The 282,178-nt window shown below is 54.1% G+C and overlaps 2 protein-coding genes and 1 non-coding gene across 7 annotated transcripts; 1 reads left to right on the top strand and 2 right to left on the bottom strand.

Annotated features, from left to right (window-relative positions):
* Window positions 1-90,656: 90,656 nt before the first annotated feature.
* HPCAL1 (hippocalcin like 1) lies at window positions 90,657-200,905 on the top strand. Of its 4 annotated transcripts, XM_013052909.2 has the most exons (6): window positions 90,657-90,967; window positions 135,288-135,365; window positions 165,025-165,151; window positions 195,012-195,407; window positions 197,165-197,270; window positions 200,013-200,905. In XM_013052909.2, exons 4-6 carry the CDS (start codon window positions 195,030-195,032, stop codon window positions 200,108-200,110), a joined length of 582 nt encoding a protein of 193 aa, XP_012908363.1. In that variant the 5' UTR covers window positions 90,657-90,967; window positions 135,288-135,365; window positions 165,025-165,151; window positions 195,012-195,029; the 3' UTR covers window positions 200,111-200,905. The 4 variants fall into 4 exon arrangements, with proteins under 4 accessions (XP_012908363.1, XP_004745851.1, XP_004745850.1 ...); XM_004745794.3 differs by lacking the exon at window positions 135,288-135,365; XM_004745793.3 differs by lacking the exon at window positions 165,025-165,151.
* A 9,952-nt stretch (window positions 200,906-210,857) lies between these two features.
* Window positions 210,858-218,587, bottom strand: ODC1 (ornithine decarboxylase 1). 2 transcript variants are annotated; one of them, XM_045084882.1, is made up of 12 exons: window positions 218,451-218,587; window positions 215,396-215,543; window positions 214,993-215,127; window positions 214,556-214,729; window positions 214,199-214,371; window positions 213,649-213,783; window positions 213,451-213,532; window positions 213,176-213,259; window positions 212,321-212,483; window positions 212,126-212,238; window positions 211,827-212,041; window positions 210,858-211,332 (listed from the first exon to the last, which is right to left on the bottom strand). In XM_045084882.1, exons 3-12 carry the CDS (start codon window positions 215,092-215,094, stop codon window positions 211,188-211,190), a joined length of 1,386 nt encoding a protein of 461 aa, XP_044940817.1. In that variant the 5' UTR covers window positions 215,095-215,127; window positions 215,396-215,543; window positions 218,451-218,587; the 3' UTR covers window positions 210,858-211,187. The 2 variants fall into 2 exon arrangements, with proteins under 2 accessions (XP_044940817.1, XP_044940818.1); XM_045084883.1 differs by lacking the exon at window positions 214,556-214,729.
* Window positions 216,849-216,981, bottom strand: LOC123393322. The gene has a single exon (XR_006608090.1). It is a non-coding gene; the product is annotated as a small nucleolar RNA SNORA42/SNORA80 family (small nucleolar RNA).
* Window positions 218,588-282,178: the final 63,591 nt, after the last annotated feature.

Genomic DNA, 282,178 nt, shown 5'->3' with positions numbered 1-282,178 from the left:
GCTGTCCTGCCCTCGACGCCGTGTGCTCGGTGCGAGTTTGTTTTTCTACTCAGAATGCTTTCTCATTTTCATTGCATTCTCAAGCCGGAGTCGCACGCATACTTGACAGGCTCCCATGCTTGTTTTCGATGATTTTTTGGGCACTGAACAACTCATTTTCATGTCCGCTCCTCCCTCGGGATCACGGTTCAGGTCACCCCTAGCCGCACAGCAGGGCGGCTCCCGGTTGCCTGCCCCCCACTCCTGTAGGCTTGGCCGAGTGAGAGGCCACCTCGGGGTCACGACCACAGCGGGACGAGGGATGAGGGGTGGGTGAGATCACGACCCCAGGGATGCCATAGAAACAAGCAATCCAGAACGCTGGTGCTTTAGCCATTATCGGTCCTGTGTTTTGACCAGGCACCCCCTAACCGGAGCCCACCCGCCATGCATTCCCATTTCCCATTTTCCCGTTAAAAGGAAGGGGGCGACAAGGAACAAGTGGAGGGGAGTGATCCGAATCACGTGGTCCGGACTTCATGATGCAAGGCTGCCCTTCCACATAACCCACTCAAATGCAGGCCGGTTCCAAATTGGGGAGGCCCCCCCGCTCCAGCCTGCGGTGACAGGCCCGAGGCTGGCAGGTCCTGTGGTACGTGCCAGTGGGGCAGACGTGGCCTTAGACCGTGGCCTCTGGAAGGCACGTGGGGCAGAGGCAGCATACCACCAAGGCAGACCCCCTGGGCCTCCCGCCGGCCCTCCCTGGTTAAGTCACTTTTCTTGGTCCGAGGGCACCACAGGGCTCTGTTTCTCATGGGCCGATGGACTCCCAGAAGCACGATCCTTCCTGTTGTCTCCTTTGCGGGCTGAGAGGGGCAAAGCCCAGTGGCACCAGGACTGTGAATGATCTCGAGATTCGGTCTCGGTGATCAGCCCGGTCCTGCTATTTTCGCCGTTTCCATCACGGGGCCTGAAGTTCGTGAACAGCCTCTGCTCCCCGCCTCTCCCCAAACTGGCTCATCACGACAAGACTTCATCTCGCTTCCCTTCTAGTAGTCCTCTTTGCCAAGCCAGCCTGACCATGCGCAGGACGACCAGCCAGTCAGGTCGACGGGGACTGGCCCGGCTTTAGCGCTGGAAGTCCAGTGCAGTGGGAGCTCCTCAGACTGGGCAGACTGGGACAGCTGCTCATCTCCTCTGGGAGGCCCCACTGGGCAGTGCTGGGCTACGCCTGTGGTTGGCAGCAGTTGGGGGAAGCAGGGACCCCGACAGAAGGGCTGGACGGGAGGGTTTGGTCCTGTGTCTCTAGCCTGGCTCGGGGCTGAGGCCTCCGTGCAGCCCCCTCCCCAGCTCCAGTTTCTCTCTCTGGCTCTGTGCAGTGTGCTGGGTGCCCGGAGTAGGAGACCCGGGCCCTTTCTGTCTCCCAGAATGGACCCCAGCGTAGTAACGCCACTGTCCCTGCGAGAAGGTTGGTGCAGCGTCTCGTCCTGGGGCTGGGAGGGGTTTAGTGATCATCTCGTCCTGCCAGTTCATTTATAGATGGGGACACTGAGCCAGGAGAGGAGACTTTGCCGGAAAATGATCTGTTACAAAGCCAAGTCAGCTTTGCTTCTGTGGCCTTCGTGGGTAGCCAGCTAGCCCGGGTCCCCCAGAGGGCGGCCCCATCTCCACCGTGAGAGCCAGCGTGGATATGGCTAGTGTGGGCAAATGGCCGAGTGGCCACACGTTTAACACTGAGAGCGAATTGTGCAGGATGGCGGGGAGGGGGTGCGATGTGGAAGGTTTCTGCGATGTTTTATTTGACTAATAGTTATTTTTCCTTTGTACCAGTATTTAACAAATGTTTTGGAGGAGAGACCGTGAAATCACTGTGCAGCTGCTAACGTTGGCTGGTGCTGACTTCCAGACGAGGGAGAGAGCGAGCGAGAGGAGGGGCAGGAAACCGAGCGAGCCGAGAGACGGGTGCGGAAGGAAGGCTGAGGGCATTCATTCATTAATCCACTCTTCTTACAAAGAAAACTGCGTCCAAGAAACTGTTCATTACAAAACTCTGGAATGTATTGACTATGTGCTTTTTAAAAGCTTTTTTACGATGGGGAATTTCAAACACACACAAATGGAACAGAAGGAGCCCAGCGTACCACGTGCTTTCCAGCCGTGATCAGTGCGCGAGCAGCTCTGTCTCACGTCTGTCCGCGCGCATCGCTCCTCGGCCTTTCCTCTCCCGGCCCGGATGATCGCGGAATCCCAGCCGATCCTGTCGCATGTCCCAGCCCATCCTGTCGCATGTCCGCGGAGCTGTGTTCTCGAGCACGCTGCACGCATTCTGGAAAATGCCCTTAAATCTTGGCGATGAAGAATGCCTGCAAATACACGTTTTTCACACCCCGAATCTCCCCTGCCCTGCTTTTCAGCCTCCCTTCTCTGCCCTTTTGTCTCCTCCCTCACCCCACCGCCTCCCCGCTCGGTCCTCCGCGGCCCCCCTGACCTGCGGATTCCACCCTGACCGCGGCGGCACCTGCTGGAGGTGGGCAATCCGGGCGGCGCTGAGCTGACTTTCCCCCGCCGAACCCCCTCTCCGATTTTCCGCCAGCTGGAGCAGCGGGGGGCTGGACAGAGCAAGTTCAGCATTTACACAGTCAGGTCCGGAAGAGTGAGCCTCATCTGGCAGAAGTCTTCAGACTCTTTAGAAAGTTCCACCGGTTCTGAATCACTGTAGAAATATAAGTTACTAGGATTGATGACTGTGCTTGACTGACTTGCCTTTGGTGCATGGACTCGGGGCTGTGCGTTCTAGGACGGGTCATTTCGCCCCCCAGAGAATCCATTACCTCTTCTGTAAAGTGGGAAGGTTGGACCGTAACAGGGGTTTCCAAACCGTTTCTGGAAGCAGAGTCCTTTTTCCCCGCAACCAGATCCTTGGTGAACCCCAACAGTCAAAAGCGAGACCAGGGTCCCCGGGAGCAGAGCTGAGATCAGGCAGCCTGGACTCTCCCCGCTGCCGCTCTGTGCCTCAGTTGTCCATCTGCCCAGTGGGTGTGGTCGTTGAGAGCTCCCTGGTTCAGGTATATCATGGGCATTAGTATGGGCCTGGCACACAGTCCGTGCTCAGTGAACAGCAGCCCTCTTTATATATGACTTCCTGGCTAGGGCAGGATGGGGTCAGGGCACTGGCTGGGCCTTGGCCACCCCTCCTCTCCTCACCTTGGGCCAGCCCTCCCCCTCCACAGGGACGCAGGGACACTGGCCTTCTGCGCTGTGTGTTCTCATGTCCCAGAGAGGTTATGCTCTGAACCGTTCAAGTCAGGCAGTGCCAGGACAAGAGACCAGGCGCTCTGGTGCCCATGACCGTGCCCTGGCCCCTTCCCCATCAGGGGGGAGCTTAGAGGGGTAAATGTGGTGCTGGGGGGCGGGGGCCATGACGCTGTCCCCGTCCAGCCCGCGCGTGGGGCCCCCAGCCTCGCATAGCGCATTCTTCCCAAGTCCCATTCCCTGAAGGCTCCCAGAGCAGGAGTGACCCCGAGGCTCAGATAATCATTCCCCCTTGCTTCGGCTGCCTCCGCCTTTCCCACCAGAAGGGTCCAGGAAAATGATCAACTCTGAAGTTAATTATAATTACGGACAACGGCAGCCTGGGTTGTCATAGAAACCCGTGGCGCCTGGCTCTGTCTGCGGGATCCAGTTCCCCGACCCGACAGCCGCAGCAGGGGACACACACTTTCCTTCCCACCTCGTCTGGGCCTTGACAGCTCTCGGGGAGAGTTTGGGAGGGACCGTAGATTCTCGGATCCTATAGCCATTTTGATCGGGCAGGAATCCTGGAGCCCAAGCAGCCCGAGAGGAGGGCTTTCTCTGTATCTGTCTCTGTCTGCTGCCTCACTGTCAGAAGTGACGTCTTGGGAGACGTGGATACTCTGAGGCCTGGGGGTGTCCTGTGTTCCAGGTCACCGTGATGGAGGGTCACCGGGAGGATGGGAAGGGCGGGAGCTGTGGCCCCATGTGCATCTGTGGGGCCCCCAGGGAATCACTTCGCCTCTCTGAGCTGCGGTCTGTCTGTAAAATGGGGGTGGTAATGCCCACCCCTTCAGCCTATCCTGAAGATCCAATTGGGCCGGTGCATGGGCCCAACAATCAGGGGGCTTGACAGATGTCCTTCCTCACCGCTGTCCTGGTTCCACGATAGCACTGTGGGCTGGAAGAAGGGGGGGCGTCCTCTGCTCTCTGCCTCTGACTTTAACCATTGGCTCAGTGCTCCCTCAGTGGTTCGTCAAGTGGGGTTCCCGGAGCAGGAGCACCGCCGCACCTGGGAACTTGCTAGAAATGAGGAATCTTGGGACCTACTCTAGACTTACTGAGTCAGAAACTCCAGGGGTTGGGGGCGCAGCCATCTGGGTTTTGACATGTCCTCCAGGGGCTCCTGATGTCCTCTCAAGGGTGCAAACCACTGTTCTGACAGTTTGTGGATGGGGCCCTCTGTGCCCCTTTCCCTGAGAAACGCAACCCCCCCCCGACCCCGTATCCGCTCTCCTCCTGAGCTGCCACCCCCACAGCGCTCCTCTTCTACCCGCGTGGAGTCTGAGCAGGGTTCAGGATGTCAGCGGCCTGGTGGGCTGGGCTAGGGCCACTGGGGGTCCCACTTGGAGTCTGACGCCCCCTCAGTGTCTTCGCGCAGGCTGCCATCCAGATGCACAGCAGACATTCATCTTGACCAGTCCGGAGGCTGAAGTCCAGGGTCCTGCGCCGGCAGACTCAGTTTCTGGTGAGACCCTTCCTCCTGGCTTGCCGGGTCCCTGGGGGCCTTCTCTCTTATAAGGACACTCACTAATCCTGTCTGACCAGGGCCCCACCCAGATGCCCTCATTTAACCTGAATTACCATCTTAAAGGCCCATCTCCATATTCAGTCACATGGGGGTTTGGGCTTCCAAGTAGGAATGGGAGGACAAGAGCGCACCCACGGGAGGTTGATGCCCCGCCCCCCAGGCCTTGTCAGCTCGTGGGACCCAAACACGCCAGGTCCTTAAGGAGCGGGGCCGAGGCTCAGGTGGGTTTCTTGTTCCCACAGGAGGTCTCCTGCGAGGTGCTCCTGCTGCGTCCTCCACAGACGTCTGTTCGAGAAGCCGTAGCTCTGGAGGTCCCAGTGCTGGCCTCGTGAGGAGGCTCCGTCCTGCTGGGGCAACAGCATCCCTCTGGGATCCCGCCGTGTGCTGGGCATGTATTATGCGGGGTATGCCAAATGCGTTTCCTGCCTCCCTGCCCCAAGGGAGGGCCCGCAGTTAGTACCCTTACTCCGGTAAGGCAGCCGGACAGGGGTTGGGGGGTCCCCCCTACACTGTCCAAGGCGGCGATGGCCAGACTCTTCCCTGGCGTTCGCGGGCTCTGGAGCACCGGCTGTCCGCGCCCTGCTGGTTTGTCCCTGCCGGAGGCCCGGGCCGCTCTCAGGGTGTCTGCGAGGTGGGTGCAGAGCGGGCAGTGCCTCCTCCTTTGAGGGTGGCCAGCCTGGCCCATTCCGCAGGCTGCAAAGATCAGGTGGAAACCCAGCCCGGGAGGGAAGGGGGTCGTCGTGGAGGAGAGGGCAATGACTCATGGCCCCGAAGTGGGAGCAGACCGAAGCCTGGAAGCTGAAGGTGACAATGAATGTCATGGGGACAATGTCAAGGAGCAACGGGGGACGAGGGCACACACTCTGACTTTATGGCGTTCTAGGACTTGAGGATCAGGTCAGCTTGGCGGGGACAGGGGGCTGTGTGATGGCAGAACCCTGTCCCCTTACAGCAGCTCTCAGCATTCTGGAACAGGGGAGCAGGCCTTTGGGAAGCCTACGACATGGGGCGCGGTTGTCCTAGTTTGGCTCCTAGCGTTGCCTACTGGTGGCTGAAGTTTTGGGAGCGACCTCAGGGAGCCCAAGCCTAAGTGGGAGAGGGACCCAGAGAGAGAGAGGCTTGAGCACCATCCTCTGCCTCCGGGTCTGGTCTCCTATGTCCCCGTTTCCCGTCTGAGGCTCTGGGAGACGCTGGTTCTACCCACTCAGAGGCTGGTGGGTTCCCACTGGGATAGGTCCTGTGGCGCTGCATCTCCTCCGGCCCGAAGAGCCCAGAAGGGGTGCATTTGGAGCCTGAAATCCCAACTGATGGTTCTGGTCCCTTCCTTGCCATGACTCAGCTTCCGACCCAACCCCCTCCACCGGCAGCCTGCGCCCTCCAGCGGGAGGCAGAGCGAGCCTCTGGGCCTCTGCCCCGTGCCCTTCCTGCTGTCCCTCTCACACAAACCTGCCCGGGGCTCCCTCTCTGCCTCAGGCCTCAGGTGGGGGACTCGGGCCTTTGTCAACCCCCATACCTGTTCTCTGTAATTCTGTCCCATGTGGGTCCCCAGGGCTGGCCTGCATGGGTGCATCAATGACTCACCTGTCCCCCACCGCGTGCCCACTGGCCTGGGGATGCACAGGCAGGAGGGGGGAGCCTGGAACATTCCTCGTGCTCTTCTTTGCCTCAGAACTGCCATCCGGGCAGGGGCTCCTCCCCACCCTTGGCCTGAGAGTGGTACCAGCTCCCCAAAGAGCTGGACACCGTGGGCCTCAACATTTCTCGCTCTGCTGCCACCCCTCTCGCTCCTCCCAATGCCAGCCGAGTGCATCCTGCCCGGGCCTGGACCTGCACGTGGGCACAGCACAGAGATTTCTCAGCAAAACAGGCTAAGTCAAGTGCAGCCCTCCCCCCGGCACCAGGTCAGGGCCGGGTTTTCTAGGAGCCCGTGCAAGATTGCAGCAAAGGCACAGCTGTCGCACGGAGCAGGAACGACACCCAGGACTTAGCTGGGACGTGACCCTGGGCTTGATGTCCCTAGCCAGACATTTGTCTCGTGGCGGGGTCCTGGGTTGGAGAAGCCTTTCACAAATGAAGATAAATCTTGGGAACCTTCAGCCCATTTTGAAGCTTAATGCAAAACATAAACACATTAAGGTCATTTCAGAATCTGGAGGAGTTTGAATAATTCAGGCCCCATCATCATTTACTCCAAACGCCTCATTTCATTTTATGAGTCATCTTTGAGAGAAAAGGAAGAGAGAGATGTATGGTGGCAAATGACTTGGGACTGGAACCAAGAGAGCTGGAAGGGCTACGAAGAGGAGGCTGCCAGCTTCTTGGATGGGCACGGCCGGGGCCCGTTTCAGAAGTGGTCCTGGGGACCGTCTGCCGGGCTGGGGTGCAGAGAGGTCTCAGGGGGTTGGGGGGAAGGCCAGACCTGAGTCCAACTCCCGGGGTGGGTTTGGGGGAAGGGCCTCGTTTGGCCCGGGCCTCCGTTTGCCCGTCTGTGGGGGGCGGAGCGTGGGCGCCTCGCGTGCGCGCAGAGCAGCTGGATTTGTGACGTCTCTGACAGCCATGTCCTCAGTAGGCCACGTTCCCAGCTGTGGTCCCCTGTAGGTGAGGACCATGGCTTTATCCCTGTGCCCAGCACAGACTCTGGCCCCAGGGCCCCCGCTCGGGGGCTGGTGTCGGGACTCCAGTCCTCAGTCAGGCTGTGACTTCGGGCGGTGACGTATTTCACCTCTGTCATCTTAGTTTTTGGCGGGCGGTGGGGAGGTGGGGGGAAAGGGGCTGATAATGTACCTCCACCGCCAGAAGGCTCAGAGCCCACGTCTGTGAGGTGTGCAGCCCCCCCAGGGCCCCCACCCCCGGCCCAGGGGATGGCTGTCCTGGTTGTTCCGATCTGCGGACCTGCGATGTGTTTTCTAATCCTTCACTTCGGAACACCTGCGGAGTCCCAAGGAGGGACAGACGCTTTTGGTGATGGCAGGGGCCACGGAGAAGAATGATGGTTTGGGCTCCCAGGGAGCTTGCTGGAGCTGACAGACTGCGCTAAAATCACAGTGGTACCAGGGGCAGAAGAGGGGAAGGGGAGCTGCGAGGGTCCCGGAGGTCTTCATGGAGGAGGGGGAGGGGTCAGGTGGTCTCAGAAGGAGGGGTGGGGTTTGGAGGCAGAGGGGAGGGGAGGGGAGGGAGGAGGAGAGCTAGCAGGACTCTTGGGGAGCACGAGTGGACAGGGGCAGCCCTGGGAACACTGAGTGCTGGCTGTGCCCATGACACAAGCACAGGAGGGCTGGCACGGGTGTGCTGGGGAGAGAACTTGGTCCAGCCAGGCAGTCAGGGGAGCAGAGACACGTTAGGTAAGATCTGGAGGGTGAGCACCTTCAGCTGGGTGAACAGGTGCGGGAGGGAGGAGTGTTCCTGGAGGAAGGGGTTCTACTTACCAGAGCCGGAGAGTGGGAAGCGAAGAAGAAGCCCGGGTGTGTAGAGGCTCGGGTGGACCAGTACGATGGACACACTGGCCATGACCCTGGTTGTGTCCAGCAGCAGTGTGCTCCGGGGATGGGCTGTGATCATTGGTCACGGCAGTTCTGTGCCGGGTGATTGGTTTAGAGATAGGGAGCTGAGCTGGTTTGGCCAGTGAGATGCTAAGGAAAACCTGCTGAAGAGTTTTTTCTCTTTGATCCAAATAATCACTGGAGGAAAATTGCTTCTTTCCCACCCTCCCGGTTTTGGACACACTTGTGCTAGAATACGATGCCTGGAGCTCCTGTAGCCCCCTTGTGAGTGCGAGGGGCGAGGCAGAGCGGCCGACCCGACGACCTGGTGCTGCTGAGTGGCTGAACCAGCCCTGGGTGTGCAGACCGAGTATGAGCTATAAAATGACTTTATTCTGTAAGCAGTTAGTTCGAACGCTGCTTCGCATAAGCACGCACATTCCTCATTGATCCACTGCGTTAAGGATTATAATTTTATCCTAGAAGCCATAGGAAGCTATTAAATGGTTTAAACATTTGAAGAGGGATTATATGTGTGCCTTAATATCACTCTGAAAATACATCAGTGTGATCAACTGTATCCACAGATAAAAGAAGAAAACCATATGATCATTTCAATAGATACAGAAAAAATATTGGCAAAATCCAATAATAATTCACGACAGATACTCTCAGCAAACTCGGACTGAAAAGGGACTTCTACAGTCTGATAAAGAGCACCTACACAGGGACGCCTGGGTGGCTCAGTTGGTTAAGCAGCTGACTTTAGCTCAGGTCATGATCTCAGCGTCCTGGGATCGAGTCCCATATCAGGCTCCTTGCTCTGCAGGGAGCCTGCTTCTCCCTCTGACTCTGCCTTCCACTCTGCCTGCCTGTGCTCGCTCTCGCTCGCTCTCCCTCTGACAAATAAATGAATAAAATCTTAAAAAAAAAAAAAAAAAGAGTACCTACACGTACCCCACGGCTGACAGCATCCTTAGTGCTGGAGGGCTGCTTCCCTCGAAAGTCAAGGGTAAGACGAGGATGTTTGCTGTTGTCACCTCTGTTCAATATCAAACCGGGGGTCCTAGCCAATGCAATAAGGCAAGAAAAAGAAATCACAGAGACTGGAAAGCATAGACTAAAACTGTTTCCATCCACAGGTGATGTAATTGTCTATGGAAAAAAAAAATCCCAAATAATCTACAAAAAAGCCTTACTAGAACTCATAAGTGAGCCTAACAAAGTTGCAGGGTAGCGAGTCAATATACAAAAATCAATTGTATTTCATTCTGTCTAGAGACGTGGTGGTTATGCGGAACTACATGGGATAAAATGTTAGAGAATTATACACACTCATTGTACTGATGTCAGTTTCCCAGTTCTGATGTCATACTATCTCGTACTATCTTGTACTTGTACTATCTCCGTGTGCAAGTTGTAATCATTAGGGAGAGCTGGGTGAGAGAACAGGAAACCTCTCTCTACTACCTTTGCCGACTTTTATGAATCTATAATTAAATACCATCTTTTAAATCAATTATATTTCTATGTAGCAGCGATGAATGATTAAAAACCAAAGAAAACACTGTTTACAACAGCTTCCCCAAACATGAACTACTTAGATATAAATCTAACAAATATGTAGAGCGTTTATATGTTGAAAACTAGATGAATGTGACCACTGGAAGTTCATTTCTTAGAATTTTATGTTCTTTTCAATCCTCAAAATTCTCTTCCAAAATGAAAATTTGGGGCAACACCCTGAAACTTTTCCTCTAACAGCCCTTGGCCTTGGTCAAGACCCTGCTGCGTCTGTACTTGTGTCCTCTTCTGAGACACAGCCAGCAGGGCCTCCAGACCCGTAGGGAGACAGAGGGCTGTGGAGAGGAAAGGCGGTGTGAGACCCTCTGAGGGCCATGCTGTTCCACAGACAGCAAGCCGAGGCCTCTCTGGCGTCTCCAGAGGAGCCCCCTCATGGTTCTCATGGCTCCTCGGGAGATCTGGGCTTATTCCCAGGAACCAGCTAGTTTAGGGACTGGTGCATAGCACCAGGAGCCCCAGAGCCCACAGTGGGGTGGTTTCTGTGGCAACCTGCAGCTGGGAGACAGGGGCCTGCAGCAGTTCCCAGGGGTGCCAATTTAGGAGACCGTGACCAGAGGTAAGACTGCCAGCCCAGATCCCTGCCAAGGGACGGGGGTGTGAAGAATCCAGAACCAGCCATCATCCCCCCAGTAGAATGCTTGTTAGACCCAGCCCTGTGAGGGCACTGGGGATCCAAGGATGAGCAGACTAGAGGCCGGAGGCACTCAGAGTCCACTGCTGGGACAAGGGAGGTAAGAGCTAGGCCGTGACCATACAGGGGAATGGGTCTGTCAGGTCAGATGCCCAGTCCGAGCCAAGGGCCTGGGGCCACTGAAGGCTGAAGATGCCAGGAGCAAGGATGGTGGAGCAGGGCTGGGGCTCAAGTGGGATCCAAGGCCTGGGTCCCACCGAGATGTCAGGATGATAGAGAGCAGACCTTACAGAACCGGGCTCCCCAGGCGGCATGTCCCCTCCGAGACCGCAGTCCCCAGGACGCTCCCCGTCACTCGGACACTGACACCACCACTGGCCTTTTGGATGTCTGGGAAGAGGCTCTGGGATCCAGGGGAGCCAGCTCTGCTTGTCCCAGAAATAAGGAAGAGGGGAGCAGTGAGCACATGACTCTCGGGAGCTCTCCATGCTGTGCTCCAGACCAGCTCGACCCGCACCCCGGGCCCAGTGCCTCACTCTGGACTGGGATGGCCAGTTCCGCTACCCCAGCTCTAGACTTGCTCAGTCTCTGAGCTCTAACTCTCCCTCTTTCAAAGGGTCCAGGACCCCTGCTTCAAAATACGACATGGGTCAGGTGAGGTCACAGCAGAGGACACTGAAAGGCTGACACGCGTGCAGAGCACTGCTGTGACCTCTCACCGGGAGCATGGGGCTGGGGAGGGGAAGGGCTCCACTGACCAGCTCAGCCCGCTTCTGCGTCTTCGCTCCTGTGTTCTTTATTTTGCCTTTTCCCCTTCTCTTGCTGATCTGGGGGGACACGATGGCTCCTAGGACAGGGCTGCTCAACCACCCTGGGCGGACACCCTCTAGCTGTGCTGGGCACCAAATAACCCAGGGACCACGGGGAAGGAGGAGGGGGTAGAAGCAGGAGATGGCCCGCCAGACACAAGTGAGGGGTCGAGAAACACAGCAGCCACCAAGGCGAAAGAGCAGACATCATAATGTAGCATTTAATGAGCCTTACTGGGAAGGCAGCACCAGCAGCTCCCAGGCCTTTCAACTCTTACGTTTGAGATGTAGTCACATCTATCACTCTAAAACTCGAGGTTCACTCCCAGGCAGGATCTGTGTGTCTGTTGCACAGTCCCCACTCCCTGATGTCCTGCTCATCCTATCAGGATACCCAGCATGGCAGAGGCTGCAGGATTTTGGCCACACTCGCCTGGAGGTAGGCTGTGAAGGGGAGAAGGCTCTGAGAAGGTCTGCAGCCAGCTGCTGGTGCAGATATCACCCTGTCCCACCCTTGGCAGCCTCCTCTGGGGGCAGGGCACAGATCTCCCTATGCATGGCCCTGATTCTTGGGTGTAAGCCCCAATCACCACTCACCCCGAAGGGGAAGGCAGCCCTCCTCTCTCCCCAGATCCCATTTCCTGCCTCAGGAACTGAGGAGCTGCCTCTTTCCCACATGGGTCCCATAAACTACCATGTGGGAGTACACACTGACTTCATGGGACCCCATCCGCAGGGGCGCACCTGCAGGAGGGCAGTTGTCTTAGTATCTTTGTCCAGGACCAGAGCAACTCTCAACTTCTGGTCCTCCCTGTGTTACCTAACATCTTGCCTATAGTTACTTCTGTGTGCAGATCTGGAGACAAACCCGGGTTGCCCCGATGAACTCTACTCACGGGTTCCTGGGTCTTAGTTGCTAAGTAGTCAGCACCCCCCTTAAAATGAAATGGCCCAGGCGGTGGGACACCCTGCCACCAACCGGGGTCTCACCATCCTCCCGGCCCATTTCTGGAAGCTGCAAACCCCCTCCCGGACCACGCAAGACTGCACAGACCTCCACTTCATCTACAAAACTTTTCTTTGGATCTCATTGCAGAAAGAACACGGTGAATTTTCTGGGCTGCAGCTTGGCCAGGAGGCCAGCGAGAGAGACATAACTACCTCGGCAGCGACAGGTGTGCCGGCCGTCCTTGCCCCAGGAAGTATGACCCATCCATCAGGAAGCGCCCGGCACCTGCCCACACCCGGCAGGGGGAGCAGCACGCAGCAGCTGGGGCCAGTTCGGTGCTACGTTGACTAATGTGTTTGCTCAGTTGTTCAACACACATGTCCTTACTATGTAGCGCTAGGACAGTGTGGCTTAGAGGAGGATCTGGGCCCAGTCTGGCTGCTCTCCTTTCCTGATGGCCACCCATCAGCTGCTCCCATGCCTCAGTTTCCCCCACTATAAAACAGGGGACACTCATGGTATCTATACATATGGGGGTCTGTCAAACATGGAGTCTGACTCCAAGCCACAACCCCTCTTGTTGAGAACCCCAACCAGACCAACGAACCGAGACCAAGAGAGGGCTCTATGGGAGGCAGGGGACGTGGTCCCTAGAGGACGAGGCTGATCTAGTGGCCAGAAGCAGCGGCGTCGTCCACTTACAGTGCAATGAACCCTCTTATGCAACCTCCTGTCCACAGCTCCTTTGTCCTGGCCTTCCCTTCCGGTCACCCTGCTCCTACATCTTGGCTCCTGTCCTGGCAAGTGCAGGCTGGCAGCCACGAGTCAGAGACCTGGATCGGGGGAGAGAAGGATGAGGAGAAAGCATGGAGTTTGGGGCTGAGGCCAGGACTATGAGGAGGGGCTGAGTATTGGTGGTTACGAAACAGTCCACGAGGTGGCTGTACACATGAAATGGGGTTTTTAATATCTCCAGTCGCTGCCCTCGGTACATTCTGGTGAATCTTCCTTCCCTTCCTCAGAAAAGCATTGTAGGGAAATCCAGAGTTTTCTCATCACTGCAATCCTGGGGGCCAGCTCACTCATATAGCTCAATGCTTCTGTCTTGCATGGGTTTTAGCTTTTCCTGTCCCTCCTGTGCCGTGGACTTAGGCCTGAAGTGGGTGAAGGTAGGGGGAGGACTCTGGTTTGTTTTTTTTTTCCCTTTTCGTGTTCTACCTTCTCAGGGAGCGTGGCAGGAAGAGAGATGTGAAAGCAACATGTGGGCCTTTCATTTTCCAGAATGTGACAGTCTATGTGTCTGTGGGAGACTCGTGGCGTAGATGCTGGTTGAAAAGCAAACATCAAACAGTTTGGGAGTATCTTCTAAAGTTAAACACATAGCTAACCTGTGACCCAGAAGTCCTCCTTCTAGGTATTTATCCAGGAGAAATAAAACACATGTTCATAAAAAAAAAAAAAAAAAAGACTCGATAAGATTGTTCGTAACAGCTTTATTTATAACCAGATATCCATTAATATGTGAAAAAGTAAGCACAGGATACCTAGCTTGGGATGCTACTCTGCCATAAAAGATGAAAAGAAGGTAGCTAGATTGCAGGACATGAAAAATATAAAAGGGAAGTGAGAAGTCGAGGGGGCAGGATGGTAGACTGAGAAGGTCTAACGTGTAACAGGTGACTAGCTGGGGTTTCAGGAGGAGATTACACAGAGAATGGGGGAGAAGCCACAGAAGTCACCAGTCCTTAGATTCAGGAGCCCTAACAATTCCCGAAGAGAGCAGATGAGGAGAAATCCACACCCGGACATGTAATAGCAAAACTGTGGATCGCTGAAGACAAACAGAAGATCTTGGCAGCAGCTCATCTAACGAGACACTGCCCTTGAACGGCAGCAGGTAGGTTCACCGCTGACTTCTCAGCGGCAATCATGGGAGGCACGATTCCGAAAGGAAATTAAAGCTGATTAGAATCCTGTACCTAGCCAAAATAGTCTTCAAGGATGAGGGCAAAAGTACTTTCTGATAAAAACGGGGAGTAGTTGTTACCAAGAAACCTTCAACAAGCGAGTCCCACAGTGTACTTTAGGAAGAAGGAGAAGCCTTGGATGCAAGAAGGAATGACTGTCTCAACGGCGATTCAGGGTGGCCAAGCTAAACTCATTATCTGCACCCCAGCCCTTTCTGCCTCCATGAATGGTGGCTGTAATTACACGGGCCAGAAACCGAGAAATCCTCTGATGTCCCTTCTTTCTCACCTCGCCGTTATCCGATCTCCTGGAAGCCTCGGCATCTTTGCCTTCCAACCAGCCCTCAAACCCATCCCCGTGTCTCTGCTCCCACGCTGCAGCCAGGTTCTGCTACACCCCCTGCAGCAGCCTTCCAGCAGCCGGGCGCCCCTCTGATGTGGTCTCCACACTGCAGCCTGGGTGACCTTCGGGAAGTGCAAATCTGACAACGTCTCCCCTCTGTTTAAAACACAAAATGGCATCCTATTACTCAGGATAGAGACAAAAATCTTTATCAGGTGAGAGAAGGCCTTATGGTCCAGTCCCTGCCTGCTTCTCACACTCACCTCTCCTGTCCCTGCCCGCTACTTCCCCAGGCCCTCTGGACTCTCTAAGTCCCTGATGTACTATCCGTTTTGCCCACATAGGATGTTGCCTGTGTGTTTGCCACGGCACAGAGAGCCCTTCCCTTCCTTCTTTTCCTAATTGATGTCCCTCATTCTTCAGATCTCAGTTTAACTGGCACTTCCTCCAGGAAGTCTGTCTTGATTTCCCTGCTGATGTCCGCTCTCCCCACCCCCTTAAATGCACTCATAGAACCATGGTACCCTCATCTATGGCACTTGATACTGGAACAATTTCACATTTATTTGTGTAATTAATTATGGTCTGGCTCCCCCGCTGGACTTCCATTTTCAATAGGGAAAAGCCTTTCTCTTTTTTGTCTTTTTTGTATGTCTCCAGGACAAACACAACCATGGACACCTAGTGAAATTCACCAAATAATGGTTGAATATATGAATCGCTGAATGATGCCTGCTGTCCTGCAAGTCCCCTTGCGTGAAATTCTAGAATATGCAGAGTCACTTCTTTTTCACATCAAGAGAACACTGGTTCTCATATAAATAAATTGAGAGTCTGTGCAATGGGGAAAAAATTGGAAATTGGGAAAAGAAAAGGGAGAAAAACTCAGCAGAGATTGAGTTACAGCTTTTTGCAGTAAGGTGTAGGGGAGATGCGGACGGTCAGGAAGAGAGGAGGTAGGCCAATGGCAGGTGTTTGGGCGAGAGGTTTTCCCCGAGCAGAGCCGAGACCACCCAGTCTCCTAGGGGAGGAGCGGGGAGAGGGGCCGCTCAGCTCTGCCAAGCAAGTTAAAAAAAAAAAATGGGGCCCTCTCCCCGTTTGAAAACATGCAATTCTCTATGTCTCTGAGACTGTGGTGAAGTCCAAGAGTCAGAAATAAACAACCCCGAGTCATACAATCATTAAGGCTCTGGACGTTAGAGTAGACGAACAGACACACAAATGAGCTCCGTGTGTGCATGGCGCCTGTAGCAAAGCCTCATTCTTTCTGCAACCGCTCACAGTGCTCATCTTTGTGAATGTGAGATGTGTAGAGGATTATCGATTCTCTCTTTGTTTCATGAGCGGCTTTAATATTTAATTGCGGTGAACAAAAATATTTGTATGGGGGGGGCACCTGGGTGGCTCAGTTGGTTAAATGTCTGCCTTCGGCTCAGGTCATGATCCTGGGGTCCTGGGATGGAGTCCCACATCAGGCTTCTTACTCAGCGGGGAGCCTGATTCACCCCCTCCCTCTGCCGCTCCCCCAACTTGTGCCCCATCCTCGTCACATAAATAAATAAAATCTTTAAAAAAAAAATTGTATGGGGGTTTTCATGGGTCCTCTTGCAACCTGAATGCCCCCAGAGCTGCAGAACCATTGGATGTCTGCGCGTCCGTGTCCCCCGGTCCCTCGCACCCCACTGAGCTCAGCCCACGGCTCCTCTCACTGTGTCCTCTGCTCAGCACCATGCGGGAAGCCCAAACATCGTCCTCGATGGCTCTGCACACCGTCCGCATCCAATGGACGCCCATCCCAGCGCCCGCAGCCCCCTGCATCCCGAGACCTCCTTCCCCCGCCGTATCCTGCAAGGCTGCCCACCTGCTCTGGTCGTTCCCCTGCAGCCTACCCTCCCCAGCAGGGTGAAGGACAGCGGTTGTGAGGAGAGCTGCTCTGGGCAGGAGATCAGGGGCCCAAGGCAACCCAGAGTGAGAGTTTAGGCTGGCAAGCTCTGTGGCAACCTGCCGGGCCCCCGCCCGGGCCAGGTCTGCTCGGGGCTGACTTTATCCTTCAGCCCAATGCTTGCGGAATCTGCTCTGTTTCATGGTATGGGGAACCAGCATTTATGGAGCACCTGTTACATGTGCGGGGCCCTGCTGTGGGCTCTGGCGGCAGAGGGGCAATTTTTGACAGAGGCAGAAATGTGCCACCTTGACATAAATACCAAACTCCTTACAGAGACCCCAAGGAGCCATGACAGAGGGTGTCCATCCCACTGGGGGTGGTGTCCACTGGTATCCCCTGCGGGGGTAGACGGTCAGGTGGCCCCTGGCAGACACACATGGGGCACGAGAGCTGTCCCTTGCTGGCAGACTTCTCTATTCTGTATGTGCCCCCGGGCTGGACGCCTGTCACCTGCATGTCCTAGGCTCATGGGCCAGCCAGGTTCCAGCTGGTCATCCACCAGGAGGCGCTGGCTCCAGAATAGAAGTGGGGTGTGTCGTCCGTCCACCCCCCCCACCCCCCAACCCCCGCTGGCAAAGAGCCACAGACTGGGACCTCCTGCTCCCATCTGACTTCCCCTTGACTAATGTCATCTACACTGATCCTAGTTTCTAATAAGGTCACATTCTCAGGGGAGTAGGATTTCAATACTCTAATTTGGCGGGGACACACTCAGCCGTAACAGAAGGCAGATGTGTAAGTCTTTGAGCTTCTAGCAGACGCTTTGGGCACCGGGGGAGCTCGGGCTGTGGCCCCTGCCCAGGGGGCTGGTATCTTCCTCATCTCTGGGTGTGCCCCCTACACACCCACTGCACCCCAGCCGGGAAGTTCGGCGACTCCCTGACCCCCAGGTCACCACCATCTCCTCTTCTCTCCATTATTCCTTGAAAATGGAATAAACTCCTCTTAGCTTGAAATAGCGGGCTTTCTGGTTCATAGCTGGTCAGTGACTGGTATGCACACCGTGCGACAGAAGTCACAGAAGTGATGTTCAGGAAGCAACTCAGATGTGTGTGCGCGTGCAAATGGACAAGCTGATTCTAAAATTTATATGGAAATGCAATGGGCCAAGAAAACTAGATGACCTTAACACGGGAAAACAGAATGGAGGATCTATGCTGCCAGATTCCACAGCAGCCAGGAGACGGCGTGCTAATTGCCGAGGATGAACACATAGATCCACGGGGCCGAAGGGAGAACCCAGAAGAAACCCGCACATTCATCATCACTTGGCTTTTAGCAAAGGTGCAAGAATCGTGTGATGGGGGGAAAGGATGAGCTTTTCAAAAAAAAAAAAAAAAAAAAAAAGGTGTGGGACTCATTGGATATTCCTTTGGGAAAAAAGTGAATTTTGATCCCTGCACAAAGGCCAATTTCAGGCAGATTGTAGGTCTAAAATTTCAAAGCAAAATATAATGTTTTTAAAAAGAAATAGAATATCTTCATGACTGGGAGGCAGGCAAATATATCTTAAGCAAGACACAGAAGGCACGCTAACGACAGAGGAAGCAGCGATACATCAGACTCCATTAAAATTAAGCACATCTGTTCAACAAAAGACGCCTCTAAGAAAGCGAGAAGCCAGGCGCCTGGGTGGCTCAGTGGGTTAAGCAGCTACCTTCGGCTCAGGTCAGGATCTCAGGGTCCTGGGATAGAGTCCTGCATCGGGCTCTCTGCTCAGCAGGGAGCCTGCTTCCCTCTCACTCTCTCTGCCTGCCTCTCTGCCTACTTGTGATCTCTGTCAAATAAATAAATAAAATCTTTAAAAAAAAAAAAAAAGAAAGGAAGGAAGGAAGAAAGCGAGAAGCCAAACCAAAGCGGTCGGAGAAACCTGCCATGCGTGCATTTGACCTAAGACTTGAAGTCCAAATATATGAAGAACTTCCTCATATCCTTAAGAGTGACAAGCCAACAGAAAAATCTGAACAGACACTTTGCAACAGAGCCTATGCACGGCACTGATAACCCCCTAAGAGCAATCAACTTCATTAGTCACCGGGAAGCAGACATTAAAGCCACCAGGCAGTCGCACCACAGACCCATGAGAAGGGCTAAAGTTCCAAGTCCCCAGTTTCAAGAGAAGGAAGGATGTGAACCACCGTGACTCGCCTGCCTCGTGGGTGGGGGGCATTGCTGGCGGTGTGAGTCGGGCTGGGTGTGAGCGCCCCGTGATGCAGCACGAGTCCTCATTCAACAAGTATGCACCCCAAGTTCACCCCAAAGTTCCCCAGATCACGTGCATACGTTCACAGCAGCAGGTCCCCCACCTGGAAGCGATCCAGATGTTACCATCGGAACCGGCAAGCACATGGTGTGTGCCCACGTGAAGGAAAACCCACCGCCCTGGGCAGGAAGCCACACGCGGCGGTGGGGATGAGCCCGTCCAAGTTCAAGACCGGCAACCCTGGTCTGTCTTAGCGGAAGTCAGGGTAGTGTTTACCCTCGGAAAGGGGCGGGGGGGGGGTGCGTGTTCCAGCCATGTTTCATTTTTTGATCTGGCGAGTGCTTCTCAGATATGCCGTCTTTGTGAGGATTCACTGAGCCGAAGGAAATACTGTACTTTTTCCAATAAAGAATTATGCCTCAGTTTGTGCTCCGTTGAGCTTAAAATTTTTACACAAAATGAAACTCTAAGTGATTGCATGACTGACAGAATTGAAGTGACTCAAATTTCTTTCCTTGGTTTTGAAAATCACCCGGGGGCCACCCCCTACCAGGAGCACCCCGCACACAGGTGGCCCCAGGCAGCGTGTCTGCCCACACTCTGCTCCCACACATCTGCCCACGCTCTGCTCCCACCCCGCCCTTCACAGATCCCTTTGGGCAGGACGTCCCCAGGCCTGGGGTGCCCGGGAGAGTGGTTGGAGGGGGGTGGGCCCAGGCTCTGAGCGGATAGTCCCCTCAACGCTGCATGGCCAGAGGAGACCCAGAGCAGGACGGTGGCTGGCTGGATGGGTCTTGGGGCAGTAGGATGGGCTGCCAAGCCTGGCAGCCTTGGTTGCTGGCCTGGGAGCAGTGTGGGCACCGTTTCCGGTTTCCTAGAGGAAACAGTATTGGTGACAAAATTAGATGAAGGCTGCACCCCCTAGCCCCCAAGGAGGATGCAGAGCAGGGGGGCAGCGCCTCCTTTAAGGAATTCTGGCTGTGCGTTTGGTATTATAGGGAGGGGCTGTGAATTTCAACGCAGGCGTGCCTGGCTGCTCCGGCTCGGACGTGGATGACCCCCTTAGCCAGCGTGGCCGAGGGCGGCATTCGGTCCCCATCCAGGCCTTCTGCAGAGGACTCCAGCCCTCTCTGCCTCTCACCCTGTGGTCTGGGCTGGGACACATCGCCTTGAGCTTCGGGTTCTTATCACGCACCATGGGAAGTTCTTGGTCTTCGCTTCCGCGTGTGGGTCAATGCAGAGTCCCCAGGGCAGGGCTGGAGTCCCGGGAGGTCTCTGCTCAGGAAGACACACGAGCTGCTTGGAAAGGGACCCCTTCACTGTGCAGGAACTGGCCAAGGTCCCTTGGGTGCACCTGGATAATGATCCCTCAGAGACCCCACAGGTCTGGGAGAGAAGAAAGCATACCAGGGACTGGAAAGAGGGCAGAGACCCACAGGTGGGGCATTTCCGCACAGTGATCTGAGCCTGGTGGCACTTTTGTGCTGGGCAATTAAAATTGCATTTAATTGAAACCTCTGTTAGATTCCTTAAGTCCAAGTCCTCTCTCTCTGCATGGCCTGGGATAACATGCTTACTTTCTTTGAGCTTTGGTTTCCTCATCTGTGAGAGGAGAGAAAGTCCTTTGAAAAACAGTCTATGCAAACAAACACTGGGTTTTTCTTTTCTTTTTTTTTTAAGATTTTATTTATTTCTTTGACAGAGACTCAGCGAGAGAGGGAATACAAGCAGAAAGAGTGGGGGAGGGAGCCTGCTTCGGGGCTTGATCCCAGGACCCTGGGGTCATGACCTGAGCCAAAGGCAGACACTTAACTGGCTGAGCCACCCAGATGCCCCAGATACTGGGTTTTTCCATATATGAGCACTTCCAAATGTGCTCTGTGACATGTGGGTGTCTCAGTATATGAGTAGGTCTTAATAGTTTTTTAAAAAAGATTCCTTGGTTAGTTCAGTCATGAGACACTGGGTTAAACAAACTGAAGCCGATTTCCTTATTGCAGGACTTCTCAGGGCCTTTAAAACGTCAATATGCATCGTAGGTTGCCAGGAGGGGGGTATTATCTGTGGTATATCTCAGGCATCTCCAAAGAGCAGGGTGTGTGTGTGTGTGTGTGTGTGTGTGCGTGTGTGCGCACGCCATCTCACGGGATTAATTAGAAATCTTGTCGTGGATATTCCGGCAACCAGTGAAGAACTTTGTTCTCATATGAACACCTGCATTTCTTTCCCAGTGCAAATTTCACAGCACAAACGGAATAGAACAACATCTATTAGGGGTGAGGCAGGGGTTTTCTCTGACAGTTACCGTATATACTGCCTGGGTGTTGGGAAAAAGGCCAGGGCTGGAAAAACCTCCAGACACATGGAAGCCTGGAGGAATCTTTTGCTCAAAAGACTTGGGGGTGGTGCTTTGTTTGCTTAAATCATGCTCCTAGCAACACTGCAACGTGGGGGCCCGAAGAGCTGGAGGCCCACAACTGAGCGGTCTGAAGAGTGTAAATGAGAAACAGGTCTGTTTGGGTGAGTGTATCGGTTTGTTTTTGTTTTTATTGAGTTTCGGTCAATCAGTGTACTTTCTCTAGGCTGCAGCTGAAGAATGCTTTTATTGGAGGCATTTAAATTATTTAAATCCCTGCAAAGAAAAGACCGTGTTACTGCAAATCGGAAACACTCCGGCTCTTCGCTCCAGATTTCCCAGAGAAACAATTGTTTTCCGAAGGCACATGCAGGCCATGTGAGGTTTCTCGGGTGCATATCCTGCGTCGATCCTCCTTTCAAAGCAGACAGTCTGGGGTGGTCCGCAGTCACCCCAGTGCGCGTGTGGAAGTGCGGTCCTGGGTCCTGTCTCCGCACCATTCTGTCTGCTTCTTCTTCTGGAGCGCAGCCTTTCATCTAATTTTGTCACCAATACTAAATGGCCTTTCTATATTTTGACACACTGAATCACTGAGTCCGAATTTGCTCCATTACTTATGACGGCTCATGTTCGGGGATGATGAATCATGGCATTTTTTTTCGAGCCCTTGCCTCCTGGAGTGGCCCCCCCGCCTCTCCTGCTCACCCGTCTTTGAAGCCAGATCCCTGGGGGGTGGGGTTGCCCACTAGGAGCCCTATGAAGGGTGGAAATCAAGATGAAAGGAAGGTTCTGGAATCTCCCAGGTCTGCAAGCCGGCAAATCCCTACTCAGCAGATAAATGGCCGGATAGCAAGAGGAGTCTACTGGAAAACAGAGCATCCCCAGGTCTCCATGGCAGCTGGGACCAAGAGAAAGTGAGCACACGCTGCTTTGAGCCCCGTGACGAGGGAGCAGGGCGGGCCAGAGAGCAAAGCCTGGTGGCAGCCCCTCCTCCAGCCCACATCGGGCCTGTGTGTGAGCACCCAGTCCCGCCTGGAGCCCAGAGCCTCCAGGCTGCTCTCCCTGGAGCGTGTGACTTTTCCACAGCCCAGTGCCAGTGTCCTCCGCTTCCTTCCCTTCCATGCTGGGACAGCTTCCCTGGGGATCCAACATTCCTTATGCTTCTGCAGCCTTGGTCTGGTGCTCTGGCCTGGGCTGGCGTGCCGGGCGGGGGACAGGGCCCGGCAGTCTCTGCGTCTTGACACTAATGACTGGGTTGGAGGTCAGATGCTATGTCCTGACCAGCCCGTGAGAGCCTGCCCTCCTTTAACTTGGTCACTGACCGCATTGCTTGCTTTCTTCCAAGTCCTCCCTGGGAAGCCTCCTGGGACCTCTCGGCTGGGGGAGGGCCTCCCTGTCCCCTTAGCTATCCTGTCCCACGAGATGCTGAATTATCCTTTGCTGCTACCATCAGTCTGGGTCTGCCTCCTCCATTGGACTGGGTTGTACCTTACTCACTTTCACATGCCCCATGCCTCAGAGTAAAAACTCTTGCCAGTGTCTTCCAGGTCTGAAGCCAGGCACCCACGTCACATGCTTCTTCCAGAACAGGCCCTGGCAGTGCCCACCTGCGAGGCTCTGCCTGTCACTCCGGGCCACCTCCGGCCAGATGAAGGGGACGGGACCTGACAGGGCTGGAGGAGGCGTCCTGATGGAAAGGAGGCCTTGTGTGCCGGAGTCTGACTCCTGGGAGCTTCTCAACCAGAGAGCACTCCTCTCGGGCCCTCGACTTACAGTGGCGACTTGCAGAACCGCAATGTCGAGAGCATGGGCCCTGGGCCCAGCCTTGGCTACTGGGCCCCGGATGTCACCGCAGGTGCCCCTCAGATCCTGGTGTCGGCCAGGCTGGATGGTCCTCCCATGTGTGCTGGTCCTCATTCCCACGGAGCTCCTACTTAGGTCTGAGCTTCACTAAGCGCTGGCCTCCTCCTCTGTGTTTTGGGGATGGGGCAACTCCCAGGATGACCCGCTGCTTATGACCCCATAGGCTACCGTTTGCTTGGGACTTCATACACATCATGCCATGCAGTCCTTGCAAAAATGCCACAAAATGGATACTGTGTTCCTGTCTACAGATGAGGCAACCGACACACAGAGAAGCTCGAGGCCCAGCATCCCGGTGGTACTGAGTGGCAGAGCTGGGATTTGAACCCAATTACTTCTGTGTCCTGATAGTGTGCATGTGTCAGACGCCAGTGGAAGACTTTTTTAAAGATTGATTTATTTATGAGAGAGAGCGCGCACGCAGCAGGGAGGGACAGAGGGAGAGGAGGGAGAAAATCTCAAGCAGATTCCATGCTGAGCATGGGGCCCGATCTGGGGCTCGAGCTCATGATTCTGAGATTAGGATCCAAGCCGAAACCAAGTGTTGGAGGCCCGACCGACTGTGCCACCCAGGCATCCCAGGCCAGCAGAAGATTCTTGTGCATTCTCTCTCTGATGAGACTTCACAAAACTCTGAGATGTATTGTTACTGTCTCTGTTTCACAGGTGAGGGAATTGAAACTCAGAGAGATCTAGTGACTTCCTCAAGGTCACACAGCCAGGGAGTGGCAAGGAGAGGACTCCATCTTAGTCTGTGTGATTAGAACTCTGACCACATTTCTTCTTACCTTCTGCTGGCCGAGCTTAGAGGCCAGCTTTGGGGTGCTGGTCTTTGGAGGGGGAGGGGCACCTCTGGCCATTGGATGGACTGGGCACCCTGTGATGAGCTGCCTTTTCCTCTGGGGGGAGCCCAGTCCTCCCCCAGAAGGAGCCAGCCCTCTTCCTGGTGAATAGGAGCACTCCCTCCTCTTTCCCACCGCAGGGCTGCGGCCAGGCTGTGTCAGGCACGGGCTTCACTGGAGAGCAGTGATTAGGCCTCTGAGCCGTTTGTGCTAATTTTCCTATTAAGCCATTGTTCGCAGCAGAGTAAGGCGGCCAGACTTGGGATAATTACTGGTTTTGCAGATCAGCAGAGTGCGAAGGAGATTCTGCTGTTGGTAAACAGTTTGGCAATTTGAAGAGCAAATTGTGGCTTGCACGCGCACAGAGAGGATGCCAGACTATTTCTCTGGAAACGCAGGGGCAGGAAGCGGCTGTCCAGGGCGGGGGCAGGGGAGGGGAGGCTGGTGAGGAGCGGGGTGGGGTGGCACAGACAGAATTAAACTCAGCCTGAGGGGCGCCTGGCTGGCTCCATCCGTGGGGCGTCTGACTCTTGATTTCAGCTCAGGTCATGATCTCGGGGTCGTGGGATCGAGCCCAGAGTCGGTCTGGCTCCACGCTCAGCGGGGAGTCTGCTGCTCTCTCTCTTTCTCTTTCCTTCTGCCCCTTCCCCCCTCTCTCTCCCTCAAATAAATAAAGAAATCTTAAAAAAAAAAAATTAAAATAAACTCAGCGTGGACCGCAGGCTTAACCCTGTGGCCGGTGCCCCACTCGGTTCTGAGGGGTCATGTTCCCGGGATTTTGATCCTATGGGAGTCAGGCCTGTGAGCAGGTTCTTAAAACGGGAGCACTGGCTCAGCGAAAGCAATACCCGCGCCCACCCACCAGGACGGCGGCCAGCAAACAAGGGAAAAGGGAAATGGCCCTGAGGTGGAGAAATTGGAACCCCTGAGCCGCTGGGAGCGTGGCGGCGCAGCTGCCGGGGAGAACCGTCTGGAGGGCCGTCAGCAGGTCAGACACAGTTCCCGCGCAGTCCAGCGGCCCGGGGGGAGATAAGCTTCTTGTACTGCGCTCACAGCGGCGTCATCCTCAACAGTCCAAAGGGGGAAGCAACCCAAGGGTCCAGCGGCGGTTGAGTGCATGAACCCGTGCTGTCTGCATGGAGTATTATCTGGCCCCAAAAGGAAGGGGATTCTAACACACGCTGTGACCTGGGGGAACCTGCAGCACCTCGTGCTCACGAGCCAGTCACTAAAGGACAAATACTGATGACTACTGTGTGTGGTACCCAGACGAGTCAAATTCGCAGAGACGAACAGCTGGGGCCGGCGAGAGGTGCAGAGGAGTCGTTTTCTCCGGGGGACAGAGTTTCAGTCCGGGAAGATGAAGGCGCCCAGGAGACGGCTTGCTTGCACGGCAACGTGAAAGCACTTGACTCCATGGAGCGCGCCCTTAAAAATGATTAAAACAGTCAGTTTTATGTTCGAGATATTTTACCAAGATAAAAACAAAACACAGCAGTGCTTGGGTGGGGATCTGAGAGCATAGAACTTGCTAGAAATCAGAGCAACTAGGCAGCTGCCCGTGCCCCCGGCCCCACCTCCAGGAGATGGGTTGAGCGGGAATGACAGGTTCTAGTATCAAATACCCGTGGTGAGGCGCCTGACTCCTTAGTGACCCAGCAGGCGTCGACCATGCGGTGTCAGGCACCTGCTGCCTGCAGAACCCAGGACACCCCCCTTTGGGGCGCACCCAGCCCCGGGAGCCAGCGCAGGGCAAGGCGGAGGGCAGGGCCAAGGGCGTTCCAGGCCCCGGGGGCTGCCAGGGACACGGCCAGGCTCTCTGTGAGGTGTTTTTTTTTTTTTTTTTTTTTTCCCCCGTCGTTCCCATTAGGCTCTCATCAATAGCGAAAGTAATTTCGGGTTTGGCGGCGAAGAATGCCCTCCACCACCCAGCGCCTGTCATTTCCAGTAATGACTGTGTTCTGCTCCCTGCACTGCGAGGCGCCCCAAAGCACTTATTTTCTCGAACTCTGGAGCGGCTGCTGGGCAGGGCCCGGGGGAGCCCCAGGGCCAGGGATCCCAGCTCCGGCCTCTCCACGCCCTGCAGGAATGTCGCTGTCCCAGCCAGGCGGACGGTGGCCTGCACCGGGCTCTGTGTCCCCAGGCACCCGCTTGACCTGTCGCGCTGGAGGCTGGATGTCATTGGCGGCCTCCCTCTGAGGAGAGGCCATTCCTCAGGATGACATCAATGACGGCGACACCCGCTTTCAGGTGCACGGCCCTGTGCCGTTGGGCCGCACGTCTGTGGGCGGCATCTCCTCTCATCTTTCCAGCCAGCCCGGGGTTTTCAGGATTATCTGTCTCTTCCTGGCGAGGCTCGGGGAGGGTCAAGAAATGGCCTCACCTGACTGGTCACCGGGACGGACGACACCCCTCTCTGACGTGACCAAGGCCAGGACAGAGCTCTCCCCTGCCACAGTCAGAGCTAGAGGTTCTGTGGCTCAATGACTGGCCTTTTGACCTCTATACAATGGTGTGACAGAGCTGTCCCTGCCGGCCTCATAGGCATGCTGAGGGCGCCTGACGACGTGGAAGATGGGACAGGGACACAGAAACTGGGGAGGGTCACGAGACTGGAGAAGAGGTCAGGGTTGGTGGCGTCATGTCTCTCCTCATTGACGCAGTCCGCCTCTCCCTCAGAATCCATTCGGATGCGGTGAGTCAGCCTCACGCCTGGGGCGGGGGGCCTGGGAGTGGCAGAGTGACAGTGACAGGGCAAAGTCGCATTCTTTAGAAAGGGATCAAGATGACGGACCCTTCTGAGACACAGTCAAGTGAGTGGCTACGAGGAGCCAGTGTCACGGAGGGAGCCGGCAGACTTAATGGTGGGGCCACTGATGGAGGCCGAGGGGAGGAGGCCGGATGAAGCAGGTTAATGGGCACACGCCGGCCGAGGGCTGCCTGGCCCCTGGGCCCAGCCTGGGCCGTCCTTGAGGGCTGGGGGTCCGTGGAACCGGCGACATTTACACAGCCATACGAGCTGCTGGAGTTGTCCTACAGGTTCCTTGGGCTTCCAGGAATTCGGTCGAGTATGATTACTAGGTCAGTGCACTTGACTCACGCCGGAGATCAGTCTGGGGCTGGGGTGAGCAGGGAGGGAGAGTTGCTCAAGGCTCTCGAATCCAGCGCCCGGGGGAAAGGCATTCTTAGCTCGACCGGACGCTCTCCCTCTTTGAGGGACCCACTCCTCATCCACCTGCAGCCCTCGCCTTCGGTTCGGGGGGAACCCCATGCTCCCTTGGCATTCCAGAGGGGAGCATGGAACCAGGTCCAGCCAAATGCAGCTGCCATTCCCTGGGTTGCGATGGGAGGGACCCCGGCCCGAGTGCCGACCGCCAGCTGGAGCTACTGGGGACAAGAACGTCTTTCCTCCTGGTTCCAGAGGCGGGAAGTAAAAGGCTGGAGGTGCCCGTGGACGCCTTTACCCTCTCGTGGGCTCCACGCGGAAGAGCGAAAGCAGATGACAGAGAAAGACATCCCTGACTGGAGCCCGGATCCAGCCGTGCCTGAACCCGGCACCTCCCGGATTGCCGAGCGTCGTGAGACGACGCCGCGCTCCCTTTTCTGTCTGAGCTCCATGGTGCCGAGTTCCTGTCATGAGCGACCAAATGCGTTCCAACTAAAAATACACGAGGTACTTTAACTACCTTAAACCTTGTTCTAAATTATGTATTGCTCCTTTAAATATAATCATTAGTGGTTGGTAATAATTTATCTTCAGGTCTTTTAATAAAATGTTCTGTTTTGTAGAAAACCCTAATTGAGTGCAGAAGCATTTAATAAAGGCGGCTTTCTTTGCTCCAACGCGGCTCCTGAGGCCTCGGCTATGGACAAGGTGGTTGCCGCAGGGCCTGCGGGGAGGTAAACCGTCCTCGGGGGGCTGGCGGCGCAGGCTGGTGATGCCCTTCGAGGTGCCGAGACGGGGTGAGGCACGTCAGGGAGGCTGCGGCCCACTGAGGAAGTGCTTCCCATCCAGGAGGAGCGGAGGGCACGGGCGCAGCTCCACGTCTCAGGCATCCCGTGACGCAGGTCCCCGGCCAGGTCCCTAACCCACTGGCTCATGTCCTGCTCAACAGCAAGGCTACCGTAGGTGTCCTTGTCCCCGTCTTGCTGCCCAGAGTCCGAGGCTCAGACCCCACTGATGAGGTCAGTTAGTTAGTGGCAAGGTAGGGACTCAAAGCCCAGTCTCTCCACCCTCAGTCATGTGCCCATGGGGATTAGAGGGACAACTGTCATCTCCTCAGAGGCAGCAGGAAATGCATTGCTGTTCCCAACCTACAGATGGTCAAACTGAGGACCGAAGGGTTAGGGGCCTTGCCCGGGGGACAGAGGATGTCCCTGGGATCCAATATCCCCATAGGCTTCTTTTTTTTTTTTAATTATTATTCATTTATGTATTTAGCAGAAAAGAGAGAAGCAGAGGGAACAGCAGGCAGAGGGAGAAGCAGGCTCCCTGCTGAGCAGAGAGCTCCATGCGGGACTCGAACCCAGGACCCCGGGATCATGATCTGAGCCAAAGGCAGCCTGAGCCACCCAGGTGCCCCTCCCTGGGATTCTTTCACTGGGTGTTCTCCAAAGGATCTCTGCAAGTCCCAGCCCCATGACCTTATTTGGAAACTGGGCTTTGGAGGATATAATCAAGGTAACATGAAGGTCGTATTGGAATAGGGCCCTAACCCCAAATGACGGTGTCCTTACAAGAGGGGAGACAGACACTCACAGGGACAGCACTTCGCTAAGGTAGCCCTGGGACATGAGCGCACCTGGCGAGCTGGGTAGGACCTGGCTTCCCAGGACATGCAGCCGGCATTCTCAGTGCAGAAGCAGGGCAAGTGAGCTAGGGGTGTGGGGTAGAGGGGAGCCAGTTGTGAAGCCTGAGGAGCATTGTCAACTGCGGAGCAGTGCGGCAAGGCTCAGTCCCGAGGAGCAGGGAGTCACCGCAGCTGTCCCACTGCACCCCCACAGAGCTGCCCCCTTGCACTGGGAGCTCGGCAGCCAGGGGAGCCGGAAGCACAGGAGGCTCTCCCAGGGGGAGTCTGTGCCTGTTCAGGACGGCATGTGTTGCATGGAGCACTGGCTGTTACAGGCGAACAATGAATCATGGAACATCAAAATCTGATCATGTATTTTATGGTGACTAACATAATAAAAAATTATAAAAAAATAAAACTATGCCATTTCCATTAAAAACAAAAACAAAAACCCAAAAACCCCAGGGGAGTTTATGACACCAAGAAAAGCTCAGAACCGTCAGAGAGACAGACGGTGCGCGAGCATCGTAGCTTCCAGGCTGGGCTTCCGGTTCGGGGGGAGCCTGGATGAGGAGTGGACGCATCAGAGCAGACCGCGCAGTCGTATGCCTAAGTTGCCCTCGGCTCTGCGTGACCCCCTAAAGAGGGAAGAACACTCAGGATGATCAGACGAATCACGTCTAAAATCCAGATTACACGATACGTGAAAAAGTGGCTTTCCTTAGCTCTGAATTTCCCAAGTGGGCACCCCGAGCAGTGAGGCCTTCCCTGGGCCCAGGGCTGTGGCCGGCGCTTGCCCAAACGGGGCCCATTCAGTTCTCACAGCTCTGGGAATAGGGGTTACCCCTCCCTTCCATCAACAAACAAGGACACTGGACTCAGGTTAAGTCTCTTGGACAGGCCTAATAGTATGAACTGGCCGAGCCCAGCTTTGGGCCCAGGCCTGCGGGACTCCATAGCTTGGTGCACTCCCATCCCCCTCATGTCTACCTCCACTGGGGCCTTGGGCAGAGTTAGGGTGCCCACAGCTTTCTCACGGTGACCCCCTTGATCAAAGGAGCAGGAGTTAAGAAGGAGGTTTGGAATCTTCCATGCTGCCTCCTGCGGTGCCCCGGGGGCCTGGCCCATGTCATTTCATTGAGTCCTGTTCTCTGCCTCTCTCAGTGCTACATCCAGAGACTTTTTTAAAAGTCATTTTGTTGGTCTCAAAGCATGAGTGTTTGAATCCGTTTTGCTGGTCTCAGTGTTTGAACATGGCATCCTCTGGGAACTCATTTTCCTGAAGACACATCTGACCCTCTGATCTGTTTGAACTTCCTCAGCAGACCCAGCCTCCAGGGGCGGGAGCGGGTTTGCCTGCCAACATTCTCTTTTCCCCAAAGCCCTCTGACTTGGGATTTTGCCAGCATTCCCCTAAACCCTCAAACAAGGCATTCCAGGTACATTTGCTGGGTAAGAAATCACCCTAAAATGTGGTGACCCCAATACCATTAATCTTTTTGTTGTCTCTCATAGTTTCTGTGGGTCAGAAATTTGGGGAGGGTCCCATGGAAAGGTTCTAACTCAGGATCTCCTATGGCCGCAATCAGACAGACTTCAAATCTGAACAGCAGAGGTTGAAGGCCTTGGGGGCCAGCCAGGCATCGCTGTCTGGAAATCTTGGGGGTTCTTCAGGCATTCTCTCTCGTAGGCCGGTTTGGGCTTCCTGACAACATGGCGGCCAACGTTTGTCCGGCTGCTTGCCTGGTGGCTGAAGTCTTCCCCAGCAAATGTCCCAGTAACCAAAGCAGAAGCCGGTGAAGGGGATGGTTGGAGGGATGTGGGCTGAGATAGGTCGATTCGGTACAAGGTGAGCTTAAGCCCAAGGTGGCCTCTGGCCCGTCAGCAGCCTCCCGGGACAGCCATCACCGGCCCCTCGGCCGGGGGCATGATGGCGAGCCTCCTGTCACCCCTCACGGCTTTCCTTCCTGCTCACAGCTTTGGAGGAGTCCCTTCCACAACTGTACTGCTATGCATTTATCCATTCTCTTCCATTAAAAAAAAAAAAGATTTTATTTATTTATTTGACAGAGAGAGAGAGATCACAGGTAGGCAGAGAGGCAGGCAGGGGGAGAGGGGGAAGCAGGCTCCCCACTGAGCAGAGAGCCCGATACAGGGCTCGATCCCAAGACCCTGAGATCATGATCTGAGCTGAAGGCAGAGTCTTAACCCACTGAGCCACCCAGGTGCCCCCATTCTCTTCCATTTTTGATGGGAATTGCAGTCCTTTTGCTTCTTGGTTAATACAAAGAGTGCCGCTAAGAACATTCTAGTACATATTTCTGGTACATAAGCGTACCCATTGTTGTCAGGTTCAAACATGGGAGCTTCTTGGGAGCAGAGGTAGCCATGTATTTCAGAAGGCTCTCAAAGGATCTGTAAAGATTAATCTTTTCACCTAGAAGTCCCCCCTCCTTGTGAAAGAGTGGGCAGAGCTCGCTGGGTCATGCCGTAATGGCATCCTTCACCTCAACCCCGAGAAGCTTTGGAGAAACCCCAGCTATTGGACTCCGGGATTGGGCAGACTCTGGGAAGACAGAGCTGCCTGCTGCCAGGACCTGGAATGCTCAATCCTGCTTCCACGGGCCAACTGACCCTCTGAGGTGAACGGGGAGTGGACATTTTGATTGCAGGTTGATAATTAACCGTTGTCACAGTGAGGATGGAAGCTACAAGTGAGCAGGCCTGGGATGCCAGCTCTGTTCCCCAGCATCTGTACAGTGAAAGTGCGTGTGCACTTGTGCATATGTTAATAAAAGATTTGTTATAGGGATTTGACCTTGGGCAGCCTGCAACTCTGGGGGCTGGTTAAGGAGTTCCTGGAAAGCTGTCATCTTTGCAAATGATGCCGGAGCTTGAAGTCCCCCAGGCAGGCAGGGAGGGAGGGGACTGAAGTCCCTGGGACAGAAAGGTGGGAGGGAAGAGGAAGAATAAGCTGAAACCCTTAATGAGATGGAGCTCACAAGGATGGACTAAGATGCACGTCAGTCCCATTGCCTCTGACCCTGGGGTGCGGGTGTCCCCCCCGAAGCAGCTCCCTCATCATAGAACAAAGCATACACACCTGCTTTCTTCATTTCTTTTCTTTTCGTAATTGGCTTCTGAATTTCCTTCCCAGATTGGCCATTGGTAGGGGATAGAAACACAACTGCTTTTACATGTTGATTTTGTGTCCTGATACTTTGCTGAATTCCTTTATTAGTTCTAATAGTTATTTTGGGTATTCTTTAGGGTATTCTACACATGAGGTCATATCATCTGCAAACAGATAACTTTACATCTTCCTTTTCAATTTGGATGCCCTTTATTTCTTTCTCTTGCCTAATTTCTCCGGATGGAACTTCTAGTACACATGCTGCACAAACGTGATGGAGGTGGACATCCTTGCCCTGTTCCTGGTATTACAGAGAAAGCTTTCAGTCCTCCATCACTGAATATGGTGTTTATGGTGGATTTTCCATATGTGGCTTTCATTATATGGAGGTACGTTCCTTCTATTCCTAGTTTACTGAATGTTCTTGTCATGAACGGGTGTTGTATTTTATCAAATGCTTTTTCTGCATCAGTTGAGCGGTCATATGGTTCTCCCCTGCCTTCATTCTGTTGATGGGGTGACATTGATCACTTTTGGTATGTCAAACCATCCTTGCATTCCAGCAAGAAATCCCATTTGGCCATGCTTAATGGAGTTTGCTAGCATTTTGTTGAGGATTTTTGCATCAATAGTGATAAAGGGTTACCTTTTCTTGCAATGTCTTTGGCATCAGGGCAGTGCTGGCCTCATAGAGTGACTTAGGCAGCATTCCTTCCTCTTCAGTCTTGGGAAAAGTTGGGGAAGGATTGGTATTTGTTATTCTCTAACTATTTCGTAGGATTTACCAGGGGAGCTGTTAGATCCAGAGACGTCTTCCTCTCCTTCTTCTTCTTCTCCTTCTTCTTTTGTCAGAAGATTTTGATTACCGATTCAATCTCCTTACATGTTTTAGATTTACTCAGATTTTCTCCTCCTTCTTGATTCAGTCTTGGTAAGTTCCATGTTTCTAGGGATTGCATCTAGGTTTTCTGCTTACGTGTTCATAGTGCTCTCTTATAACCCTTTTATTTCTCTAGTATAAGTAGTAATGTCCCCACTTTCATTTCTGATCTTTGTAAATGGATCTTTATCTCTCTTTTCTTTTGAAGTCATCCAAACTAAAGGTGTGTCTGTTTTGTTGGTATTTTTCAAAGAACTGACTTTTGATTTTTTAAAATTTTCTCTATTTTTTTTCTATTCTCTGTTTCACTTATCTCTGCTCTGATCTTGATTCATTCTTTCTTTCTGCTAGCTTTCGATTTAGTTTGTTCTTCTTTTTCTAGTTCCTTATGCTGTAAAGTGAGGTTGTTGGTTTGAGATTTTCTTCTTTTTAAAGGTAAGCATATATCCCTACAAACAGAGCTTTTGTTCACTTTTCTCTAAGTATTTTCTGATTTCCCTTATTATTTCTTCTTTGGCTTATTGGTAGTTTCAGACTATGTTATTTAATTTCCATGACTTCCGGAATTTTATGGTTTTCCTACTGTTCTTGACTTCTCACTTTATCCTGTCATGGTCAGAGAAAATACTTTCTATGATGCTTATCTTTTTCAGTCTGTTGATACATCATTTGCCATCTGGTATATGGTCCATGTCATGGGAGGATGTCCCATGTGCACTTGAGAAGAATGTGGGTTCTGTTTTGGGGCACAGTGTTCCACGATGTCTGTTAATGCACTTGGCTTATTGTGCAGTCCAAGTCCTCTAGTTCCCTGTTTATCTTCTGTCTGGTTCTTCTATCTCTTATGATAGTGGGATACCAAAGTCTCCAACCATTAGTGTAGAATGAATGTATCTTTTTGGGAGATAGAATTCAACCCATAGGGTGCCTGGGTGGCTCAGTGGGTTAAGCCGCTGCCTTCGGCTCGGATCATGATCTTGGGGTCCTGGGATCGAGTCCCGCGTCGGGCTCTCTGCTCAGCAGGGAGTCTGCTTCCTCCTCTCTCTCTCTCTGCCTGCCTCTCTGCCTACTTGTGATCTCTCTCTGTCAAATAAATGGATAAAATCTTAAAAAAAAAAAAAGAATTCAACCCATAACATTCCCAACAATATCCATGTCAGAATGCTTAAAACCTGTGAATATGTTGTCTGACTTGGTATAATGACTTAGCAATTGTGATTAAATTAAAGGTCTTGAGGGGCACCTGGGTGGCTCAGTGGGTGAAGCCTCTGCCTTCAGCTCAGGTCATGATCTCAGGGTCCTGGGATGAAGCCCTGCATCGGGCTCTCTGTTCAGCAGGGAGCCTGTTCCCCCCACCAACCCCGCCTGCCTCTCTGCCTACTTGTGATCTCTGTCAAATAAATAAATAAAATCTTTAAAAAAAAATTAAGGATCTTGAGAGTGGAGGATTATCCTGGATTTACCAAGTGGGTCCAAAGTAATCACAACAGGGGAGTTTGGGTGGCTCAGTCGGTTAAGCATCTGCCTTCAGCTCAGGTCATGATCCCGGGGTCCTGAGATCAAGTCTCGAATCGGGCTCCCTGCTTGGTGACGAGTTTCCCCCTCCCTCTGCCCCTCCCCCCTGCCTGTGTGCTCTCTCTCTCAAATAAATAAATAAAATCTTTTTAAAAAAAAACCCAAAGTAATCATAACAATCCTTATAAAGAAGAGAGGGGCAGGAGGCTCAGAATCGGAGGAAGGTCCGTGAAGACAGAATTGGAAGTCAAAGTGACAAGGGCATGAGCCAAGATCCAGAGCAAATGGATCCAGCACTGGAAGCTGGAAAGGTAAGGAAACCGACTCTTCCCTAGAGCCTCCGGAAGGAGCACAGCCCTGTCCACCCATTGCAGACTGCTGCTTTCTAGAACTCGACGAGAATAAACATGTTGTTTTAAGCCACTGTGTTTGTGGGGATTTATCACCACAGCATGTGGAAGCTGATACAATACTGGTGGCACGAAGGGCCTCCCAGATCTTGAATGGGGCTGGAGCCAGGAGGAGGCCCTATTCTTGAACCCAAGTTCAGACTGTGAGCGGTTCTCCATATGACCTAGGGCAAGTTACTCCCGCTCCCCTGCCCCTCAGTCATCTGTCTGTTTGGGAGGGAGTTGAACCACACCCGTCATTTCCAGATTCTCTAACTCCCAGGCCCTCACATCATCTTTCCTGGTGGGACAGGACCCACAGAGAGTCACCGATTTCCCATTACAAGAAGGGGGCACTTCTACAAACACCAGCAACTGCCCTCCATTCTCCCGTCATTTCCTGAAGGAGTGGACATGGCTACACACCTCAGTACCTAGGCCAGAATGCCAGTGGACACACTGAGCTTTGGGAACCCCTTGACCCACAAACGCTGTTCTCACTTGGTTGCAGGCCACCAAAACCCTCACGGACTTGAAGCAGGACCTCTGGTCAAGGCTTCTGATGGCACCGCCCACCCCGAACCAGGTCCTGACTGGCTTTCTCCTGGCACGGAGAGATGTCAGCCGGTCACAACTCCTCACCCTCCATCAGATTCTGTCACTCCCTCCCAACTGTGGGATCCAGTCAGGGCCCCAATGTTAATAAGTGGAAGCCCATCAAGACCCGATCCCCTGAGTATGGGGGAAGAAGGCGAGCTGAAGACACAGGGCCAAAGTGCTGCGAATGTGTTCCCATGACCTCTGCTAGCCTGAGAGTCTGGAGGCATCACTAGTATCTTCCAGAATCTTCTAGTCATCTTGTCTCCCAAGATTCTTTCCTTAAACTCACCTTAACTTGCCTCCTTGATCTCAGAGGCATTACTTGGTGGCACCGCTGGCTGTGCTAAGCCTTCCGTCTGCTTTTCAGCTGGACACTTTCTGACCCTACGCTAAACGACTCCATGACGTGGTCCGTCCCCTCAGCTTCCACTGTCGGGAAAGCTTTTACTTTCCATCCCCCTTTGGTCTTTAATGGGATCTCAGCTTTGTTCTGACAGCTAGGAAGCTTCCTTCCAGCTGTGTTCTGTGCCGACCAGGAGAAGTGATACAAGTGTCCTCCCGGCGAGGCGATGGCGTGGGGCAAGCCCAGCGTGAGACGGGGGCAGTTTCCCGCGCTGGTTGTCAAAGGCGGTGAACTGGTGGGGACTGGACTGCACTGCCACTGGAACCACGACAGTGGGTGTCTGGCCCCCATACAGGGCTGGGGCTCCTGGAACCCTGGGTCTTCCTCATTTAGCTCAGTGGGTTTAGGGCCTGGCTTACAATGGAGTCGCCTGGCCACCCCCACCCCAAATCAAGTAGATCAAAGTCTCTGGGACCAGGGTGTGTGCATGGGTATTTTACTTACCCGGTGACTTTAATATGCAGCCAAAGTTGAGAACCAAGAGCAGAACCTGTCTTCTGAGACGTTCGCCCCCAGTAGACCAGCTAGATGGGCCGACTCTGACGCTGCTGCTCGTTGCCCAGAGTGGGGCTGGGGAGATGGGAAGGGACTGTTCTGTAACTGAAAAAAGGGGGTTTGTGTCACAGACCAGCCCCCCATTCCCAGGCTGGGTATTTACCCTAGACTTGACTGGCTCTTTCCGTCTCAGTAGAAAGTACCTGGGACACTCTGCTGTGGGGGCTGGGGCGGGGGCATATACTTTCCAGATTACAAACACACCTGTTTATTAACCTGTCTGGTGAACTTAGCGAGCCCTGCCCTTCCCTGGGCCTCTGTCCGGGGACTGGGGCTCAGGGGGGAGCCAGGAAACCCCTCCAGCTTGGCCCCTGCGGACTGCTGGGGCTGGGATCAGGTGGTCTCTTTCCTTGTTGACGGATGCCCTCAGAGAGGGGAGAAGACCCCCAGGATCCTGGACAGCAGGGCGCAGGGCTGGCCAGCCTCCTTTGGGTACCATGCTGCCTCCAGGATGTGAGCTCCGGGGTCCCCAGCTCCCCCAGAAAGTCCGAGACTGGACTGAGGGCCTGGAGGGGAAGTAGGAACTCAAAGGAAGGGTGAGGACTCTGGGGACCCCGGGGGCTGGGGCAGGGAAACTATCTAGGGGCCTGCCCTGGCGCACGCAACGCAGCTCCACGTTCCTCTCTGACATGACCTGTTTGTGGCAGGGACCTTGCTAAGGAAGTGGAGGCCTAACCACCAACAGACACTCATCCCCCCAAGTTCCCTCCCGAAAAGAGCTGCACTCACGCAAATACCAGGGCCTGCCCTCGCTCTGCTTCCTCCCTCTGCAATAATTCAAAGATGTGAGACCAAGGTTATTGCTGGAGTCCCGCTGGGACACCTGCTTGGTATTGATGACCTACCTCGGAGGAACATCAAGCCACCCAGTCCCTCTTCCAGGCAGCACCCACTGACCAGTCCCGCAGGGGCCTCTAGTCACATTTGGAATGATTCTCCCAGGCTTTGGGGCTCTTCCTAAGGGACTGTTAGCCCCACAAGGAGAAGGGCCACTCGGTGTCCTACCAGTCACAGATTCAGCTGGCAGGAGAAAGGATAGAGAGTGGAACGCGGGCTCAGGCCGACTGAGTCCAAATCCTGTTTCAGTCCCTCACCAGCCATGGAGCCCCTTGTGATTCATCTTAGAGCAAATGGCACCCCACTGCTCCCTAGATCCCCTCCCAGGTCTGTCTCCTGGCCTCCCTGCCCGTCCACGTGGTCACGTGAGTGGGTCATAGCGGGTGGACCATGAGCGTGCATCTTGAGCTTAATTCCCGTGTCGGGGATTCTGAGAAGTAAGGATGTGCTCTCCCGCGTCTGTTGTCCTCTGTCAGCTGAATGCAGAGGACGTTGAGGCCCACGTAGCCGGGGGAGCCCCAAGATGGAAGGAGTCAGGGTCTCTGAAGTTCTACCTCGAGTGGGAAACAGATCTCTGTTGTGGTTGGGCCATTGCGTATTCTGGGCCGTCTGTCATAGCATCTGGAGCTACTCTGAGTAACACTGTCTCCTAGCACTGTTGGGGACATGGAATAAAACATGCAGCAGGGCCTAGCACGGTGTCTGGAACACAGAGAACAGGGGTACTTACTAGATGTTAGCTTCGTTCTTTCTTAATTAGCATTAACTTTTCCCAAATGCATGGATAGACGTGGTCTCGGACCTTTCTTATGACTCTGGATTAATGGCTTAACCTATTTTATAATTATGTTATTGACTAATATGAATTGTATTATACAGATAGTCATTTTATTATGACTCTAAGCTTTGACTCTGTTAGGAACCCACTTTTTTTTTTTTTTTAAGATTTTTTATTTATTTGAGAGAGCGAGGGAGTGAGCAGGGAGAGTGGCAGAGGAAGAAGCAGACTCCACGCCGAGCAGGGAGCCCAATGTAGGGCTTGATCCCAGGACTCCGGAATCATGACCTGAGCCAAAGGCAGATGTTTAATTGACTAAGCCACCCAGGTGCCCAGGAATCCAGTTTTTAAGATGCCATATCAAATACTCTGTGTTCACAAAGCTGTGGCAGTCAGAGAGTTTTGGGTTGTAAGCGACAGAAAACACTTCAAACTGGCTTAAACAAAATAAGCAGTTGATTGGCAAGTAAAGACACTAATAGGAATGCAGATACTTACAATGTGTATGCAGGTATGGCTGTATCCAGGCACCCAAATGATGCCTCAGAATTCTCTCCCCACTTCTCAGCTCACCTTCCCAGTGGGGGGAAGGTTATCCTGTATGGCCACACCCTGTCAACTCAGCACCCAGCTCAAAAGAAAAGCCTCTCCCCAACATTGCAGTTTAGGGGGTGGGGAATATTTACATTTTACACATCACACATTTGACTGCAGGGACCAAGGCTCTGCCACTACTGTCCTGAAGCAGTTTTACCAAAGTCTCCAGGCCCCTTTCTAAAAACCCAGACCAGAAACTTCCTCTGATTTCTGCCCCTCAGGCCTGCCAGACAGAAAACCAAGTCACAAGAGGACAAGCAGAAGGGACTAGGAAAATTTTAAGCTGGAGAAAGGATGCTTAAAGAGGTCAGGGGACTGTCTTCAGTCTCTGAAGGGACAGCTGGATTTTGCTCAAGCCGAGGGAACACTTTGCAAGTCAGGGCACCCCAGTTCTGGAAGGGCTGTCTTGGGGTGGTAAGCTCTGTCTGAAGTCATGAGGGTGCTCAGCCTGAGGGGACACTGCAGGCAGAGTCAGGACCTTGGGGAGGAACGCGCCTCGCGGTTCTGCCATGGACCTCCTGAGCCCCGGGTTTTCTTCTGCCCAGAGCGGTAACGATAACGCCCTCCTGGCATGGAGATCGGATGACGGTAATTGAGGTGGTGTTTTGCAAACAGTAGCACGCTAAAACAAATATGACCAAGTTCGGTCCAGGAAGCTGCAAGGGCAAAGGGCAGTGGGCGCTCAGGGTCAAGTGCGTGCAATATGCAGACTGTGTGTGTAACCATTAGGGAAGAGTCAAGGCCTCTGAGGCCAAGAAGGGGTGCTGCCTGGGTGCCATGGGTCAGGGCTCTGTAGAGGCTGCTGACCAGAGTCTTCAGGTTCTTACAAAACGCCAGGCTCCCTCTGTAGGGCAATGGATACAGGACTGGAGCAAGCTTATTGCTGAAAGAAGGTGTGATCAGTGCTTTGGGGGGAACGTGGGGGCAGGATAAAGGAGGCGGAGTGCAGGCGCTCGGGTGCTGCGCGTTCACGGACATCCAGGAGAAGCTGGGGTTCCAGCAAGAACAGGAAGTGTGTGAAAAGTCTGAAGCCACGCTTCCCACTGGAGCTGGTCCTGCCCTGGGAGCTTGGTAGCCCTGGTTCCCAGCTGTGGGACTCCCGCACTGGGCTGGAAGAGCAGGAGTGGGTGGGAGCAGAGACTCTTCCTTAGGAGAGTCAGGGAGACTCAGAGAGACCGAGCCACCCTCCCCCCAGGCAGCCCCCAGGCCACCCAAGGTCACCAGGGCTCACCTGGAGTCTCAGGCATGCCAGCAGACCGGCAGACATCATCTTACCAACATCTCAGGAAACACAGACCTGTGTGTGCGTCCCTCTAGCCACTTCCTGTCAGTGGGGCTCCAGGCCAGCCCCTGTCCGCTTTCCTGGGAACATTCTAGGGGGCGGCTGTGGGCTGCAGAGTGGGCAGAAGAGGGTTCTAATCCCCGCTTGACCTTGGGGCTCGGGATCCACCTTTGGGGGCCTTTGTTCCTTCTGGAAATGAGGAAGATGGCAGCTCCTCTTAAGGTGACGGTCAAAAGGGTCACGACCAAGGTGCGGAGCCGGTGCCTGGCTTGTGGGAACTGCTCAGGAATTCCCGGCAGAAATGGGGGTGTGGGCAGGAGGCGATGGGCCCTGAGTGGTTGTAGCGGTTGGACCCTGACCCCAGCGCTGCCATCCTCCCAGTGGGACTGTCGGGAATGTCCCAGGAGATGGTGACGGGACCGGGCTCCTCAGGGAAACGGGAGGCACTGCGGATCATCCCTGTTTGGGGATTGGGAATTTTCCAAGGAGCTTCTCAGCAGCTCCTCATCCTCAGATATGGCCTTCCCTGTCATCCCAGGACTGTTCCTAAAGAGGAGGAAAGTCATCCCATAACTGCTTCCCGCCCTTCCCATGCGGGAGCACCTGCTCAAGAGGATGTGGCAGTGACTCGTGACTTCTGACTAGTGCTGTGGAGTTTATGCAGTGAAGCCACATCTGCTCTCTCAGCTTGCCCTCGGACACCCCCAGGGGTTATGTCTTACTGTACCCATTTTCATAGATGAGAAGACTGAGGCCCACAGAGATCAGGTGCCATCCTTAGGGGTACACAGCTGGCAAAGGCTGAGCCCGGCCTAGCCCAGGTCTTCTGGAACAGGGTGTGTGTGTTCCTGGTGTCTCGACAGGTCTGGTGTATTTCTGTCACTCAGCACCACACCCTTTGGTCGTGTGCCTTTTCCGTGCCCCAAAGCTCCCTGTTTGGATTCTAAGTTACATGGTCTGAAATGAAGGCCATGTTGGTTTCTACTATATCCCCGATGATTTGAAGGGGTTCAGCCTAAGTGGGAAATCAGAGCCCACCTTGTAGAACTGGGGGGGAAGGGGAAGTAGTCAGCTCCCCACTGCCTTCTGCTTCCGGTGGATTGACCCCACTCTAGCTTTCTCTAGCACCAGACGGGCCCTTCCCTGCCTGCTGCCCTCCTGTGCACTCTTCCCTCCCCTACTCCACCCTCCCAGGACTCCCTGCAGCTCTGGCCACCTGCTCCCCCAGGTCTCCAGGAGTCCACACGCAGACACCCCAGTGGATCCCCACTGGGCACTCTCCAGGGACAGCTCTAAAGAGATGGGCGTGCTCCAGCGGATCCTGATGGGCCCCCATCCCTCACCCCGAGGGACCCACCCTCTTCCCCCCACCAACTCTCACCACCGGGGACCCACCTCCACCCACCTCCACCCTCACCACCGGGGACCCATCTTCATCCAGAGGTAGAGCTCCAGGACCCTCAGCCAAGTCGGCCAGACGTTGCCAGGTGCCTCTCCCCTCCCTCCTTGACCCTGAGCGAGCCACATCTCACTCAGGGTACCCATTGCGCTGACGGCCCCTGAGACAGATGTTCTAGATCCAGGGGGTGCCGGGAAAAGGAGCGAAGGAGCCCCTCCAGTTGCAGACCGAGCCGGTTGGGGGTGCAATGGAGCCTGGGACCCTGTCTGTGGTACAAGGTACGTCCCAGATCCAACGAGCAGAGTGTTCGGAGACATGGGTAGGGTCCTGTGGAATGCGTGACTCCTGGCCGGGCTCAGGTAGTGGGCGGACGCGGGGGCGGGTGAGTCACGCATGGCTCTGGGATGGATCCCCAGGAGTGCCCTGGAAAAGTACAAAGCCATTATTTACAGGGCAGCGTGACGCCGGCTTCCTTTGACATCGATTGTCGCTGGGCCGCTGCTGCATACATTTCTGAAAATGCCTCCGGTGGGTGACATTTATCAGATCAAGTGCTTTCGAGTTTTATTCCCCAAATACATGGACAATTCCCTTTGTAGCTAACGTCGCCAGCCCACCCGGGCCTGCGCGGTGAACGATGCGGTCGGAGACGGCGCCGGCGGGGAGAGGGGCGAGCGGGGCGCGGGGAGCAGAGAGCGGGAGCGGCTCGTCCGCTTCAGCCTTCTCCTTCCTAACGGTGCTGTGTTGGTGCAGATGGGGAGAGGTGGCAGGGCCCTGTCCCCGCTGGCGTTGTGCACAGATCTTTGGAGACACTCAGGCCACGGAGGGCCTTCCTGCAACCCGGCCCCCGAGCTGGGCTGCAGCCGGGCCGCGGTGGGAAGCGTGAGCAGCAGCCGCCGTCCTGTCCAGCGTCGGAGAACTGCCCCTCCTCGCCAGCCAGAGGGGCTCCACCGTGGGCCAACATGAGGAGTGATCAGCCCTGCGACCCCACCCTCAACTCGTGCTTTCTTGCCACCTGTTGGAGGAAGAACTGCCTGAAGGCATGTGCGGGACCAGCTTGCTGCCCTCCTAGCTCCGGGCACGCTCCCCGAGGGGCACGCTAGGAACGCGTCCTACACTCTTGCTGTGTGCCAGGCCCTGTGCCAGGCTCTCCATGGTCATCCCGTCTACCCCAAGGGATAGACTTTGGTCTCCTCCCTTTTTACGGGCAGGAGTGTTTCCTCACCCAAGGCGACCCATCTGGCATTGGGCAGAGCCGGGGCCATGTCCCCTCCCTCGCCCTCTGTGCTACACCCATGACCTTGACACTGTTGCATCTGCTCTTCCTCCCGGCTTACAGGGGCTGCCCTGCCGGTGGCTCCCTAGGCTGGGCTCGTCCCAGGGTCAACCCTGAACCTCAGGACACACTGAGGGGCCCTTGGCAGAACGCTGGGATAGAGGAAGCCAAGTCTGAGATCCAACTCCCAACATCTCACCTCTGATTTGGGGAGGCATCCCTCTAGAGGCAGGGCACAGAGAGGTCGAGATGGTCTCCCAGGCCTCCGGCTCCTGCTCCCGCTGCTGCGGCATCCTGTGGCATCCTGGGAGAAGCACGAGACCAGTCTCTGGATGGAAGACAGTTCCTTCGGAGCGGCGCGTGGACACCGACAGCCGAGCGCAGTCTCGGTCAGGACGGCCCTGCAGGATGGCCAGAGCGAGGCCACGCACACCCTCGCTCCTCGGCTGCTCCTCTCCAGGCTCTCGGGGCTGCCGGCAGGGGCAGCCATACCCGACGGCGGGTAAAGGAGTGAAGCCCAGACACAAGAGCCCTGCCCGCTGCCCCCTCCACAGAGGGGGCAGCTCTTTCCTCCTGCCTCCCGATGGGCACTGAGTGGGTGAGCGCCATGACGTCTCAGACCTGCGGGGTCATCTGGGTCCACCCTCTCTCTGTGCTTGTGAGGAACTGAGGCTCAGGCAGGCGATGTCCCGGAAATGGAGGCGGAGCCTTCCAGAAGTTTCACCCATCTTGGATGGATCTCGAGTGTTAACTCACGCACATCTGTGGCTGGGTCAGTGATGCTGGTTCACCTGTCACCCTCCCACGGCGGGCTGCCTTGACGGCGTTGGTTTTCCTAAAGCTCCCTCGTCTCCCTGAGCCCTGAGGCCTGAGAGTCAGCCCCTCCCGTCCCCCCACCGCGCCAGAGGAAGGTCCAAGGGCCTGGACACAAGGAGGCTTGGTGCTAGGCAAGACAGGAAGGAGTGTGACTCCTTACCGTAGGCCCCACAGAGGCCTTGGGGCCAGGTCTTTCCACAGCACCCCCCGAGGGGACAGAAACTGCCTGATGAGACATCTTGGTGCCCCAGATGAGCTGTCCTTTCCAGTTGGCTTCTGTGGAGTCCCCACCAAGTCCCACCTCTGCGGCCCAGCTCCGAGCAAGGTCTCAGGTGACCCTTCAGAAGCGGGGGTTGGTGGGGGGAGCCGGGGGAGGGCACCAGGCCTTCCAGCCCACCCCATCCTGAGGTGCTCAGCCTGCATTTTCAACATCTACTTAATTCTTTTTCAAATGGAAAGAAAAGAAAAAAAAGGCCAAGGGAAGGTCCCAGAAGCTCTAAAAGGTTTTCACTGCTCGGAGCACTTAGGCTGCTGGCTGAGTGGGGAAGTGGCAGGCGTGCTGCGGGGAGGGCACGCAGGGACACTGAGTCACCGGCGGGATTTTCCATCACGCCCTCCTCCCGCCATGGTGTGTGTCCCTGGGAGGGGGTCCCTCCAGACAGAGGTGTCTCTGAGAATCCTGGGGCACCTGCTTCGTTCAGCGCCGATCCCCAGCCACCCACTGCACGCCCTCCTTCCTGCAGGGGGAGCAAGGGGATCCCAATGCACAGGGGTGAGTCAGAGGTGGCAGAGAGGGGCGGGCACCCCATGCCTAGACTCACCCCAGAGCGGACGAGGCCCTACTGTGTGCTAGCTGCAGGAAGCTTGGAGGGGGGAATCCCAGGCAGCAGCACATCCTAACCCCAAGGAGGCCCGCTGTCTTGGGGGGAAAGTAGTTAAAAGAGGCCCAGAGCCCGCACCAAGCCGTAGCCTCCTTGGAGACCCCTTAACTCACTCCCAGGCCTCCCCGTGCCCCTTTCACACCCCAGATGGCTGCCCTGGCCCAGCTGAGAACAGTGCACACAACACATTCACTGAGGTGCACCTGAGCTCCATCCCACGGCCGGAGGTGCCCGGAGCAGCACACATGGGGCAGGGCCCCGGGGCCTGCGGCGGGTTGCCTCACCTCCCCGAGCCTCAGTGTCCTCGTGTCAAATACAGCTCCTCCCTGGGGAGTCCATCGGTGCAGCTGGGGCCTGCCTGGCTAGAAGGCCCTAGAAAAGACCACTGCGCTGCATGCACACGCGTACACACATGCGCCATGCGTGTGCACACACACGTCAGCTGGGACACCAGGGCTGAGCAGAGGTCTGGCAGGGAAGAGCACATGAGCAAAACCTGGGCACCTGGGTGCGCACGTCCTGGTGGGAGCGACGGGGACTGAGAGGCCAGCTGGGGGGCCGGGTTCCTGCCTCTGTGGATCCCAGTAAAACCCCTTCACACCACAAGTTTCCTGGGGTGATGGGGGTCCCCAAGCCAGGAGCGTTTCCCAGGAATGGCTGCCTCTTCCCTCATCACTGTCTCCTGTCACGAAAGCCCAGACCGGTATCTGCAGTTCGCCTTTTCCAGAGCCGCAGCCTCGGAGATGAATCGTTATCTGCAAACACTGCCTACTCTTCACGGTCTCGGCAGGGCACCCGCCGCTGCTGCCGGCAGTTCGGAAGGAATGAGGTGGAGGCCAGGAGGGGAAGGCAGCCGCCACCGTGGGCAGGAGGCAGAAGATCCGGTCTGCAGGCCCTGAGCAGGCCGACAACCGAGGCCATGACCGGTGCCTGGACCTTCGGGGCTGTGAGTTGTTAATTCTCACGGCTCCCCCCGGGGTGGGGCGGGACTGGGGTGAGGGGGGCTAGACCGTAGGCGAGCACATCCACGTTCAAGCCCAACTGTCCACGCGAGACCCGCCCCCTCCAAACTCGCCCCGATGACCAGGCAACCTCCTCCCAAGTGTCTTTGCATCATTCAGCGGCCTCTTCTTCGGGTGCGGAGATTTTATAAAGCAGGTCAGCCAAGGGCACTTCTGACTCAACCTTGTATTTCTAAGAAACACTCACATTCATGTGTAGCCCTCCCCAGCCACGGATCGGCCCCACGCCGCTGACCTCCTCCACACTGGGTCACCCCAGCCAGCCCAGCTCAAGCCAGCTGGAGTCTGGAGTAAATGCAGGGACATGCTGTTTCTCCACATTTTTAAAAAAAAGATTTTATTTATCTATTTGAGAGAAAGAGCGCCATGCACACATGCACACACACGTGGGGGAGGGGCAAAAAGAGAGGGAGAAGCAGGCTCTCCGCTGAGCAGGGAGCCGGATGGGGGACTCAATCCCAGGACCCTAAGATCATGACCTGAGCCGAAGGCAGAGGCTTAACCGACTGAGCCTCCCAGATGCCCCTATTCTCTCAATTGTTAAACGGAGTATTTAGTTCTCTGGGGATGTTGGGCTGTGTCCAATGCTGTGACGCATGTATAAGGAGTGACCCTATCCCACCGCACTCTTCCTGATGTGGGATCATGGGGTCTGCAGTTGGATGAAGCTGCGTCTTCGGCTGCTCACACGAGCCTGTTTCTGTGCCTGGTGTCCCCTCCTGCAAATGGGGAGGTGGCAGCAGAGACCTCTCAGGCCTCTCACGGCTCTGGGCCCTTCTGGAGGACACCCCGGCCGGCGCACACCAGCCAGGACTCCTTGCCAGCCGTGGGGCCCCAGCCCGTCCCCGCCCAAAGCCACGAGCCCACCCGTCGCAGAGCCAGGACGTAGATGCCACCCAAAGCATCCGTTGCTGTCCTGCTCTGTGATGGTTGGCTGTTGAGAAAGGGAAGCCCCAAGAAACTGCCTCTGACCTTCGCTAAAATTAGGTCCTAAGTCCCAAGGGGCAACTGAAATGAGGATGAAAAATGAGAAAACGAATTGAGGGCACCGGAGAATGTTAAAAATATGCGTCTATATTAATGGAAGCCAGGAATACAGGCAGCCCCCCCCAGGCCATGAAGCGCTTCCGTGACCATCATCATTACCGTGGTCAGAACGTGCAGGGCCCCAGGGGCCCCGGGGAGCACCTGCTCCTCCAAGCCTCTTGTTCTACCGACAGGGAAGCTGCCCACGGCCGGGCGCGGTGGGGAGGGTTAGCGGGCAGGGACGTGTCCGAGGCTGCGACAGAGCAACCCTAGGCCAGGCAGACATGTAGACCCAGACACGCCCCTGGAGGGAAGGACCCTCGGTCAGCCTCGAAGGGGCAGGATTTGGTGTGGGATGGAGGGTTGCCTCAGCCCCTCCCGGCTACGCAGCGCTTATCACTGGGGCTGGCATGTTATCCGTGCCCAATAAACTTCGCTTGCTGCCTTCATTATTCATATTGATCCGCGGAGTGGAGTGACGTGAAGACAATGTTTGCAGGAAATGACTTCTCCCCAGCGGACTGAGTAGGGAGGGAAAAGCAGGGCTGCACCAGCTGCACCAGGTGGGGAGGTCAGAGAGGCCAAGGGTGTGACGCCTGGGTTCATAGACACAACGGCGACAGATCCAGGATGGGAGCCCCTGTTCCCCCTCCCACCAGGCTCCCCCCCCCCCCCCGCAGTCTTTCACCCCTGCTGGCCTACAGACCCCACCCTGAGCAGACCCCTCTCCCTGGAGCTCGCCTGGGGCAAAGGGCACTGGTTCACCCAGTCCGCTCTGGGCCTCGGTGTCCTCGTGTCTATTCAATGAGCCCCAAGGAGCCCCACAAGCCTCCAGCTGGAGAACAAGCCCAGGACTGCCTCCCGGGAAAGTTCTGCGGGGCCGGCGCAGCCTTCAGCCTCACGTGATGTCCTCTCCATGGGCTGGGGCCTCGCACGAGGGAAAAGGGAAAACTTTCCTTGTCCCGGTAACTAAACACAGAGACCAGGCGAGGGAGGGCGTGGAGGAGCCCCAGTCCGGCCCTGGCCGGAGAGCACCCAGGACCCCAGCCCCTGCAGGCTCAGACCCACCTGGGAGCCTGGTTCCAGGACCAGAGGTGGGAGGGCGGAGGCAGAGGCTAGAAGAGAAAAGGGGGAAGAACAGGAGGTGGGGGCTCTGCCCCCTCCCCGGGTTCCACCTGACTTGTCTGCGCAATCGGGAGGTGTATGGGGGTGATCTTCCCCGCAAGTGACAAAACTCGGTGCTCACTGATTTCCGTGATAAAGTCTATTTGCTCTGCTGGTCTCTATTTGAAATATTTCATAATACAAACACAAACACGAAAACGAGTGCTGGAGCGATGAACCGCTTCGTGCATCCATCAGGGAGAAGTAACGGTGCACCCAGAGAAAGCCCAGGTGTTGTCATTTTCAGGCCTGGTTAGAAGGGTTCTGGCTGTTTCTCCGCAGGTCTCCGGGCTAAGCCAGCAGAACGGGGACGTCCGCTCCCAGGCACCGGGGTGAACGCAACCTCCCCTGCTCTCTGGACACAGACGGGCTTTCCCACAACCTGATTTGGGGCAGGACCCTCGTGAGAGGCGTCCCACCGGCCCTGCACGGTCTCCTGGGTGCGGACGAGGCCAATCACAGCCGGGCGAGGCCATGGAGCAGAATAGAGAGCCCAGAAATAAACCTGTCCTTGATGGTCACGGACCGTACAACAAAGCAAGCAAGACGCACAATGGAGAAAAAACAGACTCTTCAGTAAACCGTGTTAAAAAAAAAACCAGACAGCTCCACGCAAAAGAATGAAACTGGTTACACCGTACACAAAAATAAACTCCAGAGGGATCAAAGACCCGAGTGTGAGATCTGAAACCATAAAACTCCTAAAAGCAAACAAAGACAGTAATCTCTGGGACATCGACCTTAGCAATGTAGTGATGGATCTGTGTCCTCAGGCAAGGGAAGCAAAAGCGAAAAGAAACAAGTGGCACTACACCGAAATAAAAAACCTTTGCACAGTAGAGGAACCATCAACAGAACAAAAAGGAAACCTCGTGACTGGGGAGAAGGTATTTGCTAATGAGATGTCTGATAAAAGGTTGCGACCCCCAAAACACAGAGAACTTCTGTAACTCACATAATCCAATTAAAAATGGGCGGAGGCCCTGATTAGGCATTTTCCTAGAGATCATTTATTTATTTATTTATTTATTCGAGAGCGAAAGAAAGCACAAGCAGGGGAAGGGGCTGAGGGAGAAGCAGGCTCCTCGCTGAGCAGGGAGCCCCATGCGGGGCTCGATTCCCCAACCCTGGGATCATGACCTATGTTGAAGGCAGACGCTTAACCGACTGAGCCACCCAGGTGCCCTGAGTAGACATTTTTTCTTTCCAGAGAAAATACACAGATGGCCAACAGACACATAAAAAGATACTCTGCCGTGGGACGCCTGGGTGGCTCAGTTGGTTGGACGACTGCCTTCGGCTCAGGTCATGATCCTGGAGTCCCGGGATCGAGTCCCGCATCGGGCTCCCAGCTCCATGGGGAGTCTGCTTCTCTCTCTGACCTTCTCCTCATTCATGCTCTCTCTCACTGTCTCTCTCTCAAGTAAATAAATAAAATCTTTAAAAAAAAAAAAAAGATACTCTGCCTTGCTCATCTTTAAAGAAATGCAAATTGAAAACACAATGAGACATCACCCCACCCCTGTCAGAATGGCTAGGCTCAAAAAGACAACCAGCGTTGGTGAAGATGTGGGGAAAAAGGAGCCTTGTCACTTTGGATGGGAATGGAGTTTGGTGTCTCTGCATAGAAGCCTCGAGTGGCATCGGTCCCAGGGCAAACCCCGCCTCGGAACGTTCTGAAAGTCTTGGACCTGGTCTGGCTCTGCCCCTTCCAGCTCCCTCTTCGGTCACCTTGGCTCTTCCTCCTCCTGGACACCCAGAGCTGCCATGTCCTCAGGGCCTGTGCTCAAGCTCTTCCCTCTGACCTCTGGAAGCTGGGCTCTTCCCGTCCCCTGAGTCTCAGTGTCACCTCCGTGGAGAGGCTCTCCTCGAAGGAGTCACAAAGCTGGGATACACGGAAGGTTTGGCGGGTTGGGGGGAATAACAAGACATGCATCTGTTGGACAGAAATGTCCTGGGAGGTCCCATGGGTCCTCTCCCACACCCACCAGTCTTAACTTCTGACCCAACCATCCTGCTCGCCCAGAGCCAAGAAACTCTCACTGTGCAGTCCACGGGGTTCACTCTGAGTCTACTTTCACTCATTCATGTGTGTGTGCATGTGTGTGGCGGCCTGTGCAATGGTGCCCCACGTGCAACCGTGTGTAACCACGACCACCATCGAGATCCCCGACGACGCCACCCCTCAAGACTCCCCACGTTGGGCCTTTGGAGTCACGCGCACGTCCTCTCTTTTCCCATCCCGAAGGCACAGCTCTGTTTCCATCTCTGATGACGTTTAGTTCACGACAGCCGCAGAGCTGCGACTGGGGTAGGTATCCTCTTGAGATTGGCTGTTTTCCGCTTCCCATCACTTCCTCGCATGCTAGCTGCACTGCTCTGTGTTTCAAGAGTTCATTTCTGTGTGTTGCTGCAAGGATAGAGCTCGGCTTTTTTTTAACCATTAACCCCTTGAAGAACACGGATCATGTCCACTTCAGGGTTACCCTGGATAAAGAAGCATTTCCGGAACAGGCCTCCAACAAACTTGTTGGAATGAAGAAAAGTAGAAGCCGGAGAACACTGTGTGTCTTCATGGTCCCAGGCAAAGGGCTGGCGGGTTGAGCCCGCGTGTTTCCAGTCTCCCCGTGGGAGAGGCGGAAAGATGGTCAGATCTCCCTTGTGTCTGAGGTGGAGCCAGTGAGGTTTGCTGCCGGGGGGAGTGGAGAGCAGAGAGGAATCTTATGATTTTGGCTTAAGAAATAGAGCAGACGGTGGTGCGCCAGGGTTGTCGCTGTGTCTGAGCTGGAGGGCCGGGTGGAGCCGCAGTATTCGCAAGGCAAGGGCGCTCAGGACGGGGTCCTGGACTGTGCACAGCTGGAAGGAGCTGAGGGTTGAAGGCCTGTGCTTGCTGCCGTGGGGTCTGCAAGTCCCAGAGATTCCCCGCTCGCCTCCCATCAGCTTCCCTGCCGCTGCTCCCCTGCATGGAGGGAGGCTCTCAAACTCCAGTGCGCGTGACAGCCTCCCCGGGGACATTCGAGCCCCGGCCTCGAGACTCCGATTCGGAAGCCTGCGTGCGGCTCAGGACTCTGCGGGTTTCGCCGGCTCCCACCGTAGGTCTGGTGCAGCGGGCCTGAGCCGAATCTTCCAGATCCCTGCACAGCCTGCAGGGGTCTGTGGGGGAGCGTGGAGTGTGCACGGGCCCCAACACGAGAGCCCCTGTCACGGGGAGGCCCTTGTGTGTTGCGGGGGAGAGCAGGCGGAACTCTTGGAGGGAGATGAGGTCAGTCGTTCGTCCTTAACGGAGAAGGGTGTCACCCTTGAAGGTCTGGAGACGGCAGCCCCCCGGTGAAGGTGACAGCAGGGAATGAGTGGGGGGGTGTTGGGGACATTCCCCTAGAAGGAACTCGGCTCCAGCACAGCCCGTGTTCGGCTGGAACAGAACACACCTTGCACTCCACGATTCAAGCAGGGGACGATGCTGGCACAGCTGCCGCGGGACAGAAGTCTAGGGGGCGCGAGGGGGGTAGGGGGAGGACGCTGTCTAACCCCCGGGGTGAGGGGAGTGGGATCCTCACAGCAGCGGAAACCCCCCTCCCCCCACCTCGAGGAAGGATGCTGCTGCCCTTCCCGAGATCCTCCCTGTGCACTGGTCACTGGCCCCTGGTCGCTGGGGACATGGAGGGAAAAGCAAGGAGGCAGGGGCAGCGGGGGCCACATGGCTGGCGCAGCCAGATGAAATAGGGGATGCTCAGTTAAATGGGAACTTCAGATAAACCCCAAGTAACTGCTTTGTATTGGTCCCAAATAAGGCACAGTTTTATTTGCTCAATCTGGCTGCCACGTGTGCATAGGACACGAGGGCCTTTTATACTACTCTGCTGAGTGATACTTTCAACTCTGCCCTTTGTTCCGTTAATTAATATTGATGGGGCGCCCATTCGGTGCAAGGACCATTCTAGGGGGAGAGAGGGATTCAGCAGCGAGCAAAGCAGGCGTAAACCCTGCCCTCTTAGCCCTTGCCTTGGAGGAAGGGGACAAGAAAGAAATAGGCAGATAAAAATAGAACGTCAGGTGGTTAAAGGGCTAACTAGAAAAGAAAGAAGATTAATGGAGGAAGGGGAGCTCTGTTGCTAACCTACGTGGGGAAGAAGAAAGTCTACTCTGAGCAGAGACAGGCAAGGAGGCGAGCATGCCTGAGGGAGGCACTGCAGGCAGAAGGACCAGCATGTGCAAAGGCCCTGAGGAGGACATGCTGGGAGACGTACAGGTGCAGAGAGGCTGGAGCAGAGGGAGCAGGGGCTGGTGCTATAGGGAACAAGGTGGGAGCAGGGCCCACGTGGTGTCAGTCACCACGGGGTTTGGTTCTGAGCAAGACGGGAGCTCTAGGAGGCTTTCAGCCTAAGAAGCCCAGGAGCTGCGGTCATGTTCGAAGGCTCACTCCCGCTTTTGCTACTGGATGTCATCCAATCCGCACAGCGGCCTGCACTCACTCTGCAGGAGGCAGGGTGAGGGCTCGGTGCTCCTGGGTGCTTGCCGGCCCTGCTTGCTTGCTGATCTCCAGAAGCCGAGGAAGGACAGGACTTAGAGGCAGCACCCATTAGCAGCAGGAAGGAAAGGCTGGTCTGAAAGCTGCTTGCTGGGAGGGGAAAATGTCACTGTCATCCACCCAGGTAACGGGAGGGGAGGGGCTGGGCAGGCTCACGTCCAGCACAGAGAGAGCTGCTGACCGTGCCCTGCATGGGCACCGGCGTCCCCTCTAAGGGCAGCCTGGGGCTCCCAAAGCAAGCGGTTCACCCATGTTCATGACCAGACTCAGGTTCAGGAGCCCCCGTGGCTTCCAGACCCAGGAAGGGGCTCTGCAGTTGCTCTTTGTGTTTTCATGCATTTTTTCCAATCATTTATGTCCCACAGATGTTTTCCGAGGGCCTGGCAGGTGCCAAGGACTCTGCTAGATGGCATACCCAGGATCATTCCAGAAGGCAACAGTAATGGCAAAGCCAAGGACAGGGCAGGCTGACGCAGAGCAGATGAGGGGGTGGAAGATGGGGGAGACCAGAAAGCCCCCCTGAGAAGTGGGCATCTAGGCCAAGGAAGGAGAGCGTGGACAGAGTGGACCTGTGTCATCTGTAACCCCCAGGTGGGCATCAGATCTCAGTGCCTAGGGACGGCATCTAGTGGGTGTCAGGCTGAACTTGAACCTGGCATTGGGGATGGCAGTCTTCATTCCTATGGACAGCTGGGGTGTGAGTGTCCCAGGAGAGGCAGGGTCATCCTTCAGCAGCCAGCAGAGCCCAGATCTCTGTTGCTCTTTCTGTCCCCAGCTGCATCCATCTGTTTCTGGTCTTGTGTGGCCGGCCTGTGATCCCGGCACCCTAGCTGACCCCAGGGGAATCCCCCCCAGCCTGTGGTCCTGGCATCCCATAATGGCCTTCAGGTGAACACTCTGCCTAATAGGAGCCTTCCTCCCCGTCTGGGACCAACCCTGCATTTTGAACTTATTCCGAAAGGTCTGCTCTCAGGGCTCCTCCCCAGTGGGGGGTGAGGGGCAATCGCAGAGCCCGGATGCCAGATGAGCCCTCCACCCGCCCAGCTCGGTGCGCCTTCAGGTCATGGGTGGGCTCAAGGTGGCCTCTTGACTGCCCCTGGGCCTCCGTTTCCATGCTTGGCAAAGCCAACTCTGCGGTTCCAAGGATGGCTTTCCTCTCCCTGATCTGGCAGGATCACGGCTCCCTGCAAGGTGGTGAGTCACGGCCAGGCCGGTGGGCGAGCCCCGCATCCAGCAGCCACCTACAGACAGCCCTGCTGCCGGCCGTGCTGCGGGCGCCGAGCAGACGCAGAATGATGTGGGGAAATGCCTGTCTTCCTTGAAAAGTCCTTTGGTGGGGAGCTGTTTGCTGGGCTCTGTGTGTATGTGTCTATGTGTGGGGGGGGGCGTGTGTGGTGTGTATGTGTACGCTGTGTGTGCATATGGGGTGTGTGTGTGTGTGTGTGAGCGGTATGTGTGTATGCATAGGGGAGTGTGTATGTGCACGTGCACGAGCATGTGGAGATCCTTGTGGACACTTGGCCGGGGGGCCCGTATACACCATCAACACAGCCGCGGTCCCATGGAGCCCGGGGGTGGAGCGGGGTGGGGGTTGTGCTGGTGGAGAGGTTGGGGGCTGGGTGCCCCTGCTCCCGACTTCTGCCCCGACCCCCCACACTCATCATGATCGCCCAGGCAGGAGCCCCCCAAGTCATGCTCTATGTCTGCCCTGTCCCCGCCACCCCCCGTCTTGCAACCATTTCTTGACTCTGCTGGATTTCCCCCACCCTTCCCAGACAGCAAGAACAACTGGCAAGTAGCACGGCAGCTGCAAGGAAGGGTGCCCGAGTCAGGGGTTCAGAGGCTTTTCTGCGAAGGGGGCTTCTCCTGGACTTCTTCCATTCTGAAGCTGGAGAGGATGTGGGCTGGGAGCATTAGCTAAATTCTGAGGGCACCATCGGGAGGCTGCTCTGGCAAACAGCATCGGCTTTCTGGAATGTGCGGGAGTCCTGTTAATTTCAGCCCTCCCCTGGGCTTGCCGGTGTCCCTAAGGCCAACCCAGGACATCATTTGCCAAGAAAGAAGTGGAGGCCCAGAGAAAGCAGGCAGCGGGTGACAGAGTGGGACCCAGGGCCAGGGCTGTGGGAACCCAGACCGGCCCTTACCTCTGTCACCGCCATAGAGCGGGGAGTCTCCTCGGTGACCTTCACCTATGCCACGCCTGGGAGGGCCAACCTGGGAGGGCTGGGGGGGTGGGGGGCTTCCACCAGCTGAGGCCCCCTGACTATCTTTAGCCCACTTTACAGATGAGAAAATGGAGGTCGAGCTAGCTGAGGGAACTTCGGTGAGGCCGAGAAGCTGAAGAACCAGGAGTCAGTCCAGGGTTGTCTGGCTCCAAGTCTGGCTCCCCTCAAAGTCCTCCAGGCCAGGGGTCCTCAGGGAAGATGGGTTGTGTCGGGGCATGGGGTGGGGTGGGGGGTGTGCTGAAGGCAGAGCCCTCCCGCGGTGGGAGTAGGCAGGGTGGCAGGAGTACCTCGGAGAGGACAGTGTGCAGAGCTGGTCCCGGCTGCTCGGCCCAGAGGAGTGGCCCTCCCAGGGCATCGAGCCGCTACTGCTGGGTGCAGGCGCAGGTCAGAACCATTCCCAGGAGGGACAGAGCCTCCACATATGCTGCTGCGTTGTTTTGCTTCCAAGGAAAAAAAATATTAACCTTTGCCCTAGCCAGCTGAGCGTGTCCCCGGGTAGCTCGTGACTGAGCCCCCCACAGCTCCCCGGTGGCGGGGGTGTGGTCACACTGCCAGCTGGAAGCCCCCACCAGGACCCACATCCGGGGACCGGGGCCCACTTTTCCTGCTGAGACCTGGGAGTGTGCTGGAAAGGGAGGGGAGAGGCACGATGGAGGGAGGGCACATCCAGGGTGACCCCCTTTTGATGGCCTTCTTTCACAGGCCTGTGAGGGCTGCGAGTGGGAGGTGGCCCGGCAGGGCACCCCTTTGTCCCCCTGCTGCTGGAGGAGGGGTCTGCTGACCACCCGGGTGGGCCCGTTCCCTGGCAGTCTGGGGAAGGCTTAGGTTAGGGTTGGGGTTAGTTCACTGATTTTAATGTTTGACTCACAGAAAATTTGCCTCCCAGAAACATCCAGAATAATGTTTGACCAGATACCTGGCACCATGGCCCAGCCAAGCGGGCCCTCAGAATTGTTGTTATTATTATTATTATCATCATTATTTTGCTCTGATCGAGAGGAGACAGGCCAATAGGACAGGAAGGGAACCTAATGGGTTGGATGCTGAAAATCCCCCGTCCGGTGGGACAGAGTGGGGGGACCCTGAGGCCGGAAAGGAGTGTGAGAAAAGGGGTAGAAAGCCTCGGTGGTAACAGATGCCTTGAGTGGTGCTTCTGGAATTCACCAGCGGTTGTTAACTCTCTGGGGTCTTGTAAGAGTTCCCGGCCAGGGGGGAACCCCAACACCATCTCTTGACTCCCTTGAGGCTGATGCATCCGTGCTCTACTCAGCTGGTCCCCACTCAAGCCTGGACCCCACCCCCTGTCTATGGCACCTGTCATAGGTGACAACCCCTGGCTCCTTCCTTTCCTTGAAGCTGAGGGTAGGGCCAGAGTCCTATATAGGGGTGTCAAGATGGAAGTCGAGACCTGTGGTGTCATTCTGAGAACCTGGGGTGGGAGGCAGTACCGAGACAGGCTCCCTGCGGACCTGAACACTGGTGAGTGCAGGCGGGAGGGACCCAGTGGGGAGTGGGTTGCCTGGGGCGCTGGTGATGGCCTGTGGTTCTTAAGGTGGCCCAGCTAGGTGCCCTGGGCCCTGTGAAGAGGCAGAGGAGACCGTCTTGCTCCTTGTCCCTCTCTTGCCCCCGGCACCCTACCCTGAGGGGCCGCTGTCCTTGCCTATACGTTTTGCCCTAGCTCTCCATGCTGTGCCTGGGGCCGCAGGGTCGTCCCAGGTGTGGGGGTCAAGGCCGCCATAGTACCCAGCACTCTGTCTTCCCCGGCCCTGGAGCCCTCGCTTGCCTGCTGGTGCCTCTCGAGACTCGCTTTCTGGCCGGTCAGCTCCCAGCCCCCAATCCCAAATACAGCTCTCTGCATTCCAAGGTGAGCCCCCGCACCACCTATGGGAGGCGCAGTTTCCAGGAAGGAACTCAGGGAAGGTTCTGATGCAGGGTCTCTCCCAGGGGTCTGGCTGTGCTCCCTGCCAGGAACTCAGTCTCCTTCATGCCCTCCAGCCCCTACCTGGCCAAGGCAGGGAGCACTGGCAGGGGCTGGTTCCGAGTTCTTCTTCCTCCCGCTGTCATTCCAGCGGCCCAGAGAGAGAACGCTAGACTTTTCCTTTTCTGATCGTGTGCAGCATTTGACCGGGGATGGACTGAACCAGGCTCTGGGTTGGAGAATGACTCTGATCACAAAGCTGGGGTTTGTAAATGTGCTGGAGTCTTCCCTGCCCTGGGCCTCCCAGGCTCAGACCCGCAAAACCCAGAGCAGATGGGTCTGTCTGCAGCAGTGAGCATGATTGTCCCTTATTGTCACCAGGCCCAGCACCTCCTCCACCCTCGCCACCTTCCCATACCACGTTTGTTACCGGCATCGCTGCCACCAACCGCTTGTTGCGTCTTCTGTTTGGTGGGCACTGCTTTGTACCCTCCTCACACCATATCTTATCAGATATGGCCCCAAGCAACAAACAAGCCAACACCACAAACAACAGTGACGAGATTATATCCAGGGACACACAATATACCTGGAGCTTTACTGGAGGTTGGTCGCTGGGGGACATGGTGGGCGGACAACGCTGGGAGGGAAGGAGGGAGCTGCGTGAGCCCGCAGGGCCTGAAGGAGGCTGTGGGGGAGGGGAGCCGCCCAGAAGACAAAGTTCTGCTCCAGACACTCTCGGGGGCCTCCTTGTTCTCGCGCCCTGCCTGGGTCTGCCCTCTGCTTGTTTTTGAACCTCACGCAAAAATAGCTCAAGGTTGCACACGGTGTTTCTGTGCCTAGCCCGCGCCCGGAGACACCCAGCAATGTAGCCTCTTAGAATGCCCTGATATATCGGGGGCAGAACACACTGCTCCCTGGTCTGCACACCCGTGAAGGTGAGCTCATGCTTGTGCGCTGTGAGTTCCCGCCCACCTCCCCTTCTTTGTGCTGGGCTGCCACTGTCTCTGGGACCTGCTCCCCACATCCCCTCGGCCAAACGCTTTCAAGAAAAGTCAGGGAGGGGGGTAGCACAGGGGTCTTGTTAAAATAGACACCGGGAGCCAAGCGAACACAGCAGGGGCACAGGAGGAGGGCGAGGGCTGGGCCGGCGAGACACGCCCTTTCCGCAAGGCTCCTCCCTCATTCTGCAGCGGGGGCCACCACCAGGCAGGCCTCAGGTTAAGGGAGCCCCAGGGAAGGCTGTGGTTCTGGAGCAAAGCATTGCCCTTGAGCTTCTCTGAGCCAGGACGTAGGCATTGATGACCTTGGCTTCCTTATAAGCAGTACCTAATACCTGCCTCCCCATCCCCCCATCTGCCTCCCCGGAGCCAGAGGATCAGGTCAAGACAAAGGTGCTTTGCACACTGCAACTCAAATGAGAAACAGGCTGTGTTGTTCTGCATCTGTCTGATAGGAGTTTGTTAGTCAGCTGGAACGAAAAGGAATTTATTTATTTATTTATTCAATAAACATTTGCAGAGTGATATCCCCAGTTGTCTGCGGAAGTCGCCCGCCCAGTGGCCAGGTTGCTAGTACCCCCCGACGCTGTTAGCACAGAAAAAACAGGACTTAACAGCTAAGCTGGTCGGTGATTCCCATTTCTTAAACCACCAGAAAAAAAAGCAAACCCCTGTCAGGCTGGAACCAGAGGTCCCCTCCAAGATCACGTACCGGGGAGCACAAAGCCAGTCCATAGGTGGATCTGTTCCCAAGGGCCTCCCCCCCAGAGCTCCAAGCCTGCCACGACGGCCTGGGGCAATCAGAGCTCATGCCCAGTGATGCGCCCATTGTGCTGAGTGAGGTGACAGCCTTTGCATGACTGGAGCCATCCCAAGGGGCATCTAAGGGCAACAGGGGAGCCGAGGTGTCCCAGAATTCCACCTCCCCAAATGCGGTGGGCGCTCTCTGCCTCAGCTTACTCAACATCACCTAGGTACATCACCTCGGAGATGTCCTGGACAAATACAAGTTCACTTCCGAATTGCAGGGCACAGCCGCTCTCCAGAAGGACGGTTAATGCCCATTGTTCAGGGCACAGCTCGACTGCCCAGCGCCCAGGAGTGGGGTGTGCCATGTTGGGAAGGGGGTGATTAAAACCTTATTGCTTTATTAGCTTTCCCTCTGGCAGGCCCAGGGCCGTACTTTGGAGACAGGTGAATTAAGCTAAGTCACTGTCCTCGAGAAGCTAAGGACATAGGGAGACAAGAAATGTCCGGGGCACCTGGGTGGCTCAGTTCGTTTTAAGTGTCCACCTCTTGCTTTTGGCTCAGGTCATGATCTCAAGGTGGTGAGATCAAGCCCTGAGTCATGCTCTACACTCCGCGTGGACCTGCTTGAGATCCTCTCTCTCTCCCTCTCCCTTGACCCCCTCCCTCCTCTCTCAAATAAATGAATAGATCTTAAAAAAAAAAAAAAAAAAAAAAAAAAGAACCAGGAGCCTTTTGGTTGCCTATGGAAGAAATCTAGACCATTCCAAAAGGAATCATCTTTGGCCCACATGGCTGCGGAGTGCAGGGGTGAGGCAGGCCTTAAATGATTCTGTCTGGGCTCTCACTGTCTCCTCCACGCCTCTATCCTGTTTATCTCGGCTGCCCTGGGCACATTAGCCTGATGCCCTCCTGCTTCAAATGGGCCCCAGACTTAGGAGGAAAGAGAACTGCTCTTTCCTCTTTCGGTTTGCTAATTGAACTAAACTAAAAAGAGAGAAGAACGCTCCCTTTCAGCAAACATATGGACGGACACCTCCTAAGGAGGTTATATAGAGAGCTTGGGTCCTAAGCAGATGTTCACAAATTTCAGGGGCTGCAGTTTGGCTGGGGTTAGCTGATCCAGGCTGGGCTCTCTTCGGTCTTTGCATTCAGCTTTGCCCCTGAGTTGTGGGCGCAGGCTCGCTCCCCGTGCATCTGCTCTGGCGGGGCTGAGGGCGCAGCGCCCGGACAAGCTCTTCTCATGCTGATGGGAGGGGAAGTGCAAAGCTTGAGCAGAAACACTCAAGGCCTCAAGCCAACACTCAGAACTGGCACCTTCTCTCTCCCTCTTAGTCCTGGGGTGCCGTGGTCATCAGGGGTCCCTCTTCCCCTTGTTCAGGTTGATGGTGTGAGGAGGTGGGGCCTTTGGGATGTGCTGAGGTCCTGAAGGTTGGGATCAGCGCCCTGATAAAGGAGACCTTGGAGAGCTCCCTCCCGTGATCCCTGTGAGGGTCTGGAGGAAAGCTGGCCATCCAAGAACAAGGCGGCTGCCCCCCACCAACACCCAAGTCTGCTGGTGCCTTGACCCTGGATGTCCAAGCCTCCAGAAAGGTGAGAAATAAATTTCTGTTGTTTAGAAGCCACCCAGACTGTGGTATTTGTACTATAGCAGCTCAAATGGACCATGGCCAAACCCGAAAGATGAATGGGAGAAAGGACACTTCAGTGTCATGTGGCCAAAGTTCTGACTGCAGGAAAGGTGAAGGGTCGAGCCAATCACACCTGGACCACAGTTATGATGGGCCTGATGGGTGCACGACATCATGCTGTCATGGGTCAGGTCCCGGCCAGGTGCCTGGATCGAGGGCCCCCCAGAACCCCAGAACCTAGGGAGAGGGTGGACAGCTCCCCAACTGGACAATGGTGCTGGGCACCCACGCACGTCCCCTCCACTCAGGAAAGCAGGTCATGGCCTCCATGGGACAGAGCGGGCGTGAAACCAGAATGGAAGGGAGCCTGGAGGGGCTGGGGAAGCCCTTCAGGAGTGAGACCCCCAAACTGAGGCTTGAGTGCGGGCGGAGGGCCATAGGAGCAGGGGAGCCAAGCATGAAGGGGACAGCCATGCTGGGAGAGTGTTTGGAACCCGGGTGGCATGTGAGTGGCAACAGTGGGGGTGGGGAGGCGGGCAGTGGGCAGACCACAGAAGGGCCACGGCCAGGAGCAGGGGCTTGGAGTTGGTCCCGAAGGCAATGGAAATCCCTGTGGGAATTTAAGGGAGGGCATGACGTGATCAGCCCAGTGTGCGGGAGGTGATGCGGGCGGCAGCAGGAGGGTACATGGGGTGGGTCCTGCAGACCGGTGAGGGGACGAGAGACGCGGAGACCGGAAAAACAGAGAGAGTCCATCCAGAGACACCCGGCACGTCGATGGCCCGGAATCAGCTTCTCTCCTATGGGAGATAAAGGAGGTGGGGTGGGGGTTGCCGTGATGCTAGGTACGCCAGGCGGGGACATGCTCTGCTCTAGCCGAGGACCTCGCCGTCTCAGGAGCTCGGCAGAGAAATCTCTGTCGCTCTAGCGATAGTCGGATCTGGGTGTCCGGGGGGACGGGTGGGGGCAGCTCTCCCAGGCAGCTAGAGGTAAGCAGAGACCCGGGACCCAGGCATCTTCCATCTTGTAGGGCTACCCTTTTGCCAGGAGGCTCCCGAGGTCACTCTGCAGGCTGCCTCCCCTCCAGCCCACTAGGAGGGAAGAGAACAGAGGGTGAGCACAAGAAGGTGGTGCTCGAGAGAGCCGTAAGTCACATCCGCCATCCACCCCAATCCCTGAGAGGCCTGATGGACGTGTACGCAGGTATCTAATCGAATGCACTGCCACGGAGGGGCCCAGAGGGCAGGTGGGCGATCTGGGGGAGGAAGACCTCCGTGGGGGCTCTGAACAGAGGAAGGAGGAAGGAGTTCCTACCGGAGCCGGAGTCCAGGGAACACCATCTTGATTCTGGGGACAATGGGGGGTCATTGCAGATCTTTGAGCCCGGGAGTGACCTACGTAGACTGCTTTGAAAGGAAGGCCACCCCTGGGGCCCCCCACGGGGAAGGGAAGCTGGGGGGTCTAGGGGCCTGGGGTCAGGTTCAATGAGCGTTCTCTGAGCCCGTGACCCAGGGAGGGGTTTGGTTCTTGTTAATCTGCATGGAAGCTTATTCCTTTTCTTGAAGCTATTTTTGTTTCCTGATTAAAGCCAAATCCACTGAGAAAATTTTTGTTAGGAGAAAGCCTCAGACATTAGAATCGAGAGAGAGGAGGGTTGATCCGGACCCAAGTTAATGGAGGTTTTCTGTTTTAGGTTTCTTTATAGCTTCTGCAAAATGCGTGACTGCTAATGTTTTAGCTTTCAGTGAAAGCAGAGACTGGGGATAAAAAAAATCAGGAAATTAATCTGCTTTTTCTCTAATTGAGACCTAACCTATTTTCCCTTTCATTTTCTTTCCCTCATTTGTCATATACTTCCTTGATTCTATTTTCAGAGTCTCTTGTTGGTGCGTTACAAACCCTTCCTGAAGCCAGGCTCCCCGTCCCTACATTTGTGCTTCGTGTCCTCACTCCCTTGTGACCTGATTCTGAAACCTGATGATTGTCAGGTGCTTTCCGGGGTGGGAGGCCATAGCTTCCCAGCGAGCGTCCCCTGCCCCTCCCAGTCCACCAGCACCACCTGCTCCAAAGGCAGGCGACACCCTTGCCCTTGTTGGAGAACCCTTGGCTTTCTCCTTACCAGGTGCTTTTTTGGTTACGTCTTCTGCATGTCATCTTGGTCCAGACGTTCTTTTTTTTTTTTTTCTTTTAAGATTTTATTTATTTATTTGAGGGAGAGCGCAAGTGAGTACAAGCAGGGGGAGAGACAGAGGCAGAGGGAGAAGCAAGCTCCACGCTGAGCAGAGACCCCGATGAGGGACTTGATCCCAGGACGCTGGGATCATGACCTGAGCCGAAGGCAATGGCTTAACCATCTGAGCGAGCCAGGCGCCCCTGGTCCATACGTTCTTAAGCTCAGTGGCGTCCTGGGTGGGGCCCTTGGCTCTGGTTGGTCATGGCTTCTGACACCTGAGAATAACTTCAACATGGATAATGTACTTGTCTCCCACAGGTGCTTAAAACCGTGCACGTTCAAGAGGATGAGAACACAAGCTCCAGACGGGCGAGAATATTTGCAAAAAACATACTTGATAAAGGGCTGTTACCCCAAATATACAAAAACCCTTAAGGCTCATCAATAAACAAATAACCTGATTTTTTGATAAATGGGCTAAAGACCTCAACAGACATCCCACCAAAGAAGACACGCAGATAGCAAATAAGCAGATGAAAAATGCTTCCCCGTCATCCGTCTTGAGTGAATCGCAAACGATAACCACAAGACAGCAGTTCGCATCTCGTGGATCGGCTAAAGGGCAGAGCTCCGCCAACACCAAATGCTGGCGAGGCGGGGGAGCGACAGGAACGCTCGCTCACTGCGGGCGGGAACGCAGAAGGGGCTGCCACTTTGGAAGACTGTTTGGGGATTTCTTACAAAACTGAACATGCTCTTACTGTATGATCCAGCAGTCGTGCTCCTTGGTGTTTCCCCAAAGGAGCTGAAAGCCACTGTCTACACAAAAACCTGCACACCGATGTGTGCAGCAGCTTTGCTCCTCATCGCCAGCATTTGGGAAGCACCCAAGACGTCCTTTAGCCTGTGAGTGGATAAAACGAGGTCGTCCAGACCATGGACTATTATGCAGCACTAAAGGGAAATAAACTATCAAACCATGACAAGACACAGGGGAAACTTACATGTCTGGTCCTGAGCGAGATATTCCAGTCTGGAAAAGCTGTAGACTGTATGATTTCAGCTACATGACATTCTAAAAAAGGCAAAACTCCAGAGTCAATAAGAAGAGCAGTGGTTGGCAGAGGTTATGGAGGGGGGAGGGGAGGGATGATCAGCAGAGCACGGAGCGTTTTTAGGGCTGGGAAACTACTCTGTGTCTATGATCAGGGTGTTCACATGCAACGGTGTATATGCCCAAACCTCTAGAACGTCCTACACTAAGACCAGACTGTGATGTCAGCCGTGGACTTTGGGTGACACTGCCGATGACAAGTCACTGTAGGGTCGCCAACCATAACAAACGTTGCGCTCTGGAGGGGGCTGTTGATAACGGGGAGGCTGTGTCTATGCGGGGCAAGGGGTAGAGGGGAACTCTCTGTACTGTCCTCCTGATGGTGCTGTGAACCTAAAACTGTTCTAAAAAATAAAGTACCTCCAAACCCCAAACACCGCATGTTAATTCCTTTACCGTTCTGGAAGTTGCAGTCCAAAGTCAGGTTCTCAGAGCTAAAACCCAGGTGCTGGTGGGGCTCCCGGGGAGAGTCTGTCTCCTCGCCTTTCGGTTCTCGGCGGCTCCATTCTTGTCTCCCAGCCCTTCCCGCCACCTTCAAGAGCAGCTGGGGAGCATCTCCAGATCTTTCTCCACCTCATCTTCTCCCCACTTTCTCCTCTCTGGGAGTTTCTTCTGCCTCCCCCTCCTAAGGCCGCCCGGGGATGTGTTTAGGACCCACTCTGATTACCCAGGATAAAAGTCCCATCTCAAGAACTTCAGCCACACCTGCGAAGACCCTTTCTCATACCAGGGAACATTCACAGATTCCTGGGATTAGGACACGAGTGCCTTCGGGGGCTGTGACCCAGCTGACCGCAGGCAGACAGAGGCCCTGAGCCACACACGACCCTGACAGGAGGCCCGGCAGCCCAGAGTCCCTCCCTGCGGCAAGAACAGCCCTGCCCCTGGTCCCTGCCCCATGCAGTTACTCCCTGGGGTCGGCTTAAGGCTGACCACCCCCAGGACCCCACTCTCCCCTTCCCAGTTCTGGCGGATCTGAGTCTGGTCAAGAGTTTCAGGGTTGGGTGGGACCTTGGGATGATTCCCCTTCTGACCACAGGGGACACTAAGAAGCTCATGGCCGGGAGGGCCAGTCAGCGGGAGGGCAGACTCGACCCCCGGGACCCGTGTGCCCTGTCTGAGGCTCTTCACTCACACCTGCAAGTCCAAGTCCAAATGCAGATGGAACTTCTCTGGAGAAGGCTGCCCCAACCCCTGGACCCAATGCCAGAGGGGCTGGCCTCTGTATGGTCCTTTGTCGCTATAACCCTAGGTCATGAGGCTTGTACCCCTAGGTCACCTGCTCTGGAGGAGGAATTCAGCTCACCTCCTTGGCAGATGTCCTGCTCTGATTCTGCTGACTCCTCCCCACCTCCTCTGAGCTCCCAGGAAGGTGGTCCTAGGGGCTCCTGGTGTTCTGCGGTCCGCGGGATGGGGGAGGGGGTGTGTTCTTCAACACGAGTAATGGGCTGCCCGGTGGCCAGCTTGGGCCCTCGCTCTCCAAGGAAAGGGTCCAGGGTGGAATTTGCTGACTCAGGACCAACCTTGGTTTCCCCCGGGGAACTTGTTTGTGTCTCCTGGGGCTCAGGGTTCTTTCTTGTACCATGAGGGTAAGCTCTTGAGTCCGTCCCGTTGAGTGCCGGTTCCCGAAGCCCCGAGACTGGCTAGTTTTCAACTTGACCAAGCCCAGGGCAACGATGAGGTCTTGGTTGGTTTTCAGTTTTTGTTTTACATCTTTTTTTTTTTTTTTTTTAAGATTTTACTTATTTATTTGAGAGAGAGAAAAAGCGCATGGAAGGGGAGGTGTGGAGAGGGAGAAGGACGAGCAGACTCTGCGCTGAGCACAGAGCCCGACGCGGGGTGCGATCCCACGACCCTAAGATCATGACCAGAGCCGAAATCAAGAGTCAGACACTCAACCAATTGGGCCACCCAGGTGCCCCGAGGTCTCGCTTTTTCTTTTTTAAGGTTTTGTTTATTTATTTGAGAGATTGTGTGTGCAAGTGGGGCGTGGAGGGAGAAGCAGAACCCCACTGAGCAGGGAGCCCAACATGGGGCTCTATCCCAGGACCCTAAAATCATGAACTGAGCCAAATCCAGAAGCTTAATTGGCTGAGCCACCCAGGAGCCGCGCTCCCCGCCCCCGACCTCCCACCCCTGCCCCGAAGTCTTGGTTTTTAAAGACTTTACAAAGTGGCTCACAAACTTTTTTCTGCAGAGCGCCTGGTGGCAGAAGTCTGAGAATGAGTGGTCTGGAGGGTGAAGGTCTTAGGGTATCCCAGGGGGCCTGCCTATAAACCAGAAATGTTCTTGAAGATTCCCGGTTCTAAACCAAAACACACAAACATAGTTATTTTTCATTCACTTCCATAAAACATCTATGTTTGTTTGAACATAAAAGTTACGCTTTCCTTCCCAGTCTGTGAGCAGGGAATGCCCCAGGAGAGCCCAGCACCAAAGCAGGTGCCTCGTGCACTCTCAAAGCCCACCCTCTGAGGCACTCACACCTCAGTTTGAAAAGCCCAGGTTTCGCAGATAAGGGGTTCTTTGTAAAAACAAACACACAAAATAAAACAAATGACAAACAGAAAAAAAAAAAAGAGGGAAAGACCTTTATTGACTTGGCCCCACAAGTGAGTCATTTACATGGGGTTTTTAGGAACTATTCCAGGATTGTGGTAGAAAAATACACAGGTTCTATTCTGTGCCTCACATCTCCCCACTCTGAGACCTGCCTGGAGTGAGAATGAGGACCCACACCCACAAGGCAGGCTCCCCCTCTCTTTGCCTGTTCCCAGCAGTTTGGAATGACGGAGAAGGCTGCCCTAATCTCTGGCTTTGTTCTCTTCACCTTTCTCGAAGTCCTGTGAACTTTCTAGAATTTTCTGACTCACAGCTGGCATCTCCACGAGGACACCCCCAAGGAGCTGCCCCAGTCCCCCCAAAGGCCTCCAGACGGTCCTTGGCCTCTGAGGCTTGTTCCCCTTGGTCCCGGTAGCCTTCCTCGTGTCCCCCTCCTCTGGAGGAAGAATTCAGCTCACCCCCTCTGCAGACAGCCTGCCCGATTTGGTGAGAATTCCTGAGCGTTCTGGCTGCCTTAGCTGTGAGCGCCCAGTGGGCTAGTGTAGGAAAGTCCGCACGAGTCCGTGAGGGCCCCGGGTCTCAGTCCAGATTAAAACTTTACTCGGCGGCTCAGTCACTTCGCTGCTCCTTCCCCTGCCCACCGCCTGGTGAATTTAAAATATTCAGTTCCACAGCCCTGTCTTCGGTGCCCTGCGCTGCGATGGGTCCTGGCCCGGGGGCCCCGGAGAGAACAAGCGGGACAATCCCCCGGAGCTATAAACAGGTGCGGAGCTGTGCCCAGCGCGGGCGGGGGGGGGGGTTGGCGCCATCGAGGGGCACCTCTGACCAGAGGACGTCCCTGGAGGCTACCCTGGGGCCATGTTCCCCCCAAGCTGCCTTTCCTCATGAGGATCTCCAGATACCACCTCTTGTGTGGAGCGAGCTCCCTGCCTGCTGGCACCGTACGCCCCGCAGCAGCTGCCCTGCGATTCCCCCTCACCACCCCCCCAGCTCTGCCCTCTGTCTGCTCCCAGGAATGGGCCCTTGCAAGCTAAGGTTTCCCTAGCTGGCGGGGCAGAACCTGCCAGTCCCCTTTCTCCGACAGCTGGGGGTTGGCTGCGGGCCGAGTCTCGGCTTGGGAAACGAGGCTATAAAAATGGAAAAGATACCCTCCCTCCCCGCAGGTGCCCGCAGCCAGGTGGGGAGGCAGACCTGTGGGCAAACAGGGCGACAGCTTGTCCCCAGACAAGTACACAGGCCGTGGAAGGAAGAGACGAGACCCACCCGGCGTGCCCCAGGAGGCGGTGAGCCAAGGCAGGGCTGGAGTGTTCCTCCTGCAGCCTGCGGGTTGGCCTCACCCCTGCCCCATGCCCCTGCCTCAGCCCCAGCCTTCAATCACTTTCTGTTCCAGCCAGTGTAGGCTGGGCCCCTTGTGCTGGGAGCCATCTGGAGAGGCCCCCCTATCAGTGATCATTATGATCCAGCGTCCCCGACTGTAAGAGGCCACATACTAAAAGATGTACCTGCAATGGCAAAAGAGTGTAGGGGGAGGGACACCCCAAATGTAGCTGGATCGGGATCAGTTACGAATAGTGTCCCATCACGGCACAGGCAGGGGACGCGGCTCAGAAGCGACGAGATGTGCTGAAGGAAGATGAGGTAGGAAGCAAACCACACCAGAGATGGTAGTGCAGTGGTTCTCAAAGTTTGGTCCAGGGGCACCCCTGCAGAACCCCAAGACTGGCTCAGAGAAAACTAGTCCGATAAAAATAATAAGACATTAATTGCTTTTTATTGTTCTTGTTCTGTCACGAATGTGCAGTGGAGTTTAAACACAGAGTCCTCTATCAAGCCAAACATCAAAGGTATTTGCAAAAATGTAAAAGCATGATATTTTTCTCACTAAATTTGAAAATACAGGTTTTTAAAATTTTTTTTAATTTTTATTTTTTAAAAAGGTTTTGTTTATTTATTTGATGGAGAGAGAGAGAGATCACAAGTAGGCAGAGAGGCAGACAGAGAGAGAAGGCTCCCCACTGAGCAGAGAGCCCGACGCAGGACTTGATCCCAGGACCCTGAGACCATGACCTGAGCCAAAAGTAGAGGCTTAACCTGCTGAGCCACGTAGGTGCTCCCCCCTTTTTTCATTTGAAATGTTATTATGCTAGCATGGAGTGGACCTATTTTAAAGTGAATCAATGAGAAGTATTGCTGAAATTGTTGTTTTAATTCCTAACCCAGTAACTATCAGTAAATATAACTCTGCTACACAAAGTAGCTTTTGGGTCCTCGGTCATTTTTCAGAACGCAGAGGGGGTCCTGAGACTGCTGGTCTAGAGCCGGCCCTAAAATGAAATCTATTAAGATGTAACATGGGGGCAGGAGAGATGACTCTGAACTTGAAGCAGGAGACAAGGGCTTACGGGCTCTGCACACTTCATCTCTCTGCCCGTCCTTCTCCTCCTGTGCCCGGGATGGTAATTCCACTCCACACCCAGTGTGTGTGTGTGTGTGTGTGTGTGTCTCTGTGTGTCTCTGTGTGTGTGTCTGTGTGTCTGTGTCTGTGTGTCTGTGTGTGTGTGTCCCCATGGAGTGACTTGGCTTCAAGCTGAAATTCTGTGCAAATAATGACTTTACCACCTTTCCTGTTGTTCCTTGTCTTCTCAGGGTATTGGGAGGGCATGTGGCCAACAAGAAGTCCAACTATGGAAGCCATGTAAGTGGCAAACGGGGGGTGGTTTCTTTCTGTTTCTCTCTCTCTCTCTCACTCACTCACACACACACACACACACATGCGTGTGTGTGCGCGCATGCGCGCGCGCACACCTGCTGTGGGAGGTTGCTCAGGGACTGGCCTGTTTTGGGCAGATGAGCCAGGTCTTCTGGCTTTAAGAGCCAGGGAGAGCAGGCACGTTACCAGGAACAGCGCTGGCCACTAGGGTCACCTTGGGCATCTTTTTCTTCTGCCATAGCCTCAGTTGGCCAGCCGTGAAGTTTGAGGGTCAGAGTCTCCTCTGGGAGAGGGACTTCTCCAAGGGGAAGGTGCCCAGGGACCAAGCCCATAAGGGCTGCCTGGCTGCACCTGGCAAACGGGCCAAGGGCATCAGCCGGGCCCCGGAGCCATGCCAGCTGGCCTGCCTGGTGCCAATCCCCTTTCCTGGGCCAACACAGGAGCCTTATCAGGTGGCCCTGCCCAAGACACCCTATCTAGAGCTGGCAGACCTGGCGTCTTGAGCTGAATGGGCAGCGTGTGTGTGTATGAGTGAGTGTGTGTGTATGTGTGTGTGTGTGTATGTGCGTGTGTGTGAGAGTGTGTGTGTGTGTGTACGCACACGCACATGCTCACATGCGTGCTCTGCCTGTTTACACCAGAAGGACGTTTCTAATCGGCTCCTCCTTGACCTCAGGAAAATGCAGAGCCAGAGGTCTCCCCCCACATCAACTCCTGCCCCGGGGGGCAGCTTGCCCCTGAGCCACTGCGCAGGGTGGAGTTAGGGAGGTGCTGTCTTAGACCCCTGAGTGCCAGGCAGGGGGTGCGGGCTACAGGGGTTGGGACCATGCTCCCCTACAAGAAAGAGGTTCTGAGGGACACCTGGGTGGCTCTGTCCATTAAGCCTCCAACTCAGTTTCGGCTCAGGTCATGATCTCAGGTTTGTCTGAGGGAGTCTGCTTGAAGATTTCTCCCTTGGACCCTCTCCTAACCTGTGCTCTCTCTCTCCCTCTCTCACTCTCAAATACATAAATTTTTTTTTTTTTTTTTTTTTTAAAGATTTTATTTATTTATTTGACAGAGAGAGATCACAAGTAGGCAGAGAGGCAGGCAGAGAGAGAGAGGAGGAAGCAGGCTCCCTGCTGAGCAGAGAGCCCGATGCGGGACTCGATCCCAGGACTCTGAGATCATGACCTGAGCCGAAGGCAGCGGCTTAACTCACTGAGCCACCCAGGCGCCCCTCAAATACATAAATTTTTAAAGAAAAAAAAAAAGGTTTTGAACCCAAAGAATACAAAAAAAACCCTAATTCAGGGGTGCCTGGGTGGCTCAGTTAGTTAAATGTTAGTTAAATGTCTGCCTTCAGCTCAGGTCATGATCCCAGGGTCTTGGAATCAAGCCCCACATCAGGGTCCCTGGTCAGTGGGGAGCCTGCTTCTTCCTCTCCCCCTGCCCACCCCCCACTCATGCACTCTTGCTCGCTCGCTATCGCACTCTCTCTCTCTCTCTCAAATAAATAAATAAATAAATAACCACACTAACTCAAAGGGACCCTGCAGCCCATGTTTATAGCAGTATTACCTACAATAGCCAAGACAGAGAAGCCACCCCAGTGTCCATCAACCTACGAGTGGTTAAAGAAGACGCAGTGTAGACACTCAATGGAATATTATTCAGCCGTTAAAAAGAGAACAGAAACTTGCTGTTTGCAACAACATGGACAGAGCTAGAAAATGCAAGGCCAAGTGAACCATCTGAGACAGAGAAACAGCACCTGATTTCACTCGTGTGGGGTTTAAGAAACAAAAGGATAAGCAAAGGGAAAAACTGAGGGAGTCAAAGCAAGAAACAGACTTTTAATTATAGAGAACAATCTGAGGACTACAGGAGGGGAGGGGGGTGGGGGCGGCGGGGGAAGGAGGGGCGGGGAGGAAGGGGGACCCTGGTCCCGGTGAGCGCTGGAGGAAGTACAAAGGGTAGCATTACTATGTTGTACGCTGGAAACTAACACCATATTCTACGTTAACTAAGTGGAATCAACATAAGAACTTGGGAAAAAAGAGGTTTCAAGCACACACCTGCTGTGTACACCTTCGTTCAGCTTTGTATTATACACAAGTGTTCTGTACTGTGTTGCATAAATTACGAAACATTCCCCAAAGAGAAATTTTAAAGGGCGAATCCAATCCCACAGCGAGACTTTATTTTGTCACTTGGGTTGTTCCGTACCCACACCCCAGGTGCGTCTACCCCCCGACTTGGGACCTTTGGAGGTCTCCAGCCTTGGGAGACCCGAGCCTGTTCTACTCAGGCTGTGCCTCCCCCTGGCAGCATAGCCCTTCCCAGGCCCAGATCCGGGCTGAGGCTGGCATCGCGTCAGGAAGGCGCGGCCCCTGCAGGTGCGCCCAGCCCGCGGTGCGTTCCCACCTGCTGCCCGAAGCTCGCCGTCGCGCCCACGGTCAGCCTCTGCCCTGCCCTGTGTCAGAAGCACAGTGAGACCCTAAATGAGCAGAGGCTGAGCCAATCTGTAGGACTCTGAACCCATTCTCGGCATGTGTGTGCACTCTGTGCGTGTGTGTGTGTGTGTACGCGCGTGTGTGTGTGCGTGTGTGTGAGCCTGTACCCTCCCTCTGCTTCCTGCCAGTGCTTCCGTTGCGAGGTGTAGCTCCTGAGACGGATCGCTTATAACCCGCCTTTTCCTTCCCAGAGACTGGAGTCCAACACCCGCAGCCAAGCTGGCAAGAGGAGAAAAACCGAAGTTTCTTTGGAAGGGTGACAGACACCGTCGCATGGGGCCGGACTCCCTACGCGCGGCCAGGCAGACCGCCTCCGGAGAGGCAGCTACACACACACACAAACGCACACACATACACACACACGCACAGAGTGCACACACACACCCCTCCCTGCTTTACTCATTTTCCTTCAGACTATCTGGCCAATTCATATTTTCCTCAAGTCCTGGTGACCTCACCACGTCTTTATCGCTCCTGTGGTCGGGGCTGGGTTAAAATGTTTTTCCAACTTCCTTTTACTCTTTCCAGCTGATTTAACTTTCCACGCTCGAGGCCAAACTACGCACCGGCTACCCCCGTGAGCAGCGGCGGTACTGGTTCACGCCGTGGTGCAAGGTGCCGGGGTCCGAGGGGGGGCCCCCTCCCCACACGCTCTCCACGCAGGTGAGAAGCAAAGTCCTGAGGAGGCAGAGGCAGGGCTGGGTGGGGGGGACCCAGGGCCTGTTCTAAAACAAGGAGGGCTTCTCCTGCTTGAGCCCATGTTCCATGCTGATGGCTGAGACCCACCTCCCCCGCTGGTCACACAGACCATGTCTCCCCACCCCCACCCTCTGTCTGCCCGGAAAACTCCTACCCATCCGTCAGGACCCTTCTGGGGCAGTGCCGGCTTTGAAGCCCACTCAGACCTCCCGGGATGGACCTGATGCTCTTCCCTCCTGTGAGGGTTGAATTCTGTTCCCTCCAAATTCATACAGCGAAGCCCTAACCCTTCTCAGAACTCCGGTGCACCGGATTGGGCCTTGAAAGAGGTAATTAGGGTAAAATGAGGTCACACGAGTGGGCTCTGATCCTAGGAGACTAGTGTCCTTATAAGAGGAGATTAGGACACAGAGAACACAGAGGGAGGGCCGTGTGCAGAACAGGGAGAGGAGGGCAGGCTGTGAGCCCAGGAGAGAGGCCTCAGGGAAACTAGCCCTGCTGACACCTTGACCTTGAACTTCCTGCCTCCAAGACTGTGAGAAAATAAATGTCTGTTGTTAAAGCAGCCCACCTCCCCCACCCCTGCTGCCGGTATTTTGTTATGGAGGCCCCAGGCAAACTAATACCCTCCCTTGGCTTCCCTGGGCTTCCCTCCGTGCTTCCCTCTGCCCCACCCCCGGGAGCACCTGGGGGAGACACTCTCTGTGCCTCTGATCCCCCAACTGGCCGGCCACTTCGCTGGAGAATTCCGTTCCTTCCGGGCCTGGATCTTCAACGGTTCAGGAAACGCCTCTTGGAGTGAACTAAGCTTTTTTTTGGCCCCAGGACACCATACTTGGTACAGCTCCTAGGTCCACCGAAGACATCAAGCATGGACTCGGGTTCAGGTCTTTTCAGCCCTCTCAAGGGCTCCAGGGGCACCAGATGGCCCATCAGTCTCTGTTTCTCCATTTCTGACCCGACACAGAGGATCTCCTGCTGTCCCTGGGGCGTCTGCGTCCTTGGGCGGCCGCAGCAAGAGGGACCTGATCACCTGTCAGTCCATTACGCTCCCAAATCCATTTATGTTCCTTACGCTTATTATTATAACGACATGGCGTAATTCAATACACATAAAATGATAAAGTAGGAATTCAAAGAGAGGGTTTCTCTATGAACGCTAAATTAAATGCTTTGAAAAAGATTCATTAAGGGTGAGCTGCTTTAAAACCATCGCTGTCGAATTAAGCTTGGTGGGACAGCCTGTGTCCACACTGGCTCCCCCCAGGGCCGGTCGCCTCTTGGCGTTCACACCTTCTCAGAGGCTCCCCCACATGGGGTCAACACTGCCCTGTAAGACCCCGAGAAAACGGTGTCTGTGACACCGTGTCTCCCGAGGAAAAAGTAAAAGGTGTTGCAGCCTCTGCCGGACGCCCTCCCCCCCCAGGTCGTGAGTTCTGGACGAAGCTGTCCACACCGCGAGGACACTCCAGCCTCTTTGGAGAGACCCACGTGGGAGGGAGCTGGGGCCTCCCACGGGAGGGCCTGCACCTGCCTCCACCGTGGGGGTGAGCGGATCTGGAGGGCGACCCGATGGCCCCGAGCAATCCTTCTCTGGAGGGCAGGCCCGGGTGTCAGCTGGCCATAGCCTCAGAGGAAACCCTGGGACAACCTGTATGATTCACCATGTACTGGAGTCACTTGTTACGTGGCCAGAGGTAACTAGCTCCTACAGGCAGGCCTCTGTGACAGAATCACAGAAAAATGATAAAAATCTCAGTGGAGGCCGCACCTGGCCTGTCTCTCAAGTGTTTTTAAGCTCGATTTGGATTTCAAAGAAGTACTAAGCAGGGGTCAGGAGGTCCGTGTGGGCATTGTCAGAGGGAGAGGGCACACTCTTGCTCCAAGCATGGGGCGCCCGCCCAGAGACGCCTTTGCCCCTCTGTCCAAGTTGACTGGACAGAGAGGCAAAGGATTTCAGTTAAAAATGAAAATTATAGGGGTGCCTGGGTGGCTCAGTGGGTTAAGCCTCTGCCTTCGGCTCAGGTCATGATCTCAGGGTCCTGGGATCGAGCCCCGCATCGGGCTCTCAGCTCAGCGGAGAGCCTGCTTTCCTCTCTCTCTCTGCCTGTCTCTCTGCCTACTTGTGATCTCTATCTCTCTGTGTCAAATAATAAATAAAAAATAAAAATAAAAAAATAAATTAAAAAAAAAAAGAAAATTACAGGGACATCCGGGTGGCTCAGTCAGTTAAGCGTCCGACTTCCCGTTTCAGCTCAGGTCATGATCCCAGGGTCGTGAGCTCGAGCCCCGGGCCAGGCTCCACACTCAGCGAGGCGTCTGTCTGCTTGAGATTCTCTCTCCCTCCCCCTGCCCCTCCCAGGCTCACCTTCTTTCTCTCTCAAATAAGTATGTCTTTTAAAACAACGTAAAAAATAAAAATTTTAAGGTAGGTTTGAGTTTTTACAAATAATTTTCCACCTTGACCAACTTTTTGTTGAACGGAAGCGATACCAGCCCTGAGAGGTCGCAAGAGGGTTTCTGTGGGCTTCTTTCTGCTGGTACACAGGGATGCCCCCTTGTGTGGTGACCTGAAAGGTTATGTGTCTATCAGACTGGGAATAATCGAGTTATACTTCGAACATCCAACCGGAGGCTTTGCACAGAAAGGCCCGTAACACATCCTTAAACCTAGTTTGAGTTTGGGGCTGCAGGTCCGCGGGGGGGAGGACCCCCACAGAGAGCTGTTTTCGGTGGGTGGCCCCTCCGGCCCTGAGCCGCCGCCTGACTGAGTTCTTTCTTCCTCTGTGTTTTCGCGAACCGAAAGAGGGTTGACAAAGGGCCTGGCAGCTCAGCCGGCCACTGGCTTTCTGCGTTGTGCTAGGTCTGCCCCATGCGGCTCCTCCCTGTGCTTGGCCACTTCCTCCCACTGCCACCCCCCCGCCCCCGGCATCCCTGCCCCGGGCCGTGGGCCGGCATCCTGCCCATGCCCCATGTCTTGCCGTGATCTTCTCTCCCTCACCCAAACCCTCACCCTTCTAGAGCCCTCTTCCAGCCCACGGGGCTGCCGTCCACCCCGCTCCTGAGCCAAGAGCCTGGGCCCTTCTCTCCCCTGCTCCCCTCCAGTCACCTCCCTTTCTGTTCTCACGGCCTGAAGACCCAAGAGTGGCTGTGTTGGGGCCAGGAGACTTGGGTCCCCAACCATGATATGCCAGCCAGGAAGAGGGTCTTCAGCAAGAACAATCTACCAACACCGTGACCTCGGACTTGCCCTGTACGAAATAGTAGCTTAAACCCCTCCCCAGCCCCCAACCCCGTGACCCCAAGCTGACCGCCTCAGAGACCAACCCCAGGGAATCAAACTCTTAAGAGGCTATTCCAACAGGGAAGAAGTTTGGAGGTTGGCCATCCAGCGTGGGGATGATGGTGACTCTCTCGTATCTGCCCTCCTGTGTGTCTCTCTCACACACAGCACGGTGCTCCCTCCGGGCCCCGGGTCTGCAGGCCGGGGTCAGCACATGTCTCAGCACCAGCCCTGCAGAAATGGCAGAAACGAGGCAAAGGTGAAAGAGCTGCTTCTTTCTTTGGAAAGCGAAAGCCCAGGGCTCAGAAGCAGGCTGGGAGAGGGGAGTGCCATGCCGTTAGGCAGGGCAGTGACCGTGGCTGTGCCCACGGCTGTTTCCCCCGGGTGGGCAGCCGGGAGACATAGCAGGCACTCAGGTTGAAGAGAGGGAAACACATCTGCACAGGCACACTCTCCCAGTTCCTGCTGATCCCGGTCCCCCCACAGGGCGCTCCTGGGGTCCAGGGTGCGTCCTCCGGGAAACAGGTGCAGGGTGCTTCGGCTAATTCCCAGCCTGTGATTAGAGGCTTAGAACTTTCAATTCCCAAGGCACCCTGCATGGATAGCTGCCAGGAAAGAAAGGGAAGCAGCAGGAGGCCCGGGAGCCTCGAGGGCCCAGGTGTTCTGGACTGAGTGTCCTCTGCTCAACTCCTATGTGACTCCAAGGGGAATTTCTCCCAGGAGAAAGGGCCTTTACGGGGTAATCAGGGTTAAGTGAGATCATGAGGATGGGGCTCTCATTGGATAGGACTGGTGTCCTTAAAAGAAGAGACACCAGAGAGCCCCTTCTCTCTTCTCCCTCCCTGAGCCTCAAGGACACAGAGGGAAGGCTGACTTTCAAGCCCTGGAGAGCTTCCTCACCCAACCAATCTGCCACCAACTTGATCTTGGTCTTCTAGCCCCCAAACTGTGAGAAATAAGTGTCTGCTGTTTAAATTACCCACTTTGTGGTATTTTGTTGTGGCAGCCTGTGATACTATGATTTTTTTTTAAAGGATTTTATTTATTTATTTGAGAGAGCGAGCGAGCGAGTGATCCCAAGCAAGGAGGAGGGGTAGGGGAGAAGCAGACCCCCTCTCACCACGGAGCCTGATGCAGGCCTCGATCCCAGCACCCTGGGATCATGACCTCAGCCGAAGGCAGACGCTTAACCAACTGAGCCACACGGGCATCCTGATATTGTGCTTTATAATAAGAAATATATATTTGGTCTTCATTTCTCCTGCCCACCCCCCCACTTCCTGGCACAGGGCTCCTGAGCCCTTGGGATTTCCTAAGTGATAAGAGAGACTATGCTTCTTTGCAACCACACCTGAGTTCACCTTATTGAGGTGACTTTTGGTAAGCCCCTGAGGGTGGGGGCTGGTTGCCAGGGAAACCAGCCTGTGATTAGAGGCTTAGAACTTTCAGTCCCAACTCCTGACTCCTGGGCGGAGAGCGGGGCTGGAGACTGAGCTCAGTAATGGCCAGTAACCTAACCAGTCTGGCCTCTCTAATGAAGCTTCCGTAAGAACCCCGAAGGCAGGGTTCAGAGAGTTCCAGATTGGGGAAGGTGTGGAGGCCCTGGGAGGGTGGTGTCCCTGGAGAGGGGGAGCTCCACCCCTCACCACACCCCTGGCCTGGGGAAAACCCACATGTCTGGGACCCAGAGAATTCTGTGAGTGGACGGAACCGAGGAGATTTTCCTAGACACAGCGGGTTTGGGACCAATACTGTGAGCAAGGAGTCCAAGTCACCTCTGCTTTGTACACTGTCCCGGGCGGGGTGCCGGGCCCAAATCTGTCCCATGGAGGGGAGGGATGACCTGCGTCCCTGGTCACCTCTGACAGGGATGGAGCCGTGGCGAGGAGCCCACCTGAGTGCAGGGACAGCTCCATGGCCTTCTCCCTGTGCCTTCTTACCCGGCTCGTCCCAGGGAGAGGGGGTCCTCCGGCCCTGAAACGGGTTTCGCAGAAGAGCTAGGAAAGGCAGGCAAAAGCGGGGGAATGTCCCAGCTGTGGCCTTGAAGCCAATGGAGCCTTGGGCTGTCCTCCGAGGGCCGCCACGTTGCCTCTCTGCATCACACCCCTCCCCCACTACCTCAACTGTCATGAGGGGTCACCAAGCACCACCCAGCTCGGAGGCCTGTCCCCAGCCTGAGCCCGGTGGCCCCGCAGCCCCGCCGGCTGGTTGGTGCTGCCGGCACTTCAGTTCCAGGCACGTAAGCGCCAGCCTGTGGGGAGAGGTTCGTCCTTCACACCCAGCCCCGGACCCCAATCTCAAGGCCACTCGCAGCCCAGCCCTCCCCCGACAAGAGCCCCTCATCCCCACTCACCCTTCCAGAATGGAGGGGCCCCTTCGGCCGGAGCAGCTCCCCGCCTGGGCGGCTACCCTCTGGCCCTCCCCCTTGTCTTCTTGATCTCTCCACCCTGAGGTCCTTCACATCAGATTCCGGGGGGCCTTGGTCCCCTCTCTGCTAAGGCCAGGATGGCTTAACTTCCAGACACTTTCTGGATATAAGGGGAAATATTTGCATGTTCTCCTGGGAGGTGAATTCAGCCCCGAAATGGGTTGGATTCTTCTTATGCAACAAAGAAAATGAATAGGGGAAAAAAAAAATCATAGTTTCCATATCAGACTAGGTTGTACCTTTATTTCCTGTTCCGTGTCATTCAGCTGTTCGTTGTCAGGGCCCTAACAATAAGCTGGGGGCACGGAGGGGAGTAAGAGCAGCTCCTGCCCCGGCTGCACTTGGCCAGAGCCCGGTGTCCCAGCATAGAGGTGGTGCGGACTGAAAGGTGGCCCTGGGCCCCTGGGACTCTGGGGCAGAGGCTTCCGGCTCACCCAGCAGCGAAGGCAGGGACCCAGGCTTGGCTTCAGGACCCAGGCCTCAAAGCACGGAAGCAGGAGGCGCTCCAGCATTCCGGGGAGAAGGGCGAGCTTGGAGAGAGAAGATACCACCCCTGCTTTCCCCCGGGAGGTCCTGGGACTCCCACGCCTCAGAAACTCTTGGAACCAGGGTGGGAGCTGGGCTGCACGGGGCGGCGCTCAGGGGTGCCCTGCCATGCTCCAGGCCTCTCTGCCATTAGGGTGCAGGGAGCTGAGGCCTGTGATGGGCTTGCCTTGTCGGGGCCTGGCACGGATGCCAGCTGGAGTACAAAGCCGCATTGTGCCCTCTGGCAGGCGCTCACGGACCCCGCGCAGGGCCTGGCACCAGAGTGTGGCCGCTCCCGCAGGCTCCATGTGCGGCCCGGCAGAACCCCCTCCCCCCGGAGATCTGAGGATATCGCTCCGCACAGCAGCCTCAGCACTCGGAATCTCCAGGACGAGCACCTCTCCCCACTGTCAGTCTGGGTGTCCCGATGCAGGGCTTGGAAACCACAACCACAGACGCTATGCCCACTCGTGGCCCCAAGACCTGGCCCCGAGACCATGACCTTGGTGAACTATTCCGTCCCAGCGGCACTCACCTTTGCAGGCCTGCCCGTGACATAGGGCACTTCCTGAAGGGGAACTCGTTCGAGCCCAGCACACCCACAAGAGGGAAGGCCACTCGCCGTCAGAGCTGGGCATGGGCAGGAGGGAGGGCTCTGCCTCGGGGCCCGTGGCAGAAGCAGAAATTTGTATTTGAGCTTGAATTCAGTCCATGACCCACAGTCCATGCTTTTCCTTTGCCTCCAATGGGCCACCCCTCTTGTAAGGAGAGAAACTTGGGGAGCGCCTTCCCAGAGCAGGAAGGGAACAGACCTGCAGAGAGGCACCACGGGGTACCTAAGTGTTGTAAGGAGGGGGTGTGAGGTGCTGGGAGCCACACACCCTCCTGCAGGGACCCAGGTGCCGGGGGTGGGGAGGTGGTTCTCAGGGACCGAGGCAGGAGGGACTGCCTGGAGCGGCCACAGCAGGAGCTGCCGGGCAGAGGTAGGGGAGACCAAGGCACCTGTCCCTAAGCCCTGAGCGGCAGGATGTTCAGGGCAAAGGTCACGGTTACTTAATTCCTGAATCAGCTCTGGGTGGAACTCTGAGCCGCAATCCCTACTTCCCAGAAATAAGCAAACCCAGACTCAGAGAGGTTGTGCAACATGCCTAGGGCTACCCAGCTGCAAATGGTTTATAGGAAGCTCAAGTCTGACCCCTGGTCCAGGGCTGGCATCTCAGAAACACAGGCCCCAGGTCCTAGAAGGGACGCGAGCTCCCCGCTGGCTGGCTGGCTGGAGGAAGTGGCTGGGCTTTCAGCAGGAAGCCGGCCTCCCGTGCTGAGTCACGCTGGCCCCTGGCTGGTATGGGGCACGAGGAAGGTGTGGGCCCCGCAGCCCCGTGGGTCCTGTCCAGCCGTGAACAAGCCAACCCACTCACCACTGGGGGCTGCTGCACGGGTCCGGGACGAGGGCTGCTGCGTGCGGCCCTCAGCATGGGGGACCGGGGTACAGGCAGGGAACCAGGTAGCAGAGCTCAGCCGCAGTGCTCTGAGGGCCACCCAGAAACTGCAGGCACAGGCCGGAGCATCTGGGGGCCACTCGCGCTAGCAGCTGGAAAGGTGCTTAGGGACGTGACATTGAGCCTTGAGACAAGTTCTGAAGGGTGAAAGGGGCTTGATAAGTAGGTAATGTGGGGGCCGCTCTCTGGTCCGGAGCTGCAGGTGAGGCTGGCGAGTGCCAGGAGGAAAGAACCCCAGGGTGGGCCTGTGCAGACTGGCCCTCAGGGGAGCAAGGGAGAGAGGAGGCCCGTTTTCTGGCTCTGCAGGCCTTCCGGCCTGTGGGGGGTCCTGCGTTCTCAGCCGACTCCACTCTAACCAGCTTCTGGTGGGCTCTGAGCAAGGAAGACTGGTGTGGCTCCGGGAGGGATCCGGAGCTGGAAACGTCTGCGATGCCCTCCTGTCTTTACTGAGCTTAGAAGACAGGTCTCGGGTGCCGATCCACTGGGAGGGTTCCTACCCATGTACAGGCTTCCCTGGATGTAGAGCTCTGACGGGGAGTCCTATCTGGAGAGCAGGCCTGCCGGGGCAGGGAGACGCCAGGCCTCCCCTGACTCTGGTGCAGACAGCTGCTGGCCTTCCCTTGTCGGTGCTCTGGGCTGGGACACTCGGGCCCCGGGGCTGCTCCCTCTGAGCTGGGGCATCCTCTGACAAACCAGGACCTCTGGGGTATCCTGAGAAGGTGGTAGAAGAACCAGAACAGCCCCTGAATCTGAGCCAGCAGATCCCCCCTCCCCCATCCACCCCGAGCAGACCCTGGCACCCTTCCAGCGGACCCAGCACACTGGTAGTCCGCAGCCCTGAAAAGAGAAACAAAACAAGGGGCTTTACTGCCTGCAAAGCTTTCGAGTTCCTTGTCTTGCTGGTGTCTTGCCTACCCCTCCTCGGGGACAGTGATGGGGAGAAAGTTTCTGCCCTGGGCTTTGGGGCAAAGGAACAGAAGGAGGGATAGCACCGAGTGAGGAGGATCCACTGTGGCTTGGGTGCGGTCAGAGCCCTGGTGTCTAGCGGGAACTGTCGCTGGCTCGGAGAGGGACCTGGTTCCTCTCGCCCTCCTCCACCTGTAAGTGATGTGGGTAGAATATTCCAGGCCCAGACTCCCTGGAGCCACCTCCTATGAGCCTCTAGACCATCTGTCCAAGACTCGGCTGAGACAGTCCTGCTAGTATGTCAAAGCCGGGGGTTCTGCCGGCACGCGGTCTGAATGCAGGGACCCTGGGCCTAGAAGGGGCTGTCTTTTCCCCAAGCCCCAAACACAGTGCTGCTCAGCCAGCCTGGGTTAGGCCTGAAGATAAAAGCCTGGCCCACCAAGCCTCTGAGGCTCCAAGCAGCTTTCCCAGGGAGATAAAAAGAACTTGGGTTATTTCTTTGTTTTGCTTTCCAGGAGGTGGGTGGGCCGACAGGGAGACCCATACTGCGTCCCTAGTTCGTGAATTCAGCCACTTGGTGACAGCCTGCTTCCGTCCAGGCTGTCCAGGAATCTATAAGAAAAGTCCTGCCCCCAGGGAACTCACAGTTTGGTGGCAGAGACAGGCCGATAGTGAGTTTGTGACAGCTGTGGGACAGACTTCCAGAGAAGCAGGACAAGCAGACAGAAGGCTTCTGTGAAGCAAGGATCAGGGCGAGAAGAGTGAGGCCCTCACCTTACCCATGATGTAAACGGGCACCAAAAGCTCAGTCCTCAAGACAATTCAATTTTAATGTCATCTTTTTAAAACTCAAAACTGATGTAAAAAAATCCCTGATGAACAAAATATCAAAAACTAAACAGAGACAGCCTGTTGTTTCTTGTACGAACCTGCATTATCGAGCAATGGGAACAAGTGTGTCCAATCTACCCAAAGTCACGGTCGATGGGATCTTCTTGTGCCCTGGACAGATGTGACCGGGGCCAAGGCCTGTGTACACACTGGGCGACTTGGGGTTTCCACATAGAGTGGAGTGTAGAGCTTGCTTCCCACTTGGGTTCAGAAATGGGACGAATTGTGGTAAGTGTACAGAGGGCACACACTTCCCTTCAGCCTGGGGCTGTGCTGTGGTTCAGGACTCCTGAGGCACTTTTCAAGGCTAAATGTGTTTCTAGGTGGAGGAGGGGTGGGGAGAGCCTTGGGCAGAGAGCGTGGCATGTGCAAAGGCCTGGAGGCAGGAATGCTCTTCAGGTGACCACCAAGAAGATACAGGAAAATGAAATCTTTTGTTGTTTTTGAAACAGCTTTATTGAGATATAATCCACACAGTATGCAGTTTACCCATTTAAGTGCACAACTCAATGGTTTCTGTATGTTCACAGAGCTGTGCAACCAACACCATGACCAATTTCAGAATTTGTTCGTCACCCCAAGAAGAAACCCATCCCCTTTAGTAGATAATCTCACATAGTACTCATCCCTGACTCCAGCCCTAGGAAACCATGAGTTTACTAAGAAAATAAAGTGATTTACTAAGAAAATAAGTGATTTTTCCTTTGGATGTTTGATCTTTGCAGATCCTAAACCTGTCTCCGTGGTACAGATACAGATCTGTGAGGACATTTGGATCGTGCACCTTTGCCGGGACAGCCCCAAGACCTCCACATGGTCAGTTTTCTAGCTTGATCCTTTCCCTTTTAAGCATGCAAAAAAAAAAAAAAAAAAGGAAAAAAAATCAATCAATAACTTCATCATAGAAATCTAAGATATTGTGAAAATCGGCCCCACAGTGGTTCTCTTCCGGCCCCTTAATAGCAGGATCTGCAATTTATTTGGAACTGCAAAGGCCCTTTAAGACCCCATTTATCTGGAGTGCAAAGGCCCCATTTCCAGCTTCCTTATTGAAAGGTGTGGCCATATGACTAAGTTCTGGCCACCGGAGATGTGAGCAGAAGCCCTGTGTGGCACCTGCCTTCTCTTTAGGAGGAGGGCATGGCCCCCTTCCCTTTCCTTCTTCCTTCTGCCTAGACAGGAATATAGAGGCTGGAACTTCTGCAGTCATTCTGAGCCATGAGGTGCCCTTGAGACCAAAGATCATGGAAGGAGGAGAAACACAATAAAAGAAGACTGTGTTCTGTTATCTGGGACCATTTTTTAAAAAAAATTTATTTATTTGACAGAGAGAGAGATCACAAGTAGGCAGCGAGGCAGGCTGAGTGTGGAGGGGGAAAGCAGACTCCCTGCGGAGCAGAGAGGACCATGAGGGGCTCCATCCCAGGACCCTGAGATCATGACCTGATCTGAAGACAGAAGGCCCTGCCCACTGACTGAACCACCCAGGCACCCCTATCTGGGATCATTTTAATCCCAGACTTCCTGTCTCTGGACTACTTAAAAAAAAATTTTTTTTAAATCAACTTTATTGAGTTATAATTTACTTAAAATACACCCCTTTTAAGTGTATTGTTCTTTGGGGCTCGACAAATGTATGCCGGTGCACCATCCCAGTTAAGATGTATTTCTGTCACTCCCCACAGCATTCTGCAGCCCTTCGCTTTCCAGCCCTGCTCCCACGACCCTCTGTGCAGCTACCTCAGGTACCGCCTTCCTGCGTTTTGTCCTGTAGAATAGTTCTGCTCCGGGCTGCTCTTCAATGAGAAAGAACTAAATGCTTATCTCACTGAAGCCAATATTTTGGGGGCCTTTACGATTTGCAGCTGATTCTAATGCAGAAGTGACTATAGATATATTACACGCAGCCTCAAAGAGAGGTTCCTAAACACACTGTAATATTGTCTTGACTGCCGGTAGCCATCCCATATCTTCGATTGTTCCCTAGGAAACAGATTTGGAGATGAGACTTTCAAACCGGAGGTTTATTAGGAAGTGCCAGTGGACACGCACCTCTGCAGGAGGGAAGGGCCACAGGGCGAGGGCAGCTTCACCAGAACCTCAGCTGTCCCCACGGGGAGCTCTGAGGCCAAGGTGACCTTCAGAGATATCCTGGTCTATGTGCCCAAGTTACCAGTTATCGGATGAGGGCTGAACCTGGGGAGCAGGGAAGGCAGCTCTTTTCACTCAAAGGCAATTTCCAGGGAGGAATCAGCCAAGAGTCAAGAGCAGCCACTCCCGGGAGTGGAGGGATGCGTGTCCCGGCTCCGAAGGGGAACCTAGGAAGTGTGTCACAGCAGTGGTGACACCGTGTCCTCAGGGGTTTCATGGCTGTGTGGGAGCAGCCTGCACCTGCTTGGAAGACCTTGGAAGACCACTGATGGGGCAGATGCCCGGCTCTGTGGGTCCTGCCTTCCCCTCTGCACAGGGTCCCCTCCTGCCCAGGAAGCTGTGGCATCAGACGCTTTCTCTACCCGTCTCTCGAGCTGACCCTTGGTGGGCTGTCTTTACACACGCTGACTTTGGCAATGGCCAAAGTCCTGTGTCCTGGCCCTTCCTTATTTTGAGCTTCACGGTGACGCCACTGATGCTTCTCCAAAAATGTGAAATTTAACATCCTTCTGAGCTACGGGCATTTCTCTGCTCTGAGGATGGCTCACTGGTTCCCATGTGTCTGCCTCATTTGACCAGCGAAGGCTGAATTCAGGACCTGGTCTGCCTAACAACCTTCTCCGTGGCAAGAGCCGTTTTCTCCACTTGGTCTGAGTGCTGCGTCCCCAAAGGTTGGGGTTCCCGGCAGTCTGCCGTTTTACGAGCGCTGGGCATGGCCATAAATTAGAATCCAACAGATGAAACGAGGGACGAGGGATACTGTTCGTGTTACTTTTTTTTTTTTTACGAGAAATATTGTAAAACACAGATAAATTTAGAGACACATATATATCAGACACATACATTTCTGCAACAGAGTTGCTATCAGAACAGATTGGCTTCATATTTTTAGAAATAACGCCCGTCAGGTACAGCCGATTAGCACTGTACTCTCTTTCCCATCTCGTGCGGTCCCAGAAGCAATCACTCAATCTCTTACAGCAATCCCGGCTCTGTCTTTCAGCCCACGTTGGTGCTTTTGCTATGTTTGCATACATTTACACAAATGTACATTGTATTGTTATAGCTGAAATTAACAGTAACATACCATTCCGTTTCCATTCTTTTTTTTTAAAATTCAATGATTTTTTTTTTTAAAGATCTTCCCATGTTGATTTGGACCTATCTAGTTGATGGATTTTACTACCATATATAGTAAACCGTCGTGTGAATATAAGGGGCTTTTTTCACTCCTTCCCCCCCTCAACCCCCCATGCAGGACACTGAGGCAGATTTTCTCTCCTGTATTGGGACGTGTTGTCTCCACATGGCTTTTCGGCTTATGTATGTACAGAGGTTTTCTCGGGGTGGGTAACTGGAGGGACAATCGCTGGGGTGGGGGTATCTGTCTCTCCAACTTTGCCAGATATTGGCAAACCATTCTCCTGAGAGACTGTTGCCATTTACACTCTCAGCTCAATGCCTGGGAATGTCTCTTTCCCCATGACCCCTTCATTACTTTGTAGCAATTATGAAGAGTGCTGCGATCAACATCAGACCCAAGTTTTGGGGTGGATGTATATTGGAAGAACTGCCAGACTGGCCTCAACAGCTAACACACCATTTTGTACTACCACCGGCAAAGAACGTGGGTGGGTTCCAGCTTCTCCGGTCCTCACCCACACTTACTGTTCCTCTTTTTGATTATAAAAATGCTCGTGTGTGTCAAGGAATCTCATAGAGGTTTTACTTTGTATTTCCCTGATAACTAATAATGTTGGTCTTTCCATGTGCTTTTTGGCCCTGTACATGTATTGTCCTTAGACAGATGTCCACCCAGAACAAATTCCTTCCCATTTTTAAGTTGGGTCGTTCGTCTTTTTATTGTTGAGCTGTGAGACTTCAATTTATATGCCATAGAGACTCCTTATTAGATACACAGTTTGCAAATATTTTCTCCCCTTCTGGGGGTTGTCTTTTCATTTTCCTGATGGTGCCCTTTGAAGCCCCAGAGTTTTAAGCTTTGCCAACTTTTCCTTTGATTGCTTGTACGTTTGCTGTCATACCTAAGGAGCCATCGTCCGATCCAAGGTCCCAAAGATTTACACTTGTGTTTTCTTTTAAGGCTTTATTGCTTTAGCTCTGACGTTCAGGTCTTTGATCCATTTGGAGTTAAACTTTTGTATATGGTGTGAGGTAGGGGCCCAACTTCATTCTTCTACAGGTGACCGACCATCTGTGCCCATCCTGTGGTTCCAACATCACTTGTTGGAAAGACTGTTCTTTCTCCCACTGAATTGTTTTGGCACCCTTGTCAAAAAGTAATCGGTTACAAATGGAAGGGCTTATTTCTGGATTTCAATTTTGCTCCGTTCATCTGTGTACGCGTCCTTATGCCAGAACCACACTCTCTTGATTACTGCAGCTTTGTTGTAACGATACAGCTTTGCCAGCTGTATATTATAAAGCGCACTTCTGCTGTTTCAGAAGACTGCCTAGGCCAGTGGTTCTCAAAGTGTGGACTCCTGACCCGCAGCGTCATCATCACCTGGTAATTTGTTAGAAATGCAAATTCTCAGGCGAGACCCTAGACTTTGTGGATCATTAACTCTGGGGGTGGAGCTTAGCGATGTGTGTCCTTGCAAGCTCTTCAGGGGATTCCAACGTATGCGAAAGTGGGGATCCCTTGCATCTAAATGACAGCCGCTGGTCGCCTATGGCTATTAAGCCCTTGAATGGTGCTAGCCCGAACTGAGATGTGTGATAAATATAGAACACACACTGAATGTCAAAGACTTAATATGAAAAAAAGAATGCAAAATATCTGATTCATAGGTTTTGGAGTGATTGCATGTTGAAGTAATAATATTTCCTCTATGTTGAATTAAAAAAATGTATCATTCAAATTAATTTCGCCTGTGTCTTTTTACACTTAAGAATGTGTCTGCGTATGTGGGTCACATTTCCTTTCTGCTGGGATGTGGACAGTCGGCTAGAAGGTGAAACGAGAGATAAGCAGCGCCGTGGGGGTGTTACTTCCATTCCACGTCAGCCGCCGAACTGTTCTGGGCAGAGAGTCACCTGCTATCCTGCTCAGAACATGTACCAAGTTCTCAGGCGTCAGGAGCTCCATTTCTCCAGAAGAGAACCCATCCGGAGCTGAGCTGGAAAGGCAAGGGGCCTTTTCCGGTTCAGACAGGTTGGGAACAGTGGTCAGAGCCGCTGTTTGTGTTTGGCTTTGGGTTTTGTGCTTGAGCCGGAGTATGGTGCCGCCAAACAGACTCTTGGCTGCTTCCCTCATGGTTCACCAGCATGCAAAGGATGTCGGGCCGGGTGTGCGGCTTCCCGGGCTGGAGGCTTGGCTGGACATATGGGGGGCCTGGGAGGCTACTGCTGGGTGCGCCCTGCCTACCCCAGGTCATCGTGCGGGACACGGACACAGGCCCCCTTGAATCCAGCTGTGCCAACCAGCAAGGTACACCTGTCCCGGGTCTCCATTCCTATGCACGGTGAGCACGCCTTGTGCAGCCGTGACTTCAAGATCGCAGCTCCAAGTCCCCAGCAGGTGCTTCGACAGGGTCTTGGGTCACTTTCCAAATCCTTGCTGCATCTGACCCTCTCCCCTGCCCTGGTCACCTGTGGGGAGCGCTGTCCTGAGGAAGAAAGCTCCCAGAGGTTAGGGGGTCTTGTTCAGGTGACCCAGCTAGAATGTACCAGAACTGGGGCTAGAACCCGGGCCTCCCAAGATTCCGTGGGATGCTCTCCTATACATTTGTACTGAGTCGGTCAGCCTTTGATGAGCTGCTGATGATGCTGAAGGTAATGTCTTCTCAAGTATCTACCATGCTGCAGGCCCTTTTCATGCATTGCCTTTTTAAGTCCAAGGGAGACATGAATATCCACGTTTTATAAATTAGGAAATCGGAACCCTGGATTAGGGTTCAACTGGGATGGCTGAAGAGAAGGTTCTGGACCTACTAAGGGGGAAGGAGGGAAGAGGGGGGAGGGAAGGAAGAAGGGAGTTATTACCAAGGTCCCCATGCCGGTGACAGTGGGATCCAGACCTGCCTGTAGGTCTGCCTGCCCCAGAACCCTGCTCACTCTCCCCTGCACCTCAGTGGGCATGCATTAGGGGACTCCGAGAGATGGCCCAGCCCCTGAGCCCTCACCAGAGAGCCAGGCTCCTCTCCACACCCTTCCCCTGTTCCTCAGGAAGCAGGGGCAAGTGGGTGATGCACTGCTCAAGGAATAAAACAAGGTCCTGAGAGCTCCAGGTCCTGACGACCGGGTCCCGGGGCCCAGCTTTGAGACTCAGGGGGGACAGCTGGGCAGGCAGAGTGGGAAACAGAAGATGAGAAGATATGTTGGTCTGTCTTAGCTTGTGTGGCCATAACAATATCCTGAGACCGAGAGGCCTGACATTTCTCTCTCACAGCTCTGGAGGCTGGAAGTCCAAGACCAAGGTGTTGGCGGATTCAGAATCTGTTGAGGGCTCCTTCCCTGGCTTGCACTTGGCAGCCTTCTTGCCGTGTCCTCACACGGCCTCTGCGGAGAGCCAGAGAGATCTCATTCCCTCTTCCTCTTCTTGTAAGGCACCAATCCTCTTGGATGAGGAGCCCATCCTTATGACCTCATTAATCTTAATTACTTCCTAAAAGCCCCCTGTCCAAATACAGGCAGGTGTGCTGGGGCTTCAGTGTACGACTTCCACAGGGGCACAGCTCAGTCCATAGCAGGGGAGAATCTCCAGGCGAAGGGAGACTCTAGTTTATCTTGATACCTGGGCACTTGCAAGGGCGAAGGGAGACCCATGTGAATGTGCCTCTGAGTCACGCTCCCTAGGTAAGCCACGGGTCACAGCATCTGCCTCAGGGTCCTTCATGAGCACCGGTGGACCTCAGGGAGAGGCAAGGTGGCCTCGCCCTCCCATTTCCCCACCTCTGATCCACGCTGAGCCCGGGCAGGATCCAGCCATCCCAGCAAGTCTTGCTATTGGCACCACCAGCAAGTTCTCCGACTGTGTCCTCCGGGTTGCACTTCTGGGGTCGGGCAGGGTGGGCAGTCAGAGGGCTGTCTCTAGCCCAAGGGAGCATGGTCCACTCCATTCCCAGCAGCCACACTTCTCCCCTCTGCAGTTACAATGACACAGAGGACCAGAGTCAAAAGAGGACCTGGAGATCAGTGGACCGTCACCTCTTCAAGCTTTCAGAAGCAGGGGTCTGTGGGCTAGAAGCCTGGTTATTGGAAAGGACCTCCTTAGATAGGATTATCATTATTATTTTTAAAGATTTTGTTTATTTATTTTGAGAGAGAGAGAGTGAGAGTGCATAAGCACGGGGAGCAGCAGGCAGAGGGAGAGGAGAAGCAGGATCCCCATGGAGCAGGGAGCCCAATGAGGAACTTGATCCCAGGACCCTGGGATCATGACCTTCGAGGAAGGCAGATGCTTAACCGACTAAGCCACCGAGGTGCCCTAAGTCAGTTATTATTACGACTAATGAAGCTCATTCCTGACTTCAATTGTTTATAGCCATGGTATGGAAGACAAATTGTATATAGAGCAGGTCATCTCTTACATGTTGAATTGTTCCCCCATAAAGATGTTGAAGTCCTAATCTCTGGTACCTGTGAACATGACCCTGCTTGGAAACAGCGTCTTTGCCCATGGTCAAGCTCATTAGAACGGGCTCTAATCCAGTATGACTGGTGTTCTTCCACAAGGGGGGGAATTTGGACCCGGAGGCAGACACACACAGAGGAACGATGACAGGAAGACATAGGGAGAAGACGGCCATCTGTAAGCCAAGAAGCCCTTGACGGAAATCAGGGGAGAGGCCTGGGACAGATTCCCCCTCAGGTCCCTCAGAAGGAACGAACCTTGCTGACACAAAGATCTTGGACCTCCCAGCCTCCAGAACTCTGAGACAATAAACGTCTTGGTTTGAGCCAGCCAGCCTGGGGTACTTCCTTAAGGCAGCCCAGGACACTCACAGGGCACCATATCCCGAGTTGGCTCGTTGCTTTGCTCTAGTTTATTAAATTCAGAAGTACCTACTGAGTCACTACCGCAAGGCCCGCGAGAATGAAAGGAAGAGGTCAGCTTGTCTCTCACCTGAGGGAGACACTCCTCCTTTAGATGCTCTGAAACAGAGGTAGAGACATGGCGACATGCTCACCCACTCCATGGGTTTCTCCATGACCCCTGGCAGCCAGAAAGCCCAGTGTGACTAATTCTGGTCCCTGAATGTGGACCCATGTTATGTGTGCCTCCTCTAGGCCTGGCTCCCGATGACCCTGAGACCCCCCCTTACCCCCAATACCCCCCCACCCCCCCGCCACCAGCACGATCTCTTCCCTTGTTGCTGGCTGGAAGTCAAGGGGCAGCAGTTCCCTGGAAGCCCTGAAAGAAGAATCTCGAAATGGAAGAGATGTTGGCGGAATCTCGAGACGGAAGGGGCTGGAATCCCTGATTGCCCGTGAGGAGCCTTCCCCGTGTCCCCCGACCTGGTGCCAAAGCACAGCCCGAGTGAGAAGTGGGTCTTACGTGTGACCACAGCAGAATATGACCTACGCCACTGAACCCAGTATCTGTGGTCACCCTGCTGACAGGCCTGGGCTTGACTTGGTGGGGGGGGCGTGGTGGTTCTCACCTACAGCCCTACCCTCTGTGCCGACAGACAGAGGAAGGCTGCTCAGTGCCCCTGGCCCCTGGTCTGCGGAGGAGAGATGCTGCCCCTGGGTACCAGAGCCATTCCGTGTGACCTCACCACAGCCCCAGACGGCTGACTCTCACTGTCATTATTGTATTTAATCCCCACAGCGGGGCTGCCTAGGAGACTAACTCCCTGTAGGGCTGGTTTTGCCATTTGCTTGCTGAGAGAGGGGTCTGGGCTCTCAGACCACCTGGCCTGCTGGCCCCTCTCTTCCCACCCAGCCGCCCACCAACATTCCTCTCTGCAGCCTCCCGTGGAGTGGGAGTTCACTCCCGGTGTTTTTGTGGAGGAGGCTTTGCAGGAGGATTTGAGTTTTCCCCTGGAGACGCCAGAAAGACAGTCTGTCTCAGCCTAACACTAACGCCCAGCTCCACATTCAGGGCTGTTTCTGTGGTTACCTTTCTTTGGGGATGTTTGGGGTGGGCGGTGGTGGTAGTGGTGGGTGTGGGTATGTGTTTGCTTTTCCCAGGGCCCAGATTTTCCGGAGCTACTGGGGTGAGAGGCTCTGGGAAGCACAGTCCCTTATTCCTTCCCTCTGTGCAGGTGCCTTAGAAGGGGGACAGAGGAAGTCCGCAGGAAACACAGGTCTGTCTCTCTCCCTGACTCCCAGGCCGCCTGTCCCTGGGACCCAGATGTCCACCAAACCCCTTCCCCAGCAGAGGCGGAAGACCCACAGCATGTCGGGGAGGGAAGGACCAGAAGAAGCCTGCTCCTCCTCCCGTCCATTTTAGAGACGGGGAAACCAAGCCCTCCGGAGTCTCGGGGACTCGCCCAAATCACCCAGAACCGACAAAGGCGACCAGAACTGGAACTCAGGTGTCCCCTCTCCGGGTCCTCAGCTCCTTCCCAGAAAGAGGCGCGGGAAGGCTGGTGGTAACAGCTCAGGGGCCTGGCGGCGAGGGTGCCAGAGGGCGCCGGGAGGCGGCCTGGGCCGAATCCGGCCTCTTCCCTTTCTGGGCCACACTTCCTGCAGAGGACCGGGGAGGCGGGGGAGTGGGCGCCGAGCTCGTCCCTCCCGGTGCCGCCTCCCCGCCTCTCCCACACCCGCAGGCCGGAGGCCAAGGGTTAGGGAAGCGGAACCGGTGCTCAGCTCCGCTCCTGCCCCGAAATCCACCAGGCCTGGGGCCGGGTCAGGGCCTAGGCTGGGCGGAGAGCGCGCTAAAGCGCAGGGACGGACCGGGCCGGGACGGCTCCGAGGCCCGGCACCCAGCAAGAGGCGTGGCTAGGGACAGGGGCGCGACCCGAGCGGGCTTGGTGGGCGGGGCCAAGTCTGGGGGCGTGGCCGGGCGGGGGCGGGTCCGCAGGAAACTTGAGCGCCAGCCCCGGCCGCACGCCCCGCCCCCGGCCTCCGCCTCCGGGTCCCGCCTCCAAGTCCCTTCCTTCCCGGCGCTGGCGGGCGGGCCGCGGCGACTGCAGGCGGCGGACGGGCGGACCGGCGGACGGGCGGGCGTCTCCACCTCGCTCCCTCCCTCGCTGCCGGCTTCCTTTTGTTTTTCTGGGAGGAGATGAGCGCAGGGCCGGCGCGGAGGCTGCGGGCGCACGGAGGCCCGCGCTCCTAGCCACCCTCCCGGCCTCGGCGCGCTCGTCCCGGGCAGCGGCCCGCGCCCGCCCCAGCACCAGCTGCGCCGAACTTGGGCTCGGGAAGCCGGCGGACCGCGTCCTGCGCGGGAGCAGGTAGGGCAGCGGGGGGCTACCGGCTGCGGGCAGTGCGGGCGTGTGCACCGGCGTGAGCTGCGACCGGGCTCTCTGCGTGTGTGTGTGTGTGTGTGTGTCCGCGAGCGTGTGTGTTGGGGGTGCCTGTGTTTGCGTCGTGGAGTTGTGGGTGACCGCGGACGGTGGTGTATCCCTGGAACGGCGTGTCCTCGTGGGGATCCGTGTGTACAGTGGGTGTGCACATTTTGGGTTGCGTTTGTGGAATTGTGTGTCCGGGCGCAGTTGCTGGTGGGGACGGGTGCGGGGCGGGTGGCCGGTGTGAGCGGCTGCGCGTGGGGCGCGGGCAGCGGGGTGGGCGTGGGCAGTCCATCCCTGCGTGCGGAGCCCTCTGTCCCCCGCCGGCCGGCGCAGTGCGGAGCTCCAGGGGCCCCGGGGACAGCTGGCATCCGAAGGAGCTAGCGCGGGCCTCTGGGGCAGCGTGGGCTAGTCCCCTGGGGGGCCGGTCCGTGCGGCCCACGTGGGTGGCAGGTGCGCTCCGGCCAGGGGAGGGGACCGGCTCGGCGGCCATCTGCTCCCTCCCCACTAGGCCGAGGGGCGACGGACAGAGCCGTGCTCCCGAGTCAGGAGCCCCGGCCTCGCCGTGACTCGCACTGCGACCTGGGCCAGACACGCCACCTTCTCCGGTAGAGGTTTGCTTCTCTAGCAAACGGGGACAGTTCCTCCCTTGGGGTCTGCCGTGACATTTCAGAGGAGAACGCACCAAAGATGGCTCTTGGTCCAGTGCTTGGCACATAGTAGGTGCTGAGTTAATTGAATTAGTATCAATTAGTGCTCTCTCTCTTTTTTTTTTTTTTAACCCTTTTTTTATTCTTTATCGCGGGTGGGGCTGTTGCATCCCCCACCCCCACCCATCACGCCCCTAACTTAACTGCGAAGCACCGAGATTCGAGAAAGTTTAGGCTGACGGCTGCGCTGCCTGCTCGCCGCACCTCCCTGGCGCCGCCGCCTCGGGCGTGCAGCAGGGAAGGCTCCGGCGCCCGAGCTGGGGGTCCCTCTCCTGGCCAACTGCGGCGGCTGCTGAATGAGTCGGGAGCCTTTTTGTTCAACAAGTGCCTAGTCCCCGGGGCTTGCGGCTCACAGAATCAGGGCGTGAAAGTGGCGCTCCCCGCAGAGACGGACCTCGGGCTCCCAGGGCATCCTGGCCGGGCCTGGTCAAGCTGAACGCCATCCCCTTGACTCCCGGCCGATACCGAGTCCTCCTAGAGGAGGGTGTTTGCCAGGACCGCAAGTCCTGCCTGGGGCCTCGGCGTCGGACCCTCCTACCCTACCCCCTTCCACCCAAGGGTGGTTCTGTTGATCAGCCTTAGGCAGGAGCCCAGGGGTTCCGGGGGATCCTTCCTCCTAGTCCTACACCTTAATTTTTAAAATATTTAGTTCGAAGCCTACTACTACGTAACACTGAACTGCAGTGAACGCGCACACCCTGGAACCACGATTTGCTCTCAGGGAGAGTCCTGCCGACTGCAGCATCGCACTTGCTAGACCCAGCAGGGCCAGGTGGCCGGGCTGGCCTGCTGCCCTTCTGCCAGAGCTGGTGATTCCTTCCCTCCATCGCTGTGGTTTCTTTTTTTCTCTCAGGACCCTTCCCAGTCGGAAAAACAAATAAGCTTTTGAGAAGGGAGTTGCGGAGGGCATGGTGCATGGTTTTCTCAAAATGGAACATGGGCCTGGAAAGGGCATGGGGGGGGGGCGTGGGGCTGAGCAGCGGGGCTGTGCCTAGGGATGGGATGTGTCTCCCGGGGTCACCTGCCCCCCGTGGGTGTGCTCAGGAAAGCTGGAATCCTTTGCAGGATTTTATGACACAGGAGCAGAAAGCTCTTGCTTGGTCTGTCTTCTGCCGGCCCCAAAAGCTGAGGTCTCGGCGGTGACGGCAGGCCGGAGGACCTGGAGGAGCCAAGTGTTCATCTGATTGGGTGTGAGGGGCACAGTTAGAATGCAACCTGCTTTTTTTCTGTTGCAGAAAATGATTTTATAACCTAGAGGAGAAAAGGGCTTTTCATCTGAATCCTACTGTCTTCCCCATAATCAGATTGAGTAATAATGGAGGAAAAAAAAATCGGGCTGGCTTTCTTAGCTCAGAAGACAGACCAAAAGCTGGGCTGTTTGTTGTTGGGGTTGTTGTTTTGTATTTTCCTGCTTAAAACCAGCCCTTTGTCTCAAGCAAACCAGTCCTTCGGCCCTAGATCTATTTCTGTTTCACTTTTGAGAGTGCCTCTAATTACTGAGCTCTTGAGGTTTTGTTGGATAATGTGCTGGAGGGAAGGCCCGGGGGCTCTGCCTCCCGCCTGCCTGCCTTCAGATGTGCTGACTTTTAGCCTTGCCTGCTCCCTTCGGGTCCTACTTGGATGCTTTCCGCAAGGTGAAAAATAGATGTCAACGTGTGATAATAATTTGGGACACCTGGCATTGGCCATCAGATGCCTGGAAGCGCAGACTTGTGGAGAAACAACAGGTCAGACCCCCAGAAGAACAGAGATTTGCCCAAACCTGAGCTGGTGATCCGTTCATTTCCAATAAGCCCTCTAGAGGGAAACTCTAAGAGATAGAAAGGAGCTCAGACTAATGCCTTCAGAATTTTATCTTAATGCCTCTTTCTGGCCACTGGGCTGTGCAGAATTAGAAATACAAGCTGTTGAGGGACAAGGAGTGGCCTTGCCTTAGTGCACAGTCCCCATGGGGGCCTCCTCCTTCCTGAGCTCAGTCTCTACCTGGAGCTGCTCTGGAGTTTCATCCTGGTAAAGCAGTAGTGCTGTCTTTTGGGGAGGGGGTCCAGGGGGCTGAGGGGCTTGATCCACTGCCTTATTTGGCTCCATGTGCACACTTACTTGTAAGACTTGCTTTTTCCTGGGGCGCCCGGGTGGCTCAGTGGGTTAACCCTCTGCCTTCGGCTCAGGTCATGATCTCAGGGTCCTGGGATCGAGCCCCGCATGGGGCTCTCTGCTCAGCAGGGAGCCTGCTCCCCCCCCCCCCCCGCCTGCCTCTCTGCCTACTTGTGATCTCTCTCTCTTTCTGTCAAATAAATAAATAAAATATTAAAAAAAAAAAAGACTTGCTTTTTCCCATAGAATACCCTATTGAACGTTTGTGTATCAGGCAGTCTGTCTCCCCTTTACGCCTGTGGTCCTTCCCCCTGTCCCAACTTATCCTGGGACCTTGTATGACCACTTGCAAGTGACAAAGCGCCTAGGTCACTTGGGGACTGGTGTTAATCCGGGATACTATTAAGGAGCCCCACAGTTATTTGGCACTACGGGGTAAGCTGTTCGGCAGCTGACATTTCATCTATATCAGGATCAGGTTTGTGTTAGAACTGAGTGTGCCAGCAAGCCCTAAACCAAGCTTGTTTGTGAGGGGACAGTCTTTCGAATTTGTTATTCGGCCAGCCTGGGATCAATGGGGGATTAGGTGTGTTTTGCTAGTGTGTCAGTCCCGGATGTCATTGTGTTTGTGGAAGGAGGGCGCTTACCAACCTTAATTGTGCTCTGTCTACCTTGGGATTCACCATTCTCCTGCAGTCTCATTGGATTTCTCGGGTGTTTTCCCCGCCCACACGTAAGGCTGTGCATCTCACGTGGCTCCTGTCCTCTTCCCTTTGGATCGAGTTCCTAATCAGGGGATGGCAGGTAGTGGTATATGGAGAGAGCAGAACAGGCTTAGGGGCTGTCCCGGTAACTCTTGCCCCATGAGGGGGAGTGGGGAAATGTTTCTTTCAAATCACTTTCCACCCCCCACCCCCCCAAAAAAAGGTTGGGAGTCTAGTGGCACGGGTTTTAATGTAACTTCCGGTAATCAGTATGGTTCAACAGGTGAACGTTTCTTAGGCACTGATGAGCAAGGTGCAAGTCTAAAGAATTATTTTTTTTTTATCATCAGGAAAGCACAGTAAATCCTTTAAGAGAGCCCTGCCTCGGCCATGTCCTTTCAAGTATAATTGAATTTCAGAGGCAAAGCTTCATATCTCTGCATTTATGAGGCATGACTAACTAAAGACACTTACGGAGAGATCCCAGGCTCTTCCTGGCGCAGTCCTCCCCTGCTGGCATCAGGTGGGCAAAGATGTCTTCTTGGGGCTCTTTAAATCTACCTGTTTTTTTGGGGCGCCTGGGTGGCTCAGTGGGTTAAGCCGCTGCCTTCGGCTCAGGTCATGATCTCAGAGTCCTGGGATCGAGTCCCGCATCGGGCTCTCTGCTCAGCGGAGAGCCTGCTTCCCTCTCTCTCTCTCTGCCTGCCTCTCCATCTACTTGTGATTTCTCTCTGTCAAATAAATAAATAAAATCTTAAAAAAAAAAAAATCTACCTTTTTTTTTTTTTTTTTTTAAAGATTTTATTTATTTATTTGAGAGTGAGAGCAAGTGAGTGAGAAGGGAGCGCATGAGCAGGGGCGGGGAGCAGAGAGAGAGGAAGATACAGATGCCCCCGCTGAAGCAGGGAGCCCGCTTCGGGGCTCGATCTCAGGACCCTGAGATCATGACCCCTGAGCTGAAGGCAGATGCTTCACTGACTGAGCCGCCTGGGCGCCCCTTCATTTACCTTCATAAGCCAAGTGCACCCTGCCCTCCCCTGCTAATCCAGCAGCCGTGTTTTCCAGATATCTGTTGCTTTGAGCTCTTGAGGTGCCCCTCAGGTTGGCAGGAAGCCAGGAGACGGGTCGGGGTGCTGGCATCAGTCCCACCTGCCTCACTCGACGAGAAGTTTCTGAGGAGCAAGGGATGGGTCGGTGACCCTTGGCTAAGAAGCACTCAGGCTAGTTAAGTTTGTATCCCCGGGTAAGGCTGCTGTGATCTGCAGACAGGAAGAAGGCTTTGCGGGGTGTGCGGTTCCCGTGGGAGTCTCCCTCGATTGCCTCAGGACCCTGATGCTTCCTTCCAGCTGGAAGCTTCCTTTGCTCTGTGCCTCTTTCGGCCACGGAGGGGTCCCTTCGGCAGCGTTCTATGAGCTCTCCTCTCACCTGGGCTCACGTCTGTGCGCCGGCAGGTGAGCCGACCTGAGCTCTTCCCACGCTCAGACCCAGCCCTGTGGTACACGCTCCGTGCTGCTCCACATCAAAGCAGAGCCCAGAACTTTCCTCCAACCCAGTCCCTCTGCCTGTTGTGGTGATTGCCTCTTGCCTACTCGTTCATTACAGCTAGAAATCTCAGGAGTGTTTCTGGGCTCTTTCCCCTTTTTTTCGTCCAGGAATCCTGAGATGGTCAGTCCTCTGAGGCCCGAGCCCTCCTCTCTGACCCCACGACTCCTGTCCCTACAGGGCTGAGCTTTCTCATCCCTTATCCTGGGGCCCTGCTTCCACCTAGGTCATTGCTGTCATCAGATCACTGTGGGAAACAGATTTTCTCATCTCACTCGACACTGTGGTCCCCGCCCCCCCCCCCAGTCCCCTTCCTCCCCCCCCAGTTCATGCTCTTGCTCTGTAAGACACCTGCTGGGTGCCTTGCTTCAAGCCGAGACTTTGAAACCCAGACCCAGGCTTCCTCCCTGCCAGAGCCTAGCTTGGGCTTCGGGTTGGGGAGCGGGCCTGAGGAGCCCTCAGACCTTGACAAGAGCTCCAAGGAAGCACTTCCCCCTGGGCTGGGGGGTGGGAGGGGGGTAGGGGGGTGCTGGCTCCCAGCTGTGCTGGAAGGGGTGCAGGTGTCTGGGGGGAGGTGGGACCAGGAGGGTGAGCCTGGCGGGGTTGCCACAGCACCTGCCTTTCTTCTCTCCCACCCAGACTTCTTTATTGGCTAAACTCCTGCTCATCCTTGGGGAAAAAAAAATATTTTTAACTAACAGCTTTATTGAGATACAGTTTATATACCGTGAAGTGTACCCATTTCAAATGTACAATCCAGTACTTTTCAGTAAATTTACAGAATTATGCAGCCGTCACCACAATCCAGTTTTAGAACCTTTGCATCACCCCAGAAAGCTCCCTCCTGCCCGTTTTCTGTCACTCTCTGTCCCCGCCCCCATCCCCAGGCAACCGCCAATGGGCTTTCTGTCTCTACATCTGCCTTTTCTTCCTCCCTCTCCGTTATAGATTTGGCTGCAGGGCTTTCTCCTTGAGGCTTTCCTGGAGTTTTCCATTGAGAATTGGTTGCTCCCTCAGGCAGATCAAAGGGGCTGGGTGCTCGCCCGCAGGTGGGCCGGCCAGCTCTGTGATGCCCTGACTTGGTCCTTCTGGCCCCTATCCCTCCCCTAGCGCAGCGCTGGGCCCCTGGACTGCTCCCAGGGCCTGTTGTCTGCTCTGCGCTCAGGTGAAGTTGCTCCCCCCCATTTCTTTTGTGGGCTCCCGAGTATCCAGCAGGGGGGTTCAGATTTAAAGTACAGAGTGAGGCAGAACGGGTCAACCCATTATTTATATATGTATGTATATATTTAAAAGATTTTATTTATTTATTTGACAGACAGAGATCACAAGTAGGCAGAGAGGCAGGCAGAGAGGGGGAAGCAGGCTTCCTGCTGAGCAGAGAGCCCGATGCAGGCCTCCATCCCAGGACCCTGAGATCATGACCTGAGCCAAAGGCAGAGGCTTAACCCACTGAGCCACCCAGGCACTCTAAACCCATTTTTTAAATGAGAAAATCTAGGATACCTGGAGCACACCAACTCACCCAAAACCTTGGGCAAGGAGAAGAACCAAGAATGAAGCCAGGTCAAGTTCTCTCCCACCCCTGTTTGGTAGCCAGGATCTGCCCTTCTGGGGCTTTTTCCAGAGTGATGTTCAGTTTCTCGTCAGGGTCTCCAAGCCATGGAAGTTCCTTGTAGGGCATGAGTGGTACATGGCGCTTCTCCATTTGCCCCAGTACTTGGCTCACAGCTGATGGGGTAGCAGTGATGTAAGCGTGCGTGGGCGCAGGGAGGTCTCCCGGGAGGTAGACAGACAGGGGCCCTGGGAGGGGAGGGCACTTGCCTGGGTTGTGCGTTTCAGAAGAACTTCCCTTCTTGGGTTATTTTTGTTCTTCAAGGAAAAGCAGAAGAGAAGACCCATTTTGCAGATTGCAAATTGAGTCACAGAAATGTACAGACAGGTAGATCTGGGTCGGGGTGTGTAGGCCACTGGGTCCCCAATGGTCTCTCTTCACTGTTAACTAACAAAATTACAAAAAAAAAACAAAAACAAAAACAAAAGAAAGTGCTCGCTTCGGCAGCACATATACTAAAAACAAAAGAAAGCCCTCCAGTAGGGGTAACAAACAAAACTAAACAGAAAGCACAAATGGTGTCTCTCTCCCACTGAGGCAGAGAACTTTCTCGGTAGACAGCAAGAGTGTCTTATGTCTTTCGGAAGATGGCGGATGTTGGGGTCTGGCAGGCCTGGGTTTGAGTCAGGCTCTGTTCCTCTTCTGGGTGACACTTTCTGAGCCTGTTCATGAAGGGATTCTGGGTCCACGTTAGACTGCACATGGACGTGGATGTAGAGTTGTTGTGGAGGAGTCATCAACTGGTCACGTACATGTCTGTGGCGGCCATTATTGCTATTTAACGTTCCCGGAAGGCGTTCCTCCTCTGCCACGAAGGTTTTCTTCTCATATTCGGTTTATTAGGCACCTTTTGACCCAGGCTGTAGGAGCAAAGCAGTTGTTGGGAGAGCCTGTGCGTGTGTGTGAAGGCCTCCGGCAGGGAGCTGGTGCGGGCCATGATTTGGAGGTCAGGGAGCTGCCATCTTGGATTGCCTGGCTCATGTCTTCTCAGAAGGTTTTCTGGGGGTCTCTGACACAGCCGTGGTGTACTTGGGGGGCTGCCCAAAGCGATCTGGGCGAGGTCATTCTGCAGATCTAGGTAGGTTGTTCCTCAGACCCAGGGAGGCCCTGATCTCTTGATCCCCTGCCTCCAAGAGTGGTTGGAACCATTTTTTGGGTTGGCTTGCGAGCGTGCTAGTGTGCTTGGAGACTCTTGGGAACACCGGCAGCGTTTCGATTCTCTGTGGCTGTGTGTCTGGATCACAGCACGTTTATTCCCCCTCCAGCAGCAAAATGCTCAAGTCCCTGCTTCCTTCCTGTGCATTTAACAGACGTTTCCAGAAAATAGAATTGACGACAGCTCCCCACCCTTCCCTGTCACTCCCATCCTTTCCCTTTGCCGTGCTGCAATCCATTTTTGGAGGGAAGCGAGAACCTCTCAAAATCAATCATCTGGGTTTAAAAACAAATCATTTCCAACATCGTATGATTTTCCGTATTTACATGTGGGGCTGGGGAGTCACTCCTGCCAGAGTGAGTGTAGGATGTCTAGAAAAGCCTGTGCCCCAACCGTGGGCCCAAGGCAGGGCTGTGGGTGGGCAGGACTGGTGGCTCGCTCTCTCGCTCGCTCTCTCTCAGCCCTCTCCAAAGCGTGGGGCGGCAGTCGCAGGAATAAGCCTTTATTAAAAATCCTCAGTCATGCAGTGCCAATCCCATGCTTGGTGACGCAGCCTGGACAGTCTGGCTCCGCTTCCAAGGGTGGGAGACGAAATCTGTTGGCTGCTTTGCCTTCTTTGGGTGTCTTTCTTGTAAGTACGGGAAGGTAGGAAGAGGCCTGGGACAGGTGTTGAGGCTCGGCTTTCCTTCGTGCTGCACCTTTGGCCCTTAGGGCCTATTCTTATTCTTGTAACACACTCTGGGGTGTGTTTGTCCCTCCTCTTTATCTCTGAAGGTGGGATAAAGAATTGCCGCTTTTATTAGCTTATGTTCTTGGTGAAACGCTATTATCTGCCCTCAAAACAAATGGCCTGGCTGATTGTTTTCAGAGCTGGCTGTGAGGAGAAAGCTCATGCATTTGGGAGTGATTTTTGCTGTCGTTGGAGGAAGTAGGGGGAGGGGGTTTGTAGCACAGGTGAGGAATTCCAGGTCCTCTCGGCCAGGGCCCCCCAAGCAGTGTGAAGATCTCACTGTGGCTCATTTCCCCTTCCCCTGTGCTTTGTTCCGGGCCACATGCTGGCTTCCCAGCATACCATGTTATCAGTCTCACCATCACTATCCCCGTCATCACTGTCATCACCATCCTCCTCCCCTCCTCCTCACCGTCATCACCTCCGTCACCGGCACCTTCCTCATCCCCACCATCCCCCTCTCCACCACCATCACTGTCCTCTTCCTTCTCACCATCACTACCATCATCACCATCATCATTCTCTTTCTTCTCATCACCATCATCACCATCACCTTCCTCCTCCTTCCCTCCTCCTCACCATCATCATCCCATCGTCATCACCACCATCACCATCATCACCATCATCACCATCATCATTCTCTTCTTCCTCCTCATCACTGTCATCACCATTAACACCACCATCACCATCATCATCACCGCCATCACCATCGTCACCATCATTACCACCATCACCATCCTCATTCTCTTCCTCCTCATCGCTGCCATCACCACCATCACTATCATTACCATCACCTTCCTCCTCTTCATCACTACCATCATTACCACCATTACCATCACCACCGTCATCACCATCACTATCACCACCATCGTCATTGCCATAACCATCATCATCCTCCTTATCATAATCATCCTCCTTATCATAATCATCACTGTCACCGTTACCACCATCACTGTCATCATCGCTGTCGTCATCATCACCTTCACCACCGCCATCAACACCCCATCCAGTCTCCACATTCCTTCCTCATGTTTGGGTCACTGCTTCATAGAGCCCATTTCTGTTGAGTGAGCTGTTCTTTGTCGACAGGTTGTGTGGGGACACCTACTGTTAGGAGGGTCATGAGGAGAGTTAGTACGAGTTAGAGAACCCAAATGGGTGGGTGATGGAATGTTACTCTAACAAAGGCTTCACAAGACTCATTGATCTGGAATATTCTTGGAAAAATCCCACCTGTGATGGTTAATTTTATGTGTCAATTTGACTTGGCTAACGGATGCCCAGATAACTGTTAAAACTGTATTTCTGGGTATGTCTGTGAGGATGTTTCTGGTAGAGATAAGCATTTGTGGCACGCCTGGGTGGCTCAGTGGGTTAAAGCCTCTGCCTTCAGCTCAGGTCATGATCCCAGCATCCCAGCAGGGAGCCTGCTTCTCCCTCTTCCTCTGCCGCCACTCTGTCTGCCTGTGCTCGCTTGCTCTCCCCCTCTCTCTCTGATTAAAAAAAAAAAAAAAAAAAAAAAGAGATAAGCATTTGAATTGGTAGATTGAATAAGGGAGACCCCCTTCCACAGTGTGTGCAGGCATCATTCAATCCCCTGAGGGCCTGAATACAACAAAAATGAGGGGGAAGATGGAATTCACTTTGCTTGAGCTGGAGTGTCCGTCTTCCCTTGTCCTTGGAGATCGGAGCTCCTGGTTCTCCGGCATTTGGACTCGGACTGACACTTAGACCATCAGCTCCTTTGATTCTCGGGCCTTTGGAGTTGGACTGAATAACACCAGCTTTCCTGGGTTTCTAGCTTGCAGTTGGGAGGTTGTGGGACTCTTAAGCCTCCAACGTCACATGAGCCAATTCCAGTTAAGTCTCCTTGACTGAGAAATCACCCGCCTGCAGGCCCAGGAGAGACCCAGTGGTTCCTAGTCTGTTCAGCTCCACGTGGCCCTTCCAGGGAGGATAAATTTGGCCCCTGTTGTATTGTGTAGGCCCTTTGCTGGCCCTCTTCACCAGTGCTGGTTGGAACCTCACCTCCCTGGTTGTGCACTGTGCTTGTCTGCCTCTCCTAGGGCAGTGGGCCTCTTTGCATGTAGGACCTTGTGGATTTCTCCTCCCTGGCCCCCCATTCCTGGCACAGAACCTGGAACACGGTGGATGCCCGGTTGTGTGCCTAAACCACGGCTCCCTTCCCTCAGTGGGAGGATGGTGGGGGAGTTGAAGTATTTAACCTCAACGCCTTTGCCAAAAGGGCCTGCTTTGCAGGCTGGATGTGTGATCGGCAGGGCAGCACTATTTTCTGTGCTCATCACTGATGGCAAGTGTTTTTCCCATTCGCTAAAATTGCAGCACCGCGGTGTAGAAGCCATCAGGGTTTTCTGGGCTGGCGGAGCGAGCCCCATCTGATTGTCGATGTCTGGCTTTAACTTGGCATGAGTGGTTTTTCCTCTCTAGATCGCAGTTTTTTGGTTTGTCGAATGGAGCTTGGGACTAGGTAGTCTCTGCATTCTCTATCAGCTCTACAGTTCAGGAAAAATGTTCAAAAATGTAAATTTGGGGGGCACCTGGCTGGCTCAGTCCACGGAACATGCAACTCTTGATCTCAGGGTTGTGGGTTGTGACTTCGAGCCCCACGTTGGGTGTGGAGATTACGTAAAAATAAAATCCTTTTTTCTATAAAGACTTTATTCACTTGAGGGGGAGAAAGATAGTACGAGCAGGGGGCAGTGGGAGAGGGAGAAGAAGACTCCCCACTGAGCAGGGAGCCCAGTGCTGGGCTCGATCTCAAGACCTAGAGATCATGGCCTGAGCTGAAGGTAGACGCTTAACCAACTGAGCCACTCAGGCGCCACTTAAAAATAAAATCTTAAAAAAAAATGTAAACTTGAGTTATGGGGCACACCCAACATAAGCATGGAGAGAATTTTCCTAGCTCAACTGACTGCAAAAAAAAAGAACGTTCTAGAAAGCACAGACACCTTAGTAAGTGCTATTTCATGGGCTGGCACCTTGATTCAGAAGAAGCTGGTCCTGTAGAGGGACAAGCCTGTGGCGCACAGATGAGAAGGAAGGGGAAGGGTCAGAGGATACTGAACTTGGGGAGGTGACCTCTATATGTTTCATCTACCCCTCCGTCATTCAGCACGTTCCTATAACTTCCTGTCCCAGGACGGTGCTGTATATGAACGAAGAGGATGGGCTTATGGTACAAAGGTGGTGAGCAACGTTGGCGGGAGCACAGAAGCCTGGCAGTGGAGCCGCCAAGTTCTCAGGCCCTAGATCTGGTGCCTGATTCAGGAGCTCTTGACTATCCCTTTAAGAGGACACACCCAGGGAAAACCAGTGCAGAAGATAGAGCCCTCCTTTTTGTAATGGTGCAACTCTCTTCTTGCTGGGAGGCCCTCACTGCTGATATCACCAAACTGGTAGACTCAGCTTTCTGTTTTGATTAACCATGACTCAGGGAGAATTAGGGAGTATTATAGAAGACAAGGAATTGTGTTATTCTTGGACAAAAGCGTACGTTAACACAAACTCCTGAATTAATTGAGCTAATTTAATTACTGAGAATTCTTTGAGGGGCACCTGGGCGGCTCAGTGGGCTAAACAGCCAACTGTCGGTTTTGGCTCAGGTCAGTCAGGGTCATGAGATCGAGTTCCGTGTTGGGCTCTGTGTTCAGGCCAGAGTCTGTTCAGGAGTCTCTTCTCTCTCTCCGCCCTTCTCCCTGTGCTCTCCCCAACCCCATACATAAACAAACAAATAAATAAAATCTCAAAAAATAATTCTTTGAAATGAGCACATTTATGGCTATAGGCTGCTAGGTTTTTGCTAAAGGGGTTAAAAACAAGCAATTTAGGCATTTCAATATATACAGGGCTGGGGAGCAAGGTATAGAACTATAGGGACAGTTTCATTCCAGTTATGTTTATGAGGGGAAAAAAAAAAAAGAGAAAACAGGAGAAGGGCATACCCCGAACCTTCAGCAGTGGTTGAGGCTGATGGGATCATGAGTGGTTTCTCTTCCCGGCCTTTTCGTATTCCTCTACACTCTGAATTTTCACCAATAGCTGTGTATTACTCTTGCAACTAGAAGGAAAAAAAGGTTTTAAAAGGAACCCCAAGGACACATTCCTCTGATAACCTTGTTTACCCTGTTATTTGCTTAGCAAACTTTCTTTTTATAGTCAGACTGTCTGGAACCCAGGAATTCCATAGTTGTGATGATTTGAATTAATGGAAATTTATCGTGATGCATCATTAGAATTTGCTAATCTCATCTAAGTTCGATGCGGAGTAACTTTATTAACTGGGTATGAAGAAGAATGTTGTGAGCCTTCTTAGAAATTCACCATTTCAATATGGCAACGGGTAGAGTTTGTTTAAGGTCGAGAATATGCTGCTTCTTTTTTACTTGCTCGAATTTGGGGGTTCCCTCTGTTTCTTGATCTGGAAGAGCCTTTGTGGCTCCCACGGGGTCTGTCCAGAGTGTTTGAATGAGGTGGTCGGCGTCCTCACCCCGCCCGTGGCTGGTCTCGGCTCAAGGGATGATCTCCTTGCTGTTTGTCGGTTAGGCTGCTGTTCAGCTCCCTTTTTGAAAATAACTTTTTCTGTTCCCCATCCTTGACCTCCCTGGCTTCATGCCCGCCCGAGAGCAGAGCCGCTGGTCTTCATCCTCTTCCAGTTGGAGGTGAGTCTTCCCCGCTCCCTGTGCTGCTTGGGCCTCGGACCTTGTGTTGACTTGGGTTGGTATTGGGTTGATATTGGGTTGACCGTCTTTCCTTACTGGCTGGGGAGCAGGACCCCCGCAGCCTTTGTTAGGGCCTTGCCTGACTTTTGGTGGCATTGTTCCAGACGCTTCTTAGGCTGCTTTTTTTTTTTTTTTCAGAGGTTCATCTGCCTGAGTCCAGGATACTGAGTCAGCAGTGGGAGGTTGTGAAGTTGAGGCCAGTCATCAGAGGACTTGGCCAACATGAGGGATACATTTCAGGGTGAATGAGGGAGAGATCCTGGTGGCTGGCCATATAATGTGAAATACCAGATGTTGCCTCTGCTCCTAGCTCAGAGTCTGCCTATAGTTTAGTTCCCTGGATTTGAAATTAAAAAAAAAAAAAAAAAATCACAACTCTATGGTCTGAGGTCCATATTTCTGATCCTGAGCTAGAAAATAGTTGTCAGCAAAATTCCGTACACATCGGGTAGACTATGTCAGGATCTTAACCATAAGGAACCCATATTTTTAAAAAAAAAATTAGTCTGGCTACAGTGTTCAGAAATTATTATTTTTGAAAGCTGGGTCCTCAGTTTATTGTAGGATTCCACATGGAGGCAGGAAGGAAGCCCTCCAAATCACTGGAAACAGGTAGGTTACCATGGAGACTGGGCGTGTCCCTGTGGTTTCCCAGTTGTCCTGGAAAAGGAGCAAGCCTGACTTCTCTTTCTGAAATTATGTGAAGGGTCATACGTTTTGTGGACTTCGACAGTGATTTCTGACATGATTTTGCCCTCCTTTCTGTTTGTCTAATTGTTAATGCTGTGTGCCCCTGCCTTTCCTGCCAGAAACACTAAAAAAACAAAAAACAAAAAACAAGGGAACACCTACTGGAAACATCAACCAGAACAAAATCTTTTAATAAAGCTAGGGATGCTCTCTTTAGCGCCAACGATGATTACTCTACAGTTCTGATTACTCTACAGTTCGGCAAATTAGTTCTACTCTTTTGTCTTGTACGCCGGGCTGGGCTCTGGGCCCTGGGGACCAACAGTGAGCACGATATTGGGGGCCCTGCCCTTGCCAGGCTGGTGTTGTGGTTGTGACCCATAAGGACACAGCGTGAAGCCAGGAGGGGTCCAGCGTGAAGCCAAGGAGGGGCCCTGGGCCGATGGGCAGCAGCTCCCACCAGCAGCCGCGGAGCCACAGCCAGCCTCCCACAGCAGCAGCGGCTGCAGGCTCGTGGCGGGCCTCGCTGCCTTCCTCTCCCTCTCTCTCTCTCTCCTGCCGAATGCTTCCTTCCGCAGAGAAGGCATGTCCTCTTTGTCCTGCCTGCTGCACGTTTGTAGTAAGCAAGGACCTGTGCCACCTCACCACTGGGTGGCCTGTTTTGCACAAGCTTGTTGACTGGCGGGGACCTCGAGTGGGCTTGTCATAGCCTACAGAGGCTGCCGGTAGGCACGGGGCAGAGCTGGTGGCCACACTGGGTGTCGGGGACATTGAGGAAGCGGCAGACTCCAGCCTCTGCGCACCTCGTGCTTAGACCAGCGGTCATGGCCACAGAGGATGCTGTCAATCTGAATGAGAAAACCACCCTTAGGCCCCCAGGGTCCCGGGCCCCCCGAGGAGACTTCCTGCCTCATCAAGCTGCAGAGGGGGACCCCAGACTAGAGCTGTCTCTTCTTGTTTTGTTTTGTTTTTTAAAGTAGGCTCTGCGCCCACCATGGATCCCAATCTGGGGCTTGAACTCACAACCCTGAGATCCAGACCTGAGCTGAAATCAAGAGTTGGGTGCTTAATGGACCGAGCCACCCGGGGTGGGGAGTGACGCTAAAGATGTCTCTTCTTGACGCTGGACTGACTTCTGTTCTAAGGGACAGTGAAGAGACTGTTCTTTTCCAAAGGAGAAAAGGCACCTGTGTGGACTCAGTCCCTATCTTGCTCCCCTTCCCAGGGTGTAAACAGCGCCCACTGTTGCTTCCCCAGGCAGGTCCCTTGGGTCTGCTGGAACACAGCCCCAGGAATCCCTTTCTTCATCTGATGTGGGAATGATAAAACCCTCCCTCCCTGGATTGTTGTAAGAAATCGCCGTTAGAACTCTTGTAAACTGTAAAGTGCTGTATTTGTGGAAAGACTGTTCCCATCATTGTCATCATTAATCTTTTTATATTCACGTCCTGTAGCCCCTGACCCATGGTGGTCTACCTTGGCAGGTCTGCCTTGCTGGGGCTTGATGCCCGCTCCTCTCCCCGGAATCCAAATTCGGAGTCTCCTGCCCTTTTTCTTCTCCCACTTGGGGTCCCCATTTCCCTCCTGCAAGGTGGCAGCCCGCAGCAGAGGCCCCGAGAACCGTGTTGTCCGAGACTCACAGAAGAAATGGGAATTTGTATCTGCTCACCTGTCCTCTGGGACTCTTGGATCTTCTCCATCTTTCTGAGTCTGCCAGGAGGGGGTCACTGGCTGAGTGTATGTCAGGCAGCAGGGAAACTTACTGGTCCGATTAAAAACACTTGTTCAAATACAGACAGTCAGGCTGGGCTCAGATCAGTGACGTGTTCAGCAAGCAGGGCATTCCCCATCTGGGTCCTTGGTTCTTGGGTTATGGGGAAAGAGAACACTCACCTTGACTCTCATCCTTTGAGGAGAGGATGCCTCCCCCCACAACCTGGTGAGCCCCCCACACGTCCTTCAGGAAGCTTCAAGAAGCTATGCCTTTTCACCTGCCTGCACCCTGCGCCCTGTATTTTACTGTCATTATCAGAGCATCTTTTAGAGGGAGTGGCATGAAAAAGTAAGTCTTTCTTCCCAGCACGCAGAGTCCCCTGGGGAGTGGAGACCAAATGTGTTCCCTGTTAGGCCGCGCGCTGGGGCTGTTACTCCCCTTGCCACGGAGGTGGATGTTCAGTGACATTGGCGGGATAGGACTGGGGCAGCTCCAGATGAAGGCTCCCGGGTGAGCCCCTCACAGCTTCCCCCTTATACTTCCCCCTAGAAAGGCACCCCTGTCTCCGGACTCGAACCACACCTCGCTCAGGATGAAAACAGTAAAATCTCGAGTAACCAGCACCATCCCGAATGGCCCTTGATCACGGGCCTTGAGAATTAGCCCTCATTCATTCATTCATTCGACACACAGTCACCCCCAGTGCCTGCTCTCTGGCTGGAGGGAGGTGTCCTGGGGAGGAAGATACCTCTTGGAGCTCCTCTTGGAACTCACCTGTGCTTCCATTGTCCACAGGCCTCGAACAGACACAGAAAGCATTCGAATCCGATTTCCCTCTCAGTGTGATGCCAGGATTGTCTAAAGGATGAACTCCAACCTGGGGAAGGCCCTACTGTCTTCTCAGGAAAAAAATGGAGACTGAAGCAAAAACCTACTTGAAAGTCAGCGAAGAATTTTTCCAAACATGAAAACGCTAAATTATTAGCTTTCTTCGGTCCGCCTAGGAAAAACTCCCTCGCTCTTGTTGTTATTAACAGGGCCAAGCCCAGAGGTTTAGTTATGTAAAAGCCAATTAAAATAAATTAAATGCAAATACTGTTTCATTGTAATGTAAATTTTGGGAACTGGATCAATCAAAGGTTGTGGAAATGCCAAAGTTGTTAAGACTTTGGTTGCCATGACAACGGCTCTCTGTCATGAGTGGTCGGTTCCTGGGGAATTCTTGGGGTGGGGGGATCTGGCTCTTGGGGTGACTGCGTCTCTGGGGGCAGGGGTGGAACTCTCTGGAGGGAGGTCCCAGTCCAGCCAGGCCACCTGTGTCATGACCTTTTGGGGAAGCCAGAATTAAGAGTGCCCAGGGCAGGTGAAGGAGCTGCCCCTGGTCCCGCTTTGTCTGTCTGCCCTGCCCTTTGGTGAAGGTGCTGTTCTTTGTCATCTTGGCTCCCGGCTAGCAGGGACCTTACCTGCCCTGTCGCTCCATTCCGGGTGGGGGTGGGGAGTGTCGGCGGGGGGTGGGGGGGTGGGGGGTGTTGTTCGGATGGCACCCACCTGCTGCCATCATCACACCTTCTCAGGGCTTTCAGTTCACAGACAAGGCTCTCCAGGCTTCATTTCATTTTGCTCCGGAGCCCCAGCCTCTGGGGCCATAGTTATTTTACAGGAGAGGGACTTAACAGATGTTGGGATTCAGAGCGCGACTTGCCCAAGGTCTCAGGGCCCTAAGATAGCCGTGCCAGGATGGCCATGGGCTCCTGAGTGCTGGGCAGAGATGGCGCTGTGTCCCACAGAGGCCCTGGGGACCCACGCTTCGAGCCTTTCCCTGCACCTGCTTCTGCAGAAGCCTGCTCAGAGCTGGTCCCCTCCTCCTCCAGACTCCAGCTGACCCGGCCTCTTGGTTCCTAACGCTGGGCCCAGAGCCGCCATGATGTCTCTTTGGGGTGTCCCTGCAAAGAAGCTTCCTAACACGTACATGCTTTTAGGATGTCAAAATCCCACAGCTGGTGCATATGAACCCTCTGCTCTCTTAGCGGGAGGAGGGCCCGGAAGCATCTGCCAGGTGCTAATTAGTGCCTCCGCGGGGCTGCGGTCCAGGGCCTTGTGGATGAGACCTCACGGGCCTCTTTCCGCTCCCTGGAGGGGGCTGGCGATGGTTGGGAGATGCTGCCGCAGTTGGGGATCCTGAAACTCTGTAGCGACGAGGTTGTTGCCCTGCTGTTGTCGCCCTCCACACAGCAGTCCATTCATACCCCAGACGGAGCGCCTGCCTGATCAGTCCGCTGAGGAGGAGGCCCGTGAGACGGAGGGCTGCAGGTGGGCCGTAGGCTGCCCCGTGTCCCCTCGCTGCTGTGGCCACGCTCCGTCTTGGCGTGCCCGCCCGCTGGTGCCCAATGAGCACATAGGGGTGGAATAATAACAGAAGGCAGCGGTTTGCGCCGGAGGACAGGCGCGCTCTCCCAGTCTGGCCTGGGGGGTGTAGAGTTTAATGAACTTTGCCACGTTTTCTTGGAGTTGCTTCTCAGAGTAAGCACAGGGGGTGTCCCTGCCTCACGGGGCCACTGGCCACGGGGCCACGAGCAGATGCTGTGCAGGAGTCGCGGTGGGTGTGGGAGGTTGCTGTGAGTGTGTGTTGAAGGAGGCTGGTGTGTCATCTTCTCATCCTCAGACTCTTAAAGTGGGTGGTGGGAACCCTGTGTGGTTGGTCCTGCTTTGGACACCTTGACCTTTGACACTCTTATCCTTGACCTCCAAAACCTCGGCAGGCCACTCTTTGGGGGTGTGAGGGTTGGGGTCCGGTCGTGTTGGCTGGACCCCTGGGCCAGGAGTGAGCCGACCTGGGGCCTGCCTTCGCCTCCGCTCCCAGCCTCGGTACCCTCACCGGTGTGTGAGGCTCCACCGGCTTTCTGTGACTCGAGGGGAGAGTGCGCAGGGCTGGCCTGAAGTCCGGGGTGTCCTGCGTGAGGGATTCTCCCGTCTCAGCGGCAGTGCTGACAAATACATGAGATGGGGCGTTTCTCCCTTTGGGGAGAATTGGGGCACTGTCACTTGACACATATTCTGTCTTTTAGAGAATGCTGCTCCCCTTTCCCCCTCCCGTGCGCTTTGAAGTTGGCCGGTGCTTGCTAACAGATGCTCCGGGCTCTCAGCCTGGGCCGCGGGCCACCATGTCCTCCCCCGGATCCACCCCGCGTTCCAGCTGGGCTGGACCGTCGCCACCCCGCAAACACATCAGCGTGTCCTTCTGGCCTCCAGCTCGCGGTCTTTGCTGTCCCTCCCTCACCCAGCTAGAGCGAGCTTTGTGTCCGGGTGGCCAGAGTACGTGGGGCTGCTCCCTGCTTTGACCTGTGGACCCCACATCTTAGAGGGACACAGCCCAGAGTCTCTCTGCTGCGGCGTCCCCAAGGAGAGGAGCCTGTGTGGGGCGCGCCCTGGGGCTCCTCTTCCCCGGGACCCCAGCCCCGATGCAGCGTGCGCAAGGACTCCTGTCTCATGAGTCTACCCAGAGTCCAGCCTTGCCTTCCCATTACTCTGTGACTTGAGCCGTGGCTGAGAGTTGGAGAAATCCTTGCAAGTGTTCTAGATTGTGTTAGAATCTCAAAATGTGCATTTCGTGGCTGTTGGTTCTAGAACCCCAGAATGTATAAAGCGGCTCCCTGGGCGGCGGCGGTGGGCCTGCTGCCGGAGGGACCATGCCCGTTGCTTCTCCAGATCTCCCGTGGCTCTGTTTCTTGGCCCTGTGAGCCCCGCGCAAGTCACTCCGAGCCTCATTGTCCACCGCGTTAACTGTCCGGGCCTGGTAAGGCTGGCGTGAGGATTCTCTGGGCTCGTTTGTATTAGAGCGCTGTGTTTGTGTTAGTTGATTAGTGTACTTTAAAGACGGAACAGGAACGAATTTGCTGGTCATCTGTGGGCGTGAGTACTCTTACCTTCAGCCACTCAGAACAAGAGCCTTGGCTTGTTCTGCCAGAGGATGGTGTTATTCAGAGCCCAGTTGTATGGGACCGAATTCTCCGGGTGCCATTCTTTGCAGCCGGCGTTTGCGCTGATAACTTACTATATATGTACTCGCAAGTGGGTAATTTATGGTTCACACTCAACCCGTAACTTTTCATTTCCTGGCTGATGTATCAGAAGCTGCGTTTGCAGCGGCCTGTAAGTGTAGTAAGCGGAAAAGGACGTAAGCTGAGGCCGTTTCTGTCCAAGCTGTGTGTGTGCTTCTAGAATCCTGGCCCTGTGAGGCACGGAGGGGGTGGCACCTGGCTGCGTGTGGGCCCAGGTGTGTCCCCCAGCAGGCCGGTGGTGACAAGGATCCCACTGCACAGTGGGCACGCTCGGGCCCAGAGAGGTTAAGCGACTTCTTCGAGGGTTTACAGCTCAGAAGTGACGATGTGCCTGGAGGTCCAGTGTGTCCCACTCTGGCGGACAGTGCCTCGCTTGGAGCAGGTGCTCAGTCAGATTTTGTCCAAGATCTGGTCAACTCGCCCACATGAATATTCTGTACCCTAGATATTCAGGCCCCTTGGGGTGTGGAGGTTGTTGAGGAAGATGATTAAAATGCAGCTTCCTGGCCCCAGCCCACCTCGTCGGCATTGGGGAAAATAGGGGTGAGCCTCAGAATGCCTTTGAGCCGTTGCGGGGGTCTCTGAACACACAAGTTAGAAACCACTGCTCCAGCTTTGTGGAATCCATCTCCTTCACAGTCACATGGCACACAGGATGGTGGCCTCCCGCACTCCCCCCACCTCCCTGGACGGGGGTCCACATCCCTGATCCTAGTAAGGTAGCCAGGTCAACCTTACATGGCAAAGGGCTTCGCAGTGCAATTAACACGGGGGATCTTGGCTCAGGGACCGTGTCCCAGACTCTCCAGGTGGATCCACGACCGCGAGAGAGAGGGGCCTCCCGCAGCTGCAGTCGGTCTGCCGCGATGTGACTGAGAACGGGCTGGGAGATGCCGGCCAGCGCTGCGGCTGGCTTGGCGGAGGAGGACGGGCCCACCAGCCAAGAGATGTGGGCGTCTGTTCGAAGCTGGGAAAGGCAGAGAAGCAGAGTCCCCCTGGGAGCCTCCATGTAGCCCTGCGGCCCCTCTGTCCCAGCGAGGCCAGTCTCTTCCTCGTCACTTCCTGTTCTCCCTCCAGAGTGCCCCCCCTTCCAACCCCTCTGCCCCCTCGGCCCCACCCCTGCCCGTGCCCAGAGTCCAGGACTTTGGCGGGGGGGGCCTTGGGCCAGTGTGGTTCCCAGCTGCGGGAACTCAGAGTTCAGGATCCCGTGGTTTGTGCACATTTAAGTGGTGCTGGGCCTGTCTTGTTGCATTTTTCCTGCATGACGTGGGCTAACCGTCAGAGGGGGTGTAGGCCGTGACCGTGACCGGCGGTGCTGGGCTCCAGGACCCCGGCTGCTTCTTTGTAGCTCACTCCCCCCTTCCACCTGCACACTTGGCCTGCAGGGTCTGCAGCCCTCAGAACACTTCCTGTTATTTAAATGTTGGTCCTTTTGATTTTTTTTTTTTTCCTTTCAAACTAGAGACTTGACTTTGTACAGTTTTGTGGTGAGCCAGACGCATTTTCTTTTTCCGAGCGGCCCGGTGATCTCTGAGTGTGTGAGGAGGGCCTGGTAACGGGGTCTTTGAGGCCCCCTTGGGGCTCCCCCTGTAGACACCTCTGATGAGGAGGAGAGATGATCTCTTGAACTTTCGGGGGGACCTTGACCAGGCATAGAATGTTCTCATTGGAAATGGTCTTAGTCCTTTAAGGAGAGTGGTTGGGAACATTTTCTTTGGAGAGGCCTAGGGGACTTGGGTCCTTACTACTGGGCCCCTTACTGCTAAGTTCCTTAACTGGGCCTCTCTCCTTGGCTTGTGGACAGCTGCCTCCTGACTGTGTCCTCACAGGGTCGTGTCTGTGTGTGTGTCTGTGTCCTGATTTCCTCTTCAGATAAGAGCACCGGCCAGATGGGACTCGGTCATTCCAGTCACTTCTGTAAAGAACCTGTCTCCAAGTCTGGTCACATTCTGAGGTCCTAGGGTTGGGGCGTCAACGTATAAATGTGGGGGAAACGTCTGCCTCAGCCCACAGCTGAGTTCCCATTCACATGGGAACTACAGTGCTCGCCGGAATCAGGTTGGTGAGGGATTAATTTGAATGCTGATGTATTTAAGTGCTTGGCACACTCAAGAGGTGGCAGCCAGCACTAGCTGTGGAAAATTTGAGGGATTTTTCTCGAGTGCCTCTTGCATGCCAGGTCTAGGTTCTTCTTGCTAGACATTAACTTGCTTCACACGCGGGCAGTTGCTGTCCGTGTTGTGTTTCTGGAAATGTGGATCCTATCCACATCTATCCAAGACCGTAGGTACCTGGGCCCCAAACCAGGCTTTGGGAGTCAGACACACACGGCTGGGCAAGGACCTGGGAATTGCATTTTAAGTAAGTATTCCCAAGCACACGAACGGCAGTGCGAGACCCAAGCTCCCGTCCACGGCTCTCATCATTATCTTGGTCCACGCTTGCCCCTCCCCTGTGGACTGGGTTATCCCCCCTTCCCTGTGTGGCTGGCTCCCTTTCCACCTCATGTGTCCGTCGGTCCTACCGCCTGCAAGAGTGACTTCTTTGAGCCACATGGCCTCCTCCTGCTCTATGCTCCGAGGCCTTGCCAGCAATCTGCAGAAGGCAGCTCGAGCTCAGGGGACTGCCTGGCGTCCAAGTGGGTCCTGCCTGGCCTCCTGCCCACTTCTCTGCCACACTCCAGGTGTCCCTGGTCCCAGGCTTAGAGAGCCGTGTGCCATCTGCTGAGCAAGGCACCCCTCCTGCCTCCTCAGCTTTGCACGTGTTCCGCCCGCTACCGGAGGACCCCCCCTGGCGCCTCTCCTCCTGTATCTCCTCCTACCTGTGTTCTCAAGCACAGGCTCCTTCGTGTCCTCTGTGGCTCTGAGCACCGTTTCCGAACCCAGAGACACTCAGGAAACGTCTGTCGGCCGAGTGGATGTAAGAAGTGATTTTCCTGGGTAAGAAACCCGCATCGGGCTCTCTGCTCAGCAGGGAGCCTGCTTCCTCCCCTCTCTCTCTCTCTGCCTGCCTCTCTGCCTACTTGTGATCTCTCTCTGTCAAATAAATAAATAAAATATTTAAAAAAAAAAAAAAAAAAAAAAAAAAAGAAATGAGCTCCCAGTAGCTTTCTTGAGGCCACGTTACGGCCAGCGGCCAAGCCGAGCTGGTCATCCTGTCTTCTGGGCGTGCTCCTCGGGCGAGGCCATGCTTGTCTTTCGCCAAACACCCCCACGCTATGGTGAGTTCTTGGGTTTTCTACGGTTTCGGTTTCCTTCTTTGTTCATGGCTCTTCTGGTGTCTCCAGCCGCTTCTTCCTCCCCGTCTGATCCTCTGGGGACTTGGAAAGGATCCTGGCGTCACCTGTTGTCATTTCACCAGGGAGCTCAAAGTCACCTGTTGTCAGCTCACTGGGGAGGTCTGTGTCACCTGTGTCATCTCAGGAGGCAGCCCTGTGACACCTGACATTTCACGCCCTTGGCTCCTGGCTGTGCGGTAACCTGCCGCACGCATGGGCTGCGGGCCCTGAGCCTCAGTGTGAGTCCGCCCTGGGCGGGCATGGGGTCTGGTTGAACTGGGGAGCAAGGGGCCAGCAGCCCTACCTGCCTTCCCATCTCAGCCCCCCACCCCACTCCCCATGGGTGCATTTTAGTGAGGTTCTGGGAGAAGTTCCTTTTTTAAATCCTTAGCCAAAGTGTCTGAAAACACGAACCCAGGCGATCTCTAAGACCCTTCCCGTGCCAACCTTCTTTGGCTTCTAGAACAAATCCTTCATAACCATCAGTGGATTTGCTGGAGGTCAGTGAGGTCAGGTTGGCCTGTCCTGGCTGTCGTGGTCATCCAGAAATGGCAGGTGAGCCTGACTGAGAGGGAAGGCACCGTGCGGTGTGGTGGTGGTGGGGGCTGGCATCTGCCTGACTTTGGGTGTCTGTGGCTTACCCCCACCGGTCGCCGGGTAGAGCGTGGTGACAGGCAGGGAGCTTGCTCCGGGGGTACAGCAGAGCCTGGGGCCGTGGCCTGGAGGGACCACAGCTTTGGGGAGCAGGGTGATGGGGGGGGGTCCATGGCCCAGCTAACGAACGGGTGGAGGCTGAGCGCCCTGGGCTGTTGTGGTTGGTCAGCGAGGGCACCTGGTCATCCTGATGGCCAAGCCCGAGAGAGAGATCACAGCCTGCCGGTGAGCTGTGATGCGTTTCCTAGAAGTGTTTCAGGTCTCAGCCCGTTGAACTCAAAAGTTTAGTTCTGAGTGTTGATTGGCCCTGCGGTGTGTGGAGGCAGGCTGCTGTATGTGGACTTCCCATGTCACGCCGTGAGCATCCTGAGTGTGTCTCTTCTCCCAGGGCAGACGTGTGTCCCTCTTACCAAACAGACAGACCGACGGACAGGAGAGGAGAAGGGCTTGTTTTGCTGGGACACTGGTTCCTTATCTCACTTCCTCTTCCTTCCTGCTTCCGTGGAAGATGCCAGAGGGCGATTCTGGGGAAGTGACTTGCCTGAGGTCACACAGAGTTGAGGTCACACTGGGACCCGAGCCCTGTCCTGTCACCACTTTCCCCCATGCCTTCCCCAGCCTTTTTCCTTCTCTCTCCTTCCCAGGGTCTCCTCCGAGTTCCCGTTCACTCCCCGCGAGGCATGTTCTCTGACCTTTCCCCAGTCGTGTGTTTAAGGCTCATCGGCCTGGCCCGCCCGCCCAGTGTCTTGGGAACTGTCTCTGTGACCCCCGTTCCTCTCTGGGCAGGTGGCGGGGAGGGGGTCGTATGCAGGGAGGGGCCCGGAGCTCCCCGGCCGGGCTGCTGGCTGTCAAGGAAGGAACCATCCCACGCGTGGTAAGTGGCGGGGGACCTAGACTCAGGAACAGGGCAGGGGGCGGGCCTCTGTGGCCGCAGAAGGGAGAGCCCGGCCCGGGTGAGCGGGGATGGAGCCAGTAGGGCTGGGGGAGGGCAGTCGGCAGACAGTCCGTTGCTCATCGGGACTGCCAGGGTTGGAGGAATCTTTTGGGGCTCGTTGCTCAAGATAGGCCAAGGGTGATTAACACATCCAAGGTCAGGGATGAGGAACGGGGTTAGGGCTGCGGTGGTCAGATGTGGAGGGTGGGGGACTCTCACTGACCTGGCGGAGTGGGGCGGGTGGCGGCAGCCAGCAGGGACTCTGGGGGGCGGGACGGCCCGAGCTCCGTCTTTCATCAGCCTCTTGGGGGTTGTGGATCTGTGCAAGTAGAGATATTTCCCTTTAAAGTCACTTGTTGGGGTGCCTGGGAGGCTCGGTAGGTTGGAGCCTCTGCCTTTCGCTCAGGTCATGATCCCCAGGGTTCTGGGATCGAGTCCCACATCAGGCTCTCTGCTCAGCGGGGAGCCTGCTTCCTGCTTCCCTTCCTCTTTCTCTGCCTGCCTCTCTGCCTACTTGGGATTTCTGTCTGTCAAATAAACAAATACAATCTTAAAATAAAATAAAATTAAAAAGTCACTTGTTTCCCGGTGACGAAAGTAATGTGTTCTTACTGTAGACTTAGGAAGCAGAGAAGGCATCAGTCGGGTGGTCATAACTTTTGTACCCCTGGAGCCTGTGCTCTGGGAGTTGGCTTGACCCCCGCTAATCTGTGAGCCCTCGGGGGGCTGGGGCGGGGTGCCCGCACGCTGCTGTCGCCAGCTTCTTCCCTTCAACACCGGCAGCAGAAGGCCCTTCCCTGCAGGGATAGGAGCCAGGCCGCTGCCTCTCACACAGTTCCCCGGGGGCCTGATGACAGGTGCCACTTCCCCGGGCCATCCCTGGGGCAGGCTGCTGCCTAGGATGAGCTTCCAGGGGCCCCGTGTCTTCCGAAGATGCAGGTGTTCCCCCCCAAACTTTCCCCTGTAAACTGGAATTCCTTTATGCTCTCAAAACTCATGTGCTCTGGTATCAACTGTGGCCATTTTACTGTTGTGTTGACTTAATCTTTGGAGAAATTTTTCATTTTCCTGCACAAAATTCTGCATCACTTTGTAAGATAGGCAAACACAGAAAAACAAAGGGAAAAAGATCCTTTATAAAATTGTAAGCACTCACCCCCCCCTCATGTAACCCTTGATAGGTTTCCGTTGTGTACCCATTGAGCTTCATTTCTGTCTACAAAATGGTATCCATGATTTCTGGAAATGTAGGCAGATACATACGAGGTCATCTTTAATCTGTAAAAGAATTAAAGAGTGTCCTCTGTGTCCAGACTTTATAGATGTCCTATAGAGACGTATAATAAAACTTATATATATTTTAGCAAAAAAAGATCATAGTTTCATTTCATTTTGACTTACTGTTCTATAAAGACCCAGAAACGTGACAGGCCCGCCAATGCCCAACCTCTCCTCTCTGTCCGCCCCTTCCTCAGGGTGCCCCTCTGCTGAGGGACTGGAGCTGTGTCCATCCATGTTTTGGGTTCTTGCCACAGGCGTGGTAAGAGCTTTAAACAAACATTAGTTTCTATGTGTTAGAAATAATCCTAAATCTACTTATTATTCACATCTTTTCAAAGAGATTTTATTTATTTACTTGTCAGAGGACCGAGCACAAGCAGGGGGAGGGGCAGAGGGAGAGGGAGAAGCAGGCTGCCAGCTGAGCAAGTAGCCCCATGTGGGCCTCCATCCCAGGACCCCGGGATCATGACCTGAGTCAAAGGCAGATGCTTAACCCACTGAGCCACCCAGGTGCCCTCTTCATGTTGTTTTGTAGTTTGGCCTTTGACGATATGTCTAACACTGTCTTTGAGGTCAGTCGTAGTGATATGTAGGTATGGTCCATGGTCTTCTTTTCCCTCTTTTTGTTAACTGCTGGATAGCGTTCCCTTGTCTCAATAAACCGCATTTCCCAAGTTGTGTCCAGTTTTTTCTTACTGTTACAGAGAGCGCTGTAGCAAGCGCTGTGTTTTTCTTGAGTGCCCCAGAAGGCAGCCTTGGACACGGTGCCCGCTGATCCCGGCATCCTGTGGGATCCCCTGCCCTTGAGTGTGGACCGGACTTACTGATTTGATTCCAAAATGGAAAACAGCAGAGTGTTGTGATGTCCCCTTATTAGGTTATAAAAGGACTGCGGTAGCCAACTCGGGTGCTCTCTCTTGCCCTCTCTTGTGTCCCTTGCGCTGCATCAAGCTAGGTGCCACATGGTGAGGGCACCCTGTGGGGTGGCTGTCAACATGCATGGGAGTGAGCCCAGAGCAGTGCTCCACCCCGACCCTCCACCACTGCCTAGCAGCCCTGGACGGAAACCGAGCTGGAACCCCATGACTGACCTTGAACCAGAGCCCTCCCACCCCCACCGCCCCAGCTAAGGCACAGCCAGATTCCTACCTGAAGGACCTGTGATATAGGAGTGTTTATTTTATGCTGCAAAGTTGAGGGGATCCTGTGTTACACAGCAGTGACTAGCATGAGCATACCATTAGAGTTCCTGGAGCCTTCGGAGTTTTTACCAGGGGAGCTGCTGGGTCCTCTGCTCACGTTCCCTGTTACTGGTTCTTAAACCATCTTCATGGCATTTGCGGTGGCTTATTGTCCCCACTATGAGGGTAAGAGGTTCCTTTCCCCACACCTCTCCAGCACTGGTCTTCTCCAATGTTAGTGTATTAACCCGTGGATCTCATGCATTTAAAACAGTATCTCACGGGCTTTTAATTTGCACGTTCCTGAGTTCTAGCGAGGTTGAACACCTTTTCAGCATATTTGCTGTCTCCTTCACTGTGACCGGCATGTTCCTTTCCTTCGTCCAGTTTCTTTTTGGGGGTACGTTGTTTTTTCCTATCGATTTATAGATATTTTTATATTATGGAGACTAATCCTTGGTCAGTAATACTATTTCATACTCTGTTTTTTTAAGTTAATACCATATTGAGAACGTATTTGTATGCAGACAGTTTTTTAGCTCTGAACTAACTGAACATTTGATTGACCTCATATCGTAGAGATACATATATATACACACACATATCTAGTAAGATATACAGGTACTTATGTATAAATATAAGTTGTATATAACACACATGTAACACATATAAACATTGAATATATCTTATAACGTACAGTATGTTATTTGTCAGTACGTATTTTGTTATTTAGCTGGTGGTTTATGTTGCTTGCCGTTCTGCGTTAGTAGGAATGTGGCTGTGTATCAGTCAGCTAGGTTATGCTCTGGTAACAAATGACCCCTTAAATCTTCTGGTTTGCAGCAATGTAGGTTTTCTCTCACTCAGGTTACATGACTGTTGGCTGTGGCTCCGCTTTCCACCCTTGTCCCCCTGGGGCCCAGGCTGACACAGCAGCCCTTGTGAGACATGGCTGGTTTCGTGCTGGGGAGAGAAAAGATGGTGGAACAACAGGATGGTTAAGCTTTCTCTCCAAAGTGGAGATGGCCTGTGCCGCTCGGCAAGGCCCCTCCTTTCTCCCTCCCTCTCCCTCCTCCCTCTCCCTCCTCCCTCTCCCTCCTCCCTCCTCTACCTCTTTTTCTTCTCTCTTCCTTTCTTCTTTCAAGTAAATTTCAGTAGTTAACATGCAGTGCACTGCTGGTGTCTGGAGGATTCAGGGATTCATCACTTACCTACAACACCTGTGCTTATCACAAGTGCCCTCCTAGTCCCCTTCGGCCATGTAGCCACCCCCCCAGCATCTTTCAGTTTGTTCTCTGTCCTTAAGAGTCTCTTCTGGCTTGTCTCTCTCTCTCCTTTTTTTCTCTTCCCCCTTCCCATACGTTCACCTGTTTTCTTTCTTAAATTCTGCATACGAGGGAGATTGTAGGGATTTGTCTTTCTCTAACTTGTTTTGCTCAGCATAATACCCTCTAGTTCCATCCATGGTGTTGCAGATGGCAAGACGGCTTTTTTTTTTTTTTTTTGATGGCTGAGTAGTATATACACCTTCTTTATCATTCAGCAGGTGATGGACATCTGGGCTCTCTCCACAGTTTGGCTGTTGTAGATAATGCTGCTCTACACGGGTATCCCTTCGAATCTGTATTTTTGTATCCTTTAGGTAAATCCCTAGTAGTGCAGTTGCTGGATCGTAAGGCCGTTCTCTTCCCCCTCACATTGCAGGGGCTAAAGCAAACCATATGGTGAGGCCTGATGTTAGTGGGGTGAGAAGTATCGCTCCCCCCATGGGAAAGGTCAATGACGATTTTTTTGTTTTTTAAGATTTTATTTCTTTATTTGCCAGAGAGAGAGAGAGAGAGAGCGCACAGGCAGACAGAGTGGTAGCAGAGGCAGAGGGAGAGGCAGGCTCCCCGCTGAGCAAGGAGCCTCATGTGGGACTCGATCCCAGGACGCCGGGATCATGACCTGAGCTGAAGGCAGCTGCTTAACCAACTGAGCCACCCAGGCGTCCTGGGTGGGATGATTTTGAGCAGTAAAATTTTCCATGTGCTGTGATGAACGTGTCTAAACCCCTTGCCCTCGCCACTTCGTGTCATTAGGCCTCAGGATTCTTAGAAGTAGAATTGCTAGGTTAGGAACATGCACGTTTGTAAAGCTTTTGCTCTTTATTATGTCAGGTTTTCACTGTTACTGAATTCCTGCTGTGAAATTATAAATAATTATTAGTCCCGATGACTCATTTTCAAAGGAAAAAAATACTATTGCGTGGAAATACTGCCCTGCAAACCCCTCTCCCCCACCATGACTATAACAACTTTATTTACTTCTTGTAGCTGCTTTGTGAGGTTTGGTGGTGCAGATGTTCTCGCTCTTTCTTAAGCGAGAAGCCCGAGGCTCAGAGAGGTTGAGAAATTTGCCCGGGATTGTACAGCAAGTAATGAGGAGAGACCCTGACTCTTAGTCAGGACTGGGCTCCTCCTCTGCCCCTCTGGCTTTTGGAGTCTGTGTCGAAAAGTCCCCCAACCCCTTTGTTCCCCCCTGCCCAGCCCCTGCTCTGTTTGCTGACGTGCCCTGTGGCTGGCCGTGTGGCCCTCCGAGAGGTGCCTGGCCCAGGCCCTGCGCTGAGGAAGCCCATCAGAGCCTGCCCTCCGAGGATGAGCTGGCCTTGGCGACACTGGCTTAATCGGCATTAAGGTATCGCTGACCATCTTTGGACCCGGGGAGGGGATTTACTATTATTAGAAAATGTAAGGGAACGTTATAAATCCTGTTAGCCCCCAGAACTGAAGACAGATGCTTGTTTATCGAGGAGGAAGCCTCTTTCCCGGAAGTGGCACATTTTGGACCCGGGGACTGGGGCGCGTGATGGGTACGTGTTGCAATTGAAGTAAACCTCACAGCGGGGCCCAATGAAATGCCACATTCCTTCCTCAGCCCCTCGTTGAACCTCATGCCTCTGCTTGGTCTCCAGACCAGGGGAGGGAGCTGAGCTAGGAATGGATTGCTTTGAGATTGAGGTGATGTTTGTGTCACGGTATTCATTGTCTTTGGGCCTGCCATTGGCTCATCTGTCAAATATAAAATTTGGGGCACCTGGGTGGCTTGGAGGGTTAAGAGTCTGCCTTTGGCTCAGATCATGATCTCTGGGTCCTAGGTTTGAGCTCTGGCATGGGGTTCTCCCAGCGGGGAGTCTGCTTCTCCCTTTGTCTCCGCCTCCATCTCTGCTCATTCTTTCTCTCTCTCTCTCTCAAATGAGTAAATAAAATCTTAAAAAAAAAAAAAAGTAAAATTCTTTCCTGCCTCCTTTCCATGTTGACTGTGGGAGTCCGTGAGATCTCCCAGAGGTGCGGAGTGAGCTGTGGATGCCTAGACCATAAAGGGGTCACCTACTAGGAGGGCCAGAACCCAAAAGACGGATAGTAACAAGTGTTGGTGACGAAGGGGAAAAATTAGAACTCTCATGGGCAGTGGGGATGTACACTGGGGCAGCCACGTTGGAAAAACAATCGAGCAGTGTTCCTCAAACAATTAGTATATAGAGTTACTATGTGACCCGTAGCTCTGTTTGCAGGTTTGTGCCCAAGAAAACACACGTCCGCACAGACCTGCACACGAATGTTCACAGCAGTGGTGCTCTGATCCCTGAGCTGGTGCACGGATAAACGGAGTGTGGTCTATCCGTGCGATGGAATGTTAGTGAGCTGTAAACAGGGCAAGGTGCTGACTCTCGCTTCGGCGTGAATGAGGCTGGAAGACAGGGAGCTTGCGCAGAAGACACCAGATGCAAAGGGCCCTATATCTCGTAAGATTTCACTGATACGAAACATCCAGGATGGGCGAGTCTGAAGAGACAGATAGTGGATCAGTGGTTGCCCGGGCCGGAGGTGAGGGGGGATGGGGGTGTCTTTGGGGGAGGCGAGAACGCTCTGAATTAGGCAGTGGTGATGCCTGCACAACCTTGTGGATATGCCAGGAACCGCAGAACTGTGTCTTCTCAAACAAAGCAAAGGGAATGATAATGAACAATATTTTGATAAGTGATTAGGGGCAACACAAGGGGACAGGGTGCGAACTTCGAAATCCGACAGGTCTAGTTGTCGTGTGATTTTCATCCTTTTGAGCCTCAGGCTCCCTGTTGGTAAAGCGGGGGAGTTGCCACTCTAGGGGGCAGGACGGACTCGGCAAGGTGATGTTTGCATCAGCCGGCATGAGCAGGTGCTCGCGGAGCTGTAGCGCTGAGGGTTGGGCCACCTTCTCTGGGCCCCGCCCTGTGTGGGCAGCGGGCTATGAAGATGGTAAGGCACAGTCATGACCTGTGACTCGGCAAGACCCCGTGACACCGTGTTTTTGGAGGGCACTGTCCAGGGAGCCCACCCCTGTGCTGATCATCCTCTGCTGATGGTGAGGTGATGTCCCCAATCAACCCAGTGCAAGTCGCCAGTGCAGTTAACACACTGGACCTGTCCGACGGTGTAGCTTCTTGCCGGGCTGCCTTCAACACGCTCCAAACACTTCCGTCAGCTGACAGCTGGCAAAGTCTTCTCACCCGAAGCCTGTGTTGAAACCGAGGTTTGAGCATCTCCTGTAGTTTATTGAACACTGTCCTGAACGTGAGAAACAGAATGGCTCTGGGGACGCAGCATGGCTGTCTGTGTCTCAACTACTCGCCCCTGTGATTGCGGCGGCCTGGGAGCCGCGGCTGCTGCCAAGTATTGTGTTGCCAGCCCCGGAAAGACCCAAATTCAGACTCAAAGTCCAGATTCTACGGAATGCTGGCCTCTGCACACCGTCAGGTCAGAAAGTGTTGGTGGCGCCATCATCCGTCTGGGACTGGCTGTGTTTTGTAGAGCTCTGAAGTGTCCCTGAGAGGTGGACCAGACAGATGACAGAGGCCCCGTCCATAGACAGAACAGCGATGCGTGGTGGTGGTGGTGGCGGAGGCCGCCTGGAGTGTGGCTGTGGTGGCGTCGTGCGGGCTCACTTAATCAGAGCAAGGAAGGGGGGATGGGGGGTGATGGGGTGGAGAGATGGGGGTTCTGGGGGTGGGCACGGGGGGCTGGGCAGGGAATGTGCCCAAGAGAGGACAAGAGGTACCGTGTGCTGGCCTCTGACGCTAGGTCATGGGTTCCTGGCACTCACGGTACTAGTCCTCTTTCTTTTCTGTGTATTGGCAGTTTTTTTATGAGAAAAAGTTTTAAACACTGACATGGTGAGGTAGGAGGCTGTTCTCTTCGTAGTGCAGAAGGGAAGGTCGAGGTACAGAGCATGCGAAGTTAGGGAGCTTGCCGCCCTCTTCCGATGGTGAAGCTTAGGCACCAGGCTGCTGGGGCGGGTCCCCTGGGTCAGGGGTCCTCTTGGGGTACTTGAGACCAGTACTTCCTCCTGCCAGAACCCTTGAGGAGTCGGGGTTCCTGTGTCCCCAGCCATGGCTGATACACTCCCCTCTTTGCCTATCGCAAGAGCTCTGGGCTTGAGAGATGGGGGGGTGGGTGGGGCGGGGAGCCAAAAGGCCACAACTTGGGATTCTTGGTGGTTCTGGCCTTTGTGATGCCAAGGGTTCATTCACCAGATTCTGTTAGTCTGGTAGAGTCTGTGGGCGCGCGTGACGTCACTTGGTTTCTCATCCTGTGACTTTTCGAAAATGTGAGAATCAAGTGAGGGGTGGGTGCCTGCATTGCTTTCTGGCCCGCCCTCCCCTTCCCTGCAGAGCAAAAGTCCCACATACCTCACTGTGACGTTTCGTCCCTCCCTGGCTGCATGGCTTTGCAGGTGTTGTCTAACCTCTCTGAGCCCAGTTTCCTCCCTTGAACGGAAAGGATATTAACGCCTCCTTTCCTTATTCCTGGAGCTCCTCAGTGTGGGCGTCCAGAGTGTTCTGACCATGTAAAGAAATGGTGTTATATGGTAGGGCCTGTTGCTAGAAACTGCACGATCTCGGTAAAGGGTGATGTTTTCCGGAGGCTGGTGGAGAGATGTTCTGGTTATTAGTGTGTCTTTCCTATTGGATAACTCAGAATAGCGCTTATGGTGGAAGGGGGGTAAATTTGAGAGACCAGCTGTAGGGGGACGTGGCACCCCCCCTGCGGGTGTGGCACCCCATTTGTTCCCCCCGTTGCAGGCTCAGAGGGGGCTGAGCTTGCTAGGCCCATACTGTTGCTGCCCAAAGCTTTGCTTTTAGGCTCTCACTCCAGATATCAGGGGATGCTCCTCTGGGGCTTGGTTGTCCTGCAAAGCCCTGTAAATTTCCTCCTGGCCCCGTCCCCCAGCCAGCCCAAATGCCTGTAGCCCCTTTCCTCTGCGGTATCTGGGTATCTGCGTACCTGTCCTGTTTGTTGTCTTCTGGGTTAATAAGTGTTTTTAGAATCATGATGATTTTACTTAATTAACCCTCAGATTTCTGTTCTCAGGGCCAAATCATTCCTCCCCACCCCCAAACACACCCCTAACATCTGTTATAAATTCTAGATGCTATATTGGATCTGTCTTAAACTCCAAATGAATTCCATGTGATGGCCCGCTACACTAATGCATCTAGAGACAGGATCTCAGGAAGGTTATGCTTTCAATGGGTTGTCCTGGGCAGTTTTTCTGACAGCCTGGGTTGTCGATGACCCAGGGGTCTGGATTCGTAATGGAAATCCTGGCGCCATCAGTCCCTCTCTGTCACGTTTGGTGGTGACCCTAGGGTGAGGGCTTGTGGGGTCTGGGGTCTTTTTTTTTTTTTTTTTTAAAGATTTTATTTATTTATTTGACAGAGAGAGACCACAAATAGGCAGAGATGCAGGTAGAGAGAGAGAGGAGGAAGCAGGCTCCCCGTGAAGCAGAGAGCCCGATGTGGGGCTCGATCCCAGGACTCTGGGATCATGACCTGAGCTGAAGGCACTGAGCCACCCAGGCACCCCGGGTCTGGGGTCTTTAAACAGGAACTCTCCCTGATAGGCTGGCAGCCACCCAGAGACCCAGAAACCTGAATGGGAGACCTTGGCTTTGTTAAAATCGGAAGTGATTCTGGGGCTGCTCTGGCTGTTATAACCTCCGAGGGAGGGTGGGGCCAGCAGCTGGAGCAGGGGCTGGCAGGTGGAGGGAGCAGGGGGGTCCTTGCCAACGGTGCCACTGTCTTAGGGGCAGCCCCCTTCGATTACCCTGGAGAAAATGCAAATATTTCGCAGAGATCCCCAAATCTGAACTTAAAGGAAGGGGTCCTTCCTTTCACAGCAGTGCTGTTGGTGTCATTTAGGTGGGATTCGGTGTGAATTAGGATGGAATTTCATGGCTGGTGAGGACTCTGTGACTCCACACTGAGCAAGTGTGGGAGGTGGGGGCTGTGTTCCTTCTCCCCGGGGGTGGGGGTGCAGCGGAGGGGCTCACCGCCGCATTCTCTCCAAGGCCGCAGCCCAGCATCCCCTGTGCCAGGCCAGATAGTTCTGGGGTCCTGGCCTCGGGTGATAAAGACTCCAGCCCCGTCAGGGAGGGGGTACACAAATAATACCGCTCACGGGAACAAGTGCCCAGAGAGCTCCAGGAGGAATGAATTAGCCCAGCCTGGGCAGGGTTAGGGAGGCCTCCCAGGGAGGTGCGCTCTCCTGGGCTTCTAAGGATGCTAGATGTTTGGCACGGGAAGAAGTTGGGGCGGGCACATTCTAGGCATAAGGAACAGCATATGCTAAGGTGTCTGGGCTGCGAGGAGCCAGATATGTTGAAGCCTCTTGATAAGCTTCCTTCTGTGGTTCTTTCTTTCTTTCTCTAGCTGAGTTTTGTTTTGTCACTGGTCAAGGACCAGTTTGTTCCCAGGCTGGGCTGTCTGCCTTCCCGGGGCTGGGCCAGAACGTTCTGGCCTGGCCTCTGAGGATTCTCTGTGTCTGTCCTGTGGCCTGAATCCAAGGCTGTGGCTTGTAGTGGCCATTTTGTTTCTCCTCTCAACGGCCTCCATCCCTCCTTATGGGCAGGTAGACCCTTAAGCCGGGGCGTGGCCGAGCCACACAGCAGAAACACCACCGGCTGTGGTGATGGTCCACTGGGTCAGGGTCCCGGGGACGGGAGGGAGAAGGGAAGGAGGAGCTGTCTCCCTGCCCCTACCTAAGGTCAGGGTTGGGAATCACGGAGTTTTAGGACAAGAGAAACATTTGTTCCTTTTTATTCCTCTTTGCACTGCTTCCCCTAGTGTGTCCCTCCTGCTAGAGACTGTTCCTTCGTAAGGTGCACACTCCAGCAGCCCGTGGAGGCCTGTCCCACTTCCTAAAACACAGCACACTTGTTACTTACCCCCCTTTCCCTCCACTAAGGCCCATCCTCAGAGAGTGGTGTTCTGGAGCAAGAGGAGTGAAACCCGCTGGTAATTCTCACTAGGATGTGAAGGACTGACTGCACCTGATCGCCCCCAGGACTCTTGGCAGAGGGTGGTGGGCCACCAGGCAGGGGAGTAAGCCCAGTGTCTGCCCCCTGACTTTGCGTAAGCCAGTCCTGCTTTTCCCAGGGTTCTTTCTTCTGGTTCTGGATTTGGAGGTTTCTGGAAGGCTAGCATTTTCAGGGTGAGGAGTGGCTTTGGGTAAAGGATCTGAGGGACAGGTTGGCAAGCTGCAGGTACCTTTGGCTGTAGACCCTGGACTGAGCGAGGCCCCTGCTGTCTCAGCGTGATCCAGCTGGAAGCGACTAAAGCCAAAGGCCAGAAACAAAACGCATCCTCACGGAGGGACGTTCAGATCAGTCGCAGTGGCATATGAAGTCTTTCTGCTGTTCTCCTGTTAGGAGGTGGGTCAGGGGTGAAGGGCGTGGGGGGACCAGAGAAGAGAGAGAAAGAGTCCGTCTTGGGTCTCTCTGGTGCAGACTGGACAAATGGCCTGGGGCCGCACTCTTCCTAGGCAAGTAATTTGAGAGCCAACCTCCGGCTCAGGAAGACCCGCGCGGCTCTCTGGGTTATTGAGAACATCAGGGCATCCGTTCTTTGAAGTCACACGCAGCCCAGCCTGAGCGCGGCTCATGCCTCCGTGGAAAGCCCTGACCTGTTGTGTTTTTAACTAGGTTATTGAGCTGTTGAAGGAGCAGGCATGAAGGGTCTCTTATTAAAAACTAAAACAAGAAACAAAAAAGGACAAGCCGAGCAGAAGAGGGAGTGCTATGGTGAACTCATCAACCCCGCGGCTTTGATCTTGGAGGCCAAGGAAGATGTGGTCTTTGATGTCTGCTCCCCCCACGGCCGTCCCCGTGCCAGACGGCGGAGTGCTGTGCCTCTGAGCCGGGATTAATTATGTAAGAGAGCTGCGATCCGGGCCGGCTGCGCGGGAAGGGGCCCCGGCAGGCGCTGCCCGAGTGCCCCCGGCGTCTTGGGATTAGCCTAAGGCCCGCTGATCTGGGAAGCGTGAACAGACTCCTGTCGGGGAAGCGGGGGCACCGCACGGCGTTTCTTCAGTTCTCCTGTTATTGTCTTCATGGAACTCCAGGACAGCTTCTTGGATATCAGTCTTCAGGTCCCTGAAATGGAGCCCTGTGCAGAGAAATGAAGAAAAGTATCTGGGCATCCGCAGCCGCTGTTAGACCATCTGGTGGCTCAGAAATATTTTATAATCAAATGAGTAAGACGGGCAGGCGTCTGGCTCGCTGCGCGGAAGAGGCTCCCTTTCTTCCCTCTCCTCCTGTTTGTGCTCCCTGCTGCCCTCGGGAAACACCAGAGAAGACTTTTCCCAGGTGTGAGGACACCCCTTGGCCAGCTTTGACCTTGGGCTGGCCAGGCGACCTTGGGCTGCTCTGTGGGCTCGCTCGTCCTTGCTCTGTTCCCGTGTAACATGGAGGCCCTTGTGCTCAGTGCTGCGAAGGGATCCAGGCGAGGTTACTAGTGGGTCCTGCTAGGAGGCTGTCCGTGCTACTTGTCTTAGAAAGACTTTTTAAAAATTGTGCACCAAGGGGCGCCTGGGTGGCTCAGTCGGTTAAGCTTCTGCCTTTGGCTTGGGTCATGATTCTGGGGTCCTTGGATCGAGCCCTGCATGGGGCTCTCTGTTCATTGGGGAGTCTGACTCTCCCTCTGTGCTCTTCCTCTCTCAAATCAATAAATAAAATCTTTAAGAAGATTGTGCACTTGAACTTTTTCTGAACAGAAATGTGATAGATGCATATTCACAGTAGAATATTTAAAAAATTAAAGTAGGAAATGAATTCATATTGTACAATACCCCCTCCCTCCAAAGGGGTGACCACTGAGAATTTGGTGATGTTTGGAAGGTTTCTGCCATGGCTTGCGCACACACACACTTGCACACACAGAGGTGATCTGTCTGCCTAAAGCACGAGGAGTAATTGTGGACACAGATGGAAGTGTGAGTCTGAGTGTGTCTGACGTGTGCACACGTGGGGCCCTCAGAGCTCTCCAGGTCAGGGCGAGGCCCTGGCACATTTCTGTTTGTGCCTTTCTTTCAGAGGAAGTGAGGGTGCAGGTGTTGCCGGGGTACGTGGTTGGGGGGCAACGTTGGCCTCCCCTGCTGTCCTGTAGGAACATGCGTCCTGAGATGGCCAGGAGGTAGGAGGAGACAGACGTACAAATGCCCGTGTGTCTCGTTCAGGACCAGCGTTTGGAGGTGCTCCCTCCGTCCCCAGCACTAACTCAGTCTGCCTGCCCCCCTTCCCCACCGTGCACCGCCCCTTGTGACTTCTTGTTTTTTGTCGGGAGGCTGATCTGTCTTCTTGAGACTGTTAACACAAAACAAACCTCCTTAACACCCTTTGAGGGAGCCTAAGTCCTGAGCCAGTTGGAGTAAATGAGCCCTGCAGAGTGTCCCCCGCACTGGGGTAACGGGCAGCCGAGCTGAGAACCAGAGACCCCAGATGGCTGATGATTTGCGCTGATGAGGTATGGGGAGGGCTTCATCCGGTGTGGAGCGAAGCAGAAATACTGTGTTTCTGCAAAAACACTCTGAATTCTGGTCTTCTCCCAGGAAACCGAGATTTGCCTGGTGTGGGGTTACTTGAACCTTCTTCTGAAAGCAAGCCTGCCTTTCAGCAGGTGAACCGAAGAACTCCGAGGAGGGACCTCTCTCAGCTCCAGCCAAACCAAGGGAGTCGATTTCAGTGTTAATTAACTGCAAAGAAAATAGCAATGCACTTGAGCCAGAGAATCCTGATTAGTTTGGTGTTCTGTATTGCTCCTTTTCTGTATTTCTTGTTGACCTTCGTAACGTTGGGGTGCTTCATTGGCTCCAGAAGCAATGCTGGCCAGGACAGGGTGGCACTTCTGGATTCCTTCCCATTGTTAGCAGGAAGTAATAGAATCTGGGTCTTAAAAAAAAAAGTATTTTATTACACATTTTCTCTGCTGTAAAAGCAATGCATACTCACTGGAATGTTTTGAAAAAGCCAAATGGTAAAAGGGACATAGAAAAAAAGTGACATCTTGTCACACCTTCCCAGGTAACCGCCATTGTATTTGTGTCCCAGAAGAAGCCCTCTTCCAGTGCCATCGGCCCTGGCAGTGAGTTGCTTGATTGAAAAAGATCAGTAAAGAGGGGATCAAAAAATGATGCAGACATACCTGAACGTCTTATTTTAACATAAAACGTGCATTTGTTCCACTTGTCCCCTGATTTAAGACCAACGCCTCTCTTGTATTATGGGTCTCCTGGACCTTTTTTGTAGTACCTTTTAATGCCCCATCTACTTTCTTTGATTCTCAGTTTCTGTTTCTGTCAAGTGAAATAGGGAACACCCTCCCAATATCAACAGTGATTTTTGTCCATGCCTAATTTAGCAGTGATCGTCCCCAAATATCCAACATTTGTTCCCTAAAAACAATTCCCTTTTAATTCCTATCCCAATGGTTTACATAAAATTTAATTGTTATGTAATTACATAAGTACAGCCTGTGTAGGCAGGTTTGAGGACAAGCACGGCTGAGTCTTGGTGAATTTGGAGACCAGCACCCCCCCCCCCGCCCCCATCCCAAGCACCCGGCAGGCCCTGTTACTCACAGGGAATGCTGAACATCCCATAGTCCAAGGGCAGTTCAGGGAGGCATCTGTGCTCATTTTACATATAGAACATTTTACATGATTCCTTAAGAATCTCTTAACTACTCAAGAGAAGTCTTACAAAGTTATCAATTCCAGGCTGAAATTTATAAATTAAATTAAACACATAACAGCTAATGTCATACTTAATGGTGAAATACTAAAAGCTTTCTCTCTAAGATCAGGAATTGAGACAAGGATGGCCGCAATTGCCACTTATTGTACTGGAAGTTCTAATCAAAGAGAGCAAGCAGTTAGGCAGACAAACAAACAGACAAAAAAACCACAGGCAACCAAACCAAAAACATAAAACCCCATAAATGAATGAAAGACATCTAGGTTGGGAACTAAGAATTAAAACTATTTGTAGGCAAGATGATTTTGCATATAGAAGAGCCTAAGGAATCCACTAAAAACACTCAGAGCTTATAAACAATTTTGGTAAGCTTGTTGGATACAAGACCGATATAAAAAATGAATTGCATTTCTGTGTACTGCAGTGAAGAACCTGAAAATTAAATGAAAAAAATAAATCCATTTGGAGTAGTATCAAAAAAAATAGAATATTTGGGCATAAATTTAACAAAATAAGTGCAAGACTTACTCTGAAACTGACAATGTACTTTGAAAGAAATTAACAACCTCAGTAAATGGAAAGACATCCCATGTTCATGGATCAGAAGGCTTAATATTATGAAGAGTGCACCATTCCCAAATTATAGATTCTGCACAACTCCCTATGAAAATTCCAGCAGAATTCTTTGTAGAAATTGACAAGTTGGTTCTAAAATTCATACGGAAATTCAAGGAATCCAGAATAGCCAAAACAGTCTTGAAAAAGAAAAACCCAGTGGGAGGGCTTATACTTCCTGATTTCAAAGCTTATTACAAAGCAATAGTAATCTATACAGTGTGGTACTGGCACAAAGGGAGATGTAGATTAGTGGAATAGAGTTCAAACTCCAGAAATAAACTCTCATATTTACAGTCAATTGATTTTCAAAGGTAGCAAATAATTCTATAGAGAATAGGCTTTTCAACAAATGGTACTGCTGCAAATCAATAGTCCCATGTAAAAGAATGAGGCTGGACCCCTACCTCACACCATTTATAAATATTAATGGATCAAAGACCTAAATGTAAGAGCTAAAACCATAAAACTCTTAGGAGAAAAATAAGTATAAATCTTCTGGACCTTGAATTAGGCAGTTGTTTCTTGAATATAATAACAAAAGGATAAATGACCAAAGGACGAAATATGCAAATAGAACTTCATGAAAATTAAAAACTTCTGTGCTACTTAGGACACTATCAAGATAGTGAAAAGACAGCCCACAAAATGGAACACAGTATTTGCAAGTCACATGTATTCTATACTTGTACCTAGAATAAAGAACTCAGAACTTAGTATTAAAAAAATAATAATCCATTGAAAGTAGGGCAAAGATCTTGAACAGGCATTTTCCATGGTACAAGCCCATGGAAAGATGCTCGACATCATTAGTCATCAGGGAGATGCACATCAAAACCACAAGATACCACTTCACACCCACTGAGATTTCTAGAGTCGACAAGCCCGATAAATGCAAGTGGTGGCGAGGACTCGGAGAAGTTGGAACACTTCAACACTGCTGTAGGTATGTAACTGGTGCAGCTGTTTTGGAAAAGAACCTGGCAGTTCCTCACAAGTTTAGACAGAGAGTTCCCACATGACACAGCAGTTCCCCTCCCAGGTGTACATCCCAAGGAGAGGAAAACTCACATCCCCGTGAAACATGCTCGTACGTGTGGAGACAAGCCAAGTGTCCACCCGCTGATGAATGCGTAATCAAAATGTGTTAGATCCACAGAGTGGAATATTATTTGGCAATGAAAAGGAAATCCCATTCACGTGCTATACAGCAGAAGAAGCTGGAAAACAATATGCTGAGTGAATGGAGTAAGTCATGAAAGACCACGGATTATGTGATTTCACCTATGTGCAATGTCCAGAATGGCAGATCTGTAAAGACAGGAAGTAGATTAGGGTTGCCCAGAGCTGGGACCGGGGGAGTGACTCTTAATAGGTGTAGGTCTCTTTTGAGGGAGATGAAAATGTCCTGAAGTTGATTGTGGTGATGGTTGCACAACTCTGTGCGATTACTGAGTTGCATACCTGAGATCTGTGAGTTGTGTGCTTTGTGAATCGTATCTCAAGAAAGCTACTATTTTTCTTAAAGGTTTTATTTATCTATTTGACAGAGATCACAAGTAGGCAGAGAGGCAGGCAGGGAGAGAGGGGGTGAAGCAGGCTCCCCGAACAGAAAGCCTGACACAGAGCTCGATCCTAGGACCCTGGGATCATGACCTGAGCCGAAGGCAGAGGCTTTAACCCACCGAGCCACCCAGGTGCCCCAAGAAAGCTACTATTTTAAAAACAAAACCCCAGGAGCCCTGCTGCCTATCCACACTACACCCTCGACCTCTCCTCTCCGACCCCTTCCCGTTTCCCCATCTCCGATTTCCAGTAGAGGGAGGTTCTGCATGGAGGTCCCCTTGCAGTGTTTGGGACTTTGTTCCTTCCCTAATCCCCTAAGCCCCTCAGGATATAGAATATACCTTGATTCCTGCCCACATATTGCTGAAACTTCCCCATTCTGGTCTTGAGCCTCTTTGTTAATGGACTGATTTCCCAGTAGGTTTGTGTCTGATTCTAAATTAATTATCCTGGAAACAATTGACTTCATCCCCCGTCGGCAGCTAGTTCCATTGGCACAGGTCATGCGTGCTGGGGCAAGACCCAGGCATGTCCCTTCCTCTCTGTCTTCTGGGGAACTGGTTTCAATATTGAGGGGTCCTGAGAGCTCAGGCCTCCACAGAGAGGTGTGGAAGGAGCTTAAGGCCTGGCGCTCCCAGCAGGAGCACTGTTGGAGTCTCCCTGATCTGCCAGGCCTTCTGGAATGTTCCAGATGTGGAAGGTTCCAGCTCTCTGCACTCTCTGGAGCAGAAAGAAAAAGAATCTTCTAGTCTTTCTGACCAGCCAGTAAGTTCTTTAAAGATGGGTACCATTCTTGACATTAAAAAAAAAAAAAAATTGTGGGACACCTGGGTGGCTCAGTTGGTTAAGCAGCTGCCTTCGGCTCAGGTCATGATCCCAGCGTCCTGGGATCGAGTTCCACATCGGGCTCCTTGCTCGGCAGGGAGACTGCTTCTCCCTCTGCCTCTGCCTGCCATTCTGTCTGCCTGTGCTCGCTCTCTCTCCCTCTCTCTCTGACAAATAAATAAATAAAATCTTAAAAAAAAATTGTGTGCAGGTTAGACACTTAATTTTTTATTTGAACCGGTCACTGAAAACACAGACTAAGCAAAGATGATGCTCTATCAGTCCTGCTGTCAGAGGGTGGTTAGATGAGTGGTGGGCCAGGTTAAGATGAAGGCAGAGAGACTCTGCACTGCCTGGGGCTGGTAGCCGTCAGTGGAGACACACTTCTCTGCCTGCGGTTGGTTTGCTGGAGGAACGTGGGCGGGTCATTTGGCCTTTCTGTACCTCAGTTTTCTGTCTTGCTAGCCTCGAAGGTTTGTTTGAGAACCAACACATGCCTTGAGCATGGGACCGTGAGGTCAGGGTAGCATCCCATGGCAAGGCAGACCCCCTGCACCCCTTTGCCTCTGCTGGGGGCACCCTGGGGCTGCAGCCATCCTTGGGGGTAGCAGAGGACCTGGGGACATCACACAGGTGCTTCATGTGAGAGATTGGGTCTTGGAGGGGTGAGGCTGGGGTGTGAAGAGAAGCCTGAGGGAAAGTTCATTTTTAGGACCCAAAGAGGGGGTAGGAGCTCTCAGACTTTAGGATCTGAACTGGCAAAAACAAACAAACAAAAAAATTAATTAATAAATCAGGGCCCATATAGGGTTGCTGCCTTTAACTTTTGTCACATCAGGGCATAAAACATTGTCATCTAACTTATTCTTTGTGATAGAAGGGACATTTTCGTAGCAAAAATTGTTGAGGGAAAGTGTGATTGCAGAAGAAAAGAGCGTCCTCTGAAAAGGCACCTCAGCTTGTAGAGAAACCTCTGACATGGTCATCCTTCCTCTCTCTGCTGTGTCTGGTCCCAGTGCTGGCAGTGGGGGGTCCCGGGGGGGGCGCTGGTTCAGGGCCCCGTGGCTTGTGGTGGTTTAGAGACGGCAGGACTAGGAGGGTCAGCTTTCTACGTGGGTCTGGATTCTGGGAAGCCTTCTTTTTCTTTTCTTTCTTCTCTTTAAATTTTTTTTATGACAGAAAATTTCAAACATAGGCAAATGCAGCAAGAATAGCAAAATAAATGGTAAAAGGTCAAAGAAATTGGGGGGTGGGGTGCCTAGGATGATTTAAATGGGGCCTGAGGGCAAAGCAGTGTGTATTATCTGCTGGACCCTGGGTCGGGGGGAGCTAACACTACCATTTGCCCACAGCTTCACTTGACGAGAGCATCCCTCTAGAACTAGGGGCCCAGGGCCTAATCTGGCCCCCTGCTTGTTATTGCAAATAAAGTTTTATTGGCACAGCCACGTTCATTTGTCATTTATGTCATTATCTTCGGCAACTGTTGCTCAGTAGGCAAAGTTGAAGAGTTGGGGCAGAGACCCATAACCTGTAAAGCCGGAAATATTTACTCTGGCCCTTTACAGAGGTTTGCTGACCCCTGGCCTAGCATGTAGAATGCCGGAAGTCAGGTGGAAAGGGACTGAGAGAGTTTTTTTTTTTTTTTAAAGACTTTATTTATTTATTTGACAGAGAGAAATCACAAGTAGATGGAGAGGCAGGCAGAGAGAGAGAGAGGGAAGCAGGCTCCCTGCTGAGCAGAGAGCCCGATGCGGGACTTGATCCCAGGACCCTGAGATTATGACCTGAGCCGAAGTCAGGGGCTTAACCCACTGAGCCACCCAGGCGCCCCGAGAGAGTTTTTATTCTAAGCACCCACGCAATGCTTGGGTTTTTTAGCTGTACTATAGTTCTATGAAGTGGTCTTTCATCTGCTCTGGGCTTGTATTCTTCCAGCGACGGGGTGCTCACCCACCAGCTGCAGTGCGTTCCAACATCGTGCGGTTCTTTTCCTAATCATCTCTCAACTCACTCTCCCAGGTCTTTGTTTGCAGCCTCACAGGCCCAGCGCGGTTCTGTTTCCCCCTCCCTACGCACAGTCCTTCAGCTGTGCGCTCATTCTCATTGTCCATTCCCTCCTTCATCCCACAGGTGTTTCCTGAGTGCCTTCTACTGCCAGGCGGTTACAGACCTCTTGGGAGCCTCAGTGTCTTCATTCTCCCCTGCACTGTAAGTGGTCCCTCCCCTCCACAGCTCCCGCAAACAGATCTCAGAAATTCGGGGTGCAAACCGAGGCTGACTTTGCCAAGTTAATGCTGGGTCAGATAACAGTTAATGCTGTTACCTCCTCCTGGCACCTTACAGGTTCCCTTGCCAAGGGGGCTTGGAGGCATCAGTGTCATCCTTGCACGGAGGAGTAAACTGAGGCTGCCGGCTCGCCAGGCGACACCAGCCTCACACTCTGAGGCCCCGCACTGTCAAGGCAGGGTCAGGCTTCTGACTACTCAGACCTTCTTTCTGCCTTTCTCTGGGTTCTTGCATAGCTCCGGGGTGGGGAGCAGGGATGGGGGCTTATCATACAAGTGACCTAGACTTCCGAGGGCTTCTGATCCTAAAGGTGCAGCCCTGTGCATGGGCCTAGTGTGAAACTTGTGACGTGACCTAGTTTTGCAAACTGCTCTTCTTGCCTCCAGCTCCTTTACCTGTCAAGCCCTCTGAACCTCCTCCACGCACCAGGCCTATCTGGAGAGGTGCTCTGGAGCACACGGTGGGGAAGACGGTGTCGTTGTGCCCCTGTAGCTCACCGGCTCGTGGGAGGTCAGAAGATAGATGGGCCCTGCACTGGCCTTCTGAAAGCCAGGGGGGAGCAGTGGTGGGACACCTTCTTGAGGCGGGTGGTAGCAGCCAAGAGGGAGGGCATTTTGATTGGGCATTGAAGGGTGCATAGGAGTTTGCAGGAGAGTCACAGCATTATCTGGTCACTGAAAAGGAAGTGTAGAGCAACACTGAGTGTTTTGTCCTGACAGCTCTTCCTGGAGACTGTCTGCAACTGTGTAAATTTGTGGAGAAACACCCCACGGCTAGCTGGGAAAATCGATAAGGGCTTGACCTCCTTTGTTATGTGCTTCCCGCCCAGGGAGATGGAGAAGCGAGTTCTGCAAAGGCCCGAGTTCTGCGTTCTGCAAAGGCCCGGGAGCATTAAACTCCGCGTCAGATGTATGCATTTTTTCTAAGTAGATAAATAATGACCTTATGCAAGTTTCCTTTGGCTCCATATGTGTGGCGGGGTGGGGGGTGGGGGTTTGCTCTGAGGGTCCAGGAAATCGGTACCTGTTTTCTCTTATTTGGCGAGAGGAGCCCCTGGCTGAGGTGCCGCGCAGTCTCGGAGAGTGCGTTCTCTTCCCCAGGAACGTTAGTCACAAACCAGTAATTTACCTCAGCAACTGCACGGAGTGGGATGATGTTGGCCTTTCGGCAAAACATGCTTGTTTATAACTGGCGAGAGAAGCAGCCTGAAGACGTTCTGCGTGACGCCCAACTGCACGGTCACAGCGGAGGGCCTGCGCTGCTCTGCACTTAACGGGGGACAGAGGAGGAGGAAGGGATGCGGGGCTGGGGTGCGGGAGGTGCAGAGACAGACAGCGAGAGAGCAGGAGGAGGGAGAGGGAGGTTGGGCCCTGCCCTGAGTCCACCCCCACCTGGCCTTTCTCTGCCCTCGGGAAGCACCCTTTGGGGTCAGGCCCCCTGGCTTGGGATTCTCAGAGCCCCTGCCTCACATCTGGGAAGGCACAGCGTCTCCCAGGTGCAGGGCTGGGCTCTCCCCCTCCCTGAGGAGCCGGGTCGCCCTCCACCGCCCTCCCTCCTGCGTGGGCCTCCCCCGGCCAGATGGAGGCACCAGCTCCAACGTTCCGGGCTTCCTCGGGCTTGGGAAATCTGCTTTCCACTCCCCCGCAGGGGCAGTGACAACACGCGTGCGTGGAGATCCCCCCCCCAACCCCGGCCATCTGCGTCACGGAGCGTCCATCCTGCCCCAAATGCTGTGAAAGGAGCTGGGGAGGAGACCATGCCTCGTGCCTGTCCTTGACATGGGCCCAGGTCTGTGTTCCCCAGCCCTCGAGGGGCTCAGTCCTGACGTCGCTGCTCAGTCCTGTCACATGCTCGCTCCGCGCCAGGCCCTTTCCTCTCCTTACTTGTTTATTCCTTCCTTCATTTGCTCTTCTGATTCCAGCAGTGACCTTCCGAGGCAGGTCTTACTGTCTTTGTTTCATTATACATAAATTGACGCCCAGCAAGGTTAGGTAACTTTCCTAAAGACACACAGCGCCTAAGTTCATCGTGGGATACCCCTTCTAGCTTGGGAGGACCTGGTGGGGGGGCTTGAATTAGGCCTCAAAGGATAGCCGAGAAGTTTGAGGCAGGGAGGGGCAGGCCAGGACAGCGGGGGGCAGCGGCAGCACTGCTCTGTGCCAGGTGCCCGATGTGGCAGCACGCACACAGTCCCCTTCATCCTGCAGGCAGCCGGAAAGGCGAAGTGGCTGGGCCGAGCTGTAAAGGTAGGACCGGGACGCAGCTCCGTCTGGTGCCATAGTCGGTCTGTGCCCTCTATCCACACCACCCTGGGGCATGGGCATCAGGAAAGGGCACCCGGGGTTGGTGGTACAAAGTGAGCGGTGGGTATATGGTAAAACCCTCACCTTTGTTCAGGGCTCTCCCATGGGGTCCTGGGCCCCGTGGCCCCGGCTTTCCCCCAGGTCTCAGCCGCCCACCTCCCCTAGGTCCAGCTCCTGCCCTGCCCTGCCCCTGTGTGGGCCTCTCCCTGCGCACTCCTCCGGCCTGACCACGTTCGGGGGTCTTGCACCGGCCCTGCTTCCATCCCACAAACCCTCACATAACCTTCTTTGCAAAGCTGTTTATAAGAGTGATCTCTCGACTCTTGGGTGAGCACCTGCTCTGGTGTTCCCAGGCCGTCTGTTCAGGGACCTGCGTCCAGAGGACCAGGGAGGGGGCCAGAGGCGGTGTGCTGGGAGCACAGGAGTCCGGGGGGTTGGGGGGTGGAGGAGGAGACGAGGGAGAGCTTTTGGCAGGTGAGGGCCAGGGCATGGAATTTATGACTCCTGGTCTCGCCCAGGCTCCTCCTCGGACGTGCATTTTCCTTATTACGTGGCAGCGCTAGCTTGTCTTACTTCTTCCTTGGGGGCGTGAGCTGTGCCAGGAGGCTGAGTCTCGCACCTTCTGCGGGGCTGCCGTGGCCAGGAAGCTGCCACAGGTGCAGCGGACGCCCGCGGGTGGATGCGGGAAGGAGGCTCCGCGCTGCGCGGTTCTGCCCTGATCGGTTTCACACCGTCGCTCGCGATGTGTTTCCTCCAAGGAGTGTGCTAGGAAGAGCGCAGGTGCCTCTTGCCTCTTTATTGGATCACTCTAGATGGGGACCCGCCTCCGAACCAGCAGGTTCTTTTAAACATCGTGACCTTCCCTCCCCGAGAGGTGTCTGCAGGACAGTGATATTTCCTCCTGTCATTTGCCCGCCTGCAGTGGAGAGAAGAAAACCAAGAAACGGTGTTTTTCTCCTCCACACAGTCCCCTCCTGTCTTCCTGTAGGAAACGGTGCCCTCGTCTTTAGGCAGAGAAAGCGTGGTGTTGCGTTTGCCGGGAGCGAGACGGTGGAAGGTGGCGGAGGGGGGCATGGCTACGCCTCCCCAGGTCTGCACCCCCGAGAGCTTCTGCCCCTCGGGGGGAAACATGGCTGTGATTTGGGGCCATAGCCCCTGCCCGTTCTCTTCCCCTGAGCCTGCTTCCTTCCACGTTTCAAACGCGGCTTTGCTGTGTGCAGCTCGGACGAGCACAGCCTTTCTCTGGGGCCCCGGGGATTTGCTGTAAGAAAGAAGAGGGTTTGGCTCCAGTTTCTGGCTACATGTGTCCCTGATCGCAATGCCTCTGGTCCCACTTTATAAATGAGGGACAGATGTGATGTCTGGGTGTCGGGATTGCTGGGTTGAGCACCCCCCCTTTTTTAAAGATATTATCCATTTATCTGTCAGAGAGAGAGGCAGGCAGAGGGAGAAGCAGGCTCCCCGCTGAGCAAGGAGCCTGATGTGGGACTCGATCCCAGGACCCTGATATCATGACCTGAGCTGAAGGCAGATGCCCAACTGACTGAGCCACCCAGGCGTCCCGAGCCCCATTTTTTTAAGTAGAAAGTATGAAGAGAAAAGCAGGGGTGAAGCGCGGCCATAACCATCTAGAGAGCCTTTGGAAATACGGTCTCTGGAAACGCCAGGTGACCCGGATGACGACCGGTCAGCAGCAGGGATGCAGACTGGCCAGCGAGGGACTCCAGGCAGCCCTCAGGATGGAAGCACGGTGTTGCAGAGCCGTGGCTGAGAAACTGAAACCAGGAGGCTTGGTTGCTGTCTCTCCTTTCCGCCATCCTGATGGCCTGCGTGGCAGCAGCAAGTCCTCGAGTGGGCACGGGGGACTTTTCTGCTCTCTGCTTCTTGGGGAGCCACCAAGCCATGGGGCCTTGTCTCTCTGGCCCTCTGCCCAGGTAGATAGAGCCTCTCCCCTATAGCCCTGCGGCCGTGGAAGGAAGGTTCTAGACCATGAGCCCCGACCCCCACCTTCCAGGCCCTTTTGGGTGGCTGGGGCCTCACCCTCCAACCCCAGAGAAACCACAGCCCTTGATTCCCGGCCTCCCGTGATCCTGACCCTGACCCTCACGCCGCTGCCCGGTGGGTGGATGGTCAGGCCAGCTCCTCTCCACTCTGAGTAAGGTGCCCCCTTTCCTGGAGGCCAGTACCCCCAGTAGTGGTGGGCAGTTTTAGCTCCATATTTACTGATGCATTAATGGACACTTTTCAGAGAAGGCTGGGTTAACTCTGCCGTCTTCACCAGGCCCGGGAGCCCCTAAACTTGCCTCTTACCCACTTCCTTATCACCTGTGAGTTTGCCTCCTGGGCCGATCAGTGCCTCCTTTAATTTCTCCCTCTGTCCGTTCATCCGTCACCTGACAGTCCACAGATCTCGTGCTACGGGGTGTGGGATACTGGCAAGGGCCCCCAGTCTTGAGAGAGCGGTCATACCCCTGAAAGGCACATTGATGGAGGAGGCATGGGGCTGGGGGAGAGGCCCTGACTCCCTGCGGTGGGTTGGAGGGTATGGAGGGCGTGTCCCTGGAAGGGGCTGCAGGGAGCTGCTGCCCTAGGAGCCCCTGGGGTGAGGGTGCCAAACAGGGAGGGCATTCGGGCTTAGGAAGCCTCCCCCAGGAGACTGAGTTCCCCAGACACCCAGCACGTGTGAGCCGGACCCGTGAGCCAAGGGCTTTGGCTGTCCCATTACACGAGAGACTTTCACATAGTTACTGAGTGCTCAGCTATGAACAACGGACAGTGGAGACCAAAACCCAAAATACAACAATCCTTTCACTAGACTTCCATTGGAAAACAAATCCTATGTGAGGGGAGACCAGCCGTCTTCGCAGTGTGAGAGAGGAGGCCTGTGCACATTCCAGAAGAATTCTTGGGGTTGTTGCCCTCGTCTCTCCATCCGTTGTCCCTCTCCTGCCTTCTCCCTCTCCTCTTCCTCCTTCCTCCCTTCTCTCTCTCTCTCTCTCTCCTCTTGAACTTACTTTTTTTTTTGTTAATATTTTTCTTTATTTATTCAACAGACAGAGATCACAAGTAGGCAGAGAGAGGGGGACGCAGGCTCCCTGCTAAGCAGAGAGCCCGATGCGGGGCTCGATCCCAGGACCCTGAGATCATGACCTGAGCCGAAGGCAGAGGCTTCACCCACTGAGCCACCCAGGCGCCCCATCCTTTTGAACTTTCTTTTTTTTTTAAAGATTTTATTTATTTATTTGACAGAGAGAGGCAGGCAGAGAGAGAGAGAGGAGGAAGCAGGCTCCCTGCCGAGCAGAGAGCCCGATGCGGGACTCAATCCCAGGACCCTGAGATCATGACCTGAGCCGAAGGCAGCGGCCCAATCCACTGAGCCACCCAGGCGCCCCCTTTTGAACTTTCTTAATTGCATTTTCATCTCTTGTCCCTCAGCCTCCCTCAGTAGAGATGTCAGGGCTCCTGGCATGTGCCCCGCGTTTGCGGAGCTCTGACGACACATGGGAGCGAGGTGGCTGGATGGGGGCCCCGCTCTCAGAGAGCTCCCCGTCCAGCCTGTTGGTCGGGGGGCCCTATTTCTAGAACACTACCTGAGGATGGGTGAGCCCGCTGTGTAGGGTCACCCCAGGACACTGTCATGGCTCTCTGAAATTTGAATCAGTTACCCTACTTGGCTTCAAATTATCAGAAGACAGAATCTCTAACCAAAGTCCTTGATCAGTCCTGGCTCCCTGGACGTTTGTCGTGCCTCCTCGTCGGTGCTGTGAAACCATCGTGTTTGGGAACCTGAGATGAATGATTTGCCGGTTATTTTAAACTGATTCCCTAAGCTGTGCACACAGTGCTTACCGTTGTGTTTAAAGCTCTCCATTTTGCAGCGATTACTTTGGTACATTGGCAGGTTAGAGTCTCTCTTATGGTGATGATGTCTTTTCATAATGACATTGGTAACATTTCTGTAGCCCTGGAAAGCTTGCCAATTGCCTTCCTATACTTTAGGTAATTTGAGTCTCATGGTATCAGCTGGAGTTACCCTCTCAACCATAACAGGGACACAGAAGCTCAGAGAGGGTAAGGAAGGTTCTCAGGGTCACACAGCTAGCGAGTGCTGGAGAAGGGGCCTAGGGCTGCTTCCACTTGACTCTGCCCCACTGAATCTGAGTTGCTCAACCAATGAGTCTTTATTGAGCACCTACTGTATGCTAGCATTATGGAGGTGAGCAGGTACACATGCGGGATTGGTGGGAGCAGGCGGTGCTCGAGTGGCGGTGGAGACAGAGAGGGTGGCAGCTGTGGGCTGGGACCCAGGCAGGTGGGAGGAGCCCTTGGCTGGTGTGTGGCGGGCAGGTTGGCCGTCAAGTGAGGAAGCGAGGCATCCTAGGGTGGGTGGCATGTCAGCAGGCCGAGCTCCGGATGGCTCTGGGTCCTGCTTCCCAGAGAGGTCAAGCTGGAGTTCTCAGGGGTTTGCGGAGGGGCATTCCGGGGCGTGTGAGGGATGGAGCATCCAGCAGTGGGGAGAACGGGAGGACTGTTTCTGCTTGTTTGTTTCCTTCTTTAGATGATCTTTGTTCCTTCAGGAAAGAGAGGTGGGCCGTGGGGATGGAGGGCGGCCGAGGCCTTCACCGTGACCTGATGTAACGTTCTGCCCGTTGGCAGCCCGACGAGGGACACAGCAGCCCCGGGCGCTTAATCTGCAGAACCGGATCCCGTGTCTGCGGTGGCGGGAGAGGAGGGAGGCAGTCCTGGAGGCTGTGCGGATGGCACGGAGGGCCTCTCACGGGCAAAGCTGCAGCCCCTCGTGGTCCTGTGCCAGAGAGAAGTGCCCAGCACCGGGACTGGTTTCAGTGGTGGCTTTTGCACCTGCATTAGAAAAGATGCGGTTGTATTATTCTGGAACAGAGACTCCCAGGCTCAGAGGGGGAAAGTGGATTTCCCGGAGTGACACCGCCTCCGTCTCTATCTATCCCAACCTGTGTCTAACTTTATTTTTTTTTTCTGAAGTTGACTGGAAGATGAGAAGACTTTTTAATTTTTTATAAAGGCAGTGCCTAGCAGAGCCATGGAGAAACAGATTTCTCCTAAAGCTGGTCTTCTGAGGTCACTGCGACACCGTGGCAGGGAGCATTTCTGACTCTGGAGAATTCCGCGGTGTGAAGCAAGCCATGCGCCCTCGCAGGGTGGGGGGCTGGAGGTTTGTGCCCCGGCAGCCCCGTTCCTGTTCCCCTGAGCCTTGGATGGTGCTGGAGAGACACGTGGGACTTTTTTTGGCTGTTTGTAGAAACTGCTAGAAGGGACCTTTTAGGATGTGCTGGCACGTCGTCAGGTGTCTGAGCTCTCCTTATGGCATTCCACTTCAGTGACAGGTGTGGGGCGTCTTTATGTTTCTGGATGGTGTGGCCCGCCCTCCGTCGGACCCACCAGGCAGCTGGCGGGCTGGTGTGGAGACTCCTGGGTTCCTCCCAGTCCTACTGATCAGGATCTCCAGGGCCGGACGAGGCAGCTGCGTGTTAAGTGGGCCCCAAGGTCACCCCTGGTGTGAACTCCTCGGCCTGGAGCCCGGATCTGGAGCCAGCGTCCGTGGGCTGCCTGACCTCTGGGGAGCTGCTTGCCATCCCCAAGCCTTGGGTTTCTGGTCTGAAAGGTGGATCTGCCACACCTACCATTTTAGGTCTGGTCACCTAATGTGGAGAAAGTGTTCCGTGCCCAGCGAGCAGTGGCCTTTACTGGGTTTGGCAAGCAGTTTGGGGAGGGCAGGTAGGATTTAGGGCGTGGAGTGGGGTGGAGGCCCCTGGGCTGGGGGACGTCCCTGCTGCTGGGAAGCTGCCTGGCCGGGTTTGACAGGGGCCTTCTGGAGGAGCGGGGGCCTCTGGGAGTGGGGAAGAGGCCGCAGTTTGGGAAGAGCCTACAGTGATACTGGGTAATGGTGTCCTTTTTGCCTTTGCTGCAGGGCTCAGGCTCCGGGGGTACCCAGAGGGAGGATCCTGCTTGGGGTAGCCCTGCTTGCTGCTTTTCAACCCGGGCTCCCCTCCCGTGGCGGTTTTCCCCAAGAGATGAGGAGGGCCCAGCGAGCCGGACACAGCCATGGGGGACCTGCTCAGCTAGCGGGTGTGGCTGTGGATGCAGGGAGAAGGGGCCGGGACCTGGACAGGGGTTTCCAGGGAGCCAGAAGCCTAGGAGGATGTGTGTGCAAGGGGCGGGGGCAGGGGACCCTGGGGCGACAGAGCCCATAAGTCCCACGGGAGGCACCCTCCCGGCTGTCCACGGATTATCAGAAGGAAATGTTCCCTTTCCTGTTGGCTGGTTTTCGAGAAACTTCCCTTCCCTTCCTTGACTTCTTGCCAAGGAGTGTCCTCCTGCCTGGAACGTTCTGAACTCTCTCCTCTCGCTGCTGTCCCTCCAGCAGGTGCAGCTCCCCCTTAAAGGAGGGGCTGTTTGAAGGAGACGGTCCGCTTCTCCTCCCTCATGAGTTCCCACTGCTTGTCCTTTCATAGCTGCGGCCTGGGCCCGTGATGAGGTCACCCTGGTGTCACTGGGTGGGTGTGTCCTGTCCCCTCTGACCACTGGCCTGGAAATACCACGAGTCCTGGGGAGCTGGATACAAGGGACCTGTGGCCCCTTTGCCTGCACGTGTGCAGACCCAGCCCCCAGAGGCAGTCGTGGGCAGGACTGTCCCGGTGCCCCGGAACTTGGTCATCGACATGGTTTATAGGGGAGGAAACAGATGTCTTGGAGCTAGAACTCAGGTTCCCTGTCCCTGCTGTTGCGCCTCTCCTGTGATGTTCTAGAACAGTGGGCTCCTGGCTGTCTCTGCGGGCGACCCCACCTTCTGTGCACCTGCCCCAGGCCCGTGCGTGTGTGCATGTGTGTGTGCGCGCGCGCGTCTGGGGTGGGGGGGCTGTTTGCCACCGACTGAGCCCTGACTCTGGGGATGTGCTTGGAAATCAGTGCACCGTCCAGCCCCGAGGTGCACGGGTGGGGCTTCTGCCCAGAGTCTATGCAGGAGGCGGGGAGCTGATGTCGGTCTGGGGAGGGACAGGCAGGTCTTCCTCAGAGATGACCATTTTGGGGGCTTGCAGCTGGGAGCCATTGCTTCTCTTCCCACCTGATCTGGATGGTTCATCTGCCTGGCCCCATAGTCTTCACCTCCCTCCCCAGCTGCAGAGAGTGTCGTAAGGACAGCTGACAGACACCAGGCTTTACAGGTCACCCCATCGTCCCTCAGGCTCCCACTCATCCAAGTGGCCTCTGGTACTCGCCTCCCAGAAGGGCTCCCAGAAGGCAGAGTATGAGAGTCCTGAGCTGCTGGTCTGGACCAGCCCCAGGTCTTCTGGTTTCTGGAATAGCATCCTTCCTGTAGAAGGACCTCCTTGGCTGGACGTGCGTCCCCCACCCTGTGTCCCCAGAGGCCCTCCCCCTGAGCTCAAGCAGACTGAATGTGGACCGGGGAGCGATGCTTTGTGTACCCGAGGAGCTCTCTGCTCGGCTCCCACAAATAGCACAGTCTCCCTGTTCGCTTTCAGGGCTGGTTTCCCGAGAGCACTTCCTGGTCCAGGACCGGGGGAAGCACCATGCTGACCTCGTGGCTTTGGCACGTCCTGGTGTGCTCTTCCCCAGCCCGCCCGCAGTCCCATTCTGTCACCTCAGGGCTTGGGTGTCAACTTCTGGAAGCTTCCAATGCCTGCCTTGCCTGCCATGGGCTCCCCCATGGGCTGCTGTCCTGATTTCCACCCCCTGATGTGGACACCACCGTGAGGATCTCGGCTCCCAGCAGTGGCACAGGGAGAACTCAGCACCCCGAGACTGCACTGCCGTTTGGCTGTCAGATGGACGATGTTGGGGGAGGCCCAGGGCCCCCAAGTGTATCTCATACAGTGCCCTTGTTTTCGGGGCTGCACCAGTCTGGGACTTTCCTGTGGGGGCAGCCAGTGGCAGGGAAGACACCGGCTCCCCCCGTGTGTGAGGAGGGGTGTTCGGCCCAGCAAGGGGTGCCGGGAGCCACACGGAGGGTGCCGACCCCGCCCGTGCTGAGAGGCCCCCGCGTTGCCATGGGGAGTCCACAGGAGAGGAGTCTGTCTAGAAACTTCTGGTTACTCCTCTAGTTTATAGTCAACTGCCAAGGACTTAAGGAGAAGCTGGTCCCTGCATGTGCGGCACGTGTTGTGTGAGATACTTAATCTAGGCAGGGCGGGCGGAGACAGATGCGGTTCTCAGGGGGTACTTTGTTGTCATGATTTGAGCAAAAATTTTAATATCTCTCTTAATGAAAATTCATAAACTTCAGAAAGAAACCAGTAAAGCAGAAGAGTAGTTTTGCAAGTTCTGATGTCCATTTTCAGCTTCCCAGCATAAATGTGTCAAAATGCCAGCAGACGCCCTCTCCTGTTCCGCAGCCCCCACCTGAAGCTCCTGGTGGATCCGTGCTGGGTGGGGGTGTGGACGGGGCGCCGGGGCAGCCCTCTGCCCCTCATGAGCTGGTGCCATGTGGGATCCCTGTGCCTCATCTGGTCCTTGCCCTCTCTGCTGTGGGACTGTGTGTGTACATGTGTTCATGTGGGCATCTCTGTGCACAGGTGTGTGTGCGTGCACACATGTGTGTCTCTGTTGCCAGCGGGCATGTATGCATGTTGGTGTACATGCTCGTGTGCACGCTCATGCGTGTCCAAGTGCCAGCATGCATGTCAGCACGTGTGCTCATGTGTGGGATGTACACCTGTGTCTGCATGTCCACACACATGTCTGTATGCTCCTGTGGGGCATGCGTGTATGTGTGTGCATGTGAGTTCATGTGTCTTCATGCCACACGTGTGTGCCACTGTATGTATGTGCCTGTGTACTTGGGGGCATGCACTTATGTGCACATGCTTGTGTGTGCATATGTGCTCATATGCCTGTCTCTCACGCATGCCGGTGTGTACATATGTGCCCATGCACGTGGGGTGTGTATGTGTGCATGTGTCTGTGTCACACGCGTGTGTTTGCCCATGTATGCAAGGGCATGCAGACATGTGTGTGTATGTGCACTTGTGCCTGTATCTCCAACAGGCATGTCAGTGTGCATATGTGTATGTCCCTGTATATGGGGGCGCACATCTATGTGTGTGCATGTAAATGAGTGGGCATGTGTGTTTGTGCACACATCCATGCCAGTGTGTGCATGTGCATGCATGACCAATGTGTATCCACATTTATTGGACCAGAGCTCCCAAGGGCGGGTCCCCTCCTATCAGCTGGTCAGTGGAGCTTTGGGGACAGCTGTGGTGTGGCTGGAGAGCTCCCTGACTCCCCTGGATGTGCTGAGCCCCCTTTCCTTGTGCTCAGTGTGGGTCCTCAGTGTCTCTCCAGCGGCACACCTCCTGCGGCATCGTGAGCACTTCTTTGCAGCTTTGTCACCTCCCGGGGACCACTGTTCCTTAGGGCCTGCTGGCTCTGGCTTCCTCGGGAGCCGGCCTCCCATGCAGCTCCGGGCACCAGGGCTCAAGGTCGGCGCGTGTGTTTGGGCTTGAACGGTGGTGTGTTTACTGGGCTGCTCTGCCACCCGCACCAGCAACTCCAAATGACATTTCAGGAATTGAATTACATTTCAGTACTTGCAGAATCCAGGAATAGATCATTTGATTGTATCTGTTGGAAGTCATTGCCACAACCGGCTTCATTTTCTTAGCCAACATCTATCCTGAGTCGGGAGACATGGCAGAGGGATGCTGTCATGACCGGATTTTCCCAAAAGCACGTCCCCCGAGCTGGCGGTGGCCCATGCTTTCCCCCAGACTGGGGGACGGCTGGCACTGGACACCGCCACCGCCTGATCAGTGCACTTGGTGCCTGATCCAGTGGCAGAATCTGCCCAAAGCACGGCCAGCCCAGTCCCGCCGAAGATGCCCCTTTGGGGTGGCCGCAGTGAGGGAGCTCTCCCCGGCTCTGTGGGGCCGGAGGGAGGGAGTGTTTCTTCTGCCCAGGAAAGTCATGGAATGCCTGTGCCGGATCGCCATGCCCCATCTGGCCTTTTAGGGGTATGTTTCCTCGGGGGCTCACTTTGCTCTTCTCTCAAGCCCCTGGGAAATTTTCTTGGGGTTTTCCCAGGCTCACGGTATCTCAGATGCCCTTCCCGGCCCTGGTGGGCACCTGCCTTCCTGCTGTCCAGGTGCTGGGTGGTTGCAGGACCAGGAGGCTGGGGGCCGGGTGAGGGCAGCCACTTACCCTGTGCTCACATTTGGGTTTTCTGTGGAGCCGGGCCCCGGGCCGGGTTGTGAGTCTGGAGCTGCCTGCTGCTACAGAGAGGTGGGATCAGTCAGCAGGAAGCGGGTTTCAACCCCAGTGCACCTCCTACCCCTGCTACTTCTGGAGAGCAGGGAGCTTTCCTAACGAACTCCCGAGGGGAGAGCCTTCCAGAAAGCCAGTTGGCAGCCCTCTCTTGCTGCTCCTGCCCCCTTCCCAAGCCCCAGAGTGGTTGTTCTCTCCACCCCACCTTTGCTGTTGACTTGAGGGAGTCAGCCTGGCCTGTCTTGCTTTGGGGTGATGTATGCTTCAGGTCAAACTTGGAGAGATCCAGGCTGATGGCCTGGCCTCTGATTTTGTCTCCCACTATGGTTCCCACCTGGTGTTGGGCACAGGGCTGTGTGAGTACAAGTGGCCTCGCCCTAGGAAATGATAATCAGGTCTCTGACAAAAGTCAGAGAGTTCATAAAAACATGCTTTTGTGTGTGGTGATTTTAACAGGTGAATGCATGTGCCCGTGGATGGTTCTAGATGCATCTGCTCATGGATATTTCTAGATGCACGTGCCCGTGGATGGCTCTAGATGCACATGCCTGTGGATGGTTCTAGATGCATCTGCCCATAAATGGTTCTAGATGCACGTGCCCGTGGATGGTTCTAGATGCGCGTGCCCGTGGGTGGCTCTTGATGCGCGTGCCCATGGGTGGCTCTTGATGCGCGTGCCCGTGGGGGTGGTTCTAGATGCATGTGCCCGTGGGTGGTTCTGGTTGCGTGTACCTGTTCATGGTTCTCGATGCGCATGCCTGTGGGCCTCCTGGTCACTTTATATTTCAGCTCTACCTGACAGGCATCAATAAGCACCGCCTGGTGTGGGAGCAAGTTCCAGAACTGCAGGCCCTTACCCTGCCCTGGGGCGGGTGGGGGTGGGTGGCCCACAGCAGGTGGGGGATGGAGATAGGGCCCTGGTGTGGCGGGAACCCTCAGAGGGGTCCCTCAGGCCTTGTTGGAGGAGGTGGTGGCTAAGCAAGCCAATTTTGTCTCTTGGAAACTGTTCCCTATTAATCAAATAATAACGAATGTGCTGTGTTTGGATCCACCAGGGAAAGCGCCGTGAGCTAAAAGGCAATGTAAGCTCAGGCAGGCCAGATTTACTTGGACTTCGAGAAGTTCGGCTTACGGTTTTAGAAAAGGAAAAGGCTCAGGCCTCATAAGCGCCCCCCCCCCCCGCCCCGTGTGTCCTTGAAACCTTTCCCTTCTTGAAATGTGCTTCTTAACATTCTGGAAAAAACAACTTTCTCCTTCTATATATGGACCTTATCTGGACGCGCAGACGCATACCTGGTCCTCTTATCTTCCGCAAACGTTGGGGTTGGGCCCTGGGGAGGTGGTGGGAGGGGTGGTAGGTACACAGATACTGGACTTGGCGTTGTGCTCAGCCAGGTAGGGCGAAACACTGGTGTGGGGGCCCCTGCTGGAGATTGCTAGGAGCCCTTTGCGGCTTGCCTTCATGAATTCCTCCTTTCCCTTGGAGGTGACGACGAACCTGGTGCCCGGCAGTGCTGCAGCCCGGTGGGGCATGTGGCAAAGGAGAGAGGGGCAGCATGTGTGCATGTTCCTGTGTGTCCACAGGGACATGCATGGAATTGGGGGTGGGGTGGGGGTTGGGATTTCGACCTGGTGGGTGTCCGGCCTGTTCCGCGCATTCGTGTGCACCTGTGGACGCTCTAGGGCCTCGTGCATAACTGGACCGTCTCCGTGAGGAGCGGTTAGTTCAGTGCTGACAGGAAGAGGCTCCAAGGAGTGTCAGACGTGCTGGCCTCGGGGTGGGTTGTTGTGTCTGACCCCAGGCATGGTCCCCCATGGAGGGCAGAGGGGTGACAGTGAGCGAGCCCTCGGACAGGCTGTCCTGGGATGCTTGGACATGGGGGTTGGGCTCCAGATACGAGGCGACCACTGGCACTGGCCCCTTGCAGACCACGGGAGCCTGCCCAGGGTGGTGACCCACAAAGACACCACCTCGGCGAGAGAGGAAGGGTGCTTTCCTCTGTTAAGTGACACCCTGCTCCTGGGTCAGGACGGGCCTGCAGGTGGCGACCCTGTCAAGGAAGGGTCAGGTTCTAATCCTGACCCCCAACAAGCTTCTGCCCTCCCTCTCTGTGGTCCTCAGTCTCCCCATCTGTATGGCGAAGGGCTTATCTGAGGCTGTTAGTGAATTGGACATGTTATGGGGTGCAGGCCCGACCCACAGCCTTCAGCCCCAGGGTCCCCAGCAGGGAGAGAGGACCTTGGAGGGACCACATTTTCTTCCCATGGCCCGTGGACACTAGCCTTCGTTTCCGGGTGGCCTGCTTGGCCTCCTCACCCCCTGCTCCACACTTTCCCCGCAGGGCTGCTCCATTCACCTAGAGAGCCCCCCCCAGGTGGCCAGGTGAGGCACCCAGGAAGTCCCCCCTGCCGAGCCTGGGCTGTCTCACCCACAGATGGCAGTGTGCCGTGGAGGACAGGGACCTGGCTTCCAGACATGGCCCTTTGCTGCCCTTGTGGCGCCATTGCCCGGGTTTGGTCCTGGTCCTGGTCACGAAATTTCCACATAGCTACTCATGGGTGATGACACAGAGACCTCGGGGCACAGGCCAGCTGCCCCCTCCTCGTGTCACAACTGGGTCTTGGGACCTTTCTCTCTCCCTCAGAGGCCTGTTCCTCTGGCCCCAAGCTTCAGAGATAATGGATACCCCGTGGGGGTCTTCCTCTTACGTTAAAGCACAGCAGCACGCTGCTGGAACGTGGGGGTACAGCGGACGGTCCCCGTCTAGTGTCACCAGAGGTCCCAATTTCACGTCTGCTTTATCTCTGCTTCTGTTCATCCCCCTGTGGGGCTGAGGAGCAGAAACACTGCGTTTCCTTGGCGTGAGCCACACTGGAGGGCCGTGGGCCACGCTGCCTAAGGACGGGGGAGACCTTGCGTGAGAGGCACTTCCTTTGGGCGCCGTTGGGAATCCACTCAAGTGTGTGGAGCGTCCACTCCATGTCCTCCATCCATGACCGAGCGCCTGTTGTGTTCCAGTCACTGTTCCACGGAGGGGATGCGGGATGGGGGAGGCTGGCTGCCTGTGAGCCCCCAGTGCGGCTGCCGGAGCCCCACAGCTCCCTGGCCTGGAAGCCAAGGCTGGTCCTGGAGAAGGTGGCGAGCTTGAGGGTTTCCCCCGCCCCCTGCCTCTGGAAGACTGCTGGGTACCCCCTCCCTGTCCTTCATCCCTTCGGTGCCCTCCCTGGTGAGCAGAGCAGTGCTCCAGGGCCCCGAGAAAGGGAGCACTGCCTTGCTGCCCTGCACGTTGACCTGACCTTCCAGTAAGAACGCTGAACAGGTTCCTCCCCAGAGCAACAGCCACGGGCCGGGCCTGTGAGGACAGCGGCCCTGAGTGGCTGAGGGCAATGGCCTGTGAGCCTGTGGGCCTGTGGGCCTGTGGGCCATGGGCCCGGGGTAAGGGACAGGTGGGCAAGATTCCCTGACTGGAAGGGGAGGCAGGAGGGGAAACTGAGGCCGCGGGCGGAGGGGCTTGTCCAGGAAGGGGCAGTACGGGGTCTCCCAGCAAGTTCTCTCGGCCCCACGCTGAGGCGCTTCTCCATGAATAAGACATGTGGTGGGTGGAGGCTGGAAGTATCATCCTTATCCTCTGACTGATAATAGAAAAATTAAAATTTAAAGTGATCTAAAGTGACAAGTGACAGGAGCGTTCCTAGAAACGGGAGATTGGGTGTGGGAGCGGATCTCAGTGTAGACGATACCATCACAGAACGCCCTGCTGTCGGTGGGGTTTTAATGTTGCAGAGCTTTGTCAGCCAAGGAAAGAAATAAGGTCTCTCGGTTCCGGAGATGGTGGGAGTTCCTTCGTTTTCGCCACCTCGTGTCCCAGCTCAGGGCGCAGAGTCACACCACAGTGTTGCTTCTTGTGGGAAGTCCTGGGACTTCGTCCCAGGGACTTGAGGACCTTGGAGTTGGCACCCTAGGACCTGAGGCCCCTTCCTGCCTAGATTCCCCACTGGCCTTGAGAAGCCGGCCCTCTCCCCCGCCTGCCCTCAGCCTTCTGGAGCCAGAAAAGCCTCCCAGATTGGGTATGTCTGGGCCCTTGGGCAAGCTAGAAGCCCTGGCTGGCCTGGCCACCTCCCCAGAGATCTGTGGTGTCCTTACTCTGGATCACCTGGCCTTGTGCTTGGGGTCTCTCTCCTTTGTCCCAGTCTGGGTCAAACCTTCGGAACTCACAGGCCAGACCCACCTTAGCGCCCGCTCACCTGGGCTCCTGCAGAATTGACTTTGTGTACATTTTAGCTTCTAGGTCAGTGTTTTCCCCCTTGGGCCTCTAGCAAACACAGCCTGGACAGGTCCTCAAGTCCCCAAGTCTCCTGACCGGCTCTTCCAGGAGCTCGAGGCAACCTGGCTGGGTAGGCAAGGCCACCTCCTCCCCACCCCCCTCCTTCAGGGTGTCCTAGATCATCCCCCTCACTCACTGGGTCCTGTCTTCGAGGTCAGTGGGGCAGAACACGAGAGCCCAGGAGACACTGGACTGCCTAAAAGCCTTACTTTAATTAGAAAAGTTATGTAATGCAATATAGAACACGCATCAGGAAGTTGGCGAGATATAGGACAAAAAAAGTCACCCATCGTGGCCTTCCAACACGGATGGTCACCCCCCCCCCCGCCCCGCTCCCGGCCGCGTGTTCCCTTCTGGCCTTGTTTGTCTTCATACACACCCCTGCCTCAGGGGTTGCCTGTTGACCCCTGACCTCTCCATTCTCGGGGGCTTTAGGGTCGTAACAGGGAGCACCTGCTTCTCGTATGTGTATGAAGGCCAGGCTGCAGGGACAGAAGTCTGCCCTGCCCTCCGGGACCTGCCCATGCAGACGGGAGGCGTGCGCTGGCTCTGAGGGAGGTACGGCTTCAAAGCAGCGGTGCCCTCTCGGAGCGCACGGGGAGGCAGGCACAGGTGTCCGATCCAAAGACGACGCACAGGACAAGAGTTGAGGTAGAGGCGGGAGCACAGTGTTGAGTGCTGGGTGGAAAGGGAAAGAATGCTTTGGACTGGGTACATCCAAGAAGGCTTCTTGGAAGAGCCTCTTGGGAGGGCCTGGGAACTGACTGAGCTGAGGGTCCACAGTGGGAGGAGCTGGGCAGAGGGGAGGCGGGCAGAGCCTTGTGCCCGAGGGCAGAGAGGAGGCGTCCTGACCGCCCCCCCCCCCAGAGTGGCAGCTCCATGGGACAGGACCTTGTTGGTCTGCTCAACACCCAGAACAGGTTGCCTTGAAGTGTTGAGTGGAAGGGTGGGCAGACAGGGAGGTGTCTGTGTCCGTGCCTGGCCACACAGGAGTGGACTTCGGGAGATCTGGGCCTAGAGGGTCTTTGGAAGGATCTGGAGGGATCTGGGCCCAGAGATCTTTGGCGGGGGAAAAGGGGGGAATCTTCCCTAGTCAGCTGTCTTTAGGGAAGGAAATCCTACAAGAACAAAAAGGCAGGGGCAGTGGGTGGAGAAGTCCTACCCATCATCCCGGCGTAAGAGACCACATTTTGGTACCTGTCCTACCCCAGGAGGACAACCCTGCAGCCACGTAGCCCTATAGATGGCATTTCGTACATGAGATCATTCCTTAGGTACTGTGTGAAAACCTTTTTTTTTCATTCAGCAGCACTTTGTTCTCTGTAGAATTCTCTAGGCCCTGCCTGGACATTCGGCTGCTCGTCCTGGGGCTGGGAGGTTTTGGGGGCTTTGCTTGTCCCCAGAGCTGTGTGTCAGAGGCGTCTGGGTGAAGAAGGGAGTACGCAGGCAAACCGGGCAGAGGGCATGGGATCCACAGCCCCCCTGTTTCAGAGCGCGCAGGAAACTGCAGGCAAGCCTGTCTCACCAGGTGCAGAACGGACAGGGATGCAACCGCCCCGTTGTCGTTCACAGTTTTGACAGTGACCCCATTGTTTACTGGGATGAACGTGACTTCCAAGGTCAGAATCCACCTGATGGAGGGAAGCCTCAGCCTCTTCATAGCCCTGTGACCTTGGGGGGGGTGGTTCACTCTCTGACTGTGACCTTGGGGGGGGTTCACTCTCTGACTGTGGTTTCCTCCCTTGTGCCTGGACGCAGCACCTCCCTCGGAGGGGTCCGGGAGAAAATGAGACCCAGGCAGGTGTCTCCGTGCCAGTGCCTGGTGCGTACCAGGCGCTCAGCAAATGGTTTCCTTTCTGCTCTTCTTTTGTATCTGGGGAGAGAAAGAAGAACCAGCTGCAAAACCACCAATTAGTGAAATAATTAGGAGAGTAGTTGGAGAGAAGATAAATATTTCTATTAGCTGTGACTGCTTATTAATATCTAATTTTCAAAAATCCTGTTCTTGTGCTGAAAATGTTATGTCGGGGATCATACAACTGTGTGCATTTGTCAAAACTCACTGAACTGTGTACCTAAAAGGGGTGAATTTTAGTATATGTAAATTATACCTTAAAGAACTTGTCTTTACAAAAAAAGATCCGTTCTTAATGCTGATAAAGCATCCGAAAATACCCAGGTCTCGCATTAAGGGGAAATATGCCTGCTCTAGACGAAGAAGAAAAAACCCCGACATTTAAATTTCTTTTGACATTTAAATATTTTGCTATTGTTATTTCTTCTCTTGTTATAGAAGATAGACAGGTGAATTCAACAGGTGTCTATTGAATGCCTGCTATATGCCAGGCACTGTTTTTGGCTCTGGGGATACTCCTGAAACATAAAGTAACAAAGCTCCTGCCTTGAGGACAGGGGTTAGGAGGGGGACCAACGTGATAATTGAGCAAATTCCATCACGTTGGGAAGGAGCTGAGCAGAGTAATGGGGAGTGGGGGGTGTTGGAGGGAGGGGCTTACAATTTGAGATAAGTCAGTGGTGGCAGACCTCATTAAGAAGGTGTGATATTTGAGGGGTGCCTGGGTAGTGTGGTTGGTTGAGCGTCTGACTCTTGGTTTTGGCTCAGGTCATGATCTCGGGATTGTGGGATCGAGGCTGCGTCAGGTTCCACGTTCAGCGGGGACTCTGCTTGTCCCCCACATTCTGCCCCTCACCTTACTCATGCTCTCTGTCTCTCAAATAAGTAAATAAAATCTTAAAAAAAAAAAGTAAAAGGAAGAGATATTTGACCAAGTATGGGGACCGTCACCAGGGAGGATGGTCTAGGCAGAGCCGGTGCCAGATCCGAGGTGGGAGTGGGCCTGGCGGGCTTATGGGAGGGAAGGGTGTTGGGGGGAGAGCAATTTTGGAAGCAACAGCACCTCGCCTGGCAGGGTAGCCCCGGATCACACTGCCTTATAGTTTCTAGTCTCATGAATGTCAGAAAATACATGTCTCATTAAAGTTCAGTATAATGAGACTATTTTTTACATACTGCATCGTAACTTGTTTAATATAACTTATTGAAAACATCCTTCCGTTTTATTAAAACCATCCTTCGTGGCTCGATTTTGCAGGCTTTGGTCGTGTTTCATTCCTGGGCACGCACTGCTTATTTCACAGACACCCTGCTGTTCAGCGCTAGGTCCTTCTAGAGGCACCGTGGAGAGGTAGGGTGAGCTGGATGGCGTAGGCTGCACCCGCCCACAGTGGGTGGTCGGTGGGAGAGGGCCGAGCAGAAGCACAGCTCAGACATGGTACCTGTATGTCCAGACCTGCTGGGCACTTGGGATTCATTCTGGTTTTTTCTGCTGCTTTAGCACTTACCCGGAGAGGTGTATGGATAGGACTTAAGAATGTCACTGGCCTACTGCTTGCAGGTGAGTCTGGACTCTGACACCCACGTGCCCGGCCATTCTGGTCCTGTCTTGTGCACTTCGCTCCTCCTGGCCCACATCCAAGCCCACCTTCTGGAAGGTTCCGTGTGTCTCGGCTCCCGTCATGCCGTCACCTCCCTGAATGTTGGAGGGTATCCGGCAGATGAGCAACTTCGGGGTGGAGCCAAGGCCAAGTTACTCACTGTAACACACAAACAGGGGCCGGCTCGCCGCTCTCCCTTCCGCTCGGCCCAGGGGCTGTGTTTGGCACTGAAATACAGAAGTGGTTATTAGGGAGTCCTGCCCTGAGGAACCGTCAGCCCAGCATCGAAGGTAAACTGATACACACAGAAGAACATCCAAAGTCCTCCAGGGCACAGCACGCTGTCCTCTGAGTGAGGACAGGGGGACACGCAGAAGAAAGCTTATCTGAGCAGCGTGCAGAGAGGGGCTCCTGGAGAAAAACCACCTCACTTGGGGCTGAAGGCCTTCCTTGAGCCTAGTGGGCATTTCCAGGCTGTGGCCTCCTGTCAGCCTGGATGCTGGAGGCCAGGGTGATGCTGGCACTTTGGGGTAATTTGCCTGGTTTCACGGCTCTTAATGGGATTTGTGATGTTGTGGGATCCTGAATCCTGTGGATTCAGCTGCCTGTGTCCCTGGGCATTTTCCAGATCTGTTCTGCACCTGCCTTGCCCACGGCAAAGTGCAGGGAGATATAATTTCAAGTTGGTATTGTTTTTTGTTTTTTTTTTTTAAGGCTCCTTTGAAGGGAGGTGTGGGACTTATCTGTGCGAATAATCAACATTTCCAAGGTGCTCAGGGCTGGGGAAATTTGGTTGCAGCCGTGTTTTACCCCCTGTCTCCAAAGTAGGGCACTGCCCAGTGCAGGGCCCAGCCTCTGGGGTGAGGCTATGGCCTGCTGGGCACCTGGGCTGGAGAAGCATGTTCTTCAGAGTATTTTGGGTCTGGTTATGTATGTTCGGTGCTCATTGTAAAGAAGGTGAAAAATGCAGAAAAAAAAAGCAGATCTAAGCCCCTGTCCTGCGATTCAGAGAAATCACAGCTAACGTGGGCCGTTTCTTCTAGTTGGTATGAATTTATATACAGGACGGTGAGTGGACACAGTGGCCATACCACAAATTCATTCCATATCCCACCTTTCCAGTGAGCGTCATCGCCCATTCCCCCGGGTGCTTCACAAGCATTTATAAACTTAACTTTTGATGGCAAATCACGGAAGGATCTAGACATGGACCTACTTCAATCCAACCTCTCGTTTCACAGGAGGCCGGCCTTGCCCTCCTGGGGATGTCGGGCGGAGGGTGGAGAGCGGGGTGTGGGCCTGGAGCCACCGTTGTGAACGCCGCACCCGCCCGCCTGCCCCCTCCCGCCAGGAGCACGGTCAAGTCTCCAGCACCCAGGCCTGGGCTGTCCGCCTGCGCCAAGTCTGCGATTCCGGAGACCGGATCTGAAGTTCGACCCCCTGCTTCCCCCAGACCTGGTCTCCTTCTTTCTGTTTGCAAAATGTCCTTCACTGCGTGTTTCTAGAAAAACTGTGGAGGTGGGCAAGGTGTTGGTTGTGGGGGTGACTGTGCGGCCGCCGGTGAGGACGCCACAAACCTTTTTCTGGGTTTTTCTGGGGCGGCTGGGCTGTGTCTTTGCCCTTGGACTTCTGTGGGCTGCTGGAGGCTCTGGTGGTGGGGTCTGAGCTGTGGTGGCCTGGGGCCCCAGGGACAGTGGCTAGACCCTCCCTGCAGGCCTCAAGTCGTGGGGCCACAGCGACCCTGGACGGCTCCCGACAGCTGCTGTGGGCTTGGCCCTGACTGCCTGTGCATCTTCCCCTGCCCCCGCTGTGTATGACGTTATACCCGTGTCACCGTGGATAAAACCCTGGCGGGTGGGGGGACGCGGAATCCCAGAAGCTCTGCGAGGTTGGAGGGATGAGCTGAAAATGAGCTGAAACGTAGAGTTCACGGCGGGCTTTGCACTTTGGTTCAAGTGCAGATGCATTCATTCACGAGCGTGCAGGTGTGAGAAAGACCTGAGAAGCCGTGCGAGGCCGCGCTGCTCCCCATCGGTTGAACAGGACACATCGCAGCCCCTGCCCTTGAATCAGGAGTGGGCCCGGCGGCCCGTGTCCTCTGGGAGAGGTGTCTTGTAAGGGAAGGTAGACTCCCCACCCCGGGGCCACCTGGGGGTCCAGGCAGGAACCGTCATCTCCGCAGATGAGCTTGGCACAATTTTAACTGCGCCAGAGCCCACGCCCCAAGGGGGCCCCTGGAAGCTGCTGGTGCTGCTCTCTTGGCCGCCGTAGACTTGAAATTAAAAGAAGAATCCAGTTCTCAGGAAGTGTGCAAGCTTGCTCAGGCCTGGAGATCCCAGGCTCCCTCGCCCTGGGGCTGCCAGAAAGGTGTGTGGGCAGGTGCATGGTGGCAGAGCCCCGGGTCTCAGGCTGCCCCGTTTGTGGGCACAGCGGCCCGTGAGAACTGGCGAGGATCTGGGCAGGGGTGCTGCTGTGGCAGGGCGTGGGTGGAGGAGTGTTTGCTCGTTGCTCAAGTACACCCAGCCCCTAGGCTTTTTTCCAGCCAGGCTTCCTGCGGCCACCTGGCTGCCAGCCTCCCTGACTGTGACCCACCCAGGTGCCTTGCATATGGGGGCCAGGGGCACTGACCACAGCAGCCCACTGACTATGGTCTGTCCCTAGAGTGCTTGGGCCCCGAGGGCCTGCCTTGCCCTGCTTGGAAGGAGCTTCTTGGGAAGTCCCTGGCAAGGTTGTTCCCTGCAGTTCTCCCCTCTGTGTTTCCTCTCTCTCTGCATGACCAACTCATATTCATCCTTTAGGTCTCTGGATGTCACCTCCTCTAAGAAGCCTTCCCAGATCCTTAGGTAGGGCTGTAGGCCTGTCCGTGCCCATGGCCGCCAGCGTCCTGCACTCAGCTCTTCATGGCACATGTCACCTTGCCCTGGAATCTTCTGGCAGGGGGCCTGCTGCCATCTCCTGGAGGCATCTGGGTGCCCCAGAATCAAGCGCCACCAGGGAGGTCCATCTAACTGTGAAACACCCGGTAGGCCCTTGACCCAAGCAAGAAGCCACCTGTGCTCCTTCAAGATTAAACGTGGTGCTTTGAGCAACAGGCCAGGCCTGAGTCACTGAGCCCCAGGACAAGTCTTGCTCAGGGACCTCAGACCCCCCTTCCTGCTCAGACCTCTGCTGGCCTCCCACCTTCTCCGGCCCAGGGTGCCAGGTCCAGAGGGTTGAGGGACAACATGGATGCTGTGGGGTGGGTGGTGGGAGCATTCGCCTGAGGCCGAACAAAGGAGACATGTTTACTGAGCACAGTGCGGTGGAGAGGCAGTCTGCGGGGAGGCCGTGGGTGGGGCCTGCTTTTAAACGGGGAAGATGAGGAGATGCGGCAAAATCTGGAATTCTCCCTTTCTTGGTAACTGTGCCTGGTTGTAAGTAGCCCACGGTCAGTTGGGGCCTGTGGGTTTTGGGGAGGGGTGGTACAGTGAGAAGGAGGGAGAGAACCTTCAGCAGACGCCACGCCCAGCGCAGAGCCCGGTGTGGGGCTCGATCTCACGGCCCTGAGATCATGACCCGAGCTGAAATCGAGAGTCTGATGTTCAGCTGACGGGGCGGACCAGGCACCCGTGGATGTTATGAGATGGGTCACCTGAAGGGCTTGTCAGTAGTCAGCCAGGGGGTCGCCGCCTGGGACCTTCTACCTTCCATTGCTCAAGCTGTTTGCCTCCAAGCGGCTTCTCTGTAAGGAACTGCACTTGTCAGGCTCCCTCTCCCCTAAAGAACTTGAGGGGGGGGCACATTGCTGATACCTTTTGTATAAATTCCCCACCCGGGTCCCTGTGCCCCCAGAACCTCCTCCCGTCTGTAGAGCTCTCTGGAACGTTTGAGACTTTGGCCTGCAGAAAGACCCCCTCTTGTGGGATCTTAAAAATACTTGGGGAGAGGGGTGCCGCCTGGGTGGCTCAGTCAGTTAAGCCTTTGCCTTCGGCTCAGGTCCTGATCCCAGGGTCCTGGGATCGAGCCCCATGTCGACCTCTCTGCTCCGCGGGGAGCCTGCTTCTCCCTCTCCCTCTGCCCCTCCCCGTGCTTGCTCCCCCCTCCTGCTCCTTCTCTCTCATATAAATACATAAAATCTTTAAAAAAAAAAAAATAGGGCTCAGAAGGAAATGGCCACATGCCTAGTCCCGCAGGAAGGGCCGTGGCCGAGCTTCCCAGCCCACGTCAGCCAGAGCAGAGGCCCCGGGCTGCACCCTGGCCTGTGTGGGAGGAGTGTGAAGTGCGTGTGCCTGCCGTCATGGCCGAGTGTGGTCTACGCAAACCAGCCGCAGGGCTGCACGGCTTCCTGTCCCGCCCAGCCACACGACCATTGAAACTTGGCTGCCGAGAGCCCCTCCCTGCTGGAGAGAAGCATGGGGAGCGCGGGCTTGCTTGTGCAAGACGTTCTTGAGCCGTGGGGGGGGGGGGTGCTCTGTGCCCTGCAGGACTGTTGGTCCTTTATTTGGGACGGAGGGACCTGCTTCCATCAGGGAAGTCCTCACTCAGGGCGAGGATCTGTCACCAGATGGGGGCAAGCAAAGGCACAGGGGAACATATCCACCTCAGGGCCTCTTGCCCTCTGCACAGCTGGGGGTCCAGCTTCATCATTCTGTGTGGGGGTGTGGAGGGCTCCGGTTCCCTGGAGAAGGTTCAGGGGCGTCCTTGGCCTCTGCCTGCTAGATGCCAGGAGGGACCCCATGCCCCAGTTAGTTGTAATAACCAAAAATGTCTGCAGTCACTGCCAAATGTCCCAGGGGAGCAGAATTGCCCGCAGAGGAGGACCACTAAATCGTGTGCATGTGCACATGCATGCGTGTGTGTGTGACCGCGTGTACACACACATGCATACACACTGCTTTCTGCAGGTGGCTGCGGGTGGGCAAGCTGGCTCTCTGGCCAGAGTCTGCGTCCTGTTACTTGCCCCTTCTCGTAAAAACAAATTTCCCTTTCATACACAGACAGCCGAGCAACTGTTGACCTCCGCCCTTGGGTTGGGGGGGGCGGGCGCGTGGAGGAGGTGGGGGCCCCAGGCTGAAAGGTCAGTCGTTTCTTCAGTCGGGTCAGAAAGCCTCTTCGTGCCCAGGAGCCCACAGGCCAAGGTTGTTCTTGCGCCGACCGGTCTTGGAGGGGTGGGGACAGAGGGACGCGGGCTGTCTGCTCACGTCACCTGGCACGACTAGCCTCTGCAGAGAGAAAGTGGTTACTTCTCACTCCCCCCCCAACCCTATGGCTCTGCGCCAGGCGCTGTGCTAGGCCCCCACGTAAGACCTCGTTCTGGGTGGCTCAGCTGTTAAGTGTCTGCCTTCGGCTCAGGTCATGATCCCAGGGTCCTGGGATCGAGCCCCGCATCAAGGTCCTTGCTCAGCGGGAAGCCTGCTTCTTCCCCTCCCACTCCCCCTGCTTGTGTTCCCTCTCTTGAGAGAAACATCTGTCAAGTAAATAAATAAAATCTAAAAAACAAAATAACCTCAGTCCTTGGTCTGTCCCTCTGCTTGTGGGACTCCAGACGCTGGTCAGCAAGTTGCAGCAAAGTGAGCTCTAGAAGGGAGTGCCCGGCGGGGTGGGGGGCGCTGAGAGCTGGGGTCCAAAGGAAGGAGGGGTTCTCTGGGCACTCAGGGGGCGTTCTAGACAAGCGCGTAGCTCGTTGGTGGGCCAGAGCTTGGCAGTCAGAGAGAGAAACCTCCAGGTTCTCCTTCCCAACTGTGGCCCGAGCTGAGCACATGTGAAGCAAAGATACAAAATTGGAGATGTGAGGCTCTGCAAAGACCCCGCTGTGAGCGGCCTCCACTGAGCACCGGTGCGTGCAAGGGCTTTGCAAATGTTCTTTCTTGCCATCCCCCAAAAGCCCACCAGGGCACCTGGGGCCACAGAGGCGAGAACCTGTCCCTGCGAGGCTAGCTGTGCTGTGATCGATCCAGGTGATTCCTCCTGGTGGGCCCAGCTGGAAAGTGCAGTGTCCGGCCCCCTCGCTTTCCCCTCCTCCCTGGGCTGAATCCTGGAGGTGTCCGGGCCCAGAAATCCGCATGCTAGCCAGCAGGCCAACTCCGGGCTTGTGTTCCTGGCCCAGACGGTCGACCCTGTGGCCCCTGGGGAGAGCTGTCAGGGTCTGGAGGCGGTGGGTAAAAGGCCAGTCCTTCAGTGTAGACGCGCTCTGCACAGAAGCCCCACGTCTCCCAGGCCAAGCGGGGTTGGGCTGTGATTTTCCATTTGATGCTGGGCTGATGTCACTCGTGGCTGCAGGGTGGAAAGCCGTGTGGGCAGGTCTCGGGCGACAGCCATCTACATGGGGTGACGGCGGAATCCGGTGTCTGCTCCGCGGAGCAGTGTCGCTAATAGGATTCGCTGAGCCTTTGGGGTGTTTGTGGTGCCGCAGCTATTGCAGGAACTGAGGGGCTGCTCATTTGTGGGGAATGAATAATTTATTTGTGTTTTCGGATGACTTACTCCTTCATCACAGATACAGCGGCCGAGCTCAGCATGCTATGTTGGCTACTGAGTAAATGACTTGAGCAAGAGAACTGGCCTTCATCCCCACGGCCCTGGGCGCCCCTTTCCTGGCTCTTGGTTGAAGGCTGCGTTTGGGGGGAACCAGATCTGCCCCCCTCGGGCCACTTTCCTGTCTGTGGAGAAATTGTGCTTTCTCTGCTGGTCTCCTGCTTCAGTGAGCATGGCCCCCAGCTGGCTTGGGGGTGTCTAGAGTCCAAGCTGTGTTTGGTCACAGTCGCCCTTGAAAATGTCCCATTTGCACAAATGCCTGTGCCTGGGTTGCTCCCTGCTTTGGCTCCCGACACCACCCTTCACAATGCCATCCTTCCCGCCCAGCCCGCCCAGCCGGTCTTCCTCCAAGCCCACACCCGAGAGCCCACCAGGGCTCTGTGTTCAAAAGCGACATGAAGCCCAGTGTCACAAGCCCTCCGTGGTCCGGCCCCGTCGTTCCTCTGCAGCCTCACCCCACGTCTCGTCTCGGAGCTGCCAGCTCCCCGGTTCATTCATCAAGCAGGGACCAAGAGCCCCCCATGCCCCAGGCGCCGTGTCAGGGGTTGGCTGGGAGACGCGGGAGCAAGACCCTGCTGTTCCAAGGGGCGGGGAGCCCCAGAAGAAGGGTTCCAGGCAGGCCTCAGAGACCCCCAGGGCTCTGGGGACGCTGGGGACCAGGGAGGGTTGATGGCAGGGAGGCTCAGAATTGTTGGCGTCTTTCATCTGCCACACCTGTGGGAGAGGCTGGGGCCCCCAGAGGTAAACCACCCCGGGGTTGGGGGGCATGGGACCACCAGCGCCTTCAGTGGGGGCGAGAGGCCGGCACCTGGAGCCTGGCCTGAGGGGGCCGCTCTGCAGGCAGCCTGGCCCGGAGCCCCTCTGTCCACCCACCCTTCTCGCCCCTACACGGACCCCACCTCAGCCCTCCCCTTTGCACTGCCTTCCACTTCCCGACTTCTGGGGCTGCCCTCCTGGCTCTTTCGTCGATCCCTGAGGGCAGAGTTGGGTCTTTGGCATCCCTGTGGCTGGTGGGGGACACGTGGCCTACAGGCCAGCTAGTCTCCGTGGGCACAGTTCCACCTGCCTGGGTGGCCTTGAGAACGTGGCTTCCTGTCTCTGAGCTGGGTTTCCCCACCCATCGTGGGGCAGTGACCCCAAGAGTAGGACGAGGTGTGGATGGGCCCAGAGGTCCTGAGGCAGAGCTTTAACGGCTGCTGTTAGATCCCGGGGTCGGGCGTTGGAGCTGCATGAGGGTCCTTGGGATTCACTGCTTCCCGGGGTCCTCGAAGCTGCTTCCGGGCGTCCAAGAGCAGGAGGGAGAAGCAGCCCCAGAAGGACAGGTGACTTGCCCAAGGCCACGCAGCAGTAAGTCAGAGTCTAAATCTGACGTGCTCTGGGCTACATGCCTGGGAAGGGAAGCTTGGTACCCCTCCGCCCCCTGTTCCTGGCGCTCTGAGTACCTGCTGTCCCAGAGGCCTCTAGGCGGGGAATAGGTTTCCTGTCCTCTGCCACCTGGTCAGCCCTGTGGCTATGAGAGGAGGGGACTTTGGGTTGGCAGGTGCAGGAAGGGTGCCCTCACACCCCCCTCTCCAGCTGGGTCTGCATCTGGAGAGCAGAGAGCCGGGCTGTCCCCATGCTGCAACCTTGGCCCCCGTCCTCCGGTGACACCTTCCTTGGATCCTGCTTCAGATGCCAGGCAGAGCGGCAGGGGGACTGGCCAGAGGCCACTCCTACAAGTCTGGGACCAGCCTCCTCCCTGGGAGGAGCAGCCACCTTGACCCTTGATGGAGGACATGGGGCAGCCTCCTCCAGGCAGGACAGTGCCTCAGCCCACTTCCCTGAGTTGGAGTCCGGAGCCCACGTTCCCCTCCTCTCCTGGCTCTGGGGCTCCAGGCAAGACCCTGAGCTTGTCTGGGCCTCGGTGTCCTGGTGCATGAAGCGGGGGGAGACTGATTTGCTGTGCCCGCCCCAGGCTGTCCTGGAGGCCGGCTGGTGTCACGTCACACGTGTGGACCCGTGGCGGCCGTTCACCCGACGCGGAATGCCCGCGCTCTCCTGTGTCACGGACTGTCGTGGAAAAGGGCAGTCTTGACAGCCTGTCCCAAAGCTTTTCTCTTGCTCCTCCGACCTCATTATTAACAAAACTTCGCAGGGCGTTGAAGGGAGAGGCCTGTGGCCTGGCCCATGGGCTGTGTGACAGAGCCTGAGCACCGGGAGTCTGCGTGTGCCCGGCAAACCCAGGTGCCTGCGTGCCCCTCACCACGAGTTTGGGGTCCCACTTATGTTTCCCCTGCGGCCGCCTCATTGTTGGGATGTTGGCAGAGGCTCGATTTTTCTTGGTCCGACCGAACAGGACGCGCCTCCCGACACGGCCGGAGAGGAGCACCAGGGCGGCGATCCTGCGGCCTCTAGTCCAGGGCTCAGGGGCATCAGGGAGCTGCGGGGTTGGGGGCGGCAGCGACTAGGATGCGGGAGGTTCCAAGGATTCTGTTCGTGGGCATTAAGCCGTTTTATCTGCTTTCCTGGAGAGTCGAGAGTGAACAGACTTGAATTTGATGTCTCCAGAAAATGTACTTCGTGGAGAGAGACCTCAGTTCCTTGCTGCCCCTCAGGCCAGGGGCTCTTAGAAGCCCTTCTCCAGGGCCTGGTATTTTGGTAGTATTCTCTCGTTTTCAAAATTCTTCTGCCACAGCGGTGCTTAAACTAAAACTTTTTTTTTTTTTTTTTTTTTTTAACCAAAAGGCTCAGGTGGGAAAATCAAAGGACCCCTAAAGGCTAAGCGGTTTGGAATAGAAGAAATCTGGACTTCAGCTGGATCATTTTCTGAAATGCATTTCATGTCATCTTGTCCTGTGGTTACTCCATGAAAGTAAGATTTCCACAGCTAAACCCATGGGGGGAGTCAGGCATGCCGCTATGCCCCCCTCAAAGTTGAGTACATAAATCTGAGTCACAAAGATTTGAAGGCAAATAAACCGGACAGGGATGCCTGAGCGGCTCAGTCGGTTAAACGTCTGGCTTTGGCTCAGGTCATGATCCTAGGGTCGTGGGATCGAGCCCTGCGTTGGGGTTCCCTGTTCAGAGAAGCAGAGCCTGCTTCTCCCTCTGCCTCTGCTCCTCCTGCTTGTGCTCTCTCTGTCTCTCACAAATAAATAAATAACATCTTTAGAAACAAACAAACCAGTCATATGTTAGAGGGTCTGAGAAGTCCTGCAGTAAAGAAACCAATTTAACTCTGTGGCAGGAAGTAATTTGCACATGTCCGTGACCAGGAGCCTTTCTTACCTTTCACATTCTGTGAGTGCAACTAAGGTCTTTTAGTGGAACAGTGGAGCCCCGGCGAGGATGAGACGCGGTCGTATTTTCCTTCGGAAGGGTATATATATTTTCCTTCGCGTCAGTTCGGACTCTGTTGAAAGGGGTAGAAAAAACGGTCCCAAAGTGGGTTAAAGCAAACAAGGTTAATTCAGTACCTCACAACACGGAGGGGTCCTGGCTGGACTGGGTGGGGACATGGCCAGGCTCCCGGATCTCTACTGCTGTGCTGCCCCTGTTCTCCGAGCCCCCGTGTGCCCCCTGCTGGCCCACTCTCTGTGGCTGAGGGTGGCGGGACGTCTGGTCATTCGTGGTGAGGGACAGAGCCCGATTGTGCTGGGAAAGCGAGGGAGTCCCCTTCGGGTCTGATGCGTTGGGAATGCTGGCAGTGTGGCACCGAGGATGATTGCTGTAGGAGGGAATGGATGCTGGGCGGGGGGGCAGGGGGGGCACACAGTCCAAGTGCCATTTCCCTGGTTCCTTTTTCTGTTGTCCTGGCGAGGCGGACGGGGGGGGGGAGGGTGGGACAGTCTTAGAACACGCGCTAAAGACCTGGGTGCTGACCTGAGAGAGCGGGACAGGAGGAGTGTGTGGGGGGTGTTGACCGGGTGCCCCTTTTCCGCTGGGCAGACTGGAGAGAGACCCATCATCGCTGCGGGGAAAGGAAGGCAGAGGCTCTTAGCTGGACCAGCGATGTGGCTGCTGAACTCCGAGGGGCCCTGGGAGTTCCACTAGCACGAGCGCCCCGAGGGCTACCCCGGCCCTTCGCTTTTCGGTGCTCCTCCTTTTTCCGGATCTCTGAGAATCTCTGACTTTCCCAATGATCACACACAACCCCTGGCCGCCGTGGCTTGGTTCTGAGATGCTCCTTATGGCTGGCGCTCGCTGACAGAGGACATCAGGTATTATTTATCGTAAAGAGGGGAGACCCTTCCCTTGCGAGGTGAGGTGGCGGTCAGAGGGATTTCCCTTCTCCCCACCCCGGACCAGCTGGCGGTCCTTTATGAACGTTCTAGCGTAATCTCTGTGTGTTTATTTATTTATTTTTTGCCTTTTGACCCCTTTCCCTCACTGTTCCTGCCCCACTCCCATTTGTGCCTTGGAAAGTCAGCCCTTTCAAGGCAGACTCAGCTTGACAAAACTCAGGAATCCCCAGTGCCTGGCACAGAGTAATTTCTTATAAATTTCAGCCTAGTACGTGGTTGGCTGGTGTTGTGGGGAATGGAGGCTGGCCGCTCGTAACACAGGGCCGCTGCTTCATGGACGTTCATGTCTCCCAGGGAGAGACATGTCCCTGGACAGATGTGACAGCCGTGCTCAGGTGAGGAAGGTGGGGTACAGAGAGGCTGGCCAGCCTGGGGGGTCATGGCTGAGCTGGCTTGCTGTCTTCCCACCGTTTCACAGGTGACAGGTGACGAGAAGACACCCCTGGCCTATGGCCTCAGCCAGGCTGGGGAGTGCTGGGAATCCTTCAGCCCTGCCTGGGGTGGGCCAGGGCGGCTGCAGAGATGACAGGGGGTGTTTTGCCCTCTTTGCTTGGCTTTTCGGTGAGGTTTCACTTGTGTGCATTTAAGTATGCATTTTCCCAAGAGGAGACAGCGCCCAGAAGCCCCCTCATGACTTTCTAATCCTTACCCCGTCAGGCATAGCCAGTCTCTGTTTCCATCACTGTGCACTTGTTTTCCGTGCGTTCATTCTTCTCGTAGATGGAACCCTAGAGCATGGAGTATTGTGTGTTGGGCGCTTTGCTCAGTGCCCTGTTGGAGATGTGTCCAGGTCGCGCCGCTGAGGTTCATTCTGATGCTTTGTGTTCTCCCGTCGGTATGAACACCCCACAGTTCATTCACTGGTCTGTTGCAGACGGACTTGGGCATTTCCAGCGGGGGCCGTGACACATCTTGTGTTTTGGTGGACGTGTGCCCATCCTGCCGCTGCGAATAGAGCAAGAAGCTGAGCTCCTAGTGTATGCGGTGTGTGCGGGCACCCTGGTAAATAACTCAACAGTTTCTCAGAGCGGTCGGAGAGAGGCTCCTTCGGTTTTGTGGCAGGATCACAAACCCCTGGTGATGGGAGCGGCCTCGGGGGCTACCGCCAAACAGCGGACACACACATGCAGTGGCCCAGGTGACCAGGGGGCTGGTGCCAGGCCACTTCCCCCGGGTGTCCTTCCCAGCCCTGCTCCCCTCTCTGAGACTTGTGGCCTGGGTGGGGTCCCCTCGGGAGGGCACGCAGCCTCTTACCGTCCTTGAACCGAGCCGTGGAGGAAAATGCCTCTCGCAAGCGGCTGTTGTGCGAAACGTCTGTGCATGAGCATTCGGCGAGCGTCCTGCCTCACACCTGGGGACCGTGTTGGAATTCGTCGTTCCTAAGACTCCTGTGTCCCCTCAGACATAGTCATAATCCAAAACCCATCCATCTGGACTCCAGACCCCACTCTATTTTCCTCCCTCGGGGACTTTGCTCTCTAATGAAGTTAGAGTTCAGGATATATTAAAATAATTTGTCAGCTCTTGAGCACACATCCGCCCCTGGTGTGAACGGCGGGAGAGGCCGTTGGGTTCTCTGTGGGTCCCAGGTGGGGTGGGAAGTCTAGGTCTGGGTGTGAGGAGGCGTCAGGCACTGAAGGAAGATGCTTTCTAGCAGTTTCCTCAGGACTGGCCAGCAAGGTCAGTGGGCACTGCATCCCTCCTTGTGTGGGTCCAGGAACTGGGCCCAAAAGGCCCCCAGAACTGTAACTCCTTACATGGGGCAGGGAGAGGGGCTGCCTGGGCCATTTCGGGAGCTGAACTGAGCGTTCAGTGCCGTGTCCCTCCCTGAGTGTGTATCCCGAGAGACCTCCCCCGCTTCCTGCTGTGCACTGGGTCATGCCCTTGACTGCAGAGTGATGGCGTGAGCTTGTGTCTGGGCCCACCCCAGACGCGGGGCGCACATCTGAGCGTACCCAACTGGCCGTGGGCTCAGAAGTGGAGCTGTTGTCCCTGCGTCTCACACACGCGTCGGGCACGCACGCCGCTTGTGTGTGGAGTACTTTCTGTGTCTGGCGGGGGGTCTCCGAGGCAGGGCTGCAGCTCAGCCTGCGACGTGTGCCTAGGGGACACATCCCGGGGTTCGAGGCCACCGGGCTCTGGTGGGTAGCCCTGCGGTTTGCCTACCTGCTCCTGTGAGCCTGCTCTTTGCCCTTCGGTCCGAAGACCTTGACCTGGAGTCCTTCGCCCCCACCCCAAACGGCTTTGTTGAAACGTAACTCACATGCCATATAATTCACCCATTTAAAGTACATGATGCACAAATAAGTAAATCAAAATCAAGTACACAATGCGATGGGTTTTAGTACATTTACACGTATGTGCAACCGTCCCTACGGTCAGTTTTAGAATACTTCCATCGCGCCGAAAGGAACCTCCCATCCCCTTCGGCCGTCCCTTCTACCTCCCCATCCCCCAGCCCTGAGAAACCGTGAATTTCTGTCTCTAGAGATTTCTTATCTGGACACTTTATGTAATGCGATCGTGTCATATTTATCCTTCTGTGTCCGATTTTTTTTCACTTGGCATAATCTTTTCAGGATTCAGCTGTGTTGTAACATGTGTCAATTTCATTTCTTTTTATGGCTGAATAATATTTCACCATATGAATATGCCACGTTCTGTTCTCATTCATCTGTTGATGGACATCTGGGTTGTTTCCACCTTTTGGTTATTATGCGCAGTGCTGCTGCAAACATTGTGTAGGAGTCTTTGTGTGGCTCTGTGTTTTCCTATCTCTTGGGTATATGCCCAGGAGCCAAGTTTCTGGGTTACATGGTGACTATATGTTTAATCATTTGAGGAACTGCCAGACTGTTTTCCAAAGCAGCTGCTCCATTAAATTCCTAATAGCAATGTATGAGGGTTCTGATTTTTCCAAATCCTTGTCAGTGCTTGTATAGATTTGACTTTTTAATTTCTAGAAATCTTAGCAGGTGTGAAGTGGTATCTCATTGTGCTTCTGATTTGTGTCTCTCTAATAACTAATGATGTTGAGAATCTTTTCATGTGTTTTATTGGTCTTTGTATGTCTTCTTAGAGGACTGTCTATTCACAACCTTTGCCCATACTTTAATTGGTTTATAAGCCTTTCTGTTGAATTATAAGGGTTCTTTATATATTCTAGATACAAGTCCTTTATCAGTTATATGATTTGCAAATATGTCCACCCATTTTGTGGGTTGTCTTTTCATTTTCTTGTCTGTGTCCTCTAAAGCACAAATCTTAAATTTTGATGAATTCCAATTTATTTATCTTATGTGGTTTTTTTTTTTTTTTTGCTTTTGGTGTTGTATCTAAGAATCCTTTGCCAAATCCAAAATTATGAAGATTTAACCTTATGGTTTTTTTCTAAGAGTTTTATAGTTTGGGTTCTTGCATTAAGTTCTCTGACCCATTTTGAGTTAATTTTCTATATGATGTGAAGTAAGGGTCCAGCTTCATTCTTTTGCATGTGGCTATGTTGTCCCATCACCATTTGTCTACAAGATACTCTTTCCCTATCGGCTGGCTAGTCGAGGCACACTGGTTCCAAATCAGTTGACCAAAGATGTGTGGGTTTATTTTTGGATCCTTAATTCTGTTTCATTGATTCTGATTTATGGGCCAATACCATACTATCTTGGTTATTATTGCTTTGCAGTAAGTTTTGAAATTGAGAGGTGTGACTCCTATGTTCTTGTTCTTTAGGATTGTTCTGACTACCCTGGGTCCCTTGCAATTCCATATGAAATTTAGAATCAGCTTGTCAGTTTCTGCAAAGAAGTAAGCTGGGATTCTGATGGGGGATTGTATCGAATCTATAGATTAGTTTGGGGAGTATTGCCATCTTAATAATGTTAAGTCCTTCTGATTCATGAGCATAGGATATTTTCCCAATTATTTAGATCTTCTTTTTTCCCCCCAACAATATTTTATATGTTTTCAAAGTATAAATTCTGCACGTCTTTTGTTCCTATTCTATTCTTTTTGATGCTATTACTAATGGAATTATTTTCTCAATTTCATTTTTGGGTTTTTCATTGCAACTATATGGAAATGCAGTTGATTTTTTTTTTTCAAGATTATTTGTTTATTTATTTGACAGAGAGAGACACACATGGGAGAGGGGAACACAAGCAGGGAGAGTGGGAGAGGGAGAAGCAGGCTTCCCGTTGAGCAGGGAGCGAGATGCGGGGCTCCATTCCAGGACTCTGAGATCATGACCTGAGTCAAAGGTAGATGCCTAATGACTGAGGCACACAGGTGCCCTATGACTGATTTTTGTATATTGATCATATATCCAGCAACCTTGCTAAAGTGTTAGGCTTTTTTTTTTTTTTTTAAGTGGAATCTTTAGGATTTTCTATATACAAGATAATGTCATCTGCAGATAGAGATCATTTTACTTCTTTTCTAATCCTGTACTTCATTTTCTTGCCTTATTAGCCTGGTTAGAACCTCTAGGATATTGTTGAATAGAAGTGGTGAGAGCGGGCAACCTTGTCTCAGTGCTCATCTGAGGTAGAGAGCATTTCGTCTTTCACCATTAAGTAGGATGTTGGCCTCGTCAGGTTGAAGAAATTCCCTTCTATTCCTAGACTATTTAGTGTTTTTATTATGAAAGTGTTGGATTTTGTCAAGTACCTTTTCTGCATCAATTAAGCGTGTGATTTTTGCTTTTTACTTTTATTGATAAGCTATACTTCACGAATTGATTTTCAGATGGTAAACCAACCTTGCGTTCCTGAGATAAATCCCAGTTGGTCATGGTGTAAAATTCTTTCTATTCTTCAGGTCACTGGTTTTGGTACACTAGTGCTTTGTTGATTTTTGTTTGTTTTTGCATCTGTGTGCATTAGAGACCGGTCTGTATCTTCTCTGCTGAAGTCTGTCTGGTTTTGATATCAGGTAATACTGGCCTTATAGGACAAGTTGGGAAGTGTTCCCTCTTATTCTATTTTTTTTTGGAAGAATTTGTGAAAATTGGTATTGATTCTTTCGATGTTTGTGGAATTCAGCAGTGAAGCCCTTTGGGTCTGGGCTTTTTTGTGTGCGAGTCGCACTTTGCTTGCTGATTCCATCCAGTGCCTCGTCCGTCATAGGCATTTCAGAGGGTCTCCTTTGTTCCAGCTTGTCTATTCTTCTCGGGGAAGGGGTGGTGTCCGGGTCTCTCCACCGGCTCCGAGTCCTAGAAGCACATTCCTTCTGCTCTTTCGGTCACTGTTCTCATTCACTGACTCTTCTGTGTGCCAAACACGTTTCTGTGCATTAGCTCGTTTAGTTTTTACAAGAACTGGGTGCACCAGGTGAGGGCGATTATCACCTCCCTTTTACGTACCTAGAAACTGAGGCAGAGAGAAGTTAAACAGTGGGTCAGGGTCACACCGCCAGGCAACAGAAGAGCTAGGATTCGAGCCAGGCGGTCCGGCCACACAGCCCTCTCCGGTGTCCTTCTCCCTGCTCTCCTGAGGCCCTGCTTTCTGCTAGGAGCTGGGAGTACAAAAGTAGGTCAGACCTGATCATTGCCCAAGTGACTCCCCAGGAACCCCAAACCTGAGAGAAGGCGGTATCTTATGTCTAACATGAGCAAGGGGCTGGGGAAGGTGGGGTGTCAGGAAGGACCCCATGGGGCAAGTGATGTGGGAAGCGAGCTTCAAAGGACGGTCCAGTTCAGGGGTGCTTGTGGCTTTTGTCCAGGCCTTTGTCTTTCGTGTCTCGTCTCTCCCAGGTCCTCAGCAGAAGGGCCTCACAGAGAACCTTACCCGGGATGCTGATGGCCGAGACTCCCCACTGGCGGGAGTCTGGAGCAGTGGGACTGTGCCCCGTGTGTCTGTTTGAATCACCCAGGCCTCTGCACTTAGCTCTTCTGGAGAGGAAGAGGCCAACCATTTGCAAGACAATTGCTAGACAGAAATCAGGAGCCGCCAGACATAACTCAACATAATTATTTCTGCATAATGACTTCTGCTACTTGATTCAGTCTTGAGCAACGACTGTAATCTTTATCTGTCACGGAAAGCTGGTGGCTCGGGAGCCCCTGTGGCTCAGCGATAGAGCCCGGAGGAAATTTGCAATTTGAGTTAATGGAGTGTTCCCAGGCAGCTGGGGAGACAGAGGCTTCAAGGCCTCCAGAATGATGGACCCTCCTCTGGCGAGGAAGCCTGATGGCAGTGCCAGCCGGCCTCTGAGGGGACACAGCCCACAGGCTTTGTCGCAGATGGGGAAACAGAATGGCAGAGATGACAGGGCGTGCCCAGGTCACAAGGCCACTTAGCGGCAGAGGCACACCCGGAAACAGAGCTTCTCCTCCTCTGCTCTCTTGCCACACAGTACTTTCCCGAACGAGCTGGTGTGTGCCTCTGGGACCGGAAGAGCTTCAATGGAAGGTGTCTGTGTGGACCAGGAATGTTCTCAGCTGGCACTTGGGGCCCTGAGCTGGTAACTGAGCATGTTGACTGTTGAGGGCTGCCCCCAGGAGACTGGAAGTGGTAGGGCCTTTGTAGCGGACAGGCAATTGACCTTGACCCAAGCGCGGTCCAGGGGCATGAACCATGCAGTGCGTGTGGTGGCTGAATGTGTCCTGGAGGGCAGGGTCTCCCTGAGAGGGCTAAGGGCTGGGGGAGCCCCTGCTCTGGCTCTAGGCTCCCCTGACTCACAGGGGCGCCTTCTCACTGCATTCCCACAGTCTCCTAGAAGCTCCTGTAACTAACGGAGAGAGCAGGCCTGGGTTTGGGGATTGGCATTTTTGGCATCCCACTTAGCCACCTCTGACCGCGGCAAATGTCCCCAAGTATGTTTGCCCCTCTGTGAACTGGGGGTTAGAATGGGCTCTCCCTGCGAGGACTGCTAAAAGGGTGGAACTCAAGGCTTCTAGCACATTCTGCTGCTGGCTCTGTTACTGGGTTTTGCAAAGGTGACCTTGGGGAGGGCCCTTGACCACATCTGGACCTGATTTTCCCTGAGTGTCAAAGCAGGGTTTACAGAGCCACAAGATGGCTTAGCTAAGATCATGGACTTGAAAGTGCCTTTAAAAAATATGGGACAAGGGGGAGCACAGAGGACTTTTGGGGAAGTAGAACTTCTCTGTATGATACTGTCATGTGGACATATGTCATCACACACCCGTCTAGACGCACAGAAGGAACACCAGTGAGAGTGGGTGCCACCTATGGATTTGGGGTGATGTGTGTCGACCTAGGATCATCAGCTGTCAGAAATGTGCCGCCATATGGGCATGCCGATCCTGGGGAAGGCTGCTCATGTTTGCCGTGAAACATTGAACTGCTCTAAAAATAAAGTCTATTAAAAAATACATTATATAATGGAATAAAATATATACATAAATATTTGAAATACCGTGTACACATATATGTGTGTCTGTATACGTGTGTGTGTGTGTGTGCGTGTGTGTGTGTGTCAGTGGCTCTGTCTAAAAGCTCAGTGACCTTCCTGTGGGAATTTCTGGTGGGAAGATGTATGACTTTTCTACTCAGAGCCCAGTGGGGAGTTTAAATAACGGACTTGGCTTAGAAGTTCTGTATTGGTGACTTGGGATAGGATTTTAACCCTGAGGCAAGTGCGCTCTGCTTCCGGGAACGTCTATGTGATGCCTCTGGGGGCCCTCATTTGTCAAATGTTGATTACTTATTGAGTGCCACTGTATACCCGCCGCCAGAGGCAGAGGCAGTCCCTTCCGGCCCTCCCGCCTCTCCGAGCCGGTTGGAGGAGACGCAGCCCCTCCTTCTGCAGGAGCAAAGGCGCGAGGGGCGCCCCGCTCGCACCTGTACCGTCCAGGGTAGGAGACAACCACGGGTTACAGGAAAAGAACTGGGAAGTGTGCTTAGATTAGGAAGAAGAATGGGGTTTCAGGCGAAGAGACGCCATGACAGGGGACTGGGGCTCGAGAAAGAGCCAGCCAGAGGGGAAGGCGGCTGCGAGAGCCCAGGACGGTCTGGGCTCCGTTCTGGCTCTGCCGCTTGGAAGATACATGCCCTTGAGCGAGTAGTTCGCTTCTCTGAGCCTCAGCTTCCCCACCTGGAAACTGGGGTCAGTCGTTACATCTACCTCATAGGGCCGTTGGGAGGATCGAACTGGCCAGTGCAAATAAGTGCCCAGAAAGTTCTTAGCGCGGCCGTTGGTGACCACGAGAACATTGTATTTACACACCCCGTCCAGGGTGCAGCCTGTTCACAAGAAGGGGTGAAGGAGGAGGTCAGCTCTGTCGGCCACGCAGGCAGGGTGTGTGGAATGTGCTAGAAGCTGTTGGTGTGAGGATTGGAGGGGGTGGGGGAGTGGTTTGGGCCACCCAGGACGCCCACGGTGCCTGGGCGTCTCTTCTCACAGTGACCCTGTGACTCCGAGTGGTTGGTTCTTGGCTCCAGGTAGCTCGAGGTTGCTCAAGGTTGGCGACGCCCTTGGGCCGTTTCTGCATGCCGGGGTGGGAGCTTGTCTGCGGGAGCCCCTTTGAGCCTGCTCTGTGCCAGGCCGTGGTGTGCACGATCCCGGGGCCCTGATGGTGACCCTGTGGGTCAGAGCGTTGGGACAGGCCCAGTGACTCAGTGACGCTGCCAGCACCCCAGCCCCAGGTGTGCGGACCGCAGAGGCCGTCCTGGCTTTTGCTCCAACATGTGGCAGTCAGCCACGGCGTGGCTGGCATCTCCCCCGGAGACTGCTCCCAACAGGACTGCAGCAGGGCAGCAGGGACATATGCTCATGGCCCTTGCCCTCAAGGGCTGGACCTTCCTTTGCTCTCTGTGGGGCTCACAAAAGCTGTAGTCCCCCCAATAGGCACACAGAAGCCACCAGAAAGGCAATGGGCTCCGGGCCGGGGCTGTACGCACCCTAAATGGGTCATGGTCTCCAGCCTAGACAAGGCTGTGGAACGTGCCCCTGCAGCTTCCTGTCCCGACTGCCTCCACCCCGACTTGGCCTTGGGTAAGTCACTTTGGGAGGCCAGAGGGGCCTGGAAGGAGGGAGGACCCGTCGCTGGGGTGGGGTGAGGTCCTGCCTGTCGCTGCCGTGTGAGGACTTCACCCAGCTCAGTGGGAAGAGACCAGGAGTCGGGGGACAGCTGCCCGGCTGTCCTGACGAGGTGGTCCGGTCACAGACTCTGGGTTGGGAAGAGCCCACCCAGGTCCCGTGACCATTTTGGTTCTCGCCTGAAGCCAGCCAGGTCTTTCTAGTAGGTCGTTTGACCTGCGATGCTTTGATCTGGGAATTAGAACATTCCTGAAGCTTCTATCTCCCAAGCCTTGCCCACCTTCTACCTCCACAGAGGGGGAAGAGCTGCCTTCCCAGGGCCCCAGGGCTGAGCCTCCCCACCACCACCTCCTTTCTCCCCCAGGCCTCGCTGGGGTCTCTGAAACCTTGGGTTCAGATGTCCCCTTCTCTGGTCCCACCCCTGACCCTTCCAGACTTTTCTCTGGCTTCCCAGATTCCTCCCAGATTCCTTCCCAGATTCCTTCCCAGATTCCTTCCTGCCGCCCCAAGGGCCTGACCAGCCTTCTCACTCACAGCCCCACACCCCTCCTGCCCTCCAGTAGCACAGCAAGCCCTTGCCGGGCCCGGCCCCCAAACCTGGAGCCCAGCTGCTGTCCTCTCAGACAAGGGGTCAAGTCCACAGTAATTTGCATGACCTACAAGCCCTTGGTCTGTTTGAAGCCACCACCCTCCGGGCCCCATCTCAGACCACTGCTTGCTTCGGGTTCTTGTGAGAGCAGAGGGCCTGTAATGTTGAACGTGCCGTCCAGCCCGCAGGCCTTTGCTCACTGGCAGCCTCTGCGTAGACCCCTGTCCCCTTTCTTGGCCTGGCCCACTCCTGTCCAGCCTGTACAGCGGAGCTCAGAGGTTTCACCCTTTTCCAAAGCCTTCCTGGCCCCCGGGGCTGAGCCTACTGCCTGTCCTCTGTCCTCTAAAGGCCCTCCCTAGGGCTCCCTTGCCATCAGATGGTGTCCCCAACAGGAAGTGCTGGCTGTGCGCTGAACAAGCCCCGCTGGGGGCCCAGGACCCCACCGCCTCTGCTGTGCTGTCGCTCCCGCTGGGCTCATGGTTCGGTTCTGTTCCCAGGTGAGGAAGTAGGTGGTAAGTGTGAGAAGGGGCTCTGCCCTTGGGTTTGTGCCCTCGGATCCGTTGGGCTCACTTCACAGCCGCCCTGCCTCATCTGTAAGAGGGTCAGTCACGCCTCCCCCTTGGGGTGGTTGCAAGAGTAGAGGCGTGGGAAGGCCTCAGCTGCCCCACAGCCCTTCTTCCTTTTCCTCCTCCTGCTTCTGGTAATTAGGACAGTGGCTGTCATTAGTCACCGGCCCTGCCTGGCTCAGCCTGACCCACCCCAGGACTGTGAGCCCCAGCCGAGGCCCAGGATGTGGGGTCTGTGGCCGAAGACCAACCGACCAAGGGGCAGGGGGCAGTGTGGGGGAGGGGCCGCTGGGGCCTCATCCCTGCGGGGCCAGGACCAGCCCAGGAGAGCCTACCCAGAGCCCTCGCAGAAGGTCCGGACTTTTCTAGGCCCTCCAAGGAATCACCTTTATGGCTCAGCTGTGAGGCTACTATTTGCGCCCAAAACCTACCTCAATTTCCACCTTAATAAACCACCCTGAGGTGGCTGGGTGCCGGGCACTCAAGCCCTGAGGGCGTCTGAGGGGGCAGAGGCCTGGCTGCTGGTTTCCCGTAAGTCCCCCCAATGGCTGTGTGTGGCAGGTGGGTCAGACCAGCAGGCTCCCAGCAGCCCCCAGATAGCAGAGCTCTGCTCCCTGCTCCCGCCAGGAAGCCTGCATCTCTCGGGCACGGGGGTCCCCCCATCTCTTGTTTGGGTGTCCTTCATTCTCTCATCTGTCCTCCTCACCTTGTGACATGTTCCCGTGGTAGCCTCTGCCTCAGGGGAGAGAGGAGCCGGGAAGGTACAGCTTTCACTCATTCCATCTCCGCCAGCCCTGTGGGAGCTGGGAAACAGGAGAAAGTGGGGCTCTGTGTCCCCCCAGACCTTGTCTGTGTCCAGGCACACCTCAGAGACGCTGCGGCCTCCGTTCCAGACCACAGCCACGAGGCAAATGTCCCAGTAAAGCGAGTCAGTGACTGTTTCCATTTCCCAGTGTGCACAAAACCTGTGTTTATACTATACTGTAGTCTGTTAGGTGTGAAAAAGCATTATGTCTAAAATAAATAATGAGCATCCCTTCATTTAAAAATACTCTATTGCTAAAAATGCTAATCGTCACCTGAGCTTACTGTGAGTGGCCACCGCTATTGGAGAAATCACCGTAACAAATAGAATCATAATGCAGTCATTTGAAATATGAAAGAATTACCAAAATGTGACACAGAAACGTGAAGTCAGCAAATGCTCTTGGGCAATGCCACTGATAGACTAACTTGATGCATGGTTGCGACAAACCTTGAATTTGTAAAAAATGTATTATCCGCGGGGCGCCTGGGTGGCTCAGTCAGTTAGGCCTCTGACTTTGGCTCAGGTCACGATCCCGGGGTCCTGGGATCGAGCCCTGTGTGGGGCTTCCTGCTCAGTGGGGAGCCTGCCTCTCCCTCTCCCTCTGCCCCCCCCCCTCCACTTGTGCCCCCCCATCTCTCTGTGAATAAATAAATAAATAAAATCTTCAGAAAAAAACGCGTCATCCACGAGGTATGAGAAAGCAGAAGCCTGGTAAAACTGAGGTGTTCCTGTACACATGTCCCAGCTAGAGGCTAGGCGGTTGGCACAGGTGCATGGGTTGGGGTTCGGGGAGGCTTCTGGCCAGGTCAAGTCCTGCTGAGGCTAGTAGCTAGATGTCAGGAGCAGGGACAGGGGCCCAAGGGGCAGTCAAGGAGTGTTTCTTCCCAGCCTAGGGCCCCAATGCCCACAGCAGAGACCCACTAACCCCTGCTCCTACCCCCACTGCTACCACCAAAAGAGATGAGGAACTCTGGGAGTCCAGTGGTATTTCTCGCAACTCAGTATCCTTGGCCGTGGATGTCCTAGGTCAGGTGACAGCAAATGGGAGGACCCCTTCTTTTTACTCCCAGGCACTGGAGGAGTAGCACCTGTGTGTGAGGCCGTGCGTTCCAGGCGCCCCCCCCCCGCCCCCAGCAACCCTGCGTTCATTTACTTAATGGGTAGTTATTGATCACACACTCTGCGCCAGGAAGCGTCTAGGTTCTGGGCTTCCTTCCGATAGAGAACAAACCAGAATAAAGCCTGGCCCTGGGGAACTTGCCTTCTAGTTCTGGGGGTAGAGAGACAATGAACTCAATAAAATACGGAGGGAAGAATCAAATAGGACAGGAGAATAAAGAATGTGTGGTGGGGTTTTGGCTTTGATAGAAGGCTAGGGAAGGCCTCGCTGGGGAGTATGTTGAGGAAAGACCCGAAGGAGAGGAGGAAGCTGTTTTATATCTGAGGAACAGCCAGTGCAAAGGGCTTGTGGCAGAAGACTCCCAGGTCGTTAAGGAGCAGCAAGAGGATTGGTGTCACTGCTGGGAGATGAACAGGTGCGGGGACGGATGGACCAGGCCTTGGGATGGGAGTGGGCGGAGGTCATACACGGGGGCAGGACACCGGCAGCGCTAAACCCGACGAGGAACACAGGGAATAACGCGCCATCTCAGCGCCGCCAAAATCAAACCATGCAGGGGACCTCCCTGGTCCTTTCCATAGTGACCCCCTCCTCAAAAATTTTATAACTATTGCTCACAGAGATCTGTATGGCCATGGCTCTGCTGGCAGATGTTCGGTGAACCGGGGCAGGAGACTTGGGTTCTGCGTAACACTGGGCTGACCTCTCCTCTGGGTAGTGGCCTTGTGGCCCCTGCGGGAGTGTTGCTGGTCTGCGGGTCCCAGAGGCCAGAGGGTTGTCCCCTTGCCGCTCTGAAGTGGCCTGCAAAGTAGAAACGGCTCCAGTTTTGAGGCAGGGCGCCAGGAGAGGGGAAACCCTTCCTGTGTTGCAAGTTGAGGGTTATTTTTATAGTGACGGGGGATGACTTTGCAATATTGCTTCCTGTGGGCATCTCCTTCAAGCCTCAACCCAGGGGGCGGGTCCTACATGGCGGGCACGGTGGGCAGCCTGCAGCGTGGGCACCTGTGTGTGTGCACGCACAGACACGCACAGACACACGCGTGCGCACGCACCATGGGCACGCGTGAGTTGGCTTGGCGTTCTCATCCAGTGGGGAATCCACGGAGGGAGTGTTGTTTCGGCCCAAAACAGGACTGCCAGCCCCGGGCCAGGGAATCACTGCCTTGGGTGTCCCTGAGCGGAAGGATTCTGCATTGTGTTGGGGAGATGAAAGGCAGAGATAAAAGGAGGGGCGCTTGACCTGCCGATCAGCCTTGGCTCCGTGCCGAAAGGGCGGGGCTCAGAGGGAGCCTCCACATGCAATGAATGAATGAATGAATGCAGGCGATGACCCCAAGGTCTTGCAGCTTGTTGGCTCCTGGGCCAGGGCCCCCTGCCAGGTCCGCGTCCGCACAGGCCCTTGCTCTTAGTTCGGCCGACACCGATCCTTCTCGCTTCCCAAAGCCCTGATTTCCGGGTCAGCCCACATTTCACGTTTTCTGTCCTGTGGACTCCTTGACTCTTCTTGGACCTGTCAGACTCTGTGTGTGGGTTTGTGGCTGAACGTCCTCCCTGGGAACATACTTCACAAAGGTTTGCTCTGGTGGATGCGCCTGGGACCTCCCAGCGTCTCCCGGAGACGGGCTCCTTTTCTGAAGTTGAAGACTGTCTGGGTTGGGAAATTCAGAGCGCCAGGAAGGTGGGCCCCATGGGGCCAGGCCAAGTTCCCCACGCAAGGGCTGGGCCCGCAGAGGAGCTGGGGGTCGTCAGGCCCACCTTTTCTCCCTGTGTCCCGGACTTCCTTCTTCTCACCGAGTGCCAAGTACTGCAACTTTCCCATGTTTCCAGGCACCGTGCTAATCGGTTACAGGCTTCCTCCCAGCTGCGCTCTGGGTGAACGGAGCTCAGCTACGTCCTTGGGGAAGAGGGTCAGGAAAGGACGTGGGCCCCAGCCTGAAAGCTAGAGTCTGTCGGTTCCTCCTGGAACACCACTTTCCTTTGTCCCCCTTTATGCCACCAGCCTGGGCTCGGTGCCCGGCCGGCAGAGGCGCTCACTCGGCGTAGAGAAGAAGGAAGGGCATGCCTTGCCTTCCCAACTGCACCGCAAGCAGTCTGAGAGCCCCCGTCCTTCTGTGTGTCCCCAGCACACTGCGCGCTGGTTTTCACTAGGTATGTGCTCAGTTAACGAGTGCCGATCGATGTCCGTGCGCGAGTTTGCGCATCGGTCTCCGCTCTCCCTGCAGATCCGTGCCTTCCGGTGTTGTGATTTAAAGAATGAAAGTGGCAAAGGGCAGCTTTTTTGAGCCATCTGCACTCCTGATCAGAAACACGCTCCTAATGACAAAGTGAAGCCCGCGCCAGCTGTGGTCCCCGAGGGCAGCCCGCACGTCCCCGTTTGGGGGCCTGGCCTGGTGTTTTAGCCAGGCTGATGCCGTTTTTGTTGCGAATGACTTAGTGTTTTTATTTCTTCCCAAAGACATTAAACATGAATCAAATAGCATATGAGATGATTCACTGGAAGTTTCCTTCCAAGTTTAAAAAAAAAAAGAAAGAAAGAAAGAAAGAAAAAAATTTCCGGACTAGGGAGCTGCGCCATGAACAAGCTACTGACTGGCCCCTGGTGGCAGCCAGGCACTCCGAAAGCTCTGCTGTGGGCAGCACCTCATGCAGTGGACTTTCCTGGGGACAGAGCCACTTGTCGGCGCCCACAAACCCCCAGGGGGCTCTGTGCGTCTTGAAAACATCTTTGAAATCTGGTATCTGTAATGACATTTCTTTTCTTTCTTTCCTTTTTTTTTTTTTTGGAAATGACATTTCTTACAGTTTCTATCCTTGGTGTCTTAGGATGTGGCCAGACCTCATTCATCAGGGGCACGTGAATTCAGAGTTTGGAAGCGGTTCATTTGGGGCGTGTGTGTTGTGGATTGAGCTGTCACTCAAGCAGGAGCCTGGTGGAAATTTAGCTTTCCACCCGCGACGGGGAGAAGAGCTAAGCAAATGGGTCTGCCGGCCGGGATCCTGGGAAGGGACGCCTGGGTGGCTCAGTCAGCTAAGCTTTGGGTCAGGTCATGATCCCAGGGTCCTGGGTTCGAGCCCTGAGTTGGGGTCCCTGCTTGGGGGAAGAGCCTGCTTCTCCCTCTGCCCACCCCACGCCCTCACCCAACTTGTGCTCTTTCGCAAATAAATAAATAAAATCTTTAAAAAAAAAAAAAGATCCAGGTGCCCGGGTGGCTCAGTGGGTTAAAGCCTCTGCCTTCTGCTTGGGTCATGATCCCAGAGTCCTGGGATCGAGCCCTGCGTCGGGCTCTCTGCTCAGCAGGGAGCTTGCTTCCCCCCCCTCCTCTGCCCGCCTCTCTGCCTACTTGTGATGTCTGTCTGTCAAATAAATAAATAAATAATCTTAAAAAAAAAAAAAGATCCCGGGGAGAGGGACATACATTCCAGCCAAGCAAGTGGGCTTGCTGGGTGCATGCCTCAGGGGCCACTAGTCTCAAGGCATAATTCACAGATGAGGAAAGCAGCCCTTTGAGGCACAGGACTTCCCGGGGCCCCCACTCTGTTCTGACGCTGGGAATGACAGCTGTGCTAATAGCCGCTCACTTCTTACCAGGAAAGCCTCCTCAGCTCCATCACAGAGCTGCTGGTCCAGCCCTCACCCTTTACCCTGAGAAAGAATTCAGAAGCACCTTTTTATTTTTTGAGTTGGACTTGACACATTTGAACCACACTTTGACTAATTAGTCTGAATTCCTTGGATCTGACGTATTTTTTCTTCTGTCCCCTAGTTGCCCTCCTCCTCACACCCTACATTTGTTAATCTATCCCTTTGTTCCAGACTGTCCTCTACTGTTCGGTGCTGTTCTATTGCTGGCCCAGTCATTGCTCATGAAGGCGTTACCTCAAGAGGTAACAGGCCCAGGGCTGTGGAGCCGGGACTGGTCTGGGCTGGTGGCCTTCTCCCAGTGCCCCCAGGGCAAAGTCCTGAAGCTAGCCCTGCCCACCCCTCTGCCACGTGCCCCAAGCCGGCATTTCTGCGGCCACACTGTGCTGTTTCACGCCATCACCACACCTCTGCGGACACTGGGGACTCCTCCTTGAAGGCCACTTTTCAACCCTTCTCTGCTGGGAGAATGTTTTCCCAGACAGCAGCTCCGGTGGCCTGTCCCTGTCCGCCCCAGCAGAGGCCCCGGCGTGTTCTTCGTTATGTTGGGCCCGCAGTGGCTGCCTTTTTCCAGCCTGGGGTCCTGGTGCCTAAGGAGTCTGTACAGGTTCAGTGAGGGGCAGGATAGCAGATAGCCGCGGAATGAATGAGCGAAGGGTCAGCGTGTCCCGTACTGTTTTCTATAAGATGAGAGCACTCCCAGGGTAAAATCCTGGCTGTTCCAGGTACTGTTGAGTCGGAAAGGTCTTCGTCCTGGGAGCACCTCGTGCCCCTGCCCAGCCAGGCCTGGGATCTCTTCTGCTGGCTCTGGGAAGCAGGCGGAGGCATTGGGACAGTCAGCGGCATGTGTATGCGTGATGTATGTAAGCCGTGTGTGTGGTGTGTGCATAGTGTATGTGCCACGTGCTGTGGTAGGGTGTGGGGGTGTGGGGGTGCGTGTGTGTGTGTGTGTGTGCGTGTGCACCCTGTCCTGCACACATCTGAGCAGCCCAGCCTCCTCAGAATGCTGGAGGTCGCTCTGGGCAAATTCTAGACCTTTCCTTCAGTCTCTGCAAAGCTCCCTGTCCTTCTGGGCATTTGTCCTGTGCAGAAACCAGCTCCTACGTGGACCAGAACTGGGTAGAAGCCACAGACTCCCCAGGAGACATCTTGCCCTTAGAGCAGAGCCCATCCGCTCCCTGAGGGGTTCCCCCTCCTTCTCCCTCCCCTGGGGGCCGGTCACAGTGTCCGTGGCTGGCGGGAGCGGAGCGGGGCTCACGGAGCCTCAGGTGGCTTTGCCGGACTCGCAACCCGGGCAGCGCGAGCTTGCTGGAGGCTCTGCTCTGCCCCCGGAGGACTGTCCTTTTCTTCTCTCCTTTTTTCTCATTTTCTCCTAAGAACAGAAGTTAGAATTTCAGGGACTCGGACCTGCACTGGTTGTATCTGGGCCGCTGGGATCCCAGGTTTTCATGCTCTGGGCTGGGCATGTGGGCGAGAGGTGAGTCCAAAAGCGCGGGCAGCCCGTGAGCCCTCGCCAGCCTCAGCCTCTAGCCTCAGCCCCAGCCTCAGCCTCCAGCCCCCAGCCTGGCTCTGCTCCATCCTGCAATTAAGCTCATTAAGCTCTTTTCCTGTATCCTAAAAGCTGTGATGTGACTTCCAGATACTTGAGGTTTTAAATTTGTTAGTCCTTTTATGCCTTCATCGCCCTCTACCCTCGCGGCGACACGGGTCACAGCGGCAGGCGAGGGCTGTTATTCCCGTTTACAGTTCAGGAAACTGAGGCCCAGAGAAGTTCTGAAACAGCCGAGACCATAAGGCGTGGCAGGGGAGCCGGGGAAGAGCATGGGCTGCCCATTTTCCACGCACCCGCTGCCCCGTGTGGCCCCTTTCGTGCACAGCCACCACCGAGCGGGCATTCTGGTCCCACAACGGAGGAGTGAGCAGATGCTGGCCTGAGGCACCGAACCTGGGACCCACCACACCCCAGAGCCTGGCTCGGGGCAACCCCCACCTCCCAGGAGGTGCCCCACTGGCCAGGGTGTATAGGCACCGCCTGTGGGTTTCCCTCCCACGGGGGTTGGGAGGACGGGGGTCCGCATCCTCGAGCATCAGTGCAGAATCCGGGGCTCCCTCGGTCACATGCCATGCGGATCTGTCCCATGCAGGCAGGGCCGGTGCTGGAGTCATTCTGCGGCCGGACACGTGCAGCCTGCAGGCATTTGTGCCAACGTGTGCGGGCTGGCGTCCCAGATCTCCACACCTGAGAAGCACAGCTGAGCCGGGTGGGCACCCCGCCCCCCAGCTCTGTGCCCCCAGGGCTGACTGAAGTGGGGTCAGAGGGGGCCGGAGGGGGGCAGGGGGAACCCTGGCTGAGGGCCACCTAGCTGGGGTGTGTTCACAGACGGAGAGAGGGGGTGGCACGGGTTTGGTGATTGGACCCTGGGGTCTGACATGCCCCAGGCAGGCCCTCTGCTCAGCTATGGCTATTCCCGTGCCAGTAAATGGAGCTTTCCTAATTACCAAGTCTGGATTACAGAATGTCTCTCTTGGAGCTTCAGATCTGGGCAAGAGAGTGCTTTAACGTCCTGATCTGTGATGTGCCTTCCTGGGTCCCCTGATACTGGGGAAGTCACAAAATGTTGGGGCGAGAGGGTCCTAGAAGAGACCCATTTACTCATTCTTCAGCTCCTCCATTCAGGCACTGTGCTAGGCCCTCGGAACCCACAACCCTTACTGCGGGTGGATTTACCGAGCACCGAGCCCTGTCCTGGGCAACGTGGGGATACAGAGGAACGAGAGGAGACAGTCAATAAAGGTGTCAGTGTGGTGCCAAGGAGTAGGGAACGCTAGGACAAGGGGGCGGGGTGAGGGACCAGAGCGTGAGGGCCGATGCTATTTGAGATGGGTTCCTTGGAGAAGGCACCCCCAAGAAGACTCGAGCAAAGACGTGAGCGTTGAGGGAAGGCACCTTGAGACCAGGTGGAGGGAGCAGCACACGCCAAAGGCCTTGTGGCTGGACAGGGCTTCGGCGTGAATGAGGTGTTCTCTTTCCACAGTAAGCTCATGGTCCAGTGAGGGAAAGACACAAGTAAACTGTGTTATAAAGGCTGAGGTCATGATAGAAATGGGTTAAAAATTGGTATTGGGATGCCAAAGAAAGAGGAATTGTTGGGGGCTGGGACGCACAGCCCCGAATAGGGAACGTGTGAGCTGGGCTTTGGAGGTTGAGTAGAAGTTCGCTGGACAGCTGAGGCGAGCAGTCACATGGACAAACCAGTGTTGTTGGAGGCACGAGATGTGTGGGGAAAGCCACCCCCAGTTTCCGCCGCGTTGGCAGCTTCTGCAGGGGAGAGAACGGCCTCTTGGGAGTTTCTCTCTCCTCTTCGCCACTTCCTTTCTCTGAGCTCATTCAGAGCATTCCAGCCTGCGCAGAGTGGAGAGGAAGGCTCCAGACAGGGAGGGGAGCTCTAGGTCTCAGCCAGATCCCTCCCTCCCTCCCTCCTGTCTTCTATTATTATTTTTTTATAGCTTTTGGGGAGTCATGAGGATTTAAGCTTCGGGGGATGGGTGCAGAAGTCCAGAGGGTTTTCAGCGGGATTTCTCAACCAAAGCCCACTGGCCTGGTAAGCTGGATGCAGCAGATTTCCAGGAAGCCCTCTGAAAACGGGCTCCTGGAGGTCAGAGGCCTAAGTTGGGACCTGGGTTGCTCTCTGTAACTGAGCTCCCAAGGGGTCTGCCACTGCCGGCCTCTGTCCCCCTGATCTCATTCAGGGGCTTCCTGAGAGAATACTTTCTACCACTTCTGATCCTCAGCTGTATAAGGACCTGGGCCATCACTGTAGCTGGGCTCTAGGAAGGTTCTCGAAAATGCTGTAACAGAACTTGTGACTGATTGGGAAATGGAAATGCCACGATCTTTCTTTCATGGGTACCTGCCCCAGCTGGGTGGCAGTTAGTAATGGGCCTGTCAGCAGGGTGGTCATGAGTTTCAAGAGTCCCTGTGTGGTGGCCCCAGATCTGCAGGGCCCCAAGGGTCTTCCCAGGGCTGAGCAGCCAGTAGGAATGGAACATCGGACACGTTCATGTGTCATTTTTCTAGTAGCCACGTTAAGAAGGTAAAATGAAACAGAGGAGATGAAGGTTATCAACATGATTCATTTAACCCACAATATCACAGACGGTGTCACTTATCACTCCACATGTCATCAGGATAGCAAAATCATGATGAACTAGTTTACATTATTTTTATGTGGGAAGGCCTCAAAGGCCAATGTGTGCCTTACTCTGTGGGCACATCTGTGAATTTATTTTTTATTTTTTTTTAAAAGATTTTATTTATTTACTTGACAGAGAGAAATCACAAGTAGATGGAGAGGCAGGCAGAGAGAGGGAAGCAGGCTCCCTGCTGAGCAGAGAGCCCGATGCGGGACTCGATCCCAGGACCCTGAGATCATGACCTGAGCTGAAGGCAGAGGCTTAACCCACTGAGCCACCCAGGTGCCCCCACATCTGTGAATTTAGACGGGCCACATTTTCCATGTTCAAGAGCCACATGAGGCTGGTGATTACTGTACTGGGAAAATCTAGGTTATAAACAGAGAAACTGAGGCACCAGAGTTGCAGAGGAGGCGGGAAGGGGGGATGGGCGGGGGAGGCGGGGTCTCCAGTCTGGAGGAGTCCGCCTGCCTGCACGCACCAGCACCAGGGTCCACCCAGCCGCGTTGCAGCCTGAGCTGCCCCAAGGGTGCTGTTCCTGCTGGGGGCAATCCGGCAATGGTCACAGACCCTTTGGGACAGGACTGGCCCCCTCCTCAGACCAGCTGCACTAGAAGCCAAGGCTGCCTGCAGCTTGCCTCTCACCCGCTTCCTTGGAGAAGAGAAGGGCCAATTCAGCATTTGTCCATTTGTTAATGAGTCACCAGAGCAAACTGCCCGTTTTCTGCGGGTCCCTTCAGCCCCGACTTTCCTGTTCGACCCCAGGCAAAACAAGCTCTCATCCCCAGAAGAGCCCGAGGGTTGCTTGAAGTTCAGATTCACCGCGGATCCCAGCCCTCCCCCTGCCCCCCAGCCTCATCCTGACTTTGGCCTTTCCTAAGGACTTGCTTCCTCCGAGTGCTTGTAAGTCTGCTTGGCCCAGGGAGCTCTGGAGATCTAACCTGATGAAAGTATTTTATTTTATTTTTTTTTTAAAGATTTTTAATTTATTTGACAGAGAGATCACAAGTAGGCAGAGAGAGAGAGAGAGGGTAGGAAGCAGGCTCCCTGTGGAGCAGAGAGCCCGATGCGGGGCTTGATCCCAGGACCCTGGGATCATGACCTGAGCTGAAGGCAGAGGCTTTAACCCCCTGAGCCACCCAGGCGTCCGAAAGCATTTTAAAGCGATGGCTGCAGTGTCGACCCACGCCGTCAGCCAGTGTGATTAATGCACACGCTCGCTACTAGGTTCCCTGGAGCCTCACCAAGCATTTGGAAGAACTACGCCATTAAAAAGGCTTTAATTTGCAGGCGATACCTACTTCGGGTTAAATATTTTCACAGGGCTCCCTAGCTACATGTTTGCGCTTTTTTTTTTTTTTCTCTCGGAACAATTTAGCACATTAAGAACGATAGATGGAGTAAGCGAGAGCCAGAGAGACGGACGGATGTAAGTGCTACATTAACCGTCTCTTCATTCTTCCGTTACTGGGAATGAAAATGCGATCTTTGATGCATTCTGAAGGCTGTTGGCTGTCTGATCCGAGCCCTGCTTGATCACGAAGCTTTTCAAGCGGAGTGAGACGGTGGCTCTGATCCCGAATTGATCACCCTTCCTGGCACACCCATTCTTCACCCCATCCGTCAGCGGAGATGAGAGATTTTCTGGTCTACAGATGAAGGATGGTGTATGCCTGAGCACCAGGGCTGTGGGGCCATTTCTGCTGAGAAAGGGGGTGGTTGCTTTGTCTCTGCAGAAAGGCTGGCTTGTTTGCCTCCTTCTTCCCAGCCAGCCAGTCATCAATAACGGTTCCTTGGCGTGATTAGTAAAAGAGGGGTCAGTGTTCATGCAGCGTCCCCCCGTCCTGGGTCCCTGGGAGGCTGCGTGCTCTGGGCTGAGCGCCTCCAGGACAGAGCTAAAATGAGGCTCTCGGGGTTAACTGTTGCGTCTGAGTCTTCAGGAAGCACATGGGAGCTGGCCCAGTGAGGGGCGTGAGGGACTCCATTTCACCTTCATGGGCGCCACTTCATGGTGGGGGAACTATCCGCCGGGAGCGCCGTGGTGGCCTCCATCACTGCCTGCGGGCCCCGGGCAAGGAAGGGACCCCAGGGAAGGTCACAGATGAGTTCGTGCTTCATGGAAACCTCACTTGTGTCTAAGATGGAGATAACATTGCCCCCTCCCAGCCTGGCCAAGGTGGCCCCCGCCTTCCCAGCGCTTGGACTTTGCCTAGAGGTAGCCTATGGGCGTCGACCTCCAGTGGCTTTTTGGTTTGGTTTTATTTGTTGTAGTAGGCTTCCATGCCCAGCGTGGAGCCCAGTGTGGGGCTTGAACTCACAGCCCTGAGATCAAGACCTGAGCAGAAATCACATGTTGGTCATGTGACCAAGGAGCTACCTAGGCTCCCTGACCTCCAGGGGCTTTTAAAGTCCTCCTTATAGGGGCACCTGGGTGGCTCAGTGGGTTAAGCCTCTGCCTTCGGCTCAGGTCATGATCCCAGGGTCCTGGGATCGAGCCCTGAATGGGGCTCTCTGCTCAGCGGGAAGCCTGCTTCCTCCTCTCTCTCTGCCTGCCTCTCTGCCTACTTGTGATCTCTGTCCAATAAATAAATAAAATCTTTAAAAAAAAAAAGACCTCCTTATAGTTGGGGTCCATTATCAAAGGAGCAAGACTGATACAAAGCGAAGTTAACAAGCAAAGCTTTATTTGTGCCAAGCATCAAGAATCGACTGACTGGTCAGGGCCGCCCGTAAAGAGAGCGACCCCTCCCAATCTCACAGGCGACCTTTTGCTGGGTAAAACCGCAACCCATATCTTGTTATTTTAACCTACCGGGTTTGTGTGTCTTTTCACTCTGGTCATAATTGGCGCCCAAGTTTGGCGGCCAAAAGGCGGGGTTTACATTCTTTGGTGGTTAGGGAGGTTGCATATGTGCTTTTTACTGATTAGATGTTTTCATCTGGCCTGACTTGTCCTTGTATTCTGGGTTCTGTTATCAGGGACTAGCCAACTATGCTTTACTGGTTTCCTGGACTTGCTTTTAAGTAATTTTTTCTCGGGGGAAGGGTTAATTTAAGTTTACCGCACAAACAACAAAATGGCTGTTTAACCAAGATGGAGTCGCTCTGGCTAAGTAGAGCCTTACACTTATCTTTTGGTTTTGATTACGCATGCTGTCTTCCTAGGCAGACTGCCTAGCCCCCCGTCCCTCTGGGAATGTAATCCTTTGTCCCAGGAGCACCACCCACCCCACCCCGACCCCGTCCATAGGCACCTGTGTGGTAACTGCCTGAGCACATCGAGAACAAGAAGGTGCATCCCTGGCCATTCTGAGGGCCTGATGGGCTCCAGGAGACTGCACCCCGTGTGCCCAGCCTGGCGCCAGGCCCCGAAAACATGCTGATGGCCCCCACTTCTGGGCTTGAGTTTTAGGGGTACAGAGCACCGGCAAGCGGGCAAGCATCCCCACAATTAAATGACTCAGGACCCAGTGCAGGGTGAGGTGGGGCACACCAACATGTAGACCTCACATTTCCAGAATCTTCCAGGGAATGCTGTATTCCCTTCCTCGACTCCTTCGCCTTCCTTGGGAGGGGTCACCGCTTGTGGTGAGAGACTCCCCCACCTGGACCTCCAGACCCAGGGATCTTAGACTGTCAGACCAGGAAGAAACCCTAGTTTGGGAAGGAGGCCCTCTCCCCGCATGCAGCCTCCCAGGAACACCCTCCACCCCCCATTTGGAAGCACTGTGAGAGGGGGGCTGGGGGGGACTCGCAGTCTTGTGGGTCAGTTCGGGGACATGCGTGGGAGGGAGCTGGCAAGGCGTGAGGCCACCCCCCCGGGCGCACCGCTGAGCTCTCTCTGCCTGTGACCTTCCAGCTTTGGATTGACGGTACTGGTCCCTCTCCCTAATCTGGTACCTTCCTCTCCGTAAACACGTGTTGTCTCAGGCAGAGTAAGTGTTGGGGGTTTGGCGTTTCTGTCGGATCTAAAAGAACAAAATCACACACACACATCCTGAGGCAGACCGACAGCATCATTCTGAGTGTGGATTTGGTCTTCAGGAGGTGAGTGGACTCTGAAGGGACTGATCCTGAGCCCGCGGAGCCTAGAACTTGACCGAAGGCCGCTTGTTTCCATGGTGAAAGAGACAGGATGCTAATCAGGGTAAAGGATGAGCCATTAACGATCCAACGCGGCCCGGTGAAGGTGCTGTCCGTGGCCACGTGTCCCTCGCGTGGACCCTCCCGTGGACCCTCCCGTGGCCACCTGGCCCTCCCATGGCTGCCCGCTGCAGGGTGCGGGGCGGGGGCCGGACAGCCCGGGCTGAGTGTTGGCTTTGCCTCTGGAGCCTGCTGGCAGGGTGGGAGGGAGGCCGTGGGAGCCTCCCGGTGCCTAGCCCCACAGACACTAATGGCATCTGCTGACTCAGTCCATGGCCAGGGGCAGCTGAGCTAGCATCCCGGGGCTGTCCGGGGCTGTCATAACCAAGTAACACAGACCGGGCAGCTTTAGAAACATTATTTTCTGACAGTCCCAGAGGCCAGAAGTCTGAGACCAAGGTGTCACGGGTTTGGTCCCTTCTGAGGCTTCTCCTGGCTTACAGACGGCTGTCTTCTTGCTGTGACCTCGCATGGCCTTCTGTGTCTGTTTTCTTTTTAAAGATACAATTTTATTTATTTGAGAGAGAGAGCATAAGAGAGAGCATGAGCAGAGAAAGAGACTCCCCGCTGAGCAGGGAGCCTGATGTGGGGCTCCATCCCACGACCCTGAGTGACCTGAGCTGAAGGCAGACACGTAACCAACTGAGCCACCCAGACGCCCTTCCTTCTGTGTCTCCTAAGGGCCCCAGTCACATTAGGTCAGGATCCACCCCTATGACTTCATTTGACCTTAATTACCTCTTAAAGACCCCATTTCCAAATGTATTCGCATTCCAAGGTGAATTTGGGGGTTCCGTCCAGAACGGCGGCCAGCCCACCCTGCTCACGCTGGTCCTCTCCTGCTGCGCCCCGCGTGGTATGATGCGCCCCCTTTGGGGACACGGGGACACACGCTGCTGTCGGCGGGAACAGCGCCGGGTCTGGCACACGGAGTGAAGAACGGGGACGAGCAGGTGTGGAAGGAACCATCCGAGGCCCACCGTGTGCGGGGCTCTGCGGCCGCGGAAGCTTCAGATGGGAGGCCCCATGGGGAGACCCCGGACAACTGTTGGGGTGCCCACTCGGGTCGCTGGCTGAGACATGCCACAACTGGAGGAGAGCATGCCGTATCGGGGCTTCGAAAGCAGCTGAACTGATGGAAGGGTTGGAAGTGAACCCGTTTCAGGCCCACGTGCCTCTGACGTGGAAGTGCTCAAAGCCCTCGGGGTGTTGCAGGTGGCATCTGGGAGCCCCGGGGTGGGGGGAGTGCTGCTCAGTGCTCCGAGGACACAGAGAGGCGAGGCTGCCAGCAGGAAGCCACGCGGCGCGTCACCCTGTGGGGGGGGGGCTCTCAGGCCACCCGCCGGGCCAGCTGGGCTCCAAGTTTTGCCGTCCCAAATTTGCCATGCAGAAGTCCCAAGTGACAGGAGGAGGCCAGGAGGCTGTTTAAACAGAACGGACAAAGCAGGGGTGCGGCTGGCAGGTTAATAATGGGACCCTCACAGGAGCAGAGAAAGCACATGGGAGCTGGGCCGGAGAAGGGTGCCCTGGGGACAGAGAGAGCAGAGGGTGTCCGTAGCCCTGAGCTCTGAGGGCTCTCCCTGCGGCCTGGCCTGCCCGCTCAGTGGCTTCTGTGGGGTCACCTTTGGGGGGGTCCCCACGCTGCACCAGGGGTCTCCCGGACTCCGAGCTCCCCTCCGTGTGTGTAGACATGTGTGCTCGAGAACACGCCCCCAGGAGGCTGGCGTGGGCAGGGGGTGCCTCAGCGAGGGGACCAGCCTCGGAGCAGGTCTCAGGGTCACGCCCAAGGCTAGGCGGGAGAGCCTGTGGGTGGACAGATGGACAGGCAGAGAAGGATGGGCACCTGGCCTAAGGCCCTGACAACACCCACGTGGCTTCTCCCTGTGCCCTCAGCTCCGGTCCTTGGGTTTGGCAGGCAAGGCCATCCCAGTTCCCTGCCATCAGGCCGCCAAGGGGACACCCGGAAGGGCCGGGGAGCTGGTCCAGTGGGGCCCCAAGAGCATGACAGAAAATGCAGAATCCAGAGGCAGCCGCAGCCCCCAAACCTGGCCTGAAGGTTTCCCAGTGGACCGAGATCCGACCTGCTTCTTGGTTGGTTTTCCTTCTCCCGTCAGACATCTTGATTTCCACATTCACCTTTATTTTTCACGTAGGAATCACAGTGGTCATTACCAAAAAAAAAAAATCTTATTAATTAACTGAGTTTCCAAAGGGACCAGAAGCAGAATCAGCGACCTGTGAACACCAGGTCTTTTGGGGGCCTTCCAGATGGTGCCGCTGCACGTCCTCCGGGGGGTCAGAGAGCTGGCTGGTGAAGGCGTGGGGTTCCCTGACCTTGAGACCTTGACTTCCTGTGACCTCTCAGCTCCTGTGGAACGAAGGTCATGTGTGCCCTCGTCCTAGGACATGCTGCACTTGGTGAGGTGACCTCGCAGGTTCTGCGTGGACTGGAGTGAATCAAGGACGGCTCCCCCAGGGCGGGTCCTGCCCTGACAACTGGCTTCCTCAAACATTGGCTCGCTTCTGCTTTTTCAGATCAGCCTATAGGTCAGGGCAGAAAGCAGAGATTGTAAACCCTGACGTTGTACAAATGGTGGTTCTCAGAACAGAAGCTGATGAAGAAAAGCGGAGATCAGCAACTGGTCTTACAGAGAGAACCAAGAGGGAAGTTTCTTAATGAAGAAATAGAGGTCGGGCTACTTTTATTTTTATTTGTTTATTTTTAGAGATGCTATTTATTTATTTGAGAGAGCGTGAGTGTGCCCATGAGCAGGGGGAACAACAGCAGGAGGGGGAAGCAGCTCCCCACGGAGCAGGGAGCAGGGCAGGACTGATCCCAGGACCCCGAGATCATGACCCGAGCCGAAGGCAGAGGCTTAACCGACAGAGCCCCGCAGGTGCTCCTTGTATGAAGATACATGCACAGAGGTCAGCATTTTAAAATTGCAAAAGGATTTACAATAAAAACTCCCCATTCCAACCTTGTCCATCAGCCGTCTCTCTCTCTAGGCAATGCCACATCCTAACGGGTCCTTGCAGACACGGAAACACGCATGTGTACATGGTTTTCTTTTTCACAAAGGGCAGCAAACTCTGTGCTGCTGCGCACTTTCTCTTTTCACTTAAAAACACGTCTTGGTTACCGCTTCTCAGTACGCGGTGATGGACGCCTGGGTTGTTACAGAAATCGGGGCAGCAAGCCCAGCACGGGTACGCTGTTTGCCTGGCTGGAGTATCTGTAGCTACTCCTCCGAATGGAAGGGCTGGGCATTTGCAGCTTTGGAAAGACATGGCCAGGCTGCCCTCCATAGAAGTTAGGAAAGGAACTTGAACTATGTAATTTAAAGTCATAAAGGGGCACCTGGGTGGCTCGGTCAGTCAAGCGTCTCAGCTCAGGTCACGATCTCAGGATCGCAAGATGGAGCCCTGTGTCAGGGATCCGTGGCCGGGGGGGTCTACCTGAGATCCTCTCTCCTTCTGCCCCTCCCCCCTCCCGATTGCACCTGCTTGCTTTCTCCCCCAAATGAATAAATAAAATCTTTTTTAAAAGATAAAACTGTATAGATAAGTAAAAACAGGGATATGTATCATAAAGCTAATAAAACCCAGGAGGGAGCCAGGAGGACATTCCAGGGAGAAGACATGAGCTCCGGCTGTCCTCTTACTGGATGGGGGTGCGGTGCACACTGTTTGGGGTTCGTAAATACAGAAGCAGTTCCAAGCGGGCGTCTCTGGGATGGGGGCGGGAGACATTTCAATTTGATGGTCTCCTCTTCTGTATGTTTGAAAAATGATGGCTGTTCCCTGTTACCATCAGAGCCGGACCATGAAATGAGCTGAGGAGGTGACAGTGGGTCAGCGTGAGGCCGCCGTGTCACTGCGAATCCGTCCTCCCTCCCGGCCGCGTGGGGAGCTGCACGGGAGGCACGTCCCGCGCTCCCGCGGTGCCCGATTTGTTACTGGTCCTGTTCGGGAAACATCGTGGGCTGCTCCGCCCTAATTCTAGAGCCACCCTGCCCTGCCCCCCACCCCAGGGAGCTTCTCAGAGACAAACAGAGAGGGGACACCTTCAGAGTTTCTGGACTCCTGTTCCAAAAGCAGGACGTGGTGCCGAAGAGGAGAGAGCCGGCCAGATCCCAGGGTCACGGGTGCTCTCGGCCGGCAGCGGGAGCACCTCATTCCACTGATTTAGGGTACATCCCGCCCCTCCCCTCCATTAACACATTCCAGGAGACAGGATGTGCCCACGAGTGGTCCCCCTCCCCGCAGGGCGTTCGTGCACAGTGGGGGCCTCTCCACGCAGCAACCCCTCCCCGGGGACCCGCTCCTGCTGACACACCCCCCCCCCCCCCCCCCCCCGTCTTGCAGGGGTGACCAGCTGCCGCCATGGGCAAGCAGAACAGCAAGCTGCGGCCCGAGGTGCTGCAGGACCTGCGCGAGAACACGGAGTTCACCGACCACGAGCTGCAGGAGTGGTACAAGGGCTTCCTGAAGGACTGCCCCACCGGCCACCTGACCGTGGACGAGTTCAAGAAGATCTACGCCAACTTCTTCCCGTACGGCGACGCCTCCAAGTTCGCCGAGCACGTCTTCCGCACCTTCGACACCAACGGGGACGGCACCATCGACTTCCGGGAGTTCATCATCGCGCTGAGCGTCACGTCCCGGGGCAAGCTGGAGCAGAAGCTCAAGTGGGCCTTCAGCATGTACGACCTGGACGGCAACGGCTACATCAGCCGGAGCGAGATGCTGGAGATCGTGCAGGTAGGGCCCCGCCCCAGCATGGACTGCCACCTGCCCCCTGCCCCAGCCTGGACTGCCTGTCACCTGGCCAGGGAGGTCCCTGCTATAGTGATGATAAGACCCAATACTTCTGGAGCAGGCCTGGGCTAAGGGGAGGGTGGGGGGTCCTTCTCCACATTTCATGAAGCCCGAAGCTCAGAGAGGGCATGTCCTAAGAATTAGCAGAGCTGAAAATCCTAAAGGAGAGGTCCCTTGCTCCCTGCTAAGCCCTCCTTGAGTCTCCGTATTCGAGATGGCGACACGCAGTTTGCCACGTCCCCAGGAGCGTGCTGCGGTAAAGGAAAACCGGAATATTCGTGGTCCCAGAGTAACAGGTTCTAACCCAGAAGGAACATCTCTCCCTGTGAGGCCTTTTTCCCCCTTCATACCTTCATGCTTGTCAGTGGCAGGTGAGGCCATTTTCCAGAAAGAAATCCCATTCGGTTCCCTTCACCGGCTGCCTGGGTTTGTGGGAGGGGAGAGAGCCAGAAGCTGCTGCTCCCTGGGGTCCCTGGAGCCGGGGGGATTCGGTTCTAGAATTCCCGAGAAGAGGCCTTCTCTGCATGTAAGGAACTTTGTGGCCCAGGAGCTAAGTCTTGAGCAAAGAGCGTCAACCCCATGAGCTCCCGCGCCAGCCGCACATGGCCTGAGGAGCGACCACCCTGCTGCCCCACGTAGCTGGTTCTCATGCAGAGTAAGTCAGCACAGGTGGGGCCTGTGCGGCTCAGTTGTCCCTTCTGGTCCTTCACCGTAAGAGGCGGTGGGAGTGAGAATTCTTTCTCCCTGGAATCCTAGCCTACCTGTCACCCCTTTTGCAAACGGGCATGCCCATCGCTGGCTGAGCAGACTGGCCTGGCCAAAACTTGAGACACACCAGTGGGATTGTGCAAACAGCGAGTACAGGGTAGGGATGGGCGCCACGCCTGTGCGAATGGGATCTGGCTGCTGGGTGCCCCCACCACGTTCCCAAACCCCGAGACCCTTCCCCGTGGCCTCTCAGCCTACCGGTGGGATACTGACCTCCTATACCCTTCTCAGCATGGACTGGAGTTTTTAGTACTTTGGAAGCCAACCAAGACCTTGGAGAGGCTTGGTGCTGCTTTTGGCTCTGCCCTTGGGCATGCTGCGTGGCCCAGTCCCATGAGGATGTCCTGTCCCAGGGAGGTGTGCGCCTGTGCGTTCTCCATCCTTCTGGAGAGACCTGTGCAGTCCTGCTGCCGGTCCTTTCTGGGGGTCATGATGTGGTTCTCCCTATGTGTGTCGGGGGCGAAATCTTGCTTGTTTTAAGCGGAGGTCTAACAGTCACAAAGTGAAACGCGCACAGCTGTGTGCTGGGGGACGGGGGTCGTGCACATATGCCCCTAAGACCACCACCCTTGGTGAGTTACAGACATTCGCAGTCCCCCAGAAGCGTCCCTCAGGTGTCGTCCCAAGCACTCTCCGACCTGCGACCCCAGACAGCCGCCAGGCTCCGGGCTGTCACTGTGCTGTGGTTTCTCCTGCTCTTGAACGTCACATAAATTGGTCTGGCTTCCTTTGCCTTGTGTGCTGTCTGTGATAGTCCCCGTGGAACATTCTGGAAATGTTCCTCTAGAAAGCTGAGGAAGTGTCCTGAAGGCTGCTTGCATCCCGACCTCTCCATGTCTTTCTGTGGCCTGGGAAGAAGTTCACACCTGCCCCCACCTGCCCAGGAATGTTCCAGAATCTCGGAGCACATGCTTCTACGTGTCTCTTTGCAGGCTATCTACAAAATGGTGTCCTCTGTGATGAAAATGCCCGAGGATGAGTCCACTCCGGAGAAACGAACGGACAAGATCTTCAGGCAGATGGACACCAACAACGATGGTAAGAAGTGGGCGTGTGTGCGTATGTGTGAGTGTGTGACTGTGTGTGTGTGTGCATGTGTGCGTGTGTGCAGGGCTACTGAGAGCAGAGGTATGTTTAGAGCACTTCCCTCTCCCTCAGCAGCTTCTCAGGCCTCCTTCAGCTCCTCCTGGCCTGAGGGAAGAGGCTGGATTCAGTCGGGGAGACCCGGGTCTATGTCCTGGCTGTGTCCTCTGTGCCCCCTGTCCCCGCTGAGCCCTAGTGTCGTTTTAAAGTGCTTTTAAAATAGGAGAGACTGTCAGCCCCATGGATGTGTCCCAGGGACAGGGAGGCAGGGGCACTGATGGCACCTGGGCCCTTCTTGGGTTTGGGGGAAGGGTGCAGATCAAGGTCCCTGAATGGTGGGACCCTTGCTGTCCTCCTGAGATGGCAGGCTCCCCAGCGGCCCCCAGGGGCTCTGTTGGGGGACCGTGGCAGTGGGGCTCTGCAGGATCCACGTAAGAGCAGGCAGCTACGACCCGGTAGGTCCAGGCCTCCTGCCGGCTTTGTCAAGTGCAGTCTCAGAGTCAGGTTGGATTTGCTTTTGAGCAATAAAGAAATGGGACATTTAGAGTAGAAAAGGAAACACCCCCTGGGTTGAGCTGGAGATGAAAAACAAGCTAATGCATTAGGAAATGCTCTGTAAGGTCTGCAGCGCTTCTGGCAAATGGGTTTAAGGACCGAGCTGGCCCAGGGACAGGCTTACTGTGTGAGCACAGCGGCAGAAGGTACACCGGACGCAGCAGACGGCGTGGCGATGGTTCCCTAGTCATGGTCACGAGTGAAACAAGACAGCCTTGTGCCTGGCATTGCCCTTGGGCAGATTTAAAGCCTGGCTTCACCCTCCAGGGTAGTAAGACGCAGGCTTCGGACTCCGATGGACCTGCACCGAGTCTTGGCTCTCCTGAGCCTTGGTTTCCTCCTCTGTGAAATGGGCATGATAAAGGCAGGCTCATGTGGTTGTGAGGATTCAGGGAGATGATACCCAGAGTGCTGTGAGCACAGAGCCCTGGGCATGGCACTCTCGACCCCTCTCCCCTGCCTGGCTTCCCAGCCTGAGCTCCTCCCGCCGCTCCTCCAGAAGACCAACTGGGCCCACACCTTCCCAGCTTGTTTGGGACCCCGAGTCTGTGCGCTGCGGTGCAGGGCACCTCTGTGAGCCCCGGTGTCCATCTGTCCCAGGCCTTGGTGCGGGAAGGGAGAGTTGCCGTTGGAGAGATGAAGGTGAAGTCAGGGGTGCTCAGGTGCACCCCTTCTTGAGGGGCTGCTAGAGTGGACAGGGCCCTGCACGTTGTCTTACCTTCCCTGCCATCCTCCCCAGGGGTCAGGGGGGGCCTGGCAGGTTGCCCCCAGCACAGCATTCTCTGTCCACACCCATCCCGGCCGTCAGTGTGAATGGAGACTGGCTGAGCGCCAGGAGCACGCCGACTGCTGCCAGACAGACCCAGACTGTGCTCAGGAACCCCCAGAGCCCCTCGGGTCCCCCATCAGCCCCCTCACCTGTCCTGCTGTCTACCAGGAGGAGGGGCTGTTCTCTCAGAAGCTTCTCACTCTGAGTGATCGGAGATGGGGGAGTGGTGGGTAATAGTCCCTACCAAGCACAGGAAAGCAGCAGAGCCCAGTAGCCGCTCTGTGCAGGCACAGGGTCCCGGAGAACATCTCCTCCATTGAGGGGGCGCTTCCCAGCCCATCCTTGAGCCTGGATGTTGTATTGTCTCCCCTGGGGCCAGCCTGCCTCTCTCCTGCTGGGGGCCAGGAGGAGGGGGTGTTCCTCTCGGGCAGTGGGCTTGCAGGAGGTCTCTGCCTGGAAGCTTCTGGATGCCTCTTCTGGCTCTCTGGCCCCAGCTCACTGAGCACATCTTCCAGACCAGGTCAGGGCTAAAGATCTTGAGACGTGGAAACATTGGTATCTTGCCTGTTGTGGCGTGGCACGGGCCACAGGCCTCTCGGTCCCTTTATTGCCGATCTGCGGGGTCACTGTCACTATGGCCTCACAGCTGCAGACTCCCCCAAGGCATAAGTCACTGGAACAGGGCCAGCTTCAGACCTAGGTCCTTCCGCTTTGCAGGGGGGAGTCCTGGGAGAGAGACCACCGAGAGGGGCCTGTGGGTGTCCCAACATTGGCTTCCCCCCAGAACTCACATCAGTTTTCAAATCCACTTCCTACTCCCGGTCCTAGCAGTAATGGGGTCGGTGGTGTGAGAGGGGCAGAGGATGCCCTAGGGCGTCACTGGCCGGACCCAGAGCAAGGCCAGCCCGCTCTAGGCCCCACCCCGGAGGGCGAGAGTCCCTCAGCAGAGAGCGATCCCGCCCGCGAGCCGCGAACCATGCCGCCACCAGGGGAGATCAGGCACTGGGCAGTGATGGGTGGGGGGGGGCCCCGGCTGCCCGCCGACCCCCAGCCATGGTCCCCTCAGCTCCGAATCAGTTACGGGTGACTTTCTTTCCGGACGAGCCCCACCTTCCTTACGTAAAGCCTGGGGTGGCTTCCAAAAGGATTGACGTTGTCCCGTAAGCCACAGCGCCTCCTTCCTTTTCATGTATAAATTATGCCCCTGGTGAAGTGCAAAGTTAGTGGAGTCCCACTTTGGCCCAGCTTCGGAAGGTGCGAGACTTAGACCAAAGGGGGCGTCCCCTGGTGTGGGAGCGTGGCGGGGACCTCCGGACGCATGACGAGTGCGGAGCCCTGGCTGACCCCCATTTCTCCTCTCTCCTGCGCCACAGGCAAACTCTCCCTGGAAGAATTCATTAAAGGTGCCAAGAGTGACCCCTCCATCGTCCGGTTGTTGCAGTGCGACCCCAGCAGTGCCAGTCAGTTCTGAGGGGCCGGGCGTCCGGACGGTGGCGGAGGAACCCAGGCTCGTCTCGCCGTCTAAGCTTTGCTTGCAGAAGTGGATGCCTCCTCCACCTTTCCTGCTCGCCGGGGCCCAGGCGACCTGCCCGGCCTGGTGGCTGGGCCTCCCTCCTCCACCTGGCCTCCTCCTGTCCCCCTGCCCGGCCCCCCGCCAGGGACGCCCCCCACCCCCCGGGGAGGTGTTGACACGCAGGGCTCACAGTTCTGGCTCCCGGGGCATCTCCCCGCCCCAGGGAGCCCGGAGAACACCGCCGAGGACACGGATGGGACTTCCTGAGATCGAGACCAGGCCAGCTGCTGTATGTGGTGACGGCAGGTGGCCGTGGGCAAGGTGGGGACGAGAGCAGAGGGAGAGTAGACGGGCGAGCCCTCCCCGTGCATGGCCCCGCCTCGCTCGTGCGTTTCCTCTGACCAAAGCTGCTTGCACGTACGGATACTGTGGCCTCCTTCCTTTTCGTGTATAAATTATGCCCCTGGTGAAGTGACGTGTGCCGTGTAGGTCCTGTATTTCACGCCTCCGTTGCCTGTGATGCGTGGTCCCCCCCGCCCCAGTGGCCCGTGATCCGCCCCCGAACCTGATTATTTTGTGGTATTTATGCGCTCTCTCGATCTGCCCGTTTCCAAGGAAATGCATGCGTGCCCAGTGCCGTGGCGACCGTCCGTCCAGGTCGTGAACGCAGGCATCTGTGTAAGGTCTGTCCTCCCTGTTGATTGGTCTGGCATTTCCTGTATTAAAAATGATCAAATAAATGGAATTCTCGGAGTTTCGTGTTGGCCCCGGAGAGCCTCCGGGCTGCTCCAGACCCTCTGGTCAAGGCGGGTTCAGCGGGCTGCTGTCGGTCGGCTCGGCCCGGGTCCTGTCCCTGTGTCTGTTAAATCTTCGCAGCCTTTTCTTCAGTATCTGTCCCGTTTGTGCCAAGAAATGCTCATGGAAATAAAAGGTAACCATCCCTGGCAGGTCTGACTCTCGGGCCCCGTGAGGACAGAGCAGGGACCCGAGCCATTGGCACAGGCCTGGAGGGAGACCTGGTTTCTCAGCCAGGGGCTGGAGGGACACCTCTGGTCCCAGCAGCACAAAACCATGCAGAAGGTGTTTGTACTGTAATATGTTTGTGTCACACGTCAAGTTCAAAGGCAGCGTGCTGTAGGCTTGGCTAAGCCAGCCTCTGGAGAGAGCATACCCCTGCAGCCCCTGGGTACCCCCCCACCCCTGCCTACCACCCCACCACCTGATCTCTCATTTAGCTTTTGTCCTCACACTTGTCTCCTTGGGGTCCCCGCAGTCCAGCTGACACAGCATTCCACAGGCAGGATAAGAAGCAACCCTGTCTTCTCTTCTTCCAGGAGAGGGAGGAGAACTTTCCAGAATTCCCCCCACCAGCTTCCCCTCTCCTTGGCTGTAACCTAGGTCAGTGCCTTGGCTGGGGGGTGTGAGGTGACTGTGACTGGCCAGTCAAGAGGCACCCTTGGCTGAGGAGGGCCCACCTTCCCTGGAGGGCATGGCAGCGGGAAGGGTTGATCAGGACTGGAGTTGTATTTTCAAGACAGACTCCAGCCGCGTCTGTCACACCTGCCTTGGGCTGCGGGGCCTCTCAGAGCCTCAATGTCTTCTCCGGCGGAAGGGCTGAAACGGAGAGGTAAGTGGGCAGAGCTTGAACTCGGAGCCTGCCTCCCAGGTGGGCAGGGGCGGTGGCTGTCCCGTTAGTGAACTCGAGCTGTCCCTGAGTGCCTGGCGAGTGCCTGGCGAGTCAATGGCACCGCCAGCGGCTTGTTCCCGGCGCGCCCCCAACTGTGGGCCTCAGCGGGCAGCACTCTCTGTGCTAGAAATGACAAGGTGGTGTTTTGACAACTCTGCCTGGGGGAGGGGGCCTCCCCGGGGCTCCCCTCCCATGAGGGACTTGAATTTTACAGAAGACATTAATCAATACTGCCTGTTGGGGGCGCTTTGGGGCCAGGAATGGGGATAGGGCATGGATGGGAATGACCGCTGTCCCAGGACCATCCGGGGAAGCAGACCCAATCGGAGATCTAAACACACACGCACGCACACACACGCTTATTATAAGGCATTGGCCCCCATGATTCTGGAAGCTGGACAGTCCCAATATCTGTGAGCTGGAGCTCCACCCGGGAGAACCGATGGCATCATTCCAAAAAGGGTCTGAAGGCAAGAGATCAGCATCCCAGTTCAAGACCCTCAGAGCAGAATTGCCCTTGACTGAGTCCTGCTCTGTTCATCCCTTCAACGGATTGGCTGCGGCCCACCCACGCTGGGAAGGGCCATCAGATATCTGCTCTACTCAGGCGACTAACTGAAATGTCAGTTTCATCCAGAAATACCTGCATAGACACACCCAGAATAATGTTTGACCAGGTATCTGGGCCCCCATGACTCAGTTAAAATGGCATATAAAGCTATCAGGGGCGTGTGGGTAGCACAGTTGGTTAAGCGTCTGACTTTTGTTTTTGGCTCAGGTTGTGATCTCACGGTCATGAGATCGAGCCCTGAATCGGGCTCTGCTCTCAGCACATAGTCTGATAAAGTTCCTCTCTTCTGCTCTCCCCTACCACCGCCCCTGCCGTGTGTGCTCTCAAATAAATAAATCTTTAAAAAATATATATAACCCCAAAGCTATCACAAGTGCTTCTGCCCAGATGTGAAGATGTGAGTCTGGGGGTCCTCTTCGACCCTGCCCCAGCAGGAGCTCACGAAAGTCGGTGTAGCCCACCACCCCGTCCGGCCAAGGACCTACAACAGTAGGAACCACTCCTGAAGCTGGAACGTTGTTTCAGAGCTCAGGAAGGAGGCCTGGGATGTGGAGGGGAGCGTGGGAGGGCCGGGCTCCACGTCTAAGGTACTCATCTGGGCAGCTCAGGATCAAGGCCTGGGAAGGCAGGGCTATACCCCCTCATTCTCAACCCTGGCTTTACATTAATGCAGACTGAGGCTTTCTCTGGGTAAGCTGGCCGCCTCTGTGGGAACTGGCATTAAGCCAGCAAGATGCGAGCCCCCATGTGCTGAAGGCCTCTTAGGACAGATACTGCTGAATGCGCTGCTGTAAACCTCCCAGCAGCCTACAAGTTAGCCGTGACTACCTACGTGGTCCAGATGGCTGGCCTGGGGTATAGAGAAGTTGCTTGCTCCAGAAAGGGGTTGCAGATAGGGGCCTGCAGAGGACCCAAGTTGGGACGACTCCTAATCACGGAGTGGTCTTCAGACAGCTGAAGCCACCTTTGGGGCCCCATGTGTCTGGGGAAATGCAGGGGCTTGTCCCTGGGTCCCTAAGTAGGGCTCAGCTCGGGGTCCCCGGGCCTAATCCCCAACCCCGGCCGAGGCACTGCGCGGGGCACCGCTGGGGGCCGGGAGTGGGGGGCCGTCTGCTGTGCTCCCTACTCCCGTCCGGACCTTGTAGACCAGGTGGCTCCCCGCTGGACCGCCAGCACTGGCTTCCAGTCCCATCACGGCCGCCTGAGGAGGGGACGTCAGACTGCTGATGGGGAGGCCAGACGCCTGCAGAAGGTCTTCCAGAGGAAGGAGAGTTTGTGCAAAAGTCCGTCCTGTCCCTGACCTTTCCCGGAGCTGCCCTGCCCTGGGTTACGGGCCAGCAGTGAGTGCATAGTCTGCTTCGAGGAGCCTAGGGGCCAGAGGGGAGACTTGGGCATCCAGAAGAAGGGCCCCAGCTCAGAACTGGGCCTGACCGCCTCTAAGGGGACGAGGGGTTATGCGCCACCGAGCAGGGCGGTGGGCACAGGTCTCGGCCTATGGGGCCCAAGTCAGCTTCTCACCAGCCACCAGCCTTGGGCCATCCTGAGTCTGCTGAGCTGAGCTGGTGCCAGGCGCGGACTCCTTGTTGGCTGTTCCGTCGAGGGGCTGCCCAGCGCGAGGCCGGTGGAGGCGGGCTCCAGGGCCCCTGGGTGTCGCAGGCAGTGGGGGGCCTGGCGCCTCTGCCGGTTTCCCTCAGCCTGGGGACCCTGGGGGTCCTCAGGGAGTCAGAGCCCTGTAGCATGGCCTTCTCCTGGGCTTGGGGGACATCCAGAAGACCTCTGAGAGGACAAGGGGTGAGAGTCGAGTAGACGTGGGAGACGCAGTGGTGCAGGAGGCCAGTGAGCCTGGGCCTGGACGGAGGCGTGTTTATGCGGGAGCTGCTCCCAAGGGAGCGCTTGGGTCATGGCCACGTGGGACGCCACCCAGAGTCAGGGCCCAGAAGAGCCTTGGGGTGAGTGCCGCCTGGCTAGTGCAGGGACCTGGCGAGGGAAGGCAGCTGCCTGCGGAGGGCAAACTTCCCCTCTGTCCCTTACAGGACTCTTTCCAGAAGCTTCTGAGACTCCCTGGGGTGGGGGGACACCTCTGGGCTCAGACCCAAAGGGGAGCCATCTCTGAGGAACTGCCAGGCCACCTGACTCCTGCAGTTTACGAGAGGGCGCACTTGGGCCCGTCCTGGCTGGTCTCGCCACATGTGGGCTGGGTGTGTCCCCATCTCCCACATGTGCGCCACACACACACACCCTCCACGTCCCTGTTCTCCAGGGGACCCTGCTGCTCTGTTTCCAAGGGTCTCTGTGGTGCATGTGCTCCACCTGGTGGCGAGCAAAGAGGAGACTGGGGAGGGGAGGGGACGGGTCCCAGGGACACGCCTCCGGCTCCCAGTGCTCTACGAGCCATCAGCCAGGCCCCTCAGGCTCGCTCAGGTCCCAGAAGTCATTAGCAGAATGAGAACTAGCTGCATCACGGCCCCCAGACCGTGCCCCTTGCCCTGGATGTGTGTGCGTGTGTGTCTGTGTGTGTCTGTGTGTCTGTGGACCAGTGGTGTGTTTGGTTCCGGAGCCTCCGCAGATGGGAGCCTGGCCGGTCCAGGCTGGAGCGTGTGTCCGTCCCGTGTGGAGGGGTCACAGTCACACAGTCGGGCATGTCCCACGCAGATGTGGCGTCCAGGGTCCGCTGCACCTGGCCTGGGCCTGTGTGGGCAAGTGGCTGGCTCCAGAAGACAGGGGTGAGGCTGCGTTGAGTGGTAGCCCCGGCCGCCCATCCTAGTGTGTGGGGCGGAAAGCCCTGTGCCCTCAGCCCGGCCCGGCTTGGCTGCTGGGGCTCCTGTCCCCAGTTTCGAGGACAGCGGCCTTCCTGCCTCGTCCTCCCTGAACCGCATGCTTACCCACACTCCGGGCCCTTTTCAAGACTACATGCAAATACCCCTTCCTCCAAGAAGCCATCCCTGACTCCGCCCAGATGGCTTATAGCCCCCCAGGCTCCCCTCAGTCACAGCACCGCTTCCCTCATACTGACCTCGGGTTGTCCAACCAGCTCCTCCCTTTGTCCTTGGATCCAGTGCCTGGCCCAGCATGGGGTTAGCGACGGGGAATGATGACTGAGACTCAGCACGTGGCCCGTCCCTATCCCTGGAGCTGCAGGGAAGCCACGGCCACCCCAGACACCGGGGCAGAGGAACGAATCTCATCTTGGACATTGAGGAGCCCCGTGACCCTAGACAAGGCCCTCCTTGATCTCTCCTGTAAGATGGTGACATTGACCCTGCACATCGGCTGCCAGAAGGAAGGGCTGCAGGGCCTTGGGGGAGGGGGAAGCTACTGCCTGAGTCAACACCTGTCCTGCAGACTCCCCAGCTCAGAGGGAGGGCTGCCAAGTGTTTCCTCGATCCCCCGGATGTGGGGGCCACGGGGCCAGAGCCAGGGTTAGGAAGGGACCCCTGCCCCCCAACACACACTGCCATGGAGGCAGCTCTGGTGTGGGAAGAACCCGGGGGCCGGGGACCATGCACAAAGACAGGGAGGGGGCAAGCCTGGTAGCCTTAGGTACCGAAGCATGGAGGTGGGCGGGGACCTGGACCCAGGAGAGCGCAGTGGGTGGGGATCCCATGAGAGCAGCGCCCTCTGCCTCCCCCACCCCACCCTGCAGCAGGGAGGCCGAGCCTCAATGTCACCATCTTATAGGAGAGGACAGGGAGGGCTGTGTCCAGGGCACGAGGGCTAGTGGGCAGAGCCCCCCGGTCACTCAGGATGTGGCTAGGGGTGTTACCCACTCCGGACAGGCGTGGGCGGCAAGGCTGTTAAAAGGCTGGGGCAGCGGGTGTGAGGCAGGAGGGGCGACGGCTGGGCTGGGGGATGAGTTTCACCTATGGGGGCTCAGGATGAGTTTTGGGGGCCGATGGCCTGGTTGGGGCCAAGGCTGCCTGGAGCCCCTTTCTCAAAGCCCCAGATCCACTACTGTGACTGGCCCTGGATTTCCTTCTGAGCCAGAGCACGCTCCTCTTCCCACAGACCTCCTGGCACAGTCAGGGCTCTCCAGGGACCTTGGTCTCATGTTTGCCAAGTGACTGTGGAACCTGACAGTTGGGTCACGCTCCCAGCTGGGCAGAGGAGCCTGGATTACGAGGTGCTGCTGCCCCCTGGTGGCTGTGGCTGGGAATGTGGTTTTAGGCTTGGGGGTGCCAATCCCCAAGGCCTCCCAGCCCGGTTTCAGAGCCTCTTGGACATGCTTCATGTAGCTTGCTTTCTTTCTTTCTTTCTTTCTTTCTTTCTTTCTTTCTTTCTTTTTTTTTTTTTTAAAGATTTTATTTATTTATTTGACAGACAGAGAGACAGAGATCACAGGTAGGCAGAGAGGCAGGCAGAGAGAGAGGAGGAAGCAGGCTCCCTGCCAAGCAGAGAGCCCGACTCGGGACTCGATCCCAGGACCCCGGGATCATGACCCAAGCTGAAGGCAGAGGCTTTAACCCACTGAGCCACCCAGGCACCCCTTCATGTAGCTTTCTGTCCCTGTTCCACTTGGCAGATGAGACTGAGGCTCTGAGGAGCGCCTTTCGTTTTTTGTTTTTTTTTTTCTTTTTTTTTAATTTTTTTTTTTTCAGCGTAACAGTATTCATTGTTTTTGCACCACACCCAGTGCTCCATGCAATCCGTGTCCTCTCCAATATCCACCACCTGGTTCCCAACCCCCACCCCTGCCCCTTCAAACCCCTCAGATTGTTTTTCAGAGTCCATAGTCTCTCATGGTTCACCTCCCCTTCCAATTTCCCCAACTCCCTTCTCCTCTCCATCTCCCCATGTCCTCCATGCTATTTGTTATGCTCCACAAATAAGTGAAACCATATGATAATTGACTCTCTCTGCTTGACTTATTTCACTCAGCATCATCTCTTCCAGTCCTGTCCATGTTGCTGCAAAAGTTGGGTATTCGTCCTTTCTGATGGAGGCATCATACTCCATCGTGTATATGGACCACATCTTTATCCATTCGTCCGTTGAAGGGCATCTTGGTTCTTTCCACAGTTTGGCGACCGTGGCCATTGCCGCTATGAACATTGAGGAGCGCCTTTCTGTGGGCCACACCGCACACACAGGCGGAGGCTGGGCTCCTGATACCCAGGACTCCGAGGCCTTTTTGATAGTATTACACAGTTCAATTTCAATTTCAGACAAGAGATACGTGTCCCATGCAGTTTCTTTAATTTTTACTTGCTGAGTCTGGCAACTCTACTCCTCAAGCAGGGAGCTGAGTGTGCGCGGTCCCCAGGGCGGGTCAGAAGCTGCGGAGGCCAGCCCACCCCGGCCCGTCCGCTCATGACCCTCCCCGTCCTCCAGTGAGCCGCGGGGATGGAACCAGCCTCCAGCCCCAGCAACAGCAGCGAGACTCCTCAAGCGTTTTTCACTCGGGGGCCTACATTTGGGGCTTCACTGACCCTCCCTCGTAACAACCGCCAGTGCGGGACTGGAAAGCCTCTGGCTTCAAGTTCAGTGACGCATTTGTGGGCTAGGAGAGGCGCCAGGTGGACGTGGGAGTCCCAGGGCCTGCCTCTGGCTTCCGCCGTGGGACAGGGCTCGACCAATTGGCTTCTGAGCCTCTTCCTCCTTTGGGAGGCTCGAGATTTAAGATGAGTCTCGCGGACCCGTGTCCAGGGCTGTGTAGTCTCCTCGGGCCCCAGCCTCCCCCCCCCCTTTGTCTGCTCGTCCAGAAGGGCTCTGTGCAGGGCGGAATGTGCACACACACCCGCACACACACTCACACGCGCGGCCTGCTGGATGTTTGCTCTCCCCACGCTCTTTGTGCTCGCTCGGGCTGGCACGCGGGCCCCGTCAGCTCTGGCAGCTTCGAGCGGCCACGGGCCCCCGTTCCACCGAATGCCTTGCCCGTCCGTACCCGACGGTTATGGGGGTGTCTCCAACGTGTGGTCACAGTGCAGGGAAGAGCCCGCAAAGGGGTTTCTGTCAGCAAATCCTTAGAATTGCTGGGTCAGAGAGTTAGGATTATTTGCGATGTGGCCCGATGGCCTGCAGAGAGGGCTCCCGCCGTCGCCTTTCTCGACAACCGGGGCAAGCAGCCCTGCTTAGCTGGCACCCAGGGAAACCCCTTCATCTGCCCCCCCTCCCGCCAACACAGGACCGTCCGTGGTCATGCACATTTGAGTCTGGAAATCTCAGACTTCTCTGAGTCCATGTTGTGTCTCGGCTGCTATCATATTGTTTTGTTTACTGACCAGAGCCCGGCTAATATGAAAAAAGGCAGCTCAGGTCACACAGTTCTGTCTCTTACCTTTTTGACTTCAAGTGTGTTAACTTTGTGTCTGCTCATGAAAACGCTCACCCCGAATGTGTGACATGAGGAGCTGGGGAGGCCCTTCTTGCTCTTCCCAGGCCGTAACCCCCCATCCCCACCACCCCATCTCTGGAGTGCGGGGCGGGCCCCACAACCTGCCCTCAGAAGATGGTCCCCAAGTGAACCGAACGCGGAGCCCGATGGGCTGAGACCCGCCTTCATCCTGGAACCAACAGCTTGAGAACCCCGGGTCTCTTCCCGTGGGGAGCCTATTATCCAGTCTCCGGCACTCTCAGGAGGAAAATCCCCCCGGCTGCCTAGTGCAGGCCCAGAGCCACAGTCACTTCACACTCTAAAGTCTGGGAGTGTCAGTTTTCTGTGAATGGCTTTTTTTGAGAGCAAGGGCACCCCAGAGCATGGGGAGGAGCAGAGGGAGAGGGAGAAGCAGACTCTGTGTTGAGCCCGACGTTGGGCTCAATCTCACAGCCAAGATCATGACCTGAGCCAAGATCAAGGGTCAGACGTTCAACCAGCCAGCCCCCCAGGTGCCCCTAGATAGCGTCATCTTTCTTCACCACCTGGCGTAGGTAACTACACGCAGCAACCGAGGACTTGCGGGGTCTTGGAGTGGACACACACCCAGCAGATCTCCTCCTCTTTGGCCAAACTCATCTGCCCACTCTCGGGTCTAAGGACAGAGAAGGCCATTTCGCCCAGTCCAGGCCATACTATCCTCCAGACCCGAACATGGCCTTGGCAAATCCCAGAAGCCCTGTCAGCTGACAAGTGTATAAGCAGGGTGTCGGGAGTTAGGCTGAGGCTGTCGTGTGGGTGGGAACAGGATGACCTGGGGTGGCTTCTGTCCCACTGGCGCTGCCCAGCTGGACGGACTGGCTGAGAGCAGAGCACTTTCCAGATCCTTGGCGTATGAGTGGGAAGTACACACTCCCCTCTCTCTCTTCCATCTAAGCTCACTGGCGCCACTGTGAGATCTCCCTCCCTTCCGTTCACGTTGAAGTCCTCGTTTACCAAGATCCCAGGCTGGGGGACTTGCTCCCATTTCTCAACACCAATTCCTCTATTTTGAATGTCCTGAGGAATCAGGAAAGGATGTGCTCACAGAAGTGGGACAGTCGGAGAGGTTCCCCCCACCCCTTGGACCCGACTCTAGTCAGAACTATTGTGTTTGTAGCTTCTGATGTATGTTGGTATGTACAACAACTAAAACCGTATCCTCAGGTCTAGGGAGAGCAGAGCTGGTGACACGCCCAGCCTGAGCCTGGCTGAGCAATGGGAAGAGGAAATTCGGCCACCACAGCGATGCAGTGCCCATGGGGAACCCAGGTCTTGGGCAGGGAAGGTGGTTTTTAGGAAACAGGTCCTTCCCCTGGAATCCACTCTACAGCACTCCCTGCCATCTGGACTCTGGTCTTGCTGCACCTCCCCGGTAGGTGAGACAATACTGCTCTGTGACAGCAGGGCCCAGGGGCTTACTAGGGCCCCGTCTGGTTTTTGCACACCTTCCTTCCCCGCATATGGCTACTGCAGGATTGGACATGATGATCTTGAGGGGGTCCACAGTGTGGGCAGGAGGGGTACGAGTCGAGTAAGGGAATATAAAAGGCCAGCGGTCCAAGTCTAAGAGAGGAGAGACCTACAACACAGGGTAACTGCGGAATTTATTAAATGAGCTGACCGCCCAGTGTTGTACCACATTCCTAACCTGCCGCTCTGCAACTCGGTCCTGGAGAGAAGATTAGCGGGAAGGAACATCTGTCCCGCGGCAGCGCTCAGGGCTCCACGGGTCCTCCTCTGGCACAGCCCTGATACCCGCAGGCAACGAAGAGCTCTGGATGCTCCCGCACAGCCACGTCTGGGGACATTCAGGGCCTGTGTCACCCACGCTTTTCCCTCCACCTATGTGTGGGCCAAACCCTCTCTTCTGTGTGAGGATCCACAGCAAACTTCATACAAGACTCCCAGACTCAAAATGGATGCGCTGAGCAGGAAGACAGCATTTCGATGCATTTTCAAAACACTGAAAACCACCAACTTCTAAGTTCTCTGGGACAACCTTCTCAGCTACTGGGACCAATTCCCACTTATAAAACACATTCGAGGCACACCACCGGGAATGGACACGCTGCAAAAACTCTCCAATGCCCAATTATTTCAAGATATTTTATTTTTAAAACAGGTCACAACACTAAGCTTTTGGCCCGTTCTGCCAAAGTACAAGCTACAAATGCTTGCTCAGCAGCGGAGGAGCGCCCCTTAGTAGCATGTTTGAAAATTGAATAAAAATCCATATAAAACAAATATTCAAATAGTTTCCATAGGAACACAGATAAGTGACCCCATCTCCTCGTCTTCCACACTGTTGCATCCGTGCCGACCCTACTTACAGACATCTCAAAACTAGCAGGAATTAAGTTACAGTCCCCCCCGATCCCCCAATCCAAGCTCAACTCGAAGCTAACAGCTACAGGAGCAGCACCTACACGTTAACGCTGGTGGAGGCACAGGTGGCCGGGGGGCGCTTCAGCCCGCTCTCCCGGGCGCAGGACACGGGCAGGGGGCTGGCGTCCGGCTCCTCCAGCTCGGCCGGGAAGTCGCGGCTCTGGATCTGCTGCATCAGTTGCCTGAGAGATAGAAGTGGCAGGTTCAGAAACCTCAAGTCCCCCGGAACCAGGCGGCCTCCAGAGCGTCCCTTCCCCGAGAGCCTGTGTGCCCCCTCGGCCACTACCTCCCCAGGAAGCGAGTCAGCACATTCCAGAAACAAGCCTGTCTTCAGGACCACCCTTTCAGTAACAGGGAAAGCACAAGTCATGTGCATTCGTGACAATACTCTATTTACACAGAAATACCCCAGGCTTTTTTTTTTTTTGGAAGAGTTACACCTCTATAAAAATCTGAGAATACAGATTAGTATCACCAGAGGAATCTTCCACTTATATTTTCTAAATTTCCTCAAGCATATATTCTTAATGCAGGCAGAGAACTACTTTTAAAAACCTTTTTAGTATTTACACCTAAACAAGATGATTTTCTTCTGACTCAACCAGGCAAGAGCCAGCAGAAACCCCAGGAGAAAGCTGTTCTTGTCAAACCAGAAACACGCGCCGTCGTCACTAACCACGTCGGCCCCGACATCACGTAGTAGATGGTCGGTCTCTGGAACCCGTTGAAAGTAGAAGCAGCTGCGACCGTGTAGGCGCCCATGTTCTCAAACACCATCCAATCGCCCACGTGCATCTCGGGCAGGTCACAGCGCTCGACAATGCGGTCCAGGCCGTCGCACGTTGGTCCCCATATGCTGGTTGAATAGTACTTCTCATCTGGTTTGGGTCTCTGCATCGAGAGAGAAAAACGTTACCTAGCTGCCCTCGCTATGACCATAGCCTCGCTGCTGTGCGGACCGTGCTCGGAGGGTACCTTCTGCAGGAGGGGCTTCACATGTGCGTGATCATAGAGGATGCAGTTGAATGAGCCATACACGCCATCGTTCACGTAATACATAAAGGTTTGTTCATTGGACTCCTCTTCATCTGGAAGGACACCAGAGTCTCAATTACCACTTTTTCTACCACCGTACAGCTAAGTGTGCGATGACTCGGCCTTTATACGTACCATCAGAGCCTGTCTGTTCCTTTAATACGAGTTTTTTGGCAATGATGTTAACTGCGAGCGTGAAGGCTGATGCAACGTAGTATCTGCCAGGCTCGGCTATGATGCTCACGCCCGAGTCGGCCGGGAAGTACTTGTCCAGGGCTGGGTTGATAACACTGGTGATCTGCGAGAGACAGCGAGGGGTGTCACCAAGGAGAGCTCACCGCAGAGAGAAAACCAGCGCCGTGACAGGACGCCAGCAGCAGGCAGGTTTACTGTCGAGCAACAGCAGCGGAAGAAAAACCAACAGCAGCATCTCCCTGCGGTTTCACATGGATTTCCCTTTGGGATTTGATGGGCAGAATTCTATCAAACAACGCTTTAAATTTATTACTGCTTACTGAGGTATGAAGGTGCCTAAATATTTTAATCTACCAAATACACGTCAATAGGACAGACTCTATTCTGCCCATCTCACAAAACTGTAATAAGAAAAGTGGATCTATTTCATAAACTCAACCACTGCAAAATGGCCCGTATTTAGTAAGATGTCCATTTTAACTTTGTAAGTGACTAAAACAATTAAAATGTTCGGAAGTACAAAATTTAGAAAACCCTATTTGGGGTAATGATGTACCGAAGTCTGCATGCTCTTTCCTACTCAACTATTTCCCACAATCTGAGGGGAAGTGGACTCACTGTGGTTAAGAAAACCAAAGCACATGTAATACAATTTTAAATAACAGAACTCACTGAAAATATACCAAAACATTTTTATGTTTGTACAATTTCTTTTGTTATTACTTAAAACACTTAAGTGTGAAATACATGAAAATGGAACTTGCTAAAAATAGCTGTATTTCTGCTATAAATTACCTCTTCAAATTTAAGCTTCACATCCTCAGATCCAGGAAAGCCACCACCGATATCAAGTAGATACATGTTGAAACCAACCTCAGCCTAGAGTCAAGAAAGTCAAGTCAATCAAGCAGCCAGATCAGTAACAAGCTGTAAAAATGTATGCAGCAGCTGGGTTTAAGCCTCTGGAATATGCAGTGACTTTTGGAAAAGGTTAATTCTAGAACTGAGGCTTGTTACCGTCAGCCCTGTTCCCCAGCCCACAGCCCGCAACTGGGTTTACATATACTCACTCCCATGTCAAAGACACAGCGGGCATCGGAGATGGCTTGCACGAAGGTCTCAGGATCGGTGCAGCCACTTCCCACGTGGAAGCTGGGGCAAAGAGAGGAGAATATGCTATTTCTGAAAATCGCTATTCATAGTGCGAGAAAAACCTGAGATATGCACTGTCCAGTATCTTAAGTCTCTGCACACCGCCAGGATCTCACCTGACACCGATGATGTCAATATTCAGCTCTCTCGCCCGTTCCAAGAGAAGCCTGCTGATTTTGAGTGTGGCACCGAATTTAACACTGAGGCGACAGACTGCTTTGGAATCATCGGTGGCAATCCGCAAAACCAACCTAGAAGCAGAAAAAGTGTATCAAATTTCCCGAAAGAAGACCACTGATAGCCATGATTATAATAAAAAGAATCTGTGACTGATACCCTCTGATTTGAGTCTCATACTTTTTTAAGAATCTGTATTTACCTGGGAAAGAATCAGAGAGAACAGAGGGAAAAGGAGAAGCAGATTTCTGCTCCCTGATCAGTCCCAGGACCCTGGGATCACGACCTAAGCAGAAGGCAGACGCTTAACCGACTGAGCCACCCAGGCGCCCCAAGACTCTCCTACAGCTTTATTCATCAAGAGGATTTGAGATTTTCTACTCTGCCTCTGATCAGCACACTCCTATACTTTATACTCAAGTACAGAATCTTGATACCACGTGTAGATCTCGTATGTGACCTGCCCACAAACGAGGAGTCACAACTCACTTTGCCTTCGGATGTGCCCTGGCAACCTTCATCAGTTCAACTTCACTATCGAAAGTCATCATCTGGACTCCATTGTTGGCAGCGTACTTAATCTGAGACACTTGTTTACAAGGATTTGCATAGATAATCCTCTCTGGAGGCACCCCAAGACTTTGTACCAATTGTATTTCAGTCTGAAAAACAGGAGTATGTTATTGATAGATATGAAGCCAATCAAAGAAAGAAACAGGAAAATGGGAATTCAGCCCCCCCACTTTCACTGCTGTCTATTGCCCAAGAAACCCAACTCTGACCCGCCCTGCTGGGAGCACCAGGGCCATCTGAAATCATCACCCCGAGTCCCGCTGCTTTGCTTACCTTGCTGGCGCAGTCAAACCCCGTCCCAATGGTAGCAAGGGTCTTCACTATGGTTCTGCTATCATTGCACTTGACTGCATAAAAGGGGGTGACCCGAGGAAGAGCTTTTAACCATCTCAGATGTTTCTTTAGAATGTCTCCCAGGTCGGCCACATAGAAGGCATCCTTATCATCCTACAGCAAGAGTGGTTGCAGGGAACTCATGAGCGGCCTAATCACACTCCCACATGTAGCCTCCCCCTGTCATTCCCATCAGTCTCAAGGAACCCGCTTTTCTTTACCCTGGTCACTATTACCACAGAGTGATTCGTAGCTAATAAATTCTGAATTACCTAACATGCCATGTTCCATTCTACTTCCTTAAGACCCCACTCAAGTTTCTCACTCAGGTGCCCAGGATTTTTAAAGCTGCACTGCTAGCACGGACTTAAACTTACAGAAGATGAAACTTCATTAATTTTTTGGTCCAGAATATCCTTGGCAGTAAAGCCTTCATCGAGGAAATGGCAGTCTAATTCCGCATTATTGAAGTTGTTCATGGTTTCTTGAAGTTCCTCCAAAAACGTAACAAACTGCAAATAAGGTGAAAAAATTTACTCAGAAGCCACAGCAATACTCAGTTCATTTTCTAAAAAAAATATTTGAGCAAGACCGTTCGGGGTGGGGTGGGGGATGACACAGAGGGAAAGGGAGAAGCAGACTCCCTGCTGAGCCGAGAGCCAGATGTGGGGCTCCATCCAGGATGACCTGAGCCTAAGGCACAGGCCTAACTGAACCACCCAGGAGCCCCCAACACTCAGTAATTGTTAACAATAACCTGCAACAACCATGAATACTTACATGGAAAACTAAGGAGAAATGGAACTTAAAGAAATGGTGGCCAATTTCTCACAAAGGCAATTCTCCAGAATTCCAAATCCCGCCGAGGATGCGTGCGCCCCAGTGCAGCAGGGGGAATGGTGTGATCAACACCGAATTTGCTGTCCACCTTAGGAAGGCATCAAATGGAAAGATCAGGCACGGACTGTGATGCGAGCACACAGAAAGCAGGGCTGCACAGGCGCTCTCCGGAGATCGCTGGCTCACCCACTGGACTTCGGAATCCCCTCCTTCTGGGCGTAAGCCACAGGATTCCAGAAACCTCTCCACTATCCAAGGACACTGCACATTCAACACTAGACTTTCTCAAAGCAACACACTAAATCTTTTAAGATTTTATTTATTTATTTGATAGAGAGACAGCGAGAGAGGGAACACAAGCCAGGGGAGGAAGAGAGGGAGAAGCAAGCTTCTTGCTAAAGCAGGGGAGCCGGATGGCGGCTCCAGCCCAGGACCCTGGGATCATAACCTGAGCCAAAGGCAGAGGCTTAATGACTGAGCCACCCAGGCGCCCCAACGCTAAAATCCTACATGTATTACTATATACCTCAAAATAAGCACTTCAAATATTCATGCTAAAAAATCTATAGAAAGCAGGTTTCAGAATCCTCATTTCACTAAAACAGAAAAATTGTTTATAATGGCCAGTTTATTTGATTTCAGGGATATGTTAACTCTTTAGAAGCTTAAGAGAACACTTCAGTAATTACTAAAAGGCGCCTTATAAACATCTACCTTCTGTTTTCCCTAAGTCTTCACAGAAGTTTTAATGACTGAAAGGCATTGTGGAAATGTCTAAGGCTAAACTTCCTGATGCTCTGAAGTTTCCTAAGAATATTCTGAGTTCATTTTTATGCTATTTTATTTTCAGGTCATGCATATTTTTAAAAAAGATTTTACTTCTTTGACAGAGAGATCACAAGTAGGCAGAGAGGCAGGCAGAGAGAGGGGGAAGCAGGCTCCCTGCTGAGCAGAGAAGCCCAATGCGGGGCTCCATCACCAGGACCCTAAGATCACGACCTGAGCAGAGCCTAAGGCAGAGGCCTAAACCACTGAGCCACCCAGGCGCACCCCCCAAACATGTATTTTTACAGTAAGCAATCTTCATTATCAACAAAATGTATCACAGCTCCTGTGTCTGATCAGAAATCAGAGTATTTAAACCAGAGCTGGCGATCAAGTCAGCGACTCTGCAAATCTCATCTCGTCCTTGCTTAGTTAATGAACGATAATCACATGGAAGTAATTTCTGGCTAACTTTATGAATAACAAAAATAAGGAGGCAGACAAGAATTACGAATAAGCAAAAATAAAGCTCATAACATTCAGAGCCACTGTCCTTGGGTCTTCACAAAATGTGACACAAATTACTGATTTTAACCTATGTAATTTCTGCTGGGCAGGACTTTTTTTTCACTGTGCGACCCGCTTCAGTGCCTGTAGCCTACGGCAGAGGCCAGGCAATGGTTCGGGGCCGCGGTTTGCTCTGGCATGGGACACTATGAGAGGCCCAGGGGGACGAGCCTGCCATAAATCCAAACCCATGCACGGTACAGCTTGTCCTTTGTTGTGTGTGTTTTTCCCCCCTTTCTTAAGATTTTATTTATTTTTTAAAATCTCTACACCCAACGTGGGGCTTGAACTTACAACCCCGTGATCAAGAGTCACATCCTCTACCGACTGAGCCAGAGGAAGAACTTGTTCTAAGACTTAATCTACTGTGACTTTCTGGCATTGTCAACCTCCTACGTTGCTGAAACCACCTCTAGGGGAAGTCAAGAGTCTAAGGGGACGGGTATATTCCACACTGAAGGCAGGTTCACACAGTAACAGATTGGACTCTTTAGCTAGGATCTTGTTAGGAGAGCTTTAAAGCAATGTTCAAGCTTAAACTTGGGAAATTATTACTTTGAAATGTTACTGTTAAGTATCTTTTAAAGCTTTATTTTGAAAACTTGCAACACAGTTTCACCCTTCAGTGTTCTCAAGAGCTAAGTCCCTTGAAAGGATGGGTCAGTGTGCACAGACACCACTCTCCTACTGGGAAGTCTCCTGCCAGCCGGGAAGTCTTACACAAGAGACAGAGACCAATTTAAGCAAACTGAAACAAAATTTCACAAGTCAACTAAACCATGCCCAATTTTAGCTTAAATAAAGCCAACCCATTCTTTGTGCTCCCAAGACCTTTCTAAAAAGTTCCGCTCCCCACACTTACCCATTATTTCGGATTCTCAAAAACACCACCATCAGCTTGTTTGGAAAACCTTAAGGGCTGCCTCCTACGGGTCAATCTGTTGCCTGGCCTGGGATCTCCATATTCTAGACCCTTCTTAGATCTCTAAGTCATCCCAAGACTCCTCACAGAGCCAACTCTAGGGCACAACGAATGGAGACTGTACTGCCGTTGTCAAGACAAGGCTCTCTCCCATCTGAGCTCCAGCAACTCCGGAGAGCGGCTCTATCGGGTCGCTTCCTCCGTACACAGACACTAAGAGAAAATTCCGCGGCAGGGAGGCAGCAATGGCCTGCCTCACCCTAATGGAAGTGAGCGGAGCGACGGGAGCCGAGACTTGCTCGGGCCCGCTCGTCCCTCTCCTGCACCTGCTGCCGGGCTGGCCGCATGGGTTTTAGAAAAAGAACAGCGGCTGAAAGAACCGCGGGCCTGCCCGACAGCCTCCGGCTCCGAGTCCCCACTGCCGCGGTGGAAGAGGGGAGACGCAGTCCCCTCCGGCCCGGGCTGCCCCAAGCCCTGGCTGCCCCGATCCGGAGCAGGACCGGCCGCGCCGAGGGTGGCCGCCCGGAGCGCGCAGGATCAGGGGTCCGAAGTCCCGCTCCACGGAGGGACGCGGGCCCCGGAGGGTAGGGGGGTCAGGGACCCGCGGTCGGCGCGACAACCACGTGCCCCTCGCAGCTCCAGGCGCAGGGTCAGCCCCGGGCCTCCGTCCGGCCCGCCGCGCGGGGACACGTGGCCGTCCCCCCTCCCGCCTCCCAACCGCCCGGACGCGCCCCCTCTCACCTCAGAGCGCTGGGGCGCCGCGGGACAGCCCCATGGAGACGCCGCCGCCGAGCGCGCAGGACCGCCGGCCGCCCCGCCGCCCCCGTCAGCCGGCCGCCCGCCGCCTCGCTGCCTCCCGCGGAGGACCGCCGGCCCGAGGTGGCGCCGGAGCTCTGGCAGAGGGGCGGCGGCGGCGGAGGCTGAAGGGACTGACAAAGCCGCCGCGCCGCCGCTCCGCTACTTATAGCACCGCGCGTGTCGTCATGGAGACGCACCAGCTCAAACCAGCCGCGATCGGTTCCGTCCGGGCGTCCTCCGAGGAAGGGGGCGGAGCGCGCCCGCGGCGGCCAACCCGCGGCCCGACGGAGGATGGGGAGCGCGGGCCCTCAACGTCACGGCTCCGAGCGCCAGCGGGCCCGCCCCCGGCCTCGCGCCCCTCCCGGCCCTGCGGCAGATTCGCGCACGCGCACGACGCCGCAGGACGCCTCCGGCGGCCCCTCACCCCTCCCGGCCCTGCGGCGGGCACGCGCACGACGCCGCGGGGCATCCCTGGCGGCCTCGCGCCCTTCCCGGCCCTGCGGCGGGTCCGCGCACGCGCACGACGCCTCAGGTCCTGGGCCCGCCGGCGACCGCCGCGCTCCGGGACGCCAGCCTAGGGGCACGAGCGGGCGCCTGCTGGCGAACCAGGCCGAATTTCAGCATCCGCGCTGGGCAGAACTGTTCTTCCTCTTGGCTTTGAGTGCCTCGTGTCCTAGGGCAGAGAAAGGAGATCGCGGGCGCAAGCGGGCCACGTGGACCCCGAGTGGACTCTGGCCCCTCCTGCCAGGCGCCTCCTGTCCTAGGAGAGGGGACCTGTGACGATTCTGGCTTCACCCCAAGAATGGGGCGCAGACGCAGACGGGGGCCAGGTGCGTGCTGAGGGTCACCTGGCAAGTCGGGGGCCCCGCTTCGGGCCGCTCCCACGGCGCCAGTCAACGTATCCAGGTGTGTTCCGTCTGGATGGCCGGCAGCGACCGCCACGCGAAGACACGCGGGCGGTGTTAAGCCAGAGGCTTGTCTAGGGGCCTTAGGGGAAGGAGGTAGAGAGACCACAGGCCACCAAGTCCCTCCACTGCCCTTTACCATTGTGGACGGCATTCGCGGTGACTAGATGTCTCTAAGGGCAGGTGCGAGTGCCTCGTTTGGGCAGAGCCTGTAAGTCCCCGCACAGCGACAGGCTGCACAATGAAGCCGGAGGCCAAGCCCTAGGCATTCGGTTATCCCTGAGTATGCAGTCCGTGGGGGAGGACGATGCCTCTCTGGGATGTGGGCCACACCCCCCTGCTGACCCCAGGGAGGGGAGAAGGAATGTGGGGCAATTCTTTTTTCTTTCATCTTATCATTCTTTCCCTTGAAGACAAAGTGCAACAGTCACATCCCATCCTCGAGTGTGGGGTGTGCCCCACCGCAGGGTCCCCGTGAGGATTTAAAGGGCATGGGACGCTAGTCCAGGCAGGTTGCCAGTTTGGTGCAGAGGGACCTTGGAGGAGCTCAGTGCTGTACCCCATCCCTGGTGCAGGAGTGCTGCGTGAACTTGGGCTATTACTTCCCTTCTCTGGGCCTCCAAGGAAGTTTGACCAGAGGATACAAGGATGTTTACAGCTGCAAAATCCCTGTGAGGTTTTGAAAAACTTCCCCTGCACTGTCCCCAGGCCTGAGGCACACCTTGCTCAACTTTTTTTTTACATAGTCCTTGAGCAGCCCATGGGTGGGTACCTAGCACGGCTCAACTGGGGAAGGGAGGCAGGGAGTTATCTCCACCCTGACAAGCTTAATTCCTACCCTAGGATGAGATTAACAGCCCCCGTCAGAGAACCGGACAGCCCAGACGCAAAATGAGACAGCTTTAGACTCACGGGAAGCACCCTGGTATTTGTACCCCCTCTGTGAAGAAACATTTTGTCCCAATGACAGACTTTTCCTCACATTCCAGAAGTCTCGCGGGTCCAGTGCCGTGGCCAAGTGGGGAAGAGTGTCCACACCCTCGGCTCTCTTTGGCAGGTCAATCAGCCAGTGATTGCCAGGAGAACATTGTCCCTGCTCTGCAGCCTCCTCCAGGCAGCAGGGACCAGATGTCTCATCCTGTGGGGTCCTGGTAGCGGCCTGGAGTGGAGGGAAGCATGGTCATCCCCTGTCCTGCCAGTAGCTTGCTGCCCTCATAGTGTGACCTGGCCACCTCCCTGACCCTCTGAGCCTCCGTGTCTCCAGCCATTAAGGGAACGTTTTGGGTCAGATCAAGGGTCCTGTTCCCACTCAGCTGTGTGATTGTATTTTAGACTTAGAGGTAATAACTGACATGAGAGGCAAGTTCTCGATTGAGGAAGCCAGGTGGTCTGCCCCTCTCCTGTACATACATGCAGCTCACTCCCGGGTCACCTGGATACGCTGCTGCTCTGGCTGGCCCATGCCAGATGTGGAAACCCCTGCCTGCACACCGTACTTTCCTCTGGGGAGGCCCCGTCTTGCCCAGATGATCCATCTGACCCAGATTAGGAAACAGAAACAAAGGAAAGAGGCCGTGCTGCTTCCGCGAGCACTGGCCCGGCTGGCTGCAGGCAAACTCTTGGAGCGGCCCTTGGCCTAGGGTCTGGGAGTTAGCAGGGTGTGAGTCATGAAACCCAGCTACTAACCTGGATTTGGGAAGGCAAATTGGTGATGACTAAATTCGGCCTTATTCAAATGCGTGGCATTAATGTCTTTCTGCATATTTTCGGTCTCCCAGACTATCTCTTCCCTTGGAGAAAAGCAACAGATCCTTGTCAGCTACACGGTGGCCAATGCCTAAAAGTTACACTAACGTGAAGGTGAGGTTTTTGTGTTTGGAGCAGAAGCCGTAATGGCAGGAAAGAAAAAAAAAAAAAAACATAAAAAATCATGTTGGATGTGCCAGTAGGATCTGTATCCTTAGTCATTCCACCTAAGCTATAGGACCAACTCCATGTTTTTTTTAGCTACCCCTACCACCGAGCTCCTTCCGGAGCCCGGGGCTTCCCTTTCCCTGGCTGGGTCTCCAGCTGCTTGTAAAACACTCTGTGGCTAGATCGGCATACAAAAACAGGGAAGCTCTTGCGCTCTGATGTTCTAAGAATCTTTAACAATGAGGCTCATGTATAAATCTACTATATATGTTTTTGAACTAAAAAATGGGGCTATGTCTGAAGAAGGGGGTGTTTTTACTTCATGAACTTATTAACACGAAAGGGCTTATGAAGGTGTATATAGCAAATTCAAATTTAAGGAGTCACCTTTACTGGAAATAATTAAATAACATAAAAGACAACACTCGGTGAACATTTATGTATCCACGCGGTCGCTATTGGAATATTAGACTTTGAGAGCCTCCTGGAAAATAGGTTTGTGTTCTGTCCACATGTCCAAGGTCATCTGCTACTGCACCAGGTATCTTCCCAGAAACGCAAGAGTCGGCTCTGGAGTGAGGCGCGTGACCTCCAGTTACATGAAGACTTCCCAGGACACCTTGGAAGCAGTCAGGGGATGCTCTAGTCACCTGTGGATGTTTGACTCTCTGTTTGGACGCTCTGTCACTCACCACTCACTAGCCTTGCCCTCGAATCACTTGAAGTGTTTCCAAAAATCCCGTCCGCCCTCCAAGGTGGAAAGTGTGCCATCTTTGCCAATATGCAAATGATGTGCCCCAGGCACAGAGAGTTTCCGGGAGGCCCTCCTTGCTCTGAGCAACACAGGTGTCATCACAGAAGGGGAGCACCTCCAAAGGTATCTGTCAGAAGCCAAAGAACAGCTCTGTGTAAGTGGAAGTCCAGGACATTATAAAGTGTGGTCTCATGGCCCCACCTTGACCCGCCCTGGTGTGGCTCCCCGGGAAGTTGCTGGAACGCAGCGTGGACCTCCTGGATCCCAAGGGTGCCCCGTGGCAGGTCGGTGGCCACATGGTACATTGCAGAGAAAAGGTGGCCTCTGTCCAGACATTAAGAGCAGGAGTTCATTTGACTGGCAAATTGATTCTAGCAATGCTTTCCTTCCCACAGCCTGCCTTCCGAACCGCCTGAGGACAGAGGCGCAGGACGACTGAACGGACTGTGGTTCACATGCCACCTTCCTCACCCTGACAGCAGGACAAAGGTTTTCAGATCTGACCACTTTACTCCTTTATCTATAACTCTTCCCTGGTGGCCTTGGGCCCAGAGGGTAAAGTCTGGACGTTTTAGCCCGGCACCCAGGACCCTCTGAGGTCTGTCCTGCTCCCTTTCCCAGTCTCCTCTCCTGCAGTGGGCTGTGTGCCAGCCCCCCTAAACCACTTCGTTTGGCGGAGCCTGCCTGCCATCCCAGCGCGCCTCACACAGGATGGGCACCTTGGGTCTTGGCCCCTGTCTCTTCCCACTCCCACTGAAGTCAGGACCACAGCTTACTTACCTTCACACATCCAGTCGCTAGCCCAGTACCTGGCACACGACAGCCACTCAACATTGTTAGGTTGGAGAGAGCCCCCCCCCCGGGGAAATCTATGATTTTGTGTTTACGCGGCTGATTAGCTCATGGGAACTTCTCCCTATGTGCTGTCCAAAATCAGAGGGCAAAATGATACTGAATATTCTTCCTGAACATTCCTTCATTCAATCCGTGTTTATCCTGAGCGACTCCTACCTGCAGCTGGTGGTCTGGGTGATGGAGGATCCCGGGGCTCAGGGCTGGGTGCTTGGGCATCTCAGCACCTCGGCCAAGGGCCCGGCCTTCCAACCCACCACCACCTCTTTTGTTCGATTTTCTCTGAGCCTCCTGGTGACTGCCTGTGACCCCACGTGTCGTGACCCCTGTGCTGGGTTTTGCCACCACCCCACTTCTTGCTGGAACCCCGGTGGTGGGAGCCCCGGGGCCAGCGAGAATTCTTTCTCCCATGGCAAGCAACAGCATATGGAGGGCCCTGGCGCAGTGCAGGCCTTCTGGAAAGTGTGTGCGCTGCCTGGGGTTAGTATGAGCTCCACATCCTTGCCATGTCAGACCCAAGACCCAAGGGCCAAGAGTATCATGATGGGCTGAGCCCCCCCAGGGGGGGGCAGCATAAGGCAACTTCTGTCTGGGCTTATCAGGAGAGCCTGTAGGAGTAACTCAAGGGGACACATGTTTCCCTGGCCCTGATTCTAGCCCAGGCCGCCTCTAGCTGCCAAGGAGGAGTTGGGCCAAGAAGGTCCCTGTCCTTAAGGAATGTGCAGTCAGAGGGGAGCCCAGGTCCCAGGCGAGTGCTCTGTTTCTGGTCACCAGCACGGTGGCCCCATGGGGTACTCCCAGGGGGTCCCAAGGACAAAGGCATGAGCAGGCTCTGGTTATTAGAAACAGTAAAGCCTGGGCTTGGGAAGACTCCTGCAGGGCTGGGCTGAGCTGTGGAGGGGCAGAGGGCACCAGCGTAAAGGCATGGAGAGAGGTCACCATCCATGTACCGAGCTTCACTTGGGGAGGGAACTGAGGGCTGTAGCATGGGACTCACTCTGGGTACAGCCTCTGACCCCCCAGGGGCCACTCCTTGGTTGCGCAGACAGATCTCAGTCTGCATTTCCCATCAACCCAACCAATTCCTCGCAGACAACAGGACCCAGTGATCTTGAAGGGCAGGAGGAGGGCTTAGCCACCCAATGCAGGTATTAAACATTCCCCTTTGGCATGCCATGCCTGTATCATTCAAGACCCAGCCCACAGTTCAGTGGAGTGAATTGAACATGGGAACTGGTTACAGAGATAACAGTATCTAACAGCTGCAGAAAGCCCCTACCACCCACAGGCTGGGCGTGAAAGGGAGGAAGGGCCCCCAGCATCACTGTGGCCACCACAGAGAGGCACTGACCAGAGGGGGCTGGACATACCGAGGGAAAGCAGCCAATGCCAGGGACGCTGCTCGAAGCAGAGGGACAGGAGGAGAAAGACATGGCGTCTCCCATTCTCCACTCTCTTACTGGGACCTCCTGATTGGACCCTGTTGGCAAGAGACCTGGCAAGTGATTTTCAGGGCTCAGCCTCTGCCCCGTCTCCATCCCCCTGAAAAACAGCCCTGACCTGGGGGCTGGGGGGATGGGCATGAAGATCAAGCTGGCTGATGACAAGCACGGCTCCCTTCCCAAAGGCTTGTCAACATCTTCCTGCTGACTTGGAGGACACGTCCCAAGAAGAGTTCCAGTAAGCACAGGATCCCGTTTCCTATTGGCTTGAGCAACAGGGAAAACTAATCCCCTCGCTTGCCAAGAAGGGTCACGGAAGGGAGGCTCCAGATTCATCCATTCAGAAACACCTGCCCACCACCAAAGACCCAGGTCCTGTTGGTCTTTCTCACTTCCATGCCCAGGGTGAGGGCCCAGCTGTCTTCATGATGGCAGACGGCTGGCCTGGCTCTAGACATCAAACACAGTTTACAAAAGCAAAGGCTCTTGGAAAGAGGGAGAAGGCGTCTCTTCCTCCCTCTCTCCTTACCCGAGCACTACCTCTCCCCGGCGGGCTTCCCTTCCGTCCCACTAAGGGGAAAGGATCACATCCCCTTGCCTTCTCGGTCTCTAGGGAGGAGGGCGGAACCTCCCTGTTTGGCTTCAACTGATTTCTATTCACCCACTGGCACTAGAAATCTTCCCTTATCTCCTGCCTCTCCCGGGGCACGCCCAACGGTGTCATCTGGGTTGGGGCCTCTGGAGGGACCTGGGTCCTTCAGGAGGCCAGAAGTGCCAGGAAGAGCCCAGCTTAGAGCTGGGCCTGGAAGAGTGAGGAAGCAGCTGGATAAGGAGAGAGAGAAGCGACCCAGATTGGATTTTACAAAGGCAGCCCTCCCCTCCCCCACCCTTCAAGACCTGATGTGCAGCGTGGGCTGCCTTTCCGGCTTGTTTAAACTTCCAGAATGAGGCAAAGGCGAGGCAACTTCCACCTTGCAAGCCGGGACGCTGACCTTTGGAGCCCTGGGTCACCTTGTAAGATAAGAGGCTGCCCTGAGGCCACTGTGCTCTGGGAACCCTAGGCCTGGTATAGAGTCCCATGCAGATGTTTTCTCCCAGCAGAACTGAGCTCCTAGCCAGCAGAGAGCCAGCGCCGGCACAAACAAGCCCACCCCAAGGCAGGGAGTCACTTGGCCACCATATGTTCCCTGCGGAAGACCCAGACATCATGGAGCAGAGACCACCCGGGCCCCACCATCCCTGACTCACCAAATCTGCACATGTAATGGATGGTAGCTTTACCCCGCTAAAGTTTGGAATAATTTGTTACATAGCCTTTACAACTGGAAGAAGCAGCTATAATATATATTCTTACCAAAATTTCTGAATGGGGCACCTGGGTGGTTCAGTGGGTTAAGCATCTGGTTCTCAGTTTCAGCTCCGGTCATGATCTCAGAGTCATGAGATCGAGCCCCAAGTCAGGCTCTGGGCTCAGCAGGGAGTCAGCTTGAAGATTCTTTTTCTCTCGTCCTCTGCCCTCCCCCCCACTGGCGGGCATGCTCGCTCTCCCTCTCTCCATCTGCCTCCCTCTTCTCCCTTCTCTCTCTAAAATAAATAAATCTGCTGGGCTTGCATACCTGGGCTCTGGAAGAGCCCAGCTTTGGGGTCATTTCCTAGGACAGGAGTCAGAGAGCGAGCTCTGGCGACAGAGTGTACGGATTTGAATCCTAGCCCTCCCTGGCAAGTCAGTTCGTTTTCCTGAATCTCAGTCGTCTTGTCTCTGAATGGGGGAGATAACAGAAGCTGCCTCTTGGGATTGCCATGGGGATTAAATGAGATAATATACACATAGCGCCAGTGTCCTGAAGTTGACACCTGCAACAGAAAACTTTTTAACGTCCTTCTCCTTGATACAACTAAATTGTTTTCCGTTAGTAACTTCTGCAAAAACCAGCAGCAATGATCACTTTCTTGATTTGTTCTTGAGGTTTAAAACAACCAAGAAATTGTTTTAAAATTAAAAAAAAAAACTCAATTCTACAGATACCATCCAAATTGAATTAAACGTTTCGCGTATGAACGAGAATCCGTACCCACCAAATACAAATATCCCATGTTGCGTTCAGCACACCCACTTTCTATACAGCTTATACTTTCCCTACTGAAACATAGGGAAGGACGGAATAATTCAAGCTCTGTGCTGCCTTCACAACCTTGTGCCGTTGTTTATTTCATTATCTGTCATGGGAGGCGGCGACGTGGCCTGTTCCCGGGCTGGGCTCATAGGCAGGGACGTTCAGTGTCAAAGGCAGAACCGTCCTGGGCAACTGGCGAGGACCAGCCGGTTAGCCTCCTGAAGCTCTGCAAACCACGAGAAACAGCAAACACACACAGCCAGGTCTGTGTGAATCAGGCGCCAGGTACAGAACTGACAGATTTCCGAATTACTCCAAGGTGCAGAGTAGGACGGTTATGAACCAGCGGAGCAATGAAAACGTTTCACAGACATATTATTCAAACGTGATCATGACCGTGGCGACTGTTTAGAACGAAGGACATTTTTAAGGAGGAGTATTTCATCTGTGCCGCTGGAGAGACTTGACAGGCCAGGGAACAGTGTGACAGCAGCGCCGCTTCCGGTCAGCTTTATTATCGTTTTCAAATTACCTGCAGACCTGGCAGGTCCCTACTGCCTGTCCTGGGGGCTGTCCCTCCTGTCTGAAGCCACAGGTCCTGGTGAGCAGAAACAGAAGCTCTCATTACAGCTGGCCCTGGGCTCTTGCTGGAAAGTCTCTCCCCTTTCTGTGAGTGGGGGCATCTAACTGTTATTTTGTAGGACTGCGGGACGTAGGAATTCGCATGGTTGTTGGTTACTGGATTATTCCATAGAGAATAGGTGCCTGGTGCCGGCCTTGACAGTTGGGAGCGGCTCGACAACAAACAGTTGAGAACTCTCATATCTGCTTCCGAATCTACCCCAGCCAGTTCCCTCTCCTGGAATGCCTTCCCCTTAGATCTTCGCTGATTGAAATTTGCCTCATCTCGAATCAGTGAACTCCTAGTAACTACATTCCTACGGATCTGTTTACGTCTGCCCTCTCCTGGGTCTCTGGGCCATATCTGGTCTTGTCTGGTCTCTGCTTCCTTGATGAGGTGGTTTATTAGCTTTGAGGGGCACGTGTTGTCCTGTTACCCCATGAAACTGCACTTTCACAGGACAACAAGGCCATATTTTCCCTTTGTTGCATCCATTAAGAAGCCAAACACCCACAGTCCCTAATTAGGTCCTCATTTCTGATGTCTGGGGTGCCATTCCATACAGACTCTTGGTGCTGACTTTAGGGTAGACATGTGGTCCCAGATGACATTGTAAGGCGGGTATAAATCCTGGTTTGCCTGGGACAGTCAGCCCTGGCTTTCGCTGTTGTTTCTGTGTAATGAGTGATTGTGTTCTCTTCACTCTCAACATGTCTTGGATTGACTGAGAAGTCTCATTGTCCCCTCCCTCTGGGTGACCCTCCCCTCATCTCTCAGATCTCATGGCCTCCTGGGCACTCCTCTTTCATTGTCTCTCCCCAGAATGCATCTGCCTGAACCTTGTGCTCAGGCCATACGCCCATCTCTGGGATTCTGGGAGGCCTGTCGCCAATGACCTTTCAGACGAATCTGAGACAGTAGCCTGAGCTTTCAAGTTCAAGTGGCCTGAGTTGAAAGCCATGACTAGGCTTTCAACCAACAGCAGCACGTGGAGGGTGAAAGCACTACTCAGGCAGGAGGAAGGGAGGAGCCATGAGCTGCCCGGGGACCTTCACTGATGAACCTGTCTGGGCTGCGGGTGTGACTGTCGCTCTCCCATACAGTGAGGACATTTAAACCGGTACCACACATACCGAACACAATCTTCAGTATGAGAAACCTTAAACATGTTGTACCCTTGAATCTAGAAGACCCACTTGTAGGGCTCTGCCAATCCACAGATAGACTCTGAAAAGCAGATGACGTTTTAGTCACAAGGGTGTTCATGAAAATGTCATTTATAATAACAAAAATGGGAAACACTTCAAACATCCAACACGAGTGGAAGGAGGGTAAAATTATGCTGTAGCCGGAGGATAAGAGTACTCCGTCTTTACAAGTGTGTTTATGAATGTTTTATAATGATTTGGACAAATGTGTTATGTGATAACGTGAGAACAGATCTATGAAGCTGTATTCTGGGTAGAGCCAGTCTGGCACCTCGATGGAGCTGGCGAATTTCTCCTTGTAGGATGGCCTCACTGTCCCCAACTCTAGATCTTCTGATCACATCTAGACTTACAGAGTCTCCCACATGCTCTTGTAGTGTGGGCCTTTCTGATTGGCTCTCCAGGTCTACATGATACGCTCTTGGCACCCCTCCTGCCAGAGGTGCTCACTTTCTACACCTGCACCAGTCGATGTCTGATGATGGAAGTGTTGGGTATTTCTTTTTTTTTTTTTTAAGATTTTATTTATTTATTTGACATAGCAATCACAAGTCGGCAGAGAGGCAGGCAGAGACAGAGAGGGAGGAAAAGCAGGTTCCCAGCTGAGCAGAGAGCCCAACTTGGGACTTGATCCCAGGACCCTGGGATCATGACCCGAGCCAAAGGCAGAAGCTTTAACCCACTGAGCCACCCAGGTGCCCTGGAAGTTGGGTATTTCTGCTGTCCAATATGGCAGCTGCGAGCCACATGTGGCTCTTGAAATGAGCCGGAGTGACTGAGACATCAAATTTATGATTATATTTCATTTTGATTAGTGTAAACTTTTATTTATTTATTTATTTATTTATTTATTTTAAAAGATTTTTATTTATTTGACAGACAGATCACAAGTAGGCAGAGAGGGAAGCAGAGAGAGATTAGAGGAAGCAGGCTTTCCGCTGAGCAGAGAGCCCAATGCAGGGCTCGATCCTAGAATCCTGGGATCATGACCTGAGCTGAAGGCAGAGGTTTTAACCCACGGAGCCACCCAGGCACTCCTGATTAGTGTAAACTTTGAAATAGCTGTGCCTGGCTGGTGGTTACCATGTCGGATCCCGAAGCTCCAGGGGAACACTATCAATGTTGGTTTCAGACGTGCAAATTGCAACATTTGTACAATTTGTACAACCTACAAATGCCCAACGGCATTTGCGTTTTGAAGACCACCCGAAGCTACCGAGCCAGTGACTCCTTTCAGCCTGGCCCTCCAGGAACCTTGTTCCCAGGACGGGACTGCGGCCGAGGACAGGATATTCCTTGGAAAGCCTGTTGACTCAGCACTTTAGAAGCAAGTGGGAACGGCTCCCTGAGCCAGGCTGGGCAGCCTCAGCCCTGACCTCCCTTTGGATGAAAGCATCCCTGTAGCTCTCTGCTGAGGTATGAGACATTGCCGGAGTCTGAGAGCCACCCCATGACATAATTTTAACTTTTCAAATCCACTTTTTCATGCTGCTGGACAAAGGCACTTCCTCCTGCTTATAAAACCAAACCTCTTATTACGCTAAGTGGACTCTCCTCTAACCATTACTCTCGTGAAGCGCGCGCTGGCCGGATGAAGGATCCGGAGGGATGCTGAGTTGCAGATTTGAAGCCCAGGGGAAGTGTAGCCATCCCTGTCCCCCATTGTGAAGTCACACATGGACAACTCCCATCTACATCCCTGCACGGCTCACAGAGAGGCCTTGTGGCTCCCTGACCGCGGGGGGTGATGGCTCCTTCCGGCTTAATTGCACCTGTGCGCTTGGGAGAATTACGGTGCTCTGACCCGCACCCTGCCAAGAGCTTGGCCAGGTTGCCTCCCTGTTCCGAGCCTCACTTTTCCGGTCTATAAAATGGAAGGGAGGGTCCACTGACCAAGGAGCCCTAAGGTCTCTGCAGTGCTGACTTCCTCCAGGTCTAAAATGAAGCAGAAGGAGCTCCCTCCGGAAAAGTTCCACTTCGTGGGGTGAGTGGCCGAACAGGGCAGGAGCTCTAGCTTCCTGTGCACGAACAGAGCCGTACTTCTTGGCGCTTTGCAAACACCATCTTCATGACCCGTCTTCAGGGAGAAGTAAACTGGTCAGCTTAGATAAGGCTTGGTAAACAGCTGCCTTAGCTAGAGAAGAGCTTAGGTTTAGAGGCAGACAACTAGGTTGGGTTCGGGTCTTAGGCTTGCGGTTGAATAGTCGTGTGACCTTGGGTGAGTCACGAATCTGTGCGCCTCTGCTTCCTCGTGTATAAAATGAGGAAAACAATATCTGAATACGAGCTTGTCACTTCTTGGCATCCTTCATTTCTGCCTTTAACTCCCGTGCAACAACTGGTAATATGAGCATTATCCAGAGCTGGAACATGGGTGCTGAGACCATGCCCGCTGTTTCCATGTTGAAGTAATTCTGCAGTCCTGAGCCTTCTGACCGCTCAGCCCCCGACTTGAGACCCTCCCTTCCCCTCCCGCTCCCTCCCTCCATTCCCGGTAGAGCTGCAGCCCATCCCCCATGGACTCTGTTTCCATCTGATTGGTCAGTGTCTGCATAAAGCCAGCTGTTAATTTTTTAAAAATTAATAGGCTTTATTTTTCAGAACATTAGGTTTACAGAAAACTTGAGCATAAAATAGAGTTCTCATACACCTGCCCTCTGCCCACCACGTCCTCCCTATTATTAGCATCTTGCATTAAATGTGGTATGTTAAGATTGATGAATCAATATTGAAATAATATATTATCGTTAACAACACATATTTTATTTTAATAAAAAAACAGACTATAAAGATTGTATTTGCTTGGTAAGTCTGCCGGCCTGCAATGAAATGTCTTCAGCTGAACATTGAGATGATCTGGGGAGCTTTCAAAGTACACCAGTGCCCAGACCCCCACCTCGACAGGCAAAGCAGAAAGCTTGGAGGGGAGTGGTGCCCAGGCGTGACCCGCAGAGCCTAGAGGCGGTCCTGATGTGCTGCCAGGGACAAGGACCATTGTCTCCAGCCATCCCTGCCCTTCAGAGGGACCCCTGACCTATAGGAGGCCTGGGGGCTTGGTAGGAATCCAGACTCTCAGGACCCTCCCCAGACCTAGTGACCCAGAACCTGTGTTTTAACAAGACCCAGGAGATCTGTGAGCACACAGATGTTGGAGAAACGAAGATCTAGGGCACTGGCTGTGCAAGTAGGATCTGTGATATCACATGCTCCCTTCCCCGATTCAGGGCCTTCCCACCCCCCGGGAAGCCATCCAAAGGACAGGTAATGGACCTCCGCTCTAGGTCCACACACTGAAACATTTAAAATTGTCAGGGGTCGGAGCGTCTGGGGGGCTCAGTCGGTTAAACAGCTGCCTTCATTAGGCTCAGGTCATGATCCCAGAGTCCTGGGATTAAGCACGACATCAGGATCTCTGCTCAGTGGGGACCCTGCTTCTCCCTTTCCCTCTGACTGCTACTCTGCCTACTTGTGCTCTCTCTCTCTGTCAAATAAATAAATAAAATCTTAAAAAAAAAAATAAGGAATTGTCCTGGGTCTCTAGGAAAGCAAAGACGTCTGCTGGGATATCATTTCTGTATGCCGTTATGGGTACACCTGTGCAGAAGGAGAAGAGGGATTTTCTCTTTACTTTTTATATTTCTGGATTTTGAAAAATGAGAAGTTTGTCACGTATGTATGTCCTTCTTTTTGAGTTCACCTTGTTTTAGACGGGGCAACGTTCGGAGGTGGTCATGGGTCCAAGTCTTTGCTCGACTATTAACTTTTGTCATCGAGCAAACGACAAGAAGACCCCGGAAGAACCCACACCTCAAAATCATCTGGCCACCCTCTCCCCATTTCCTTAGTTATTTGACATTTATCTAGTGCTTCCAGTTCACAAAAATGCTTCCGCGGGCTTGGTCAACTTTAACTCTTGCCACAGCCCAGCAAGGCAAAGACCCTGTTCAAGACAAGGAAAGGAAAGCTCAGGGGAATCCTGTGCTTCTGACCCAACAGCAGGTGCACATCCAGGCTTTCTGTCCCGAGATAACTGGGCTTCTTTAGGTCTATAGCTGAAGAACAAGCACACAGTTGGTGCCCAGTAAAGATGTACAGGCTGAATGAACAAATTAAGGGTAGGGAAGGTTGCTCTCTGGTTCTCCAACCTTGAGTTCTGGAAAGTTCTTGTGATGGCCTCAGCAGAAATGACCGGGCATGAAGTCATCATTTGCCTCCAGTGACATCCAACTGTATCCACCCCAGTCGGTAAGTGTGGGCTGCTCAGATCTGACTGGAGTCTGCTGGAGTGAGCTGTAAAGGGGCTTTGCCGCCCTGCCCGCTTCCCAGCTCCCCTAAAGGCCCTGGGTGAGGCTTTAGTGACTAAAGGCCCTCGAGACTCAAGATGGCGGTAGTACCAAGGCAAGGCTGCTCAAGGGCTCTCCCCCGCAATATGCTGGTGGCTCAGCACCCACAGCAAGGGTCTGCAAGAGACAGACACAGGACATGGGATGGCTCTTAGGGGGCTGGTCCTGTGTGAGCAGTTGTGGGGAGGGCTACTGAAGGTCTTGGATGCACTTTTTCTGGACCTGCCCGCACCCCTAGGTGAATGAGATTAGGACAACCAGGATCTCATGGGTTCTAGGGCCATTAGAGTCTAGTATTTTTTTTTTTTTACTGACTGGTGTGTAGCATTTCAAACATGAGCTGCTCAGTAGGTTCGGATGGTCTTCAAAATGCAAATGCCATTGAGTGTTCAAGCCGTAGGACTGAACTCTTATGCCTGCCCCTTGCTGAGGGGGTGCTGGCAAGGGGCAGGCTCCTGGTTTCCCAAGATTCTGTTTGTGGTTCAAACAAACATGGGGGCAGAGGGGATCCTGGGACATCAGGACACATCTTCATGGTCCTGGGCCATTAAGTTCATTGAGTCCAACACTCCAACTCAGGGACGAGGGTCTAAGGCTCAGGATCCAAAAGAGGCAAAAGCAGCACCCACCGGGGTGAGGGGCAGGGCTGGGGGACCCCCAGCCAAGGCCCAGTGGTCACAGGGGACTGCGGGGGAGGGCTCTGGTGACCACTGGTGGGTGTGACAATGACCTGGGGGAGGTGTGGCAGGATCTCACGAGTCTGAGCCCGGCTGTTGGCAAAGCCAACAAGGAAACCAAAGAACAAGATAGCACTGGTATGAGTCGTTCAGCTCCATGACGGTAGCATGTAGGCAATGACCAGGCAAGACCACGAGGGGGGAGAGGACATTAATGAGCGCCTACTGAGTGCAGACCCTGTGCCATGAGCCTTTTGTGTTCATCAGCTCATTTAATCCTGGCAACCAGTCCCTCTACTGATGAGGAGACTGGGGTGTGCAGAGGTTGGGACTTGCCCAAGATTAACCATAAGTCAGTACAGAACCAGAATTCAAATCCAGGCTTGTCCAACTCCAACAGTAATGTTGGAGGAAAGTGAAGCATCCCGAGCCATCCCAGTGTCTCAAGCCCCAGGGAAGGAGTTTTGCTGCCCGTGGTAAGAGGCCATTGAGTAAGGAAGGACGGAGTGGTGTGGACAGGCCGTTAAAGCCATCTGTTGGCGCTCTTTGGAAAGAGGAAAGGTTCTGGAGAAACCATGTCCCTTCCTGAAATGTTACATAGAGCGAGACCTTCGAGGAGAGTTCCCGGTTAATTCATGCATCCAAGAAGAGAAGCTATGAGCTTGACCTGGCTTCCAACGACAATAGAAATCCCTTACTCTCCTGCTGTTGGCCCATGCAAAAGCCCCAGCCTTTCCTGGGACACAGCCGGCTGCCCGTTTTCAGCTGGCCGAATGACGAGATCGCCCGTCTTGGAGGTAGAACCTGGTTGGCGTTCTGGTTCTACCATGGGACCTCGGACATGTCACTCCACTTTCTTAGCCTCCAGTGTCCTCACCTGCAAGGGAGAGGTCATGACATCACCCCAAGGATGACCACAAGAATTAATTTAGAGGAGGTGACACAGGTAAAGTGTCCCTGTGCCCATGCCTGGCTCACAGCAGATGCTTGCTCGAGTCCAGATAGGAGGGAAAAGGGTGTCTACCGGCCGAGACAGTTTTGTAGCCGAGGAGCGCTCCGATCTGAGAAGTGGGTTCGCAGGCTTTGCCCAGCTCTCCTGAAGATAGGCCAGTACCCGGGGGCGAAACGTGAGTCAGCCTCATTAATTCCCCATAACGCCTGTAAGGCCAACAACATGTACTTAACCATGGGCGCTGCGATCAGTTGAGGCCTCCCCATCAATCACGCCCGGGGGCCCCCGGGGAGACCAGCAGGACAGCCCCGGCAGGCCAAGAAGGGCCTGAGACAGGCGTTTTGCGGTCTTGTTCAGACTTAGCTACTAAATGCTTTTGGGCCTTTGGCAAATTACTTAACTTCTCAATGTCTCGCTCTCCTTATCTGTAAAATGGGGTTAATAATGCTTACCTACCTCACGGGGCTTGCTGCAAGAATTAATTAAAGTTTATGAAGTGCTTTGAGATTCCTGGATAAAAGGCCCGACAAAAGTATAAAGTATTATTATCATAATCTAGTAGGCTATAAAAGATAATTTTGCAGGAAAAGGCAAAATTTTAATTTCCATACAAGCAGAAACAAAGGCAGATATAGTCATAGAAAGTTTTAAAAAACTCTAGAAGATAATTTATATAATTTTTAAAAATTATACTGTGTTCGCTCCCTGCCAATAATCAATGCAGCATGATAATTACAGATCTCAGCCAGAGGCCAGCAAATCGTAACAGTAAGTGTCTAATACATGTGCGGAGCTTTGGGTTAAGGATTCTCTGCGAGCTATCTCCTGGAATCCCGTGACAACCCCACGAGATGAAGGTCATCTCCCTAGGAGAGGACTCCAGGACAGTCTAGAATCTTCTCCTGGCCTTGGTCACTGCTCTTGATGCTTGAGCTGGGAGGAGGGCTGGATGACACGCTGATCTCCCTGGGCGGGTGGTCTTTAAGCAGGCCCGAGACACGACCACAAAGGGAAACGGAGACAGGTGGGGGTCAAGTTGTCTGATGGGAAAGCGGAGCTGTTGCCATTCTGCTTTCTAGCTCATGTTCAAAGGCCCAGACCTGCAGAAAGCTGCCCAGCCCGCACCTCTAGGCTTCTTTCTTCCTAAGAAAAAAAAAAGGAAACCCCATCTCCTCCTGCCTCTGAGCTGTGTCGGGAGAGTCAGTTACCTTCTTTTAAAAACATTAGTAGACGATAAATAGATAGATAGGGCTTCCAGATGAGAAGCCCGTGTGTGGAAAAGTCTATATTCTTGCTTCTTTCATCTCCAAGAGGAAGACTTGCCCTGTGCGCAATGAAGCCCGAGACTAGGGAGTCCTGGGGCAGGTGGGCAGGCAGACCCATGCCCTGGGGCGGGTTCTCTCCTGGGGGAAGAGTGGGGTAGCCACGGGCCTGGGGTCCGAGGAGACCTGGATCAATTCTAGTGCGGCCCCCAATCGCTGAGAGATTTGGGGGTGAAAGTTAAGCCCCTGTTTTGTATTAGTCATGCTTATAAAGCAACCGAACCCGAGAAAGACAGTGCTATTGTGTTGTAGATCAGATGCCCCGAGAAACAAGAGAATGCAAGGTAGGCAGAAGAGTCATATAATTTCATCGCTTCTCTGGCAAATTAAAAAAATAATACACTGAGACTTGAAAATTATAAAATGAATGGGTATCCATAGAAAAGAAAAGGGTGTATCGGCTTTGCTCATTGCAGGATCCCGGACGTCTGGGGAGAGGTCTGTGCTGGCGGGGGGGAAGCTGTCTGAGAAAGGACAAGGCGGGGGGTAGGTACATCGAGGCAATGCCGAAAGCACCATCGGGGTCACAGCCCAGTCCAGCTGCTTGCTCTGGGTCCCAAATGGGGAAGGGCCAGTAACTTCCCTTTCCTCAAATCTCAGCTTTACCACTCGTTTTCTGTGACTCCGGGAGTATTTTCATTTCTCTGGGCATTTCCTTATCTGGAAAACAGGAATGCCCTCCCCACGGCGAGGCCATGGCCCCTCCGCACCTGGGGAACTGACCACCTTCAGGTTCCTGGTGCCCCGTCTGGGCTAGTTCCTTGCTGAAGGTGCTTTTAAAAAGTCTCACTTCATCAGTTCCCTCCAAGCGATCTATGAGGTGAAGTGTTAGCATCTTAATTTTACCTTCCAGAAAAAATCTCCTTCTTCGGAAACAAAGGGAGCAAGATAAAATCTGAGACATCATAGGGCAGGCACGAGAGCCTTCTCTCGGTCTCCAGGGCGCACGCAGCAGCCTTCTGGGAAGGATTTGAACAGGAAGCCTCGGGCTTGGAGAGCACCTGGCAGGCGGGAGCTCGGAGACACTCTGTCATCTCCTGCAAGTGCCTGCATTCCTGGGCAGGTGACTAAGAGCCAGGAAGAGTCCAACACCTGGAGATCAGGCCACTGGGGCTGCGATCCCACCAAATATGGGCACCCAGACTGGGCCCCGGGCTCTGCTGGCTCAGACCCCCAAGGCAGGGTTGGGCACAGATGGGCCAGAGGAAGGAAATCCTTTTCCCCAATTCTTGGAATTTGAGGAGTTAACTAAGCAGTGAGGGGACTTTTGAGAGAATCGAATTTATAGATAAGGAAGCTGCGACTCAGAGCGGCCCGGGGACTTTCCTATGGTACCAAAGTAGAGGACGTGCTCTTCCTGGGTGGGGAAGACCAGGGTCCCCTTACTACATTTCTCACAGACTCTAACATTTTGGGGACCTCCCGGGCCTCGGTTTCCCGATCTGCAAAGCTGGGATAACCGGCTCCTGGGCCTGCCTCCCAGGGCTGTGGGGCGGCCTGAGCGGTCACGAGAATGGAAACTATGGCTGGCAAGGCCTCCTGGGGGTGGCGAGGGCCGCGGGCCATTATCTATGAACCGGGAGAGGGGGCTGGAGGCCGGGCTTTGGGGCTCTGGTGTTTCTGGGCCTGCTTTTGGAGAAATGGCTTCGTCAGGACCTCGCCACGCTTCTCTCCCAGCCTCTACTGAAGGCGCTCTATGTTCATTCCCTGCGCTGAATCCAGGCGCGCCCCAGCTCTGGGCCGACGCAGGCCCCGTTTCATGAGGAAGCAGGCTGGGGAGGGCACCCTGCTCCCTGACCAGCACTGCTCCCCACCGGCCCCCCACACCGGCTTTCCACTGGCTGGTGCTCCGGACGGCTGTCACTGGGTGGCCGTCTCTGAAGACATCAGGCTGCCGTGCGTAGCCCGCCTGGCCAGGGGGTGCAGGAAAGGCTCACCCCCTTGTGTGGCCACCTCACCCCATCCTGCAGTGGAAGCTGTGGGGGCATCCCTGTTCCACAGATGAGGGCACTGGAGCTCAGTGCTGTCAGGGGACTCACCTGAGGCCCCAGAGCATGGGGAGGCTATGGGGAAGGCCATCTCTGTGCACGTACTCGCCCAGCCTCTGGCCTGTGCAGGGGGAGATGCAGGGGGCTGACGGTAGCCTAAGCCTTTTCTAGCCACCTTTCTGGGGCCTGTGGTCTGGATGAGGTCTGGAGGGGGTCCCCGGGAGGCTCTGGCCCTCTGCCTGAGGTACAGCGGAAGGCGGCATGCGTGGGACCCGGCCCGTCATCTTGCTGGGCCCTGGACTCTCGGTCCATCTGTGGTTAATGCGAGGAGTCCCGGGCGGGAGCTGCGGTCTCTGGACCTCCCCGCGCGGGGCTCAGCGGGCAGACAGCAGTCTCTGTGCCTCGGTGTCCTTACCTGTCAGAGCGAAAGGGGTGGAGGTACAGATTTTAGGAATGAAAAAAAGCTTTCATACTCTGCTGAGAGAGAGATCTTCAAGATGAATTGAGACATAGAAGCATGGTGCATATATAGTATGCGAACTTAGAAATTATAAATATAAAAAAATAAAAGTTGTGTGTATATTAGGTGATATAACATGTATATATACATGATGCAGAGACACATTCAAAATGTAGATGCGAGATATATTCACTCATTTTTCACAAAAAATCAATGAGTGAATGACGATTGATTGATTAATTGAAAAAATTTTTTTAAATTTATATTTTTTGAAGATTTTATTTATTTATTTGAGAGAGAGAGAGAGAGAGCATGAGCAGGAGGAGGGACAGAGGGAGAGGGAGAAGCAGGCTCCCTGCTAAGCGAGGACTCTTTCCTGGGATCTTGGGATCATGACCTGAGCGGAAGGCAGGCCCCCCCCACAGGGCGCCCTCATTTAAAAGGTAGCCCGTCAGCAGAGGGCAAGAGCAGAGCCAGAGGGGACATGGGCATGGAAACCAGACGCCTTCAGATGTGTCTTATGTTCCCGGGCTAATTTTGGAAACTGCACATACTGACAAAATTAAAGAAAACAAAGGTTAGTAAAAGAACAACAAAGCCAGCCATACAAAAGAAAACACGCTGATAGACCAGGTTGTCTATCAACCTGGTGACGTAAACGTCCATGGAAAAGTGGTTTCCGTTGGCACTGCGATGCTGGCGAAGACAATCGCCTGAAGGACCCACCAGGAGGTCTACACTGCATTCGGTGGCTGTCCTCACCCTGCTAAGGCGGATGCCTGGCGTGTGTGAGCACCGACAGCAGGACCCACGGTGGTGCCGTTGAGAACCAAGGGTCTCAGAGTAAGAAAAAGGGGAAGCAAACTGCGTGCTACATCTAAGACCGTGAAGTAAGTGCTTCTGGACTTGTGTGTCTCTGACCTTGAAGTCCCCTGGGGAGACGCCAGAGGAGTTGACATCTCCTCCTCCCCCACCCCCACCACTCCCCACCTGCCCCTAGCTCTTCGTCACTGCCTGGGACAGTTTTATGGTCTCAGGGGAACCAGTGACCTAGTTCGGAGGAACTGAGTTTCTTACTTAAAACCGACAGCCGGGAAGCCCTGAAGGAGGTGATCATGAATGGTCCCCTTGGCGCTGAGGTCTCATGGTTCTAGAACCTAAGGGTGGTCAGCCACCAGGCTTCCACGGAGCTTGCGCCTGGTTTAACGTAGCCCAGAGGCCCCGGCCGAGTGAAATAGCTCCAGCACCTTCCTTCAGAGAGCTGCCTGGTCGCCCCCCGCCGACAGCACTGCTGTCACGCTCTGCGCTGTGCCGTCACAGCTTGGCCTCCTCACTCGGACGGAGCCAGACGGGACCATATACCATGTCTGTGAACCTGCTCTGCACCCAGAACTTTTCCATCTGTCTCCCCGCAGGGCTGCCACAGTACAGCCAGGCCCCGGGTGCGGCCCGACTGAGCCCAAGGCCGGCGCTCTGCCCCGAGCACCTGTCCCAGAGAGCGTAGTCTCCCGGCTCTTTCCAAATATGTAAGAATGAGTTAAGCCAACAGAGTTAAGCCGACAGGGAGAGGACTTAGTAGCCAGCAGAGGGAATGGCAGAGGAAGAGGGAGAGGGAGAAGCAGGCTCTCCACTGAGCAAGAAGCCTGATCCGGGGCTCGATCCCAGAATCCTGGGATCACAGACCTGAGCCAAAGGCAGATGCTTAACTGATTGAGCCACCTGGGCGCCCCTATGATGTCAATCTCTATCTTAACACCGAAGGCTAGGCAGAGGATGGCCACCAGCTAGAGGAAGGAGCACTCACTCTCTGACCAAGGAAGTCTCTGAGTTGAGGCTACAGGTACCACATTTTGTTTAGAGCCAAGAATAGAAGAACAGACGCTACACATCTAGCCCAGGAGTTCTCAACTGGGGTGATCTGGGCCTCCCAGGGGACAGTCAGCAATGTCTGGAGACACCTGGTTGTCACAATGGGGGGTGTGTGTGCCCCTGCCATCTTGGGGGTTGGGGGGGGGAGGCCAGGGATGCTGCCACCGGCGTCACAAAGCCCCTAGCAGCCCCCACGATGGAGAGTGATTGGGTCCTAAGGTCAACAGCACCGCTAAGGTTGGGAAACTCGCTGTGGTCTAGACCCTGGGTGGGGGCAGGGGGCCCTCCCTGTGTTTCTCGTTCTGTTCGTGAGTGTTCCAGAAGCCACTCGCTCTTTAAAGCTTCCAGAACATCTCCGTGGGCATGGGAGCCAGGTCAGCGGGAGAGGAAGCGTCTCTTTCATCTCTCCAGGAGGGTTGGGTGCTGGAGGACGGGGCCTTGCGAGCACCACGTGACGCCAATTATTCAAATGGCTTCTCCTCTGAGAATCCGCTCTCCTCTGAACTTCAAACACCTTGACCAATACTAATTTAGCAACAGAACACCTCAGGAAGGTTCTGTCAGCTCCCAAACCAATTAGTTTAACTCTGGGCAAGTTTACCAAACATTCTTCTTTGATCCAAGAATTAATTTTTTTTTAAAGGGTATGATCTTCTACCCATTTGTCTTTCTTTGACATTAATTGATAGACCAAAAAGGAGGATAAAAAAAATCCTGGTTTTGGGGGATGGCGTTAGTGTTCTTCCTGTAAACGGGTACAGAGAGAGGAAGAATCTTGGGGTTTTGAGGGACCCATGAAGCTCTCAGATCAGAATCCCAAGTCTGAGGTTCTGCCGGAGGAGGAAGGATGCCAAGTGCCGGCTGGGCCTGGACAGGACGGAGCCCACGGCGGGCTCGCCAGGTGATGGCCTCTGAATCACTATCTACTCATGAGTAGCCCCACCTGTATCAAGCCCATTGTGGGGTGCCGGGGCTCCCACAAAGGAAGGAAACGCCATCTGTGCGCTCACCTTCACAGTCCACTGGGCAAGATACGCAGCCCAACAAACAAGGCTGGTACTTTGGGGTGTCTACGGGGTGTCTACGGGGTGGCCGCCCACCCCGCTGCTGGAGGAGTCCGAGGTCACTGCCTTTCCCTCTTCTGAACATTTGTACCTACCTGCTGGTTCTTTTCCTGGTCTACTCATCCTTCCAGACCCAGTGAGGGAGCCGCCTCTATCCCGAGTGAAGCCGTGGTCTGCCCGTCCACCCAACGGCCCAGAGCTGCTCTCTGCAGGGCACTGGGCCCTGGTCCTTTGTGTGTTTCCTCTTCTGCCCCCCAAGTGGGAGCTCCTTAAGGTGGGATCCTAGGTTCTTTGTGTATCCTCAACACGTGGAAGATACCAGATACCTGTGGAATGAACAATGGAATGAATTCAGTTGGTGTATGCAAGGCACAGGGGCAGCCAGGAGTTGTGGTGAAGAAAGGCTAAAGTAAATCAAGGAAAACTTTTCAGCTGATGCTTTGTCATCACTATGTCTGCTGGTGCGGTTCTGGTATTTTCCCTCCAGAACAATGCTGACAAGCATCCAATCAAATAAATTAATATTCCTTTCCCACCATGAAAGACTCATTTCGTGGGAACAAGTCCACACAGCAGTGTGTGGGTGTGTGCCCCACACATCAACCCCAGCAGAAACCATAATGTGTTTGCCTGTGTCTTCCTGTCAGCAAGAGATGAGGAGGGTTTAGCTCTCCTCTTCATGATGGTCGTTGACCCCCGTCTGACCTTGCCACCCTGTAATGGCGGGGAAAAGAAGAAGAGGTGGGAAATCAGAGAGGAGAAATGGCAGAGAAATGTTGCCACTCTGCAAAGGTCATGAACTTTGTGTCTATGGAATGTTCCTCTGGAAGTTTCCATTAAAAAAAAAATCACTAATTTTTATGAAGTTTCTCTTCCCTTCAAGGTAGTAGAAATAAATTTCTCTGGTTTTGTGCGAATTGGATTTAGAGCTAACAGTGGTGGTCGTATAAACTCCGTCACGCAAAATTTAAGCCACCTCTTAAAGTTGATATTTGAATTTGTGAAGAGTAACCACCATTAAGTTGTTCTGGGGGCCGTACGCCACTCAGTGCAGCATGAGTAGATGTGCTCACCTGAAAACATTTATCAGCAGTTTCAAGATGGTGAAATGACCCACAATTTTTAAAAATTTTATTGTATTTTCTTTAAATTCAATTAACATATAGTGTATTACTAGTTTTAGAGGAAAAGGTTAGCGATTCATTAGTTTTATTTAACACGGTACTCATCCCGTCACGTGCCCTCCGTAATGCCCATCCCCCACTTACCCATCCCCCCACTCCTCCCCTCCAGCAACCCTCAGTTTGATTAAGAGTCTCTAATAGTTTGTCTCCCTCTCTGATTTTGTCTTATTTTATTTTTCTATCCCTTCCCTTCTGCTCCTCTGTTTTGTTTCTTAAATTCCACATATGAGTAAAATCGTATGATAATTGTCATTCTTTGATTGACTTATTTTGCTCACATAATACCTCTAGTTCCATCCATGTCACTGCAAATGGTAAGATTTTATTTTTTTGATCGCTGCATAGCACTCCACTATGTGTGTACATATCTGTACCACATCTTCTTTATCCATTCATCTGTTGATGGACTTCTGGGCTCTTTCCATAGTTGGGCTATTGTGGACCCTGCTGATATGGGGTGCAGGGGCCCCTTGGGGTCACTACATTTGTATCTTTGGGGTAAATACCTAGCAATGCAATTGCAGAATGTGGCAAATCACGATACTCTTTAGTAGCCTAAAGTGATCTAAAGTCTTATTAGTTCCTTGAAGGTTATCAGAGAGCAGAGAAAGAGAGAAACAAGAATGCGCTGTGTCATGATTTTTTTTTTTTTAAAAGATTTTATTTATTTATTTGACAGGCAGAGATCACAAGTAGGCAGAGAGGCAGGCAGAAAGGTGGAGGGGCGGGAAGCAGGCTCCCGGCTGAGCAGAGAGCCCCATGTAGGGCTCGATCCCAGGACCCTGGGATCATGACCCGAGTTGAAGGCAGAGGCTTTAACCCACTGAGCCACCCAGGTGCCCCTGTGCTGTGTTATGGAAACCAATTCGTCACTTGGTCTGGGCAGCGAATGAGCACTGACTTGGTTTCCACTAACTACAATGCTCACGGAGTACTTGCCAAGTGCCAGACCCTGTGCTGAGCACCCGAGATACCCCCCTTGGCGGATCCCGCTGACGGGCATGTCACCATCACCACCGAACAGATGAGAAAGTGGAACGAAACCCTGCCTGGGGTGCAGATCCCGTACGCCACCAAGCTGAGATGGGAACGGGGCGGCCCGTATCTGTGAGTGTCGCATGCCAGGGGAACGTGGGACATAGGCTGTTGCTGTGTTCAGCACCAGGAGGAATCTGCTCCCCATCAATACTCTTTGAGGAAGGAGCCAGCAGAGGCACAGGGCCCTTGGTCTTCCAGAACTCCCCGATGGAGTCAGGTGTCCTCATCATCACTCTCAGCAATCCTGCTTCCTCAGCCCCAGTGGTCACCCCAACCCCAGCTCGGTATGACCTCCCAGTGCAAAAGCTTGCAGGCACCAAATGACTGACCAGTGACTGTCCTGGTGTCTTCTCAGCTCCCACTTTCACCCCGACTCCGGCTGGCCTGCCTCAGCTGCCAGTGCACAAGCTACCCAAGTCAGGTGGCCCGTACGGGCTGTAGGCACTGTGGGGAGTGAGGTTGTCCCGGAAAGTGTTTGTGGTGGGGCAGATACTGCGTCTCACCACCCATATGAGGGACGGACAAGGTGAGAATATCCATTACTGCTTTCTTGCTAAAGAAGCTGCAGTAATAATATACTGATCAGCTCAGAGTCCCATTAAGCAAAAACTGATAAGCTCATGTCTCCCAGTTTCCACTTCCTAAATATTAGAGGAAAAGCCTCCATGCTGGGTCTTTCTATCAAGATACGGCGAATCAATTATATAATGTTCCCACAGTTGTCCAGGGCCGCAATTCTCGAAGATAAAGGCTTATATCCTGATGTTTTTATTTCTATGATTCCCAGGCATGGAATTATTGTTGGGTTGAAGGATATATATGCATTATTTCAATAGATGTTACCAGATTGCCTCTCAATTAAGCTGTAACCAGTAACTGAGTACTGATTCGCCCATATCCCCAAGAGTAAAAGGTATTATTGTTGTTTTTAAATTTCACTAATTTTATCATTTTGAAGAGTTACCTCAGTTAATATGAACTACCTTTCCTATACCATTAGAGTTTTGAGAATCATTAAAATAATTTGTTAGTCACTTGGATTTGCTCTTTTATGAATTGTTTCTCCATATCCTTGATTTCCATTTTTTAACGGGGTGATTGTCTCTCATCAATTTCTGTGTAATAGATCCTAAGCCACTGTTTGTCTCTGAATTGCAAGTATATATAATTGGCAGCTTGTTTAAGGTATCTTCTGCCGTGAACAATTCTAAGTGGTTCAATATTGATAAACAAGCCTATCTTTTTTTTCCCTCTTAATAGCTTCTGAGTTTCTAGGAAAAGATTTTCTTATTGCTAAATTGTTACATAGCTTCCTAAAAAAGAAAAGAAATGAAATCCCTCTTCTGAGATTTTTATTGTCTTTCTTTTTCTATTTAAGTTTTTTTTTTTTTTAAGATTTTATTTATTTATTTGACACAGAGAGATCACAAGTAGGCAGAGAGGCAGGCAGAGAGAGAGAGAAGCAGGCTCCCCGCTGAGCAGAGAGCCTGATGCGGGGCTCGATCCCAGGACCCTGAGATCATGACCTGAGCCGAAGGCAGCAGCTTAACCCACTGAGCCACCCAGGCGCCCTTCTATTTAAGTTTTATCTGAAATTGATCATTGTAAAGTTGTAATCTTGAAGACCAGTTTATCTTCTCCCATTACTAAAGACCATCATTTTCATGTATTATGTTTTTAAAATACTGCTTTTTGCTTTCTATTTCTACTTTCTTATTTTGTTTTAGATATAATGTTCTCTTCCTATATCCATACCATATTTATTCACGTAGAGTGGATTTCTGGTATGTCGTGGTTGGGAAATGCAAATTTCTCTAATTATTCTTCTTAGAAAAAGTGGTTTTTTTGTTTTGTTTTTTTGAGAGAGAGAGCGAGCGAGCGAGTGCACACATATGTGTGCACAGGGCAGGGAAACGACAGAAGGGGAGGGAGAGAGAGAATCTTAAGCAGGCTCCACACTCGGCACATAGCCCAATGTGGGCTCAGTTTCGTAACCCTGAGATCATGACCTGAGCTGAAATTAACAGTCGATGCTCAATTGACTGAGCCAACCAGGTGCCCCTCAAAAAATTGATATTCTTAAGAACTTATTTTCCCAAATAAACTTCATAATCATTTTGTCCAATTATCTGTCCTAAAACACACACATACACACAAAACTCTGTTAGGAGTCTATTTCAAATTGAATTAAATACATATATTAATTCTAGGAGGTGCAAATTTAAATATATGTTATGTCTTCTCATCCAAGAATAGGATATGGTTTTCCTTTTATTCATGTCTTGGTTTATGTAATTTGATAATATTTTATTTTTTTATTTTTTATTTTTTTAAAAGATTTTATTTATTTATTTGACAGAGAGAGATCACAAGTAGGCAGAGAGACAGGCAGAGAGAGAGAGAGAAGGAAGCAGGCTCCCCGGTGAGCAGAGAGCCCGATGCGGGACTCGATCCCAGGACCCTGAGATCACGACCTTATAGATCATGGAAACTTTAGAAAAAAGACCATTCACCAGGAACTAACAGGGAGTAGTTTTCTAAATGGTGAAACTTTAGAACAATGAAATCAGTGAAATCAAGAACTAAACAATGATGATACTATAAACAATGATGATACTACCACCATTATTATTATAATAATAAGCTGAAGGCAGCGGCTTAACCCACTGAGCCACCCAGGCGCCCTATTTTATTTTATTTTTTTAAAGATTTTATTTATTTATTTGACACAGAGAGATTACAAGTAGGCAGAGAGAGAGAGGAGGAGGAAGCAGGCTCCCCGCTGAGTAGAGAGCCCGATACAGGGCTCCATCCCAGAACTCTGGAATCATGACCTAAGCCGAAGGCAAAGGCTTTAACTCACTGAGCCACCCAGATGCCCCAGTATTTTATTGTTTTTAGGCAAATGTTTTTCTTTTTTGTATATTGTATTCCCAAGTACTTGATAGTTTTATTTGCTGTTGTGAATATATATTTTTTCATTTCTAATTACTTAAGGCTAGAAAAGAAGCTGTCAATATTTGCTTATTTATCTTTTATCTAGCCATGTTAGCAAATACTTTTTAATTTTGGTCACTTTGCTAATTGGGGGTTTCTGAGTATATAGTTATATTATCAAGAAAAATAAATTTCTTATTTTCCAAGGTTCAAATTAGTTTTATAGTATTTTTATCTTATTGCATTTGCTGGAAGCACCAAGACCAGCCCAGTCTTGGCTCTGTCTTTTTCCTGCTGTGTGACTTTGGGAAAGTCACTTGGCATCTCTGAGCCATAAAATTACTCCTTGCTCATAAAATGGGGGAATCGTATCTGGTCTTCTTCTTCCTCTTCTTCTGGTTGTGTGGATCAAAAATCAAAAAGAGACCATACTGGTGGGGCTGTCTTCTTAACCAGCCCATGTAGTATAACCCCAAGGGATTGTTCATGCTTCCACAGAGAGAGCTCCTTGCCATCGTTGGAACAGCTGATTGCAAAATAATTCTATTTAATTGGATTTATCTGAGTAGGTCAAACAATAATAATAATAATTACTGAGAGTGGTAATCATATCAAGAACAACTCACCATGCTTCTATTACATAACCCAAGCTTCTCTCCAACGCCCCGATTTGAAAGCCTCTCCCATTCGCCTGCTTGTGACTCAGGAATCACAGATCAATCCTGCGCTTGGAGAAAGGCCCTCAGCCTTGTCATCCTTGCCTTGGTCTCTTCACACCCGACCACAAAGTAAATATGAGAGGATTGCTCAACCTGCTTCGAAACACATGTTGTCACTGCCTCACATACAGGTATGACAGCAGATGAAGGTTTACCCCAAGGGGGTAGGGGGGGTGTCATGGTATCGTCTGTTCTTTCTGCCAAAATGCATTTAAAGCACCCCTCCCTCACCCATCACAGATTCACCCCGTGGAGCCTTCAAGGATCCCTGTTCCTGATGCCCCTGTTCCAGACCCTAGTTCTTTTCTCCAGCTCCCCAGGGAGTCAGCAGGCATTGGAGGGTTGGTGTTGAGGGCGCCTGGACCTCTAATGGAGTTCCTACACTCAGGCTCGACCTCACTTCCCTTCGGTAAGCTTCTCCACTGATGAGACCCTGCTCGTCCTACATTTCCTCCTGTGACATTTGGACACAAGAAAAGTCGCAGGTGGTTCCCAAGGGTGGAAGGAGGGAGCATGTTTCAAGAAGTGGTGGGGACCCACAGGGCACAGGCCCTGGCGCTCTGTCTGAGCGGCCAGCACGCAAAGCCTCCCCTGCAAAGCCTCCTCACCCACCAGAACCAGGGGCCTCCCTTCACATTTTACAACTTTTCAGAGAAATAAAAATCAAGCCACCTTCCCAGGGAAGCCTTGGTCATTGGTCCATCTGCCTCCACCGTACTGTAACTCAGTGCCATTCTCGACCCTCGGGCCTTTAGGTTGGGAAACTTTTTCCTGATTATTTTGTTGTTACTTCCTCTCCTCTTTTCTTGGCTTCTCTTTCTGGAATGTATTCCCTTCTACTCTACTGTAAGTGGGTCTTTTGCACTAGACCATTAGTTTTCCTGTTTCTCTTCTCCTACATCTTCACTTACCTTTTTGCTTTACTTCCTGGGAGAGTTCCTTAATTTTCTTGTCTTTCTATCAAGCATTTTATTATTGCTTCCTTCATGAGTGGAATTAATAGTTCTTTCAGGATTTTAATAAGAATGATTTTTTTTTTCTTTCCTCTGCACAAACTATTTCTTCTGGCTTATTTGTTTAGGTCTCTGTATGTCTAGGTCCTGGGTCCTTGGTTGTCTGAGGTGCTGAAACGGCAATGTAGACAGGCATGTAGACGGGGCTGTACGGTCATTGTCTGAGGACTTTTTTGGGGGAGGGACAACCATGTGCATATCCTTGAGTTTTTATTTTTGTGCTGGTGGAAATTCCAAAAGGCAACGGAGTATGAAGATACAGTTGGGGGTTATTCGCTAACCTCTTTCGTTTAAGAGCACGACCACAGGGCCACACTGTCCAGTGAGGGGGACACAAGGGACAGCAGGACTTGTCCTGTAGGTGGTGGCCCTATAGGATAGTAGGAAGCCTGGAAGACTTGGAAGCCTGGTGGCCCAGCCAGTCTGAGGCTCCAACGCCCCTGGCTTATGTTGTTCCAAGTCAGTGTTTGGGGGCCTGTACTCTGGGCTTACGTTGGGAGGCCTTCTTCGGGTGCCTCTGGCAATGCTTACCCAGGGTCCCCCTCTGGCCAGGAGAAAGTGCTCACCCCTCCCCTCACGGGCCTCTCTGCTCCTGCTGCCAGACCCCCTTCCCCAGCCCACCTGGTTCTTCCACCTCTTCAAGGTACCTTCTAGCCTCGACGCTGCCTTGCTCCTGTCAGCCTCCGTGGGGACCCGGCCAAAGGCTCTGGGCGCAGGTTGGCTTCGCCCCGTGCGGTGGAGGGCCGGCCGGGCCACCCAGCCTGCTTGTGACTGGGGCAGAGAAAGGGCAAGTTCGGGAGGAACTTTTAGCATCAAGCTGACCAAGACCTTGAGTGTTGGGGTAAAAGGTTCTCGTGATAAATTCAGATTCAACAGTTGGGCCGAACAGAACACAGAGAAGCCCACAGGTCAAGAAGAGAGAGAGAAAGGTAGGGCTGGTGTTTTAGAACTCATTTAAACCTTAAATGTTGTTGTGTGATGATTCTTATATTTTGAACAGAGAATCCAATGAGAAACTTGTTGGGTTTTCTCAGATTTGCCAACTCTGAGAGAAGCCTGAGGGTTCAGGCTGTGGGGCTGAAGCCCAGTGCTTGCCCCTTGCCGAGGGGCGCTGCGGAGAGGCTCCTGGTTTCCCAAGGTTCAGCTGTGGCTCAAACATGGGGGCAGAAGGGACCCTGGGGCGTCAGGGCCTGAAGGGCAGGAGCTCACTGAGTCCAACACTCCACCTCAGGATGGAAGGGTTTGAGTCTCAGGATCTGAAAGACGCAAAGCAGAACCCGCTGTGGTTGAGAGGCAAGGCTGGGCGACCCCCAGCCAATCCATCAATAAGCAGTTGAGAGCAGATTCCCACAAAACAGGATCAGTTCATAAAACTCACATTTCTATAGTGCTCTGAGAAAGAACGATGCCCCCAGAAGGTAGGACCAGACCAAGGAATACCAATGGCACCTACTTTGGAATTTCCGTTGGGTGAGCAGAATCACCCTGGCTGCTTGGGGTGAGGATCCAGAATGTTCTGTTAGTCAAAAGAGAATGTACTATACCCACCTTGTATCTGGACAGCAGCAGGGTGTCAGCGACCCAGCTGGTGGGGTTTCTCTAGGTAGCCTAACTCAGTGAGACCCTCCGGAGTGAGGAGCGTGGGCAGAATGTCTGGCAATTCACAGCTTGATTCCCGGAGGAAACTCTCAGGCTCATATCCAGTGTCTTCTGTTCTGACTGGTCTTGTTTCTGCCCTACTGGGGAAACTTCCGACTATTTCTGTCCCCTGAAACATTGTACCTCAAGAACAGCCTCTTCACACACTCCTGAGCGTCTCCTGTGAACCTGAGTCATGGTTCTCACTATTTGCAATTCCTATCTGAACGTGCTGCATGTTGCCTGCAGGCGTTGGAAGGCGCCACCCAAACCAAACATTTAATTTAAAGACTTAGGCCCCAGGAGAAGAGAGTATTATTATTATTATTATTATTATTATTATTATTATTATTTATCACATTTAAAGGGTTCCATCTCTGAGCCTCTGGGTTCTCATAAAGTGAACAATGGTCCTATTTAAGCACCCAAGCTAGAGCTAAATGTCCTGAGTCGTCAGTTTGAAGCAGGCTATGGAATGAGAGAAGTAGGATGGGAATTTCCAATGGTGGTCAGAACGCTTGCTTTCCAAAGACGGATTTTAACGTTCAGATATGCCATGAGATCACTGGTTTCTGGGAGCATCCCAAGGTGTTCTCTTTGGTGGAATTCACAGCTCTCTAGATCCAGAACAAGGAAACCCCCTTGTTCTGCAAACATTCGCAAAAGCTCTGGAGTCAGTCCCTGGAGACACAGAGCTGGCTGAGCCTGGGTTACTGCCTCTGGCCAGTTCACAGCGTCCTGGGGGAAGCAGATGAGTGAACACCGAGGACCAGCATGCTGGCATCTAGGAGCAAGTGGGTTACTGGAGGTCAGCATGACATCCTAGGGAGCGGAGGGGGTCCCAAGGAGCAGTCCTCTTCGCCTGAGATGCAGGCCAGACTGGGAGCATGGTGCTTAGGGGTTCTTTGGACAAACAGGAACACATTCAGAGGACCAGTCAGGAGGCCAAGGGGCTTATACTCATGTCCTGGGTGTAACTGGAAGGACTGTAGGTTTTGAGGTATGAAAAAAGTTTGAGTGGACCCAAAGAGAGGGGGAGAACACTGTTGAAAGATAGTAAAGCAAACCTAAATAAATAGAAAGACATTCCCAGTTTATGGATTGGAAGAGCTCATATTGTTAAGAAGACAATACTTCCCAAATTCATTTATAGATTCAATGCAATCCTTAGCAAAATGCCAGACAAGTGGTTTTTTGGTTGGTTTGTTTTTAGAGAGTGACAAGCTGATCCTTAAATTCATCTGGAAATACAAGGGATGCAGAATGGCCAAAACAATATTGATAAGGAAATACAGAGTTGGAGGACTTACATTTGCCACTTTCAAAGCTTACTACAAAGTTACTAACTGGGTACTAGTGTAAGGACAGACATATCAATGGGATAAATTTGAGAACCTAGAAATAAGCCCATACACATATGAACAATTGATTTTCAATAGTGGTTCCAGGACAGTTCAATGGGGGAGAGAATAGTCTTCTCAACAAATGTGCTGAGACAGATGGATAGTGACCTGTGAAAGCATGAAGGTGGACCCCTACCTCACACCATATACAGAAAATAACTCAAAATGGATCAAAGATTTTTAAATATAAGAGCTAAAACTGGGGTGCCTGGGTGGCTCAGTGGGTTAGGCCTCTGCCTTCAGCTCAGGTCTTGACCTGCTTCCCCCTCTTTCTCTGCCTGTCTCTCTGCCTACTTGTGATCTCTTTCTGTCAAATAAATAAATAAACTTTTTTTTTTAAAAAAAGCTAAAACTATAAAACTCTTAGAAAAAAAAACACTTACCTATGAATCTTTGTGAGCTTAAATGAAGCAATGACTTCTTAAATGTAACACCCAAAGCACAAGAGACAAAATTGCTAGATTAAACCTTATCAAAATTAAAATTTTGGGGGTGCAGCTGGCTGATTCAGTGGGTGGACCATGTATCTCTTGATCTTCAGGTTGTGAATTTGAGCCCCACCTTGGGCACAGAGATTACTTTTAAAAAACAAGACCTTAAAAATTTTAAATGTTTTTCAAATCATCATGTTGTACACTTTAAATATCTTACAATTTAACTGTCAATCATACATCAATAGAGCTGGAAAAAATTTTTTTTAAATGTTTGTGTGTCAAGAAAGTAAAAAAAAAAAAAAAAAAAAAAAAAAAAACAATGACAGAAACTATTTGCAAATCATATCTTTTAAAAGAGTTTAGTACCCAGAATATATAAAGAGCTCTTAAACTCAACAAAAAAAGACAAAGAATCCAATTTTAAAACTGAGCTAAGGTTTTGAATAGACGTGACTCTTAAGAAGACATACGACTGTCCAGTAAGCGCATGAAAAGATGCTCAACATCGTTAGCCATTAGGAAAGTGGAAATGAAACCACAATGAGATGCCACCACACATCAGTTAGGATGGCTGTAATTTAAAAAAACAGACAATAACAAGTATTGGAGAGAAATTATGAGAAGCAGAAACAGTCAACAGGTTTGTGTTTACAACACCTGGAGGGCTGGCAGGGTGGGTGAGGGCCCCTGGCTCCAGAGTCTGTGCAAATCCAATCCGAGCTTCTGGGGTGATTTACTAAATCCTGGATGGTTTGCTAAGGATTTACTAAAATCCTCATTTTTAAGAAAATCTACCAGTGTAAGGTGCTATAAGACGGCCCTGACCACTTCGTAAGGCAGTGAGTTCCTTGGCACTGAGGGATTCAACAAAGCAGGGATTGATCCGTCTGGCTGGAGGGATTACTCAAGCGTAGTTTAGGAAGGCAGGGTTGGACTGGATGACCATGCATGTCCTTTCTGACCGGAAAACACTGTCATTTCATGACAGGGTAAGAGGAGCTCTCTTGAGTATACAGTCGGTGCCTAGAGGGATGTTTGCTGCGTTCAGCTGCTCATGAATTACCCTTCGAGGCCCTAAGGCTTGAGCTGCCTTCAAGGTATTGAACCTTATACCACAAGGAAGCCAGGTGTCTCACCCTGGAGATGACTTGGCTTTGTAGGTTCGGAGGCAGGGTCTGCCTGTCCTCTGGGCTGGCACCTTGAGATCCACACAACATAAGAACAGGGGCCAGAACCACCAGTGGCGGTTTCAGGAACCTGTGTCTTCCCTGCACTGGGCCCTACGTCACCTTTCACTGGAAGCGTCTACCTTGGCAGCTGGCCTTTGTTTGCACTCTTCACGGGCTATTTGCACAACCCAGGCCATGACGCTGGGTCAGAGCCCATGTGGAGACAACAAGCTTTCTATAGATCACATCCTGGAAAGGGGAACTCCCAGGAGAGAAGACGATTACTTAACAGGACATGTACACTCTCTCATTGATTCACCCGGAAACCATTCAGGGAGCCATCAAGGCTAAGCCGTGTTTATTTTAGCAGAACATGGGACAGTGCTGTGGACTCGGGTGAGCTCTGGAGACACCCTGTGCCCGATGAGGTCCCTGAAGTCGGTGGGGAGCTACAACGCAAAGAAGACCACTGTGGTTTTTCACAGTGGGATCATGGAGACTGACCCTTGACACATGAGATTCCCTGAGTACTGAGGCCAGTACTGTCTGGGAAGAATCACGTTCCCCTTACACAATACCATCCCCACAGGACGTCCACACGTGCGACCTTGCCCAAGCTTGGCGATGACCCAATGTGTTTATGTCCATTTCACCAAAGAGAACACTGAGGATGGGTAGAGCTGCAACAAGAATCGAGGTCACAGACGCTTTCTGTGACCTCCTTCTAGGACCCGTGGTTCCCCATTTGAATCACTGGGTTTCCGTGGTGCAAACGGTCCGATGCTGTGTGACTGGGTCCAGCTGGCATTGGTGTGCCTGTGGTCAGGACGAGAGGCTTAGAGTTCCCTGCAGAAAGGTGGGGCCGTCTCTGAGAAACGTATCCCACCCCAAACAAACCCCACCATGGGCGCACCTGCTGCATAGCTCTGTCCCCTTCCTCCTCCTCTGCAGAATTCACTTACTCCATCAGGGCACCCATGACCCAGCCTCTTGTGCACTATGCAACCCATGGGGTTTTGGCTGTAGTGCTGGTCCATCCTGGTAGAACTCTCCAGCAATGGTTGTGCTGTCAATCCAATGAGCAAATGCCGTGTCTGGCCAGCCCCCATCTGACATTAAGACTGTTCCCAGATCCTCTCTCCATCTTGGTTCCTATGACTGCTCCCTCCTTCCTGCCCTGCTGACCCTTTAGGTAGAGGTACCCTTAACCTGACCCCTCCCTTCTCACTTTCAAGGATCCACTTGAGGGACCCAACAGCTTCGGCTGTCACCTCTCCGCTCACGATGCCAACCCTCAGTTTCCACCCATGGCTGAGGAGGACTCACTCACCTCCCGGAGAGTTTCAATGGGAGCCACGTTCAGCCTTGGGGTCCCTCCCACATGCCTTCCTCTCCACTCTTCAGATTCCACAAGTCATCCCAGCCAGGTATCAGGGTGGGGGGCGCCCAGAGCCCTGCCCCCGCCTCCATCTGATCAAAGCCTAGCCCTGCTGATTCTTCTCTGCAATGATACCAGCCCCTTTGCAGGGGCGCCCCAGCTGGTCCTTGGCTACCTCCAATCTTCTCCCCAGGGCTATGAGTGAAACGAACTTTCTGAAAATCATCTCGCTGTAAGCCCTTCTACCTGGTGCAACCCCCAGGGCTCTTCCTGTCTCCAGATGGAGGCCCAGTGATGCAGGCAGCCACCGCTACCGCCGGCTGGCCACCTGCCCAGCTTTGTTATCTCCCACACGTGGTGTCACAAGTCACCCTCGTTCAGAACTGCCTGGGGCCCGCCGTGTGCCCCGCATGTTCGTTCAGGGTGTCCTCACTGCTGAAACGCTCTTCCCCGCCTCGAGCTCGGCTGCAGACCTCGAACAGACCTCATCTCCTTAGGAAGGGCTCCTTTTGGGCTCGTCTCCTGCAGATGAGCTGTTGATGGCTCCCTCCCCGAGTCCGCTGCAAGCGCCGGGAGCCCCCCCTCCGCTCCTCGACTTCGACTCCCCAGCCTGCCGTAGACTCAGCCTCAGTAAAAATCGTTGCTAAATCTGTCCCGTGTCAGTCAATGGGAGTGTCCTGAACCAACCCTAGTGTTGGCCTGACCCACAGACAATGATTTTCATTTAACCGTTTTATTACGAAAAACAGCAGACCTGGCCCGTGTCGACAGAAGGGCGTAAGGACCCCGTGTGCTCCTGGCCTTGCCTGAACAGGTACCATCTTTGTTCTATCCTTCTGCCGCCCACGGCCCCGCAGCCTGAAGGATTTTCTGTAATTCAGGATTTTTCTTGCATTGAAAAGAGCATTTGCACCGGGCCATTTGATGGAGAGGAGAGGAAAAGAACCGTCGAGTGTCGTTCCGGCTGCACCGGACGCGCCGCTCAGGGACGCGCCGGATTCTGCGTTGGGCACGTGGGGCGTGGGTTCCACGGGGCATCATCGCATTGAACTTGAGACGCCGGGAGAAGCAGGTGCCGTCACATCCCAGGTTTCCGGCTGGCGGAACAGCTCAGAGATGCTAGAATGGCTCCCAGGGTCCCAGCCGGCCGGGGGTGGGGGGCGGCCCTCGCCCCCCACTGACCCGCCACCCCAGCCCGCATGTGGATCACTGTGCATCACTCCATGTGCTCCATGTGCATCACTGACCCTGATGACGGAAGCTGTCCCCGGGCTGCTGGCTGGTCCTAGAGGCCCACTGGAGACAACCCCAGGTCCCACGGAGCCACCTCACCCCAGGAGACAGAGAGGCTGCTCACGACACACTCCCCGTAATGATCCGGGCAAGAACAGGAGCCGGGGAGCCGAGGCAAGACGGGGCCCGCCAGCTGGCGACGTAGGCCGTAGGGAGTTCCCGGCATGATGCATCGCGGGCCGGGACCGGGGCTGGGGCGTTGTCCTGCGTGCTGGGTGGGTGACCGCGGCCGGGCGTGCGGGCTGTGATGTAAGAGGCCGTGGCCGCTGCAGGCTGCCAGGGCCACGGACTAACTTGCCTCCTCTGTCAACGGCCTGGGATCGCCTCCCCCGGGAGAGGGGGTGGGTGTGGCAGGGCCTGCAGCTGAGACAGCCAGCCCAGCACGGAACAGCAGCCACGCCACCAGGCAACCTCTGTGGGCCGCCAAGGCTCCCCTTAGCCCCGGGCCAGATGCTCGGCTGGGGCCATCCCGGCAGAGAGCGCGGCATAGGAAGAGAACGAAATGCAAGGCAGGCCCCCAAAGCGGGGCCTTCGTGTACAAAGGAGCGAATATGCAGCAAGGTTTTCTTCCTTTGACCTAGAGAAGGAGGTAGAATAAGGAAATGCTCATATATGTTGTACCTGCTGGGTGCCCAGTGGGCGTAAGCGCCCTTTATCCTACTAAATCTTTACAACCGCCCAGTAAGGGGGCTTGCCTGCCTGCCTCCCTGCCTCCTTTCCGTCCTTCCTTCCAAGATTTCTGAGAACCCCCCAAGTGTCAGTACTCACATGGTTTTACAGATAAGGAAACTGAGGCTCAGAGATGCTCTGACTCCCCAGGCCTGTGGCTGGTGCTGAGAGCCGCGTTCCTGTGCTCCAGAAGGGGGAACATCTCTAGAAGATACAGCCCTCACCAGGCACTCGGCTTGGCGAGGGAACCCCTTAACCAGGAAGCCCCAGCTCTGCCCCGCAGATCCTGTGGCCAGTGGGCAGTGGAACCTGGTCCCCCGAGATCCTGCCATACACCCTCTCCTGAGCCACACCACCTCCCTCTGCCTCCAAAGGACTCACAGTGGTGATCACCTCAATGGACCCTCTGGCAAAAATTATAAGCTGACATAGATGTTTCTGGTTTAAATAGGAGACGGAAGGTCTCTTGTGGAACGGCGAGCAGCCGTGAGCCCAGGAAGGCTGGGGGCTGGAGCCAGGGGCTGGGCATGCTCCGTGGAAGGGACAGGAGTCAATGCCGGGTCCTGCGCCCCTGAAGGGGGTGGGCATGAGTGGTACCCCCTGCAGACGTGACTGCAGCTTTGGTTGGCCCCCGTGAGCCCTGTTTTCTAGCAGCTGAAATGTTCTGTAGAAAAGGATAAAGGTTGGCCTGGGCTGCTGTAAGGATACGTGTGTCAACCACCAAGGAGAAAACTTCATACATTTCTAATAGCCATCAAGAAAAGGAAGGAGCTGCCTTATACGTAGTGAGGTCCCCGTCGTGGGAGGTATTCAAGCAAGGGCAGGCTAGCCTCCTGTTCAGGCCACATTCGTATGGATTGCGTAATGTCAAGGGGACTTTCCAATGGCGAAACTCAAGGATTCTGATTTGTTTGACAAACCCATTTAGGTGACTGCCTCAGGTCATTGTGCCAGAATTCCTTACCATGCAAGTGAGAATCCCGGCCATCCGGGCCAGGCCCCTGAAGAAGGAAGCGAAGGATGGCTAGAGGGTCGTGTCCAGGGCTATGTCTGGGGAAGCCAGAGTGCTGGGACAGCCCCTCCCAGCTGTCACCCCAAGCTGGCTCATTTGTGGGTTTCTCTGGGGGTCCGGGCCGGTCCTCGCACTGCCGGCCCATCTCCCAGGGGCTTCCCCCAACACCCCGGCCCAGGAAGTGGGGGCAGAAGCGGAAGATCAGGTGCCCACGTGAGGCCCAAGCACCCCAGCCTATCTACACTGGCCATTGCAATAGGGATACTCTTCTACACCGGAGGTGTGACCTCTCCGGCCCCCAGGATTCGGAGCCCCCAACCCGGCTGGGCAGAAAGCACCCACTAGTTGTGGACTGATTTCACATGCATAAATAACAGGAATGAATGCATGCATGAATGAATGAATGAACAATGCACACAGCACAGCTGTGCCCTTGGACTCCTCAATCCCAAAGGCACCCCCAATGGCCAGGCTCACCACGGACGTCTCCTGCACCAGTGGGGGTGGGAGCCGGACCGCAGGGGCCAGGAAAGAAGTCAGGTCAGCTGGGGCTCCCCCTGGAAACTCTCTTTTTTTTTATAAATCTCTTTTCGATCTCGACGATCTCATGTCAGATTGCCATTGAGTAAGAGTTTGTGGTTAAAAAGGCTGGACGACTTCTGGCCCAAAGTGCTCGTTTCATCCGTGAAGGAGCCGAGCCCGTGACCGTGGGAGGAAGAAGTTGTCTGTCCACAAGCTACACACCTGTCCCATACCACACACACACACACACACACACACACACCATACGCCCACCATACGCCCACACAGCCCACACTCCACACACCCGCACACCACATACACACCATATCCTCTGGGCATCCCGAGCCTCGGTGGGCGACGGCACAGAGCTCGGGGCTGCCTTTGCTCCTGCTGCTGTGACTTCTTCACATGCCCCTGCCTGGCAGCCTGCCTCAGTTTCCCCATCTGTAAGGCGGGACACTGCTCCCTCTGAGGGCTGTAGTGAACCTTCCCTGAGGTAATCCGTGTGAAGGGCCGTGGGGAGGGCCAAGCACCGCGCTCGGTAAAAGCTAATCATTAGTATTTGGCACGGGGCCTGTTCTCTATTAGCTGTTCAATGAACTTTCCTCTCCTTCCCAGCCCCGAGGACTTACGGACCCAGGAGGCTGCTGGGCCTGGGCGCTGAGCACCCCCTTAGTCAGAAGCCCCACTGGAGACTAAGAACCGGCGCGCCCCTCCCTCCCTCCGGGGCAACAACGTCTCTGGGCTGCCGCAGACCTGGCAGGGCCCCAGCCAGCAAGCGTCAGCGCCGCCTCCCTCCTGGCCTGGCCTGGTTTTGTTGTTGGGAAGACAATCAGACAATCAGATGATCAGAGAGACACCGGGGCATGGGCCGGGCTTTGCCCTTTCCCCTGCTCCCCCCAGGTACCGCTTCTCTCCATCCGCACCTTCCCCACCCTTGTCTTCCCACGGCCTGGACGCCTGTGGCCACGGGAGGCTGCTGCTGCTGATTCTCTGGCCTCCAGCTCCTGGGCCCTGCCGTCTGGCTGGCCCTCAGGCTTCTCCGCTCTCTCCCTGGTCTTCTCGGATTAGAGGACTGCTTCAGGTGTGGGTGTATCCAGCTGTGGGTGCATCATGATGAGTGGGAAGTGGGCTCTGAGGCTCTATGCCCCTTTGGGCCCACGGGTTTGGGGTTCAAGCCTCGTCTCCGACCCTCATGCTGGAGGTTGGATAGGGATTTGAGAATCAGGGCAGGCCACCTGACCCCCATTGCTTGCCACACTCCAAGAGTTGACCAAAAGGAGGGCCGAGTCCACTTCATCCAAAAAAGACTCCTGATGGAGCAGGCCCCGGTGCTGGGCCAGGCTGGGACGGAGCGTGAGCAAACAGCTGGGCCCCATCCTCCTGGGAGCCTCTGGGGAGTCCGGGACCCGCAGGTGGGCCCCTGGAGCCCTCCGTGGGCACAGCAGGTGCCCACGATGTAAACCACAAACCTGCCCACTGTCCTAATGGCCGTTAAGCTCCCTCCAGCTCTGCAGGCCCAGCTACGGGGCAGGTCCGGGACAGGGTCACAGCCTCGGACACCAGGGCCCAGTATTCCCGGCCCTATGGAAAGATTCGTCGTCTCCTCCACCGACAGGACCAGCATGCAGAGGCAGGAAAGCCCCTCGACTCCCGCCAGCCCGCCCAACGTGTGTCCTCACACGGCCCACCGAGGTGAAGACAGACGCCCCTCTGGGCTCTCCCGCTTCAGCCAGTCTCCTTCCTCTTTTCTGGGTGCCCCCCCCCCAGTTTCTCCTTTGCCCTTTCTCCCATCGGCCACTGCCCAGCCACCCTTCCCGCACCCCCGGCACACACCGGCCCGCTCTCCCGGACCCAGCGCTCCTGTGCTTCCCCAGGGCTGCTTTCCCGGCTTTGCCACACCACGGCTGTCCTGAACCCCCCCCCAAGCCCACCGCCGACCTCGCTGGCACCGCCCTGTGCAGCCGACCTTGCCCTGCTCTGCCCACCTTGCTGCCCATGTCAGTCCCTTTCCTCAACCCACGCCCGACAGGCTGATGTTTCCCGAGACCCAGACACTCCCAGGTCTCAGATGCCGCCTGCGCCCGGTGACTTCCAAGTCTGGCTTCTTCTGGACTCTCTCCAATCCCCTCCGAGCCCTAGACGCACAGATTCACACACAGCCCGTCTCCCCGTAGCTGGGACAAGGTCTGCAGGCACCCCCTTCCTGGACCCTCCCGCAATGAGCTGGGAACCCCAGCCTGCCCCACGGCCACATGCCCCTCCACGCCCACATAAAGGTCACCCGTCCTGCGCATAGTCCCCATCTCACTTTTGAATTTGTCCCGGCTCAGGCCCCCATCCTACTCCTGTGCCTGACTCAGCCTCCCTGCTCTCCTGGAAAGAGCACATCCGCACTGACAGCCCGTGGTCTGTGCAGGAGACCGCCCTTCCTCTGCGGGCCCTTCTGCACCCGCAGCCTGGGCCCTGGCCTCCGTGCCTGTCTGCCCCCACCTCCTGCGTCAAAATGAACTCGTGCTTCTCCATGCCACCTCTTTGCACAGGCTGTTCCCTCTGTCTCCAATGCCCTTCCTGCCTCCCCTGCAAGGAGGTCTCCTGGGCAGTCCCCTGATCGCCATCCTTCCGGGAGCCGCGCTATGCTCCGCAGTGGGTCCCTTGGTTCTCTCCCCTCTGGCATCGACCCCAGCCCTAGGGTCACCTGCACACAGTCAGTTTCCCTCTGTCCCCAGGGGCGCCTAGTGGTGGCAGTCTGTCTGTCCTGCCTCCATGTCCCCAGCCCAGGCCTGGCCCAGGGCAGGGGCCGAGCTGTGAGCAGTGGCCAGAATCTCGGCTGCAGAGGGAAATGGGGGTCCATGGGGTGGGGGAGCCAGGGGTCGGGCAGCAGCAGGGATTCCACCCCTCACAATTAGGAGCCCGAGAACTTGGTCAAACCTGCCCAGGGCGGCAGTTAGCGTTCTGATTAATTAGGGAACTCGGTAAAACACTTTGAACGTGAAACGCGCGATATAAATGCTAAGTATTATTAAAAAGTAAAAAGCTCTCTAATACGCCAGGCGGGAGAGCCCCAGGCTAGTCTAAATAAATGAAGAATGCAGAAAATTAAGCAATTAGAAGGTGATACTTCAGGATTTGCGAAGAGCTGAAAGTACCAGATGGCTGAGCGTTGTGCCAGGCTCCGCGGACACCTTCCCTGCCTCCTCCAGTCCCAGCCGCGGGCCCGGTCCCTGGCTGGGATGGCGGGCAGCCTCCCCGGACGGCCTCAGGTCCGGCCTATCCGCAACAGGTCTGGGAATTGCTGGGGAACTCGGGAATTGGAAGGGGGTCTCACACCTAGGAAGGGCTGCTGGGCTGGTTGGAGCCTCTTGTGTGTGATGTGAGCTTTGGCATGCCCCTCCGAGCCTCAGTTTCCCTGCGCGTGAAGTGGGACAGCACGGGCAGCTCCAGCCCTGGCACTACCCTTGCCCCTACCCTACTAGAGGTTCTGGATGGAGTCAGCAGATGTGGGGTCGGACAGCACCAGGCTCCAGCTCTGCCTACCACTTTGCCAGCTGGATGGCCCCACACAGGACATGTGCTCCGCAGAGCCTCAGGGTCCTCGTCTGCCATGTGGGGAGAGTCATGTCCCCCTCACAGGACTGTTGTGGCCAAGAAATGAAAATCAGATACGGGAGCTCAGGCGAAGCTGGGGTGCAGGGGGGTTGCTCGCGGTCTCGTCCTTTGAGCTTGAAATCCTGGCGCCATTTCAGAGTTCTCTCTTCTCTTTCCGGCGCTCTGTCCCGGAGTCGCAGGGCCAGGGTTCACCTCCCGGGCTGCACCGACAGCTCTGAGCCTGGGCTCTTCCAGCTTCGTGAGGAAGAGACGAGAGTTCCTACCCTCCACCCCCGCCTCGCTGTCCCCCGCCAGCAGCCCTCAGTCCAAAGTCGGCCTCACGGCAGATAAGCAGGTGTTTCTTGTTTGTTTTCCTCCCCTCGAGGCCAGCCAAGGTCAGCGGCTAAGGGGAGGGCCAGCAGAGACAAGAGAAACCCCCTCACGCCCCATCTCCACCAAAGCCCCTTCAGGCGGGTCGGGACTCACCGGGTATTTCTCGAGGAAAACGCCCAGGACGACGCCGGCCTGCGCCAGCCCAGGAAGGGCGGAAAGCAGCAGAGGACAGTGGAGTAGGAATGTTTCTCCGACGGGGGAACCCCGAGCCCGTACTCTGCTGATTGGCCTCCGCTTGCCTATCTGTGAAATGGGCGTGTGGGACTCGATGACGCTCGGGTCCACCCAGGGCCCTGGCCCCAGTTGTAGTTCGCATGAACCCGCAGCGGAGACAGACGAAGCTGGCCGGAGTCCGGGCTCGGCGAGGCCCACTCTGAGCCCGCTTCCTGCCCGTGCAGGTTTTCTGAGATGCGGCGTTCCCAGGTGGGTCCCTAGATTCTCCGTGGCTGCAGAAGAGGAAGGAAACCCAACCTCGAGGAGCAGCTGACCTGGGCGGGCCCTGGGCCTCTAGGAGCTGTGGGGACAGCAGTGTCACCCGGGGCCGGGGGCCAGCGCCGGGCACCGAAGGCCACCACTCTCTGCCCCGCTCCTGAACGCCTGCCACTGGGTCGGGCTCCTGGCTTGGGTCTTTGCCCGACGAGTGTCGGGGGGTCCAGCTGCTGCTTGTCTCCGTCGGAGTCCTGCCCCTGCTCCTCTCGCTTCCCTCTCCCCGGGCTCAGCACGAGGGCTGAAGTGGAGCACGGCGCCCTGCCGGGGTAGGGGGCTCAGACCCTCACATCAGGACCTCCTCTGAGGCAGGCTGGAGGGGCCCCCACGGAACAGAAGAGGAAGGCGAGGCTCAGTGAGGCGGCGACTCTCCAGGTGTGGGTCCCCGACACCCTCCCCTGCAGGGTGCCCGTGGCGGGCAGATCACTTGGAGAGCAGAGGGGCCGCTGCAAACGGGGTTCCCAGGCTGGGACTCGGGCCACAGCACGACTGGAAGCCGAGGGCTACACACAGCTTTCAGCTGACGTGACTCCCCCAAACCTGGACGAGCCAGCGGTCCCTGTCTTCAAAGGGAGAAACACGGCAGAAATCCTAAGGAGCCGATTTCATTAGCGACTCCCCAGAACTTCCAGGTTGAGTCACCGCATTTAGATCCAAGGAGCACAGGAACCGGGAGACCTCACAATTCCCCTCGTCCAGTCTTTGCCAAGCCGAGGATGGCCAGTCATCGAAGACGCCATTTCCTGGAACCTGCCACAGCCGCCTGAGTCAGGCCCTCTGAAGCTGGGACCAGGAGGACTCTGACCTGTAGCAAAATTCCCAGAGGGGGACTGTTGGGGTTCCTACTTTCTGGTGACTTCGCATCTTGCCAAATCCTTTGTCTTACAGAGCAGCGGCCCAGATCCCCATGGTGGCAGCAGACTTTCTAGAAAGACGGGGCAGAACTATGGTGAGAGAATGCTTCTCGGTGTTCTGTAGGAGCAGGAGGCTGGTGTGGTGACCCCACAGGTGTGTGTGGGGAGAGCCCGGGGGCTGGGAAGCCCACGCACCCCGGAAGCTCCCCAAAGACAGGCCTCCCGTGTTCACCACGGCTGGGTCCCAGGCCTTAGAAAAGTGCCCAGCAGAGAGTAGGCACGCCCATTTGTTACACACATGAATGAAAAAATGAACGAAGCCGGAAAATGAAGTTGGGCCCGTCTCTAGGAAAGTGTGGAATACGGAACTAAAGAACTTGAACTTCATTCCCTGAAGACCAATGGCAGGTTTCTGGGTATGGGGGGAGCCAATGTCATCACGCTCAAACTATCCTGGTGGCTGATGTGTGGTGCCTACCAAAGTCTGTGCTGAGCTGAAGGTCCCTTGACCCCTAGGGAACCACGTGGCTCTTAGGGGACCCTGAACCAGGCTCCAGGTCCCCATCACAGAGGCTGAGGAAGCTTAATCTCGGCCCTTGCAGTGCTGAACCACCATTGCCAATAGGCGCCGGTCATCAGGCGCTGAGATCAGACCCGCAAGAGGACATCGTCCGCTTTGCCTCTGCTTGTCCCCAGCCTGACGCAGCTCGGGGAGCCTATGCTCAGATTCAGCCCTGCCGCAGCCCTCAGGGTCCCCACTGTCACTGAGCCCCAGAAAACTTGGGCCAGGACTCCTCCTTTAACATTTTTAATGGAAATGCAGTCAAATAAATGCTCGCGTCCCAGCGGAGACAGAGAACTTGGTGAAGACCTTCCAGACAGGAATTTCTTCGACCCAGGGAACCTACATCTGAGAAACTGCTCTCCAGAAATAGAGGTAAGTTGAATTGCTCCTGATCAGGAGAAATCAGAAAACCGCTCAAATGTTCAGCATTTAGGGCAATCAATAATAAGCATAATATAACATTTAGCGTCCACAAAAACTGAGTTTCAAGGAATGTTTAATGATGGGAATAGATTTGTGACAATTTTAAGAAAAATTTTTAAGAAAAAAACAGGATATAAAGCTGTGTGACTCAAATTTCATTAAAAAATATTTATATCAGGGCACCTGGGTGGCTCAATCTGTTAAGTGTCCAACTCTTGATCTTGGATCTTGGGTCTTGAGCTCAGGGCCATGGGTTCGGAACCTGCACTGGGCTCCACGCTGGGTGTGGAGCCTACTTTTAAAAATACATATGCACACACACATATGTATATGTACACACATGGTTTACACACACGACATGCACACGTGATAGGAATGATGTGTACATATATGTTATGTGTGCATGTGTGCACACGTATATGACAAGCACACATGTACGACATGCATACACAAATGTGCACTGTGTGATATGTACACACATGTGTATATGTACACACCCATGGTGTGCACACACAATGTGCACATATGTGTTATGTGCACATATGTGTGTGATATGCACGCACATATATGACATGCATACCCATGTGATATGTACACAGATGTGTATGTACACACACATTTATAATATGTACACATTTATGTGTGTACATAAATAAAGATGAAAGTGGACTCTATAAAATAAAAAATATACAAAAAAGGAAGGCAATGAAACCAACGCCTGTTCTTTGAAATGATCAGCAACAATGACCAACCTTTCACTGAACTGACCAAGAAAAAAGGAAAGATGTCACCACGTACCAAAGTCGGGAATGAAGGAGTGAACATATCTGCCGACTCAACTGAAATTAAAGAATCGTAAGGGAATCCCACGGGAAACTCTAGGCCAACAGACAAATAAGATGGAAAGGACACAGATGACCCAAACAGGCTCAGAAAGAGATAATCTAAATAGACTTTTAACAGGTAAGGAAAGTGGAGTTATAATTTAAATACCTCCCACAAAGAAAAGTCTGGGCCCAGATGACTTCACATTTAAAGAAGAAATAACACCAACCTGCCACAGACTCTTCCAGAAACTAGAAGAGGAGGGAACGCTTAACTCTTTGAAGCTAAAATTACCCTGATGCCAAAACTAGGCAAGGACAGCATGAGAAAATAAAACTGCGGACCAATATTTCTTATACGTACAAATACAAAAATTCTCAAAAGAAACAAAAATACTAGTAAACTGAACAGAACAACATATAAAAAGAATTAGACACCATGACCCACTCAGATTTACTGCAGGAATGCAAGAAAAATCAATCAATGTGATACATCGTATAAATAAGATAAAAAATAAAATCGCATAGCACAAAAACATACATTTGAAAAAAAATCTAATATTCATGATAAAAACACAACTATCAGTAATAGAAGCATATTTCTCAACCTACTTTACCAAAAACCTACAGCTAACGTGATAATTCATGGCCAAAGGCTAAATGCTTTCTCCCTAAGACTGGTAACAAGACAAGAACGATCAGTCTCACTGTTTCTATTCATCTCTCTACTAGAGATTCTGGCCGGTGCAATCAAGCAAGAAAAAGGAACAAAAGGCATCTAGATTGGGAAAGAGAAAAGCAAAACTGTCTTTATTAGCAGACAACATGATCCTATATATAGCAAATCCTAAGGAACACTCACACTCACACACTGCTAGACGTAATGAACGAACTCATCAAGGTCACAGTTTAAAGTTCAATTACAGGTATCAAGTAACAATCCAACAATGAAATTACAAAGGCGATTTCACTCATGATGGCACCAGAAAGTATAAAATACTTGGGAATAAGGTAAACAAAAAGAAACACAAGTCTTGTACACCAGTAACATCTCTGAAAGAAACTAAAGATTGAAATAAATGGGAAAACGTTCTATGTTCATAGATTGGAGAACTCCCTATTGGGGAGATAGCAATTGTCTCCAAAGGGAATGTACATACAGTACAGTCCCTATCGAAATCCCAGCAGGCATTTTTTTTTTAGAAATTGACAAGCTGATCCTAAAATTTATATGGAAATGCAAAGAGCCCAGACTAGCCACAACAATTTTGAAAAAGAAAAATAAAGTTGGAAGACTCATGTTTCCTGATTTTAAAATTTATTACAAATAAGTTACAATAATTAAGAAAGTATAGTACTGACTTAACACACACACACACACTTAGATCAAGAGAACAGAATCAGGAACCCAGAAATAAATTCTTACACTGTGGTCAATTGATTTTCATTTTTTTAAAAAGCTTTTTATTTATTTATTTGACAGACAGAGATCACAAGTAGGCAGAGAGGCAGGCAGAGGGGAGGGGAAGGCAGGCTGCCAGCTGAGCAGAGAGCCTGATGTGGGGCTCGATCCCAGGACCCTGGGATCATGACCTGAGCTGAAGGCAGCGGCTTTAACCCACTGAGCCACCCAGGTGCCCCCGGTCAATTGATTTTCAACAAAGATGCCAAAGGAATTCAAGGATGGTAAAGAATGGTTTTTCAACAAATGAAATAATTATACACCCAAGTGCCAAAAGATGAATTTAGATCCTGAATTCACACCATACACAGAAATTAATTCAAAATAAATCCTAGACATAAGTATAAGAGCTTAAACTATAAGATTTTTAGGAATGAACATAAGGTAAAACCTTTGTGATCTTGAGCTGGGCAAAGAGTTCTTAGATACAACACCGAAAACCGAAAGTAGTAAAAGAAAAAAGAATAGATAAATTGACTTCATCAACATTAAAAATGTTTGTGCTTCAATAGACTCCCTGAGGAAAATGAAAACACAAGCCACAGACTGAGAGAAAATATTTGTCCACCATATATCTGACAAAGGACATGTACCAGAATATATAAAGAACCCTGACAACTCAATAAAAAACCCCTAATTTTAAAATAGGCAAAATATTTGAAAAGACACTTCATCAAACAAATACTCAAATGGCTCATTAGTCATTCGGGAAATGCAAATTAAAACCACTTCACACTGACCAGAATGGCTATCATTTTTAAGAACTTGCAGTAACACGGGTCCCCATGGCTGCTGGGAACATGGAACAGGCTAGCCCCCCCAAAAGAACAGTGTGTCAGTTTCTTAAAAAGTTACACGTAAGTTTACCATACACCCCAAGATTGCCCCTGTGAGCACACACCCAAGAGAAATGAAAAGAGAGGGCTGGACAAAGGGTCGTACACAGATCTTCACAGCAACATCACTCGTGGCCAAAATGGAGAAAATCCAAACGCTCTTCAACTGATAAATGGATAAACGAAATACAGCATCTCCCTGCATGGGGTGATACTCAACCGTAAAAAGGAACAAATGGCTGGTTTGTGCCACCGTGCGTTGCCCCTCAGAATAATTACGGTAAATGCGACAGACCAAATGAGGAAGATTTCCTATTGTATGATTCCATTTATATGAAATGTCCAGAAAGGACAAATTTGCCGTAAGCAGATCGCGGCTGCCTGAGGGTTGGGAGGGGGACAGGGAGGGGGAGCAGATGGGCTCGAGGGATCCTTCGACGTGGGGGTAATGTCCTACGGCTGGGTCGTGCAGGTGGTTGTACAACTGTGTGACTTTCCTGGAAGGTGTGGAATTGTGCCCTTGAAGCAGGTGACTTCCGCTGTGTGTAAATGATACCTCAAGGAAGTCGTTAAATAAATGTATTCATATATATATGTGGAAAGAAAGACTGGATGAAAACATGTCAAAATGAGAAGTTCTTTTGTTTTTGGGCAAAAAGGATTGTGGATGACTTTCCTTTTCTCCTTATTGTTTTCTGTGTTTTCTAGATGTCTGACAATGGGCCTGCGGCTCTTGCATAATCAGAGAAAGAGAGTGGGTGTGTGTGTGTGTGTGTGTGTGTGGCAGGATGTGAGGCAAAGCTTACTTGTTTGCTTTGGTGAGAGAAGCTGTCGTGGCGCGATTGCCAGAGGCTTCTCCAGCAGGAAAAGCACAGCTGGTGCCCCGCATTCTGGCAGAGGTCCCGGAGTCGGTTACACGCATGGAAGAGTCGCAGTCCCTTCCTGGATATAATCCTCGAAACACAGAGTTCAAGGATCATAGCAGAGGTGGGTAAATCCACAAACAGTAGGAGCCACTTCCTGGAGGAAAAGAGCAAGACACCTTGACCTCTTTCCTTTCACATTTTTGAAGAAAAATTTTCATTGATTAGAACCTGCCTCAGAAAAGCACACACATTCTAAGTGAACAACTTGGTGACTTCTCACAAGCCGAACCTGGTGCCCAGCGCAAGAGACAGAATATTCCAGAAGCCACCTTGTGCCCCTTGCAGTCACTAAGGCCCCCACCCAAGGGTAACCTTTTTTCTGACTTCTTCCACCACAGACCCTCCTCTGTCCTGTTTCAGAAGTTCATGGCTGAAAGCCTGCAGCGTGCTCTCCGCAGCTCAGCGGCCAGCTGGCGCCTACACAGGCTGCTCAGAGAATCAGCACCATGGCCTTGGGCATGTCCTATTTCATTACCTCAGTTCTGGGAGACTGATTGATTTCCCGTGAGCAGTCCCTCACACACTTCCGTGCACGTGTGTGTACGTGGCCGCTGGGGGCACTGGGACTGGCAGGGAATTTCTGTTCAGGTCCAGTCGAGGGGGCCGAACTGCTTCCCGAAACAGTTGCCCCCATTTTCACCTCCCAGCAGCAGTGATGACAGTTCCAGGTGCCGACCCCAGTGGTGGATGAAGGAGACTACAATTTCCTTTGCTTCCTGGCCGTTGGATTTCGTCTCTTCCTGGCCGTTGGATTTCGTCTCTGGTGAAGAGCCTGTTCAAGTTGTTTGCCCATTTTTCTGTTGGCTTGTCTGATTATTAGTGGTTCATGAAAATATTTAAAAACATGTTCCCAGTACACGTCCTTTGTCACAAATATGTATGGCAGGTCACTCCTAGTCTGTGGCTGGCCTTTCCACTGTCTTCATGATGATGACATCTTTAGTGATGACTGAAAGTTCTCGATTTTAGTCAAGTCTGACTTTCTAGTCTCTTCCTTTATGGTTAGCACTTTCGGTGTTTTGTTTAAGAACACTTTGCTCACCCCAAGTCCATGAGGATTTGTTCCTATTTTCTCTTCTAGAGGCTTGGTTGTTTTTCTTTTCACAGTTAGGTCTCCAGTCCACCTGGAGTTGATTCAGTAAATACTTACATGGAGTGAGGCCAGTAAGGTTCAGCATCATCAGAACCTCTGAGGTAGGAGAGACAAGGCCCTAGGAGGGAGGGCTTTGGAGTATGTGACCAGGTAGGAGCTGGTTGAGCTCTCCCCAGGCCTCCAACCAGAACACACACACAGCTGGCCTGGCTGCTGCCCCCCGGGATAGAGGTTCAGTGTACTAAGGGCTGGGACCCAGAGGGCACAGGTGAGCTTGGGCACAAGCATCCTCGGTCTGACGCACAGCTGAGGGATTGTCCAGGGGCAGCTGGAGTGGAGCTGATGCAGGCAGAGACCATGCCTCCTTGCTGGTACCCCCAGGAGCCGCCTCCAGACCAGTTGGGATGTCCTTGAGACCAAGGTGGGGAAGACAACAAGATGGACCTCTGCGTGGCAATGATCTTTCATGTCCACAATGAAACCATTGCAGAGGGAAACTGAGTCAGCTTCTCTACAACTGGAGACAGAGGGTCTGGCTTTTTTGAACTAAGTACCTGAGGCTCTGGGGCAATGGTTCAGCTGACTCATTTGAATACAACAAGGAGAAGTGGCTGAGGACATGGATCACACCAGTAATGTATATAAATAAGTGAATTACTCTTCAGGCCATCAAAATATCATGTTTACTTGTGCTCAGCTGGAACTTCCTGCGGGAGAGGCACTCTCCACACCCAGCCTATCATGTGAACAGCTGCTTTGGAAAATGTTATTCTGGGTGAGTTTCCACTACGCAGTATGGGTCAGTGCTCCTCATCACTGTTGAGTAAAAGGTTGCCTTCCAGAACTTTCCACATGGTCTACCAAGGGAGTAACAGAGAAATTTAAGCCTTGCCCTCCATTGAACAAAAAGGCCTATTCCAAGGGCTGCGTTTGCCTTTCTTGTCCCACTTCACTTCAACTCTTACAATCTCCTAAAAAGGGGGAAATCATACCTACTGCACAGTCACCACGGGTACCAGGAGAGTGGGGCCCTCTCCATTCACTCTCTCCTCTCCCCTCATGACAACCACCACCTGGGTCTGTCTTTCTCTTAGGTCACAAAATCCTAGGAGGTCTTCTATTCTGGTAGAATATGGGTAGGCCTTAGGATGGATTTTCCTGGGATGATTCTTTCCTCTGTCATTTCCTGCTAACTGTGAGACTCTGGGCATGTTCTTAATCCTTCTTAGCCTCAGCTCTTTTATCTGTGAAATGGGGACAGTGCCGATCTCATAGAGGTGTGATGAGTATGAATCAGTATAATGAGTTTCAGGAGTTCAAGTGTCTTTTTGGAATATGGTAAGCACTCACTAATATTAGTTCCTATTTCATTTTAAGCCGTCACCTCCACTGGGTGTAGGTGCAGAGCCCACCCATTAGAACAGTTCAGAGACAACATGTGGGGCTTTGGCCCAGCCTTCTTTAGAAATTCGCATCACTTGGAAAGCTCCATTGTGAAATATCTGAAACATTGATGTGGAAGAAAGGAAGACAAAGCCCAAACTCTGAATCAACCGGTAGGTGTAGCGTTTCGGAGACTCAACGTGAGGGTGGGCCCCGTGACTCACCACAGTGATCCTTTTACTTTTCCTAGCAGCCAATCTGATTTTTCCATTACACGGCAGTGATTCAGCATTCGCTGTCGCTGTTATGTAACTGGGCTGTTTGGAGTTGGGGTGCGTGTGTATCTATGCTTCCATGTCACACTTGGGGAGCTTGGAATCTTCTTTATCACTCACTCTGTTACATGCTGTCATGACCACTTGTTGAAAGCCATCCTTAAGAATGAAATGGCCCGCCTCCTTATGCTTCAAGAAGTGGGCAGGCAAATGGTGGAGAGTACCCTGAATCATGCATCGGCGCAGGTTGACTTGATCTCAGACCTCCCTTATGGGTTCCTGACCTTCTCTGGCCTCAGTTTTTCCACCTGAAAATGAGATGTAAGCTTCAATATTCCAAAATTTACAGGATTGAACTTTCCTCTAAGAGTTTTGCTAGACAATAGATCCCAGAGCATTTGCTATCAAATCCTAAGTGCATGGCACTACAAAGGTGGGCATGGAGACTAAGTTAAAGGGCCAGGTGGGGTCAACAATGAATTTATGTTAGACTTCTCAATAATAAGTTAATCCGGCCTTGGAGGAATGGGGTTCCCATCTTTTCCTCCCTCTCTCTTGGGCTATACATAATAAACAGAAGGAGGGTCAGGACATACTGGCACCTCAGCTGTCATTCTGATCATGGCCTGCTGCAGCCCTAGGTGAGGAAGAAGGAATGGACTTTGCAGAGACAGTTATCACACTTGTACTTGCTTTGTTCATGCCCCTGCAGGAGCTCTGCATTTCAGGATGGGCTGAGTAAATCTGTCCTTGGGACACGTCACCAGTCTACCCTGCTCATAAGAGACAGGGCTGTGATGCGCCCTCAGAGTCTGAACATCCTTTTCACTTTTGATTGTTCATCTTTGGCATGTGTTGGGCTCCTCAAATCTATGAATCGACCTCTTTCATCAGTTCTGGAAAGTTCTGAGACATTATCTTTTCAAATAATAGTCTGACCCCATTCGGTCTTGCTCTTCCTTTTGGAATTGCAACCGAATGTTTTTGGACATTCTCACTCCCTCCTGCCCATCCCTGAACCTCTTTTTCATGGTTTTCACCTTTTGATTTCTCTGCACTATCATTTGATGATTTCTTCTGACCTGTATTCCAGTTCACTGATTCTCTCTTTGTCTATATTTAATCTATGAAATCCACTTACTGAATTTCAAATTCCAGTTATTGTAGCTTTCATTTCTATTAAAAAAAAAAAAAACATTTGTTTGATTCTTTAAAAAAAATCTGCCAGGTCACTTTTTTATAGTTCTGTTTCCTGCAGATATTTTTAAGTTTGTATTTTATTTCTTTTAGCATACTAAACACCTTTATGGCTTGCTTCCTATTATTCCAATATAAGAAGCATTTGAGTGTCAGTTTAGCTATTTTTTTTTTCCTGCTTATTCTTGCTCTTGTCGCCTTATTTCCCTTTGGGATTTTTATATTTTACTGAGTGTGATTACTATCCTTGAAAAATTACTTAGTGGGAATTTTTTGAGGATGGGATGGATGTTACTTCTTCTAGAAAGGATCTGCCCTTGCTTCTGCCATGGACTAGGAACACTTCCACTCCTGAATTATCGTAATGTACACCTGCTTCTTGAAGTTTTTTGGATGCTTCAGGTAATGTATATTTGGGCCACCCATCTGCACAAGGGTTAATATAGGGTCAAAACTTCCCAGAGCTGAGATCCCCCCCCCCCATCTCCTCAGGGCCAAGAAACTGTTTTTTGTAGTCTGTAAAGTGCTGGAAGAAGGGAAGATTGACTTCTGGTCTGCGCTAATCCTGGGTGTGTGTCCCTTTAGAGTTCCAGCATAATGGGTTCAAGATCTGCTAGTAGTGTCTCCACCTTACATGGGTCCTGGGCTTTGATTTTGAATCCTAGGTTAATTTTCTTCTTCTAAGCATAGTGATGAATCTACAGAAGTGTGCTAAATCTCAGAAAATTATGAAAGGAGACAAGGCTCCTTGAAATGAAACTGATGGCCTTCTTTCTGCTGCAGACATGGTATTTTCTTATATTAAAGATTTATTTTCTTATATTAAAGATTCTGGAACTATAAGTGCTACAGAACCAACTTTAGAGAATTTTAGGGTTATTAGAGGTACAAGATGAATCCGGTAGGAATGCTTTCAACTACAAATAGTAGAGACCTAAGAGATAGGGGCTTATTTTTCTTATATAATAGAAGTCTAGAGGTAGACAACTGGGGGTGTTGACTCAAATGCTCAAGAATGCGGGGGGAGGGCAGTCCAGACTCTTTCTACACGTCCCTTCATATGTGTTGACTTTTCTTCATGTTGATCATCTCATTGTTACAAAATGGCTGCCATAACTCAAGACATCATACCCTGTTTGAGGGCAAGAAAAGAGGAAGGAATTAGAGTCCCATCTGTCTGTTTTATCAGGAAAACCAAAGCTTCCCCAGCAGACCCCTCCCTGGCATCTCACTGTCCAATATGTGGTTTCATGACTAGTCCTAGCTATGAGGAACCCTAAGAAACCAAGTATCCAGCAAAAGGAATTAGCTTGTCATGACTAAACCAGTCTTGGTCCTTCCCTTGGACTCTGCACACTCCTGCTCTAAAGACAGCCAAGACCATGTTAGAGAAGCAATCTAGGGCCTGACATGCTCGGTGCTCACTGTGCTCACTGCCCCCTTCCAGTAAAGCAGCACAAAGCCAAGTCACGGAGCTGAGAGCCTGCTGTGTAGGGGAGCCTCCAGAAGTGGGCTTCTCAGCAGGAGGACAGTTCTCCTAATCAGCTGTTGTTTTTAAATCCCCCAAATGCCTGGGAGCGATGACTGCCCTTGAAAAAGCATCCGGATGGATGCAGGTGAAGGCAGGGGAGGGCGGGGAGTCCAGATGTTGTCAAAGTAGAGAAAGCAGGCAGTCTCCAGGCCAGGCCTCCGGGTGACCAAACTCATGAGGGTTTGTCTTCTCGGTGCCAGAAAGAGGTATAGACGGTGATACTGGAACCAGAGGAGCTTCCCACTTTTCACAATCCCTCTGGCAAGTTACACCCAAGCATTTTCTCTCTGCACATAAACATCAGATAGGGCGCACCTGTTGTACTTCGAAGCTGAGGTCTGTAGGCATCAGTAGCTGTCTTCCTCTTTTGGGTAGTTAAAGGAGCACCTGGCCTGGTTTTTACAGGATTTATGGCTGGGCCTATTCTTGGAAACCTAAATCTGGATCCCACTGGGGAAACAACTGCAAGGGCCTCCCATTTCCATATTCCTACCAGGGGCAAAATATCTTTGGTCTTCAGTCTTAGAAGGCTGGTGAGTGATAGGGCTTCCGGGAGTGGGTGAGTCGCACAGGGAGGGTGTGGAAAGGAGAAATCCATCCCTGCAGGGATATTCTGGGAAGGAAAGAGCAGGCTTTTTCTGAGCGAGCCACATTTTTCTTGTTATTTCTCTTATGGTTCATACACTTTGGGGGACCCAGGACCTTTGCACATGCTCCTCTGCAAGAAACGTTATCTCCCAGCCACAGCTCGATTTAGATACTTCTGCCAAGTCTTCAGATTTCAGTTTTGACATCAGTTCCTCATAGACTCTCCGGATCAAGTGGCTGTTCCTTGTTTGAAAAGAGCCATCTGGGAGCCTAGAGAAGGGAGGGCTGGAGAAGGGGAGGCTGGAGACCAGGACACCCACGAGAGGTCTTGGGATTGTAGGGGTTACCCAGCTCTTTGGGCTGTTCTGCATGTCAGTCAGACTCTCCAGTGAGTTTGAACCCAGCACCCCACAACGCCTGACCTGCCGTGGGTGCTCAGCAGAGCTGAGGAGAGCAAGTTTCACCCGGGGCCCTCCTGTGTAGTACCACAGATGCCTGCCCCAGTCAAGATACCCAGTCAAGGTCCCCGGTCAAGGCTGCATCCTGTTCACACCCTGCTTCCGGTTCAAAGGGCACACCTCGGCAACACCCAGGAAGGGTGGGGGGAGCTCTGGCCCTGCTGGAGGGCCACATCCAGTCCAAGTCTTTCAAGCAGTGTAGGTGTGAGCTGAGCAAAGTGGGGAGGTGAAGAACCTGGCATCAAGGGGCTGTTTGAACCAAGGTCAAGGTGTGAGAACAGTGATGGAGAGGTGCAGCCAGGAGCAAGTGTTCTTGTTGCGGGGAGGCCAGAGCTGAGGCTGAGGGACGGGCAGGGCTCCCCATCAGGCAGCTGTGCACACCCCAAGAAGGAGCAGGGTCTTTGTCTCGGTGGTGCTGGGGCACTGGGGTTGAGGAGACATTCCAGAGGGGTCCATGCTGGTGTGTTTGTGATGTGGGTAGGCCCCCCGCGCTGTGGTGTGGAGGCAGCACAGGCAGGAAGCCTGAGTCGAGGCTGTTGCAATTACTTGGATAAGAGAAGCCAGAGGTGAGAAAGGGGGAGGAAAAGATCCCCCCACCCCCCAAATTTAGAAGCCGAACTGGGAGGAGCAGGTGATGACCCAAGATGGAGCCTGGGGGTGGGGGGCGGTGTCTGGCGTGCTGCTGCGCCTCTCCGAGCGGCTCTCAGACCTCAGTGATCTGTACTGACGTCAGGGATGGCTCTGTCTTCCCCCGGCCCCAGCCACGCCCTTCCCTGTTGGGCTCTGGGGATGCAGGAGCGGGACCCTGCAGACAGCCTCGTCCACACTCACTGTGGCTAGCTCCGCCGATGGGGCCTGGAAGGTGGAGGGGAGGGACCTCCTGCCTATTTCCCACTGGGCTCCATGAGGTCCGCGATGTCCCGGCAGCTTCCGGCCTGCCTCTGGGGACCCAGGAGCCGGGCCTAGAACCTGGCAGCACCCTTGAGCCTCCCAGTTCTGCTGACTGCATCCCCTCCTCTCGGCGGGTCCTCCATCTCCCATGTTTATGATTCCCCCTCCCACGCCGAATGCCCAGTGGGGGTCGGGGGCAGCATTGTTCCCTACCCCATCCTGACCTTTGGCTGGAGGGGCCTACAATATTTTATGGGGGCCTGTCCCCTGGAATGGAACCCACCAAGGCAAGGAGTTTTCTGTCTGGTTCATGATGTGTCCCCAGCACCCAGAGGCGGCTGGCACCTGTGGGGATTTGACGGACGTTTGTCGAATGCAGAACCAGTGAAGCAACGAGTCATGAGTGAGCTAGTGGGCCTCCGCCCTGAGCAGTGGGCATCAGTGCTCTGGAGGGACCGAGGGATGGGGAGGAAGGGGTGTGGGAAGCGGGTGACAAGGCCAGAGCCTGCCGATGAGCTGGGCAGGGGGCTTTGGGCCCACAGAGTCCGGCAGGCAGGGGGAGAGCAGGGGCAGTGGGCAGAGGGGAAGGGCACAGCCACGCAGGGGGGATGGGGAAAGGAGAGGCAGGGGCCTGGCCTGGCATTGGGGACGGGGGGTGGGTGTGAGGCCGGCAGAGGGAAGGAGTGCCGGTGCGGTGGCCACATGCGCTGGCACTGAGGTCAAGGTCGCAGGTGCCAAGCTGGAAGGGAGGGAAGTGGCCAGGACAGCCTCGCAGTGGCCCATCCCGTCAGGTCTAGCCCGCCCAGGCTGTGTGGCGCACCCCTGGTCCGCTGCGGTCCCTGGGCCTTACTGCGCGGGTGGCAGAGTTCCACCTGCACCCTAGGTCATGGGGACGCAGGCCTGACACCACCGTGCCGGGTGGCTGTGTGGTCTTGGGTGAGTCGCTTCCCCTTTGCATTAGCTTCCTTGTCGCTGCTGTAACAAGTCATGACTTAGTAGCTTGTAACCCGATTTATTCTTCCAGCTCTTGGAGGCCAGAACTTGGGGCTGAGTGTCTTGGGGCTGAAGCTGGGTGACCTCAGAGCCGCTTACTTCCACGGTGGGAGGACCTGGTCTGTGCCGGTTCCTCCAACTCTGCCGTCGGCGCTCCCTCTGCTCCCTGGAGGGCCCGTGGCGGCCACTTTGGGGGCCTCCCCCCTTCTCCAGAGCCTCTGCCCTGTCCCATCCGCACGGCCCCGCATGTATCCCTGGGGACACATAAGCCACACTCTGGGGATTAGGATGCGCAGGCGTCCAGGGGCCACTACTCAGCTGACCACACCTTCTGTCTGAAACCTGGGTGGGGGGGAGAAGGGGGAGTAAATCTGGGTCGTCGTGAGGCTCCAGGGAATCACAAACAGGACATTTAGAACTGCTGGCACGGGATGGACCGGGTGACCAGCCACCATGCCCTCGTGCTGCCCTGCACTTCCTGCCCTTGGGGACATGGGATCCAGTGCAGCCGTGATGATGGCCCCTCCCTGCAGTGCCCCTAGGCACCCTGAGACTGTCGCCCAACACTGCACATGGGGGTTCAGGGAGAGGCCAAACCGCTCAGATGAGCCCAAGGTGCTGTTGGGTGGCTGTGAGGACCCCCCACCGCCCCCGCAGAGCAGGGGAGGTTCCAGTGTGCTGATCCCGCGCAGGCTGGCCTCTGGCCCGCAGGTAGAGCCGGGGCCCAGGGCTCTGGGGATGCCAGACGGCCCCCTCCCGCGAGTGGGTATCCCTGTCTGGAGTGGGAGCCCGGGGTGGAGGTGAAGTCCATTCCTAGAAGGCCTCAGTGCCAAACCGAGGGGTTGAAATCGAGAGGTTTACAACAATTGAGGCTTAAAGAAAATGTAATAGAGTGTTTTTTTGTTTTTGTTTTTGTTTTTTGGAGTGGTCTTAGGTGTATGGAAAACTGTGCAAAAACTACAATTCCCATACTCCCCCTCGCCTCCCACGGATTTCTCCCAGTGTTAATACAGGGCAGCGGTGCGGTGCGTTTGTCACAACTGACGGGCTCGTGTAGATGCATTATTGCCCGGAGTGCATAGTCTAGAGTCACTCTCGCTGTGGTACCTTCTAGGCGCCTGGACAAGTGTGTGATGTCGTGTTTGCCCCACAACGGCGTCACACAGAGTACTCTCTTCCCTAAAACCCTTCTGTGCTGCCTTTGTCCCTCCCCTTGACCCCCACGGAACTTTTTACTGTCTCCACAGTTCTGCCTTTTCCAGAATGTCATGTACTTGGACTCGCACAGTAGTACCATTGAGCACTTCTGAATGGAGAGACTTCAGGAGGGCAGCCCAGGCAATGGGCCATAGAAGGGATGGGAAAGGGAGAGGCTGGAGGCAGAGAGACTGATGGGGAGGGGTGCGTATAGCCGGCCCGATGGGAGGGGTGCGAGGGGGCAAGCTGCAGGCTTCTGCCCTCACCCCCAGATGCCTGGACCGTCGGCGTGCTAGATGACGGGGCGGGACTGGTTGGTCACGAGAGGCTCCGGGAGGCTCCTGACTTGTTGCATCTGCTCTGTTTGTTGAAAGCCTGCTGCATGCTGGGCCAGTGCGGCCCCCGGAGTGCACTGTCTCATTTAACCTTGACCACAATCCTGCCAGGTATGCACTGTTACCCCATTTTGCAGATGAGGAAACTGAGGCCCAGAAAGCGGCTCCAGCCGACAAGCGAGTGGCTGAGTCCAGGTCCCACACTCCAGTGTACAGTTACTGGTGGTCAGGCCTCAGCATGTAGGAGAGACAGTCACACGGAGAGATGCCCCAGGGCAGGTGGATGGGGCCAGAGGGGGAGCCAAGAGTGAGTTCAAGCTTCCCTGTTCCCACAGCCACCCTGCATCACGGCCACATGAAGGAGCCCTTCCTAGACATTTCCTTGGCGCTTCTGCAGGGGCCACCCCCTTGTCCCTGTCCCTGCACACCTCTTGAATCAAGGCTGGCTCTGTCTTCCTCCAGGAAGTAAACTGAGGCAGATGAGCGGCAGGAATGCAGCAGGTGGGGCTGGCCGAGGGGAGAGCTGGGAGTCCCAGTGGGGGATCCCCAGGCAGAGGTCTCCAGATAAACTCCCTCAAAGCCACTCTTGATGGGGCCTGGTCGGTCCCCCTGAGCTGGAGAGTTTTTATTTTTCCTTCACCAGCAGTCACGAGGGCCAGCCAGCTCCCCGCCACGCACCAGTTTCTCTGAATTGTGCGAGGTCACCCACTGCTAATAACAATAGGTCCGCTGTGCAGAGGGCCGGCCTGTGCTGGCCTGTACCTCACACAATTATTACCTGCCTTCTAGATTAGTGACAAGCGGGGCTCGGGGAAGCTAAGTGACTTGCCCAGAGTCACCTGAAGAATAAGGGGAGCAGGCAGGACTGGAACCCGGGGCCGTCTAAAGAAAGCACCCTTCCCCTTGCCACACAGGAGCGCCTCAGCCACCCAGGAGCCCGTCCACCAAAGGGGCTTGACATACACAGGCAGAAGTGACTTGAGTCTGAGTCTCACTGGTCCAGAAAACCAGTCTGTCCAAGCTTTCTACTTAAGAGAGAAGTCAGTGGGTGTCCTGGGGAGGGGGGCATAATAGAGACTCCCATCTATCTAGCACTTTCCATAACTGCTTTGCAGGGTTGATCTCCCTGAGCCTCATGGTAACTATTACGCACCTTGAAGATGAGGCATTCAGAAGGCCAAGCACCTTGCCCCAAACCGTGGGACAGCAAGAAGGACCGGGACCCAGGTCTGACTTCTTGTACTGGCCCCCTTCCACCAAACCCCACAAGCCCTGGGGGGGCTGGTCCCTGGGGAGTTGTTTCAAAGCGAAATGAGTTCCAGAATCCCTGCTGGAGCCCAGGCTTGGCCAGGCTGTGGCCCCGCTACCATCTGACAAGCCCGGGGACCCATCCCGACAAGACTCTGGTCTGTGTGGGGACAACTGTGCAGTGACCAGTCCCCCAACGAACCTTCTAGCACCATCCAAAGCACTGAGCACTGGTTCCAGGGGTGGGGGCTGGGCTTTCTTCCTTCTTGTGGCGCCTGGGTTCCCCATCTGGCTGTTAACGCCAAATTTCAGCTCCAAGTAAAGAACTGTCTGAGTTATAAACCTTTGAAGATGCAGGTTCTTAATGAAAATGCCGAGAGAAGCCAATTAGAGTGGCATGAACAGTCATCACGGTAATAAGTGTAATTGAGTTGGATTTATTATAGCTGACGATGGGCTTTTCTCCCCCCCTTAAGTGAAGAAAATAATTTATGATATTAAAACATGATTTAAGTTTTCCTTCACACCCCTGGGAAATGGAGTGGTTTCTGGAACTTCAGCTCAACTGTGAGGCCGGCAGAAAAAGAGGCAAAGCTACCTTTAGCAGCTTAACTTCCTCCGGTGGGAGCTCATCTTGTCAGAAGTGCAGGACAAGGAACCCAGCCGAGTCTGGGAGGGTGGGGGGAGCCGGGAGGACAGAAATTGGGTAGTCATACTCTACCATTTACTAGCTGTGTGACATGACCAGTTTCTCAGCCTCTTTGAGCCTTAGCTCCTTCATCTCTGGGATGGGATAATAATACTAACACTGCAGGTTGTTGAGGAAATTAAATTAAGCTAAATTACATTACATTTAATTAAATACAGTATATAATACATCTGGCAAGTGGTAGGCATTCAATAAATGTTAACAATCTTCCCTAATAGTAGTGAGCTATCTATGGAAAGAGCCCAGGGCTCTAACAGTCCTGCCAAGGCTTTTTAATCTTTTTTTAATAAGATAAAAGTTTATTCTCCTGTCATGTGAAGTTCCACAGGTAAGCAGTCTTGGGCTGACAGGGTGATTTCACAATCTGCAGGGATATAGTCCCCCTCTTTCTTGCTGTTCTGCCACTCTTGTAGGAAGCTCTCACCTCTCGGCCCAATGTGGCTGCCAAGCTCCAGCCACTACGTCTTATTTCCAGCTAGCAAAAAGAAGTAAGGAGTGCCTCTCTTTAAAGTGCCTCTCTTAAGGCTCCAGGGTGGCTCAATGGTTTAAGCCTCTGCCTTTGGCTCCGGTCATGATCTCAGGGTCCTGGGATTGGGCCTCACGTCTTGCTCTTTGCTCGGTGGGGAGACTGCTTTCCCCTCTCTCTGCCAGCTTCCCCCTCTCTCTACCTGCTTCTCTGCCTACTTGTGATCTCTCTCTCTGTCAAATAAATAAATAAAATCTTAAAATGCCTCTCTTTAAAGGGCACTTCTTGAAGTCACACACAACACGTTAGCTTCTAGGCCTTTAGACAGAATTTGTCACATGGTCCCACCCAGCAACCAGGCATTCCAACGAACGTAGTTTTTATTCTAGCACCCATGTGTCCTGATAAAAGTAGGGTCTTTATGCTCAGGAAGAAGGGGGAGGAACATTGGGAGAAAACAGGACATCCCTGCCAGTTGCACATCTGACGGATTGTCATGTAGCTTGATAGAATAATATACCTGAATCTTTGAACAGTGTCTTCACCATGTCAGGGCAGAGCCAGGTCTCACCCCCTCTCTCTGCTAGAAAACGGGCTTGTCTTCTGGAAGGGTCTCTTCTCCATTATACGTCAGTGCCTCCAAATCTCTTAGGCCTGACTTGCCTGGCCCAAGTCCGCCCGTGGCCGACCAGCTCGAGGCGGAAGCTGTGGAACGGAGGGACTGGTACTGGAATCAGCGTCACTAGATTCGGAGACGGATCCCTGGTGGGTTCGCTCCAGGCTGGCCACTCACCTTCCTTTCCCCAGAAGAGCTGTCTGGTCACCTGCCTGGGCCACTTCCTACTGACCTTTCTCCAACTGCAAAGGACACGCTCCCCTCCCCACAGCCCATCATTCTCAGGGCCTGAGTCTCCGCACACCCGGTGCCCACTGACTCCCCGTCCTCCGTCTTCTGGACTCTTCTCCCCCTCCCCCCGCCCCCTTTCTGGCCTCTCCTCCCGCAGATTCCCAGCGCCCCCAGCAACCCCCTCAGGTCAAATTCCCTCCTACCCTCCCTTTCCAGCCCTGAACCCCGGGGCCGGCTGCCAGGCCCTGCTCCTCCCATGATATAAAGCCTGCATTATGCGGGCTCTACCTGCGCTGGCCTCCTCGTCGCCAACCCTGTGCCGCCAGGAACATCCCTCTCCAGCTCCCAGCTTCCCTGCCTCTGTTCCCTTTAATTTACTCAAGACACCCCTGCCGACTCATTTTCTCTTACACTCACCCGACAGGCCGGCTCCCCCGACGCGGGGTCTGGACCCCGTCCCGCTCTCCCTTGCAGCCCCCAGGCCGGCTCCTTCCACGGGGCCCTCTGCCTTGTCCCAGGTCCCCAGAAACCCCGCCCCCACCCCACGACTCCCGCTGGCCACCAGCTGCCCAGAGCCCCACCGGTGGGTCCCACATGCCCCTGTAGGTCTCCTCCCCACGGTGTCCCCCTGGGCTTCTCTGAGTCCCAGAACGGCCCCTGACTCTGTCCTATTCCAGGAGGCTCCCAAAGCCCGCAATCTGATACTCATAATCGTGCATGCTTGTTCTTAAACGGAGTGAGCTCCAGGCAGTGCAACACCGATCTGCCCACCCCCCACATGGGCAACTTTCGAGAAGCATGGTTCGGAGAGGGTTCAGTTGACCAATAGCCCAGCTAGGTTCTGGTGCCCTGCGTGACAGCCAGGGAGACAGGCTTGGCTGGGTCTAGCCTCCCACTGTGGATGAGGGCGGTCAGGCCTGCCGCTCGCCGCCTTCAGGGGGAGGCCCCCAGGGGTCAGCAGTGCGGGAGGCCTCCCCTGGAGGCCATGGAGAGACAAACCATGACCCCTGGGGCGGGTCCTGCCGAACCATCCTTAACCCACACAGACTTCTCCTCAGTCCGCTGGGGCCGTGCGCTGAATTGTGTGCCCTCCCCGCCAAGATACACGGATGTGCTAACCTCCCGAGCTTCAGAACAGGACCTTACTTGGAAACGCAGTCCTTCCCGATGTAGTTAGCTAAGAAGAGGAGTAGGTAGGCCCATGATCC

Source organism: Mustela putorius, unplaced genomic scaffold, assembly GCF_011764305.1.
Source record: "Mustela putorius furo isolate JIRA1106 unplaced genomic scaffold, ASM1176430v1.1 tig00000813_pilon_pilon_pilon, whole genome shotgun sequence".
Taxonomy (NCBI): domain Eukaryota; kingdom Metazoa; phylum Chordata; class Mammalia; order Carnivora; family Mustelidae; genus Mustela; species Mustela putorius.
Note: the sequence above shows the minus strand (reverse complement) of the source record. Positions and strands in the feature narration are given on the sequence as shown.

What these genes read in the sequence shown, in the direction of transcription:
- HPCAL1 (XM_004745795.3), top strand. Translation starts at nt 195,030, where the DNA reads ATGGGCAAGCAGAACAGCAAGCTGCGGCCCGAGGTGCTGCAGGACCTG. An exon ending in AGATGCTGGAGATCGTGCAG is followed by an intron (nt 195,408 to 197,164) that starts GTAGGGCCCCGC and finishes GTCTCTTTGCAG; the next exon opens with GCTATCTACAAAATGGTGTC. An exon ending in GATGGACACCAACAACGATG is followed by an intron (nt 197,271 to 200,012) that starts GTAAGAAGTGGG and finishes CCTGCGCCACAG; the next exon opens with GCAAACTCTCCCTGGAAGAA.
- ODC1 (XM_045084882.1), bottom strand. Translation starts at nt 215,094, where the DNA reads ATGAACAACTTCAATAATGCGGAATTAGACTGCCATTTCCTCGATGAA. An exon ending in AGGGCACATCCGAAGGCAAA is followed by an intron (nt 213,784 to 214,198) that starts GTGAGTTGTGAC and finishes TTCTGCTTCTAG; the next exon opens with GTTGGTTTTGCGGATTGCCA. An exon ending in TGAAGCCCCTCCTGCAGAAG is followed by an intron (nt 212,042 to 212,125) that starts GTACCCTCCGAG and finishes CTCTCGATGCAG; the next exon opens with AGACCCAAACCAGATGAGAA.